The sequence below is a fragment of the Astyanax mexicanus genome, chromosome 21 (genome assembly GCF_023375975.1).
Source record: "Astyanax mexicanus isolate ESR-SI-001 chromosome 21, AstMex3_surface, whole genome shotgun sequence".
Lineage (NCBI taxonomy): Eukaryota > Metazoa > Chordata > Actinopteri > Characiformes > Acestrorhamphidae > Astyanax > Astyanax mexicanus.
In genome coordinates, this window is record NC_064428.1 from 14,145,042 (window position 1) to 14,433,399 (window position 288,358).

Below are 288,358 nucleotides of genomic sequence, written 5' to 3' on the forward strand. Positions count from 1 at the left end.
TGTCCCAATCTTGAGTTATTGAATTTTAAGCATTATGTAATATAAATAAAAATTCATAAAAAATCAACGATAATGTGTACGTTGCCGAATGTCGCACACGTGATAGGTTAAGACAGTCTCTTTCAAACGATGGCAGAACCGTTGTGGTAGTATGTCCCAATCTTGAGTTATTGAATTTTAAGCATTATTTAATATAAATAAAAATTCATAAAAAATCAACGATAACGTGTACGTTGCCGAAAGTCGCACACATGATAGCTTAAGACAGTCTCTTTCAAACGATGGCAGAAACGTTGTGGTAGTATGTGCCAATCTTGACTTATTGAATTTTATGCATTATTTTATATAAATAAAAATTCATAAAAAATCAACGATAATGTGTACGTTGCCGAAAGTCGCACACATGATAGATTAACACAGTCTCTTTCAAACGATGGCAGAACCGTTGAGGTAGTATGTGCCAATCTTGAGTTATTGAATTTTAAGCATTATTTAATATAAATAAAAATTCATAAAAAATCAACGATAACGTGTACGTTGCCGAAAGTCGCACACATGATAGATTAACACAGTCTCTTTCAAACGATGGCAGAACCGTTGAGGTAGTATGTGCCAATCTTGAGTTATTGAATTTTAAGCATTATTTTATATAAATAAAAATTCATAAAAAATCAACGATAATGTGTACGTTGCCGAAAGTCGCACACATGATAGATTAACACAGTCTCTTTCAAACGATGGCAGAACCGTTGTGGTAGTATGTGCCAATTGTGAGCACACATGATAGGATAAGACAGTCTCTTTCAAACGATGGCAGAACGGTTGTGGTAATATGTGCCAATCTTGAGTTATTGAATTTTAAGCATTATTTAATATAAATAAAAATTCATAAAAAATCAACGATAACGTGTACGTTGCCGAAAGTCGCACACATAATAGATTAACACAGTCTCTTTCAAACGATGGCAGAACCGTTGTGGTAGTATGTCCCAATCTTGAGTTATTGAATTTTAAGCATTATTTTATATAAATACAAATTCATAAAAAATCAACGATAACGTGTACGTTGCCGAAAGTCGCACACATGATAGCTTAAGACAGTCTCTTTCAAACAATGGCAGAACCGTTGTGGTAGTATGTGCCAATCTTGAGTTATTGAATTTTAAGCATTATTTAATATAAATAAAAATTCATAAAAAATCAACGATAACGTGTACGTTGCCGAAAGTCGCACACATGATAGATTAACACAGTCTCTTTCAAACGATGGCAGAACCGTTGTGGTAGTATGTGCCATTCTTGACTTATTGAATTTTAAGCATTATTTTATATAAAAAAAATTCATAAAAAATCAACGATAATGTGTACGTTGCCGAAAGTCGCACACATGATAGCTTAAGACAGTCTCTTTCAAACGATGGCAGAAACGTTGTGGTAGTATGTGCCAATCTTGAGTTATTGAATTTTAAGCATTATTTTATATAAATACAAATTCATAAAAAATCAACGATAACGTGTACGTTGCCGAAAGTTGCACACATGATAGCTTAAGACAGTCTCTTTCAAACGATGGCAGAAACGTTGTGGTAGTATGTGCCAATCTTGACTTATTGAATTTTAAGCATTATTTTATATAAATAAAAATTCATAAAAAATCAACGATAATGTGTACGTTGCCGAAAGTCGCACACATGATAGCTTAAGACAGTCTCTTTCAAACGATGGCAGAACGGTTGTGGTAGTATATCCCAGTCTTGAGTTATTGAATTTTAAGCATTATTTAATATAAATAAAAATTCATAAAAAATCAACGATAATGTGTACGTTGCCGACTGTCGCACACATGATAGGTTAAGACAGTATCTTTCAAACGATGGCAGAACCGTTGTGGTAGTATGTCCCAATCTTGAGTTATTGAATTTTAAGCATTATTTAATATAAATAAAAATTCATAAAAAATCAACGATAGTGTGTACGTTGCCGAAAGTCGCACACATGATAGGTTCAGACAGTCTCTTTCAAACGATGGCAGAACCGTTGTGGTAGTATGTCCCAATCTTGAGTTATTGAATTTTAAGCATTATTTAATATAAATAAAAATTCATAAAAAATCAACGATAATGTGTACGTTGCCAAATGTTGCACACATGATAGGTTAAGACAGTCTCTTTCAAACGAGGGCAGAACGGTTGTGGTAGTATATCCCAATCTTGAGTTATTGAATTTTAAGCATTATTTAATATAAATAAAAATTCATAAAAAATCAACGATAATGTGTACGTTGCCGACTGTCGCACACATGATAGGTTAAGACAGTATCTTTCAAACGATGGCAGAACCGTTGTGGTAGTATGTCCCAATCTTGAGTTATTGAATTTTAAGCATTATTTAATATAAATAAAAATTCATAAAAAATCAACGATAGTGTGTACGTTGCCGAAAGTCGCACACATGATAGCATAAGATAGACTCTTTCAAATGATGGCAGAACCGTTGTGGTAGTATGTGCCAATCTTGAGTTATTGAATTTTAAGCATTATTTAATATAAATAAAAATTCATAAAAAATCAACGATAATGTGTACGTTGCCGAAAGTCGCACACATGATAGGTTAAGACAGTCTCTTTCAAACGATGGCAGAACGGTTGTGGTAGTTTGTCCCAATCTTGAGTTATTGAATTTTAAGCATTATTTAATATAAATAAAAATTCATAAAAAATCAACGATAATGTGTACGTTGCCGAAAGTCGCACACATGATAGGTTAAGACAGTCTCTTTCAAACGATGGCAGAACCGTTGTGGTAGTATGTCCCAATCTTGAGTTATTGAATTTTAAGCATTATTTAATATAAATAAAAATTCATAAAAAATCAACGATAACGTGTACGTTGCCGAAAGTCGCACACATGATAGCTTAAGACAGACTCTTTCAAATGATGGCAGAAACGTTGTGGTAGTATGTGCCAATCTTGACTTATTGAATTTTAAGCATTATTTTATATAAATAAAAATTCATAAAAAATCAACGATAATGTGTACGTTGCCGAAAGTCGCACACATGATAGATTAACACAGTCTCTTTCAAACGATGGCAGAACCGTTGAGGTAGTATGTGCCAATCTTGAGTTATTGAATTTTAAGCATTATTTAATATAAATAAAAATTCATAAAAAATCAACGATAACGTGTACGTTGCCGAAAGTCGCACACATGATAGATTAACACAGTCTCTTTCAAACGATGGCAGAACCGTTGAGGTAGTATGTGCCAATCTTGAGTTATTGAATTTTAAGCATTATTTTATATAAATAAAAATTCATAAAAAATCAACGATAATGTGTACGTTGCCGAAAGTCGCACACATGATAGATTAACACAGTCTCTTTCAAACGATGGCAGAACCGTTGTGGTAGTATGTGCCAATTGTGAGCACACATGATAGGATAAGACAGTCTCTTTCAAACGATGGCAGAACGGTTGTGGTAATATGTGCCAATCTTGAGTTATTGAATTTTAAGCATTATTTAATATAAATAAAAATTCATAAAAAATCAACGATAACGTGTACGTTGCCGAAAGTCGCACACATAATAGATTAACACAGTCTCTTTCAAACGATGGCAGAACCGTTGTGGTAGTATGTCCCAATCTTGAGTTATTGAATTTTAAGCATTATTTTATATAAATACAAATTCATAAAAAATCAACGATAACGTGTACGTTGCCGAAAGTCGCACACATGATAGCTTAAGACAGTCTCTTTCAAACAATGGCAGAACCGTTGTGGTAGTATGTGCCAATCTTGAGTTATTGAATTTTAAGCATTATTTAATATAAATAAAAATTCATAAAAAATCAACGATAACGTGTACGTTGCCGAAAGTCGCACACATGATAGATTAACACAGTCTCTTTCAAACGATGGCAGAACCGTTGTGGTAGTATGTGCCATTCTTGACTTATTGAATTTTAAGCATTATTTTATATAAAAAAAATTCATAAAAAATCAACGATAATGTGTACGTTGCCGAAAGTCGCACACATGATAGCTTAAGACAGTCTCTTTCAAACGATGGCAGAAACGTTGTGGTAGTATGTGCCAATCTTGAGTTATTGAATTTTAAGCATTATTTTATATAAATACAAATTCATAAAAAATCAACGATAACGTGTACGTTGCCGAAAGTTGCACACATGATAGCTTAAGACAGTCTCTTTCAAACGATGGCAGAAACGTTGTGGTAGTATGTGCCAATCTTGACTTATTGAATTTTAAGCATTATTTTATATAAATAAAAATTCATAAAAAATCAACGATAATGTGTACGTTGCCGAAAGTCGCACACATGATAGCTTAAGACAGTCTCTTTCAAACGATGGCAGAACGGTTGTGGTAGTATATCCCAGTCTTGAGTTATTGAATTTTAAGCATTATTTAATATAAATAAAAATTCATAAAAAATCAACGATAATGTGTACGTTGCCGACTGTCGCACACATGATAGGTTAAGACAGTATCTTTCAAACGATGGCAGAACCGTTGTGGTAGTATGTCCCAATCTTGAGTTATTGAATTTTAAGCATTATTTAATATAAATAAAAATTCATAAAAAATCAACGATAGTGTGTACGTTGCCGAAAGTCGCACACATGATAGGTTCAGACAGTCTCTTTCAAACGATGGCAGAACCGTTGTGGTAGTATGTCCCAATCTTGAGTTATTGAATTTTAAGCATTATTTAATATAAATAAAAATTCATAAAAAATCAACGATAATGTGTACGTTGCCAAATGTTGCACACATGATAGGTTAAGACAGTCTCTTTCAAACGAGGGCAGAACGGTTGTGGTAGTATATCCCAATCTTGAGTTATTGAATTTTAAGCATTATTTAATATAAATAAAAATTCATAAAAAATCAACGATAATGTGTACGTTGCCGACTGTCGCACACATGATAGGTTAAGACAGTATCTTTCAAACGATGGCAGAACCGTTGTGGTAGTATGTCCCAATCTTGAGTTATTGAATTTTAAGCATTATTTAATATAAATAAAAATTCATAACAAATCAACGATAGTGTGTACGTTGCCGAAAGTCGCACACATGATAGCATAAGATAGACTCTTTCAAATGATGGCAGAACCGTTGTGGTAGTATGTGCCAATCTTGAGTTATTGAATTTTAAGCATTATTTAATATAAATAAAAATTCATAAAAAATCAACGATAATGTGTACGTTGCCGAAAGTCGCACACATGATAGGTTAAGACAGTCTCTTTCAAACGATGGCAGAACGGTTGTGGTAGTTTGTCCCAATCTTGAGTTATTGAATTTTAAGCATTATTTAATATAAATAAAAATTCATAAAAAATCAACGATAATGTGTACGTTGCCGAAAGTCGCACACATGATAGGTTAAGACAGTCTCTTTCAAACGATGGCAGAACCGTTGTGGTAGTATGTCCCAATCTTGAGTTATTGAATTTTAAGCATTATTTAATATAAATAAAAATTCATAAAAAATCAACGATAACGTGTACGTTGCCGAAAGTCGCACACATGATAGCTTAAGACAGACTCTTTCAAATGATGGCAGAAACGTTGTGGTAGTATGTGCCAATCTTGACTTATTGAATTTTAAGCATTATTTTATATAAATAAAAATTCATAAAAAATCAACGATAATGTGTACGTTGCCGAAAGTCGCACACATGATAGATTAACACAGTCTCTTTCAAACGATGGCAGAACCGTTGAGGTAGTATGTGCCAATCTTGAGTTATTGAATTTTAAGCATTATTTAATATAAATAAAAATTCATAAAAAATCAACGATAACGTGTACGTTGCCGAAAGTCGCACACATGATAGATTAACACAGTCTCTTTCAAACGATGGCAGAACCGTTGAGGTAGTATGTGCCAATCTTGAGTTATTGAATTTTAAGCATTATTTTATATAAATAAAAATTCATAAAAAATCAACGATAATGTGTACGTTGCCGAAAGTCGCACACATGATAGATTAACACAGTCTCTTTCAAACGATGGCAGAACCGTTGTGGTAGTATGTGCCAATTGTGAGCACACATGATAGGATAAGACAGTCTCTTTCAAACGATGGCAGAACGGTTGTGGTAATATGTGCCAATCTTGAGTTATTGAATTTTAAGCATTATTTAATATAAATAAAAATTCATAAAAAATCAACGATAACGTGTACGTTGCCGAAAGTCGCACACATGATAGGTTCAGACAGTCTCTTTCAAACGATGGCAGAACGGTTGTGGTAGTATATCCCAGTCTTGAGTTATTGAATTTTAAGCATTATTTAATATAAATAAAAATTCATAAAAAATCAACGATAATGTGTACGTTGCCGACTGTCGCACACATGATAGGTTAAGACAGTATCTTTCAAACGATGGCAGAACCGTTGTGGTAGTATGTCCCAATCTTGAGTTATTGAATTTTAAGCATTATTTAATATAAATAAAAATTCATAAAAAATCAACGATAATGTGTACGTTGCCAAATGTTGCACACATGATAGGTTAAGACAGTCTCTTTCAAACGAGGGCAGAACGGTTGTGGTAGTATATCCCAATCTTGAGTTATTGAATTTTAAGCATTATTTAATATAAATAAAAATTCATAAAAAATCAACGATAATGTGTACGTTGCCGACTGTCGCACACATGATAGGTTAAGACAGTATCTTTCAAACGATGGCAGAACCGTTGTGGTAGTATGTCCCAATCTTGAGTTATTGAATTTTAAGCATTATTTAATATAAATAAAAATTCATAAAAAATCAACGATAGTGTGTACGTTGCCGAAAGTCGCACACATGATAGCATAAGATAGACTCTTTCAAATGATGGCAGAACCGTTGTGGTAGTATGTGCCAATCTTGAGTTATTGAATTTTAAGCATTATTTAATATAAATAAAAATTCATAAAAAATCAACGATAATGTGTACGTTGCCGAAAGTCGCACACATGATAGGTTAAGACAGTCTCTTTCAAACGATGGCAGAACGGTTGTGGTAGTTTGTCCCAATCTTGAGTTATTGAATTTTAAGCATTATTTAATATAAATAAAAATTCATAAAAAATCAACGATAATGTGTACGTTGCCGAAAGTCGCACACATGATAGGTTAAGACAGTCTCTTTCAAACGATGGCAGAACCGTTGTGGTAGTATGTCCCAATCTTGAGTTATTGAATTTTAAGCATTATTTAATATAAATAAAAATTCATAAAAAATCAACGATAACGTGTACGTTGCCGAAAGTCGCACACATGATAGCTTAAGACAGACTCTTTCAAATGATGGCAGAAACGTTGTGGTAGTATGTGCCAATCTTGACTTATTGAATTTTAAGCATTATTTTATATAAATAAAAATTCATAAAAAATCAACGATAATGTGTACGTTGCCGAAAGTCGCACACATGATAGATTAACACAGTCTCTTTCAAACGATGGCAGAACCGTTGAGGTAGTATGTGCCAATCTTGAGTTATTGAATTTTAAGCATTATTTAATATAAATAAAAATTCATAAAAAATCAACGATAACGTGTACGTTGCCGAAAGTCGCACACATGATAGATTAACACAGTCTCTTTCAAACGATGGCAGAACCGTTGAGGTAGTATGTGCCAATCTTGAGTTATTGAATTTTAAGCATTATTTTATATAAATAAAAATTCATAAAAAATCAACGATAATGTGTACGTTGCCGAAAGTCGCACACATGATAGATTAACACAGTCTCTTTCAAACGATGGCAGAACCGTTGTGGTAGTATGTGCCAATTGTGAGCACACATGATAGGATAAGACAGTCTCTTTCAAACGATGGCAGAACGGTTGTGGTAATATGTGCCAATCTTGAGTTATTGAATTTTAAGCATTATTTAATATAAATAAAAATTCATAAAAAATCAACGATAACGTGTACGTTGCCGAAAGTCGCACACATGATAGGTTCAGACAGTCTCTTTCAAACGATGGCAGAACGGTTGTGGTAGTATATCCCAGTCTTGAGTTATTGAATTTTAAGCATTATTTAATATAAATAAAAATTCATAAAAAATCAACGATAATGTGTACGTTGCCGACTGTCGCACACATGATAGGTTAAGACAGTATCTTTCAAACGATGGCAGAACCGTTGTGGTAGTATGTCCCAATCTTGAGTTATTGAATTTTAAGCATTATTTAATATAAATAAAAATTCATAAAAAATCAACGATAGTGTGTACGTTGCCGAAAGTCGCACACATGATAGGTTCAGACAGTCTCTTTCAAACGATGGCAGAACCGTTGTGGTAGTATGTCCCAATCTTGAGTTATTGAATTTTAAGCATTATTTAATATAAATAAAAATTCATAAAAAATCAACGATAATGTGTACGTTGCCAAATGTTGCACACATGATAGGTTAAGACAGTCTCTTTCAAACGATGGCAGATTGGTTGTGGTAGTATATCCCAATCTTGAGTTATTGAATTTTAAGCATTATTTAATATAAATAAAAATTCATAAAAAATCAACGATAGTGTGTACATTGCCGAAAGTCGCACACATGATAGGTTCAGACAGTCTCTTTCAAACGATGGCAGAACCGTTGTGGTAGTATGTCCCAATCTTGAGTTATTGAATTTTAAGCATTATTTAATATTAATAAAAATTCATAAAAAATCAACGATAGTGTGTACGTTGCCGAAAGTCGCACACATGATAGGTCCAGACAGTCTCTTTCAAACGATGGCAGAACCGTTGTGGTAGTATGTCCCAATCTTGAGTTATTGAATTTTAAGCATTATTTAATATAAATAAAAATTCATAAAAAATCAACGATAATGTGTACGTTGCCGAAAGTCGCACACATGATAGGTTAAGACAGTCTCTTTCAAACGATGGCAGAACCGTTGTGGTAGTATGTCCCAATCTTGAGTTATTGAATTTTAAGCATTATGTAATATAAATAAAAATTCATAAAAAATCAACGATAATGTGTACGTTGCCGAATGTCGCACACATGATAGGTTAAGACAGTCTCTTTCAAACGATGGCAGAACCGTTGTGGTAGTATGTCCCAATCTTGAGTTATTGAATTTTAAGCATTATTTAATATAAATAAAAATTCATAAAAAATCAACGATAACGTGTACGTTGCCGAAAGTCGCACACATGATAGCTTAAGACAGTCTCTTTCAAACGATGGCAGAAACGTTGTGGTAGTATGTGCCAATCTTGACTTATTGAATTTTAAGCATTATTTTATATAAATAAAAATTCATAAAAAATCAACGATAATGTGTACGTTGCCGAAAGTCGCACACATGATAGATTAACACAGTCTCTTTCAAACGATGGCAGAACCGTTGAGGTAGTATGTGCCAATCTTGAGTTATTGAATTTTAAGCATTATTTAATATAAATAAAAATTCATAAAAAATCAACGATAACGTGTACGTTGCCGAAAGTCGCACACATGATAGATTAACACAGTCTCTTTCAAACGATGGCAGAACCGTTGAGGTAGTATGTGCCAATCTTGAGTTATTGAATTTTAAGCATTATTTTATATAAATAAAAATTCATAAAAAATCAACGATAATGTGTACGTTGCCGAAAGTCGCACACATGATAGATTAACACAGTCTCTTTCAAACGATGGCAGAACCGTTGTGGTAGTATGTGCCAATTGTGAGCACACATGATAGGATAAGACAGTCTCTTTCAAACGATGGCAGAACGGTTGTGGTAATATGTGCCAATCTTGAGTTATTGAATTTTAAGCATTATTTAATATAAATAAAAATTCATAAAAAATCAACGATAACGTGTACGTTGCCAAAAGTCGCACACATAATAGATTAACACAGTCTCTTTCAAACGATGGCAGAACCGTTGTGGTAGTATGTCCCAATCTTGAGTTATTGAATTTTAAGCATTATTTTATATAAATACAAATTCATAAAAAATCAACGATAACGTGTACGTTGCCGAAAGTCGCACACATGATAGCTTAAGACAGTCTCTTTCAAACAATGGCAGAACCGTTGTGGTAGTATGTGCCAATCTTGAGTTATTGAATTTTAAGCATTATTTAATATAAATAAAAATTCATAAAAAATCAACGATAACGTGTACGTTGCCGAAAGTCGCACACATGATAGATTAACACAGTCTCTTTCAAACGATGGCAGAACCGTTGTGGTAGTATGTGCCATTCTTGACTTATTGAATTTTAAGCATTATTTTATATAAAAAAAATTCATAAAAAATCAACGATAATGTGTACGTTGCCGAAAGTCGCACACATGATAGCTTAAGACAGTCTCTTTCAAACGATGGCAGAAACGTTGTGGTAGTATGTGCCAATCTTGAGTTATTGAATTTTAAGCATTATTTAATATAAATAAAAATTCATAAAAAATCAACGATAACGTGTACGTTGCCGAAAGTCGCACACATGATAGATTAACACAGTCTCTTTCAAACGATGGCAGAACCGTTGTGGTAGTATGTCCCAATCTTGAGTTATTGAATTTTAAGCATTATTTTATATAAATACAAATTCATAAAAAATCAACGATAACGTGTACGTTGCCGAAAGTCGCACACATGATAGCTTAAGACAGTCTCTTTCAAACGATGGCAGAACCGTTGTGGTAGTATGTGCCAATTGTGAGCACACATGATAGGATAAGACAGTCTCTTTCAAACGATGGCAGAACCGTTGTGGTAGTATGTGCCATTCTTGACTTATTGAATTTTAAGCATTATTTTATATAAATAAAAATTCATAAAAAATCAACGATAACGTGTACGTTGCCGAAAGTCGCACACATGATAGGATATGACAGTCTCTTTCAAACGATGGCAGAACCGTTGTGGTAGTATGTGCCAATCTTGAGTTATTGAATTTTAAGCATTATTTAATATAAATAAAAATTCATAAAAAATCAACGATAACGTGTACGTTGCCGAAAGTCGCACACATGATAGGATATGACAGTCTCTTTCAAACGATGGCAGAACCGTTGTGGTAGTATGTGCCAATTGTGAGCACACATGATAGGATAAGACAGTCTCTTTCAAACGATGGCAGAACGGTTGTGGTAATATGTGCCAATCTTGAGTTATTGAATTTTAAGCATTATTTAATATAAATAAAAATTCATAAAAAATCAACGATAACGTGTACGTTGCCGAAAGTCGTACACATGATAGATTAAGACAGTCTCTTTCAAACGATGGCAGAATTGTCGTGGTAATATGTGCCAGTCTTGAGTAATTTAACTTTAAGCATTAATAAAAATCAACCATAGAGTGTAAGTTTCCAAAAGTCGCACACATGATAGCCTAAAACAGACTCTTTTAAATGATGGTATGTTCCGGTCCCCCCTCTTCTTTGTGATATGGTATGTTCCGGTCTCCCCCCCTCCCCACCCCCCCATGTGAAATGTTTTTTTCCGTTCCCCCCCTCTACTGTGTGAAATGGTATGTTCCGGTCCCATAAAACTTCATATAAAATCAACCATGCAGTGAAAGTTGCCCAATCTCGCACACGTGATAGCCAAAGACAATCTCTTTCAGATGGTAGAACCATTGTGATGGTTTGGGTCAATCTTGAGTTATTTAATTTTAAGTATTATTTAATATAAATAAAAATTCATATAAAATCAACCATACAGTAAAAGTTGCCGAAAGTCGTACATGTGATAGCCAAAGACAGACTCTTTCAGACGGTGGCAGAACCGTCGTGGTACCTTGGCCCAATCTTGGTTATTGAATTTAAAGCATTATTTGCTCATAAAGGCCTTGTGCTGATCCGCATCACCCTAGGAGTGATGAGGAGAAAGAGTGCCATTTACCCACCCAGAGAGAGACAGGGCAATTGTTCTCCCTCGCGGCTCTGATGGCAAGCTACATGAACAGGATTCGAACAGGATTCGTATCTAGCTATTGTTGAGCCACCGCTTATATATTTTAATTTATTAACTATATATTCATTTCTCTGTACTAATGCTCTGGTCAGGTCTGGATGGTTGAAGTAATTTTTATGGGTTTTTTTTGTAAAATATTGTAATAACATATCACAGGCTGGTTATTTTTTGTAGTTGTTGTTATTGAAGTTGTTTGTATTGTCGTCCTGTAAAGAGGACTGCAAGAGCACAGCACAGAATGATCAATGTGGTGAGGAAGAGTCCTAGAGTTTCAGCTAAAGACTTACAGTGATCTCTGGGGCATGCTAACATATTTGTTGACAAACCTACAATAAAGAAAACATTAAACAAGAATGGAGCTCATCGGAGGGCATCGCGGAGGAAGCCACTGCTGTGCATTGCTGCATGTTTGAAGTTTGCCAAAGAGCACCTGGATGTTCCACAGCAGTACTGGCTAAATATACTGTGGACAGATGAAACCAAAATTTAGTTGTTTGGAAGAAAAACACAGCGCTTTGTGCGGAGAGGAAAAAAGGCACAGCCCACAATCATCAAAACCTCATCCCAACTGTGAAATATGGTGGAGGGTGATGGTGGATGGTTTGGGGCTGCTTTGCTGCCTCAGGGCCTGGACAGATTGCCGTCTTTAAGTATCAACAACTGAACGGCTTCAACAGAAGAAAATACACCTTCTGGAGAGTCCTTACCTCAGCCCAATTGAAATGCTGTGGCATGACCTCGAGAGAGCGATTCACACCAGATAACCCAAGAATATTGCTGAACTAAAACAGTTTTGTGAAGAGAAATGGTCCAAAATTCCTCCTGACCGTTGTGCAGGTCTGATCTGCAACTACAGGAAACGTTTGGTTAAGGTTATTGCTACCAAAGGTTCACATACTTTTTCCACCCTGCACTGTGAATGTTAACATTTTGTGTTCAATAAAACCATGCAAACATATATATTTTTGTGGTATTAGTTTAAGCAGACTGTGTTGGTCTCTTGTTGTGAAGATCAGAACACATTTAATTACCAATTTATGCAGAAATCCAAGTAATCCTAAGGGGTTCACATACATTTTCTTGCAACTATAAATGTACCTCCTACTTCAGTAAACTGTAAGCCATAATTTTATTACAATTCACCCTTTCTCGTCTTGAGTAGTAACTAAAGTATGGGTGTGATGAGATCTCACAAGACTAAAGTGGGCATACACATGGCTCTCTGTATCTGCTTACGTTAAAATGTTCCGTGTTCCGTAAATTGCATCATCTGCCGAGCCTAGTGTTCCCACTCATACATTCCTGCCATCACGTTTTTAAATGCAGTGCAATGCAAAATTGCAAACATGTGCAGGTGAGGCGTTAAAATATAAATAAATATAAAGATAGAGACCCCTGACCTAGTTGGAGGGTTGTGTGTGTGTTTGTGTATAAGGGAGAGAGAGTCTGAATACTGATTACAATGTTCATTTATTTACTTGATTGTGATTATTTAATACATTATTTAATAACTAGTTAATTTACATTAATACCTTCCGCCTGTTTGTGTGTGTTTGTGTATTGGTGTGTTTCTGTTTAGGGTGGAAAATAGAGGGAAAATCAGAATCAAACCAGGACTAAAGAAATGTAAGTTCACACACCGACACACACAGACTTAACACACACACACACACACACACACACTCTCTCTGTATCAGTGCAGTGTGTGTAATGTGTGTTCTTCTGTTCAGACGGCTGTGATTTGACACTGGATCCAAACACAGCACACCCTCGTCTCTCTCTGAGTGAGAAGAACAGGATGGCGGTGAGGAGAGAGGAGCTGGAGTCATATCCTGATCATCCAGAGGGGTTTAATGTGTATCTGCAGGTTCTGAGTAGAGAGAGTTTTACTGGGCGCTGTTACTGGGAGGCTGAGTGGAGTGGGAGGGGAGGAGCTAAATTAGTTCTGACTTATAAAACCATCCGCAGGAAAGGAGTGCGTTTTGACCGTCAGTTTGGATGCAATAGAAACTCCATGAGTCTGTTCTGCTCTGATAATGAATACTCTGTTCATCACAATCTAAACATCACTAAACTCCGCCCTCCTCCCTTCGGCTGTAGGAGAGTAGGAGTGTATGTGGACTGTCCCTCCGGCATTCTGTCCTTCTACAGCGTCTCCTCTGATACACACACACACACACTCACACACATTCTACACCACATTCACTCAGCCCCTCTATGCAGGATTTGCTGTTTATGATGACTCCTCAGTGTCTGTGTGTAACATAGATTAACCTTTCCTGTGTGTGTGTGAGTGTGTGAGTGAATGTTTGCGTAAGTGTAAGTATGAGTAAGTATGTGATTGTGAGGGTGAGTGAATGTGATAGTGTGTATGAGTGTATGGGTGTGTGAGTGGTGAAGGGTGTGATTGGAGATAACCACACCTTCACACTCTTATTCTTAAATGTTTTATACATTTATATATACAGTTATTATTTTTACTGTTCACATTATAATTCACTTAATAACCTTATGATCTCTGCTCTCTTTTTAACTGTCACTATGACAAGGCTTTGGAGGTTGTTTTTACTTTTTCAGGAATCAGGAAGGTCAGAGTGTTTTCATCAACAATGAGAGCTGTGAGGAGAACGTGACCCTGAGTGGCAGAGAAGCTTCACTGCTTTTCTGCTGTTCTGGGACCAGTGCATATGAACTAGGAGACAACAAGCTCTCTGAGTGAAGTGCTGGGAACCTCTCCTCAGATAGCCAGCGCATGCCTGTTCTACACGGCGTAAAGTCACACACAGGCCAGAAGATCTTTCCATCCACTCTTTTCCTCCGTTTCATCTTCTCACAGACTTTAGGACACTTAAGGACTGTCTGCTGTTTTCATGAAGGACACAGCGCTGAACAACATCATGATAAGAACAGACAGGCTGGAGCGGATCACGTCATTAAAACTGGACAACATGCTGTTAACTGGACTTTGCTGACGTAATCATATTGATAAGTTCTGTTCAATCACGTCATTTGCATAAATGTATAACTGCTTGGATGAAGTCTGAGGAGTTCTCTCTGTCCCTCGACTGGCTTTAGTTTCTTTCTCTTTCTTTCTCTCTCTCTCTCTCTCTCTCTCTCTCTTTCTCTCTCTCTCTTTCTCATAGTGAAAGAGTTAATGAGTGAGCCATTCTGAACACAGCTTCTGTCTTCATGTGGTTTAGGCCTTTTCTATTCTTATTCTTTTCTTATTGAGACTGATTTCAGCTCAGTCTCAGCTGAATGAGATTTAAAGAATACACATATCTAATTTCTCTTGTGGTTCTCGTGTATCTCAGTCTATGCTGACCTTTTGATTCTCTTAATGAGGATAGTAGATTTAAGAAACCAGTAAGGAAAGATCTTACTTTCTTTGGAAAGGTGTAATTTGACAAACTTAGTATTGGATCTATTACGAGCTGCAGTGAATTGGGTCTCTCTTTCTGACTTTTAAACAAGGAGACATCAGATGTCTTTAAAAAAAAAAACAAAGCTTTCTGTTTTGCTTTCCATATGTTTTCTATTTCTGGCAATGAAGAACTTGCTTGCATATTCTTGGCTATATTTTGAGTCCCCATCAGAGCACAACAATATAATGACAATGTTATACAGTTTAGGAATATCAAGCATCGTTTGGCTGGAAATAATTTTTGTTTTAGTTATTTCATGAGGCTAAACAATTTTTAACCATATTATAGAATTCCTTTCAGGATTTATTTTTTATTATTATTTTTTCTTTTGAGTTTTTTTTTTTTTGGAGGGATTTTTCTCTTTTGACTGAATGTTGCTCAGTGCTGTTTTCTGGGTGTTTGAGAAGGCGGGGGTGGTGCTCATCACAGGAGTTTTGACCCTCAGAGACAGGGTCCTCTGCAACAGTACTGTGAACATCATCTGAACCAGAGCACTTCATGAGGAGAGTCTCAGATGAGAGACTATGTTTGGTCCAGCTGTCGGTCGATGGCTGGACTGCATCTTCACCGGACCTGCTGTGATTGAAATGTTACAGCACTGGTCCAGGAAACTGGTTTCAGATCTGGAAGAACTGAGCGATCAGAGACCGCTTCATACAGCACCTGCTCAACCATCAACACCACCCACCCCCAGCAGCCAATCAGCCCAGTGGATTCACCCCTCAGCCTGAGCCAGCAACGGAGACGTGATACCAGATTTTTTATTTTTTATTTTTATGCCTGTTTACTTTTTTTTTTTCATTAAAAGGAGTGATTTTATTTAATTTTTGATGTGTATGCCTCATGTAGAAAATGTTTGGTTAAACTTTAAATCTGGTGGTGACTCAAATTATGACTGTTTTACCTTTCTTTTTAAGAAAAAAAAAAGTATGTATATGTGTATATATGTGTGTGTACATATATATATATATATATATATATATGTATGTGTGTATGTATGTATATGTATATGTATATATATGTATTTATATATGTATTTATATATATATATATATATATATATATATATATATATATATATATATATATATATATATATATATATATATATTTAATTGTAAATAGTAGCCAAACATGGTTGCTGGGCAGATTAATACATTAGAGGCCTATCGCTTACTGGCCCTCAATTTTCACTGCAAAGTTCTTTTAGGTTTATATTACGTAATTTATGTTGTCTAATGACTATGATTTGTATAAAACATTTTCAACAAAAATCATCTCCGCTTAGGCTTATGTAAGGGAAGTTGTTTACTGGCTTTTGACAAAATTAATACATATAAACTCAGATGTAGTTGTAACTAGCTAAAGTAACCAAGCATGCTGGCTTAAATAAAAATCAACCATTTAAAATCTTATTAATACATCAATGTAGACTATCAACTACAAAAAGAGCTTTGTTTGCTCCAAAAGCTTTAAAAAAAAAATAGGGTAAGATAGAAATCTTTCTCTTATATGTGCATTAATATTAATGCTAAATTAATTCAATATATATAATAATAACTAGCTTGCTAAACCACCAGCTAACAGTCTTGCAACTATGCCAAACAAGTGAAACTTAAATATGTTTTTATTTTTGCAATTAATTTACAGGTAGCACAGTTCGCAAAAAAACATATATTGGAACTGAACAAGAAAAATAAATATTAGGCCAATAACTTCAAACAGGACCACTGCAGCTCATAGGTTTGAAATCACTGCCATAGAAACTAGTTAGTCTAAACTTAGGTGGACCATGCCTACAACAGCTTGTGGACACAACTCCACACACATTTAAATTCTAACATCAGCCAAATGTTTTTAGACTCAGGTTAACAGACGGTAAATAAGTTTTCACAGTATATAGAGGAAATGCACTGACTGCATCATACTCATCAGAGTTTTTGGAGGAACTGAACTCTCTATTTAATAACTAAAATAAAAAAAGGGTGTTTTATGCTCTTTGTGTGTTCGCCCTCAAATAACAGCACTAATCACACTAAATATTCTGAACAATGCTTTAAGGATTTCTGAGTATGTGTAAAGTTGAGGATTGTTTGTCTACAGATTGGCATTAAGAATTTTGGCACATAACAAACTATTTTAAAATAAATAAAACTAAGATTAATCTGAAGTGCACAAATAAGTTTTAGATGTGCTTCAAAGGAAGAACTGGGTGATCCCTGATGGATATAAACTGATAGAGAGTTACAAATCTTTGGTGCATAAATACAGAATGCAACGCTAAATGTTCTCAACAAATGAGCTGGAATTGTCGATCTGTCAGGAGTCCTGATATATACTTAGCTGCTAAGCCATTAAGAGATTTTTACACTTTTTACACTAAATGAATATTAAAATCCAATCTAAATAATCTTCTCTCTTTTTTTGTGTGTGTGTGTGAGTTAGAACTGTAGCTGCAGCATTTTGACCAAGATGTAATTTGTAAATTGTAGAGAATAATAATTGTAATCCAGAGAATAATGCATTACAATAGTCTAATCAAAACAAAGGTGTAGATCAGCTTCTCAGCATCTAGTGTAAGAAAATGTCTAATTAATGTATAAAAAATATACATTATTATGGTTGAAGATTAAATTAGACAATGTGAAAGGTTAAAAGAAAATAAGAAGGCATTTGATAAATAAATGTTGAGACTATGTATTCTATAGTCTAGAGCAGGGGTCACCAACATGGTGCCCGCGGGCACCAGGTAGCCCGCAAGGACCTTATGAGTAGCCCGCAGACCTGGTCTAAAAATAGCATTTTTGTTGCTATTCTTTTTTTTTTTTAAATCACAGTTGCATTGGTGTAATTTTAGATTATATTAGATTAATATTAGCTTAGAGATAGCCTATAGTTTATATATTATTATACAATATAATGTAATATAATATGTAATATTATATTAAAATATAATATAATATAAAATGTAAACAATTGCAGAGATTTATAAAAATAGTGTTGCATATTGATATCTGTGTCTTCACATAGATGAATGTCATTAATTATTAATAATAACATATAATTAAAGGTAAATTGAGAAAAGTTGTAATTTCATGAGTGTGCATCAAACTGGTAGCCCTTCGCATTAATTGGTACCCAAGAAGTAGCTCTCAGGTTCAAAAAGGTTGGTGACCCCTGGTCTAGAGCAAAAACAGTGACAATGTTGAAAAACATTGACTTGATTTTAACACTTTTATAACTTTATGTTGTAATTCTGAAGAAAAAAAAAAGAGAAAGTTAATGTGGTAAAAAATTGTTTATGAATCTTCTCAGATCCATGGTGGGCATAACGAGGCAGGGAGAGTCCGGCGTGGGGACTGGTGTGCAATAGGCCCCAGCATGTCCACAGCTGAGATGAAGAAACACTTGTTCTCATACTCTGTATGCGGACACTTGTCATTACTCCCGGGGCTTCTTAGGCGTTATGTAGACCATCATGGAATCTTGGATGATTCCATTTGGTCTAGAAGGGGGGAGTGAAGGGTGTGATTGGAGATAACCACACCTTCACACTCTTATTCTTAAATGTTTTATACATTTATATATACAGTTATTATTTTTACTGTTCACATTATAATTCACTTAATAACCTTATGATCTCTGCTCTCTTTTTAACTGTCACTATGACAAGGCTTTGGAGGTTGTTTTTACTTTTTCAGGAATCAGGAAGGTCAGAGTGTTTTCATCAACAATGAGAGCTGTGAGGAGAACGTGACCCTGAGTGGCAGAGAAGCTTCACTGCTTTTCTGCTGTTCTGGGACCAGTGCATATGAACTAGGAGACAACAAGCTCTCTGAGTGAAGTGCTGGGAACCTCTCCTCAGATAGCCAGCGCATGCCTGTTCTACACGGCGTAAAGTCACACACAGGCCAGAAGATCTTTCCATCCACTCTTTTCCTCCGTTTCATCTTCTCACAGACTTTAGGACACTTAAGGACTGTCTGCTGTTTTCATGAAGGACACAGCGCTGAACAACATCATGATAAGAACAGACAGGCTGGAGCGGATCACGTCATTAAAACTGGACAACATGCTGTTAACTGGACTTTGCTGACGTAATCATATTGATAAGTTCTGTTCAATCACGTCATTTGCATAAATGTATAACTGCTTGGATGAAGTCTGAGGAGTTCTCTCTGTCCCTCGACTGGCTTTAGTTTCTTTCTCTTTCTTTCTCTCTCTCTCTCTCTCTCTCTCTCTCTTTCTCTCTCTCTCTCTCTTTCTCTCTCTTTCTCTCTCTCTCTGGGTTGTGAATGTGTTGATCTATCAAGATTGTATTCGTTGATGTACTTTTACTCTTTTCTAATATATATCTATTTTTTTTGTTCCTTTTATATATCTGTAATGCTGAAACTATTTTTCAAGTAAACTTTAATATATTTTAAATTCTAAGCTCTGACTCATTGGTCATCATTTCATGTTCTGAGATTTCTCACATCCGAGTTTTATCTAAGTCATGCTGTGGTAAATTACCCTACAGTGGAGTGATTTTGCAAGTGTGAGTATGAATGTAAGTGAGTAAGTGTGAGTGAGTGATTGTGGGAGTGAGTGATTGAGTTTGAGTATAAGTGAAAGATTGTGTGAGTATGTGTGTGTGTGTGATTGTGTAAGTGTGAGTATGTTTGATTTCCTGATTGTGAGTTTGAGTATGAGTATAAGTGTGTGTAATTGTGTGATTGTGTGAGTGTAAGGGCTCTAGACTGACTTTTTGCACTGGTTACACTGCTGTGCCTAATTTTTTTTCTTAGGTGCACCAGGAAATTGTTTTAATTGCATCGCATTTAACACTATGGTTTTAAAAGTTCACTTTTTTTAAAATCACTGTCCATATAGGCAATTGAAATAAAGGTACATGCAGTGATGGTATAGTTACTTTGAAAAAGTAATCCGATTACTGATTACTGATTACTCCTTTAAAAAGTAACTTAGTTACTTTATGGATTACTTGATTTTAAAAGTAACTAAGTTACTTTACAAGTTACTTTATTAGTTACTTTAAGCAGCTGCACACACCACGTCCCGCCGCCTTAACATAAAAATTATAACCAGTTTTGCCAATACTCCCTTTATTGGAAAAAGCATTTTTAACAGCATCAATGTATCTCTAGACATTTAAAGTTGAACTATTTATTTTTATAAAATTAAAAGACCATTTCTCTTGAATTAACTTAACATAAATATTTTTTTTTTATAAAAAATTAAATATGGTCTTTCTTGATTTCACTTAACATAAATACTTGTTTTTATAAAAAAAATATAAAATAAAGAAAGTCTTTCTTGACCTGACATATTTAACACTGTAAAACTGAATATTGAACCTGTTGTTCTCTGCAGGGCAGCAAGGAGTGGTTTGATAAAACAAAACCGTGTATATGGTCGAGGCCAGGGATCACATATATGCAGACTGCGGTCCGGGTCCGGACCCAGACGTTGTCCAATGCGGACCCAAATCGATAAACTACTGAGAAGGATTTAATTTGGACAGTGTTCATTTAAAGCATCAGAACTTTTCTTGTCTTTACGGTATACGCACTCTGCGGCATGGGAAACTCACAGACCAATCACGCGTGGTGTAAAATCTTCAAACGCTCTCCTCTGCCAATCAGATCTGTGCAGACCGCTGCCCTGGCTAGTGAATTGGGACGTGGCCGGGAAAACCCGCCTTTATAAAGAGATAGGGAGCCCGAGAACTGGCGGAAAAACGAGAATGGGCGGAAACTAAAAACACGCCGAGCGTGTTATTTAGACAGCAGTCATATTCATATTGTTCTACCCAGCTACTGATGCATCTGTAACTCTTTACAATCAGGGTAAAAAATAACAGTACTTACGACTGTAATAAACATTAAGTGGTAATTAAGTGGTAAATATTATTTAACATTTCTAAATTGTAATGCTTAAGAATGTTGTAAATAAAGATGAATTGCGATATCAGTTTTAACATTTTGTAGGAATTAATATCTTAACTAGTGTCATAATAATAATTAGTTGAGGCATTCTAACATAAGTATGGTTAAACAATGTAAATTAATTGTAAAGTGCTACTGATGCATCTGAGGCCAAATATCTTAAAGCAGGATTCCTCTACTGTAATTGTATATTTTGGTTTGTGGTAGACAGATTTACCTCAAACCAAAAGGATAGGTATGTGGTTTTAGCAGGTGTCCATTTCTGTCATAATCAAGTGATCACCATGAATTTATTTTGAAAGTTACATTTTTTGTAGCTTGTATTTTTTTCCTTTTCAAATTTCATATTGTTTTTACAGACCATTTTTACTGAAATATGTTACTGATCTCTATGTATCACATGCAGAGGGGGAACAAAAAAAAAGTTTTAGATTTGATTTGCTCACTTGGCATTTTTTGAAAGGCAAAATAATGTAGTAATATGCTCAAAATCATGTAACTTAAATATATAATTATATTAAATTATGGTCCTCCAACCTCTGTGGAGTTGTGGGTGCTAATTTGTAATTTGAACAAGTATTTCTAATAAAACAGATGTTTTATTAATGTATAATTTATGTTATTGGATGAATAAAGGGATACTGCAGTGTCTCATGGAACCTGGTAAGACAAGCAGACTGTAAGAACTGTGATTTTTTTTCTCTGTTTTTCTAGTGTGTATGCTGACCTCGGACAGTACTTCTGAAATGCTAATGCTTATCTTTTGGAATTTGATTCCTTTGATTCTTATTTTTTAAAGCATCAGAAAGTTATCAGTATATTTCTGTATGCAGGGCTTAATTTTGCACATGTAAATCCCAAAGCTTTAATCGTTTTAAAAGTTGTATATAGATATTTCTCAGAGTTGCACAGACAATTGTAGGCAGACGACCAGTCACAATAAATTTGAATGAATAACCTTCAATAATAAATTACTGGCCAATACATTGAGGTAACACTTCATGATCAGCCTCAAACCTACTATCCCATGACTTGTAGAAGTAATGTCAGTGTAATTCCTAAGTGGTCAAACATCACATAGAGTTGTTGAAAATTACACTTTGGTTTTAAGTATAACAAAAAGGTGTAACAACACTGAGAGCCTTTGCATATTACCAGATACATTATTTATATAAATTCAATTAAAGGAATAACTTTCACTGAAATACAAAACTGAAATTGTCCTTGGAGCTGACATGACCTTATCAACCTTATCATATTTGGGAATATGAGACACATGGGATAATCAGCTTTTAACTTCAGAACATCTCTGTTCATTACATTAATAATAAATCAATAATTTCTGATTTATTCTTTCAGTGTTTAGTTGAAGTGTTAAAAAGTGGTTGAATGTGGGCATCAAATCCACATTTAATAAAATATTAAATATTAATTTTTTTCCATAAACACATTTCAAGAAACTTAGCGATAGTGTGATCAAATAAACAGACAAAAGTGATAGCAATAAAAAAACATTTATTGACAAAGTTAAGAAACAAACAAAATTAAGAACAGTTAAAAAAAAAAAAAAAAAAAGTGTCCAAACCTCTTTTGAGTAAGCACAAAGGAGACAGCGGCAAAGAAAATTCTCTCAGAAAGAGAGATAGAAACCTTGAGAGGAACCCATACTCCTTGGGTCAATACACAAATTAAAAATGTAAAAATCTGAAAAAGACAAAGAGCATAAACATTAAATGAAACAAAAATATATACAATGCAAATAAAATCCCGTATAAAGACATACAATTAATAAACCCGCCTTTAATTTTATAAAAAAATAAATAAAAAATAATGTATAATTAAGTACAGAAAGATTAATAGTAAAATAGTAAAAGGTAAGTACAATATTAATTGATTAAAGCACTAAAAGACAAACGTTAAAATGTTTTTAATGAATATAAGCCCAAAATAAGACTAAAACACCAATACAATAACCATTAATAAAGCAAGTAACTAAGTAATAAAAGAAATATATACAAAAAGTGTATGGATTAAAACACTAACAGTATACTACACAAAGATAAATACAGTTAAGTAATTAATAAACATCAAAAGATAAACAATATCAAGATAAAAGGATTAAAGCCTTAAGTACATGAACACAAATACAAAACAGGAAGCAATTAAAAGCATACAATACACAAAACGATTAAAACATTTATATAGTTAAAGAAAATCATTACCTTTTTAAAAGTATGGAATCAATAGCTTTATTAATACCTGCTATTTTCCTTAGGTGTGTTTTATAAAAAAAAAACCTCTAAACTAGAGTATAGAGCTGGGCGATATGGCCGAAAAAAAAAAATCTTAGATTTTTTTTTTTAATCCAATTTTCGATTTAAATCGATTTTTTCCCCCTACTAAAAATCAAACTAAAGATTAAAGAAATGGTTAAAAACTAGTTCTTATTTAATTTGTTTTCACTTAAAATGTTCCATTTGTGGTTAAAGTGCAACCAGAAACAAGCAAAAAAAACTATTGTAAACAGTGAGAACATCTAGTGACTTTTAGAAAGCTTTCTCCAACATAGTTTAGGTACTGACACAATGCACCCTCAAACTTAAAAAATAAATAAATAAACACACCCTTAAAAACAAATAGAAATAAATAAAATGGTGCCCTTTTTTGATAAAACTTACAAAGTAGACAATAGAAAACAAGTACAATTTATATGCTCTTAAGTAAATACTTTTCCCTATTGGGCTAGAATTGCAAAACAAAACATTTAAATAAGTGCCAGTGTTCTATAAAATGAGATCTTTTCTCATGAATATGCAAAACATCTTAACTTGTAGTGCATACAAAACCTGGTACACGGTTGGAAGATGTGCCAGGGACAGTTCCTTGATTAACGTTGAATGGTGAACTGGTGCTGCTGCTGCGTTCATTCCTATGGTAGCAGCACTTCTCCCACTCCGCTACATGCTTCTGTTTAAGGTATAGTGATAAATTGGTTCACCTTACAGCGAGGACCTGTTTGGTCTACGTCCGACGCCGCAAAACCGAACCAACTCCAGATCACGGAGCTAGTTGCTCTTAAGCTCCGCCGTCATGTGTTTTGTGTATGTGTGTGTGTGCACGTGTGTGTTTGTGCGTGCAAGGGAGGGAGGGAGGGAGGGAGTGGCAGGGGGTGCGCGCGCTGGAGGGAGGGAGGTATGGAGGGAGCTAGCTAAGCTCACTCTGTGCCCACAGAGGAGCGTCTGTGGTGAAAAAGAAAACTCAGAGAAAATCGATTTTTATAAAAACACATTGTCCTTAACTATAAATTCGAATTTATCGATAAAATCGATTAATCGCCCAGCTCTACTAGAGAACTCTCTAAACTAGAGATTGAAAATATAGATTTTTTAAAATTATTATTATTGTTTTATATGGTACCTGACTGAGGTGTGCCTGATGTGGTGGCTGTGTCGTGGTGTATACTTAGCCAGGGGTCATAGAGCAGATGGTGGAGAGATGATCTGAGACTTCTTTGAGGTGATCTCCGTGCTGGTGTTGAAGGGTCACCTCTCACACACAGCAGGATGATTCCTATCTGCAACACTGTGGAGGATTTGGCCTCATGGGTAAACCACTCATGAGGAAGGTCCTGAAAAGTAAATTAGAGACAGTGACTGAGCGTTAAGGAATGTTTTTGACCTGAATCTCTATTCAGTAATGGTAGCTTCTACGAAGACAGTTCTCTGCCTGTAGTGTTCACTGAAAACCCATACCAGAAGAACAGAAGATGAAGGCGTGGTTCCTAACTGTACATCTGAACCAGGATGTTCTATGGCTTGAGGTCACAGTGCAGAACCCCTCTGGCATGGACCTCAATCACGCCTTCAACTAGCTGCCTTAGAAGTACCTGCAGAGTACACAGAGCACATTCTAGTAAAGTTAAATTGGCTGAAATTTATCCCAACATTTGCAAAACTTGTGATTGTCGGCACGCTGCCACGTTCAATAAAAAAAAAATATATAAGTACCTACAGAGTGTAAGAAACAGACAGAAGAAAATTACAGTCGCTATAGAACAGGCTAACAGTTATTCAGTGGGTAGCTGCTACATTAAGGGTGAAGAGAGAAGAGTGTTCAGGTACCTAACGATTTTCCAATGATTTCACAGTTGCAGACAAATTTCCAGAGTCAGGATAAAATCACGAGAGTCTGGCTAGAGTCGAGCTGCAGTTGAGTTGCGGTCGTGTCATCTCAATCGTTAAGTGTAAGGTGGTTACGATTGAAAGTTTTAGTCAGTCGGGTTTGGGTACTGGCGCTCCGATAAAATCAACTGGGTTTGTTTTTTATTTATTAGCAGTGTGAGCAGCAGCTGTAAGATCGAAAGAGCGTATTACACCTCTCTGTTTGGAAATATTTTAAAGTGGACTGCAAAGGCAGGATTTTACAAGGTGGGAAAGAAAAAAAAAATGCACATTCAACAACAAACATGATTTACCACCTGAGAAATCATTCCGTCCCTTAATTAGTTCCCCCGGTAAGTCAGTGATAAGAACAAATAGAGTAATAATATTAAGCTATTAATGTATTAACATATATATTCACCATCTTACATTTTTAAACTATTATTTTTTAAGCTAACTTTTGTAAAATGCATATTTACAGTTTTTTTAAGCCGAGCTGCCTCAGCGTACTCTGAGAATTGTAACGATGTTTCTGTCTAATATTTTATTTTATATACAGTTTTTAGTTTTGATTTAGGTATGTTCTTAAATCATTGTTTCAATAATAATTAATTTATTAATAAAAACATAAGGGACAACTTGGATGTGTTCCTTTTTTTCCATTGCCAAAATATTGGATTAAGAAAAATAAATGACTGACTCAGGGGCTAAAAATGTGATTGGGACTTACCGCTCTGCACTACCATCTCAACATCCTGGGACCCTCCACTGCTGCTGATCTTCCTCTTTTGGGTGGGGATGGAGAAGGTGGCCAGTGCTTCAGCTGGAGCTCCAGGACACTGAGGATGTTGTGTCTTTTGGAACTGGGCCTGATTTTACAGAACAGAAACAAAACAGTTCATGGTAGCTGTATCAATTTATCCAATAAAGTAGATCTACAGGTCTTACTTTATATAAATAAAACTAACCGACATAAAATAGAATGAATAAAATATATATTTTTTAAAACACACAGGCCTGCATGAAAATGTTCAGGACATCCAGAATGGCAAGTATTTAAAAACACGGTCCAGTGTTAATTTTTAGTAACATGTTTAAAGTCTATACTATCTAAGGCAGTGAGACAAATACAGCAATTAATTACACTCTTCTACTGCAGCACAGACTTACACTCCCTCCTTAAAAAAATGCTCAAAACCAGAAAAAAACAAACAAACAAACACACCCTGGGAGGTTAGCTCTTTAAATAGCTTTTGACCAGCATAGGTAATGTTTATTTCTGGATGATCAGCTGGACTCAGCAGGGCCAACATTAGTAGACTAGTCTTTTAAAATTAATTAACTCATTTTTTAAACCCATCAAGTCCAGTAACAGCTGTGTTTATTTGTTTTTTAAAGTCACTGGTTAGCTGCGGGTGTAACTTCACAGACCGCGATCTCAGTTCACAATTATGCAGCCACACATCTTATAAAATCTCCTGCTCCTAACCAAATATCCAGCACAACAAACCCAGCTTTAAACCCAAACCATCGCTGTATAAACAGAGACAGAGGAGAAGTTTTCTTTCAGTGTTTTCTGACAGAAACTGTGAGGATTCAAAAAAAAGACAAGAGTGTGTTTACTAATCCGTTACTCGTTCGTGATGAAGTTAACGCTAACTTGCACGTACAGTGGATTCACGCGGTTAGTTAATAGTATGCAAAATGCAGTGAATGCTGCTGTTTGGGGTCAAAATAAACTAAACACCTTAGCTAATAATCATGGACTGCAGAAAACTAAGCCGGAGACACAACAAACGCTAGCTCTGTAAGTTAGTTGTCTAACGGAGTTACGTTAAGTGCATAAACTGCCTGCACAGATCAGAACATAACAGCAGCTTACCTTTTCATGTTAAATCCTCGACGAAAGCATTCTTTTCTCATATCTTTATAAAATCCAGTTGCAGCGTCACCTGCTCGTTCAGAAACAAAGCAAACACCCAGCGCTGTTTAAGAGCTGATTCACGACCTTCTCTCCCAGCACAGGGTGTGTTTTTCTCAATCAGCAGCAGCTTTTAAACCACGCTGTAGTTCAGTAATAAGATCGCGTTTCACCGAGAGCTGAAACAGCCAGTTAGCTAACGGTAGTTAAAATACCTAACAGGCCTGAGAGCTCCTCTCGGTACTCCGGTCTAATCCGGCAGGGTTTTTGTAGATATTTAACTTCTGAATCTTATTAATACTGAATTAAAGTATGGTAATCTGGCTAATGTTAAAAAGTCAACTAGCTTTTTACAAAAACACTTAGTTAATTTATACTTAATTTTAGCGGTGTGTTCCCACAAGACGAATTAAAAAAAAAAAAAAAAAAAAAAAAAAAGAGGGGGCCGTCTGCGCGTGCGCGAAATTTAGCGGCCGACTGCGCATGTGCGAAATTTAGCGGCCGACTGCGCATGCGCGAAATTTAGCGGCCGTCTGCGCATGCGCGAAATTTAGCGGCCGACTGCGCATGCGCGAAATTTAGCGGCCGACTGCGCATGTGCGAAATTTAGCGGCCGACTGCGCATGTGCGAAATTTAGCGGCCGTCTGCGCATGCGCGAATATTAGCGGCCGACTGCGCATGCGCGAAATTTAGCGGCCGACTGCGCATGCGCGAATATTAGCGGCCGACTGCGCATGCGCGAAATTTAGCGGCCGACTGCTAATATTCGCGCATGCGCAGTCGGCCGCTAATATTCGCGCACGCGCAGTCGGCCGCTAAATTTCGCGCATGCGCAGTCGGCCACCCCTTTTTTTTATTATTTATTTTTTTTATTCGTCTTGTGGGAACACACCGCTAAAATTAGGTATAAATTAACTAAAAGTGTTTCAGTAAAAAGCTAGTTGACTTTTTGATATTAGCCAGATTACCATACTTTAATTCAGTATTAATAAAGATCCAGAAATTAAACATCTACAAAAACTAGAGGTGTGCCAAAAAATCGATTCACATAAGAATCTTGATTCTCATTTACTACGATTCAGAATCGATTTAAAATGTCCCAAAATCGATTCTGAGGGGCGGGTTTTAGACTGATTTTGGGCTGGGTATTTTTGTTGGACCTGGCAACCATGGGGATAGCGCTTGTCCCTTTGGAGATCTTCCAGACACACACAGAGCGTAGGTGTTTGAGAATCACCGGTAAGATGGCAGAACAAGCACTATATTACCTTAGATTAACGTGTAGTTTCAATGTTTTATGGCAGAATGCTTCATAACAAGCATAAAAAAGATCGCTAGTAGTTAGTTTCAGTAACTGTTAGCTAGCTAACTAGCTAACTTTCCAGTTCCACCTTAAATAACGCTACAGGTGGCAGCGGGCTGCAGCATTTAAGGCGGAACGGAAAAATAACAATAAGCTAATCAGAGCTAATTTCAGCTCCTCATCACAGAGGAATTAAGGAATGGACAATATGAATTAATTTCTCCACCTCCTGCCCCCTTTCTGAAGAAATACAACCACCTTAAATTAACTAGTTAATCAGCAGCTGCTCCTGAACTTTAGCGCTCCACTGCTATCATCACATCAGCCCAGCAGCGTCACCTACACACCACCGCTAGTAGCCTGGTAATAACGCAGTGCTATTTATTTATGTATTTATTGTTCATTAACGTCATTGTGATATCCCAGTGATTCCTCTGTCACTGAGGACCCACATTCCTGCACATTTTATTGTTTTTGTAACACATTACTTGCTCCAGGACCAGTGTATATTATGGAGGGTTTTTTTTCAATACGATTCATAAGCCAGAAGCAGAAATATTTATAATTCAAATCGTTTTGAATCAAAAATCGATTTTGAATCGAATCGTGGCCCCCAAAATCGGAATCGAATCGAATCGTGAGATAGTAATCGATTCCCACCCCTAACAAAAACCCTGCCGAATTAGACCGCAGTACCGAGAGGAGCTCTCAGGCCTGTTAGGTATTTTAACTACCGTTAGCTAACTGGCTGTTTCAGCTCTCGGTGAAACGCGATCTTATTACTGAACTACAGCGTGATTTAAAAGCTGCTGCTGATTGAGAAAAACACACCCTGTGCTGGGAGAGAAGGTCGTGAATCAGCTCTTACACGGCGTTGGGTGTTTATTTTGTTTCTGAACGAGCAGGTGCTGCTGCAGGTAATCGAGCTAACTGTAGCTAATTAGCCTAGCCGGTTGAGCTAACTGTAGCTAATTAGCTTAGCCGGTTGAGCTAACTGTAGCTAATTAGCTTAGCCAGCCATGCTCCGCTCGCTAACGTTAGCTATCTTACAGCGTTATTCGCCATTAACACGCTTTAAACAGTCTTTAAATAGTGGTAAGACTATTTAAAGCGTGTTAATCTATCTAACGCTGTAAGATAGCTAACGTTAGCGAGCTAGCGAGTGGAGGATGGCTGGCTAAGCTAATTAGCTACAGATAGCTCGATTACCTGCAGCAGCACCTGCTCGTTCAGAAACAAAACAAACACCCAGCGCCGTTTAAGTATCATAATAAGGCCGCGCTTCACCGAGAGCTGAAACAGTCAGCTAACTAAATTACTCACCGGGACTTACAGAGCTCCGCCGCGCTGCTCTAATCTAATCCGGCAGGGTAATAATCACTATCGGTGCTGAAGGCCCGCTGGAGGCCCGCTAGTGCCGCTGTTTTAAGACTGAGGGGCTTTAAATGAAAACAGAGTAAAGGGGAAGCACAGTACAGAGCAGCGCAGCGGACCTTCAGCACCAGAGTGAAGAAATACTGGATTATTTGACCCAATATTAATAACTGTTCCCCATAAAACACAGCGAGGCTTTGGACTCCTGCAGTCCCCATGCAGCTCCCGGAGAAAAGGACGTCTCTCTTGTGGCTACTGATTCAGTGGAGTGGAGCCACGACCATTCAAAACTAGGTTCGGGGGTTTTTTGTTGCCCGAAAGGTTTTTAATTTGTGTGTTTTAATATATTCATTATATGTTATATTGTATTAAAACGTGAGATATAAACGTAAATAATCATAATTTAATAGGAACGGTGAAATATATTATTTTAATTATATTAAATATCATGCCTCAAAATCTCAGATCTCCCCCTCTTTTCCAGTGACTTTGGTTTCTTCCAAAAGTCTGTTGATGAGAGGGCGGGCGGAGCTGGACTGGAGAAAGAGGGCCGGCGTTCTGTCGAATTCTGCTACCTTGTCGAACCGTGCTGCCCCAATGAATATTTAACTGTAAAAATACAAAAGAAGCACTATTTTAGGGCATGTACCCAGTGATATTCCAGTAGATGTACGTTATTAGATTTGGAGTGCATAATTCATTGTACCATGGCAAAGTTATAGTAAATATAGCTCATTACAAACTGCTTTTGTATTTATTTATGATAATAAGTGTCATTTTTAGTTTCCATTTACACTTCTGTGCAATGATAGTGCGTCCAGGTTGTTTAATGCACATAACGCCCCCTAAACCAGATTAATTATACATAAAACACGAGAAAGAATTAAATTGTGTAGGTCGGCGCATGCGCAGTACCTTTGGGAAGCATGTATCGATGGGTAGCAAAATTCGACAGAACACCGGACTAAAAAAACTGTTTTTAACACACCTTGGGTTTGGGCTGTATTCACTCAGTCGCAGTTAAATAAACTCACTGGCCATTTAGGAATCACTTAGACCAGAATTATAATAGAATAAACAATAAAATAATAAAATGTTATATAAAATCTAAAAAAAAAAATCACCAGTGTCAGTGGCTGTCTTTACACTACAAGCCTCAAGTGTTTTTTTATTTTATATAAATTAACCTTTTTGTCAAACAGCACACATGCTCTCAATATTTTTTTGGCTGCTCTGCCAATGCTGGCTGATAATGACAGCACTAAGGGCATGAATACTGGCAAACAGATGCATGAAATCCACAAATAAAGAAATATGAAATTTGCAGTGGCCTTTTTTTATGCCCAATCAGTTTGAAGACTGAGAACATATGTCTGCACTCCCCTCCAAAGGAATTGGGCGGAAAAAGCATTATTAAAAGATGAATAATGAAGACTGGAAATTGGAAATCAGTTAATTACAACTTTGTCAGTGTGCCCAGGCCCGGAGTGGCTAATCGGGAGTTTCGTGAGGATTCCCGATGGGGATCTGCTGAAGTGTCTTATTGTGTACCTTGGGGAAGATGTGGGCAGTTATTAAGGAGTATATCTATGCTGGTGTTTTGCCGGAGTCAAGCTATCCGCGCGTATACGCGCGACTTTACGGTAAACAGACGCGCAGGAGGAGAGCACGCTAAAAAACACAGAGAGAGACAGACGCGTTTCAGTCGGTTATATTAATTCAGACATACATTAAGCCCAGAAACGAGAAGAAAACGGATTAAAATAACTCACCTCACTGTAGATTTAGTGCAGTACATTATCTATTTGATATAATACCATAACAATCCCATCGGTTTTTAAGAGAGAGAGAGAGAGTTTTATATTAATATTACTTTTTCAATCCATGCTTCAAATTAAATTTCTCATGAGTTTCCCAAAAGGCCAAAACAGATCCAGTACCTCTTAAAAGAGTCCATCCTAGACTATTACCTCTGTAAATTCGGGTAAATTGCACTGTATTGTTTATTTTATATTAATAAAAAAAAAATTATGTATGTTTAAAATTAAATTTCTCATGATTTTTCCATAATGCCAAAACAGATCAATTTGAAAGAGTCCAACCTAGGCTATGACTCCTGCAAGTTTTGGCAAATGTCACTGTATTGTTTATTTTATATTCATTTTTATTTTTATTCATGCTTAAAATAAATTTTCTCATGATTTTCCCATAATGCCAAAACAGCTTCACTACCATTTGAAAGAGTATGTTCTAGCCGATGACTCCTGCAAGTTTGGGCAAATTTCACTGTATTGTTTATTTTATATTCATTTTTGTATTTTTTTATCATGCTTAAAATTCAATTTCTCATGATTTTCCCATAATGCCAAAACAGGTCCACTACCATTTGAAAGAGTCTGTCTATCACCTCTGCAAGTTTGGGCATATTTCACTGTATTGTTTATTTTATATTATTATTATTATTATTATTATTATTATTATTATTATTATTATTATTATTATTATTATTATTATTATTATTATTATTATTATTATTTTATTCATGTTTAAAATTAAATTTCTCATGATTTTCTTATAATGCCAAAACAGTTCCACTACAATTTGAAAGAGTAAAACATAGGCTATGACTCCTGCAAGTTTGGGCAAATTTCACTGTATTGTTTATTTTATATTAATTTTATAATTTTTTATTCAGGCTTAAAATTAAATTTCTCATGATTTTCCCATAATGCCAAAACAGTTCCACTACCATTTGAAAGAGTCTGTCCAAGGCTATGACTCCTGCACGTTTGGGCAAATTTCACTGTATTGTTTATTTTACAGGTACTGGACCTGTTTTCAAGGATTCAAGGAGATTTTACTGTCATTCGTATCACATGTGGTTCATGAGGTGGAACGAAATTGTGATCTCACGATTCAGTTTACACCCAAGAGCTGTTGTTAAAATAGATATATAAATAAAGTAAGACAACAAAATAAAATAATACAATAAAAATAGAATATAACAAAATGAAGATAAGATAAAATAAACAAAACAGTACAACTTGTCATAGCCTAGGACAGACTCTTTCAAACTGTCATGGATCTGTTTTGGCATTATGGGAAAATCATGAAAAAAAATATTTTAAGCATAAATTAAAAAAAAATTAAATTATTATAAAATAATCAATACAGTAAAATTTGCCCAAACTTGCAGAGGTGATAGCCTATGTTGTACTCTTTCAAATGGTCATCGACCTGTTTTGGCATTATGGGAAAATCATGAGAAATTTAATTTTAAGCATGAGTAAAAAAAAAATAAAAAATTAATATAAAATAAACAATACAGTGAAATTTGCCCAAACTTACAGGAGTCATAGTCTAGGACAGACTCTTTCAAATGGTCATGGACCTGTTTTGGCATTATAGGAAAATCATGAGAAATTTAATTTTAAGCATGAAATTTGCCCAAACTTGCAGAGGTGATAGCCTAGGACAGACTCTTTCAAATGGTAGTGGACCTGTTTTGGCATTATGGGAAAATCATGAGAAATTTAATTTTAAACATGAATTAAAAAAAAAACAATTAATATAAAATAAACAATACAGTGAAATTTGCCCAAACTTGCAGGAGTCATAGACTATGTTCTGTAAGAAAGATTATCCAAAGATCCTCTCGCTAACACGGACCAGGAAGCTTCCAGCGCTGCCTGACTTCAGCAAATCCTCCGCCTCCTCACGAGTAATAATACCTGTGTACAAAGAGAAAGAGCTCAAATCAAAAACGTTTAATCACGTATTTCAATTTATTGACTGTAAGATAATTATTTATTATGTTAGTAATATTGCAAACAAATATAAAGAAATAGCATTAATCCTTTGAAATAATAATAATAACAAACCCAGTAATTATAAGCAGAACACTTAGACAGAGAGAGAGAGGTTTTTCTTGGATTAAAGCTCACAGATGGCCCACACTTTGAACTCACCATGAAACCAGGGGGCAACTCGACTCTCGCCTTGCTGTAAACAAACTCTGAGGGTCTGCTTCTCTTTAAACCAGCGAATAATTTCATCCCTGCTGGACGTCGACAGCGACCGGCGCATACCTGGCTTCCTGTTGATCATAACGGACTGCCTCTCTCATACCAGAAAATCCTACATGACATCAGCTCTACAAGCCCAGGAAACAATAGAGGGTTAAACTGATAAGCATATATGACACAGCCTAGAGCAGTGATGGTATAGTTACTTTGAAAAAGTAATCCGATTACTGATTACTCCTTAAAAAAAAACTTAGTTACTTTATGGATTACGCGATGTGTGTGTGTGTGTGTGAGGTGGAGAGAGAGAGAGAGAGAGAGAGAGAGAGAGAGAGTAACGCACAGTGACTTGGATAAGTAACTTTAATCTGATTACTGCATTGGACATAGTAACGCGTTAGATTACTCGTTACCATAGGCGTAGGAACCGGGGGGGATGGGTGGGACATGTCCCACCCAATATTAGAAACAGTTGGATTTGTCCCCCCCAAAAATGACATCAGTTCGCTCAGATCAGCTGTATTATTAATGAGGAGACAGACCGGACCAATCACGGAGCTGGTTCAGGTATTAAGTCCCGCCTCTCAGTAGAAACAGCCAATCAGCTTGCTGGTTTTGCGGCGCGCGGAGCAGAGGCAGTTTGCTGTTGGGGAAGCCCCGCCCCCTCGCTTTGAGATTTAGCAGCGGGATCGGGATGCAGCAGCTTCAGCTGATTTTAAAACAGAGATGGATATACGGAGATTTTACTAAAATAAAAAAAGATAACGATAGGCTAACCACTTCAACTGTGATGATATGTTTCTGATAGCTGGTTAAAATACACGTCTCTGAATCAGCACACAGATCAAACTCACTGTGATTAATAAACTGCAGCTGTGAGAGTGAGTTAGTTTATCTTTGGAATGAGCTAGATTGGGAGTCAAGGTTAAAGAAAAAAAATAAACTATATATGTAATGTTTCCCTGTACCTGATCAGCTAATCACTTTAATTTTCAAACTGTTTATTCATTTAGGATTACAGGACTTACTGTGAGCTATAATGAACGAAAATTGATTTAACTAACTAGTTATCTAGAAGCTGGATGTAGAGGATAGCCAGAACTTAGTACAGTACTTTAAGTTGGTAGTTTAAAGCAGTTACTTAACCCCGATCACTGCCCTAAACTAGTGTTTTCCACCTGATCCAGCTGATCAGCTAATAAACAGTCATTTACTGAGTTTACCTGTTAAAATCCTTTAGCCCCCTATGGAGCCTAAATTAATCATGTATATCCACCAGAGAGAGCTCTAGAATATGCAGAACATTGTTAATATGCAGTAGAATATGTAAGAACTGGGTTGAGAAACACTGCTGTAACGTGACTTCTGTTCATTTGTAGTTCACAGTAAGACCACTTATCCTGACGTTTGTAAAAATCTCTATGAAACGTAATTACATTCTTTTACATAAAAGGACACCATCTTAAGAAGAGCTCTCAGTAGAAAAAAAAATAAGAGTGCAGGAGAAAATGTAAATATACGACAGAATTGACAATATTATTTTAAATATTAGGTGATAACTGATATTTTTTGTCATATGTATATAATTCAGACATTGCATGCATAATTTTTCTAACAACAGTAACTGTAATGTGGAGTAACATGTTTAGGTTGTAAAATCACCTTATAATAATAATAATTTACTTTTAATTAAAAGTAATTTCCACAAATGTTCTAGGAAACTATTGGGTGGGCTTGGGTTCATATTGGCAAATGTGTCCCCCCCAATATCAAGCCCGCTCCTACGCCCTTGCTCGTTACTGAAAAAAAGAGTCAGATTAGAGTAACGCGTTACTAAGTAACGCGTTACTGACATCACTGGGTACATGTGTAGATTTTTTTCCCACATAAGTTTATGTCTATGAAAAATACAATATTATTTTAGTCTTAATCTCAAACAAATATAAAAAAACATCATAAAATTATTTTCAGTGTTTTAATAAATAAATTCCTAAATCCTGAGAGCTTTCATCACCCTTATACAAATAGAGCATAATTTTAACTGAAAGAAATGATATTTGAACTGTTGCCTGTGTACACGAGACAGTCCATCGTCATGCGTCCTCTTTCACATTTTTATCTTACTGAGGCACTAAAAAACTGGACTAATTTTGATTACAGTGTTTAATATATATATTTTATGTTTCATAGATTATACATTCACTGGAAATGCTAATATTGTTTTATAAAAGCATTGCCTAATTATATATATATTTAATTATACGTAATTGCATATAAATAACTTAGTTGTTAATTATTATTCTAATATTAATGTGGGTGGTCATAATTCACATAGTTTAAATAACACATTAATAGCATGATTTTGGTCAGAACCTTAATTTTTTGGCATATTATTGCAAAATGTGTGAACTGTTGCAGGTTTCCTGGAAAGATCTTAGTTCAGACTTCATAGTTCATATAAACTGTGGTACTTATAAAGTATGCCATTTTTGGTCATTTTTTATTTGTTTTTCGGTAAAGAGACTTTGTTTCTCTTGAATGGCTTGTCGCAATGGTGCAAACTTAAATTGAATTGTTCGCACTCTGAAGCCCTGGTGAGTGAGTGTGAGAATGTTTTCTTCTTATTATTGATACAAAAGTAAATTTTACACTGCTCTCAAATCTCCCTGGCGTTTCCACCAGAGGCAGATTAAACCGATCTTAGAAACATGCAGTGCATTATTAATAGAGATGCACCAAACTTAATGAATGTCAACTCAGTTTTTCTCAGATTTCGTTGATTTACATACATTTTTGCTATTTTCTTTCATTTTCATTAATTTTTGTTTTTCATCATAAATTAAATAGCCTAATTTTCATCTTGCCTTTTTAAGGAACAATATTTAATATAAACTTTACTAACATTTTTTATATTCCAGCAGACTAATGAACAATCATTTATGTATCTCAACAGTTTTACTCTACTCATAAATGAAGTGCATTTTTATTCAAAGATGTTACTCAGCAGTGCCACTTCCATCATTGTGGATTTGATGATGTCGTTTTTTGTTGTGTTATGATTGGTGCAGGAGACAATGAAGTGCTGTTTGAGGATTCTAAGCATCTGAAACAAATCTGACTGTAATTGCATTTCAAACCACCTTCAACTGTAATCTGGATCAGATTAGCTAAAATCAGAGTCCATGTTTTTTTTTCTGTTCACACTATGAATAATTGATCTGGATATGTTCTAGATATGCAGTCTGAACATGCAGAAGGAGGGGGTGACACTGTGGAATGGTGTGTAGTTCAGGACTAGGTTTAATTCCTATCTGTAAAACCAGACCTACCTCTCTACCCACCTCCACACAGCCTGTTACTGATTTATTTTACTATAGTAAATATTTGATATGATTGTGGAATATGTTTTACTTTAGTTACTGCTTAAATATATTTTATTGTTTCATGTTTCATTTAGAATTTTGTTTCCATTTTTTACTTATGTATTGTTTGTGTCACTGCTTTTTTACATTTTCTATAATTTTAACTAATTGTATTGTTCATTTACATCAGATTTGTACTCTGTGATTACTGTACCTAAAAAGGGGTTGCTATGTGTTTGCTTAGGCATTAAACATGAATAGTAGTTGCTGGGCTATAGCTAGGTGGTTGCTATGGTGTGGTTCTTAAAGTGCTGCTCGTGGGTTGCTGAGGTGTTGCTTCTTAGCAAAGCCTAGCTACGTTTTAACCACTGCCCTCTATACCATAGCAACACCTTACCAACCAACTAGGACCACTTCAGCAACAAACAGCTATACCATAGCAGCACTTCAAAAACCCTATTAGCAGCACAATAGGAACCATCCAGCAACATCTTAGAAAATGCCTAGCAAAACCAAACATCTAGTAACAGTCAGCTATACAATAGCAAAACATCAGCCTATTTAGTTACTCATAATGTTGATCTGAGGTTATATTGGTTATTTTTGTACTTTTAGATACTGTATTTTATCGATTCATGTTTTATTTTATTTATATTTGTTTCTTCCACTTCTTTTGCCATTGTCAATGTATGTTCTATGTATTGACTTGTCTTGATTTACATGTACTCAGAATTTAAATAAAGGTTGAAAACTGATTGATTTATTGATTCATATATACCTAACCACTTATTATCCTAATTATCTTCACTTCATTTTTTTTCTCAGAACTATGTCAGGATATTTTTAAGGAGTTCATATAAATAAAGTTTTACACAGTGAGCAGTTTCTATCAGATTAGCTCAATTTAGGGAATAAAAACATCAGTGGCTATTGAAAACAGGTCGAAATGGGGAAAAGGGGAATGCTGCCCCCTACAGTGCAAATGTAGTTTTGTCCAGAAAATATTCTGAGATAGTTATCCTGACATGATTATCTCTATTATAATTATCTCAGAATTAAATATAAATAATTCTGAGATAAATATTTTGAGGTCATTATCTTGGCGAAATATATTTTTTTGTAGCTGTACGGCAGGAGATTTTAGGGTGTTTAATAAACTCACTCCAGGATTCGATTTGATTCATGACACTGAGTTCATGATTAACCATTATCAGAGTATTCTGAACAATATTTTAATATTCTGGATGTAGAAAAACAAGGACTGTACCCTTGATGTAGTACAATCTACTAAAGAGACTAGATAATAATTAAAAGAATACATTTTACCCATTATTCACTGTTACTGTATACTATTATAGCATTATTATTATTATTAAACCACTGTATAACCATTACCACAGTTTATTGTGTCCAGTGTTTAAATAGCATTAAAATAACTAGAGGAATCATTCTCTCATTGGATAATCTCTTATATTTCATATTTTACTAAAGATAATAGATAAAGAGTTGATGCTGGGACAGTAAACTCATCTTCTATCATTTCTTCTGGGAATATTTTAGGTGTGTTCCATTCTGAAGGCAGCTGCCTAGGTAGTCATTACCTTTAAAGGCAGCTCTCTCGTTGAGCAGCATTTTAACCAATAAGAAAGCTTATACAGCAGCACTTTCAGGACACGCTTTAGAGTCAACATATGTCATCAGGTCTAGTGCGTTGTGCTCGTGAGCTCTGTTTACACAATAAAGTTAAACACACTTACCTGAGAGACAGGATGAATCTCCAAACAGCAGCAGCTATTCTTCTTTCCTCTGCACTTCTGTGGAAAGAGTCTGCTGCTAGGTACTCAACTAAATATTACAGATCAACTTTAATATTCATGATTTACTTTAATTTATTTAATTTATATACTTTGTCACTTCACACTCAGATTGTGGCTAGTTTTATTTATTTCTAAATTTTATTTATTTATGATTAGATGCTTTGTAGAAATGCGTTTTGTAATAAAACCATAATATAATAAACTGTTTGTATAAGGCATCAATATTAGAAGCTACATTCATACACATTAAGGTAATTTTTTTTAACATTTTAGTTGCATAAAACAAAAACATAAAAAAAAATCACATTTACAGCAGGCCAGGATCAGGTTAAGATTAGTTAACTTAGTTGTTAAATATATGATAATTGAGGATACTATACATACATACAGCTACAGTGTAGTGAAAGAAACAGAGGGGAACAGAAGAAAAACAACCAGAAAAGAGAAAGAAGGACAGAGTTTCTACTATATGCATGTGATTTTCCTGCACTGTTATATATACAGCTTTGAAAAAAAAATTAAGGGACCATTTCAGTTTTTGAATTAGTTTCTCAGACTGTATAGGTATATACTACAGTACAGGCCAAAAGTTTGGACACACCTTCTCTTTTTTTTAATGCGTTCTCTTTATTTTCATGACTATTTACATTGTAGATTCTCACTGAAGGCATCAAAACTATGAATGAACACGTGGAGTTTTATGTACTTAACAAAAAAGGTGAAATAACTGAAAAAATAGCCACCCTTTGCTCTGATTACTGCTTTGCACACTCTTGGCATCATTCTCTCAATGAGCTTCAAGAGGTAGATCACCTGAAATAGTTTTCCAACAGTCTTGATTGAAGGAGTTCCCAGAGGTGTTCAGCACTTGTTGCTCCTTTGTCTTCACTCTGTGGTCCAGCTCACCCCAAACCATCTGGATTGGGTTCAGGTCCGGTGACTGTGGAGGACAGCTCATTTTTTTAAGTACATAAAACTCCACATGTGTTCATTCATAGTTTTGATGTCTTCAGTGAGAATCTACAATGTAAATAGTCATGAAAATAAAGAAAACGCATTAAATGAGAGGGTGTGTCCAAACTTTTGGCCTGTATTGTATACTCTTTGTTTCATTGCAGCCATTTGCTAAAATCAAAAAAGTGATTTTTCTTTCTTATTAATGTACACTCAGCACTCCACCTTGACAGAAAAAAAACAGAAATGTAGATTTGTTTGCAAATTTAATAAAAAAGAAAAACTCAAATGTCACATGGTTATAAGTATTCAGACCCTTTGCTGTGACATGTGTATTTATGTTTAATTAAACTGATTGTGCTTGATTAGTTCAGGCACACACCTGTCTATATAAGACCTCACAGTTCACACTTTGCATGTCAGAAAAAATGAGAATCGTGAGATGGAAGAAACTGCCCAAGGAGCTCAGAGACATAATTTTGTCGAGAAACAGATCTGGCCAAGCTTACAAAAGAATTTCTGCTGCAATCAAGGTTTTTAAGAGCACAGTGGCCTCCATAATACTTAAATATATGAAGTTTGGGGCGACCAGAACTCCTAGAACTTCCTAGACCTGTCCGTTCAGCCAAACAGAGCAATTGTGGGAGAAGAGCCTTGGTGAAAGAGGTAAAGAAGAATCCACTGTGGACGACAGAGAGGCTTAGTAGTTGGCACATTCGCCTCCCAGCACTGGGGTCTTGGGTTGAAGTCCCTATCTGGGTGGAGTTTCCATGTTGAAAAATTTAAAGGGGGTTGAATACTTTCCGTACCCACACTCACACTCACTCTCTCACACTCATATACACATACACTCATACTCACAATCACACACTCACTTACACTCATATTCACTGGTGATGCTACCAGAGAGAGGTGTGAGACAAAAACAGTTCGGGGATCAGGTAAGTCTCCCTTTTAAATTGTTTATTGTGATGATAACAAAGCAGAAGTACCCAAAAACAAAATGTACAATATATACACTATTTACACTGGTAGGAATTAGAGGTGGTGTAGTGTTTTTAATAGATGTATCTCAGGCGTCGGTTCTTCCAGTTTCAGAGAGTCATTCATCAACTTGAGGAAAGCTTTTTTTTTTAACTCAAAATAATGTTAATTAAAACCACACATACTGTATACATATAGACATAATGGCTGGGTAGAGATTATAGCTCAGATACAATGTGAGATCAGAAAGATAACCACACAGATGATAAACAACAACAATACCTTCTGTAGCATACGTGAATAAGCAATCAAATCCAATACAAAACCAACAACCTACAAAGAACAAAATATGTCAATTATAAAAGACAATAGACCATAACATGAATAAAAAAACATGAGTACAAAACACCACCATAAAAAAGGTAATAAAAACCACATATAGGAATAACTATGCTCCTATAAAAAGGCAATACTAAACAGGATATAAGGGCGACTCCCGCTCACTAAGATAACCCAAATAAAAAACAACCAGTACTCATAAATAAATCTACTTCAACACCATACTACCAGCTACAAATAACTAAAGGTTATAAAATGCCACCAACTAAACTTAATAGCCTCCTAATAGTAATGGATTGTTAAGAGTTACGGAGCTTCACAATGGTTCGCCAAACGACCTCAAAAGGGTGACGACTGTATGCAAAAAAAAAAATACTTTAACCAGAAAACCAAGCTAGACCAACCAACAGAATGCCACCAGAGAACAGAGATAATAACCAGCGCTTTACTTTGAGTTGACTGGTTTTGGGGGCTGAGACACTACTGTCTCACACTGCAAGGAGGTTCCCTTGTGTACCTCCAGGAAAAATGATGGTGAATCCAAATTACCAGAGTTAGCTTTCTCTGGTGGATGCTCCAAGTGGCAGGCCGTGTGACTCCTGTTCAAACTTCATGACAGAAACTTGCTCCATCTGTTGGTTAATGAGGTGATTCCCTTAGTAAACCAGAAAAAGCTCCATAACACAAGTATTAAAAAAAAAATGATAAAAAACTTAGTTGACTAATAGTGCTAATGCACACGGACCTTGGTGAGGTCAGCGTTGTAAGCTTGACCTGAACTTAATTAGTCAAAAATAACTGTTCGTAAAGATTACTAACAAAAATCATTAATCCTAAAAAAAAAAAAAAAAACAGCTACAGCCGTAAGCTAAAAGTGACATCTCCACTGCTTCCCGAAAACAAATTGCACTAAACTGCTGTGTCCCAGTTTCTTATTTGAGGTGTGCCCCCTAATGGCATGTTGATCCTAAGATTATGATATGTTCCCTGAGTTTGTGGCATTACACTAAGGCCCAATCACCTTACACATTAAGTTGCATATCAGTGCATATCCTAAAAAGGAAAATCCTTAGGATTACGATTTGATTACAAGTCCTTCAAAACACTGGAATGTGTCTTGATTCGTGGAAAATTAAGAGCAATACAAAACATTGTTTTGAAGAGTACTGCTCCAAGAAAGTTCCTTTCCGACAGAGTTGCACATCACATTTCTAACAGTTTGATAATTTCATTGAAGGGTCACAGAGTGTTTGTGGTTTGAAGGGTTTGTGTGTGTGTGTAAATTTTATGGTGCTTTTATGGAGTCTTATCTAGTCTCAATTGGGTGGAAGAGAAGTAAACATTCTATCCATAATGCTTTTATGATTGTTGTTTTGAAAAACTCAATTGCTGACATAGAGTGTTAATACTATGGTTAGTTTTAAACCTGGCCCAGAAAAATGGGCTGTAAACTGGATTGGCCATTGATCGGTTACTTTTTTGAAGTTCTTCACATTGAGGTGAAGGGAAATTACTTGGCATTCCTCAACTCTGTGAGGAAGACAAAGGCAAAATAGACAGAGAGAGGAAGAATTGTTTTCCAAGCTATCTGCTACAGTGGCACTGTAGCTACCACCTTCTCGACACTTGAGCAACTTGCTCAAAGTGCTCCCAATCCAACAATTTCCTATCGGCATAAAGTCATGCTTAATCTAGAGAAACCCCCTTTAGCGTGCCCACCTGCTCTTAAATACTCAAATAGCCCACCCCATATTAAACCATTAGATAATTACATTGCAAGCAGGTGGGCAAGAGTTATTTTAAATTATTTACATAATAGAATACATGCATGCAACACTTTGGACTTTTAGGAAAGTATATTATGCAATGTTCAGATGTTTTTACATTGTTTTCCTCTTTTTTTCAGACCCTTGTTCTCTACCAAGTCCTTAAGAACCTTGGTGGCTCGTGCGCTGCCATTCCTTCAGGAACCAGGTAAGTACTATGTCAATCTTATCAATGTCTGTGTTTTATGTTCTCAAGTGTTTTGAGTAGGTGGTGATATGACCAGGGCCCTGACATCACTACACTCATACTCACACTTACAGTCCTACTTACTCATACTCTCTCATACTCACGCTCACAAACAGAGGGAAGGTTAATCTATCTCACACACAGACACTGAGGAGTCTTCATGAATAGTGAATCATGCATAGAGGGGCTGAGTAAAGGTGGTGCTGAATGTGTATAAGTGTGTGTGTATTAGAGGAGACGCCGTAGAAGGACAGAATGCCGGCAGGACAGTCCACATACACTCCTATTTTCCTACAGCCAGAGGGAGGAGGGCGGAGTTTAGTGTAGTTCAGATTGTGATGAACAGAGTAACTGTAATCAGAGCAGCTCAGACACCAGGAGTTTATATTTCCTCCAAACCGACAGTTTCTCCTGTCCTGCTGATGGTTTTATAACTTACAGATACAAAAACTCCTCTGCCGCTCCACTCAGCCTCCCAGTAACAGCGCCCAGTAACACTCTCTCTACTCAGAACCTGCTCCCACTTATCAAATATCTCTGTAGAGTGTGTGTGTGTACTTACATTTCTTTGATTTCTTTGGTTTGATTCTGATTTTCCCTCCATGTTCCACCCTAGACACACAACACAAACAGAATGTAGTAATGATAAAAGTTGTATAAAATAAGCACAAACAAGTAAATAGACAAGTTATGTGTCTATAATGAGAACCAAATTAAGTTGGTGATACACAGCACCAGTTCATGCCAAACAAACTGACACCAAATTTGTCACATCCTCAGAGAGGAGAGTTCTTTGCCATGAGGTGCCATATTAAATATTCTGTTACCAGTATGAGACAATTGAATGTTGTTGCAAATTAACTCTTTCCAGAACTGGGAAGAACCTGAGGCTGAATTTCTAAAATTTCTAAATAATTGAAGGTAACAAATGATCTCTTTAACCATTTCTTTTTGAAAATTCCCATGCTTTTTTCAACTTCATAAGAACATTTTAAATAATTCACAGAGGCTTTTGACATTTTATAAAGAGAAGAAACATTTATAAGTATCATCTATAAAAGTACAATAATATCTACACAGCAAAGGTGCTTGAAGTTTTCCATACAATTGTAGAAGCGCAGAATACATGCCATACATTTAAATACTAAAAATGTGTCCAAAGCTATGATAATATGCTGTTTTTTCAACATTCCAATAACTGCCCACTGTACAGTTATGCTGATGTAGTCACTGAAACAGTTATCACTACAGTAAAGTTTTTTTGTAATTCTGTTCAATTCAGAAATGTAATTACACATAGAGTAACATAATGTAATGCAATATTTTCAGATTCCAAACCAGGTCACTAATTTTACAATGTTTATATTATGAACTTCATTATACTTATTCATATACTAATTATACTAGTATAATGAAAAAGAGAAATTCACTTCTTATATTTCACGTTTCTTTCTAATGAATTAATTATTTTTTTAGTGTATTAAAAGCCCTCTAAAATAGGTTGCAGGGTGTAAATTAAAAATTTTGCATATTTACTGAAAAAAGCAATCAACACACACACACATACACATGCACCTATGATTTGTCCATACCTGAGTGTGTTGAGTGTGCAGTGTGGATCCTGCAGTCTAGCAGAGAGCAGCTTTACTCCTGAATCTCCTGGATGGTTGTAGGTCAGATCCAGTTCTTTCCGGTGGGAGGGGTTTGAATTCAGTGCAGTAGCCAGAGAAACACAGCCTTCTTCTGTGATCATACAACCATATATTAATCTGCAGAGAAAAACAAAAAGTATTGTTATTACAAGACAAAATCTGAATGAAAATTTTAACATTCTATCAGTAAAATAATTTAATTTGAAATTCAATAGCAAAAATTATGTTTAACATCATCATTACAATACAGAGTGTAGAATATATATCAAAGAAATGCATATCTCATATCAGCAGTTTTTAAGGTGTGCATGGGATGTGTTAACTATGTTTATATTTGATTTCTTAATTCTTTAATAATTAGTTTTAAGATTTAATGCTAGAGTTTAATATTTAACATTCACAAAGAAATTAACTGAAACACTGACCCAAGTGTCTGCAGTTTACAGTGTGAACTCTTTAGTCCAGCAGAGAGCAGCTCAACTCCTAAGTCCTGCAGATCATTGTTACTGAGGTCCAGATCTTTCAGGGAGGAGTTTTTCAACTGATCCCAAAGTTTCACACGTCTTTTCACCAAGATGACAGAATGGCAGTCTGCCAAAGTTAAACAAACATTACAATAAAAGAGGCTATTTTCAGAGAATGATAAGGGCTTAAACTATAAAACTAAGTTTTTTGTTATATTAATTAGTGCTGTCCACCGCTACTCCCCCAACAGTTCCTGTAACTTGATGGAGCTGAAATGGCTCTTATGACAAATGTACTGGCATTTGCTCATCATTTGGCTTTGTTTAATATGTGTCTTTATGCAACAATACAGATTTCTCTCTCCTGAACGACAACAAAATGTGCCGTGCTAGAAAACACATAATAAGGGTTTTATAAAATATTATAAAATTACATGTAACCGTAACAATTACAGGACAGTTCTAAAATTACAATGTTATTTTGAGTTTAGAGTAAACTGTTACAGCATTTTTTTTTTTTTTTTTTTTTTTTTTTTTTTTTTTGGCCCAACCACCACCCCCCCTCTTCGGAGGACAATTAATACTTTATTTTTATTTATTTATTTTATTTTTTATTATTATTAATTTTTTTTTTTTTGTTTTGTTTTTTTTTTCTTCTCCTTTTTATATATATATATATTTTGTGTGGATATAGTTGTGGGAGTTCAGGGTTGGAAGGATCGGAGTGTGAGGTACAGGAGGGGGGTACAAGAAGAAGAAAAAGAAAAGAAGAAAAAAAAAAAAAAAAAACTAAACAAAAAACAAACAAACAAACAAAAAAATAATAATAATAAAATAAAACAAACATAAAATAAACAAACATACATATATACACATACTCACATATCTAACTATACATATGCTTATACATATACACACATACATAAATATACATACATATTAATACATACACATAAATACATACACACACACGCACAATTACTTCTATTCTATTGTTTTTTGCAAAAATATGTCATGTGTTACGGATTATGTCATGAAATGCCTACCACAATGGAGGCAAGAAACCGCCACCATGCCCCTGCGATCCAGAGGCAGATAGGGAAGAGCCCAGTGGACCCAGACCATCCACAGCCCATTAGGAGCCCAGAAGACCCGCAGCCACACATCCCGATGGTAACCATGTGCACACCCCAGATGAGGATGGGGGAGACTCCAGACGAAGCCCCCATGGCAAAGAGCAAGAGTCCAGAGAGCCAAAGGAAGCGAGCAGCCCACCCCCCGGCAGGCCAGCACCCCCTGCACGAGCCGAGCATGCGGCCCCCGAGATCCCAAGCACCCGGGAACAGCCCGACACCCGGCAGGCCCCCCCCTCCCACGCCAAGGGGGCCCAAGCCACCCCCAGGCCACGGCCACCAAGGGGGCGGGCCAGAGACCACATTAGGGCATCCGGCCACGCACCCATGGACCCACGGACGCCCACCCCCCCAGGAACGGCAGTGACGATCGGCGGAGAGCAGCGTGGAGCGGTAGGGAGGGCAAAAACCCGCCCTACGCAACCATGTCCCACAGGTGTCCATGCTCAGTCAGCCCCAAACCCAGGACCAACTGTTCACGCACACATGCACATTCACACACCCGTCACACACACATCCGTCACACATACACCCGTCGCACACGTGCACATTCACTCACAGACCAGTCACACACACCAGTCACGCACACCAGTCACGCACACCAGTCACGCACACCAGTCACGCACACCAGTCACACACACCAGTCACACACACCAGTCACACACACAGAACATACATAGACACCTAATGTGGGCATGCGGGCACCAGTACCGAGCCAGCGGCAACCTAGGGAAGCAGCCAGCCCGGCCCCGAACAACCACCCGACCCACACCCCAGGCAGGGTGCACGAAACCAGGGTGTGAGAAGACCTGACCCCCCTCCTTCCCCCACCCAGCATGTTGCAGTGATATGAATGTGTATAATGAGAAGAATGAATGAAAGCTACAGTGCTATTAAAATTGGAGGGACAGCTGTAATATGAGAACTGAATAACAGCACCCAACCACACTGCCCCCCCAAAGGCCCTCAATGTCTAAAATGCAAAAATAAAATTGAGGAGCAGGGAGCACCTGCCCCCCAAAACCCTATGTGTAATATGATGTGTGTAAGCTGTATGATGAGTTTGTATGTGTAATGCGATGTTAGACTGAGTAGGAGTCGGGGAAGGGCCAGGAAAGGACCGAGGGGCAGAGGACTACCCCCCGGAGGAAGAGAGCCAACTACTGCTGGCTCACTAGGCACCCAGTTCCATACACCCAACCGCAGTACAGGGAAGGCAAGTCCAGGGTGTAGAGCGGCTACGGCCCCAGGACACCGCCGCTCTGCAAGACAGCGCCCCCATCCCCACACTGCAATACAACATAAATACACACCCCACTCACATACAAAAGACAACAGATATTACACACACGCACACACACACACACACACACACACACACACACACACACAGACACATTTACACTCAACATCCCACTCTTTCTCATACACACACAGTGGTCCTGAGCCCAGGACCAACCGGTCTTAAGTGGGAGACTGCCGCTTCCCTACCTGAGCGCCCCTACCTTCCCACAGGGAGGGCACCCAGAATCCCGGAATGCCAACCAGACACCCCAACACGGACCAAACCACCACCCCCACGACGGCGCGCCCAAGAGAGGCATAGACCCTCCCCAGCGCAGGGAGGGACCCAAACAGGCGACAGACGCCCACGGGCACCAGGGCCCCGGACTCCGCACCCCGACCGCCACAGGGGAACCCAGCCAACCGGACAGGGCCAGCACCCACCACCATGGGCCCCCCAGACCCACACCCCAAGACCACAAGAGCATACATCCAGCCCCCCCCCACCAACAACCAGGGCCCGCACACAGAAATCACCAAGCGGCAGCCACCGTCCCCAGTCCAAGGGCCATCAGACACCCGAATCCCCCGATCCCCCCCCAGCCACCTGCCGGACGCACCAGGAGACACGACTACAGCCGCCCACCCCCATCATGTGATGGAGCTGATCAGTGGGAACCAGAGAGATTCAAATGTAGCCAATTGGTTTTTTGAGGTTGCAGACATTCTTTCCAGACTAATGTGGTCTAAAAGTAAATTTCTATAGTGATTTATGCATAAATCATTTTTTGATTTCCACTTCATGAGGATAGTTTCCTTAGCGATGCATAAGACAGTGAGAACTATGTGCAATATATTTGTTTCCATGTTTAGTTCACTTACATCACCTAAAATGCATAGTTTGGGTGAAGCTGGGATATTGCAATTAAACCAGGTAGATAAGTCTTCACATATCATCTTCCAGAATCTCTGAACAGGCATGCAAAACCATATAGCATGTATATAATTCTCAATATGATTGCCCGAACAGTTAGTGCATATATTTGTTTCTCTAAGGCCCATTTGGAACATTCTATGCCCTGTATAATGTGTTCTATGGAGAATTTTGTATTGTATGAGTTGTAAATTTGGACTTTTCGTCATTTTGAAATTGTTTAAACATATCTGTGTCCAAAAGTTCTTATCTGGGTTCATGGAGAGATCTCGAACTGTTACAGCATTTAACTTTCCCCCTCTTTTATTAATGTTTTGACAGCAGAGGTAGGAAACGGTATTCTTGGAAATATGACAAAACACTATATTTATTTTAAAAATGTAGATTTCACATAAACATTTTAAAAAATTCAGTAGAAACAAAGTTTAGAAGTGTTGAACTAATTATCCTAAAAAAAACTCTTAAAGCTTCACAACAAATAACAAAAAAAAATGTTGTTTCAAATAAAGATGATACTGTGTATGGTATTCTATGGCACACCCCTAATTGACAGGAAAGCTCACCTGAGTGTCTGCAGTTTACAGTGCGAACCTTTCAGTCCAGCTGAGAGCAGCTCCACTCCTGAATCCTGCAGGTTTTTTTTTTTGAGGTCCAGCTCTATCAGGAAGGAGTTTTCTGATTTCAGAGCAGAGCAGAGAGTTTCACAGTGTACTATGGTGAGACTACAGTCTGCTAGTCTGCAAAATAAGAAGAAACATAGTACAGGTCAAACAATGAAGACAAGCTTCACATGAATATTCTAATAAGATTTATGGATAAAATTAACCAGAAATTACATTTTTTTCCCATATGTTTTGTGTCCTGCAGACATATAATTAATCTCTACAGGAAATAGATACACTGTGTGCGTATTTGCACATCTGCATCGGCAGTGGTTGCCACTTAAACAGATAAATGTAGCATCCATTAGAAAGGGTATACACACTAAACACATTATATCAATTTTGATACTCACAGAGCCTTTCTGCGGTTGTTTACAGCTGGAAGCAGTTTTATGTAAGCTCTCTCTGATCTGCTGTATTTCTTCAGGTCTAATTCATCCAGCACCTCCTCTGAGATCTGCAGCATGCAGCACAGAGCTGAACACTCTGCAGCAGACAGTATATTTTCTGAATGTTTCTCTGATTTCTCTGATTTAAGGAACTCCAGAATCTTTCTGGATAAATGCTGGTCATTCACTTCAGTCAGACAGAGGAACAGGTTAACAGGCCTGCCATTAGGAAGCTTTTCATCTTCTATTTTCTTTTTGATGTGCTGCACTGTTTTCTTGATGCTCTCTGAGCTGCTCTCTGTGTGGATCAGGAGCCCCTGTAGGATCTTCTGATTGGACTCCAGTGAGAGCAGGAAATGGAGGAAAAGATCCAGGTGTCCATTCTGGCTCTTTAAGGTTTTGTCCAATGCTACACACAGGAGCTTATCCAGTGGATCTTTTTCAGTCCATCTACTGAACCAAGGATTAAAAACTTCCAGCTCCTTCATTTTCTTGATCAAGTAGCAGTGAACCACATAGAGAGCAGCCAGAAACTCCTGAAAGCTCAGATGAACAAAGCTGTAGACCTTCCTCTGATAAAGCACACATTCCTCCCTAAAGATCTCAGTGCAGATCCCAGAATACACTGAGGCCTCTGTGAGATCAATACCGCTCTCTCTCAGGTCCTCTTCATAGAACATCACGTTCCCCTTCATGAGCTGATTAAAAGCCAATTTAGCCAGTTTCAGAAGCACAGTTCTGTTAGATTCCAGCAATTCCTCTGGATTACTATAAGCATTTTTATGAGTTTTAGGGATTTCTGTATGACTCTGTCTCAGGATTCGCTGAAGCATAGTGGCTGAGATCCAGCAGAAGACGGGGATGTGGCACATGATGTGGAGGCTCCTCGCTGCCTTAATGTGGGAGTTGATTTTCTGGGCTTGGTCTTGGTCACTGATCCTCTTCCTGAAGTACTCCTCCTTCTGTGGCTCATTAAACCCCTGAATTTCTGTCACACGGCTGATGTACCAAGAAGGAATCTGATTGGCTGCTGCTGGGCGGGAGGTTATCCAGATGTGAGCAGAGGGCAGCAGCTCTCCTTTGAGAAGGTTTGTAATCAACACAGCAAATGATGATGTCATGGTTATGTCAGATACTTTCTCACACTCCTCAAAGTTCAGTGGAATTCTACTTTCATCCAGTCCATCAAAGATGAACACAACTCTGCATGTATCATAGATCTTAGGGTCCAGATCTTTGAGATCAGGGTGGAAGGCACACAGAAGTGTATGAAGACTGTACTGATCAACTGATAATCAGGTTCAGCTCTCGGAACCGAAGCACAAACATGAAATCTACGTCATGATTGGCCTTTCCTTCAGCCCAGTCCAGAATGAACTTCTGCACAGAGACAGTTTTCCCAATTCCAGCAATTCCTTTAGTCAGAACAGTCTGGATCTCTTTATCTTCTATACTTTTGCTTTTTCTGAGGCCACTATCCATTGCAGCTCTAATGTTCTTGTCCTTAGTTTTTTCTTCAGGATCTTCTACAGGTTTAAAAATATCTGAGCAGTTAATTGGAGTGTTCTGTAAGTATCTTCTTTTTTTCTCTCCATCTGTAGAACCTCATGTTCTTCATTCACTCCTTCACTCTCTCCCTCTATGATGTAGAGCTGAGTGTAAATCCTGTTCAGGAGGGTTCTATTCTGTGGTGTTTTGATTACTTCATATAAGCTCTCGTATTTGTTCTTCATGCTGGTTTTGTGTTTCTGTAATATTCTCTGCAGAACATCATCCACTGGTTGGTAGGAATCCTGATTTATAGACTCCTCTATGTGTGGATGTAGAGCAGGACGTGTTCTAGATCTCTTTCTGCAACAGGGACAGATAAAGTCTCCTGACAGAGCAGTTCTGTTCCAGAAGCTGTTGATACACCGTCTGCAGAAACTGTGTTCACAGGTGATCGAGACTGGATCTGTCAGAAGCTGCTCACACACTCCACAACTGTACTGATCCTGGATCAGACCACTCCTCCCCCTGTTAAGAAAGATGAAATGTCTAAATGTCAAATATATGAAGATAAGGTTTTCAGAACTCACTAATTTTCCAGTATCACACTCTATAAAGTAACATATAAACCATGCAAAGTAGAAACATTTAATACAAAGGCTTTTGACTTGAAATGCAGAACAGTGAAAATACTGTTTTTCAGAATAAAGTAAACACATTGTTTGTTTGGTAGCCTTAAAATAGACTAGCTATTTGTGTTTTATGTCACTGCTATTATATTTTACATGTATTATCTTTTATTAATCTGTTATAGTGTGGAGATAAATTAATATTAATTCTAAATTAATTACTTTTAATAATTAATTGATTAATTTCTCTTTTAAAATGACAGAATACATTAAAAAAAACGTATATTATTTTCATCCACTACTGGATCAAACATTTACCTTCTTGTCTCTTAAACTCCTAAATCTTTATTACGCTACCCTCTGTCTTCAAAGCTGATCCGGACTTCATTTTTCATAATTCTTCTGACACCCACATGACTCCTGATCATGATCACATGACACTCACTTGGTCTCAGGCACCTGAATATTGGTTGTTTTCACCTGTTTCCTGCCTATATATAATCTCCTTTATTAAGTTAATTGCCAAGTTTGGGCTAACCTTCTAACATTACTAAGCTTTTTTTTGTTTTTGATTGGTTTTGACTTTCTTCTTCTGTTTTTGACTTAGATTTTTGTCTAGCCAGTGTTGCCAACTTAGTGACTTTGTCGCTATATTTAGTGACTTTTAAGACCCTTTAGTGACTTTTTTTGTAAAAAAGCGACTTTTGGAGACTTTTGGCGACTCTGAGATGAACACACATGCTCTTCAGTCACTGTTCGCAGGGAGCAGCGTGTGCCATGAGCCCCGCCCACAACACTCACAGTGCAGTCTCTCACAGTCAGAACATACCTTCTCCGCTCCACGAACACACTGTAAATAAACTGCGTGTGCCCTCAGCGAGCACTGACTGCCCCTGCCCCCTATTTACAAAGCAGGATATAAATATATATGTGTCTTCAGTGTGACATGAAAAGAAATCACTGAATTTAACTCCCAAAGTCTCAGTCTCAGTCACTCACCTCATTCACCACATAGCCTGTCACTCACCTCTTCCACAGTATCTGACTCTTTGTAAAAAGCTAAATATCTATTGAACCATTGAACAATTTGTCTATAACTGGTTTAAAAATAAAGAAAACTTAAGAAAACTTAAAAAAATAAATAAATAAATAAAAACGTGGTTAATGAAATTTAAAAAGCAACAGAAGTTGTTCATTTGTTAAAGTTCATTTTTAACATTTCTAACATATTTAGAGTGTTTTTACTCACTTTTTTCTCTCTCACAATGTTAATCCTTTACAGCTTCAAAAACATGTATTATGCAAATTAGGTGATGATGTCATTTAGCGACTTCTAGCGACTTTTAGGACAGCCAATAGCTACTTTCCTTACTGAGGATTTGGCAACACTATGTCTAGCCCTTATTTCTCAGTTGACTGGTTCTGTATCTGTTTGTTATGTTGCTCTTTAGCATTTCATTCTTGCTGTTACTAATGTAGATATTTGTTAGATGTTTGCAGTAATAAAGCCTCTTTTATTTTTAATGTGCATGTATCTGACTACTGCCCAGTCCTGAAAATCTTTCTATCAATGTAATATTTTTTGTAAAGTTAATTCAATTAAAGAAATAATAATCTTAATCAAAGGAAAAAAGGTGGGACTGATGCCATTAACTATATTAAGTGTGTAATTGCTGATTAAATATTTTTATTTTTATGATAAACATATTCATTGGAAGCATGATATTTGTAGGTTGTCGTAATGAACCAGGTATAATTGATTGTTTCATATCGTTATCAAAAGATCCAACAGTGTTATCCAAGAGCTCACTTTTTACCCACATCATACAATTCTGACTTACACACACTGTGATATGGATTATCACTCATGTTAATGGTAAACAGAATGCTCTATCTCTTTTATCTGCTGTAATAAGAAGTAAACTTAAATACATTTCAGTCTGATGGTGGTCATACAAGTTTGTGTCTCACCTTGGATTAATACCAGGTTCTCCAGTACTCAAGTCAGGAGGTTCAAAAACTGCGTTGTCGCTCTTCACAAACACACAGCTGGGCTCTTTATTTCTGAAGTTACAAGGATTGACCAGTGACTTGTTACTCTTCATAGACACACAGCTAGACTCTGGAGGATCTTCTTCTTTACTGAAGTCATAAGGATTGACCAGTGACTTGTTACTCTTCATAGACACACAGCTAGACTCTGGAGGATCTTCTTCTTTACTGAAGTCATAAGGATTGACCAGTGACTTGTTACTCTTCATAGACACACAGCTAGACTCTGGAGGATCTTCTTCTTTACTGAAGTCATAAGGATTGACCAGTGACTTGTTCCTCTTTATAGACACACAGCTAGACTCTGGAGGATCTTCTTCTTTACTGAAGTCATAAGGATTGACCAGTGACTTGTTACTCTTCATAGACACACAGCTAGACTCTGGAGGATCTTCTTCTTTACTGAAGTCATAAGGATTGACCAGTGACTTGTTACTCTTCATAGACACACTGCTAGACTCTGGAGGATCTTCTTCTTTACTGAAGTCATAAGGATTGACCAGTGACTTGTTACTCTTCATAGACACACAGCTAGACTCTGGAGGATCTTCTTTTTTACTGAAGTCATAAGGATTGACCAGTGACTTGTTACTCTTTATAGACACACAGCTAGACTCTGAAGGATCTTCTTCTTTACTGAAGTTATAAGGATTTGACATTGACATGTTGCTCTGCACAGACACACTGCCTGGTTCTGAAGGTTCTGCTGTGGATGTCTGTAGTCTGTAAAAGAGATCAAATGAAACTTTTATTCAAGTAAATGTGTAAAAGTACTGATTCCAAAACTACTAAGTACTAAGTAAAGGTAGTGTGAAGGGAAAAAATGACATTAAGGACAAATTTTGCCAAAATCATCAAATGACACTTACTTAGTCTCAGTAACCTGATTATTCATTAATTTTACATTATTCCCAGCCTATATATACCCTCTTCTTTGTTCCTTTTATTGTCAAGTTTTGACGAGCCAACAAGCATTATTAGGCATTTCTTGACGTTTTTGTTTGTTTTAATACAGTCAGCATGGTCACAGATCTGAAGTGACATCCCTCTGGTTGTCAGTGAACATAGTCAAAAAGTTTATAATTTTTTTCTTTTTTTGGTGATTAAATAAACTTTTTCATTTGTCAGTTTTGTTATTTTTGAGTTTTGTCACTTAAGCAAAGCCCACTGATATGATCGAACAAACATCAACTTTGTTTAAAAATGTTTTATGTTTTATATATGTAGCACACTTACATACTTTTATACTATAGCTTCAGTCTATTCATCAACAAACAAATAAAAGAAAAAAAAAAACAGGGCACAGATCTGTTTGCAGAAAATGATCTATAAACTGGAAAAGTATGTAGAAGCTAATAATAGACGCGATTCTGACCAATAATTCATAGTGTACATTAATATGTAAGTAAATATGTTAAGTGTATATTTATATTCTATTCTATTTTACATTCAATATATTTGTATATACACTGTCAAAAATGCTGTGAAATCCACAGTAGTATACTGTGTTCCTGCACAATTAACTACTGTAAATACGTTTACAGTATTATACTCTGAATGCAGCCAAAACCACAGTAATTAACTGGAAAATGATAAAATCACAGTAATAATCCTATTACTGTAGAAATTCAGAGTAATAATCCTACTACTATAGAAAATCACAGTAATACACTGTAATAATCCACTAATGGACAATAATTTAGATTCATGTTGGATTCAACCTACCTACAACCTGAAGAAGAAGAAGAAGAAGAAGAAGAAGAAGAAGAAGAAGTTTGAAAAGTGGAGCAGCACTAAAGCCACAATTCCATGTAAGTATCATATTGCATAATGCTGTCTCTTGACTAACTAAAATATAAATCTAATTATATTTTTTATGTCACAGTAGTCAAAGTATTGAAATCAGAATAAGACTGCTAGATGAAAAAGCAAGTTGCAAAAAAAAAAAAACTAAGCTAACCTAAATTTTAATTAGATTTAAATGTTTGCCAGACTTGCCTGTTTAACTTTAAAAATTGCTCTTAAATGTTCTGTGTTTGTCCTGTATTTTTCAATTAAGAGTTTTATTTTTCTATAAAAAACTTTGACTTGCCCTGAGAGCCTCTTATTAATATCCTGTGCTTAACAAACCAGTTTGGTGATTCTGTATATTAACTTTCATTTTCATTTCGGTTTGGATTCTTGTCAGAATGAATCCTGACTCCAGCAAGTGCAGCTAAAAGTTCAAGAAAAGCCAGAAAACTGGAAGAACTGTAAAGCGGAAAACATCATATATAAACCCATTCATATTCTTCATATACTTCATTCGTCGTTACTTTCTGAAGGGACTTCAGAGTTTGTCTGGCAAAACAATTAGATTAAACTGTTGTTTTTCACATACTGAGGGAAAAAAATGTTAAAAAGTTTGCCGTGTCTCTGCTGTGTCTTTTTTTTAACATTGATTTTTGTTTTTACAGTAACTAACTGTTAAGTTTCAGCCAGTTAGTTACTGTGATTGGATTTTGGTTCACAGTAAAATACTGTTTAAATGCTGCCAGTTAGTTACTGTGATTTTATTTCACAGTAAGTTACTTGTCAATTACTGCCTGTTATTTACTGTAAATTTCACAACACAACGTGGGGATCATGCGCCCACGTTTTTCACTCACCTGTTCACCTGTACTCATTTGATGTGACAATAAAGCTGATCTGAATTGTGCAAAATAATTTAATTACATTTTAAATATAATGCTTTCTGCAGCACATGATTTCACAAAGACTCTTCAGATGGTGAAGGAGAATTTTGGATTATCACAAGATCTTCGAGGATCAGAGACTCATAAGTGGAGCTGGTGTTCAGGACTGATGTTCAGTTACTCACTGTGGGACAGGGGGTTCTCCTCCAGATGTGGAGAGATGAGACTCCATCGTGGAGGAGCTTCAGCTGAACACCAGAGATGCTGTTCCCTGTGAATAAATCAGTTATTATAATATCAACAGTGTTATAAAAATATTCATTAATATTATAACATTACTGAAATATAATCATTTAACATAAGAAAATGTAATTATTATGTTTTTATTTATTGAAAAAAAGGAGCAGAGTTAGAAACACTCCTCTAAAGAAGAGTGGAGCTTTATTGAGGGGAGTTTCTGCCCTCTGCCGGTCAAGCAGCGCTACTGCACAAAAACACGCTTATACAACAGCTGAGTTTGAGGGGAGTTTCTGCCCTCTGTTGATCAAACATCGCTACTGCACATCAACACACCTGTACCTTTACCGCAGTACACCTGTAATGACGCAATTCCGGAAACTCCGGCAATCTGAACTACATGATCCTATTTATTAAACATATATATGTATTCCTATTTGAGCTGTAGTTTGTAACATTACAGTATATTTACACTCTGTTTACACAAATCCACTCTTCTCCATCTGACTCTCTCCAGATCTGATCCAGGTTCTTCAGGTGTAATCCGACCCTGAGCTGAGCTGAAAGAACAGTTCTGTATCTGAGGAACACTCACAACATCTTCTTACTTTAAGCTGCAGGTCCATCTTCTACATTCTCCTTAGTTCTGAATTCTTAGTTCTCTCCTTCACGCACCATGTGGCCTCGGTTGCTCGATCCTGCCGCTTCGCGCTTTATAACATCAGGAAAATTAGACAGTTTCTGACGCAACAGGCCACCCAACTCCTGGTACAAGCAGTCGTCATCTCACGCCTCGACTACTGCAATGCCCTGCTAACTGGCCTCCCGGCCTGCGTAGTAAAACCACTCCAAATGATCTAGAATGCAGCAGCACGTCTGGTCTTCAACCAACCAAAACGGGCGCATGTCACCCCGCTGCTCATTGAGCTCCACTGGCTACCAGTTGATGCTCGCATCAAATTTAAAACTCTTACAATCGCCTACAAGGTGATGACAGAACAGGCTCCTTCCTACCTGCACTCACTCCTGAAGGCTTACGCTACCTCCCGGCCGCTGCGCTCCTCCAATGAACGTCGCCTCGCTTTGCCAAACACTCACACAAAGCAATCCAGACTGTTCTCATACAGAGTTCCCCAATGGTGGAACAAACTACCTTCCACTACCAGATCAGGAGAATCTCTCGCTATCTTTAAGAGACTCCTGAAGACAGAGCTCTTCAAAGAGCACTTACTCTCCTAACACCTCTAACACACTAACTACTTCTAACCCCATTTCCTTCTTCCCCTCCTTCACTTCTCTATCCCTTTATTTCCCTTCGACCTCCTTTAAGCCCTATCTAAAAATGGGTTATCTAAATTCCTATTACTTTTGTACTTCATTATTGTAAGTCGCTTTGGACAAAAGCGTCTGCCAAATGAAATGTAATGTAATGTAATGTAATGAATTTACCGAGAAAATCCGAACCTCTGTAGATCTTCTCTCCTGATCACCTGATACACCTTATTTCACTTTCTCTTAAACTGCGTCACTAAACTCTCTCTAAACTCACCCCTCCCTCACTCTTTCCCTGAGAAATGAACAGTAGAGACGCTGCCTTTATGTTCTTGTACACAGTCATTGGTGGAGAAGACTGGTGGGCGGGGCCATTGTCAGTCACTCGCAGGTGTTCTGTGCTCTCATTTGTTCACATCATCCAGGTGGAGCTCCAATAGTTCCAGTAAGTTCTTAACAGGTAATTTAAACACAGAGACAGAGCTTAAAGCAACACAGCAACACTGATACGTATTTGTTTTATTCTGTAAAGAGTCCAGGAAAAGAAAACACAGATAAAATGGCCCAGTAGTGTAAGGCACTGCTGTTATGATCAGGAGATCGTTGGTTTGAACCCCAGTCATGCAGCTCGCCATCAGCAGCCGGAGTCCGAGAGAGAGCACATTCGGTTATGCACTCTCTTGGTGGGTAGATGGCGCTGTTTCTCCACATCACTTTCCAGGTCAGCACATGCATCTGTGAGCTGATGTATCGGAGCTGAGTCGATGTGATTCTGCTTGATAATGCTGCTTCATCAGCAGTTGTAAAAGAGGTGGTGTCTGATGTCACATATATCTTCTCTGATACATGTGACATCAGACACCACCTCTTTTACAACAGCTGATGAAGCAGTTGCATGTTAAACCATAGCATGTATACATGCTATGGTTTAATTTAATCAAACGTTAAACATGCATCTAGATGTGGGTAATTAAAATGATACTTAATTTAAACGATAAAATGCGAACTAATTACAAGAAATCTTACTACAAAAAACGACATTAAAGTAATCAGTGTTTATTATGTGGAGGGAGCCCTGGTACCAGTAATACACTGCTGGTGATGAGCAGTTATATTGGTCTTATCACAGAGGCAAAAATACATTGAATGAACTGTAAATAAATGTTCGGTAACACTTTACTTGGATGGTCCATTTTTGACACTAAAGATAGTTAGTTTACACTAACTTTAGTGTCAAAAATGACCATCCAAGTAAAGTGTTACCGTTTATAGACTGATATCTTCTATTCTAGTGTATAGGAGTGTTTATTAAGGGGGTTTATAAACTAATATCTCCTATTCTAGTGTATAGGGGTGTTTATTAAGGGGGTTTATAAACTAATATCTCCTATTCTAGTGTATAGGAGTGTTTATTAAGGGTGTTTATAGACTAATATCTCTAGTGTATAGCAGTGTTTATTGAGGGAGTTTATAGACTAATATTTCATATTCTAATGTATAGGAGTGTTTATTGAGGGTGTTTATAGACTAATATCTCCTATTCTACTGTATAGGAGTGTTTATTGAGGGTGTTTATACACTAATATCTCCTATTCTACTGTATTGGAGTGTTTATTAATGGTGTTTATAGACTAATATCTCCTTCTCTAGTGTATAGGAGTTTTTTGAGGGTGTTTATAGACTAATATCTCATTCTAGTGTATAGAAGTGTTTATTGAAGGTGTTTATAGACTAATATCTCCTATTCTAGTGTATAGAAGTGTTTATTGAGGGTGTTTATAGACTAATATCTCATATTCTAGTGTATAGAAGTGTATATTGAAGGTGTTTATAGCCTAATATCTCCTATTCTAGCGTATAGAAGTGTTTATTGAGAATGTTTTAGACTAATACCTCCTATTATTCTAGTGTATAGGAGTGTTTATTGAGGGTGTTTATAGACTAATATTTCCTATTCTAGTGTATAGGAGTGTTTATTGAGGGTGTTTATAGACTAATATCTCCTATTCCAGTGTATAGGAGTGTTTATTGAGGATGTGTATAGACTAATATCTTCTTTTCTAGTGTATAGGAGTGTTTATTGAGGATGTTTATATACTAATATATTCTATTCTAGTGTATAGGTGTCCGCCCTGAGGTTCCTCCCTTCCAATCACAGCAGCGTGCGATGTCGCCTGAGTTCTGATCACCGGCCCACCCACTCAAGCTGTATGCAATTTCACTTTGTATTTAAGAGACTCACACAGTGCTTCCGTTGCGAAGTCTTAGTTGCCGACACAAGTTCTGAGCGTTACTTCTATCTATCTATCTGTCTAGTTTGTTATCGACCTTCGAAGCCTCACTTCCGCCCTCTCTGCCCTCAACATCACCTCGTCACCTGGTACGTCACAAGCTCCCTCCTCTTCTTAAAGCTTAAAGGGAAAGCGCTTGAATGGGCTACAGCTGTTTGGGAGAGTGGAGGTGATGTCACTCAAAATTATGATCGTTTTGTAGAGCTATTTCGTTCTGTATTTGATCATCCTCCTGATAGCAGAGAGGGTGGTGAGAAACTATTGACTATGAAACAGGGGTCTCGCACTGCGGCTGAATATGCCTTACAATTTCGCACCATAGCTGCTTCCAATGGTTGGAATGAGTCTGCATTCACCACAGCCTTTAGACTAGGACTCACTGAAGACATTAAAAAGGAACTGGCTTGCCGGGACGACAGCTTATCTCTGGACCAAACTATAAGCTTGGCCATTCGCATGGATAATTTGTTGAGAGAGCGGCGAAACCCCATGTTTGTCCACAATGACCACTTTCCGGAACCTATGCAGCTTAGCACCACACGTCTCTCTAATCAGGAGAGGACTAGACGACGTGTTAATGGGTTATGTCTGTACTGTGGAGAGGCTGGACATTTAGTCAAGGATTGTGTGTCCCGTCCAAACCGAGAGTTACCCCGCTCAGCTCCTACTATCCAGCGCGGGGTAAGTGTTCCTCCACACACGCTCTCTTTAAAAGCATTTACGGTTCCTGTAACAGTTCACTGCCAGAATTCTTTTGTTTCCACAGCACTCCTCGACTCCGGAGCGGCGGGAAACTTCATAGATGAAGAATTTGCTCGCCAACTAAAATTACACAACTAACTATTACATTATGTTAATCACCAACTCACCTACTCATAAGATCATACTGGGTCTTCCGTGGTTGGAGAAGCACAATCCTGCCATCTCCTGGAATGAACATGAACTTACCTCCTGGTCCTCTGCCTGTCAATCCACCTGTATTAAGCTTACAGCAGCCTCCACCACTATTGAAAGCCCTGTTTCAGCTCACACACCACATATCCCCAAGGAATACAGTGATTTAGAGGAGGTCTTCAGCAAGAAAAAAGCCACCAATCTACCCCCAAACCGTGAGTGTGACTGTGCTTTAGAGCTTAAAACAGGAGTATCCCTACCCAAAGCCAAAGTTTATTCATTGTCACGACCAGAAACTGCTGCCATGGAGGAGTATATTGACGAAGCACTCAAACAGGGCTTCATCAGACCTTCCACTTCCCCGGCCTCTTCTGGTTTCTTTTTTGTAAAGAAAAAAGATGGGGGATTGAGGCCTTGTATAGATTATCGTCAGTTAAATGCAGCATTGGTGAAGTATACATATCCACTCCCTTTGATTCCTGCTGCACTAGAACAGATGCGAGGAGCTAGTATCTTCACTAAATTGGATCTAAGGAGTGCCTACAACCTGATTCGTATAAGAAGAGGTGATGAATGGAAAATCGCATTCAGCACTACTACTGGGCACTTTGAGTACTTGGTAATGCCTTATGGCCTATCTATCTCTCCTTCTGTTTTCCAAGCCATGGTAAATGCTGTGCTCAGAGACATGCTAGGACGCTTTGTAATAGTTTTTATAGACAACATTTTGGTCTACTCCCGGAACATTGTAGAACATGTGCAACATGTGAGCGAAGTGCTCAGAAGGCTTCTGCAACATCAACTTTATGTCAAAGCCAAGAAATGTCTTTTTCATCTATCCTCAGTTGCCTTTTTGGGATACATCCTTAGTAAGGAGGGGATTGAGATGGACCCAACCAAGATTGCTGCCGTCCTGTCCTGGCCCACACCACGCACCATCAAGGATTTGCAACGATTTCTAGGATTTGCCAACTTTTATAGGAGGTTAATTCGTGGGTTCAGTGTGCTTGCTGCCCCACTCACCTCAGCCCTGAGAGGTGGAGAGAAGAAGCTGAGATGGAACAAGGACACAGAACAATCATTTCAAAACTTAAAGAACAGGTTCACCTCGGCTCCTATCCTCAAACACCCCAATCCAGAGTTGCAATTCGTGGTTGAAGTGGATGCTTCAGAGGTCGGTGTTGGAGCAGTCCTCTCCCAAAGACAAGGTACACCCCCTAAACTGTATCCTTGTGCCTTCTTTTCTAGGAAGCTGTCAGAGGCAGAGCGAAATTACGACATTGAAAATCGAGAACTGCTGGCTGTTAAAATGGCACTGGAGGAGTGGCGACACTGGCTGGAGGAAGCCAAACTGCCCTTTGTTGTCTTCACGGACCACAAGAACTTGGAATATATTCGCACGGCCAAAAGACTGAACCCGAGACAAGCCAGGTGGGCACTATTTTTTACCCGGTTTGATTTCCACATCACCTATCGGCCTGGCTCCAAAAACATCAAAGCTGACTCCTTATCCAGGGTTTTCTGTAGCAGTGAGGTTCCACAGCACCCAGAACCGATTGTCCCTGACACAGTTTTCATAGCCCCTATTCACTGGCAGGTAGATGAAGACATTCGCAATGCTTTGAATGAAATTTCAGTACCAGTGTCATGTCCACCTGAGAAACTTTATGTACCTGAGGATTTTCGCCATGACCTGTTGCTGTGGGCTCACACTTCTGTAGGTACCGGTCATCCGGGTATACAACGCACCAATCAACTCCTCCAAGCTAAGTATTGGTGGCCCTCCATGATCAAGGATGTGGAGAGGTATGTCAAGTCCTGTACCATCTGTACCATTTCAAAGACCCCTAAACATGCCCCTGCAGGTAAACTGGTCCCACTGCCCATTCCTTCTCGGCCTTGGTCCCACTTATCACTTGACTTTGTCACAGATTTACCCTCCTCAGAGGGGTTCACTACCATCCTAGTGGTTGTGGATCGATTTTCCAAATCCTGCAGATTTATACCCTTCCCTAAGTTGCCCAGTGCTTTTCAAGTAGCAGAGACTGTGTTTAACCATGTTTTCCATTATTTTGGCATTCCAGAAGACATTGTCTCGGACAGAGGACCACAGTTCACCTCCAGAGTTTGGAGGGCTTTTATGGAGAGACTGGGGGTAACTGTTAGTCTTTCCTCTGGTTGCCATCCCGAATCCAATGGACAAACAGAGCGTCTGAATCAAGAACTGGGTCGCTTCCTTAGAAGCTATTGCCATGACCAACCTATGCATTGGGCCAGGTTCCTCCCATGGGCAGAGTATACCCAAAATTCTCTGAGAAGCACCTCCACTAACCTATCACCCTTTCAGTGCGTGTTGGGTTTTCAGCCGCCATTGTACCCATGGAACCTGGGACAGGAGGAGGCTGGGACAGGAGGTGTGGGAGTCGGCGCATGTCAGACTGGATCAAACACAGGCCCGTCACAAAGGCCAGGCGGATCGTCATCGGAGCGACACTCCTGTGTACCATCCTGGAGAGAGAGTGTGGCTATCCACTCGAGACCTGAACCTGCAACTGCCTTGTCGAAAGTTGAGTCCCCGTTTTGTTGGTCCTTTTAAGATAATTTAGAAAATTAATGATGTTACTTACAAACTGTTGTTACCTAGTTCATACAGAATCTCACCCTCATTTCATGTCTCCCTTCTCAGGCCGGTGATTCCTGGTCCACTGGCGGAGGTGGTCCCAGTGGGGAATCCCCCAGAACCCCTAGATGGCGAAGGGGGGTCTACTTATGTTGTCCACTCCTCGCTGGATTCCCGTCTTCGTGGGGGCCGTCTTCAGTATCTGGTGGACTGGGAGGGGTTCGGCCCGGAGGACAGGTGTTGGGTTCCTGCTGCAGACGTGCTGGACCCTGGCTTGATTGCTGACTTTCATGCCAGGCGCCCGGATCGTCCTGCGCCGCGTCCTCAGGGTCGTCCCCCGGGCCGGCGGCGTCCCGCTGTCAGGGCAGCTCCTGGAGAGGGGGGTACTGTCAGCCCCGAGGTTCCTCCCTTCCAATCACAGCAGCGTGCGACGTCGCCTGAGTTCTGATCACCGGCCCACCCACTCAAGCTGTATGCAATTTCACTTTGTATTTAAGAGACTCACACAGTGCTTCCGTTGCGAAGTCTTAGTTGCCAACACAGCCTAAGTTCTGAGCGTTACTTCTATCTATCTATCTGTCTAGTTTGTTATCGACCTTTGCTTGCCTATTGACCACGTCATTTGATTTACGCCTGTGATATTCCTGTTTGCCTGATCTATCGACCCTTGCCTGTAACCTGACCTTGCTAACTCTTTGTGGAATAAAGCCTACCTGCAATTGCATCCTGTCTCTATCCTCTTTTAGGGTGACAATAGGAGTGTTTATTGAGTGTTTTTATTATGGACTAATGTCTCCTATTTTAGTGTATAGTAGTGTTTATTGAGGATGTTTATACACTAATATCTGTTATACTAGTGTATAGAATTTTATTTTTTCGTTTCACACTCCAACTTTTCGCTAACTAACATGAATAAATTTCATTTTATACTTCAGTGTTTTGGGACGGCTTTATGCCTTCGTTCTGTCTTTTCCTGCAGATACACCAGCAGTCAGTTGTACACAGTCACTGTCTCTGTACTGAAGCACTGCCAGTAGAACGGGACGCTCTGATAAACCATTAGCTTGAGGTCATCCTGCAATGATCCACACTGAAAAAGAAAATTATGAGTTAAATTTACTTTTAAAAAAGTTTTGCAACTTTCTGCATTTGCTTTTTTTAAAGTAAATTTCATTTTAGATAAATTTAAGTAACTTCAACTCGGTTTCGAGACTTAAATGTTACACAGAGTAAATAAGTGAACTGAACTTAAGTCAATTCTTTCTTTTAGTAAACTTTACTTAATTTATTTTTACTGAATCAATCCTTTCTTTTAGTAAACTTTACTTAATTTATTTTTACCGAATCAATCCTTTCTTTTAGTAAACTTTACTTAATTTATTTTTACTGAATCAATCCTTTCTTTTAATAAACTTAAGTAAATTAAGTAAAACTGTATGCGGAAATTAAGTAAAGTTTACTAAAAGAAAGGATTGATTCAGAAAAAATTAATTAAGTAAAGTTTACTAAAAGAAAGAATTGTTTCAGTAAAAATAAATGAAGTAAACTTTACTAAAAGAAAGGATTGATTCAGTAAAAATAAATGAAGTAAAGTTTACTAAAAGAAAGGATTAAGTCAGAAAAAATAAATGAACTAAAGTTTACTAAAAGAAAGGATTGATTCAGAAAAAAATAAATGAAGTAAAGTTTACTAAAAGAAAGGATTGATTCAGTAAAAATAAATGAAGTAAAGTTTACTAAAAGAAAGGATTAAGTCAGAAAAAATAAATTAAGTATGCATTATACAAATGTTCTACACATTAAGTTGTGAATTTAGCTAAGCAGACAAAACAAAAACTATATATTGGGATCATATTATCTGCAATCGAATACAAGGGGCAGTTATCTGCTGGCATTTGTTTATATATTGAGGTGATATTTATTTGACTACTTTCAAATGTTCACATACAGCTCTGGGGAAAAAAATAAGAGAGCACCTTAAAATGATGAGTTTCTTTGACTTTACCGAATTGAAAACCTCTGGAATATAATCAAACATATACACATATACTTTTCCACATGGACATTGGATCATATACATAACATTTTTAGTTTTACATGTAATAAAGCCTTTTATATTAGCCAAACATTTGTGTATTGGATGAGGAAAATGCTTTTCGTTCTTAGTATATTGACAATTCACACAATTACCACACTTAAAATTACCAACTGGATTTTTTCCTGTAAGACTGTTTGATATGTTTTCCTTTGGAAGATGAGCTCTAACTACTCTATTTTTTAAATTTCTAGCCCTCTTATATGTGACCAATTATAGAATCAAACAACAATGTTAATTTTATTCGAACATAAACCTATAAATAGCAAAATCAGAGAAACTGATTCAGAAACTGAAGTGCTCTCTTCATTTTTTTCCAGAGCTGTTTTTTTTTTTAAATCTTTTTTCAAGTCTGGATCTGTAACACATATATTTAACTATTCAAAACATGTACTGGAGTGAAAGCCCAGGAACACAACTAAAATGTGTATTTTAACCTAAATATTCTGGATTTATTATGAAAAAAATATATTTTTAAAGAATATATGTGAGTCACATAACAATGCAAAAAAAATCTCTGATTTAATAATTCAATTTCATGGTAAAGTTTATAGTTAGAGAGTGGAGGACAGGTAACAAATGCTCTAAATAGTTTTTAATATTCTAAATTAATTTTAATTAATTTAGAAGATACTATGCCTAATAACAAAATGTATTTTAAAGTTATTTTGTGTGCACATTTATACATGTATTTTCCTGGAGACAGAAATGGCACCAATTCAGCGGAATAAGCTATTCATGATTTTATTGCCAATGACTGGTCGGTTTGAATGCATTTTTCTGTACTGTATTCTATTCTATAGCTTGGGATGAAGGCCACGCAGTTTCCTGTGAAGGCTTTAGACGTGCCAACACTGCCACCTTGTGGTCAAATTAAGGAACAATTACAAAAGAAACTAAATCCTGCTTTATTCCAGTGTAGAAAAAAAGTATACTTAAATTTAGCTGAAATAAGTCTGTACTTAAGTTGTGTACTTTAGAACAACTATTTTGTGCTTAATTACTATTTGTTTGATACTGAATATACTAGTCATATGTTATTTTTGACACTGTTTAATAGAATTTAAGAATATTTGGGTGAGCTGCCCAGCTGGTCATTAAAATCATATTAAAAGTATAATTTTAACATCTAAATAGTTATGAATGTAGTATCAACACATACAATGTTAATTAGCACAGTTTTGTTAGCAAATTTCATTGAAGTACAGTTGTTGTTTTTTGCAAAAATATAGGCTCCGATTAATTGTTTTATAAAAGTATAGTTTTATTATAACATTTTTTATACAGTTTTATAAAATAATACTAAGTATATATTTTTATTTAAGTACATCACCAGTACAAAATTAGCACAGCCAAATAAAGTATACTTTTTTATAGTATACTGAAATACAGATTAAGTAGGTAAAAATGTAAAATATAAGGAGGAAAAGTATACTTTAATTAGTCCGGATACAGTTAGTAATAATAAGTACACTATTGTTATTATTATTATTATTATTATTATTATTATTATTATTATTATTATTATTATTATTATATATTACTATAACACTATTGCCATATTAGTATATTGTTATACTATTGTTACATTCATGTTGCATGTCTGTGGATCAAATACGTATCTGATTTAGGACCACATATGAAAGTTATATGTGGAATAAATAAAGTATACTTTTTCTCTGTATACTTACATTTTTACCTATTTAATCTGTATTTCAGTATACTTCCATAAAGTATACTTTCTTGTTGTGCTAATTTTGTATTGGTGATGTACTTAATTAAAACATTGACTTAGTATTTACAACTTGTAAGTCTTTAAAGCTCCACTAGGTAGGATTGAGATTTTGTGCTCGTGGGCTCCCCCTACAGGTTAAGCAGTTTATCAGACTGTGTGTGGATGGCCGGAGAAACTGCTCGCTCACAGGAAGCTGCAGTTCATCATCCAACCACTAGCTGCACTAGCTGCACTAACCACTAGCTGCAGCAGCACAAGCCCCTGTCTTTACACCAGTCACAGAGCTACAGCCCAGCCACGGGCTACAGGGCTCAGCTTTTCTTAAATTAATCAAAGTAGAAAATAAAGGTTTTAACCCCACTAACTGGATAATACAGCTCTCTACACTTCATCTTTCAGCCCAACCAGATAACAGCAGCAGTTTAGAGCAGCCGTCACGGAGTCACTGCTCGGATTACATTATAAACAGGTCAGTTAGCGCGCTGCTAACCTCATGATGTTTATAACTACGGAGTTCAATGGACACACCACGGCTGCAAGGTAAGACTGTTGAATGCTACTGAAGACTATTAAAGGCTAATGGAGGTTATTGAAAGGGTTATTGGGGGCAGAAATCAGTACAGGCTGGTTATTTAAATGATTCATGTCCTCGTCCTTTGCTGAGGTGAAACTGTGACTAGCGTTGTCACAGTGATGTTTGTTAACGTCATTAAAACAGATTTTGTCAGGTAACGTTATTGTCTTATACATATTTACACATAACTTATATCTCTCCTAAAAAGCGTTTATTTTGGTCAGTAACACTAGTCAGTGTAGAAAGCATAAATATAAATCCATATAAATGTCAGAAAAAATATAGCTAGTAACTAATAGTTACTGTGCGCAAGTATATTTTATTTTATAGTTACGGCTGGGAAACTACTGTGTGTAGCTAAATAGCCAACAAAATGGAGCCCTCTGAACTGAGGAGAAACATTACGTAAGGTGAGCTAAATTTGGTCCATTTGATAGAAACAACACGTGTGTCGACTTTGCAGAGTGTGTTAAGCGCAGAGTGCTATAAGCTTAAAATAAAGGCTATAAAATAAGGCTATATGCTTAAAATAAAAAAAAAAATTGTTTGTTCAGAAAGCATTTTATATTCTTAAAAATCGATAATTATATTTTTAGAAATTATAATAATTATTAATTAATTATAAATAAATAAATAAATTATTAATTTTTAATGATTGTTAGTTTGGTTCAATAAGTGTGCAGGGCATAGCCATTTTTTTGTGTTTTTGGACAGGCTATTTGCTAAATGTTTGTTTGTTAAGAAAGTATTTTATATTCTTAAACCATGTTAAATTATATTAGATTAGAGGAAGGTCATTCCGACATAATTTTTGTGGATCATATTTCACATTGTTGGTGTTTTAATCTTTTGGAAATCTGTTCTTAATACAATCTTCTTCAACATCATTCTGAACAGATTTTGCTCATTTAAACAGACGCCCCCCCCCAAAAAAAAAACTCAGTTTTAACACTGTACGTAATTAAAAAAATTCGGTCGTCGGGTCGGGCTCGGGCCAGAACGTGCATATTCATTCCTCATGTTTACAAAAACAGAGGGCAGAAACTCCCCTCAATAAGGCTCCACACTTCTTTAGAGGAGTGTTTCTAACTCTGCTCCTTTATCTTCAATAAATAAAAACATAATAATCTAATTTCCTTGTGGTAAATGACTATTTCAGTAGTTCCACTAGTAATTAATGTATTTATCACACTGTTGATATTATAATATCTAATCTATTCACAGAGAACAGCATCTCTGGTGTTCAGCTGAAGCTCCTCCACGATGGAGTCTCATCTCTCCACATCTGGAGGAGAACCCCCTGTCCCATAGTGAGTAACTGAACATCAGTCCTGAACACCAGCTCCACTAATGAGTCTCTGATCCTCGAAGATCTCGTGATCATTCAGAATTCTCCTTCACCATCTGAAGAGTCTTTGTGAGATCATGTGCTGCAGAAAGTATTATAATATATGTAATTTAATTATTAATCATGATTCAGATCAGCTTTATTTTCACATCACATGAGTACAGGTTAACAGGTGAGTAAAAAAAAGTAGGTGCATGATCCCACTGAGTATATACACAGTTGCAAGAAAATTATGTGAACCCTTTGGGATTACTTGTATTTCAACATACATTGGCATTTAATGTGTTCTGATCTTCAGCTAAGTCACAACAATAGACAAACACAGTCTGCTTAAACTAATACCACACAAAAATGTACACGTTTGCATGGTTTTATTGAAGACATGTTAATAAAAAAAAGGAGATAAACTTTGCTAATCACTGTCAAACCAGATGTGCGACCATGCTGAATTTATTGCCATTGATAAAAAAATGTTGTAACGTAATATTTATCTGCTTGAGACTGCTTTATTTATGATGACTCTGCAGTTTTCTTATCTGTTTATAAAGCATGTTTTTATTTGATCTCATTTACAGACTGCAGAAACCCACAGCCGAACCTCCAGAACCCAGCTTATGCGTCTATGAAGAGTAACAACTCAATGATTCAACCTTTCACCTTCAGTAATAAAGGAGAACCTCCAGAACCCAGCTATGTGTCTATGAAAAGTAACAACTCAATTATTCAACCTCTTACCTTCAGTAATAAAGGAGAACCTCCAGCATCCAGGTTTGTGTTTAGGAAGAGTGGCAACTCAGTGTTTGACACGTCTTGTGGTAATTTATACCTAGTTTATTATGACAACCTACACATATCATGCTTCCAAGGAATCGATCTACCATGAAAACTCATAACATGATAACCATAAAAATAAGATTATTCATTTAGCCCTGGTCAGAATGAATAAATTGTCAGGCATACCTTCATCCTGACTCTCTTTTTTTGATTACCTCTTTTTGGATTTATCCTGTATTATAGTACTTTTATTAATTTATTTTTTTATTAAAATTGTAATAATTATATTTCAATCAAAAAACATAAAAGAAAAAAGTATATGGGGGTTAATTAAATTCAAATTGACAGTAAAATTGAGAATGTATAATGATAATAAACATATACATCAGCGTTTACAAAACCTTAACATAGTTAATGGCCTAAGTCCTACTTTTTTTCTTTTGATTAAGATTATATTTCTTAAACTTTAAATTTCTTAGTTTCTGCACCATTTAGTCTGTGCAGAAGTTAATTCTGGACTGGGCTGAAGGAAAAGCCAATCAGGATGTAGATTTCATGTTTGTGTTCCCACTCCGAGAGCTGAACCTGATTAAAGAAGATCAGTACAGTCTTCATACACTTCTGTGTGCTTTCCACCCTGATCTGGTCCCTAAGATCTACGATACATGCAGAGTTGTGTTCATCCTTGATGGACTGGATGAAAGCAGAATTCCACTGAACTTTGTGGAGTGTGAGAAAGTGTCTGATGTAACCATGACATCATCAGTTGATGTGTTGATTACAAACCTTCTTAAAGGAGAGCTGCTGCCCTCTGCTCACATCTGGATCACCTCCCGTCCAGCAGCAGCCAATCAGATTCCTTCTTGATACATCAGCCGTGTGACAGAAATTCAGGGGTTTAATGATCCACAGAAGGAGGAGTACTTCAGGAAGAAGATCAGTGACCAAGACCAAGCCCAGAAAATCATGTCCCACATTAAGACAGCGAGGAGCCTCCGCATCATGTGCAACATTCCCATCTTCTGCTGGATCTCAGCCACTGTGCTTCAGCAAATCCTGACACAGAGTGATACAGAAATCCCTAAAACTCTGACTGAAATGTACTGCCACTTCCTGATCACTCAGACCAGCATAAAGAATGAGAAGTATGGGGAAAGCTATGATAGGGATCCAGAGAAACTGCTGGAATCCAACAGAACTGTGCTTCTGAAACTGGCTAAACTGGCTTTTAAACAGCTGATGATGTGGAACGTGATGTTCTATGAAGAGGACCTGAGAGAGAGCGGTATTGATCTCACAGAGGCCTCAGTGTATTCTGGGATCTGCACTGAGATTTTTAGGGAGGAATGTGTGCTTTATCAGAGGAAGGTCTACAGCTTTGTTCATCTGAGCTTTCAGGAGTTCCTGGCTGCTCTCTATGTGTTTCACTGCTACTTGATCAAGAACAATAAGGCACTGGAAGTTTTTAATCCTTGGTTCATTAGGTGGACTGAAAATGTTCCACTGGATAAGCTCCTGTGTGTAGCAGTGGATAAAGTCTTAAAGAGCCAGAATGGACACCTGGATCTGTTCTTCCGTTTCCTGCTGGGCATCTCACTGGAGTCCGGTCAGAAGATCCTACAGGGGCTCCTGATCCACACAGAGAGCAGCTCAGAGAGCATCAACAGAACAGTGCAGCACATCAAAGAATCAATGGAAAATGAATATCTTCCTAATGACAGATCTGTTAACCTGTCCCTCTGTCTGACTGAAGTAAAAGACCAGCATTTACCCAGAAAGATTCAGGAGTTCCTAAAATCATAGAAACGCTCAGAAAATAAACTGTATATAGCAGAGTGTTCAGCTCTGTGCTACATGCTGCAGATCTCAGAGGAGGTGCTGGATGAGTTAGACCTGAAGAAACACTGCACATCAGAGAACATTTAAATGAAACTGCTTCCAGCTGTGAACAACTACAGAAAGGCTCTGTGAGTATCTAAATGTATATAATGTGAATGTGTTTATTATTTATGTATCCCTTTCTAATGAATTCTACATTCATGGACTTCCAAGTTGCAACCATTGCTGCTGCTGATGTGCAAATGTACACATAGTGTATGTAGTCTCAGTAGAGAAGCGCTGGCAATAGATTAGGACTCTTAAGAAACAGATATGCTGGAACCTACTGCCACCATGTCTAATGCCAAGCCTGGGATAGAGTAATATAACACTGGGATGACTAAAATGTCAGGAGCTTGTGAAAATCACCCTATTAGTTATTATTATATATTTTCTATTTGTTCAAACAAGGTGTGTTATTAAAGTTTACTCATATTAAAGTGATTTTATATAAAATAATTAGCTGTGGCTTTTAAAAACACGACCAAGGTGTTTCATAAAATTAATAAATTATTTACCCTACTTACTTAAAAGTTCTTAATAGTGTAACATGTTTATAAACTGTTTGCATTATCTAGAATTTTTGTAATTAGCTAATGTTTAGATATCTAAAATAACGTTTCATTTTAAAATAATTTTAAAATGGCATATTTATAACCTATGTCTATTTTTTTTTTACCTATGTCTTCCTTCTTCTTGCCTGCTTTTGCTGCAGGGTCAGAATTCCCATTCTAACTAGGGCAAGCTGTTCTACTTGCTCAACAGGCATCTGCCAAACTGGATTAAAATAAATACTTATTTTAAAAAATCTACATAAATAAATAAACAATAAATTACCTAAATATGTATAACTATTAACGTTAAACTGCAAACCGAATTCTAAAAAAGTTGTCACTGTGCAGATGTAAATAATATAACTATATTAGAATGCAGAGATTTGCAAATCTCATATCAAAAAAACATTTTCCTTTTTTAATGAAAAAAAATATTCATTTAGATCCTGAAACAGTTTTGATAAATGATGTGGAAAATAAAAATTCTGAGTTTATTTTAGTTATTTAGTTTATTATTTCAGATGTTTAGGCTTAAGGATGCTCACAATTCCTTTGGCTGTAGCAACAGCACGAGAACAAGAGAAAGCACATTTACATAAAATCTTAAATTAAAGCTTCATCAATCCCAGTGACAGTGCAGAGAATCTACTGCTCTGGCTTTACTGATAATGCCGTAATTATGAGAAAGTATTTTTTTATTATGTCGTTCAAACGACATACTATGTCTTAATTATAAAAACATCTCGTAATTATGAGAAGTTCTTTGTGTGTATAACCCCCGCACTACAGCATTTCTCAGACTTAATGCCGCACTTAATTGAATTAATAAAATTCTATTTTACACTTGGCTTAATTCACAAGGAAATCTTAGTGTCACTGAGCGGCATTGATGGCATTTTCATAAGCATTTAAACACGGCAAAGGATTTTGAATCTCAGCTTTTAAACAGCCGTAAAAAATAAACCAGACCTCTCTGTAAAAATCCTAAAGTCAGGCAGACTCATACGCCTCTGATTCATAAGCTCACACTGCACTGACACGCTGCGATATAGGAGTTCACACTGCAGGACAAACACAGCCCGTAGCCAGAGCTCTTTCTGTGTATATGCGCTCGGTTCAGCAGAAACAGGGCAGTTTTCTTAAGTCCTGAAACAAAATGACAGATTATGAACTGTAACATTAAAGCATGAGTAAGCAGCAGTAGAGCTTAGATCCAGCCCAAAAAATCCAGCCAGACCTGGCCCGACCGGACCCGCTCCATAAACTGTTTTTGTGAGCCCCAGCCCAGTTTGAACAAAACATTTTTTTTAGTGTGGAACATTAAACCTGAGCTTTTTAAAAACATTTTGTTTGAATGAGCGAAATCTGTTCAGAAGATGTTAATTAACATTGCAACACTAGAACCTGCTATAGACCTGTTGTTTAAAAAAAAATTAGTGGTGTCAATCAATTAAAAGGGTGATCTGATTTATCACAACAAAATTCTGTAATTAACTGCATTTATTTTCCTTTCTTTTAATTATTATAGTGGATATTTAAATGTAAATAAATGAATGAATGTAAGAAATGTAAAATGCAGTTATATGTATATTAGTGTTGTCAATTAAAATAATGGTATACACTTGTATGTTTGAGAGGAGATAAAATCAACATAAGGTGCTGGAATAAAGAATGCATGATAAATTGGACTGTAAAATTGATTTATGAATTCGAACTTAATTTGAATATTTAAAAAATATCAGAGATGAGGAGCAGTGCAGTGCAGGAGTGCGGGCGTGTGTGTGTGTGTGTATGTGTGTGTGTGTGTGTTTGTGTGCTCACTGCAGTTCCAGAGCTGTGTGATTACAACATTCTAACTTGTGCAACTTTTTTTGAAAAACATTTCGATTTGTTACTGCTGTATTGTGTATATCACGCCATAGCTTTATATAAAATAAAAAATAGCAATAACAAACAAAGCCCGACCGACCCGCCTGAGGAAAGTGCTGGGAAATCTCGGGCGACCGGGTGTTCTGCTGAAATCCGTCCCCCGCAGCCGGCCCAAGTTTGGGTTATAAATTGCTAACTGATTGTAATCACAGCAGCCTGTTATTCAGAGCGTTTTACAGCATTGTGCTTTAAATGTGGCTTTTCACTGTTAAAAGCCACCTTTACCTGCAGTATGCGTTGAAGATGGAAAGGAAATTTGAATAAGACGCTGGTGAAAAATCTAAAATCAAGTTTGCCTCCTGCTCCGTTATTTTATTTTCCCATTTTTGTTTGGATCATCAAATTAAAAACACGAAATACAAAGCCTTATTTGTTTTTTGAAATTATATTAAAAATACAATTTTTTTTCCGATTTTGATTCTTAATTTAATATCAAATGAACATATATAATTTAATATATGTTTGCCTTTGTTTCTCATCACCATGGTCACATATATTAAAATATATGAAATAACGTAATAAATATCGTCGGATTGAGTGTAGTTTAAACACCAAAGCAATGGTATTAAAATATACTATTATCACTGTTTTACTAAAATGTTTTATTGTTTGGGCAAAATGCGCTGCACCTTGTCTCTCGCAGCTCGGAACTGAGTTAAAAAAATCTATTCTTAAATATATTCTTAAACATTTTATTATATTAGAGAGTAGTCAGTCATTGTAAATTATGGAATTGTTCTTGGTCTATTTCGGTTTAATGAGTGTACAGTACAAAGCCTGATTTGTTGTTTTTTTGTGTTTTGCTATAGGCTATATATTTAAAAAAAATTGTTTGTTCAGAAAATGTTTTATATTTTTAGACATTGTTAATTATATTAGAGTAGATGGGAAGGTCAGTTCTTAATAAACATTTTTATTAAATAACAGGTCTATAGCAGGTTCTTTAGTGTTGCAAATGTTAATTAACATCCTTCTGAACGGATAGCGCTCATTCAAAAAGTCTGCCTGGCTTTAGGATTTATACAGAGAGGTCTGGTTTATTTTTTACGGCTGTTTAAACGCCAAGACTCAAAATCCTTCGCAGTGTTTAAATGCTTATTAAAATGCCATCAATGCCGCTCAGTGACACTAAGATTTCCTTGTGAATTAAGCCAAGTGTAAAATAGAATTTTATTAATTCAATTAACTGTGACATTAAGTTGGAGAAATGCTGTAGTGCTGTGATAGACACACATAAAACTTCTCATAATTACGAGATATTTATTTCATAGTTACGGCATAATGTGTCGTTTTAACGGTTGATTAAAATAAGTACATTTTATTACGTATTTTTATGTTTTTGTCAGGGACAAAATTTTGTAAAGCCCAGTTTAGCCAGAAATAAAGGAACTTAGCACATCTAACAAAAAAGCAAACATTTGGAGCACTTGGGGCTTTTATTTTAACTGGAGAGCAAGTTCCCTGACAGAGTCAGAAGGCTGAACTGCTTGGAGAAGGAGGGGATACGTAAATTCTGTCCGTTTTGCATATGAAAGGCCTGAGGAATTACGTTAGCGCCTAGCGCTGCCACACACTATACAACGTTTTTGGTCGGCGTTTTTTCAGCATTACGCATGCTTTATGCGCCGTCTGACCCTGGCGAATTCTGACCTATTTGGCTTGCCATATACACACACATGCGCACACAGACACCCTGCGTTCGTGACGAGTCGCTTGTGTCTCCCCGATTTTGTCCCTTGTGGGCGTGACAAGCTCAACGTTCACGTGTATCATGATCCAGCCTCCGACAAGAAAAAAGGGACAAAAAAGGAACGAAAAAAAAAGGTTTAATAAATGTTTCTAGTAAATATGTATTTGTTAACTAACTTAAGATTACTAAAATGATTAATAATAAATATAATTATAAAATTTTATATATATAAGCTATACCATCCAGTAAATTTGATTCCCGCTTGAGAAATATACATGTATACATGAAACATATGGTATAAACATGAGGAATCCCTTGGCCACTTTAATTTTACAGCTATAACTCTTGAGCTTGCTAGACTCTTGGTTGTTTCTGTGATTTACCTGCCATTCCCGCAGATCAGCGTGGGTCCACCCCATTCAACAGAATGCACAGCAAAAGGAACCAAAAGTTCAGAGAGCAGAAGCCTGAGGACCTCGGACCGCCTTGTATGTGATAGGTCCAAAGATTGGGTTAGAATGTCGCTTCACTGCGTCATAAATCATTTGCATGAAGTTGAGAAAATTTCAACTTCTTGTTGCTTTGCCGCTTTGTCGCTTATCGGCTCTCACTTGTCACCTCTCACATGTCGCAGCGACAAATTGCACTCTGCCATAGGAAATGAATGGTGGCCTGTCGCGTTGTCGCTTTCCAGTGTGAATGAAGGGGCACACGCACGCAGAAACATACAGGACGTATGAGGAGTGGGACATCCCGTCAGACAACAGTAGAATAAAGAGGTGTTTAATATAGTGTGTGTGGGCGTGCACGTGTGTGTGCTCAGCGGAGACAACGTAGATTATCTTTGGTGGTTTCTGAGCCCCTAAGAAGGACTGATGACGTCCCTGGTAATGAGTAACGAAGTAGGACGTTAAAATGTATTGGAGTAAAAGTATTAAACTCAGGGAAAATATGTAGTGAATTAAAAGTGGAAGTTTAATCAGTTCTTAAATAAATATTTGGTGTATTTTATATATATTTTTTCTTAGTCTTTGTCAGTGTATGGTGGAAAGACTTTACTGTGCTTATTTTATACCTAGTAATTTTTATAGACTGGTATATCTAAAATGGTCAATTGTAGAGATAGCATGAACAGATTTATTTAGTGTCTTTTTAGTGGTGTGTTAGTGAATGAACCATATTACCAATGAAAGAAACAATAGGTTAATATCTATTTTTTTTGTTTTTAAAAACATTAATCATGGAGTTGCTGAAAACATTAAATCCATTAAAGGCAGTGGAAATTATCCAGTATCTGTTGATTTACTAAGTAACATTTGTAATGATAAGCCTGCAGAAGGCAAAAATATGAACAAGCAATGTAATTTGTCCATAAATCTTATTAGATCATTAATGTGGAGTTTTCCTCCATTGTTTTAACTGTACTATGTTTACTCTTTCTTTGCAGACTAGCTGACTGTAATCTCACAGTGAAACACTGTGAAACTCAATGCTCTGCTCTGAAATCAGAAAACTCCTCCCTGATAGAGCTGGACCTCAGTAACAATGACCTGCAGGATTCAGGAGTGGAGCTGCTCTCTGCTGGACTGAAGAGTTTACACTGTAAACTGCAGAAACTCAGGTGAGCTTCCAATTGGGGGTGTGCCATATAATATCATGCACAATACCATGCTACAAACCTAAATATTTTGTTACTTGCTGTGATTTTTTAGTACCGTTGTGGTACCGTGGCCCAATCTTTTTTATTGAATTTAAAGCATTATTTGAAATAAATGAAAATTCGTATAAAATCAACCATACAGTGAAAGCTGCCTAAAGTCGCACATGTGATGCCAATCTTGAGTAATTTAATTTTAAGCATTATTTAATATAAATAAAAATTCATAAAAAAAATCAACGATAACGTGTACGTTGCCCAAAGTCGCACACATGATAGCTTAAGACAGTCTCTTTCAATCGATGGCAGAACCGTTGTGGTAGTTTGTGCCAATATTGAGTTATTGCATTTTAAGCATTATTTAATATAAATAAAAATTCGTAAAAAAAAAAAACGATAACGTGTACGTTGCCGAAAGTCGCACACATGATAGGTTCGGACAGTCTCTTTCAAAGAGAAACGTTGTGGTAGTATGTGCCAGTCTTGAGTTATTGAATTTTAAGCATTATTTAATATAAATAAAAATTCATAAAAAATCAACGATAATGTGTACGTTGTCGAAAGTCGCACACATGATAGGGTAAGACAGTCTCTTTCAAACGATGGCAGAACCGTTGTGGTAGTATGTCCCAATCTTGAGTTATTGAATTTTAAGCATTATTTAATATAAATAAAAATTCATAAAAAATCAACGATAGTGTGTACGTTGCCGAAAGTCGCACACATGATAGGTTAAGACAGTCTCTTTCAAACGATGGCAGAACCGTTGTGGTAGTATGTGCCAATCTTGAGTTATTGAATTTTAAGCATTATTTAATATAAATAAAAATTCGTAAAAAATCAACGATAATGTGTACGTTGCCGAAAGTCGCACACATGGTAGCTTAAGACAGACTCTTTCAAACGATGGCAGGACCGTTGTGGTAGTATGTCCCAATCTTGAGTTATTGAATTTTAAGCATTATTTAATATAAATAAAAATTCATAAAAAATCAACGATAATGTGTACGTTGCCGAAAGTCGCACACATGATAGGTTAACACAGTCTCTTTCAAACGATGGCAGAACCATTGTGGTATTATGTGCCAATCTTGAGTTATTGAATTTTAAGCATTATTTAATATAAATAAAAATTCATAAAAAATAAACGATAATGTGTACGTTGCTGAAAGTCGCACACATGATAGGCTAAGACAGTCTCTTTCAAATGATGGCAGAACCGTTGTGGTAGTATGTCCCAATCTTGAGTTATTGAATTTTAAGCATTATTTAATATAAATAAAAATTCATAAAAAATAAACGATAATGTGTACGTTGCTGAAAGTCGCACACATGATAGGTTAAGACACTCTCTTTCAAACGATGGAAGAACCGTTGTGGTAGTATGTGCCAATCTTGAGTTATTGAATTTTAAGCATTATTTAATATAAATAAAAATTCATAAAAAATCAACGATAATGTGTACGTTGCCGAAAGTCGCACACATGATAGGTTAAGACAGTCTCTTTCAAACGATGGCAGAACCGTTGTGGTAGTATGTCCCAATCTTGAGTTATTGAATTTTAAGCATTATTTAATATAAATAAAAATTCATAAAAAATCAACGATAATGTGTACGTTGCCGACAGTCGCACACATGATAGGCTAAGACAGTCTCTTTCAAATGATGGCAGAACCGTTGTGGTAGTATGTCCCAATCTTGAGTTATTGAATTTTAAGCATTATTTAATATAAATAAAAATTCATAAAAAATAAACGATAATGTGTACGTTGCTGAAAGTCGCACACATGATAGGCTAAGACAGTCTCTTTCAAATGATGGCAGAACCGTTGTGGTAGTATGTCCCAATCTTGAGTTATTGAATTTTAAGCATTATTTAATATAAATAAAAATTCATAAAAAATAAACGATAATGTGTACGTTGCTGAAAGTCGCACACATGATAGGTTAAGACACTCTCTTTCAAACGATGGAAGAACCGTTGTGGTAGTATGTGCCAATCTTGAGTTATTGAATTTTAAGCATTATTTAATATAAATAAAAATTCATAAAAAATCAACGATAATGTGTACGTTGCCGAAAGTCGCACACATGATAGGTTAAGACAGTCTCTTTCAAACGATGGCAGAACCGTTGTGGTAGTATGTCCCAATCTTGAGTTATTGAATTTTAAGCATTATTTAATATAAATAAAAATTCATAAAAAATCAACGATAATGTGTACGTTGCCGACAGTCGCACACATGATAGGCTAAGACAGTCTCTTTCAAATGATGGCAGAACCGTTGTGGTAGTATGTCCCAATCTTGAGTTATTGAATTTTAAGCATTATTTAATATAAATAAAAATTCATAAAAAATAAACGATAATGTGTACGTTGCTGAAAGTCGCACACATGATAGGTTAAGACACTCTCTTTCAAATGATGGAAGAACCGTTGTGGTAGTATGTGCCAATCTTGAGTTATTGAATTTTAAGCATTATTTAATATAAATAAAAATTCATAAAAAATCAACGATTATGTGTACGTTGCCGAAAGTCGCACACATGATAGCTTAAGACAGACTCTTTCAAACGATGGAAGAACCGTTGTGGTAGTATGTGCCAATCTTGAGTTATTGAATTTTAAGCATTATTTAATATAAATAAAAATTCATAAAAAATCAACGATAATGTGTACGTTGCCGAAAGTCGCACACATGATAGGTTAAGACAGACTCTTTCAAACGATGGCAGGACCGTTGTGGTAGTATGTCCCAATCTTGAGTTATTGAATTTTAAGCATTATTTAATATAAATAAAAATTCATAAAAAATCAACGATAATGTGTACGTTGCCGACAGTCGCACACATGATCGGTTAAGACAGTCTCTTTCAAACGATGGCAGAACCATTGTGGTATTATGTGCCAATCTTGAGTTATTGAATTTTAAGCATTATTTAATATAAATAAAAATTCATTAAAAATAAACGATAATGTGTACGTTGCTGAAAGTCGCACACATGATAGGCTAAGACAGTCTCTTTCAAATGATGGCAGAACCGTTGTGGTAGTATGTCCCAATCTTGAGTTATTGAATTTTAAGCATTATTTAATATAAATAAAAATTCATAAAAAATCAACGATAATGTGTACGTTGCCGAAAGTTGCACACATGATAGCTTAAGACAGTCTCTTTCAAACGATGGCAGAACCGTTGTGGTAGTATGTGCCAATCTTGAGTTATTGAATTTTAAGCATTATTTAATATAAATAAAAATTCGTAAAAAATCAACGATAATGTGTACGTTGCCGAAAGTCGCACACATGGTAGCTTAAGACAGACTCTTTCAAACGATGGCAGGACCCTTGTGGTAGTATGTCCCAATCTTGAGTTATTGAATTTTAAGCATTATTTAATATAAATAAAAATTCATAAAAAATCAACGATAATGTGTACGTTGCCGAAAGTCGCACACATGGTAGCTTAAGACAGACTCTTTCAAACGATGGCAGGACCCTTGTGGTAGTATGTCCCAATCTTGAGTTATTGAATTTTAAGCATTATTTAATATAAATAAAAATTCATAAAAAATCAACGATAATGTGTACGTTGCCGACAGTCGCACACATGATAGGTTAAGACACTCTCTTTCAAACGATGGAAGAACCGTTGTGGTAGTATGTGCCAATCTTGAGTTATTGAATTTTAAGCATTATTTAATATAAATAAAAATTCATAAAAAATCAACGATAATGTGTACGTTGCCGAAAGTCGCACACATGATAGCTTAAGACAGACTCTTTCAAACGATGGAAGAACCGTTGTGGTAGTATGTGCCAATCTTGAGTTATTGAATTTTAAGCATTATTTAATATAAATAAAAATTCATAAAAAATCAACGATAATGTGTACGTTGCCGAAAGTCGCACACATGATAGGTTAAGACAGTCTCTTTCAAACGATGGCAGAACCGTTGTGGTAGTATGTGCCAATCTTGAGTTATTGAATTTTAAGCATTATTTAATATAAATAAAAATTCGTAAAAAATCAACGATAATGTGTACGTTGCCGAAAGTCGCACACATGGTAGCTTAAGACAGACTCTTTCAAACGATGGCAGGACCGTTGTGGTAGTATGTCCCAATCTTGAGTTATTGAATTTTAAGCATTATTTAATATAAATAAAAATTCATACAAAATCAACGATAGTGTGTACGTTACCGAAAGTCGCACACATAATAGCATAAGACAGACTCTTTCAAATGATGGCAGAAACGTTGTGGTAGTATGTGCCAATCTTGAGTTATTGAATTTTAAGCATTATTTAATATAAATAAAAATTCATAAAAAATCAACGATAGTGTGTACGTTACCGAAAGTCGCACACATAATAGCATAAGTCAGACTCTTTCAAATGATGGCAGAAACGTTGTGGTAGTATGTGCCAATCTTGAGTTATTGAATTTTAAGCATTATTTAATATAAATAAAAATTCGTAAAAAATCAACGATAGTGTGTACGTTACCGAAAGTCGCACACATAATAGCATAAGACAGACTCTTTCAAATGATGGCAGAACCGTTGTGGTAGTATGTACCAATCTTGAGTTATTGAATTTTAAGCATTATTTAATATAAATAAAAATTCGTAAACAATCAACGATAGTGTGTACGTTGCCGAAAGTCGCACACATGATAGCATAAGACAGACTCTTTCAAATCATGGCAGAACCGTTGTGGTAGTATGTGCCAATCTTGAGTTATTGAATTTTAAGCATTATTTAATATAAATAAAAATTCATAAACAATCAACGATAGTGTGTACGTTGCCGAAAGTCGCACACATGATAGCATAAGACAGACTCTTTCAAATGATGGCAGAAACGTTGTGGTAGTATGTGCCAATCTTGAGTTATTGAATTTTAAGCATTATTTAATATAAATAAAAATTCGTAAAAAATCAACGATAGTGTGTACGTTACCGAAAGTCGCACACATGATAGCATAAGACAGACTCTTTCAAATGATGGCAGAAACGTTGTGGTAGTATGTGCCAATCTTGAGTTATTGAATTTTAAGCATTATTTAATATAAATAAAAATTCGTAAAAAATCAACGATAGTGTGTACGTTGCCGAAAGTTGCACACATGATAGCATAAGACAGACTCTTTCAAATGATGGCAGAACCGTTGTGGTAGTATGTGCCAATCTTGAGTTATTGAATTTTAAGCATTATTTAATATAAATAAAAATTCATAAAAAATCAACGATAGTGTGTACGTTACCGAAAGTCGCACACATAATAGCATAAGACAGACTCTTTCAAATGATGGCAGAAACGTTGTGGTAGTATGTGCCAATCTTGAGTTATTGAATTTTAAGCATTATTTAATATAAATAAAAATTCATAAAAAATCAACGATAGTGTGTATGTTACCGAAAGTCGCACACATGATAGCATAAGACAGACTCTTTCAAATGATGGCAGAACCGTTGTGGTAGTATGTGCCAATCTTGAGTTATTGAATTTTAAGCATTATTTAATATAAATAAAAATTCATAAAAAATCAACGATAGTTTGTACGTTACCGAAAGTCGCACACATAATAGCATAAGACAGACTCTTTCAAATGATGGCAGAACCGTTGTGGTAGTATGTGCCAATCTTGAGTTATTGAATTTTAAGCATTATTGAATATAAATAAAAATTCGTAAAAAATCAACGATAGTGTGTACGTTACCGAAAGTCGCACACATAATAGCATAAGACAGACTCTTTCAAATGATGGCAGAACCGTTGTGGTAGTATGTGCCAATCTTGAGTTATTGAATTTTAAGCATTATTTAATATAAATAAAAATTCGTAAAAAATCAACGATAGTGTGTACGTTGCCGAAAGTCGCACACATAATAGCATAAGACAGACTCTTTCAAATGATGGCAGAAACGTTGTGGTAGTATGTGCCAATCTTGAGTTATTGAATTTTAAGCATTATTTAATATAAATAAAAATTCGTAAAAAAATCAACGATAGTGTGTACGTTACCGAAAGTCGCACACATGATAGCATAAGACAGACTCTTTCAAATGATGGCAGAACCGTTGTGGTAGTATGTGCCAATCTTGAGTTATTGAATTTTAAGCATTATTTAATATAAATAAAAATTCGTAAAAAATCAACGATAGTGTGTACGTTGCCGAAAGTCGCACACATAATAGCATAAGACAGACTCTTTCAAATGATGGCAGAACCGTTGTGGTAGTATGTGCCAATCTTGAGTTATTGAATTTTAAGCATTATTTAATATAAATAAAAATTCGTAAAAAATCAACGATAGTGTGTACGTTGCCGAAAGTCGCACACATAATAGCATAAGACAGACTCTTTCAAATGATGGCAGAACCGTTGTGGTAGTATGTGCCAATCTTGAGTTATTGAATTTTAAGCATTATTTAATATAAATAAAAATTCGTAAAAAATCAACGATAGTGTGTACGTTACCGAAAGTCGCACACATAATAGCATAAGACAGACTCTTTCAAATGATGGCAGAAACGTTGTGGTAGTATGTGCCAATCTTGAGTTATTGAATTTTAAGCATTATTTAATATAAATAAAAATTCGTAAAAAATCAACGATAGTGTGTACGTTACCGAAAGTCGCACACATAATAGCATAAGACAGACTCTTTCAAATGATGGCAGAACCGTTGTGGTAGTATGTGCCAATCTTGAGTTATTGAATTTTAAGCATTATTTAATATAAATAAAAATTCATAAAAAATCAACGATAGTGTGTACGTTGCCGAAAGTTGCACACATGATAGCATAAGACAGACTCTTTCAAATGATGGCTGAACCATTGTGAAAGTATGTGCCAATCTTGAGTTATTGAATTTTAAGCATTATTTAATATAAATAAAAATTCATAAAAAATCAACGATAGTGTGTACGTTACCGAAAGTCGCACACATAATAGCATAAGACAGACTCTTTCAAATGATGGCAGAACCGTTGTGGTAGTATGTGCCAATCTTTAGTTATTGAATTTTAAGCATTATTTAATATAAATAAAAATTCATAAAAAATCAACGGTGGTGTGTACGTTGCCGAAAGTTGCACACATGATAGCATAAGACAGACTCTTTCAAATGATGGCAGAACCGTTGTGGTAGTATGTGCCAATCTTGAGTTATTGAATTTTAAGCATTATTTATTATAAATAAAAATTCATAAAAAATCAACGATAGTGTGTACGTTACCGAAAGTCGCACACATAATAGCATAAGACAGACTCTTTCAAATGATGGCAGAACCGTTGTGGTAGTATGTGCCAATCTTGAGTTATTGAATTTTAAGCATTATTTAATATAAATAAAAATTCGTAAAAAATCAACGATAGTGTGTACGTTGCCGAAAGTCGCACACATAATAGCATAAGACAGACTCTTTCAAATGATGGCAGAAAAGTTGTGGTAGTATGTGCCAATCTTGAGTTATTGAATTTTAAGCATTATTTAATATAAATAAAAATTCGTAAAAAAATCAACGATAGTGTGTACGTTACCGAAAGTCGCACACATGATAGCATAAGACAGACTCTTTCAAATGATGGCAGAACCGTTGTGGTAGTATGTGCCAATCTTGAGTTATTGAATTTTAAGCATTATTTAATATAAATAAAAATTCGTAAAAAATCAACGATAGTGTGTACGTTGCCGAAAGTCGCACACATAATAGCATAAGACAGACTCTTTCAAATGATGGCAGAACCGTTGTGGTAGTATGTGCCAATCTTGAGTTATTGAATTTTAAGCATTATTTAATATAAATAAAAATTCGTAAAAAATCAACGATAGTGTGTACGTTGCCGAAAGTCGCACACATAATAGCATAAGACAGACTCTTTCAAATGATGGCAGAACCGTTGTGGTAGTATGTGCCAATCTTGAGTTATTGAATTTTAAGCATTATTTAATATAAATAAAAATTCGTAAAAAATCAACGATAGTGTGTACGTTACCGAAAGTCGCACACATAATAGCATAAGACAGACTCTTTCAAATGATGGCTGAACCATTGTGAAAGTATGTGCCAATCTTGAGTTATTGAATTTTAAGCATTATTTAATATAAATAAAAATTCATAAAAAATCAACGATAGTGTGTACGTTACCGAAAGTCGCACACATAATAGCATAAGACAGACTCTTTCAAATGATGGCAGAACCGTTGTGGTAGTATGTGCCAATCTTGAGTTATTGAATTTTAAGCATTATTTAATATAAATAAAAATTCATAAAAAATCAACGATAGTGTGTACGTTGCCGAAAGTTGCACACATGATAGCATAAGACAGACTCTTTCAAATGATGGCAGAACCGTTGTGGTAGTATGTGCCAATCTTGAGTTATTGAATTTTAAGCATTATTTAATATAAATAAAAATTCGTAAAAAATCAACGATAGTGTGTACGTTGCCGAAAGTCGCACACATAATAGCATAAGACAGACTCTTTCAAATGATGGCAGAACCGTTGTGGTAGTATGTGCCAATCTTGAGTTATTGAATTTTAAGCATTATTTAATATAAATAAAAATTCATAAAAAATCAACGATAGTGTGTACGTTGCCAAACGTCGCACACATAATAGCATAAGACAGACTCTTTCAAATGATGGCAGAACCGTTGTGGTAGTATGTGCCAATCTTGAGTTATTGAATTTTAAGCATTATTTAATATAAATAAAAATTCATAAACAATCAACGATAGTGTGTACGTTGCCGAAAGTCGCACACATGATAGCATAAGACAGACTCTTTCAAATGATGGCAGAAACGTTGTGGTAGTATGTGCCAATCTTGAGTTATTGAATTTTAAGCATTATTTAATATAAATAAAAATTCGTAAAAAATCAACGATAGTGTGTACGTTGCCGAAAGTCGCACACATAATAGCATAAGACAGACTCTTTCAAATGATGGCAGAACCGTTGTGGTAGTATGTGCCAATCTTGAGTTATTGAATTTTAAGCATTATTTAATATAAATAAAAATTCATAAAAAATCAACGATAGTGTGTATGTTGCCGAAAGTCGCACACATAATAGCATAAGACAGACTCTTTCAAATGATGGCAGAAACGTTGTGGTAGTATGTGCCAATCTTGAGTTATTGAATTTTAAGCATTATTTAATATAAATAAAAATTCATAAAAAATCAACGATAGTGTGTATGTTACCGAAAGTCGCACACATGATAGCATAAGACAGACTCTTTCAAATGATGGCAGAACCGTTGTGGTAGTATGTGCCAATCTTGAGTTATTGAATTTTAAGCATTATTTAATATAAATAAAAATTCGTAAAAAATCAACGATAGTGTGTACGTTACCGAAAGTCGCACACATAATAGCATAAGACAGACTTTTTTTCAAATGATGGCAGAAACGTTGTGGTAGTATGTGCCAATCTTGAGTTATTGAATTTTAAGCATTATTTAATATAAATAAAAATTCATAAACAATCAACGATAGTGTGTACGTTGCCGAAAGTCGCACACATGATAGCATAAGACAGACTCTTTCAAATCATGGCAGAAACGTTGTGGTAGTATGTGCCAATCTTGAGTTATTGAATTTTAAGCATTATTTAATATAAATAAAAATTCGTAAAAAATCAACGATAGTGTGTACGTTACCGAAAGTCGCACACATGATAGCATAAGACAGACTCTTTCAAATGATGGCAGAACCATTGTGAAAGTATGTGCCAATCTTGAGTTATTGAATTTTAAGCATTATTTAATATAAATAAAAATTCATAAAAAATCAACGATAGTGTGTACATTGCCAAACGTCGCACACATAATAGCATAAGACAGACTCTTTCAAATGATGGCAGAAACGTTGTGGTAGTATGTGCCAATCTTGAGTTATTGAATTTTAAGCATTATTTAATATAAATAAAAATTCATAAACAATCAACGATAGTGTGTACGTTGCCGAAAGTCGCACACATGATAGCATAAGACAGACTCTTTCAAATGATGGCAGAAACGTTGTGGTAGTATGTGCCAATCTTGAGTTATTGAATTTTAAGCATTATTTAATATAAATAAAAATTCGTAAAAAATCAACGATAGTGTGTACGTTACCGAAAGTCGCACACATGATAGCATAAGACAGACTCTTTCAAATGATGGCAGAAACGTTGTGGTAGTATGTGCCAATCTTGAGTTATTGAATTTTAAGCATTATTTAATATAAATAAAAATTCGTAAAAAATCAACGATAGTGTGTACGTTACCGAAAGTCGCACACATGATAGCATAAGACAGACTCTTTCAAATGATGGCAGAAACGTTGTGGTAGTATGTGCCAATCTTGAGTTATTGAATTTTAAGCATTATTTAATATAAATAAAAATTCGTAAAAAATCAACGATAGTGTGTACGTTGCCGAAAGTCGCACACATAATAGCATAAGACAGACTCTTTCAAATGATGGCAGAAACGTTGTGGTAGTATGTGCCAATCTTGAGTTATTGAATTTTAAGCATTATTTAATATAAATAAAAATTCATAAAAAATCAACGATAGTGTGTATGTTACCGAAAGTCGCACACATGATAGCATAAGACAGACTCTTTCAAATGATGGCAGAACCGTTGTGGTAGTATGTGCCAATCTTGAGTTATTGAATTTTAAGCATTATTTAATATAAATAAAAATTCGTAAAAAATCAACGATAGTGTGTACGTTGCCGAAAGTCGCACACATAATAGCATAAGACAGACTCTTTCAAATGATGGCAGAACCGTTGTGGTAGTATGTGCCAATCTTGAGTTATTGAATTTTAAGCATTATTTAATATAAATAAAAATTCATAAAAAATCAACGATAGTGTGTACGTTACCGAAAGTCGCACACATAATAGCATAAGACAGACTCTTTCAAATGATGGCTGAACCATTGTGAAAGTATGTGCCAATCTTGAGTTATTGAATTTTAAGCATTATTTAATATAAATAAAAATTCATAAAAAATCAACGATAGTGTGTACGTTACCGAAAGTCGCACACATAATAGCATAAGACAGACTCTTTCAAATGATGGCAGAACCGTTGTGGTAGTATGTGCCAATCTTGAGTTATTGAATTTTAAGCATTATTTAATATAAATAAAAATTCATAAAAAATCAACGATAGTGTGTACGTTGCCGAAAGTTGCACACATGATAGCATAAGACAGACTCTTTCAAATGATGGCAGAACCGTTGTGGTAGTATGTGCCAATCTTGAGTTATTGAATTTTAAGCATTATTTAATATAAATAAAAATTCGTAAAAAATCAACGATAGTGTGTACGTTGCCGAAAGTCGCACACATAATAGCATAAGACAGACTCTTTCAAATGATGGCTGAACCATTGTGAAAGTATGTGCCAATCTTGAGTTATTGAATTTTAAGCATTATTTAATATAAATAAAAATTCATAAAAAATCAACGATAGTGTGTACGTTACCGAAAGTCGCACACATAATAGCATAAGACAGACTCTTTCAAATGATGGCAGAACCGTTGTGGTAGTATGTGCCAATCTTGAGTTATTGAATTTTAAGCATTATTTAATATAAATAAAAATTCATAAAAAATCAACGATAGTGTGTACGTTGCCGAAAGTTGCACACATGATAGCATAAGACAGACTCTTTCAAATGATGGCAGAACCGTTGTGGTAGTATGTGCCAATCTTGAGTTATTGAATTTTAAGCATTATTTAATATAAATAAAAATTCGTAAAAAATCAACGATAGTGTGTACGTTGCCGAAAGTCGCACACATAATAGCATAAGACAGACTCTTTCAAATGATGGCAGAACCGTTGTGGTAGTATGTGCCAATCTTGAGTTATTGAATTTTAAGCATTATTTAATATAAATAAAAATTCATAAAAAATCAACGATAGTGTGTACGTTGCCAAACGTCGCACACATAATAGCATAAGACAGACTCTTTCAAATGATGGCAGAACCGTTGTGGTAGTATGTGCCAATCTTGAGTTATTGAATTTTAAGCATTATTTAATATAAATAAAAATTCATAAACAATCAACGATAGTGTGTACGTTGCCGAAAGTCGCACACATGATAGCATAAGACAGACTCTTTCAAATGATGGCAGAAACGTTGTGGTAGTATGTGCCAATCTTGAGTTATTGAATTTTAAGCATTATTTAATATAAATAAAAATTCGTAAAAAATCAACGATAGTGTGTACGTTGCCGAAAGTCGCACACATAATAGCATAAGACAGACTCTTTCAAATGATGGCAGAACCGTTGTGGTAGTATGTGCCAATCTTGAGTTATTGAATTTTAAGCATTATTTAATATAAATAAAAATTCATAAAAAATCAACGATAGTGTGTACGTTACCGAAAGTCGCACACATAATAGCATAAGACAGACTCTTTCAAATGATGGCAGAAACGTTGTGGTAGTATGTGCCAATCTTGAGTTATTGAATTTTAAGCATTATTTAATATAAATAAAAATTCATAAAAAATCAACGATAGTGTGTATGTTACCGAAAGTCGCACACATGATAGCATAAGACAGACTCTTTCAAATGATGGCAGAACCGTTGTGGTAGTATGTGCCAATCTTGAGTTATTGAATTTTAAGCATTATTTAATATAAATAAAAATTCGTAAAAAATCAACGATAGTGTGTACGTTGCCGAAAGTCGCACACATAATAGCATAAGACAGACTCTTTCAAATGATGGCAGAACCGTTGTGGTAGTATGTGCCAATCTTGAGTTATTGAATTTTAAGCATTATTTAATATAAATAAAAATTCGTAAAAAATCAACGATAGTGTGTACGTTACCGAAAGTCGCACACATAATAGCATAAGACAGACTCTTTCAAATGATGGCTGAACCATTGTGAAAGTATGTGCCAATCTTGAGTTATTGAATTTTAAGCATTATTTAATATAAATAAAAATTCATAAAAAATCAACGATAGTGTGTACGTTACCGAAAGTCGCACACATAATAGCATAAGACAGACTCTTTCAAATGATGGCAGAACCGTTGTGGTAGTATGTGCCAATCTTGAGTTATTGAATTTTAAGCATTATTTAATATAAATAAAAATTCATAAAAAATCAACGATAGTGTGTACGTTGCCGAAAGTTGCACACATGATAGCATAAGACAGACTCTTTCAAATGATGGCAGAACCGTTGTGGTAGTATGTGCCAATCTTGAGTTATTGAATTTTAAGCATTATTTAATATAAATAAAAATTCGTAAACAATCAACGATAGTGTGTACGTTGCCGAAAGTCGCACACATAATAGCATAAGACAGACTCTTTCAAATGATGGCAGAACCGTTGTGGTAGTATGTGCCAATCTTGAGTTATTGAATTTTAAGCATTATTTAATATAAATAAAAATTCATAAAAAATCAACGATAGTGTGTACGTTGCCAAACGTCGCACACATAATAGCATAAGACAGACTCTTTCAAATGATGGCAGAACCGTTGTGGTAGTATGTGCCAATCTTGAGTTATTGAATTTTAAGCATTATTTAATATAAATAAAAATTCATAAACAATCAACGATAGTGTGTACGTTGCCGAAAGTCGCACACAATGATAGCATAAGACAGACTCTTTCAAATGATGGCAGAAACGTTGTGGTAGTATGTGCCAATCTTGAGTTATTGAATTTTAAGCATTATTTAATATAAATAAAAATTCGTAAAAAATCAACGATAGTGTGTACGTTGCCGAAAGTCGCACACATAATAGCATAAGACAGACTCTTTCAAATGATGGCAGAACCGTTGTGGTAGTATGTGCCAATCTTGAGTTATTGAATTTTAAGCATTATTTAATATAAATAAAAATTCATAAAAAATCAACGATAGTGTGTACGTTGCCGAAAGTCGCACACATAATAGCATAAGACAGACTCTTTCAAATGATGGCAGAAACGTTGTGGTAGTATGTGCCAATCTTGAGTTATTGAATTTTAAGCATTATTTAATATAAATAAAAATTCATAAAAAATCAACGATAGTGTGTATGTTACCGAAAGTCGCACACATGATAGCATAAGACAGACTCTTTCAAATGATGGCAGAACCGTTGTGGTAGTATGTGCCAATCTTGAGTTATTGAATTTTAAGCATTATTTAATATAAATAAAAATTCATAAACAATCAACGATAGTGTGTACGTTGCCGAAAGTCGCACACATGATAGCATAAGACAGACTCTTTCAAATCATGGCAGAAACGTTGTGGTAGTATGTGCCAATCTTGAGTTATTGAATTTTAAGCATTATTTAATATAAATAAAAATTCATAAAAAATCAACGATAGTGTGTACATTGCCAAACGTCGCACACATAATAGCATAAGACAGACTCTTTCAAATGATCGCAGAACCGTTGTGGTAGTATGTGCCAATCTTGAGTTATTGAATTTTAAGCATTATTTAATATAAATAAAAATTCATAAACAATCAACGATAGTGTGTACGTTGCCGAAAGTCGCACACATGATAGCATAAGACAGACTCTTTCAAATCATGGCAGAAACGTTGTGGTAGTATGTGCCAATCTTGAGTTATTGAATTTTAAGCATTATTTAATATAAATACAAATTCGTAAAAAATCAACGATAGTGTGTACGTTACCGAAAGTCGCACACATGATAGCATAAGACAGACTCTTTCAAATGATGGCAGAACCATTGTGAAAGTATGTGCCAATCTTGAGTTATTGAATTTTAAGCATTATTTAATATAAATAAAAATTCATAAAAAATCAACGATAGTGTGTACATTGCCAAACGTCGCACACATAATAGCATAAGACAGACTCTTTCAAATGATGGCAGAACCGTTGTGGTAGTATGTGCCAATCTTGAGTTATTGAATTTTAAGCATTATTTAATATAAATAAAAATTCATAAACAATCAACGATAGTGTGTACGTTGCCGAAAGTCGCACACATGATAGCATAAGACAGACTCTTTCAAATGATGGCAGAAACGTTGTGGTAGTATGTGCCAATCTTGAGTTATTGAATTTTAAGCATTATTTAATATAAATAAAAATTCGTAAAAAATCAACGATAGTGTGTACGTTACCGAAAGTCGCACACATGATAGCATAAGACAGACTCTTTCAAATGATGGCAGAAACGTTGTGGTAGTATGTGCCAATCTTAAGTTATTGAATTTTAAGCATTATTTAATATAAATAAAAATTCGTAAAAAATCAACGATAGTGTGTACGTTGCCGAAAGTCCAACACATAATAGCCTAAGACAGACTCTTTCAAATGATGGCAGAACCGTTGTGGTAGTATGTGCCAATCTTGAGTTATTGAATTTTAAGCATTATTTAATATAAATAAAAATTCATAAAAAATCAACGATAGTGTGTACGTTACCGAAAGTCGCACACATAATAGCATAAGACAGACTCTTTCAAATGATGGCAGAAACGTTGTGGTAGTATGTGCCAATCTTGAGTTATTGAATTTTAAGCATTATTTAATATAAATAAAAATTCATAAAAAATCAACGATAGTGTGTATGTTACCGAAAGTCGCACACATGATAGCATAAGACAGACTCTTTCAAATGATGGCAGAACCGTTGTGGTAGTATGTGCCAATCTTGAGTTATTGAATTTTAAGCATTATTTAATATAAATAAAAATTCGTAAAAAATCAACGATAGTGTGTACGTTACCGAAAGTCGCACACATAATAGCATAAGACAGACTCTTTCAAATGATGGCAGAACCGTTGTGGTAGTATGTGCCAATCTTGAGTTATTGAATTTTAAGCATTATTTAATATAAATAAAAATTCATAAAAAATCAACGATAGTGTGTACGTTGCCGAAAGTCGCACACATAATAGCATAAGACAGACTCTTTCAAATGATGGCAGAAACGTTGTGGTAGTATGTGCCAATCTTGAGTTATTGAATTTTAAGCATTATTTAATATAAATAAAAATTCATAAAAAATCAACGATAGTGTGTATGTTACCGAAAGTCGCACACATGATAGCATAAGACAGACTCTTTCAAATGATGGCAGAACCGTTGTGGTAGTATGTGCCAATCTTGAGTTATTGAATTTTAAGCATTATTTAATATAAATAAAAATTCATAAACAATCAACGATAGTGTGTACGTTGCCGAAAGTCGCACACATGATAGCATAAGACAGACTCTTTCAAATCATGGCAGAAACGTTGTGGTAGTATGTGCCAATCTTGAGTTATTGAATTTTAAGCATTATTTAATATAAATAAAAATTCATAAAAAATCAACGATAGTGTGTACATTGCCAAACGTCGCACACATAATAGCATAAGACAGACTCTTTCAAATGATCGCAGAACCGTTGTGGTAGTATGTGCCAATCTTGAGTTATTGAATTTTAAGCATTATTTAATATAAATAAAAATTCATAAACAATCAACGATAGTGTGTATGTTACCGAAAGTCGCACACATGATAGCATAAGACAGACTCTTTCAAATGATGGCAGAACCGTTGTGGTAGTATGTGCCAATCTTGAGTTATTGAATTTTAAGCATTATTTAATATAAATAAAAATTCGTAAAAAATCAACGATAGTGTGTACGTTACCGAAAGTCGCACACATAATAGCATAAGACAGACTCTTTCAAATGATGGCAGAAGCGTTGTGGTAGTATGTGCCAATCTTGAGTTATTGAATTTTAAGCATTATTGAATATAAATAAAAATTCGTAAAAAATCAACGATAGTGTGTACGTTGCCGAAAGTCGCACACAATGATAGCATAAGACAGACTCTTTCAAATGATGGCAGAACCGTTGTGGTAGTATGTGCCAATCTTGAGTTATTGAATTTTAAGCATTATTTAATATAAATAAAAATTCATAAAAAATCAACGATAGTGTGTACGTTGCCGAAAGTCGCACACATAATAGCATAAGACAGACTCTTTCAAATGATGGCAGAAACGTTGTGGTAGTATGTGCCAATCTTGAGTTATTGAATTTTAAGCATTATTTAATATAAATAAAAATTCATAAAAAATCAACGATAGTGTGTATGTTACCGAAAGTCGCACACATGATAGCATAAGACAGACTCTTTCAAATGATGGCAGAACCGTTGTGGTAGTATGTGCCAATCTTGAGTTATTGAATTTTAAGCATTATTTAATATAAATAAAAATTCATAAACAATCAACGATAGTGTGTACGTTGCCGAAAGTCGCACACATGATAGCATAAGACAGACTCTTTCAAATCATGGCAGAAACGTTGTGGTAGTATGTGCCAATCTTGAGTTATTGAATTTTAAGCATTATTTAATATAAATAAAAATTCATAAAAAATCAACGATAGTGTGTACATTGCCAAACGTCGCACACATAATAGCATAAGACAGACTCTTTCAAATGATCGCAGAACCGTTGTGGTAGTATGTGCCAATCTTGAGTTATTGAATTTTAAGCATTATTTAATATAAATAAAAATTCATAAACAATCAACGATAGTGTGTACGTTGCCGAAAGTCGCACACATGATAGCATAAGACAGACTCTTTCAAATCATGGCAGAAACGTTGTGGTAGTATGTGCCAATCTTGAGTTATTGAATTTTAAGCATTATTTAATATAAATACAAATTCGTAAAAAATCAACGATAGTGTGTACGTTACCGAAAGTCGCACACATGATAGCATAAGACAGACTCTTTCAAATGATGGCAGAACCATTGTGAAAGTATGTGCCAATCTTGAGTTATTGAATTTTAAGCATTATTTAATATAAATAAAAATTCATAAAAAATCAACGATAGTGTGTACATTGCCAAACGTCGCACACATAATAGCATAAGACAGACTCTTTCAAATGATGGCAGAACCGTTGTGGTAGTATGTGCCAATCTTGAGTTATTGAATTTTAAGCATTATTTAATATAAATAAAAATTCATAAACAATCAACGATAGTGTGTACGTTGCCGAAAGTCGCACACATGATAGCATAAGACAGACTCTTTCAAATGATGGCAGAAACGTTGTGGTAGTATGTGCCAATCTTGAGTTATTGAATTTTAAGCATTATTTAATATAAATAAAAATTCGTAAAAAATCAACGATAGTGTGTACGTTACCGAAAGTCGCACACATGATAGCATAAGACAGACTCTTTCAAATGATGGCAGAAACGTTGTGGTAGTATGTGCCAATCTTAAGTTATTGAATTTTAAGCATTATTTAATATAAATAAAAATTCGTAAAAAATCAACGATAGTGTGTACGTTGCCGAAAGTCCAACACATAATAGCCTAAGACAGACTCTTTCAAATGATGGCAGAACCGTTGTGGTAGTATGTGCCAATCTTGAGTTATTGAATTTTAAGCATTATTTAATATAAATAAAAATTCATAAAAAATCAACGATAGTGTGTACGTTACCGAAAGTCGCACACATAATAGCATAAGACAGACTCTTTCAAATGATGGCAGAAACGTTGTGGTAGTATGTGCCAATCTTGAGTTATTGAATTTTAAGCATTATTTAATATAAATAAAAATTCATAAAAAATCAACGATAGTGTGTATGTTACCGAAAGTCGCACACATGATAGCATAAGACAGACTCTTTCAAATGATGGCAGAACCGTTGTGGTAGTATGTGCCAATCTTGAGTTATTGAATTTTAAGCATTATTTAATATAAATAAAAATTCGTAAAAAATCAACGATAGTGTGTACGTTACCGAAAGTCGCACACATAATAGCATAAGACAGACTCTTTCAAATGATGGCAGAAGCGTTGTGGTAGTATGTGCCAATCTTGAGTTATTGAATTTTAAGCATTATTGAATATAAATAAAAATTCGTAAAAAATCAACGATAGTGTGTACGTTACCGAAAGTCGCACACATGATAGCATAAGACAGACTCTTTCAAATGATGGCAGAACCGTTGTGGTAGTATGTGCCAATCTTGAGTTATTGAATTTTAAGCATTATTTAATATAAATAAAAATTCATAAAAAATCAACGATAGTGTGTACGTTACCGAAAGTCGCACACATAATAGCATAAGACAGACTCTTTCAAATGATGGCAGAACTGTTGTGAAAGTATGTGCCAATCTTGAGTTATTGAATTTTAAGCATTATTTAATATAAATAAAAATTCGTAAAAAATCAACGATAGTGTGTACGTTACCGAAAGTCGCACACATAATAGCATAAGACAGACTCTTTCAAATGATGGCAGAAACGTTGTGGTAGTATGTGCCAATCTTGAGTTATTGAATTTTAAGCATTATTTAATATAAATAAAAATTCGTAAAAAATCAACGATAGTGTGTACGTTACCGAAAGTCGCACACATAATAGCATAAGACAGACTCTTTCAAATGATGGCAGAACCGTTGTGGTAGTATGTGCCAATCTTGAGTTATTGAATTTTAAGCATTATTTAATATAAATAAAAATTCATAAAAAATCAACGATAGTGTGTACGTTGCCGAAAGTTGCACACATGATAGCATAAGACAGACTCTTTCAAATGATGGCTGAACCATTGTGAAAGTATGTGCCAATCTTGAGTTATTGAATTTTAAGCATTATTTAATATAAATAAAAATTCATAAAAAATCAACGATAGTGTGTACGTTACCGAAAGTCGCACACATAATAGCATAAGACAGACTCTTTCAAATGATGGCAGAACCGTTGTGGTAGTATGTGCCAATCTTTAGTTATTGAATTTTAAGCATTATTTAATATAAATAAAAATTCATAAAAAATCAACGGTGGTGTGTACGTTGCCGAAAGTTGCACACATGATAGCATAAGACAGACTCTTTCAAATGATGGCAGAACCGTTGTGGTAGTATGTGCCAATCTTGAGTTATTGAATTTTAAGCATTATTTAATATAAATAAAAATTCGTAAAAAATCAACGATAGTGTGTACGTTGCCGAAAGTCGCACACATAATAGCATAAGACAGACTCTTTCAAATGATGGCTGAACCATTGTGAAAGTATGTGCCAATCTTGAGTTATTGAATTTTAAGCATTATTTAATATAAATAAAAATTCGTAAAAAATCAACGATAGTGTGTACGTTGCCGAAAGTCGCACACATAATAGCATAAGACAGACTCTTTCAAATGATGGCAGAACCGTTGTGGTAGTATGTGCCAATCTTGAGTTATTGAATTTTAAGCATTATTTAATATAAATAAAAATTCATAAAAAATCAACGATAGTGTGTACGTTGCCAAACGTCGCACACATAATAGCATAAGACAGACTCTTTCAAATGATGGCTGAACCATTGTGAAAGTATGTGCCAATCTTGAGTTATTGAATTTTAAGCATTATTTAATATAAATAAAAATTCATAAAAAATCAACGATAGTGTGTACGTTACCGAAAGTCGCACACATGATAGCATAAGACAGACTCTTTCAAATGATGGCAGAACCGTTGTGGTAGTATGTGCCAATCTTGAGTTATTGAATTTTAAGCATTATTTAATATAAATAAAAATTCGTAAAAAATCAACGATAGTGTGTACGTTGCCGAAAGTCGCACACATAATAGCATAAGACAGACTCTTTCAAATGATGGCAGAACCGTTGTGGTAGTATGTGCCAATCTTGAGTTATTGAATTTTAAGCATTATTTAATATAAATAAAAATTCGTAAAAAATCAACGATAGTGTGTACGTTGCCGAAGGTCGCACACATAATAGCATAAGACAGACTCTTTCAAATGATGGCAGAACCGTTGTGGTAGTATGTGCCAATCTTGAGTTATTGAATTTTAAGCATTATTTAATATAAATAAAAATTCATAAACAATCAACGATAGTGTGTACGTTGCCGAAAGTCGCACACATGATAGCATAAGACAGACTCTTTCAAATGATGGCAGAAACGTTGTGGTAGTATGTGCCAATCTTGAGTTATTGAATTTTAAGCATTATTTAATATAAATAAAAATTCGTAAAAAATCAACGATAGTGTGTACGTTACCGAAAGTCGCACACATGATAGCATAAGACAGACTCTTTCAAATGATGGCAGAAACGTTGTGGTAGTATGTGCCAATCTTGAGTTATTGAATTTTAAGCATTATTTAATATAAATAAAAATTCATAAAAAATCAACGATAGTGTGTACGTTACCGAAAGTCGCACACATAATAGCATAAGACAGACTCTTTCAAATGATGGCAGAAACGTTGTGGTAGTATGTGCCAATCTTGAGTTATTGAATTTTAAGCATTATTTAATATAAATAAAAATTCATAAAAAATCAACGATAGTGTGTATGTTACCGAAAGTCGCACACATGATAGCATAAGACAGACTCTTTCAAATGATGGCAGAACCGTTGTGGTAGTATGTGCCAATCTTGAGTTATTGAATTTTAAGCATTATTTAATATAAATAAAAATTCGTAAAAAATCAACGATAGTGTGTACGTTACCGAAAGTCGCACACATAATAGCATAAGACAGACTCTTTCAAATGATGGCAGAACCGTTGTGGTAGTATGTGCCAATCTTTAGTTATTGAATTTTAAGCATTATTTAATATAAATAAAAATTCATAAAAAATCAACGATAGTGTGTATGTTACCGAAAGTCGCACACATGATAGCATAAGACAGACTCTTTCAAATGATGGCAGAACCGTTGTGGTAGTATGTGCCAATCTTGAGTTATTGAATTTTAAGCATTATTTAATATAAATAAAAATTCGTAAAAAATCAACGATAGTGTGTACGTTACCGAAAGTCGCACACATAATAGCATAAGACAGACTCTTTCAAATGATGGCAGAACCGTTGTGGTAGTATGTGCCAATCTTTAGTTATTGAATTTTAAGCATTATTTAATATAAATAAAAATTCATAAAAAATCAACGATAGTGTGTACGTTGCCGAAAGTTGCACACATGATAGCATAAGACAGACTCTTTCAAATGATGGCAGAACCGTTGTGGTAGTATGTGCCAATCTTGAGTTATTGAATTTTAAGCATTATTTAATATAAATAAAAATTCATAAAAAATCAACGATAGTGTGTACGTTGCCAAACGTCGCACACATAATAGCATAAGACAGACTCTTTCAAATGATGGCAGAACCGTTGTGGTAGTATGTGCCAATCTTGAGTTATTGAATTTTAAGCATTATTTAATATAAATAAAAATTCATAAACAATCAACGATAGTGTGTACGTTGCCGAAAGTCGCACACATGATAGCATAAGACAGACTCTTTCAAATGATGGTAGAAACGTTGTGGTAGTATGTGCCAATCTTGAGTTATTGAATTTTAAGCATTATTTAATATAAATAAAAATTCGTAAAAAAATCAACGATAGTGTGTACGTTACCGAAAGTCGCACACATGATAGCATAAGACAGACTCTTTCAAATGATGGCAGAAACGTTGTGGTAGTATGTGCCAATCTTGAGTTATTGAATTTTAAGCATTATTTAATATAAATAAAAATTCGTAAAAAATCAACGATAGTGTGTACGTTGCCGAAAGTTGCACACATGATAGCATAAGACAGACTCTTTCAAATGATGGCAGAACCGTTGTGGTAGTATGTGCCAATCTTGAGTTATTGAATTTTAAGCATTATTTAATATAAATAAAAATTCGTAAAAAATCAACGATAGTGTGTACGTTGCCGAAAGTCGCACACATAATAGCATAAGACAGACTCTTTCAAATGATGGCAGAACCGTTGTGGTAGTATGTGCCAATCTTGAGTTATTGAATTTTAAGCATTATTTAATATAAATAAAAATTCATAAAAAATCAACGATAGTGTGTATGTTACCGAAAGTCGCACACATGATAGCATAAGACAGACTCTTTCAAATGATGGCAGAACCGTTGTGGTAGTATGTGCCAATCTTGAGTTATTGAATTTTAAGCATTATTTAATATAAATAAAAATTCGTAAAAAATCAACGATAGTGTGTACGTTACCGAAAGTCGCACACATGATAGCATAAGACAGACTCTTTCAAATGATGGCAGAACCGTTGTGGTAGTATGTGCCAATCTTGAGTTATTGAATTTTAAGCATTATTTAATATAAATAAAAATTCGTAAAAAATCAACGATAGTGTGTACGTTGCCGAAAGTCGCACACATAATAGCATAAGACAGACTCTTTCAAATGATGAGAGAACCGTTGTGGTAGTATGTGCCAATCTTGAGTTATTGAATTTTAAGCATTATTTAATATAAATAAAAATTCATAAAAAATCAACGATAGTGTGTACGTTGCCAAACGTCGCACGCATAATAGCATAAGACAGACTATTTCAAATGATGGCAGAACCGTTGTGGTAGTATGTGCCAATCTTGAGTTATTGAATTTTAAGCATTATTTAATATAAATAAAAATTCATAAACAATCAACGATAGTGTGTACGTTGCCGAAAGTCGCACACATGATAGCATAAGACAGACTCTTTCAAATGATGGCAGAAACGTTGTGGTAGTATGTGCCAATCTTGAGTTATTGAATTTTAAGCATTATTTAATATAAATAAAAAATTCGTAAAAAATCAACGATAGTGTGTACGTTACCGAAAGTCGCACACCTGATAGCATAAGACAGACTCTTTCAAATGATGGCAGAAACGTTGTGGTAGTATGTGCCAATCTTGAGTTATTGAATTTTAAGCATTATTTAATATAAATAAAAATTCGTAAAAAATCAACGATAGTGTGTACGTTACCGAAAGTCGCACACATAATAGCATAAGACAGACTCTTTCAAATGATGGCAGAACCATTGTGAAAGTATGTGCCAATCTTGAGTTATTGAATTTTAAGCATTATTTAATATAAATAAAAATTCATAAAAAATCAACGATAGTGTGTACGTTACCGAAAGTCGCACACATAATAGCATAAGACAGACTCTTTCAAATGATGGCAGAAACGTTGTGGTAGTATGTGCCAATCTTGAGTTATTGAATTTTAAGCATTATTTAATATAAATAAAAATTCATAAAAAATAAACGATAGTGTGTACGTTACCGAAAGTCGCACACATAATAGCATAAGACAGACTCTTTCAAATGATGGCAGAACCATTGTGAAAGTATGTGCCAATCTTGAGTTATTGAATTTTAAGCATTATTTAATATAAATAAAAATTCGTAAAAAATCAACGATAGTGTGTACGTTGCCGAAAGTTGCACACATTATAGCATAAGACAGACTCTTTCAAATGATGGCAGAACCGTTGTGGTAGTATGTGCCAATCTTGAGTTATTGAATTTTAAGCATTATTTAATATAAATAAAAATTCATAAAAAATCAACGATAGTGTGTACGTTACCGAAAGTCGCACACATAATAGCATAAGACAGACTCTTTCAAATGATGGCAGAACCGTTGTGGTAGTATGTCCCAATCTTGAGTTATTGAATTTTAAGCATTATTTAATATAAATAAAAATTCATAAAAAATCAACGATAATGTGTACGTTGCCGAAAGTCGCACACATGATAGGGTAAGACAGTCTCTTTCAAACGATGGCAGAACTGTTGTGGTAGTATGTCCCAATCTTGAGTTATTGAATTTTAAGCATTATTTAATATAAATAAAAATTCATAAAAAATCAACGATAATGTGTACGTTGCCGAAAGTCGCACACATGATAGGATAAGACAGTCTCTTTTAAAAGATGGCAGAACTGTTGTGGTAGTATGTCGCAATCTTGAGTTATTGAATTTTAAGCATTATTCAATATAAATAAAAATTCATAAAAAATCAACGATAATGTGTACAATGCCGAAAGTCGCACACATGATAGGGTAAGACAGTCTCTTTCAAACGATGGCAGAACTGTTGTGGTAGTATGTCCCAATCTTGAGTTATTGAATTTTAAGCATTATTTAATATAAATAAAAATTCATAAAAAATCAACGATAATGTGTACGTTGCCGAAAGTCGCACACATGATAGGATAAGACAGTCTCTTTTAAAAGATGGCAGAACTGTTGTGGTAGTATGTCGCAATCTTGAGTTATTGAATTTTAAGCATTATTCAATATAAATAAAAATTCATAAAAAACCAACGATAATGTGTACGTTGCCGAAAGTCGCACACATGATAGCGTAAGACAGTCTCTTTCAAACGATGGCAGAACTGTTGTAGTAGTATGTCCCAATCTTGAGTTATTGAATTTTAAGCATTATTTAATATAAATAAAAATTCATAAAAAATCAACGATAATGTGTACTTTGCCGAAAGTCGCACACATGATAGGTTAAGACAGTCTCTTTCAAACGATGGCAGAACTGTTGTGGTAGTATGTCCCAATCTTGAGTTATTGAATTTTAAGCATTATTTAATATAAATAAAAATTCATAAAAAATCAACGATAATGTGTACGTTGCCGAAAGTCGCACACATGATAGGGTAAGACAGTCTCTTTCAAACGATGGCAGAACTGTTGTGGTAGTATGTCCCAATCTTGAGTTATTGAATTTTAAGCATTATTTAATATAAATAAAAATTCATAAAAAATCAACGATAATGTGTATGTTGCCGAAAGTCGCACACATGGTAGGTTAAGACAGTCTCTTTTAAAAGATGGCAGAACTGTTGTGGTAGTATGTCCCAATCTTGAGTTATTGAATTTTAAGCATTATTTAATATAAATAAAAATTCATAAAAAATCAACGATAATGTGTACGTTGCCGAAAGTCGCACACATGATAGGTTAAGACAGTCTCTTTCAAACGATGGCAGAACTGTTGTGGTAGTATGTCCCAATCTTGAGTTATTGAATTTTAAGCATTATTTAATATAAATAAAAATTCATAAAAAATCAACGATAATGTGTACGTTGCCGAAAGTCGCACACATGATAGGATAAGACAGTCTCTTTTACAAGATGGCAGAACTGTTGTGGTAGTATGTCCCAATCTTGAGTTATTGAATTTTAAGCATTATTTAATATAAATAAAAATTCATAAAAAATCTACGATAATGTGTACGTTGCCGAAAGTCGCACACATGATAGGTTAAGACAGTCTCTTTCAAACGATGGCAGAACTGTTGTGGTAGTATGTCCCAATCTTGAGTTATTGAATTTTAAGCATTATTTAATATAAATAAAAATTCATAAAAAATCTACGATAATGTGTACGTTGCCGAAAGTCGCACACATGATAGGATAAGACAGTCTCTTTTAAAAGATGGCAGAACTGTTGTGGTAGTATGTCCCAATCTTGAGTTATTGAATTTTAAGCATTATTTAATATAAATAAAAATTCATAAAAAATCAACGATAATGTGTACGTTGCCGAAAGTCGCACACATGATAGGTTAAGACAGTCTCTTTTAAAATATGGCAGAACTGTTGTGGTAGTATGTCCCAATCTTGAGTTATTGAATTTTAAGCATTATTTAATATAAATAAAAATTCATAAAAAATCAACGATAATGTGTACGTTGCCGAAAGTCGCACACATGATAGGGTAAGACAGTCTCTTTCAAACGATGGCAGAACTGTTGTGGTAGTATGTCCCAATCTTGAGTTATTGAATTTTAAGCATTATTTAATATAAATAAAAATTCATAAAAAATCAACGATAATGTGTACGTTGCCGAAAGTCGCACACATGATAGGATAAGACAGTCTCTTTTAAAAGATGGCAGAACTGTTGTGGTAGTATGTCGCAATCTTGAGTTATTGAATTTTAAGCATTATTCAATATAAATAAAAATTCATAAGAAATCAACGATAATGTGTACGTTGCCGAAAGTCGCACACATGATAGGGTAAGACAGTCTCTTTCAAACGATGGCAGAACTGTTGTGGTAGTATGTCCCAATCTTGAGTTATTGAATTTTAAGCATTATTTAATATAAATAAAAATTCATAAAAAATCAACGATAATGTGTACGTTGCCGAAAGTCGCACACATGATAGGATAAGACAGTCTCTTTTAAAAGATGGCAGAACTGTTGTGGTAGTATGTCGCAATCTTGAGTTATTGAATTTTAAGCATTATTCAATATAAATAAAAATTCATAAGAAATCAACGATAATGTGTACGTTGCCGAAAGTCGCACACATGATAGGGTAAGACAGTCTCTTTCAAACGATGGCAGAACTGTTGTGGTAGTATGTCCCAATCTTGAGTTATTGAATTTTAAGCATTATTTAATATAAATAAAAATTCATAAAAAATCAACGATAATGTGTACGTTGCCGAAAGTCGCACACATGATAGGTTAAGACAGTCTCTTTCAAACGATGGCAGAACTGTTGTGGTAGTATGTCCCAATCTTGAGTTATTGAATTTTAAGCATTATTTAATATAAATAAAAATTCATAAAAAATCAACGATAATGTGTACGTTGCCGAAAGTCGCATACATGATAGGGTAAGACAGTCTCTTTCAAACGATGGCAGAACTGTTGTGGTAGTATGTCCCAATCTTGAGTTATTGAATTTTAAGCATTATTTAATATAAATAAAAATTCATAAAAAATCAACGATAATGTGTACGTTGCCGAAAGTCGCACACATGATAGGATAAGACAGTCTCTTTTAAAAGATGGCAGAACTGTTGTGGTAGTATGTCCCAATCTTAAGTTATTGAATTTTAAGCATTATTTAATATAAATAAAAATTCATAAAAAATCAACGATAATGTGTACGTTGCCGAAAGTTGCACACATGATAGGTTAAGACAGTGTCTTTTAAAAGATGGCAGAACTGTTGTGGTAGTATGTCCCAATCTTGAGTTATTGAATTTTAAGCATTATTTAATATAAATAAAAATTCATAAAAAATCAACGATAATGTGTACGTTGCCGAAAGTCGCACACATGATAGGGTAAGACAGTCTCTTTCAAACGATGGCAGAACTGTTGTGGTAGTATGTCCCAATCTTGAGTTATTGAATTTTAAGCATTATTTAATATAAATAAAAATTCATAAAAAATCAACGATAATGTGTACGTTGCCGAAAGTCGCACACATGATAGGTTAAGACAGTCTCTTTCAAACGATGGCAGAACCGTTGTGGTAGTATGTCCCAATCTTGAGTTATTGAATTTTAAGCATTATTTAATATAAATAAAAATTCATAAAAAATCAACGATAATGTGTACGTTGCCGAAAGTCGCACACATGATAGGTTAAGACAGTCTCTTTCAAACGATGGCAGAACCGTTGTGGTAGTATGTCCCAATCTTGAGTTATTGAATTTTAAGCATTATTTAATATAAATAAAAAATCATAAAAAATCAACGATAATGTGTACGTTGCCGAAAGTCGCACACATGGTAGGTTAAGACAGTCTCTTTTAAAAGATGGCAGAACTGTTGTGGTAGTATGTCCCAATCTTGAGTTATTGAATTTTAAGCATTATTTAATATAAATAAAAATTCATAAAAAATCAACGATAATGTGTACGTTGCCGAAAGTCGCACACATGATAGGTTAAGACAGTCTCTTTCAAACGATGGCAGAACTGTTGTGGTATTATGTCCCAATCTTGAGTTATTGAATTTTAAGCATTATTTAATATAAATAAAAATTCATAAAAAATCAACGATAATGTGTACGTTGCCGAAAGTCGCACACATGATAGGGTAAGACAGTCTCTTTCAAACGATGGCAGAACTGTTGTGGTAGTATGTCCCAATCTTAAGTTATTGAATTTTAAGCATTATTTAATATAAATAAAAATTCGTAAAAAATCAACGATAGTGTGTACGTTGCCGAAAGTTGCACACATGATAGCATAAGACAGACTCTTTCAAATGATGGCAGAACCGTTGTGGTAGTATGTGCCAATCTTGAGTTATTGAATTTTAAGCATTATTTAATATAAATAAAAATTCGTAAAAAATCAACGATAGTGTGTACGTTGCCGAAAGTCGCACACATAATAGCATAAGACAGACTCTTTCAAATGATGGCAGAACCGTTGTGGTAGTATGTGCCAATCTTGAGTTATTGAATTTTAAGCATTATTTAATATAAATAAAAATTCATAAAAAATCAACGATAGTGTGTACGTTGCCGAAAGTCGCACACATGATAGCATAAGACAGACTCTTTCAAATGATGGCAGATCCGTTGTGGTAGTATGTGCCAATCTTGAGTTATTGAATTTTAAGCATTATTTAATATAAATAAAAATTCGTAAAAAATCAACGATAGTGTGTACGTTACCGAAAGTCGCACACGTAATAGCATAAGACAGACACTTTCAAATGATGGCAGAACCGTTGTGAAAGTATGTGCCAATCTTGAGTTATTGAATTTTAAGCATTATTTAATATAAATAAAAATTCGTAAAAAATCAACGATAGTGTGTACGTTGCCGAAAGTCGCACACATGGTAGCATAAGACAGACTCTTTCAAATGATGGCAGAACCGTTGTGGTAGTATGTGCCAATCTTGAGTTATTGAATTTTAAGCATTATTTAATATAAATAAAAATTCATAAAAAATCAACGATAGTGTGTACGTTGCCGAAAGTCGCACACATGATAGCATAAGATAGACTCTTTCAAATGATGGCAGATCCGTTGTGGTAGTATGTGCCAATCTTGAGTTATTGAATTTTAAGCATTATTTAATATAAATAAAAATTCGTAAAAAATCAACGATAGTGTGTACGTTGCCGAAAGTCGCACACATGATAGCATAAGACAGACTCTTTCAAATGATGGCAGAACCGTTGTGGTAGTATGTGCCAATCTTGAGTTATTGAATTTTAAGCATTATTTAATATAAATAAAAATTCATAAACAATCAACGATAGTGTGTACGTTGCCGAAAGTCGCACACATGATAGCATAAGACAGACTCTTTCAAATGATGGCAGAAACGTTGTGGTAGTATGTGCCAATCTTGAGTTATTGAATTTTAAGCATTATTTAATATAAATAAAAATTCGTAAAAAATCAACGATAGTGTGTACGTTACCGAAAGTCGCACACATGATAGCATAAGACAGACTCTTTCAAATGATGGCAGAAACGTTGTGGTAGTATGTGCCAATCTTGAGTTATTGAATTTTAAGCATTATTTAATATAAATAAAAATTCGTAAAAAATCAACGATAGTGTGTACGTTGCCGAAAGTTGCACACATGATAGCATAAGACAGACTCTTTCAAATGATGGCAGAACCGTTGTGGTAGTATGTGCCAATCTTGAGTTATTGAATTTTAAGCATTATTTAATATAAATAAAAATTCGTAAAAAATCAACGATAGTGTGTACGTTGCCGAAAGTCGCACACATAATAGCATAAGACAGACTCTTTCAAATGATGGCAGAACCGTTGTGGTAGTATGTGCCAATCTTGAGTTATTGAATTTTAAGCATTATTTAATATAAATAAAAATTCATAAAAAATCAACGATAGTGTGTACGTTACCGAAAGTCGCACACATGATAGCATAAGACAGACTCTTTCAAATGATGGCAGAACCGTTGTGGTAGTATGTGCCAATCTTGAGTTATTGAATTTTAAGCATTATTTAATATAAATAAAAATTCGTAAAAAATCAACGATAGTGTGTACGTTACCGAAAGTCGCACACATAATAGCATAAGACAGACTCTTTCAAATGATGGCAGAACCGTTGTGGTAGTATGTGCCAATCTTGAGTTATTGAATTTTAAGCATTATTGAATATAAATAAAAATTCGTAATAAAATCAACGATAGTGTGTACGTTGCCGAAAGTCGCACACATAATAGCATAAGACAGACTCTTTCAAATGATGGCAGAAACGTTGTGGTAGTATGTGCCAATCTTGAGTTATTGAATTTTAAGCATTATTTAATATAAATAAAAATTCATAAAAAATCAACGATAGTGTGTACGTTGCCAAACGTCGCACACATAATAGCATAAGACAGACTCTTTCAAATGATGGCAGAACCGTTGTGGTAGTATGTGCCAATCTTGAGTTATTGAATTTTAAGCATTATTTAATATAAATAAAAATTCATAAACAATCAACGATAGTGTGTACGTTGCCGAAAGTCGCACACATGATAGCATAAGACAGACTCTTTCAAATGATGGCAGAAACGTTGTGGTAGTATGTGCCAATCTTGAGTTATTGAATTTTAAGCATTATTTAATATAAATAAAAATTCGTAAAAAATCAACGATAGTGTGTACGTTACCGAAAGTCGCACACATGATAGCATAAGACAGACTCTTTCAAATGATGGCAGAAACGTTGTGGTAGTATGTGCCAATCTTGAGTTATTGAATTTTAAGCATTATTTAATATAAATAAAAATTCGTAAAAAATCAACGATAGTGTGTACGTTGCCGAAAGTTGCACACATGATAGCATAAGACAGACTCTTTCAAATGATGGCAGAACCGTTGTGGTAGTATGTGCCAATCTTGAGTTATTGAATTTTAAGCATTATTTAATATAAATAAAAATTCGTAAAAAATCAACGATAGTGTGTACGTTGCCGAAAGTCGCACACATAATAGCATAAGACAGACTCTTTCAAATGATGGCAGAACCGTTGTGGTAGTATGTGCCAATCTTGAGTTATTGAATTTTAAGCATTATTTAATATAAATAAAAATTCATAAAAAATCAACGATAGTGTGTACGTTACCGAAAGTCGCACACATAATAGCATAAGACAGACTCTTTCAAATGATGGCAGAAACGTTGTGGTAGTATGTGCCAATCTTGAGTTATTGAATTTTAAGCATTATTTAATATAAATAAAAATTCATAAAAAATCAACGATAGTGTGTATGTTACCGAAAGTCGCACACATGATAGCATAAGACAGACTCTTTCAAATGATGGCAGAACCGTTGTGGTAGTATGTGCCAATCTTGAGTTATTGAATTTTAAGCATTATTTAATATAAATAAAAATTCGTAAAAAATCAACGATAGTGTGTACGTTACCGAAAGTCGCACACATAATAGCATAAGACAGACTCTTTCAAATGATGGCAGAACCGTTGTGGTAGTATGTGCCAATCTTGAGTTATTGAATTTTAAGCATTATTGAATATAAATAAAAATTCGTAAAAAATCAACGATAGTGTGTACGTTGCCAAACGTCGCACACATAATAGCATAAGACAGACTCTTTCAAATGATGGCAGAACCGTTGTGGTAGTATGTGCCAATCTTGAGTTATTGAATTTTAAGCATTATTTAATATAAATAAAAATTCATAAACAATCAACGATAGTGTGTACGTTGCCGAAAGTCGCACACATGATAGCATAAGACAGACTCTTTCAAATGATGGCAGAAACGTTGTGGTAGTATGTGCCAATCTTGAGTTATTGAATTTTAAGCATTATTTAATATAAATAAAAATTCGTAAAAAATCAACGATAGTGTGTACGTTACCGAAAGTCGCACACATGATAGCATAAGACAGACTCTTTCAAATGATGGCAGAACCGTTGTGGTAGTATGTGCCAATCTTGAGTTATTGAATTTTAAGCATTATTTAATATAAATAAAAATTCATAAACAATCAACGATAGTGTGTACGTTGCCGAAAGTCGCACACATGATAGCATAAGACAGACTCTTTCAAATGATGGCAGAAACGTTGTGGTAGTATGTGCCAATCTTGAGTTATTGAATTTTAAGCATTATTTAATATAAATAAAAATTCGTAAAAAATCAACGATAGTGTGTACGTTACCGAAAGTCGCACACATGATAGCATAAGACAGACTCTTTCAAATGATGGCAGAAACGTTGTGGTAGTATGTGCCAATCTTGAGTTATTGAATTTTAAGCATTATTTAATATAAATAAAAATTCGTAAAAAATCAACGATAGTGTGTACGTTGCCGAAAGTTGCACACATGATAGCATAAGACAGACTCTTTCAAATGATGGCAGAACCGTTGTGGTAGTATGTGCCAATCTTGAGTTATTGAATTTTAAGCATTATTTAATATAAATAAAAATTCATAAAAAATCAACGATAGTGTGTACGTTACCGAAAGTCGCACACATGATAGCATAAGACAGACTCTTTCAAATGATGGCAGAACCGTTGTGGTAGTATGTGCCAATCTTGAGTTATTGAATTTTAAGCATTATTTAATATAAATAAAAATTCGTAAAAAATCAACGATAGTGTGTACGTTACCGAAAGTCGCACACATAATAGCATAAGACAGACTCTTTCAAATGATGGCAGAACCGTTGTGGTAGTATGTGCCAATCTTGAGTTATTGAATTTTAAGCATTATTGAATATAAATAAAAATTCGTAATAAAATCAACGATAGTGTGTACGTTGCCGAAAGTCGCACACATAATAGCATAAGACAGACTCTTTCAAATGATGGCAGAAACGTTGTGGTAGTATGTGCCAATCTTGAGTTATTGAATTTTAAGCATTATTTAATATAAATAAAAATTCATAAAAAATCAACGATAGTGTGTACGTTGCCAAACGTCGCACACATAATAGCATAAGACAGACTCTTTCAAATGATGGCAGAACCGTTGTGGTAGTATGTGCCAATCTTGAGTTATTGAATTTTAAGCATTATTTAATATAAATAAAAATTCATAAACAATCAACGATAGTGTGTACGTTGCCGAAAGTCGCACACATGATAGCATAAGACAGACTCTTTCAAATGATGGCAGAAACGTTGTGGTAGTATGTGCCAATCTTGAGTTATTGAATTTTAAGCATTATTTAATATAAATAAAAATTCGTAAAAAATCAACGATAGTGTGTACGTTACCGAAAGTCGCACACATGATAGCATAAGACAGACTCTTTCAAATGATGGCAGAAACGTTGTGGTAGTATGTGCCAATCTTGAGTTATTGAATTTTAAGCATTATTTAATATAAATAAAAATTCGTAAAAAATCAACGATAGTGTGTACGTTGCCGAAAGTTGCACACATGATAGCATAAGACAGACTCTTTCAAATGATGGCAGAACCGTTGTGGTAGTATGTGCCAATCTTGAGTTATTGAATTTTAAGCATTATTTAATATAAATAAAAATTCGTAAAAAATCAACGATAGTGTGTACGTTGCCGAAAGTCGCACACATAATAGCATAAGACAGACTCTTTCAAATGATGGCAGAACCGTTGTGGTAGTATGTGCCAATCTTGAGTTATTGAATTTTAAGCATTATTTAATATAAATAAAAATTCATAAAAAATCAACGATAGTGTGTACGTTACCGAAAGTCGCACACATAATAGCATAAGACAGACTCTTTCAAATGATGGCAGAAACGTTGTGGTAGTATGTGCCAATCTTGAGTTATTGAATTTTAAGCATTATTTAATATAAATAAAAATTCATAAAAAATCAACGATAGTGTGTATGTTACCGAAAGTCGCACACATGATAGCATAAGACAGACTCTTTCAAATGATGGCAGAACCGTTGTGGTAGTATGTGCCAATCTTGAGTTATTGAATTTTAAGCATTATTTAATATAAATAAAAATTCGTAAAAAATCAACGATAGTGTGTACGTTGCCGAAAGTTGCACACATGATAGCATAAGACAGACTCTTTCAAATGATGGCAGAACCGTTGTGGTAGTATGTGCCAATCTTGAGTTATTGAATTTTAAGCATTATTTAATATAAATAAAAATTCGTAAAAAATCAACGATAGTGTGTACGTTGCCGAAAGTCGCACACATAATAGCATAAGACAGACTCTTTCAAATGATGGCAGAACCGTTGTGGTAGTATGTGCCAATCTTGAGTTATTGAATTTTAAGCATTATTTAATATAAATAAAAATTCATAAAAAATCAACGATAGTGTGTACGTTACCGAAAGTCGCACACATGATAGCATAAGACAGACTCTTTCAAATGATGGCAGAACCGTTGTGGTAGTATGTGCCAATCTTGAGTTATTGAATTTTAAGCATTATTTAATATAAATAAAAATTCGTAAAAAATCAACGATAGTGTGTACGTTACCGAAAGTCGCACACATAATAGCATAAGACAGACTCTTTCAAATGATGGCAGAACCGTTGTGGTAGTATGTGCCAATCTTGAGTTATTGAATTTTAAGCATTATTGAATATAAATAAAAATTCGTAATAAAATCAACGATAGTGTGTACGTTGCCGAAAGTCGCACACATAATAGCATAAGACAGACTCTTTCAAATGATGGCAGAAACGTTGTGGTAGTATGTGCCAATCTTGAGTTATTGAATTTTAAGCATTATTTAATATAAATAAAAATTCATAAAAAATCAACGATAGTGTGTACGTTGCCAAACGTCGCACACATAATAGCATAAGACAGACTCTTTCAAATGATGGCAGAACCGTTGTGGTAGTATGTGCCAATCTTGAGTTATTGAATTTTAAGCATTATTTAATATAAATAAAAATTCATAAACAATCAACGATAGTGTGTACGTTGCCGAAAGTCGCACACATGATAGCATAAGACAGACTCTTTCAAATGATGGCAGAAACGTTGTGGTAGTATGTGCCAATCTTGAGTTATTGAATTTTAAGCATTATTTAATATAAATAAAAATTCGTAAAAAATCAACGATAGTGTGTACGTTACCGAAAGTCGCACACATGATAGCATAAGACAGACTCTTTCAAATGATGGCAGAAACGTTGTGGTAGTATGTGCCAATCTTGAGTTATTGAATTTTAAGCATTATTTAATATAAATAAAAATTCGTAAAAAATCAACGATAGTGTGTACGTTGCCGAAAGTTGCACACATGATAGCATAAGACAGACTCTTTCAAATGATGGCAGAACCGTTGTGGTAGTATGTGCCAATCTTGAGTTATTGAATTTTAAGCATTATTTAATATAAATAAAAATTCGTAAAAAATCAACGATAGTGTGTACGTTGCCGAAAGTCGCACACATAATAGCATAAGACAGACTCTTTCAAATGATGGCAGAACCGTTGTGGTAGTATGTGCCAATCTTGAGTTATTGAATTTTAAGCATTATTTAATATAAATAAAAATTCATAAAAAATCAACGATAGTGTGTACGTTACCGAAAGTCGCACACATAATAGCATAAGACAGACTCTTTCAAATGATGGCAGAAACGTTGTGGTAGTATGTGCCAATCTTGAGTTATTGAATTTTAAGCATTATTTAATATAAATAAAAATTCATAAAAAATCAACGATAGTGTGTATGTTACCGAAAGTCGCACACATGATAGCATAAGACAGACTCTTTCAAATGATGGCAGAACCGTTGTGGTAGTATGTGCCAATCTTGAGTTATTGAATTTTAAGCATTATTTAATATAAATAAAAATTCGTAAAAAATCAACGATAGTGTGTACGTTACCGAAAGTCGCACACATAATAGCATAAGACAGACTCTTTCAAATGATGGCAGAACCGTTGTGGTAGTATGTGCCAATCTTGAGTTATTGAATTTTAAGCATTATTGAATATAAATAAAAATTCGTAAAAAATCAACGATAGTGTGTACGTTGCCAAACGTCGCACACATAATAGCATAAGACAGACTCTTTCAAATGATGGCAGAACCGTTGTGGTAGTATGTGCCAATCTTGAGTTATTGAATTTTAAGCATTATTTAATATAAATAAAAATTCATAAACAATCAACGATAGTGTGTACGTTGCCGAAAGTCGCACACATGATAGCATAAGACAGACTCTTTCAAATGATGGCAGAAACGTTGTGGTAGTATGTGCCAATCTTGAGTTATTGAATTTTAAGCATTATTTAATATAAATAAAAATTCGTAAAAAATCAACGATAGTGTGTACGTTACCGAAAGTCGCACACATGATAGCATAAGACAGACTCTTTCAAATGATGGCAGAACCGTTGTGGTAGTATGTGCCAATCTTGAGTTATTGAATTTTAAGCATTATTTAATATAAATAAAAATTCATAAACAATCAACGATAGTGTGTACGTTGCCGAAAGTCGCACACATGATAGCATAAGACAGACTCTTTCAAATGATGGCAGAAACGTTGTGGTAGTATGTGCCAATCTTGAGTTATTGAATTTTAAGCATTATTTAATATAAATAAAAATTCGTAAAAAATCAACGATAGTGTGTACGTTACCGAAAGTCGCACACATGATAGCATAAGACAGACTCTTTCAAATGATGGCAGAAACGTTGTGGTAGTATGTGCCAATCTTGAGTTATTGAATTTTAAGCATTATTTAATATAAATAAAAATTCGTAAAAAATCAACGATAGTGTGTACGTTGCCGAAAGTTGCACACATGATAGCATAAGACAGACTCTTTCAAATGATGGCAGAACCGTTGTGGTAGTATGTGCCAATCTTGAGTTATTGAATTTTAAGCATTATTTAATATAAATAAAAATTCATAAAAAATCAACGATAGTGTGTACGTTACCGAAAGTCGCACACATGATAGCATAAGACAGACTCTTTCAAATGATGGCAGAACCGTTGTGGTAGTATGTGCCAATCTTGAGTTATTGAATTTTAAGCATTATTTAATATAAATAAAAATTCGTAAAAAATCAACGATAGTGTGTACGTTACCGAAAGTCGCACACATAATAGCATAAGACAGACTCTTTCAAATGATGGCAGAACCGTTGTGGTAGTATGTGCCAATCTTGAGTTATTGAATTTTAAGCATTATTGAATATAAATAAAAATTCGTAATAAAATCAACGATAGTGTGTACGTTGCCGAAAGTCGCACACATAATAGCATAAGACAGACTCTTTCAAATGATGGCAGAAACGTTGTGGTAGTATGTGCCAATCTTGAGTTATTGAATTTTAAGCATTATTTAATATAAATAAAAATTCATAAAAAATCAACGATAGTGTGTACGTTGCCAAACGTCGCACACATAATAGCATAAGACAGACTCTTTCAAATGATGGCAGAACCGTTGTGGTAGTATGTGCCAATCTTGAGTTATTGAATTTTAAGCATTATTTAATATAAATAAAAATTCATAAACAATCAACGATAGTGTGTACGTTGCCGAAAGTCGCACACATGATAGCATAAGACAGACTCTTTCAAATGATGGCAGAAACGTTGTGGTAGTATGTGCCAATCTTGAGTTATTGAATTTTAAGCATTATTTAATATAAATAAAAATTCGTAAAAAATCAACGATAGTGTGTACGTTACCGAAAGTCGCACACATGATAGCATAAGACAGACTCTTTCAAATGATGGCAGAAACGTTGTGGTAGTATGTGCCAATCTTGAGTTATTGAATTTTAAGCATTATTTAATATAAATAAAAATTCGTAAAAAATCAACGATAGTGTGTACGTTGCCGAAAGTTGCACACATGATAGCATAAGACAGACTCTTTCAAATGATGGCAGAACCGTTGTGGTAGTATGTGCCAATCTTGAGTTATTGAATTTTAAGCATTATTTAATATAAATAAAAATTCGTAAAAAATCAACGATAGTGTGTACGTTGCCGAAAGTCGCACACATAATAGCATAAGACAGACTCTTTCAAATGATGGCAGAACCGTTGTGGTAGTATGTGCCAATCTTGAGTTATTGAATTTTAAGCATTATTTAATATAAATAAAAATTCATAAAAAATCAACGATAGTGTGTACGTTACCGAAAGTCGCACACATAATAGCATAAGACAGACTCTTTCAAATGATGGCAGAAACGTTGTGGTAGTATGTGCCAATCTTGAGTTATTGAATTTTAAGCATTATTTAATATAAATAAAAATTCATAAAAAATCAACGATAGTGTGTATGTTACCGAAAGTCGCACACATGATAGCATAAGACAGACTCTTTCAAATGATGGCAGAACCGTTGTGGTAGTATGTGCCAATCTTGAGTTATTGAATTTTAAGCATTATTTAATATAAATAAAAATTCGTAAAAAATCAACGATAGTGTGTACGTTACCGAAAGTCGCACACATAATAGCATAAGACAGACTCTTTCAAATGATGGCAGAACCGTTGTGGTAGTATGTGCCAATCTTGAGTTATTGAATTTTAAGCATTATTGAATATAAATAAAAATTCGTAAAAAATCAACGATAGTGTGTACGTTGCCAAACGTCGCACACATAATAGCATAAGACAGACTCTTTCAAATGATGGCAGAACCGTTGTGGTAGTATGTGCCAATCTTGAGTTATTGAATTTTAAGCATTATTTAATATAAATAAAAATTCATAAACAATCAACGATAGTGTGTACGTTGCCGAAAGTCGCACACATGATAGCATAAGACAGACTCTTTCAAATGATGGCAGAAACGTTGTGGTAGTATGTGCCAATCTTGAGTTATTGAATTTTAAGCATTATTTAATATAAATAAAAATTCGTAAAAAATCAACGATAGTGTGTACGTTACCGAAAGTCGCACACATGATAGCATAAGACAGACTCTTTCAAATGATGGCAGAACCGTTGTGGTAGTATGTGCCAATCTTGAGTTATTGAATTTTAAGCATTATTTAATATAAATAAAAATTCATAAACAATCAACGATAGTGTGTACGTTGCCGAAAGTCGCACACATGATAGCATAAGACAGACTCTTTCAAATGATGGCAGAAACGTTGTGGTAGTATGTGCCAATCTTGAGTTATTGAATTTTAAGCATTATTTAATATAAATAAAAATTCGTAAAAAATCAACGATAGTGTGTACGTTACCGAAAGTCGCACACATGATAGCATAAGACAGACTCTTTCAAATGATGGCAGAAACGTTGTGGTAGTATGTGCCAATCTTGAGTTATTGAATTTTAAGCATTATTTAATATAAATAAAAATTCGTAAAAAATCAACGATAGTGTGTACGTTGCCGAAAGTCGCACACATGATAGCATAAGACAGACTCTTTCAAATGATGGCAGAACCGTTGTGGTAGTATGTGCCAATCTTGAGTTATTGAATTTTAAGCATTATTTAATATAAATAAAAATTCATAAAAAATCAACGATAGTGTGTACGTTACCGAAAGTCGCACACATAATAGCATAAGACAGACTCTTTCAAATGATGGCAGAAACGTTGTGGTAGTATGTGCCAATCTTGAGTTATTGAATTTTAAGCATTATTTAATATAAATAAAAATTCATAAAAAATCAACGATAGTGTGTACGTTACCGAAAGTCGCACACATGATAGCATAAGACAGACTCTTTCAAATGATGGCAGAACCGTTGTGGTAGTATGTGCCAATCTTGAGTTATTGAATTTTAAGCATTATTTAATATAAATAAAAATTCGTAAAAAAATCAACGATAGTGTGTACGTTACCGAAAGTCGCACACATGATAGCATAAGACAGACTCTTTCAAATGATGGCAGAACCGTTGTGGTAGTATGTGCCAATCTTGAGTTATTGAATTTTAAGCATTATTTAATATAAATAAAAATTCGTAAAAAATCAACGATAGTGTGTACGTTGCCGAAAGTCGCACACATAATAGCATAAGACAGACTCTTTCAAATGATGGCAGAACCGTTGTGGTAGTATGTGCCAATCTTGAGTTATTGAATTTTAAGCATTATTTAATATAAATAAAAATTCGTAAAAAATCAACGATAGTGTGTACGTTACCGAAAGTCGCACACATAATAGCATAAGACAGACTCTTTCAAATGATGGCAGAACCGTTGTGGTAGTATGTGCCAATCTTGAGTTATTGAATTTTAAGCATTATTTAATATAAATAAAAATTCATAAACAATCAACGATAGTGTGTACGTTGCCGAAAGTCGCACACATGATAGCATAAGACAGACTCTTTCAAATGATGGCAGAAACGTTGTGGTAGTATGTGCCAATCTTGAGTTATTGAATTTTAAGCATTATTTAATATAAATAAAAATTCGTAAAAAATCAACGATAGTGTGTACGTTACCGAAAGTCGCACACATGATAGCATAAGACAGACTCTTTCAAATGATGGCAGAAACGTTGTGGTAGTATGTGCCAATCTTGAGTTATTGAATTTTAAGCATTATTTAATATAAATAAAAATTCGTAAAAAATCAACGATAGTGTGTACGTTGCCGAAAGTTGCACACATGATAGCATAAGACAGACTCTTTCAAATGATGGCAGAACCGTTGTGGTAGTATGTGCCAATCTTGAGTTATTGAATTTTAAGCATTATTTAATATAAATAAAAATTCGTAAAAAATCAACGATAGTGTGTACGTTGCCGAAAGTCGCACACATAATAGCATAAGACAGACTCTTTCAAATGATGGCAGAACCGTTGTGGTAGTATGTGCCAATCTTGAGTTATTGAATTTTAAGCATTATTTAATATAAATAAAAATTCATAAAAAATCAACGATAGTGTGTACGTTACCGAAAGTCGCACACATAATAGCATAAGACAGACTCTTTCAAATGATGGCAGAAACGTTGTGGTAGTATGTGCCAATCTTGAGTTATTGAATTTTAAGCATTATTTAATATAAATAAAAATTCATAAAAAATCAACGATAGTGTGTATGTTACCGAAAGTCGCACACATGATAGCATAAGACAGACTCTTTCAAATGATGGCAGAACCGTTGTGGTAGTATGTGCCAATCTTGAGTTATTGAATTTTAAGCATTATTTAATATAAATAAAAATTCGTAAAAAATCAACGATAGTGTGTACGTTACCGAAAGTCGCACACATAATAGCATAAGACAGACTCTTTCAAATGATGGCAGAACCGTTGTGGTAGTATGTGCCAATCTTGAGTTATTGAATTTTAAGCATTATTGAATATAAATAAAAATTCGTAAAAAATCAACGATAGTGTGTACGTTACCGAAAGTCGCACACATAATAGCATAAGACAGACTCTTTCAAATGATGACAGAACCGTTGTGGTAGTATGTGCCAATCTTGAGTTATTGAATTTTAAGCATTATTTAATATAAATAAAAATTCATAAAAAATCAACGATAGTGTGTACGTTGCCAAACGTCGCACACATAATAGCATAAGACAGACTCTTTCAAATGATGGCAGAACCGTTGTGGTAGTATGTGCCAATCTTGAGTTATTGAATTTTAAGCATTATTTAATATAAATAAAAATTCATAAACAATCAACGATAGTGTGTACGTTGCCGAAAGTCGCACACATGATAGCATAAGACAGACTCTTTCAAATGATGGCAGAAACGTTGTGGTAGTATGTGCCAATCTTGAGTTATTGAATTTTAAGCATTATTTAATATAAATAAAAATTCGTAAAAAATCAACGATAGTGTGTACGTTACCGAAAGTCGCACACATGATAGCATAAGACAGACTCTTTCAAATGATGGCAGAACCGTTGTGGTAGTATGTGCCAATCTTGAGTTATTGAATTTTAAGCATTATTTAATATAAATAAAAATTCATAAACAATCAACGATAGTGTGTACGTTGCCGAAAGTCGCACACATGATAGCATAAGACAGACTCTTTCAAATGATGGCAGAAACGTTGTGGTAGTATGTGCCAATCTTGAGTTATTGAATTTTAAGCATTATTTAATATAAATAAAAATTCGTAAAAAATCAACGATAGTGTGTACGTTACCGAAAGTCGCACACATGATAGCATAAGACAGACTCTTTCAAATGATGGCAGAAACGTTGTGGTAGTATGTGCCAATCTTGAGTTATTGAATTTTAAGCATTATTTAATATAAATAAAAATTCATAAAAAATCAACGATAGTGTGTACGTTACCGAAATTCGCACACATAATAGCATAAGACAGACTCTTTCAAATGATGGCAGAACCGTTGTGGTAGTATGTGCCAATCTTGAGTTATTGAATTTTAAGCATTATTTAATATAAATAAAAATTCGTAAAAAATCAACGATAGTGTGTACGTTGCCGAAAGTCGCACACATAATAGCATAAGACAGACTCTTTCAAATGATGGCAGAAACGTTGTGGTAGTATGTGCCAATCTTGAGTTATTGAATTTTAAGCATTATTTAATATAAATAAAAATTCGTAAAAAAATCAACGATAGTGTGTACGTTACCGAAAGTCGCACACATGATAGCATAAGACAGACTCTTTCAAATGATGGCAGAACCGTTGTGGTAGTATGTGCCAATCTTGAGTTATTGAATTTTAAGCATTATTTAATATAAATAAAAATTCATAAAAAATCAACGATAGTGTGTACGTTACCGAAATTCGCACACATAATAGCATAAGACAGACTCTTTCAAATGATGGCAGAACCGTTGTGGTAGTATGTGCCAATCTTGAGTTATTGAATTTTAAGCATTATTTAATATAAATAAAAATTCGTAAAAAATCAACGATAGTGTGTACGTTGCCGAAAGTCGCACACATAATAGCATAAGACAGACTCTTTCAAATGATGGCAGAAACGTTGTGGTAGTATGTGCCAATCTTGAGTTATTGAATTTTAAGCATTATTTAATATAAATAAAAATTCGTAAAAAAATCAACGATAGTGTGTACGTTACCGAAAGTCGCACACATGATAGCATAAGACAGACTCTTTCAAATGATGGCAGAACCGTTGTGGTAGTATGTGCCAATCTTGAGTTATTGAATTTTAAGCATTATTTAATATAAATAAAAATTCGTAAAAAATCAACGATAGTGTGTACGTTGCCGAAAGTCGCACACATAATAGCATAAGACAGACTCTTTCAAATGATGGCAGAACCGTTGTGGTAGTATGTGCCAATCTTGAGTTATTGAATTTTAAGCATTATTTAATATAAATAAAAATTCGTAAAAAATCAACGATAGTGTGTACGTTACCGAAAGTCGCACACATAATAGCATAAGACAGACTCTTTCAAATGATGGCTGAACCATTGTGAAAGTATGTGCCAATCTTGAGTTATTGAATTTTAAGCATTATTTAATATAAATAAAAATTCATAAAAAATCAACGATAGTGTGTACGTTACCGAAAGTCGCACACATAATAGCATAAGACAGACTCTTTCAAATGATGGCAGAACCGTTGTGGTAGTATGTGCCAATCTTGAGTTATTGAATTTTAAGCATTATTTAATATAAATAAAAATTCATAAAAAATCAACGATAGTGTGTACGTTGCCGAAAGTCGCACACATAATAGCATGAGACAGACTCTTTCAAATGATGGCAGAAACGTTGTGGTAGTATGTGCCAATCTTGAGTTATTGAATTTTAAGCATTATTTAATATAAATAAAAATTCGTAAAAAATCAACGATAGTGTGTACGTTACCGAAAGTCGCACACATAATATCATAAGACAGACTCTTTCAAATGATGGCAGAACCATTGTGAAAGTATGTGCCAATCTTGAGTTATTGAATTTTAAGCATTATTTAATATAAATAAAAATTCATAAAAAATCAACGATAGTGTGTACGTTACCGAAAGTCGCACACATAATAGCATAAGACAGACTCTTTCAAATGATGGCAGAAACGTTGTGGTAGTATGTGCCAATCTTGAGTTATTGAATTTTAAGCATTATTTAATATAAATAAAAATTCATAAAAAATCAACGATAGTGTGTACGTTACCGAAAGTCGCACACATAATAGCATAAGACAGACTCTTTCAAATGATGGCAGAACCGTTGTGGTAGTATGTGCCAATCTTGAGTTATTGAATTTTAAGCATTATTTAATATAAATAAAAATTCGTAAAAAATCAACGATAGTGTGTACGTTACCGAAAGTCGCACACATAATAGCATAAGACAGACTCTTTCCAATGATGGCAGAAATGTTGTGGTAGTATGTGCCAATCTTGAGTTATTGAATTTTAAGCATTATTTAATATAAATAAAAATTCGTAAAAAATCAACGATAGTGTGTACGTTACCGAAAGTCGCACACATAATAGCATAAGACAGACTCTTTCAAATGATGGCAGAACCATTGTGAAAGTATGTGCCAATCTTGAGTTATTGAATTTTAAGCATTATTTAATATAAATAAAAATTCGTAAAAAATCAACGACAGTGTGTTCGTTACCGAATGTCGCACACATGATAGCATAAGACAGACTCTTTCAAATGATGGCAGAAACGTTGTGGTAGTATGTGCCAATCTTGAGTTATTGAATTTTAAGCATTATTTAATATAAATAAAAATTCATAAAAAATCAACGATAGTGTGTACGTTACCGAAAGTCGCACACATAATAGCATAAGACAGACTCTTTCAAATGATGGCAGAACCGTTGTGGTAGTATGTGCCAATCTTGAGTTATTGAATTTTAAGCATTATTTAATATAAATAAAAATTCGTAAAAAATCAACGATAGTGTGTACGTTACCGAAAGTCGCACACATAATAGCATAAGACAGACTCTTTCAAATGATGGCTGAACCATTGTGAAAGTATGTGCCAATCTTGAGTTATTGAATTTTAAGCATTATTTAATATAAATAAAAATTCATAAAAAATCAACGATAGTGTGTACGTTACCGAAAGTCGCACACATAATAGCATAAGACAGACTCTTTCAAATGATGGCAGAACCGTTGTGGTAGTATGTGCCAATCTTGAGTTATTGAATTTTAAGCATTATTTAATATAAATAAAAATTCATAAAAAATCAACGATAGTGTGTACGTTGCCGAAAGTCGCACACATAATAGCATGAGACAGACTCTTTCAAATGATGGCAGAAACGTTGTGGTAGTATGTGCCAATCTTGAGTTATTGAATTTTAAGCATTATTTAATATAAATAAAAATTCGTAAAAAATCAACGATAGTGTGTACGTTACCGAAAGTCGCACACATAATATCATAAGACAGACTCTTTCAAATGATGGCAGAACCATTGTGAAAGTATGTGCCAATCTTGAGTTATTGAATTTTAAGCATTATTTAATATAAATAAAAATTCATAAAAAATCAACGATAGTGTGTACGTTACCGAAAGTCGCACACATAATAGCATAAGACAGACTCTTTCAAATGATGGCAGAAACGTTGTGGTAGTATGTGCCAATCTTGAGTTATTGAATTTTAAGCATTATTTAATATAAATAAAAATTCATAAAAAATCAACGATAGTGTGTACGTTACCGAAAGTCGCACACATAATAGCATATGACAGACTCTTTCAAATGATGGCAGAACCGTTGTGGTAGTATGTGCCAATCTTGAGTTATTGAATTTTAAGCATTATTTAATATAAATAAAAATTCGTAAAAAATCAACGATAGTGTGTACGTTACCGAAAGTCGCACACATAATAGCATAAGACAGACTCTTTCCAATGATGGCAGAAATGTTGTGGTAGTATGTGCCAATCTTGAGTTATTGAATTTTAAGCATTATTTAATATAAATAAAAATTCGTAAAAAATCAACGATAGTGTGTACGTTACCGAAAGTCGCACACATAATAGCATAAGACAGACTCTTTCAAATGATGGCAGAACCATTGTGAAAGTATGTGCCAATCTTGAGTTATTGAATTTTAAGCATTATTTAATATAAATAAAAATTCGTAAAAAATCAACGACAGTGTGTTCGTTACCGAATGTCGCACACATGATAGCATAAGACAGACTCTTTCAAATGATGGCAGAAACGTTGTGGTAGTATGTGCCAATCTTGAGTTATTGAATTTTAAGCATTATTTAATATAAATAAAAATTCATAAAAAATCAACGATAGTGTGTACGTTACCGAAAGTCGCACACATAATAGCATAAGACAGACTCTTTCAAATGATGGCAGAACCGTTGTGGTAGTATGTGCCAATCTTGAGTTATTGAATTTTAAGCATTATTTAATGTAAATAAAAATTCGTAAAAAATCAACGATAGTGTGTACGTTGCCGAAAGTCGCACACATAATAGCATAAGACAGACTCTTTCAAATGATGGCAGAAACGTTGTGGTAGTATGTGCCAATCTTGAGTTATTGAATTTTAAGCATTATTTAATATAAATAAAAATTCGTAAAAAATCAACGATAGTGTGTACGTTACCGAAAGTCGCACACATAATAGCATAAGACAGACTCTTTCAAATGATGGCAGAACTGTTGTGAAAGTATGTGCCAATCTTGAGTTATTGAATTTTAAGCATTATTTAATATAAATAAAAATTCGTAAAAAATCAACGATAGTGTGTACATTGCCAAACGTCGCACACATAATAGCATAAGACAGACTCTTTCAAATGATGGCAGAACCGTTGTGGTAGTATGTGCCAATCTTGAGTTATTGAATTTTAAGCATTATTTAATATAAATAAAAATTCATAAACAATCAACGATAGTGTGTACGTTGCCGAAAGTCGCACACATGATAGCATAAGACAGACTCTTTCAAATGATGGCAGAAACGTTGTGGTAGTATGTGCCAATCTTGAGTTATTGAATTTTAAGCATTATTTAATATAAATAAAAATTCGTAAAAAATCAACGATAGTGTGTACGTTACCGAAAGTCGCACACATGATAGCATAAGACAGACTCTTTCAAATGATGGCAGAAACGTTGTGGTAGTATGTGCCAATCTTGAGTTATTGAATTTTAAGCATTATTTAATATAAATAAAAATTCATAAAAAATCAACGATAGTGTGTACGTTACCGAAAGTCGCACACATAATAGCATAAGACAGACTCTTTCAAATGATGGCTGAACCATTGTGAAAGTATGTGCCAATCTTGAGTTATTGAATTTTAAGCATTATTTAATATAAATAAAAATTCATAAAAAATCAACGATAGTGTGTACGTTACCGAAAGTCGCACACATGATAGCATAAGACAGACTCTTTCAAATGATGGCAGAAACGTTGTGGTAGTATGTGCCAATCTTGAATTATTGAATTTTAAGCATTATTTAATATAAATAAAAATTCGTAAAAAATCAACGATAGTGTGTACGTTACCGAAAGTCGCACACATAATAGCATAAGACAGACTTTTTTTCAAATGATGGCAGAAACGTTGTGGTAGTATGTGCCAATCTTGAGTTATTGAATTTTAAGCATTATTTAATATAAATAAAAATTCATAAAAAATCAACGATAGTGTGTACATTGCCAAACGTCGCACACATAATAGCATAAGACAGACTCTTTCAAATGATCGCAGAACCGTTGTGGTAGTATGTGCCAATCTTGAGTTATTGAATTTTAAGCATTATTTAATATAAATAAAAATTCATAAACAATCAACGATAGTGTGTACGTTACCGAAAGTCGCACACATAATAGCATAAGACAGACTCTTTCAAATGATGGCAGAACCGTTGTGGTAGTATGTGCCAATCTTGAGTTATTGAATTTTAAGCATTATTTAATATAAATAAAAATTCATAAAAAATCAACGATAGTGTGTACGTTGCCGAAAGTCGCACACATAATAGCATGAGACAGACTCTTTCAAATGATGGCAGAAACGTTGTGGTAGTATGTGCCAATCTTGAGTTATTGAATTTTAAGCATTATTTAATATAAATAAAAATTCGTAAAAAATCAACGATAGTGTGTACGTTACCGAAAGTCGCACACATAATATCATAAGACAGACTCTTTCAAATGATGGCAGAACCATTGTGAAAGTATGTGCCAATCTTGAGTTATTGAATTTTAAGCATTATTTAATATAAATAAAAATTCATAAAAAATCAACGATAGTGTGTACGTTACCGAAAGTCGCACACATAATAGCATAAGACAGACTCTTTCAAATGATGGCAGAAACGTTGTGGTAGTATGTGCCAATCTTGAGTTATTGAATTTTAAGCATTATTTAATATAAATAAAAATTCATAAAAAATCAACGATAGTGTGTACGTTACCGAAAGTCGCACACATAATAGCATAAGACAGACTCTTTCAAATGATGGCAGAACCGTTGTGGTAGTATGTGCCAATCTTGAGTTATTGAATTTTAAGCATTATTTAATATAAATAAAAATTCGTAAAAAATCAACGATAGTGTGTACATTGCCAAACGTCGCACACATAATAGCATAAGACAGACTCTTTCAAATGATGGCAGAACCGTTGTGGTAGTATGTGCCAATCTTGAGTTATTGAATTTTAAGCATTATTTAATATAAATAAAAATTCGTAAAAAATCAACGATAGTGTGTACGTTACCGAAAGTCGCACACATAATATCATAAGACAGACTCTTTCAAATGATGGCAGAACCATTGTGAAAGTATGTGCCAATCTTGAGTTATTGAATTTTAAGCATTATTTAATATAAATAAAAATTCATAAAAAATCAACGATAGTGTGTACGTTACCGAAAGTCGCACACATAATAGCATAAGACAGACTCTTTCAAATGATGGCAGAAACGTTGTGGTAGTATGTGCCAATCTTGAGTTATTGAATTTTAAGCATTATTTAATATAAATAAAAATTCATAAAAAATCAACGATAGTGTGTACGTTACCGAAAGTCGCACACATAATAGCATAAGACAGACTCTTTCAAATGATGGCAGAACCGTTGTGGTAGTATGTGCCAATCTTGAGTTATTGAATTTTAAGCATTATTTAATATAAATAAAAATTCGTAAAAAATCAACGATAGTGTGTACGTTACCGAAAGTCGCACACATAATAGCATAAGACAGACTCTTTCCAATGATGGCAGAAATGTTGTGGTAGTATGTGCCAATCTTGAGTTATTGAATTTTAAGCATTATTTAATATAAATAAAAATTCGTAAAAAATCAACGATAGTGTGTACGTTACCGAAAGTCGCACACATAATAGCATAAGACAGACTCTTTCAAATGATGGCAGAACCATTGTGAAAGTATGTGCCAATCTTGAGTTATTGAATTTTAAGCATTATTTAATATAAATAAAAATTCGTAAAAAATCAACGACAGTGTGTTCGTTACCGAATGTCGCACACATGATAGCATAAGACAGACTCTTTCAAATGATGGTAGAAACGTTGTGGTAGTATGTGCCAATCTTGAGTTATTGAATTTTAAGCATTATTTAATATAAATAAAAATTCATAAAAAATCAACGATAGTGTGTACGTTACCGAAAGTCGCACACATAATAGCATAAGACAGACTCTTTCAAATGATGGCAGAACCGTTGTGGTAGTATGTGCCAATCTTGAGTTATTGAATTTTAAGCATTATTTAATGTAAATAAAAATTCGTAAAAAATCAACGATAGTGTGTACGTTGCCGAAAGTCGCACACATAATAGCATAAGACAGACTCTTTCAAATGATGGCAGAAACGTTGTGGTAGTATGTGCCAATCTTGAGTTATTGAATTTTAAGCATTATTTAATATAAATAAAAATTCGTAAAAAATCAACGATAGTGTGTACGTTACCGAAAGTCGCACACATAATAGCATAAGACAGACTCTTTCAAATGATGGCAGAACTGTTGTGAAAGTATGTGCCAATCTTGAGTTATTGAATTTTAAGCATTATTTAATATAAATAAAAATTCGTAAAAAATCAACGATAGTGTGTACATTGCCAAACGTCGCACACATAATAGCATAAGACAGACTCTTTCAAATGATGGCAGAACCGTTGTGGTAGTATGTGCCAATCTTGAGTTATTGAATTTTAAGCATTATTTAATATAAATAAAAATTCATAAACAATCAACGATAGTGTGTACGTTGCCGAAAGTCGCACACATGATAGCATAAGACAGACTCTTTCAAATGATGGCAGAAACGTTGTGGTAGTATGTGCCAATCTTGAGTTATTGAATTTTAAGCATTATTTAATATAAATAAAAATTCGTAAAAAATCAACGATAGTGTGTACGTTACCGAAAGTCGCACACATGATAGCATAAGACAGACTCTTTCAAATGATGGCAGAAACGTTGTGGTAGTATGTGCCAATCTTGAGTTATTGAATTTTAAGCATTATTTAATATAAATAAAAATTCATAAAAAATCAACGATAGTGTGTACGTTACCGAAAGTCGCACACATAATAGCATAAGACAGACTCTTTCAAATGATGGCTGAACCATTGTGAAAGTATGTGCCAATCTTGAGTTATTGAATTTTAAGCATTATTTAATATAAATAAAAATTCATAAAAAATCAACGATAGTGTGTACGTTACCGAAAGTCGCACACATGATAGCATAAGACAGACTCTTTCAAATGATGGCAGAAACGTTGTGGTAGTATGTGCCAATCTTGAATTATTGAATTTTAAGCATTATTTAATATAAATAAAAATTCGTAAAAAATCAACGATAGTGTGTACGTTACCGAAAGTCGCACACATAATAGCATAAGACAGACTTTTTTTCAAATGATGGCAGAAACGTTGTGGTAGTATGTGCCAATCTTGAGTTATTGAATTTTAAGCATTATTTAATATAAATAAAAATTCATAAAAAATCAACGATAGTGTGTACATTGCCAAACGTCGCACACATAATAGCATAAGACAGACTCTTTCAAATGATCGCAGAACCGTTGTGGTAGTATGTGCCAATCTTGAGTTATTGAATTTTAAGCATTATTTAATATAAATAAAAATTCATAAACAATCAACGATAGTGTGTACGTTACCGAAAGTCGCACACATAATAGCATAAGACAGACTCTTTCAAATGATGGCAGAACCGTTGTGGTAGTATGTGCCAATCTTGAGTTATTGAATTTTAAGCATTATTTAATATAAATAAAAATTCATAAAAAATCAACGATAGTGTGTACGTTGCCGAAAGTCGCACACATAATAGCATGAGACAGACTCTTTCAAATGATGGCAGAAACGTTGTGGTAGTATGTGCCAATCTTGAGTTATTGAATTTTAAGCATTATTTAATATAAATAAAAATTCGTAAAAAATCAACGATAGTGTGTACGTTACCGAAAGTCGCACACATAATATCATAAGACAGACTCTTTCAAATGATGGCAGAACCATTGTGAAAGTATGTGCCAATCTTGAGTTATTGAATTTTAAGCATTATTTAATATAAATAAAAATTCATAAAAAATCAACGATAGTGTGTACGTTACCGAAAGTCGCACACATAATAGCATAAGACAGACTCTTTCAAATGATGGCAGAAACGTTGTGGTAGTATGTGCCAATCTTGAGTTATTGAATTTTAAGCATTATTTAATATAAATAAAAATTCATAAAAAATCAACGATAGTGTGTACGTTACCGAAAGTCGCACACATAATAGCATAAGACAGACTCTTTCAAATGATGGCAGAACCGTTGTGGTAGTATGTGCCAATCTTGAGTTATTGAATTTTAAGCATTATTTAATATAAATAAAAATTCGTAAAAAATCAACGATAGTGTGTACATTGCCAAACGTCGCACACATAATAGCATAAGACAGACTCTTTCAAATGATGGCAGAACCGTTGTGGTAGTATGTGCCAATCTTGAGTTATTGAATTTTAAGCATTATTTAATATAAATAAAAATTCGTAAAAAATCAACGATAGTGTGTACGTTACCGAAAGTCGCACACATAATATCATAAGACAGACTCTTTCAAATGATGGCAGAACCATTGTGAAAGTATGTGCCAATCTTGAGTTATTGAATTTTAAGCATTATTTAATATAAATAAAAATTCATAAAAAATCAACGATAGTGTGTACGTTACCGAAAGTCGCACACATAATAGCATAAGACAGACTCTTTCAAATGATGGCAGAAACGTTGTGGTAGTATGTGCCAATCTTGAGTTATTGAATTTTAAGCATTATTTAATATAAATAAAAATTCATAAAAAATCAACGATAGTGTGTACGTTACCGAAAGTCGCACACATAATAGCATAAGACAGACTCTTTCAAATGATGGCAGAACCGTTGTGGTAGTATGTGCCAATCTTGAGTTATTGAATTTTAAGCATTATTTAATATAAATAAAAATTCGTAAAAAATCAACGATAGTGTGTACGTTACCGAAAGTCGCACACATAATAGCATAAGACAGACTCTTTCCAATGATGGCAGAAATGTTGTGGTAGTATGTGCCAATCTTGAGTTATTGAATTTTAAGCATTATTTAATATAAATAAAAATTCGTAAAAAATCAACGATAGTGTGTACGTTACCGAAAGTCGCACACATAATAGCATAAGACAGACTCTTTCAAATGATGGCAGAACCATTGTGAAAGTATGTGCCAATCTTGAGTTATTGAATTTTAAGCATTATTTAATATAAATAAAAATTCGTAAAAAATCAACGACAGTGTGTTCGTTACCGAATGTCGCACACATGATAGCATAAGACAGACTCTTTCAAATGATGGTAGAAACGTTGTGGTAGTATGTGCCAATCTTGAGTTATTGAATTTTAAGCATTATTTAATATAAATAAAAATTCATAAAAAATCAACGATAGTGTGTACGTTACCGAAAGTCGCACACATAATAGCATAAGACAGACTCTTTCAAATGATGGCAGAACCGTTGTGGTAGTATGTGCCAATCTTGAGTTATTGAATTTTAAGCATTATTTAATGTAAATAAAAATTCGTAAAAAATCAACGATAGTGTGTACGTTGCCGAAAGTCGCACACATAATAGCATAAGACAGACTCTTTCAAATGATGGCAGAAACGTTGTGGTAGTATGTGCCAATCTTGAGTTATTGAATTTTAAGCATTATTTAATATAAATAAAAATTCGTAAAAAATCAACGATAGTGTGTACGTTACCGAAAGTCGCACACATAATAGCATAAGACAGACTCTTTCAAATGATGGCAGAACTGTTGTGAAAGTATGTGCCAATCTTGAGTTATTGAATTTTAAGCATTATTTAATATAAATAAAAATTCGTAAAAAATCAACGATAGTGTGTACATTGCCAAACGTCGCACACATAATAGCATAAGACAGACTCTTTCAAATGATGGCAGAACCGTTGTGGTAGTATGTGCCAATCTTGAGTTATTGAATTTTAAGCATTATTTAATATAAATAAAAATTCATAAACAATCAACGATAGTGTGTACGTTGCCGAAAGTCGCACACATGATAGCATAAGACAGACTCTTTCAAATGATGGCAGAAACGTTGTGGTAGTATGTGCCAATCTTGAGTTATTGAATTTTAAGCATTATTTAATATAAATAAAAATTCGTAAAAAATCAACGATAGTGTGTACGTTACCGAAAGTCGCACACATGATAGCATAAGACAGACTCTTTCAAATGATGGCAGAAACGTTGTGGTAGTATGTGCCAATCTTGAGTTATTGAATTTTAAGCATTATTTAATATAAATAAAAATTCATAAAAAATCAACGATAGTGTGTACGTTACCGAAAGTCGCACACATAATAGCATAAGACAGACTCTTTCAAATGATGGCTGAACCATTGTGAAAGTATGTGCCAATCTTGAGTTATTGAATTTTAAGCATTATTTAATATAAATAAAAATTCATAAAAAATCAACGATAGTGTGTACGTTACCGAAAGTCGCACACATGATAGCATAAGACAGACTCTTTCAAATGATGGCAGAAACGTTGTGGTAGTATGTGCCAATCTTGAATTATTGAATTTTAAGCATTATTTAATATAAATAAAAATTCGTAAAAAATCAACGATAGTGTGTACGTTACCGAAAGTCGCACACATAATAGCATAAGACAGACTTTTTTTCAAATGATGGCAGAAACGTTGTGGTAGTATGTGCCAATCTTGAGTTATTGAATTTTAAGCATTATTTAATATAAATAAAAATTCATAAAAAATCAACGATAGTGTGTACATTGCCAAACGTCGCACACATAATAGCATAAGACAGACTCTTTCAAATGATCGCAGAACCGTTGTGGTAGTATGTGCCAATCTTGAGTTATTGAATTTTAAGCATTATTTAATATAAATAAAAATTCATAAAAAATCAACGATAGTGTGTACGTTACCGAAAGTCGCACACATGATAGCATAAGACAGACTCTTTCAAATGATGGCAGAAACGTTGTGGTAGTATGTGCCAATCTTGAGTTATTGAATTTTAAGCATTATTTAATATAAATAAAAATTCATAAAAAATCAACGATAGTGTGTACGTTACCGAAAGTCGCACACATAATAGCATAAGACAGACTCTTTCAAATGATGGCTGAACCATTGTGAAAGTATGTGCCAATCTTGAGTTATTGAATTTTAAGCATTATTTAATATAAATAAAAATTCATAAAAAATCAACGATAGTGTGTACGTTACCGAAAGTCGCACACATGATAGCATAAGACAGACTCTTTCAAATGATGGCAGAAACGTTGTGGTAGTATGTGCCAATCTTGAATTATTGAATTTTAAGCATTATTTAATATAAATAAAAATTCGTAAAAAATCAACGATAGTGTGTACGTTACCGAAAGTCGCACACATAATAGCATAAGACAGACTTTTTTTCAAATGATGGCAGAAACGTTGTGGTAGTATGTGCCAATCTTGAGTTATTGAATTTTAAGCATTATTTAATATAAATAAAAATTCATAAAAAATCAACGATAGTGTGTACATTGCCAAACGTCGCACACATAATAGCATAAGACAGACTCTTTCAAATGATCGCAGAACCGTTGTGGTAGTATGTGCCAATCTTGAGTTATTGAATTTTAAGCATTATTTAATATAAATAAAAATTCATAAAAAATCAACGATAGTGTGTACGTTGCCGAAAGTCGCACACATAATAGCATGAGACAGACTCTTTCAAATGATGGCAGAAACGTTGTGGTAGTATGTGCCAATCTTGAGTTATTGAATTTTAAGCATTATTTAATATAAATAAAAATTCGTAAAAAATCAACGATAGTGTGTACGTTACCGAAAGTCGCACACATAATATCATAAGACAGACTCTTTCAAATGATGGCAGAACCATTGTGAAAGTATGTGCCAATCTTGAGTTATTGAATTTTAAGCATTATTTAATATAAATAAAAATTCATAAAAAATCAACGATAGTGTGTACGTTACCGAAAGTCGCACACATAATAGCATAAGACAGACTCTTTCAAATGATGGCAGAAACGTTGTGGTAGTATGTGCCAATCTTGAGTTATTGAATTTTAAGCATTATTTAATATAAATAAAAATTCATAAAAAATCAACGATAGTGTGTACGTTACCGAAAGTCGCACACATAATAGCATAAGACAGACTCTTTCAAATGATGGCAGAACCGTTGTGGTAGTATGTGCCAATCTTGAGTTATTGAATTTTAAGCATTATTTAATATAAATAAAAATTCGTAAAAAATCAACGATAGTGTGTACGTTACCGAAAGTCGCACACATAATAGCATAAGACAGACTCTTTCCAATGATGGCAGAAATGTTGTGGTAGTATGTGCCAATCTTGAGTTATTGAATTTTAAGCATTATTTAATATAAATAAAAATTCGTAAAAAATCAACGATAGTGTGTACGTTACCGAAAGTCGCACACATAATAGCATAAGACAGACTCTTTCAAATGATGGCAGAACCATTGTGAAAGTATGTGCCAATCTTGAGTTATTGAATTTTAAGCATTATTTAATATAAATAAAAATTCGTAAAAAATCAACGACAGTGTGTTCGTTACCGAATGTCGCACACATGATAGCATAAGACAGACTCTTTCAAATGATGGCAGAAACGTTGTGGTAGTATGTGCCAATCTTGAGTTATTGAATTTTAAGCATTATTTAATATAAATAAAAATTCATAAAAAATCAACGATAGTGTGTACGTTACCGAAAGTCGCACACATAATAGCATAAGACAGACTCTTTCAAATGATGGCAGAACCGTTGTGGTAGTATGTGCCAATCTTGAGTTATTGAATTTTAAGCATTATTTAATGTAAATAAAAATTCGTAAAAAATCAACGATAGTGTGTACGTTGCCGAAAGTCGCACACATAATAGCATAAGACAGACTCTTTCAAATGATGGCAGAAACGTTGTGGTAGTATGTGCCAATCTTGAGTTATTGAATTTTAAGCATTATTTAATATAAATAAAAATTCGTAAAAAATCAACGATAGTGTGTACGTTACCGAAAGTCGCACACATAATAGCATAAGACAGACTCTTTCAAATGATGGCAGAACTGTTGTGAAAGTATGTGCCAATCTTGAGTTATTGAATTTTAAGCATTATTTAATATAAATAAAAATTCGTAAAAAATCAACGATAGTGTGTACGTTACCGAAAGTCGCACACATAATAGCATAAGACAGACTCTTTCAAATGATGGCAGAACCGTTGTGGTAGTATGTGCCAATCTTTAGTTATTGAATTTTAAGCATTATTTAATATAAATAAAAATTCATAAAAAATCAACGATAGTGTGTACGTTGCCGAAAGTTGCACACATGATAGCATAAGACAGACTCTTTCAAATGATGGCAGAACCGTTGTGGTAGTATGTGCCAATCTTGAGTTATTGAATTTTAAGCATTATTTAATATAAATAAAAATTCGTAAAAAATCAACGATAGTGTGTACGTTGCCAAAAGTCGCACACATAATAGCATAAGACAGACTCTTTCAAATGATGGCAGAACCGTTGTGGTAGTATGTGCCAATCTTGAGTTATTGAATTTTAAGCATTATTTAATATAAATAAAAATTCGTAAAAAATCAACGATAGTGTGTACGTTGCCGAAAGTCGCACACATAATAGCATAAGACAGACTCTTTCAAATGATGGCAGAACCGTTGTGGTAGTATGTGCCAATCTTGAGTTATTGAATTTTAAGCATTATTTAATATAAATAAAAATTCATAAAAAATCAACGATAGTGTGTACGTTGCCAAACGTCGCACACATGATAGCATAAGACAGACTCTTTCAAATGATGGCAGAACCGTTGTGGTAGTATGTGCCAATCTTGAGTTATTGAATTTTAAGCATTATTGAATATAAATAAAAATTCGTAATAAAATCAACGATAGTGTGTACGTTGCCGAAAGTCGCACACATAATAGCATAAGACAGACTCTTTCAAATGATGGCAGAAACGTTGTGGTAGTATGTGCCAATCTTGAGTTATTGAATTTTAAGCATTATTTAATATAAATAAAAATTCATAAAAAATCAACGATAGTGTGTACGTTGCCAAACGTCGCACACATAATAGCATAAGACAGACTCTTTCAAATGATGGCAGAACCGTTGTGGTAGTATGTGCCAATCTTGAGTTATTGAATTTTAAGCATTATTTAATATAAATAAAAATTCATAAACAATCAACGATAGTGTGTACGTTGCCGAAAGTCGCACACATGATAGCATAAGACAGACTCTTTCAAATGATGGCAGAAACGTTGTGGTAGTATGTGACAATCTTGAGTTATTGAATTTTAAGCATTATTTAATATAAATAAAAATTCGTAAAAAATCAACGATAGTGTGTACGTTACCGAAAGTCGCACACATGATAGCATAAGACAGACTCTTTCAAATGATGGCAGAACCGTTGTGGTAGTATGTGCCAATCTTGAGTTATTGAATTTTAAGCATTATTTAATATAAATAAAAATTCGTAAAAAATCAACGATAGTGTGTACGTTACCGAAAGTCGCACACATAATAGCATAAGACAGACTTTTTTTCAAATGATGGCAGAAACGTTGTGGTAGTATGTGCCAATCTTGAGTTATTGAATTTTAAGCATTATTTAATATAAATAAAAATTCGTAAAAAATCAACGATAGTGTGTACATTGCCAAACGTCGCACACATAATAGCATAAGACAGACTCTTTCAAATGATCGCAGAACCGTTGTGGTAGTATGTGCCAATCTTGAGTTATTGAATTTTAAGCATTATTTAATATAAATAAAAATTCATAAACAATCAACGATAGTGTGTACGTTGCCGAAAGTCGCACACATGATAGCATAAGACAGACTCTTTCAAATGATGGCAGAAACGTTGTGGTAGTATGTGCCAATCTTGAGTTATTGAATTTTAAGCATTATTTAATATAAATAAAAATTCGTAAAAAATCAACGATAGTGTGTACGTTACCGAAAGTCGCACACATGATAGCATAAGACAGACTCTTTCAAATGATGGCAGAACCATTGTGAAAGTATGTGCCAATCTTGAGTTATTGAATTTTAAGCATTATTTAATATAAATAAAAATTCATAAAAAATCAACGATAGTGTGTACATTGCCAAACGTCGCACACATAATAGCATAAGACAGACTCTTTCAAATGATGGCAGAACCGTTGTGGTAGTATGTGCCAATCTTGAGTTATTGAATTTTAAGCATTATTTAATATAAATAAAAATTCATAAACAATCAACGATAGTGTGTACGTTGCCGAAAGTCGCACACATGATAGCATAAGACAGACTCTTTCAAATGATGGCAGAAACGTTGTGGTAGTATGTGCCAATCTTGAGTTATTGAATTTTAAGCATTATTTAATATAAATAAAAATTCGTAAAAAATCAACGATAGTGTGTACGTTACCGAAAGTCGCACACATGATAGCATAAGACAGACTCTTTCAAATGATGGCAGAAACGTTGTGGTAGTATGTGCCAATCTTGAGTTATTGAATTTTAAGCATTATTTAATATAAATAAAAATTCGTAAAAAATCAACGATAGTGTGTACGTTACCGAAAGTCGCACACATAATAGCATAAGACAGACTCTTTCAAATGATGGCTGAACCATTGTGAAAGTATGTGCCAATCTTGAGTTATTGAATTTTAAGCATTATTTAATATAAATAAAAATTCATAAAAAATCAACGATAGTGTGTACGTTACCGAAAGTCGCACACATGATAGCATAAGACAGACTCTTTCAAATGATGGCAGAAACGTTGTGGTAGTATGTGCCAATCTTGAATTATTGAATTTTAAGCATTATTTAATATAAATAAAAATTCGTAAAAAATCAACGATAGTGTGTACGTTACCGAAAGTCGCACACATAATAGCATAAGACAGACTTTTTTTCAAATGATGGCAGAAACGTTGTGGTAGTATGTGCCAATCTTGAGTTATTGAATTTTAAGCATTATTTAATATAAATAAAAATTCATAAAAAATCAACGATAGTGTGTACATTGCCAAACGTCGCACACATAATAGCATAAGACAGACTCTTTCAAATGATCGCAGAACCGTTGTGGTAGTATGTGCCAATCTTGAGTTATTGAATTTTAAGCATTATTTAATATAAATAAAAATTCATAAACAATCAACGATAGTGTGTACGTTACCGAAAGTCGCACACATAATAGCATAAGACAGACTCTTTCAAATGATGGCAGAACCGTTGTGGTAGTATGTGCCAATCTTGAGTTATTGAATTTTAAGCATTATTTAATATAAATAAAAATTCATAAAAAATCAACGATAGTGTGTACGTTGCCGAAAGTCGCACACATAATAGCATGAGACAGACTCTTTCAAATGATGGCAGAAACGTTGTGGTAGTATGTGCCAATCTTGAGTTATTGAATTTTAAGCATTATTTAATATAAATAAAAATTCGTAAAAAATCAACGATAGTGTGTACGTTACCGAAAGTCGCACACATAATATCATAAGACAGACTCTTTCAAATGATGGCAGAACCATTGTGAAAGTATGTGCCAATCTTGAGTTATTGAATTTTAAGCATTATTTAATATAAATAAAAATTCATAAAAAATCAACGATAGTGTGTACGTTACCGAAAGTCGCACACATAATAGCATAAGACAGACTCTTTCAAATGATGGCAGAAACGTTGTGGTAGTATGTGCCAATCTTGAGTTATTGAATTTTAAGCATTATTTAATATAAATAAAAATTCATAAAAAATCAACGATAGTGTGTACGTTACCGAAAGTCGCACACATAATAGCATAAGACAGACTCTTTCAAATGATGGCAGAACCGTTGTGGTAGTATGTGCCAATCTTGAGTTATTGAATTTTAAGCATTATTTAATATAAATAAAAATTCGTAAAAAATCAACGATAGTGTGTACGTTACCGAAAGTCGCACACATAATAGCATAAGACAGACTCTTTCCAATGATGGCAGAAATGTTGTGGTAGTATGTGCCAATCTTGAGTTATTGAATTTTAAGCATTATTTAATATAAATAAAAATTCGTAAAAAATCAACGATAGTGTGTACGTTACCGAAAGTCGCACACATAATAGCATAAGACAGACTCTTTCAAATGATGGCAGAACCATTGTGAAAGTATGTGCCAATCTTGAGTTATTGAATTTTAAGCATTATTTAATATAAATAAAAATTCGTAAAAAATCAACGACAGTGTGTTCGTTACCGAATGTCGCACACATGATAGCATAAGACAGACTCTTTCAAATGATGGCAGAAACGTTGTGGTAGTATGTGCCAATCTTGAGTTATTGAATTTTAAGCATTATTTAATATAAATAAAAATTCATAAAAAATCAACGATAGTGTGTACGTTACCGAAAGTCGCACACATAATAGCATAAGACAGACTCTTTCAAATGATGGCAGAACCGTTGTGGTAGTATGTGCCAATCTTGAGTTATTGAATTTTAAGCATTATTTAATGTAAATAAAAATTCGTAAAAAATCAACGATAGTGTGTACGTTGCCGAAAGTCGCACACATAATAGCATAAGACAGACTCTTTCAAATGATGGCAGAAACGTTGTGGTAGTATGTGCCAATCTTGAGTTATTGAATTTTAAGCATTATTTAATATAAATAAAAATTCGTAAAAAATCAACGATAGTGTGTACGTTACCGAAAGTCGCACACATAATAGCATAAGACAGACTCTTTCAAATGATGGCAGAACTGTTGTGAAAGTATGTGCCAATCTTGAGTTATTGAATTTTAAGCATTATTTAATATAAATAAAAATTCGTAAAAAATCAACGATAGTGTGTACGTTACCGAAAGTCGCACACATAATAGCATAAGACAGACTCTTTCAAATGATGGCAGAACCGTTGTGGTAGTATGTGCCAATCTTTAGTTATTGAATTTTAAGCATTATTTAATATAAATAAAAATTCATAAAAAATCAACGATAGTGTGTACGTTGCCGAAAGTTGCACACATGATAGCATAAGACAGACTCTTTCAAATGATGGCAGAACCGTTGTGGTAGTATGTGCCAATCTTGAGTTATTGAATTTTAAGCATTATTTAATATAAATAAAAATTCGTAAAAAATCAACGATAGTGTGTACGTTGCCAAAAGTCGCACACATAATAGCATAAGACAGACTCTTTCAAATGATGGCAGAACCGTTGTGGTAGTATGTGCCAATCTTGAGTTATTGAATTTTAAGCATTATTTAATATAAATAAAAATTCGTAAAAAATCAACGATAGTGTGTACGTTGCCGAAAGTCGCACACATAATAGCATAAGACAGACTCTTTCAAATGATGGCAGAACCGTTGTGGTAGTATGTGCCAATCTTGAGTTATTGAATTTTAAGCATTATTTAATATAAATAAAAATTCATAAAAAATCAACGATAGTGTGTACGTTGCCAAACGTCGCACACATGATAGCATAAGACAGACTCTTTCAAATGATGGCAGAACCGTTGTGGTAGTATGTGCCAATCTTGAGTTATTGAATTTTAAGCATTATTGAATATAAATAAAAATTCGTAATAAAATCAACGATAGTGTGTACGTTGCCGAAAGTCGCACACATAATAGCATAAGACAGACTCTTTCAAATGATGGCAGAAACGTTGTGGTAGTATGTGCCAATCTTGAGTTATTGAATTTTAAGCATTATTTAATATAAATAAAAATTCATAAAAAATCAACGATAGTGTGTACGTTGCCAAACGTCGCACACATAATAGCATAAGACAGACTCTTTCAAATGATGGCAGAACCGTTGTGGTAGTATGTGCCAATCTTGAGTTATTGAATTTTAAGCATTATTTAATATAAATAAAAATTCATAAACAATCAACGATAGTGTGTACGTTGCCGAAAGTCGCACACATGATAGCATAAGACAGACTCTTTCAAATGATGGCAGAAACGTTGTGGTAGTATGTGACAATCTTGAGTTATTGAATTTTAAGCATTATTTAATATAAATAAAAATTCGTAAAAAATCAACGATAGTGTGTACGTTACCGAAAGTCGCACACATGATAGCATAAGACAGACTCTTTCAAATGATGGCAGAACCGTTGTGGTAGTATGTGCCAATCTTGAGTTATTGAATTTTAAGCATTATTTAATATAAATAAAAATTCATAAACAATCAACGATAGTGTGTACGTTGCCGAAAGTCGCACACATGATAGCATAAGACAGACTCTTTCAAATGATGGCAGAAACGTTGTGGTAGTATGTGCCAATCTTGAGTTATTGAATTTTAAGCATTATTTAATATAAATAAAAATTCGTAAAAAATCAACGATAGTGTGTACGTTACCGAAAGTCGCACACATGATAGCATAAGACAGACTCTTTCAAATGATGGCAGAAACGTTGTGGTAGTATGTGCCAATCTTGAGTTATTGAATTTTAAGCATTATTTAATATAAATAAAAATTCGTAAAAAATCAACGATAGTGTGTACGTTGCCGAAAGTTGCACACATGATAGCATAAGACAGACTCTTTCAAATGATGGCAGAACCGTTGTGGTAGTATGTGCCAATCTTGAGTTATTGAATTTTAAGCATTATTTAATATAAATAAAAATTCATAAAAAATCAACGATAGTGTGTACGTTACCGAAAGTCGCACACATAATAGCATAAGACAGACTCTTTCAAATGATGGCAGAAACGTTGTGGTAGTATGTGCCAATCTTGAGTTATTGAATTTTAAGCATTATTTAATATAAATAAAAATTCATAAAAAATCAACGATAGTGTGTATGTTACCGAAAGTCGCACACATGATAGCATAAGACAGACTCTTTCAAATGATGGCAGAACCGTTGTGGTAGTATGTGCCAATCTTGAGTTATTGAATTTTAAGCATTATTTAATATAAATAAAAATTCATAAAAAATCAACGATAGTTTGTACGTTACCGAAAGTCGCACACATAATAGCATAAGACAGACTCTTTCAAATGATGGCAGAACCGTTGTGGTAGTATGTGCCAATCTTGAGTTATTGAATTTTAAGCATTATTGAATATAAATAAAAATTCGTAAAAAATCAACGATAGTGTGTACGTTACCGAAAGTCGCACACATGATAGCATAAGACAGACTCTTTCAAATGATGGCAGAACCGTTGTGGTAGTATGTGCCAATCTTGAGTTATTGAATTTTAAGCATTATTTAATATAAATAAAAATTCATAAAAAATCAACGATAGTGTGTACGTTACCGAAAGTCGCACACATAATAGCATAAGACAGACTCTTTCAAATGATGGCAGAACCGTTGTGGTAGTATGTGCCAATCTTGAGTTATTGAATTTTAAGCATTATTTAATATAAATAAAAATTCGTAAAAAATCAACGATAGTGTGTACGTTACCGAAAGTCGCACACATAATAGCATAAGACAGACTCTTTCAAATGATGGCAGAACCATTGTGAAAGTATGTGCCAATCTTGAGTTATTGAATTTTAAGCATTATTTAATATAAATAAAAATTCGTAAAAAATCAACGACAGTGTGTTCGTTACCGAATGTCGCACACATGATAGCATAAGACAGACTCTTTCAAATGATGGCAGAAACGTTGTGGTAGTATGTGCCAATCTTGAGTTATTGAATTTTAAGCATTATTTAATATAAATAAAAATTCATAAAAAATCAACGATAGTGTGTACGTTACCGAAAGTCGCACACATAATAGCATAAGACAGACTCTTTCAAATGATGGCAGAACCGTTGTGGTAGTATGTGCCAATCTTGAGTTATTGAATTTTAAGCATTATTTAATGTAAATAAAAATTCGTAAAAAATCAACGATAGTGTGTACGTTGCCGAAAGTCGCACACATAATAGCATAAGACAGACTCTTTCAAATGATGGCAGAAACGTTGTGGTAGTATGTGCCAATCTTGAGTTATTGAATTTTAAGCATTATTTAATATAAATAAAAATTCGTAAAAAATCAACGATAGTGTGTACGTTACCGAAAGTCGCACACATAATAGCATAAGACAGACTCTTTCAAATGATGGCAGAACTGTTGTGAAAGTATGTGCCAATCTTGAGTTATTGAATTTTAAGCATTATTTAATATAAATAAAAATTCGTAAAAAATCAACGATAGTGTGTACGTTACCGAAAGTCGCACACATAATAGCATAAGACAGACTCTTTCAAATGATGGCAGAACCGTTGTGGTAGTATGTGCCAATCTTTAGTTATTGAATTTTAAGCATTATTTAATATAAATAAAAATTCATAAAAAATCAACGATAGTGTGTACGTTGCCGAAAGTTGCACACATGATAGCATAAGACAGACTCTTTCAAATGATGGCAGAACCGTTGTGGTAGTATGTGCCAATCTTGAGTTATTGAATTTTAAGCATTATTTAATATAAATAAAAATTCGTAAAAAATCAACGATAGTGTGTACGTTGCCAAAAGTCGCACACATAATAGCATAAGACAGACTCTTTCAAATGATGGCAGAACCGTTGTGGTAGTATGTGCCAATCTTGAGTTATTGAATTTTAAGCATTATTTAATATAAATAAAAATTCGTAAAAAATCAACGATAGTGTGTACGTTGCCGAAAGTCGCACACATAATAGCATAAGACAGACTCTTTCAAATGATGGCAGAACCGTTGTGGTAGTATGTGCCAATCTTGAGTTATTGAATTTTAAGCATTATTTAATATAAATAAAAATTCATAAAAAATCAACGATAGTGTGTACGTTGCCAAACGTCGCACACATGATAGCATAAGACAGACTCTTTCAAATGATGGCAGAACCGTTGTGGTAGTATGTGCCAATCTTGAGTTATTGAATTTTAAGCATTATTGAATATAAATAAAAATTCGTAATAAAATCAACGATAGTGTGTACGTTGCCGAAAGTCGCACACATAATAGCATAAGACAGACTCTTTCAAATGATGGCAGAAACGTTGTGGTAGTATGTGCCAATCTTGAGTTATTGAATTTTAAGCATTATTTAATATAAATAAAAATTCATAAAAAATCAACGATAGTGTGTACGTTGCCAAACGTCGCACACATAATAGCATAAGACAGACTCTTTCAAATGATGGCAGAACCGTTGTGGTAGTATGTGCCAATCTTGAGTTATTGAATTTTAAGCATTATTTAATATAAATAAAAATTCATAAACAATCAACGATAGTGTGTACGTTGCCGAAAGTCGCACACATGATAGCATAAGACAGACTCTTTCAAATGATGGCAGAAACGTTGTGGTAGTATGTGACAATCTTGAGTTATTGAATTTTAAGCATTATTTAATATAAATAAAAATTCGTAAAAAATCAACGATAGTGTGTACGTTACCGAAAGTCGCACACATGATAGCATAAGACAGACTCTTTCAAATGATGGCAGAACCGTTGTGGTAGTATGTGCCAATCTTGAGTTATTGAATTTTAAGCATTATTTAATATAAATAAAAATTCATAAACAATCAACGATAGTGTGTACGTTGCCGAAAGTCGCACACATGATAGCATAAGACAGACTCTTTCAAATGATGGCAGAAACGTTGTGGTAGTATGTGCCAATCTTGAGTTATTGAATTTTAAGCATTATTTAATATAAATAAAAATTCGTAAAAAATCAACGATAGTGTGTACGTTACCGAAAGTCGCACACATGATAGCATAAGACAGACTCTTTCAAATGATGGCAGAAACGTTGTGGTAGTATGTGCCAATCTTGAGTTATTGAATTTTAAGCATTATTTAATATAAATAAAAATTCGTAAAAAATCAACGATAGTGTGTACGTTGCCGAAAGTTGCACACATGATAGCATAAGACAGACTCTTTCAAATGATGGCAGAACCGTTGTGGTAGTATGTGCCAATCTTGAGTTATTGAATTTTAAGCATTATTTAATATAAATAAAAATTCATAAAAAATCAACGATAGTGTGTACGTTACCGAAAGTCGCACACATAATAGCATAAGACAGACTCTTTCAAATGATGGCAGAAACGTTGTGGTAGTATGTGCCAATCTTGAGTTATTGAATTTTAAGCATTATTTAATATAAATAAAAATTCATAAAAAATCAACGATAGTGTGTATGTTACCGAAAGTCGCACACATGATAGCATAAGACAGACTCTTTCAAATGATGGCAGAACCGTTGTGGTAGTATGTGCCAATCTTGAGTTATTGAATTTTAAGCATTATTTAATATAAATAAAAATTCATAAAAAATCAACGATAGTTTGTACGTTACCGAAAGTCGCACACATAATAGCATAAGACAGACTCTTTCAAATGATGGCAGAACCGTTGTGGTAGTATGTGCCAATCTTGAGTTATTGAATTTTAAGCATTATTGAATATAAATAAAAATTCGTAAAAAATCAACGATAGTGTGTACGTTACCGAAAGTCGCACACATGATAGCATAAGACAGACTCTTTCAAATGATGGCAGAACCGTTGTGGTAGTATGTGCCAATCTTGAGTTATTGAATTTTAAGCATTATTTAATATAAATAAAAATTCATAAAAAATCAACGATAGTGTGTACGTTACCGAAAGTCGCACACATAATAGCATAAGACAGACTCTTTCAAATGATGGCAGAACCGTTGTGGTAGTATGTGCCAATCTTGAGTTATTGAATTTTAAGCATTATTTAATATAAATAAAAATTCGTAAAAAATCAACGATAGTGTGTACGTTGCCGAAAGTCGCACACATAATAGCATAAGACAGACTCTTTCAAATGATGGCAGAAACGTTGTGGTAGTATGTGCCAATCTTGAGTTATTGAATTTTAAGCATTATTTAATATAAATAAAAATTCGTAAAAAAATCAACGATAGTGTGTACGTTACCGAAAGTCGCACACATGATAGCATAAGACAGACTCTTTCAAATGATGGCAGAACCGTTGTGGTAGTATGTGCCAATCTTGAGTTATTGAATTTTAAGCATTATTTAATATAAATAAAAATTCGTAAAAAATCAACGATAGTGTGTACGTTGCCGAAAGTCGCACACATAATAGCATAAGACAGACTCTTTCAAATGATGGCAGAACCGTTGTGGTAGTATGTGCCAATCTTGAGTTATTGAATTTTAAGCATTATTTAATATAAATAAAAATTCGTAAAAAATCAACGATAGTGTGTACGTTGCCGAAAGTCGCACACATAATAGCATAAGACAGACTCTTTCAAATGATGGCAGAACCGTTGTGGTAGTATGTGCCAATCTTGAGTTATTGAATTTTAAGCATTATTTAATATAAATAAAAATTCGTAAAAAATCAACGATAGTGTGTACGTTACCGAAAGTCGCACACATAATAGCATAAGACAGACTCTTTCAAATGATGGCTGAACCATTGTGAAAGTATGTGCCAATCTTGAGTTATTGAATTTTAAGCATTATTTAATATAAATAAAAATTCATAAAAAATCAACGATAGTGTGTACGTTACCGAAAGTCGCACACATAATAGCATAAGACAGACTCTTTCAAATGATGGCAGAACCGTTGTGGTAGTATGTGCCAATCTTGAGTTATTGAATTTTAAGCATTATTTAATATAAATAAAAATTCATAAAAAATCAACGATAGTGTGTACGTTGCCGAAAGTTGCACACATGATAGCATAAGACAGACTCTTTCAAATGATGGCAGAACCGTTGTGGTAGTATGTGCCAATCTTGAGTTATTGAATTTTAAGCATTATTTAATATAAATAAAAATTCATAAAAAATCAACGATAGTGTGTACGTTGCCAAACGTCGCACACATAATAGCATAAGACAGACTCTTTCAAATGATGGCAGAACCGTTGTGGTAGTATGTGCCAATCTTGAGTTATTGAATTTTAAGCATTATTTAATATAAATAAAAATTCATAAACAATCAACGATAGTGTGTACGTTGCCGAAAGTCGCACACATGATAGCATAAGACAGACTCTTTCAAATGATGGCAGAAACGTTGTGGTAGTATGTGCCAATCTTGAGTTATTGAATTTTAAGCATTATTTAATATAAATAAAAATTCGTAAAAAATCAACGATAGTGTGTACGTTACCGAAAGTCGCACACATGATAGCATAAGACAGACTCTTTCAAATGATGGCAGAAACGTTGTGGTAGTATGTGCCAATCTTGAGTTATTGAATTTTAAGCATTATTTAATATAAATAAAAATTCGTAAAAAATCAACGATAGTGTGTACGTTGCCGAAAGTTGCACACATGATAGCATAAGACAGACTCTTTCAAATGATGGCAGAACCGTTGTGGTAGTATGTGCCAATCTTGAGTTATTGAATTTTAAGCATTATTTAATATAAATAAAAATTCGTAAAAAATCAACGATAGTGTGTACGTTGCCGAAAGTCGCACACATAATAGCATAAGACAGACTCTTTCAAATGATGGCAGAACCGTTGTGGTAGTATGTGCCAATCTTGAGTTATTGAATTTTAAGCATTATTTAATATAAATAAAAATTCATAAAAAATCAACGATAGTGTGTACGTTACCGAAAGTCGCACACATAATAGCATAAGACAGACTCTTTCAAATGATGGCAGAACCGTTGTGGTAGTATGTGCCAATCTTGAGTTATTGAATTTTAAGCATTATTGAATATAAATAAAAATTCGTAAAAAATCAACGATAGTGTGTACGTTACCGAAAGTCGCACACATGATAGCATAAGACAGACTCTTTCAAATGATGGCAGAACCGTTGTGGTAGTATGTGCCAATCTTGAGTTATTGAATTTTAAGCATTATTTAATATAAATAAAAATTCATAAAAAATCAACGATAGTGTGTACGTTACCGAAAGTCGCACACATAATAGCATAAGACAGACTCTTTCAAATGATGGCAGAACCGTTGTGGTAGTATGTGCCAATCTTGAGTTATTGAATTTTAAGCATTATTTAATATAAATAAAAATTCGTAAAAAATCAACGATAGTGTGTACGTTGCCGAAAGTCGCACACATAATAGCATAAGACAGACTCTTTCAAATGATGGCAGAAAAGTTGTGGTAGTATGTGCCAATCTTGAGTTATTGAATTTTAAGCATTATTTAATATAAATAAAAATTCGTAAAAAAATCAACGATAGTGTGTACGTTACCGAAAGTCGCACACATGATAGCATAAGACAGACTCTTTCAAATGATGGCAGAACCGTTGTGGTAGTATGTGCCAATCTTGAGTTATTGAATTTTAAGCATTATTTAATATAAATAAAAATTCGTAAAAAATCAACGATAGTGTGTACGTTGCCGAAAGTCGCACACATAATAGCATAAGACAGACTCTTTCAAATGATGGCAGAACCGTTGTGGTAGTATGTGCCAATCTTGAGTTATTGAATTTTAAGCATTATTTAATATAAATAAAAATTCGTAAAAAACCAACGATAGTGTGTACGTTGCCGAAAGTCGCACACATAATAGCATAAGACAGACTCTTTCAAATGATGGCAGAACCGTTGTGGTAGTATGTGCCAATCTTGAGTTATTGAATTTTAAGCATTATTTAATATAAATAAAAATTCGTAAAAAATCAACGATAGTGTGTACGTTACCGAAAGTCGCACACATAATAGCATAAGACAGACTCTTTCAAATGATGGCTGAACCATTGTGGTAGTATGTGCCAATCTTGAGTTATTGAATTTTAAGCATTATTTAATATAAATAAAAATTCATAAAAAATCAACGATAGTGTGTACGTTACCGAAAGTCGCACACATAATAGCATAAGACAGACTCTTTCAAATGATGGCAGAACCGTTGTGGTAGTATGTGCCAATCTTGAGTTATTGAATTTTAAGCATTATTTAATATAAATAAAAATTCATAAAAAATCAACGATAGTGTGTACGTTGCCAAACGTCGCACACATAATAGCATAAGACAGACTCTTTCAAATGATGGCAGAACCGTTGTGGTAGTATGTGCCAATCTTGAGTTATTGAATTTTAAGCATTATTTAATATAAATAAAAATTCATAAACAATCAACGATAGTGTGTACGTTGCCGAAAGTCGCACACATGATAGCATAAGACAGACTCTTTCAAATGATGGCAGAAACGTTGTGGTAGTATGTGCCAATCTTGAGTTATTGAATTTTAAGCATTATTTAATATAAATAAAAATTCGTAAAAAATCAACGATAGTGTGTACGTTACCGAAAGTCGCACACATGATAGCATAAGACAGACTCTTTCAAATGATGGCAGAAACGTTGTGGTAGTATGTGCCAATCTTGAGTTATTGAATTTTAAGCATTATTTAATATAAATAAAAATTCGTAAAAAATCAACGATAGTGTGTACGTTGCCGAAAGTCGCACACATAATAGCATAAGACAGACTCTTTCAAATGATGGCAGAACCGTTGTGGTAGTATGTGCCAATCTTGAGTTATTGAATTTTAAGCATTATTTAATATAAATAAAAATTCATAAAAAATCAACGATAGTGTGTACGTTACCGAAAGTCGCACAAATAATAGCATAAGACAGACTCTTTCAAATGATGGCAGAAACGTTGTGGTAGTATGTGCCAATCTTGAGTTATTGAATTTTAAGCATTATTTAATATAAATAAAAATTCATAAAAAATCAACGATAGTGTGTATGTTACCGAAAGTCGCACACATGATAGCATAAGACAGACTCTTTCAAATGATGGCAGAACCGTTGTGGTAGTATGTGCCAATCTTGAGTTATTGAATTTTAAGCATTATTTAATATAAATAAAAATTCGTAAAAAATCAACGATAGTGTGTACGTTACCGAAAGTCGCACACATAATAGCATAAGACAGACTTTTTTTCAAATGATGGCAGAAACGTTGTGGTAGTATGTGCCAATCTTGAGTTATTGAATTTTAAGCATTATTTAATATAAATAAAAATTCGTAAAAAATCAACGATAGTGTGTACATTGCCAAACGTCGCACACATAATAGCATAAGACAGACTCTTTCAAATGATCGCAGAACCGTTGTGGTAGTATGTGCCAATCTTGAGTTATTGAATTTTAAGCATTATTTAATATAAATAAAAATTCATAAACAATCAACGATAGTGTGTACGTTGCCGAAAGTCGCACACATGATAGCATAAGACAGACTCTTTCAAATGATGGCAGAAACGTTGTGGTAGTATGTGCCAATCTTGAGTTATTGAATTTTAAGCATTATTTAATATAAATAAAAATTCGTAAAAAATCAACGATAGTGTGTACGTTACCGAAAGTCGCACACATGATAGCATAAGACAGACTCTTTCAAATGATGGCAGAAACATTGTGAAAGTATGTGCCAATCTTGAGTTATTGAATTTTAAGCATTATTTAATATAAATAAAAATTCATAAAAAATCAACGATAGTGTGTACATTGCCAAACGTCGCACACATAATAGCATAAGACAGACTCTTTCAAATGATGGCAGAACCGTTGTGGTAGTATGTGCCAATCTTGAGTTATTGAATTTTAAGCATTATTTAATATAAATAAAAATTCATAAACAATCAACGATAGTGTGTACGTTGCCGAAAGTCGCACACATGATAGCATAAGACAGACTCTTTCAAATGATGGCAGAAACGTTGTGGTAGTATGTGCCAATCTTGAGTTATTGAATTTTAAGCATTATTTAATATAAATAAAAATTCGTAAAAAATCAACGATAGTGTGTACGTTACCGAAAGTCGCACACATGATAGCATAAGACAGACTCTTTCAAATGATGGCAGAAACGTTGTGGTAGTATGTGCCAATCTTGAGTTATTGAATTTTAAGCATTATTTAATATAAATAAAAATTCGTAAAAAATCAACGATAGTGTGTACGTTACCGAAAGTCGCACACATAATAGCATAAGACAGACTCTTTCAAATGATGGCTGAACCATTGTGAAAGTATGTGCCAATCTTGAGTTATTGAATTTTAAGCATTATTTAATATAAATAAAAATTCATAAAAAATCAACGATAGTGTGTACGTTACCGAAAGTCGCACACATGATAGCATAAGACAGACTCTTTCAAATGATGGCAGAAACGTTGTGGTAGTATGTGCCAATCTTGAATTATTGAATTTTAAGCATTATTTAATATAAATAAAAATTCGTAAAAAATCAACGATAGTGTGTACGTTACCGAAAGTCGCACACATAATAGCATAAGACAGACTTTTTTTCAAATGATGGCAGAAACGTTGTGGTAGTATGTGCCAATCTTGAGTTATTGAATTTTAAGCATTATTTAATATAAATAAAAATTCATAAAAAATCAACGATAGTGTGTACATTGCCAAACGTCGCACACATAATAGCATAAGACAGACTCTTTCAAATGATCGCAGAACCGTTGTGGTAGTATGTGCCAATCTTGAGTTATTGAATTTTAAGCATTATTTAATATAAATAAAAATTCATAAACAATCAACGATAGTGTGTACGTTGCCGAAAGTCGCACACATGATAGCATAAGACAGACTCTTTCAAATGATGGCAGAAACGTTGTGGTAGTATGTGCCAATCTTGAGTTATTGAATTTTAAGCATTATTTAATATAAATAAAAATTCGTAAAAAATCAACGATAGTGTGTACGTTACCGAAAGTCGCACACATGATAGCATAAGACAGACTCTTTCAAATGATGGCAGAACCATTGTGAAAGTATGTGCCAATCTTGAGTTATTGAATTTTAAGCATTATTTAATATAAATAAAAATTCATAAAAAATCAACGATAGTGTGTACATTGCCAAACGTCGCACACATAATAGCATAAGACAGACTCTTTCAAATGATGGCAGAACCGTTGTGGTAGTATGTGCCAATCTTGAGTTATTGAATTTTAAGCATTATTTAATATAAATAAAAATTCATAAACAATCAACGATAGTGTGTACGTTGCCGAAAGTCGCACACATGATAGCATAAGACAGACTCTTTCAAATGATGGCAGAAACGTTGTGGTAGTATGTGCCAATCTTGAGTTATTGAATTTTAAGCATTATTTAATATAAATAAAAATTCGTAAAAAATCAACGATAGTGTGTACGTTACCGAAAGTCGCACACATGATAGCATAAGACAGACTCTTTCAAATGATGGCAGAAACGTTGTGGTAGTATGTGCCAATCTTGAGTTATTGAATTTTAAGCATTATTTAATATAAATAAAAATTCGTAAAAAATCAACGATAGTGTGTCAGTTGCCGAAAGTCGCACACATAATAGCATAAGACAGACTCTTTCAAATGATGGCAGAACCGTTGTGGTAGTATGTGCCAATCTTGAGTTATTGAATTTTAAGCATTATTTAATATAAATAAAAATTCATAAAAAATCAACGATAGTGTGTACGTTACCGAAAGTCGCACACATAATAGCATAAGACAGACTCTTTCAAATGATGGCAGAAACGTTGTGGTAGTATGTGCCAATCTTGAGTTATTGAATTTTAAGCATTATTTAATATAAATAAAAATTCATAAAAAATCAACGATAATGTGTATGTTACCGAAAGTCGCACACATGATAGCATAAGACAGACTCTTTCAAATGATGGCAGAACCGTTGTGGTAGTATGTGCCAATCTTGAGTTATTGAATTTTAAGCATTATTGAATATAAATAAAAATTCGTAAAAAATCAACGATAGTGTGTACGTTACCGAAAGTCGCACACATAATAGCATAAGACAGACTCTTTCAAATGATGGCAGAAGCGTTGTGGTAGTATGTGCCAATCTTGAGTTATTGAATTTTAAGCATTATTGAATATAAATAAAAATTCGTAAAAAATCAACGATAGTGTGTACGTTACCGAAAGTCGCACACATGATAGCATAAGACAGACTCTTTCAAATGATGGCAGAACCGTTGTGGTAGTATGTGCCAATCTTGAGTTATTGAATTTTAAGCATTATTTAATATAAATAAAAATTCATAAAAAATCAACGATAGTGTGTACGTTACCGAAAGTCGCACACATAATAGCATAAGACAGACTCTTTCAAATGATGGCAGAACTGTTGTGAAAGTATGTGCCAATCTTGAGTTATTGAATTTTAAGCATTATTTAATATAAATAAAAATTCGTAAAAAATCAACGATAGTGTGTACGTTACCGAAAGTCGCACACATAATAGCATAAGACAGACTCTTTCAAATGATGGCAGAAACGTTGTGGTAGTATGTGCCAATCTTGAGTTATTGAATTTTAAGCATTATTTAATATAAATAAAAATTCGTAAAAAATCAACGATAGTGTGTACGTTACCGAAAGTCGCACACATAATAGCATAAGACAGACTCTTTCAAATGATGGCTGAACCATTGTGAAAGTATGTGCCAATCTTGAGTTATTGAATTTTAAGCATTATTTAATATAAATAAAAATTCATAAAAAATCAACGATAGTGTGTACGTTACCGAAAGTCGCACACATAATAGCATAAGACAGACTCTTTCAAATGATGGCAGAACCGTTGTGGTAGTATGTGCCAATCTTGAGTTATTGAATTTTAAGCATTATTTAATATAAATAAAAATTCGTAAAAAATCAACGATAGTGTGTACGTTGCCGAAAGTCGCACACATAATAGCATAAGACAGACTCTTTCAAATGATGGCAGAACCGTTGTGGTAGTATGTGCCAATCTTGAGTTATTGAATTTTAAGCATTATTTAATATAAATAAAAATTCGTAAAAAATCAACGATAGTGTGTACGTTACCGAAAGTCGCACACATAATAGCATAAGACAGACTCTTTCAAATGATGGCTGAACCATTGTGGTAGTATGTGCCAATCTTGAGTTATTGAATTTTAAGCATTATTTAATATAAATAAAAATTCATAAAAAATCAACGATAGTGTGTACGTTACCGAAAGTCGCACACATAATAGCATAAGACAGACTCTTTCAAATGATGGCAGAACCGTTGTGGTAGTATGTGCCAATCTTGAGTTATTGAATTTTAAGCATTATTTAATATAAATAAAAATTCATAAAAAATCAACGATAGTGTGTACGTTGCCAAACGTCGCACACATAATAGCATAAGACAGACTCTTTCAAATGATGGCAGAACCGTTGTGGTAGTATGTGCCAATCTTGAGTTATTGAATTTTAAGCATTATTTAATATAAATAAAAATTCATAAACAATCAACGATAGTGTGTACGTTGCCGAAAGTCGCACACATGATAGCATAAGACAGACTCTTTCAAATGATGGCAGAAACGTTGTGGTAGTATGTGCCAATCTTGAGTTATTGAATTTTAAGCATTATTTAATATAAATAAAAATTCGTAAAAAATCAACGATAGTGTGTACGTTACCGAAAGTCGCACACATGATAGCATAAGACAGACTCTTTCAAATGATGGCAGAAACGTTGTGGTAGTATGTGCCAATCTTGAGTTATTGAATTTTAAGCATTATTTAATATAAATAAAAATTCGTAAAAAATCAACGATAGTGTGTACGTTGCCGAAAGTTGCACACATGATAGCATAAGACAGACTCTTTCAAATGATGGCAGAACCGTTGTGGTAGTATGTGCCAATCTTGAGTTATTGAATTTTAAGCATTATTTAATATAAATAAAAATTCGTAAAAAATCAACGATAGTGTGTACGTTGCCGAAAGTCGCACACATAATAGCATAAGACAGACTCTTTCAAATGATGGCAGAACCGTTGTGGTAGTATGTGCCAATCTTGAGTTATTGAATTTTAAGCATTATTTAATATAAATAAAAATTCATAAAAAATCAACGATAGTGTGTACGTTACCGAAAGTCGCACACATAATAGCATAAGACAGACTCTTTCAAATGATGGCAGAAACGTTGTGGTAGTATGTGCCAATCTTGAGTTATTGAATTTTAAGCATTATTTAATATAAATAAAAATTCATAAAAAATCAACGATAGTGTGTATGTTACCGAAAGTCGCACACATGATAGCATAAGACAGACTCTTTCAAATGATGGCAGAACCGTTGTGGTAGTATGTGCCAATCTTGAGTTATTGAATTTTAAGCATTATTTAATATAAATAAAAATTCGTAAAAAATCAACGATAGTGTGTACGTTACCGAAAGTCGCACACATAATAGCATAAGACAGACTTTTTTTCAAATGATGGCAGAAACGTTGTGGTAGTTTGTGCCAATCTTGAGTTATTGAATTTTAAGCATTATTTAATATAAATAAAAATTCATAAAAAATCAACGATAGTGTGTACATTGCCAAACGTCGCACACATAATAGCATAAGACAGACTCTTTCAAATGATGGCAGAACCGTTGTGGTAGTATGTGCCAATCTTGAGTTATTGAATTTTAAGCATTATTTAATATAAATAAAAATTCGTAAAAAATCAACGATAGTGTGTACGTTACCGAAAGTCGCACACATAATAGCATAAGACAGACTCTTTCAAATGATGGCTGAACCATTGTGGTAGTATGTGCCAATCTTGAGTTATTGAATTTTAAGCATTATTTAATATAAATAAAAATTCATAAAAAATCAACGATAGTGTGTACGTTACCGAAAGTCGCACACATAATAGCATAAGACAGACTCTTTCAAATGATGGCAGAACCGTTGTGGTAGTATGTGCCAATCTTGAGTTATTGAATTTTAAGCATTATTTAATATAAATAAAAATTCATAAAAAATCAACGATAGTGTGTACGTTGCCAAACGTCGCACACATAATAGCATAAGACAGACTCTTTCAAATGATGGCAGAACCGTTGTGGTAGTATGTGCCAATCTTGAGTTATTGAATTTTAAGCATTATTTAATATAAATAAAAATTCATAAACAATCAACGATAGTGTGTACGTTGCCGAAAGTCGCACACATGATAGCATAAGACAGACTCTTTCAAATGATGGCAGAAACGTTGTGGTAGTATGTGCCAATCTTGAGTTATTGAATTTTAAGCATTATTTAATATAAATAAAAATTCGTAAAAAATCAACGATAGTGTGTACGTTACCGAAAGTCGCACACATGATAGCATAAGACAGACTCTTTCAAATGATGGCAGAAACGTTGTGGTAGTATGTGCCAATCTTGAGTTATTGAATTTTAAGCATTATTTAATATAAATAAAAATTCGTAAAAAATCAACGATAGTGTGTACGTTGCCGAAAGTTGCACACATGATAGCATAAGACAGACTCTTTCAAATGATGGCAGAACCGTTGTGGTAGTATGTGCCAATCTTGAGTTATTGAATTTTAAGCATTATTTAATATAAATAAAAATTCGTAAAAAATCAACGATAGTGTGTACGTTGCCGAAAGTCGCACACATAATAGCATAAGACAGACTCTTTCAAATGATGGCAGAACCGTTGTGGTAGTATGTGCCAATCTTGAGTTATTGAATTTTAAGCATTATTTAATATAAATAAAAATTCATAAAAAATCAACGATAGTGTGTACGTTGCCAAACGTCGCACACATAATAGCATAAGACAGACTCTTTCAAATGATGGCAGAACCGTTGTGGTAGTATGTGCCAATCTTGAGTTATTGAATTTTAAGCATTATTTAATATAAATAAAAATTGATAAACAATCAACGATAGTGTGTACGTTGCCGAAAGTCGCACACATGATAGCATAAGACAGACTCTTTCAAATGATGGCAGAAACGTTGTGGTAGTATGTGCCAATCTTGAGTTATTGAATTTTAAGCATTATTTAATATAAATAAAAATTCGTAAAAAATCAACGATAGTGTGTACGTTACCGAAAGTCGCACACATGATAGCATAAGACAGACTCTTTCAAATGATGGCAGAAACGTTGTGGTAGTATGTGCCAATCTTGAGTTATTGAATTTTAAGCATTATTTAATATAAATAAAAATTCGTAAAAAATCAACGATAGTGTGTACGTTGCCAAACGTCGCACACATAATAGCATAAGACAGACTCTTTCAAATGATGGCAGAACCGTTGTGGTAGTATGTGCCAATCTTGAGTTATTGAATTTTAAGCATTATTTAATATAAATAAAAATTCATAAACAATCAACGATAGTGTGTACGTTGCCGAAAGTCGCACACATGATAGCATAAGACAGACTCTTTCAAATGATGGCAGAAACGTTGTGGTAGTATGTGCCAATCTTGAGTTATTGAATTTTAAGCATTATTTAATATAAATAAAAATTCGTAAAAAATCAACGATAGTGTGTACGTTACCGAAAGTCGCACACATGATAGCATAAGACAGACTCTTTCAAATGATGGCAGAAACGTTGTGGTAGTATGTGCCAATCTTGAGTTATTGAATTTTAAGCATTATTTAATATAAATAAAAATTCGTAAAAAATCAACGATAGTGTGTACGTTGCCGAAAGTTGCACACATGATAGCATAAGACAGACTCTTTCAAATGATGGCAGAACCGTTGTGGTAGTATGTGCCAATCTTGAGTTATTGAATTTTAAGCATTATTTAATATAAATAAAAATTCGTAAAAAATCAACGATAGTGTGTACGTTGCCGAAAGTCGCACACATAATAGCATAAGACAGACTCTTTCAAATGATGGCAGAACCGTTGTGGTAGTATGTGCCAATCTTGAGTTATTGAATTTTAAGCATTATTTAATATAAATAAAAATTCATAAAAAATCAACGATAGTGTGTACGTTGCCAAACGTCGCACACATAATAGCATAAGACAGACTCTTTCAAATGATGGCAGAACCGTTGTGGTAGTATGTGCCAATCTTGAGTTATTGAATTTTAAGCATTATTTAATATAAATAAAAATTGATAAACAATCAACGATAGTGTGTACGTTGCCGAAAGTCGCACACATGATAGCATAAGACAGACTCTTTCAAATGATGGCAGAAACGTTGTGGTAGTATGTGCCAATCTTGAGTTATTGAATTTTAAGCATTATTTAATATAAATAAAAATTCGTAAAAAATCAACGATAGTGTGTACGTTACCGAAAGTCGCACACATGATAGCATAAGACAGACTCTTTCAAATGATGGCAGAAACGTTGTGGTAGTATGTGCCAATCTTGAGTTATTGAATTTTAAGCATTATTTAATATAAATAAAAATTCGTAAAAAATCAACGATAGTGTGTACGTTGCCGAAAGTTGCACACATGATAGCATAAGACAGACTCTTTCAAATGATGGCAGAACCGTTGTGGTAGTATGTGCCAATCTTGAGTTATTGAATTTTAAGCATTATTTAATATAAATAAAAATTCGTAAAAAATCAACGATAGTGTGTACGTTGCCAAACGTCGCACACATAATAGCATAAGACAGACTCTTTCAAATGATGGCAGAACCGTTGTGGTAGTATGTGCCAATCTTGAGTTATTGAATTTTAAGCATTATTTAATATAAATAAAAATTGATAAACAATCAACGATAGTGTGTACGTTGCCGAAAGTCGCACACATGATAGCATAAGACAGACTCTTTCAAATGATGGCAGAAACGTTGTGGTAGTATGTGCCAATCTTGAGGTATTGAATTTTAAGCATTATTTAATATAAATAAAAATTCGTAAAAAATCAACGATAGTGTGTACGTTACCGAAAGTCGCACACATGATAGCATAAGACAGACTCTTTCAAATGATGGCAGAAACGTTGTGGTAGTATGTGCCAATCTTGAGTTATTGAATTTTAAGCATTATTTAATATAAATAAAAATTCGTAAAAAATCAACGATAGTGTGTACGTTGCCGAAAGTTGCACACATGATAGCATAAGACAGACTCTTTCAAATGATGGCAGAACCGTTGTGGTAGTATGTGCCAATCTTGAGTTATTGAATTTTAAGCATTATTTAATATAAATAAAAATTCGTAAAAAATCAACGATAGTGTGTACGTTGCCGAAAGTCGCACACATAATAGCATAAGACAGACTCTTTCAAATGATGGCAGAACCGTTGTGGTAGTATGTGCCAATCTTGAGTTATTGAATTTTAAGCATTATTTAATATAAATAAAAATTCGTAAAAAATCAACGATAGTGTGTACGTTGCCGAAAGTCGCACACATAATAGCATAAGACAGACTCTTTCAAATGATGGCAGAACCGTTGTGGTAGTATGTGCCAATCTTGAGTTATTGAATTTTAAGCATTATTTAATATAAATAAAAATTCATAAAAAATCAACGATAGTGTGTACGTTGCCAAACGTCGCACACATAATAGCATAAGACAGACTCTTTCAAATGATGGCAGAACCGTTGTGGTAGTATGTGCCAATCTTGAGTTATTGAATTTTAAGCATTATTTAATATAAATAAAAATTGATAAACAATCAACGATAGTGTGTACGTTGCCGAAAGTCGCACACATGATAGCATAAGACAGACTCTTTCAAATGATGGCAGAACCGTTGTGGTAGTATGTGCCAATCTTGAGTTATTGAATTTTAAGCATTATTTAATATAAATAAAAATTCGTAAAAAATCAACGATAGTGTGTACGTTGCCGAAAGTCGCACACATAATAGCATAAGACAGACTCTTTCAAATGATGGCAGAACCGTTGTGGTAGTATGTGCCAATCTTGAGTTATTGAATTTTAAGCATTATTTAATATAAATAAAAATTGATAAACAATCAACGATAGTGTGTACGTTGCCGAAAGTCGCACACATGATAGCATAAGACAGACTCTTTCAAATGATGGCAGAACCGTTGTGGTAGTATGTGCCAATCTTGAGTTATTGAATTTTAAGCATTATTTAATATAAATAAAAATTCGTAAAAAATCAACGATAGTGTGTACGTTGCCGAAAGTCGCACACATAATAGCATAAGACAGACTCTTTCAAATGATGGCAGAACCGTTGTGGTAGTATGTGCCAATCTTGAGTTATTGAATTTTAAGCATTATTTAATATAAATAAAAATTGATAAACAATCAACGATAGTGTGTACGTTGCCGAAAGTCGCACACATGATAGCATAAGACAGACTCTTTCAAATGATGGCAGAAACGTTGTGGTAGTATGTGCCAATCTTGAGTTATTGAATTTTAAGCATTATTTAATATAAATAAAAATTCGTAAAAAATCAACGATAGTGTGTACGTTACCGAAAGTCGCACACATGATAGCATAAGACAGACTCTTTCAAATGATGGCAGAAACGTTGTGGTAGTATGTGCCAATCTTGAGTTATTGAATTTTAAGCATTATTTAATATAAATAAAAATTCGTAAAAAATCAACGATAGTGTGTACGTTGCCGAAAGTTGCACACATGATAGCATAAGACAGACTCTTTCAAATGATGGCAGAACCGTTGTGGTAGTATGTGCCAATCTTGAGTTATTGAATTTTAAGCATTATTTAATATAAATAAAAATTCGTAAAAAATCAACGATAGTGTGTACGTTGCCGAAAGTCGCACACATAATAGCATAAGACAGACTCTTTCAAATGATGGCAGAACCGTTGTGGTAGTATGTGCCAATCTTGAGTTATTGAATTTTAAGCATTATTTAATATAAATAAAAATTCATAAAAAATCAACGATAGTGTGTACGTTACCGAAAGTCGCACACATAATAGCATAAGACAGACTCTTTCAAATGATGGCAGAAACGTTGTGGTAGTATGTGCCAATCTTGAGTTATTGAATTTTAAGCATTATTTAATATAAATAAAAATTCATAAAAAATCAACGATAGTGTGTATGTTACCGAAAGTCGCACACATGATAGCATAAGACAGACTCTTTCACATGATGGCAGAACCGTTGTGGTAGTATGTGCCAATCTTGAGTTATTGAATTTTAAGCATTATTTAATATAAATAAAAATTCGTAAAAAATCAACGATAGTGTGTACGTTACCGAAAGTCGCACACATGATAGCATAAGACAGACTCTTTCAAATGATGGCAGAACCATTGTGAAAGTATGTGCCAATCTTGAGTTATTGAATTTTAAGCATTATTTAATATAAATAAAAATTCATAAAAAATCAACGATAGTGTGTACATTGCCAAACGTCGCACACATAATAGCATAAGACAGACTCTTTCAAATGATGGCAGAACCGTTGTGGTAGTATGTGCCAATCTTGAGTTATTGAATTTTAAGCATTATTTAATATAAATAAAAATTCGTAAAAAATCAACGATAGTGTGTACGTTGCCGAAAGTCGCACACATAATAGCATAAGACAGACTCTTTCAAATGATGGCAGAACCGTTGTGGTAGTATGTGCCAATCTTGAGTTATTGAATTTTAAGCATTATTTAATATAAATAAAAATTCATAAAAAATCAACGATAGTGTGTACGTTACCGAAAGTCGCACACATAATAGCATAAGACAGACTCTTTCAAATGATGGCAGAAACGTTGTGGTAGTATGTGCCAATCTTGAGTTATTGAATTTTAAGCATTATTTAATATAAATAAAAATTCGTAAAAAATCAACGATAGTGTGTACGTTACCGAAAGTCGCACACATGATAGCATAAGACAGACTCTTTCAAATGATGGCAGAAACGTTGTGGTAGTATGTGCCAATCTTGAGTTATTGAATTTTAAGCATTATTTAATATAAATAAAAATTCATAAAAAATCAACGATAGTGTGTATGTTACCGAAAGTCGCACACATGATAGCATAAGACAGACTCTTTCACATGATGGCAGAACCGTTGTGGTAGTATGTGCCAATCTTGAGTTATTGAATTTTAAGCATTATTTAATATAAATAAAAATTCGTAAAAAATCAACGATAGTGTGTACGTTACCGAAAGTCGCACACATGATATCATAAGACAGACTCTTTCAAATGATGGCAGAACCATTGTGAAAGTATGTGCCAATCTTGAGTTATTGAATTTTAAGCATTATTTAATATAAATAAAAATTCATAAAAAATCAACGATAGTGTGTACATTGCCAAACGTCGCACACATAATAGCATAAGACAGACTCTTTCAAATGATGGCAGAACCGTTGTGGTAGTATGTGCCAATCTTGAGTTATTGAATTTTAAGCATTATTTAATATAAATAAAAATTCATAAACAATCAACGATAGTGTGTACGTTGCCGAAAGTCGCACACATGATAGCATAAGACAGACTCTTTCAAATGATGGCAGAAACGTTGTGGTAGTATGTGCCAATCTTGAGTTATTGAATTTTAAGCATTATTTAATATAAATAAAAATTCGTAAAAAATCAACGATAGTGTGTACGTTACCGAAAGTCGCACACATGATAGCATAAGACAGACTCTTTCAAATGATGGCAGAAACGTTGTGGTAGTATGTGCCAATCTTGAGTTATTGAATTTTAAGCATTATTTAATATAAATAAAAATTCGTAAAAAATCAACGATAGTGTGTACGTTGCCGAAAGTCGCACACATAATAGCATAAGACAGACTCTTTCAAATGATGGCAGAACCGTTGTGGTAGTATGTGCCAATCTTGAGTTATTGAATTTTAAGCATTATTTAATATAAATAAAAATTCATAAAAAATCAACGATAGTGTGTACGTTACCGAAAGTCGCACACATAATAGCATAAGACAGACTCTTTCAAATGATGGCAGAAACGTTGTGGTAGTATGTGCCAATCTTGAGTTATTGAATTTTAAGCATTATTTAATATAAATAAAAATTCATAAAAAATCAACGATAGTGTGTATGTTACCGAAAGTCGCACACATGATAGCATAAGACAGACTCTTTCAAATGATGGCAGAACCGTTGTGGTAGTATGTGCCAATCTTGAGTTATTGAATTTTAAGCATTATTTAATATAAATAAAAATTCGTAAAAAATCAACGATAGTGTGTACGTTACCGAAAGTCGCATACATAATAGCATAAGACAGACTCTTTCAAATGATGGCAGAAGCGTTGTGGTAGTATGTGCCAATCTTGAGTTATTGAATTTTAAGCATTATTGAATATAAATAAAAATTCGTAAAAAATCAACGATAGTGTGTACGTTACCGAAAGTCGCACACATGATAGCATAAGACAGACTCTTTCAAATGATGGCAGAAACGTTGTGGTAGTATGTGCCAATCTTGAGTTATTGAATTTTAAGCATTATTTAATATAAATAAAAATTCATAAAAAATCAACGATAGTGTGTACGTTACCGAAAGTCGCACACATAATAGCATAAGACAGACTCTTTCAAATGATGGCAGAAACGTTGTGGTAGTATGTGCCAATCTTGAGTTATTGAATTTTAAGCATTATTTAATATAAATAAAAATTCATAAAAAATCAACGATAGTGTGTATGTTACCGAAAGTCGCACACATGATAGCATAAGACAGACTCTTTCAAATGATGGCAGAACCGTTGTGGTAGTATGTGCCAATCTTGAGTTATTGAATTTTAAGCATTATTTAATATAAATAAAAATTCGTAAAAAATCAACGATAGTGTGTACGTTACCGAAAGTCGCACACATAATAGCATAAGACAGACTCTTTCAAATGATGGCAGAACCGTTGTGGTAGTATGTGCCAATCTTTAGTTATTGAATTTTAAGCATTATTTAATATAAATAAAAATTCATAAAAAATCAACGATAGTGTGTATGTTACCGAAAGTCGCACACATGATAGCATAAGACAGACTCTTTCAAATGATGGCAGAACCGTTGTGGTAGTATGTGCCAATCTTGAGTTATTGAATTTTAAGCATTATTTAATATAAATAAAAATTCATAAAAAATCAACGATAGTGTGTACGTTACCGAAAGTCGCACACATAATAGCATAAGACAAACTCTTTCAAATGATGGCAGAACCGTTGTGGTAGTATGTGCCAATCTTTAGTTATTGAATTTTAAGCATTATTTAATATAAATAAAAATTCATAAAAAATCAACGGTGGTGTGTACGTTGCCGAAAGTTGCACACTTGATAGCATAAGACAGACTCTTTCAATTGATGGCAGAACCGTTGTGGTAGTATGTGCCAATCTTGAGTTATTGAATTTTAAGCATTATTTAATATAAATAAAAATTCGTAAAAAATCAACGATAGTGTGTACGTTGCCGAAAGTCGCACACATAATAGCATAAGACAGACTCTTTCAAATGATGGCAGAACCGTTGTGGTAGTATGTGCCAATCTTGAGTTATTGAATTTTAAGCATTATTTAATATAAATAAAAATTCGTAAAAAAATCAACGATAGTGTGTACGTTACCGAAAGTCGCACACATGATAGCATAAGACAGACTCTTTCAAATGATGGCAGAAACGTTGTGGTAGTATGTGCCAATCTTGAGTTATTGAATTTTAAGCATTATTTAATATAAATAAAAATTCGTAAAAAATCAACGATAGTGTGTACGTTGCCGAAAGTTGCACACATGATAGCATAAGACAGACTCTTTCAAATGATGGCAGAACCGTTGTGGTAGTATGTGCCAATCTTGAGTTATTGAATTTTAAGCATTATTTAATATAAATAAAAATTCATAAAAAATCAACGATAGTGTGTATGTTACCGAAAGTCGCACACATGATAGGGTAAGACAGTCTCTTTCAAACGATGGCAGAACCGTTGTGGTAGTATGTGCCAATCTTGAGTTATTGAATTTTAAGCATTATTTAATATAAATAAAAATTCGTAAAAAATCAACGATAGTGTGTACGTTACCGAAAGTCGCACACATAATAGCATAAGACAGACTCTTTCAAATGATGGCAGAACCGTTGTGGTAGTATGTGCCAATCTTGAGTTATTGAATTTTAAGCATTATTTAATATAAATAAAAATTCGTAAAAAATCAACGATAGTGTGTACGTTGCCGAAAGTCGCACACATAATAGCATAAGACAGACTCTTTCAAATGATGGCAGAACCGTTGTGGTAGTATGTGCCAATCTTGAGTTATTGAATTTTAAGCATTATTTAATATAAATAAAAATTCATAAAAAATCAACGATAGTGTGTACGTTGCCAAACGTCGCACACATAATAGCATAAGACAGACTCTTTCAAATGATGGCAGAACCGTTGTGGTAGTATGTGCCAATCTTGAGTTATTGAATTTTAAGCATTATTTAATATAAATAAAAATTCATAAACAATCAACGATAGTGTGTACGTTGCCGAAAGTCGCACACATGATAGCATAAGACAGACTCTTTCAAATGATGGCAGAAACGTTGTGGTAGTATGTGCCAATCTTGAGTTATTGAATTTTAAGCATTATTTAATATAAATAAAAAATTCGTAAAAAATCAACGATAGTGTGTACGTTACCGAAAGTCGCACACCTAATAGCATAAGACAGACTCTTTCAAATGATGGCAGAAACGTTGTGGTAGTATGTGCCAATCTTGAGTTATTGAATTTTAAGCATTATTTAATATAAATAAAAATTCGTAAAAAATCAACGATAGTGTGTACGTTGCCGAAAGTTGCACACATTATAGCATAAGACAGACTCTTTCAAATGATGGCAGAACCGTTGTGGTAGTATGTGCCAATCTTGAGTTATTGAATTTTAAGCATTATTTAATATAAATAAAAATTCATAAAAAATCAACGATAGTGTGTACGTTACCGAAAGTCGCACACATAATAGCATAAGACAGACTCTTTCAAATGATGGAAGAACCGTTGTGGTAGTATGTCCCAATCTTGAGTTATTGAATTTTAAGCATTATTTAATATAAATAAAAATTCATAAAAAATCAACGATAATGTGTACGTTGCCGAAAGTCGCACACATGATAGGGTAAGACAGTCTCTTTCAAACGATGGCAGAACTGTTGTGGTAGTATGTCCCAATCTTGAGTTATTGAATTTTAAGCATTATTTAATATAAATAAAAATTCATAAAAAATCAACGATAATGTGTACGTTGCCGAAAGTCGCACACATGATAGGATAAGACAGTCTCTTTTAAAAGATGGCAGAACTGTTGTGGTAGTATGTCGCAATCTTGAGTTATTGAATTTTAAGCATTATTCAATATAAATAAAAATTCATAAAAAACCAACGATAATGTGTACGTTGCCGAAAGTCGCACACATGATAGCGTAAGACAGTCTCTTTCAAACGATGGCAGAACTGTTGTAGTAGTATGTCCCAATCTTGAGTTATTGAATTTTAAGCATTATTTAATATAAATAAAAATTCATAAAAAATCAACGATAATGTGTACGTTGCCGAAAGTCGCACACATGATAGGTTAAGACAGTCTCTTTCAAACGATGGCAGAACTGTTGTGGTAGTATGTCCCAATCTTGAGTTATTGAATTTTAAGCATTATTTAATATAAATAAAAATTCATAAAAAATCAACGATAATGTGTACGTTGCCGAAAGTCGCACACATGATAGGGTAAGACAGTCTCTTTCAAACGATGGCAGAACTGTTGTGGTAGTATGTCCCAATCTTGAGTTATTGAATTTTAAGCATTATTTAATATAAATAAAAATTCATAAAAAATCAACGATAATGTGTACGTTGCCGAAAGTCGCACACATGGTAGGTTAAGACAGTCTCATTTAAAAGATGGCAGAACTGTTGTGGTAGTATGTCCCAATCTTGAGTTATTGAATTTTAAGCATTATTTAATATAAATAAAAATTCATAAAAAATCAACGATAATGTGTACGTTGCCGAAAGTCGCACACATGATAGGTTAAGACAGTCTCTTTCAAACGATGGCAGAACTGTTGTGGTAGTATGTCCCAATCTTGAGTTATTGAATTTTAAGCATTATTTAATATAAATAAAAATTCATAAAAAATCAACGATAATGTGTACGTTGCCGAAAGTCGCACACATGATAGGATAAGACAGTCTCTTTTAAAAGATGGCAGAACTGTTGTGGTAGTATGTCCCAATCTTGAGTTATTGAATTTTAAGCATTATTTAATATAAATAAAAATTCATAAAAAATCAACGATAATGTGTACGTTGCCGAAAGTCGCACACATGATAGGTTAAGACAGTCTCTTTCAAACGATGGCAGAACTGTTGTGGTAGTATGTCCCAATCTTGAGTTATTGAATTTTAAGCATTATTTAATATAAATAAAAATTCATAAAAAATCAACGATAATGTGTACGTTGCCGAAAGTCGCACACATGATAGGTTAAGACAGTCTCTTTTAAAAGATGGCAGAACTGTTGTGGTAGTATGTCCCAATCTTGAGTTATTGAATTTTAAGCATTATTTAATATAAATAAAAATTCATAAAAAATCAACGATAATGTGTACGTTGCCGAAAGTCGCACACATGATAGGGTAAGACAGTCTCTTTCAAACGATGGCAGAACTGTTGTGGTAGTATGTCCCAATCTTGAGTTATTGAATTTTAAGCATTATTTAATATAAATAAAAATTCATAAAAAATCAACGATAATGTGTACGTTGCCGAAAGTCGCACACATGATAGGATAAGACAGTCTCTTTTAAAAGATGGCAGAACTGTTGTGGTAGTATGTCGCAATCTTGAGTTATTGAATTTTAAGCATTATTCAATATAAATAAAAATTCATAAGAAATCAACGATAATGTGTACGTTGCCGAAAGTCGCACACATGATAGGGTAAGACAGTCTCTTTCAAACGATGGCAGAACTGTTGTGGTAGTATGTCCCAATCTTGAGTTATTGAATTTTAAGCATTATTTAATATAAATAAAAATTCATAAAAAATCAACGATAATGTGTACGTTGCCGAAAGTCGCACACATGATAGGATAAGACAGTCTCTTTTAAAAGATGGCAGAACTGTTGTGGTAGTATGTCGCAATCTTGAGTTATTGAATTTTAAGCATTATTCAATATAAATAAAAATTCATAAGAAATCAACGATAATGTGTACGTTGCCGAAAGTCGCACACATGATAGGGTAAGACAGTCTCTTTCAAACGATGGCAGAACTGTTGTGGTAGTATGTCCCAATCTTGAGTTATTGAATTTTAAGCATTATTTAATATAAATAAAAATTCATAAAAAATCAACGATAATGTGTACGTTGCCGAAAGTCGCACACATGATAGGTTAAGACAGTCTCTTTCAAACGATGGCAGAACTGTTGTGGTAGTATGTCCCAATCTTGAGTTATTGAATTTTAAGCATTATTTAATATAAATAAAAATTCATAAAAAATCAACGATAATGTGTACGTTGCCGAAAGTCGCACACATGATAGGTTAAGACAGTTTCTTTTAAAAGATGGCAGAACTGTTGTGGTAGTATGTCCCAATCTTGAGTTATTGAATTTTAAGCATTATTTAATATAAATAAAAATTCATAAAAAATCAACGATAATGTGTACGTTGCCGAAAGTCGCATACATGATAGGGTAAGACAGTCTCTTTCAAACGATGGCAGAACTGTTGTGGTAGTATGTCCCAATCTTGAGTTATTGAATTTTAAGCATTATTTAATATAAATAAAAATTCATAAAAAATCAACGATAATGTGTACGTTGCCGAAAGTCGCACACATGATAGGATAAGACAGTCTCTTTTAAAAGATGGCAGAACTGTTGTGGTAGTATGTCGCAATCTTGAGTTATTGAATTTTAAGCATTATTCAATATAAATAAAAATTCATAAAAAATCAACGATAATGTGTACGTTGCCGAAAGTCGCACACATGATAGTTTAAGACAGTCTCTTTCAAACGATGGCAGAACTGTTGTGGTAGTATGTCCCAATCTTGAGTTATTGAATTTTAAGCATTATTTAATATAAATAAAAATTCATAAAAAATCAACGATAATGTGTACGTTGCCGAAAGTCGCACAAATGATAGGGTAAGACAGTCTCTTTCAAACGATGGCAGAACTGTTGTGGTAGTATGTCCCAATCTTGAGTTATTGAATTTTAAGCATTATTTAATATAAATAAAAATTCATAAAAAATCAACGATAATGTGTACGTTGCCGAAAGTCGCACACATGATAGGTTAAGACAGTCTCTTTCAAACGATGGCAGAACCGTTGTGGTAGTATGTCCCAATCTTGAGTTATTGAATTTTAAGCATTATTTAATATAAATAAAAAATCATAAAAAATCAACGATAATGTCTACGTTGCCGAAAGTCGCACACATGATAGGTTAAGACAGTCTCTTTCAAACGATGGCAGAACTGTTGTGGTAGTATGTCCCAATCTTGAGTTATTGAATTTTAAGCATTATTTAATATAAATAAAAATTCATAAAAAATCAACGATAATGTGTACGTTGCCGAAAGTCGCACACATGATAGGTTAAGACAGTTTCTTTTAAAAGATGGCAGAACTGTTGTGGTAGTATGTCCCAATCTTGAGTTATTGAATTTTAAGCATTATTTAATATAAATAAAAATTCATAAAAAATCAACGATAATGTGTACGTTGCCGAAAGTCGCATACATGATAGGGTAAGACAGTCTCTTTCAAACGATGGCAGAACTGTTGTGGTAGTATGTCCCAATCTTGAGTTATTGAATTTTAAGCATTATTTAATATAAATAAAAATTCATAAAAAATCAACGATAATGTGTACGTTGCCGAAAGTCGCACACATGATAGGATAAGACAGTCTCTTTTAAAAGATGGCAGAACTGTTGTGGTAGTATGTCGCAATCTTGAGTTATTGAATTTTAAGCATTATTCAATATAAATAAAAATTCATAAAAAATCAACGATAATGTGTACGTTGCCGAAAGTCGCACACATGATAGTTTAAGACAGTCACTTTCAAACGATGGCAGAACCGTTGTGGTAGTATGTCCCAATCTTGAGTTATTGAATTTTAAGCATTATTTAATATAAATAAAAAATCATAAAAAATCAACGATAATGTGTACGTTGCCGAAAGTCGCACACATGATAGGTTAAGACAGTCTCTTTCAAACGATGGCAGAACCGTTGTGGTAGTATGTCCCAATCTTGAGTTATTGAATTTTAAGCATTATTTAATATAAATAAAAAATCATAAAAAATCAACGATAATGTGTACGTTGCCGAAAGTCGCACACATGGTAGGTTAAGACAGTCTCTTTTAAAAGATGGCAGAACTGTTGTGGTAGTATGTCCCAATCTTGAGTTATTGAATTTTAAGCATTATTTAATATAAATAAAAATTCATAAAAAATCAACGATAATGTGTACGTTGCCGAAAGTCGCACACATGATAGGTTAAGACAGTCTCTTTCAAACGATGGCAGAACTGTTGTGGTATTATGTCCCAATCTTGAGTTATTGAATTTTAAGCATTATTTAATATAAATAAAAATTCATAAAAAATCAACGATAATGTGTACGTTGCCGAAAGTCGCACACATGATAGGGTAAGACAGTCTCTTTCAAACGATGGCAGAACTGTTGTGGTAGTATGTCCCAATCTTAAGTTATTGAATTTTAAGCATTATTTAATATAAATAAAAATTCATAAAAAATCAACGATAATGTGTACGTTGCCGAAAGTCGCACACATGATAGGTTAAGACAGTCACTTTCAAACGATGGCAGAACTGTTGTGGTAGTATGTCCCAATCTTGAGTTATTGAATTTTAAGCATTATTTAATATAAATAAAAATTCATAAAAAATCAACGATAATGTGTACGTTGCCGAAAGTCGCACACATGATAGGGTAAGACAGTCTCTTTCAAACGATGGCAGAACTGTTGTGGTAGTATGTCCCAATCTTGAGTTATTGAATTTTAAGCATTATTTAATATAAATAAAAATTCATAAAAAATCAACGATAATGTGTACGTTGCCGAAAGTCGCACACATGATAGGTTAAGACAGTCTCTTTCAAACGATGGCAGAACCGTTGTGGTAGTATGTCCCAATCTTGAGTTATTGAATTTTAAGCATTATTTAATATAAATAAAAAATCATAAAAAATCAACGATAATGTGTACGTTGCCGAAAGTCGCACACATGATAGGTTAAGACAGTCTCTTTCAAACGATGGCAGAACCGTTGTGGTAGTATGTCCCAATCTTGAGTTATTGAATTTTAAGCATTATTTAATATAAATAAAAAATCATAAAAAATCAACGATAATGTGTACGTTGCCGAAAGTCGCACACATGGTAGGTTAAGACAGTCTCTTTTAAAAGATGGCAGAACTGTTGTGGTAGTATGTCCCAATCTTGAGTTATTGAATTTTAAGCATTATTTAATATAAATAAAAATTCATAAAAAATCAACGATAATGTGTACGTTGCCGAAAGTCGCACACATGATAGGTTAAGACAGTCTCTTTCAAACGATGGCAGAACTGTTGTGGTATTATGTCCCAATCTTGAGTTATTGAATTTTAAGCATTATTTAATATAAATAAAAATTCATAAAAAATCAACGATAATGTGTACGTTGCCGAAAGTCGCACACATGATAGGGTAAGACAGTCTCTTTCAAACGATGGCAGAACTGTTGTGGTAGTATGTCCCAATCTTAAGTTATTGAATTTTAAGCATTATTTAATATAAATAAAAATTCATAAAAAATCAACGATAATGTGTACGTTGCCGAAAGTCGCACACATGATAGGTTAAGACAGTGTCTTTTAAAAGATGGCAGAACTGTTGTGGTAGTATGTCCCAATCTTGAGTTATTGAATTTTAAGCATTATTTAATATAAATAAAAATTCATAAAAAATCAACGATAATGTGTACGTTGCCGAAAGTCGCACACATGATAGGGTAAGACAGTCTCTTTCAAACGATGGCAGAACTTTTGTGGTAGTATGTCCCAATCTTGAGTTATTGAATTTTAAGCATTATTTAATATAAATAAAAATTCATAAAAAATCAACGATAATGTGTACGTTGCCGAAAGTCGCACACATGATAGGTTAAGACAGTTTCTTTCAAACGATGGCAGAACCGTTGTGGTAGTATGTCCCAATCTTGAGTTATTGAATTTTAAGCATTATTTAATATAAATAAAAATTCATAAAAAAATCAACGATAATGTGTACGTTGCCGAAAGTCGCACACATGATAGGATAAGACAGTCTCTTTTAAATGATGGCAGAACTGTTGTGGTAGTATGTCCCAATCTTGAGTTATTGAATTTTAAGCATTATTTAATATAAATAAAAATTCATAAAAAATCAACGATAATGTGTACGTTGCCGAAAGTCGCACACATAATAGCATAAGACAGTCTCTTTTAAATGATGGCAGAACTGTTGTGGTAGTATGTCCCAATCTTGAGTTATTGAATTTTAAGCATTATTTAATATAAATAAAAATTCATAAAAAATCAACGATAATGTGTACGTTGCCGAAAGTCGCACACATGATAGGATAAGACAGTCTCTTTTAAAAGATGGCAGAACTGTTGTGGTAGTATGTCGCAATCTTGAGTTATTGAATTTTAAGCATTATTCAATATAAATAAAAATTCATAAAAAATCAACGATAATGTGTACGTTGCCGAAAGTCGCACACATGATAGGTTAAGACAGTTTCTTTCAAACGATGGCAGAACCGTTGTGGTAGTATGTCCCAATCTTGAGTTATTGAATTTTAAGCATTATTTAATATAAATAAAAATTCATAAAAAAATCAACGATAATGTGTACGTTGCCGAAAGTCGCACACATGATAGGGTAAGACAGTCTCTTTCAAACGATGGCAGAACTGTTGTGGTAGTATGTCCCAATCTTGAGTTATTGAATTTTAAGCATTATTTAATATAAATAAAAATTCATAAAAAATCAACGATAATGTGTACGTTGCCGAAAGTCGCACACATGATAGGTTAAGACAGTCTCTTTCAAACGATGGCAGAACCGTTGTGGTAGTATGTCCCAATCTTGAGTTATTGAATTTTAAGCATTATTTAATATAAATAAAAAATCATAAAAAATCAACGATAATGTCTACGTTGCCGAAAGTCGCACACATGATAGGTTAAGACAGTCTCTTTCAAACGATGGCAGAACTGTTGTGGTAGTATGTCCCAATCTTGAGTTATTGAATTTTAAGCATTATTTAATATAAATAAAAATTCATAAAAAATCAACGATAATGTGTACGTTGCCGAAAGTCGCACACATGATAGGTTAAGACAGTTTCTTTTAAAAGATGGCAGAACTGTTGTGGTAGTATGTCCCAATCTTGAGTTATTGAATTTTAAGCATTATTTAATATAAATAAAAATTCATAAAAAATCAACGATAATGTGTACGTTGCCGAAAGTCGCATACATGATAGGGTAAGACAGTCTCTTTCAAACGATGGCAGAACTGTTGTGGTAGTATGTCCCAATCTTGAGTTATTGAATTTTAAGCATTATTTAATATAAATAAAAATTCATAAAAAATCAACGATAATGTGTACGTTGCCGAAAGTCGCACACATGATAGGATAAGACAGTCTCTTTTAAAAGATGGCAGAACTGTTGTGGTAGTATGTCGCAATCTTGAGTTATTGAATTTTAAGCATTATTCAATATAAATAAAAATTCATAAAAAATCAACGATAATGTGTACGTTGCCGAAAGTCGCACACATGATAGTTTAAGACAGTCACTTTCAAACGATGGCAGAACTGTTGTGGTAGTATGTCCCAATCTTGAGTTATTGAATTTTAAGCATTATTTAATATAAATAAAAATTCATAAAAAATCAACGATAATGTGTACGTTGCCGAAAGTCGCACACATGATAGGGTAAGACAGTCTCTTTCAAACGATGGCAGAACTGTTGTGGTAGTATGTCCCAATCTTGAGTTATTGAATTTTAAGCATTATTTAATATAAATAAAAATTCATAAAAAATCAACGATAATGTGTACGTTGCCGAAAGTCGCACACATGATAGGTTAAGACAGTCTCTTTCAAACGATGGCAGAACCGTTGTGGTAGTATGTCCCAATCTTGAGTTATTGAATTTTAAGCATTATTTAATATAAATAAAAAATCATAAAAAATCAACGATAATGTGTACGTTGCCGAAAGTCGCACACATGATAGGTTAAGACAGTCTCTTTCAAACGATGGCAGAACCGTTGTGGTAGTATGTCCCAATCTTGAGTTATTGAATTTTAAGCATTATTTAATATAAATAAAAAATCATAAAAAATCAACGATAATGTGTACGTTGCCGAAAGTCGCACACATGGTAGGTTAAGACAGTCTCTTTTAAAAGATGGCAGAACTGTTGTGGTAGTATGTCCCAATCTTGAGTTATTGAATTTTAAGCATTATTTAATATAAATAAAAATTCATAAAAAATCAACGATAATGTGTACGTTGCCGAAAGTCGCACACATGATAGGTTAAGACAGTCTCTTTCAAACGATGGCAGAACTGTTGTGGTATTATGTCCCAATCTTGAGTTATTGAATTTTAAGCATTATTTAATATAAATAAAAATTCATAAAAAATCAACGATAATGTGTACGTTGCCGAAAGTCGCACACATGATAGGGTAAGACAGTCTCTTTCAAACGATGGCAGAACTGTTGTGGTAGTATGTCCCAATCTTAAGTTATTGAATTTTAAGCATTATTTAATATAAATAAAAATTCATAAAAAATCAACGATAATGTGTACGTTGCCGAAAGTCGCACACATGATAGGTTAAGACAGTCACTTTCAAACGATGGCAGAACTGTTGTGGTAGTATGTCCCAATCTTGAGTTATTGAATTTTAAGCATTATTTAATATAAATAAAAATTCATAAAAAATCAACGATAATGTGTACGTTGCCGAAAGTCGCACACATGATAGGGTAAGACAGTCTCTTTCAAACGATGGCAGAACTGTTGTGGTAGTATGTCCCAATCTTGAGTTATTGAATTTTAAGCATTATTTAATATAAATAAAAATTCATAAAAAATCAACGATAATGTGTACGTTGCCGAAAGTCGCACACATGATAGGTTAAGACAGTCTCTTTCAAACGATGGCAGAACCGTTGTGGTAGTATGTCCCAATCTTGAGTTATTGAATTTTAAGCATTATTTAATATAAATAAAAAATCATAAAAAATCAACGATAATGTGTACGTTGCCGAAAGTCGCACACATGATAGGTTAAGACAGTCTCTTTCAAACGATGGCAGAACCGTTGTGGTAGTATGTCCCAATCTTGAGTTATTGAATTTTAAGCATTATTTAATATAAATAAAAAATCATAAAAAATCAACGATAATGTGTACGTTGCCGAAAGTCGCACACATGGTAGGTTAAGACAGTCTCTTTTAAAAGATGGCAGAACTGTTGTGGTAGTATGTCCCAATCTTGAGTTATTGAATTTTAAGCATTATTTAATATAAATAAAAATTCATAAAAAATCAACGATAATGTGTACGTTGCCGAAAGTCGCACACATGATAGGTTAAGACAGTCTCTTTCAAACGATGGCAGAACTGTTGTGGTATTATGTCCCAATCTTGAGTTATTGAATTTTAAGCATTATTTAATATAAATAAAAATTCATAAAAAATCAACGATAATGTGTACGTTGCCGAAAGTCGCACACATGATAGGGTAAGACAGTCTCTTTCAAACGATGGCAGAACTGTTGTGGTAGTATGTCCCAATCTTAAGTTATTGAATTTTAAGCATTATTTAATATAAATAAAAATTCATAAAAAATCAACGATAATGTGTACGTTGCCGAAAGTCGCACACATGATAGGTTAAGACAGTGTCTTTTAAAAGATGGCAGAACTGTTGTGGTAGTATGTCCCAATCTTGAGTTATTGAATTTTAAGCATTATTTAATATAAATAAAAATTCATAAAAAATCAACGATAATGTGTACGTTGCCGAAAGTCGCACACATGATAGGGTAAGACAGTCTCTTTCAAACGATGGCAGAACTTTTGTGGTAGTATGTCCCAATCTTGAGTTATTGAATTTTAAGCATTATTTAATATAAATAAAAATTCATAAAAAATCAACGATAATGTGTACGTTGCCGAAAGTCGCACACATGATAGGTTAAGACAGTTTCTTTCAAACGATGGCAGAACCGTTGTGGTAGTATGTCCCAATCTTGAGTTATTGAATTTTAAGCATTATTTAATATAAATAAAAATTCATAAAAAAATCAACGATAATGTGTACGTTGCCGAAAGTCGCACACATGATAGGATAAGACAGTCTCTTTTAAATGATGGCAGAACTGTTGTGGTAGTATGTCCCAATCTTGAGTTATTGAATTTTAAGCATTATTTAATATAAATAAAAATTCATAAAAAATCAACGATAATGTGTACGTTGCCGAAAGTCGCACACATGATAGGTTAAGACAGTCTCTTTCAAACGATGGCAGAACCGTTGTGGTAGTATGTCCCAATCTTGAGTTATTGAATTTTAAGCATTATTTAATATAAATAAAAAATCATAAAAAATCAACGATAATGTGTACGTTGCCGAAAGTCGCACACATGATAGGTTAAGACAGTCTCTTTCAAACGATGGCAGAACCGTTGTGGTAGTATGTCCCAATCTTGAGTTATTGAATTTTAAGCATTATTTAATATAAATAAAAAATCATAAAAAATCAACGATAATGTGTACGTTGCCGAAAGTCGCACACATGGTAGGTTAAAACAGTCTCTTTTAAAAGATGGCAGAACTGTTGTGGTAGTATGTCCCAATCTTGAGTTATTGAATTTTAAGCATTATTTAATATAAATAAAAATTCATAAAAAATCAACGATAATGTGTACGTTGCCGAAAGTCGCACACATGATAGGTTAAGACAGTCTCTTTCAAACGATGGCAGAACTGTTGTGGTAGTATGTCCCAATCTTGAGTTATTGAATTTTAAGCATTATTTAATATAAATAAAAATTCATAAAAAATCAACGATAATGTGTACGTTGCCGAAAGTCGCACACATGATAGTTTAAGACAGTCTCTTTCAAACGATGGCAGAACTGTTGTGGTAGTATGTCCCAATCTTGAGTTATTGAATTTTAAGCATTATTTAATATAAATAAAAATTCATAAAAAATCAACGATAATGTGTACGTTGCCGAAAGTCGCACACATGATAGGGTAAGACAGTCTCTTTCAAACGATGGCAGAAACGTTGTGGTAGTATGTCCCAATCTTGAGTTATTGAATTTTAAGCATTATTTAATATAAATAAAAATTCATAAAAAATCAACGATAATGTGTACGTTGCCGAAAGTCGCACACATGATAGGTTACGACAGTCTCTTTCAAACGATGGCAGAACCGTTGTGGTAGTATGTCCCAATCTTGAGTTATTGAATTTTAAGCATTATTTAATATAAATAAAAATTCATAAAAAATCAACGATAATGTGTATGTTGCCGAAAGTCGCACACATGATAGGTTAAGACAGTCTCTTTTAAAAGATGGCAGAACTGTTGTGGTAGTATGTCCCAATCTTGAGTTATTGAATTTTAAGCATTATTTAATATAAATAAAAATTCATAAAAAATCAACGATAATGTGTACGTTGCCGAAAGTCGCACACATGATAGTTTAAGACAGTCTCTTTCAAACGATGGCAGAACTGTTGTGGTAGTATGTCCCAATCTTGAGTTATTGAATTTTAAGCATTATTTAATATAAATAAAAATTCATAAAAAATCAACGATAATGTGTACGTTGCCGAAAGTCGCACACATGATAGGGTAAGACAGTCTCTTTCAAACGATGGCAGAACTGTTGTGGTAGTATGTCCCAATCTTGAGTTATTGAATTTTAAGCATTATTTAATATAAATAAAAATTCATAAAAAATCAACGATAATGTGTACGTTGCCGAAAGTCGCACACATGATAGGTTACGACAGTCTCTTTCAAACGATGGCAGAACCGTTGTGGTAGTATGTCCCAATCTTGAGTTATTGAATTTTAAGCATTATTTAAAATAAATAAAAAATCATAAAAAATCAACGATAATGTGTACGTTGCCGAAAGTCGCACACATGATAGGTTAAGACAGTCTCTTTCAAACGATGGCAGAACCGTTGTGGTAGTATGTCCCAATCTCGAGTTATTGAATTTTAAGCATTATTTAATATAAATAAAAAATCATAAAAAATCAACGATAATGTGTACGTTGCCGAAAGTCGCACACATGGTAGGTTAAGACAGTCTCTTTTAAAAGATGGCAGAACTGTTGTGGTAGTATGTCCCAATCTTGAGTTATTGAATTTTAAGCATTATTTAATATAAATAAAAATTCATAAAAAATCAACGATAATGTGTACGTTGCCGAAAGTCGCACACATGATAGTTTAAGACAGTCTCTTTCAAACGATGGCAGAACTGTTGTGGTAGTATGTCCCAATCTTGAGTTATTGAATTTTAAGCATTATTTAATATAAATAAAAATTCATAAAAAATCAACGATAATGTGTACGTTGCCGAAAGTCGCACACATGATAGGGTAAGACAGTCTCTTTCAAACGATGGCAGAACTGTTGTGGTAGTATGTCCCAATCTTGAGTTATTGAATTTTAAGCATTATTTAATATAAATAAAAATTCATAAAAAATCAACGATAATGTGTACGTTGCCGAAAGTCGCACACATGATAGGTTACGACAGTCTCTTTCAAACGATGGCAGAACCGTTGTGGTAGTATGTCCCAATCTTGAGTTATTGAATTTTAAGCATTATTTAATATAAATAAAAAATCATAAAAAATCAACGATAATGTGTACGTTGCCGAAAGTCGCACACATGATAGGTTAAGACAGTCTCTTTCAAACGATGGCAGAACCGTTGTGGTAGTATGTCCCAATCTCGAGTTATTGAATTTTAAGCATTATTTAATATAAATAAAAAATCATAAAAAATCAACGATAATGTGTACGTTGCCGAAAGTCGCACACATGGTAGGTTAAGACAGTCTCTTTTAAAAGATGGCAGAACTGTTGTGGTAGTATGTCCCAATCTTGAGTTATTGAATTTTAAGCATTATTTAATATAAATAAAAATTCATAAAAAATCAACGATAATGTGTACGTTGCCGAAAGTCGCATACATGATAGGGTAAGACAGTCTCTTTCAAACGATGGCAGAACTGTTGTGGTAGTATGTCCCAATCTTGAGTTATTGAATTTTAAGCATTATTTAATATAAATAAAAAATCATAAAAAATCAACGATAATGTGTACGTTGCCGAAAGTCGCACACATGATAGGTTAAGACAGTCTCTTTTAAACGATGGCAGAACCGTTGTGGTAGTATGTCCCAATCTTGAGTTATTGAATTTTAAGCATTATTTAATATAAATAAAAAATCATAAAAAATCAACGATAATGTGTACGTTGCCGAAAGTCGCACACATGGTAGGTTAAGACAGTCTCTTTTAAAAGATGGCAGAACTGTTGTGGTAGTATGTCCCAATCTTGAGTTATTGAATTTTAAGCATTATTTAATATAAATAAAAATTCATAAAAAATCAACGATAATGTGTACGTTGCCGAAAGTCGCACACATGATAGGTTAAGACAGTCTCTTTCAAACGATGGCAGAACTGTTGTGGTATTATGTCCCAATCTTGAGTTATTGAATTTTAAGCATTATTTAATATAAATAAAAATTCATAAAAAATCAACGATAATGTGTACGTTGCCGAAAGTCGCACACATGATAGGGTAAGACAGTCTCTTTCAAACGATGGCAGAACTGTTGTGGTAGTATGTCCCAATCTTAAGTTATTGAATTTTAAGCATTATTTAATATAAATAAAAATTCATAAAAAATCAACGATAATGTGTACGTTGCCGAAAGTCGCACACATGATAGGTTAAGACAGTGTATTTTAAAAGATGGCAGAACTGTTGTGGTAGTATGTCCCAATCTTGAGTTATTGAATTTTAAGCATTATTTAATATAAATAAAAATTCATAAAAAATCAACGATAATGTGTACGTTGCCGAAAGTCGCACACATGATAGGTTAAGACAGTCTCTTTCAAACGATGGCAGAACCGTTGTGGTAGTATGTCCCAATCTTGAGTTATTGAATTTTAAGCATTATTTAATATAAATAAAAAATCATAAAAAATCAACGATAATGTGTACGTTGCCGAAAGTCGCACACATGATAGGTTAAGACAGTCTCTTTCAAACGATGGCAGAACCGTTGTGGTAGTATGTCCCAATCTTGAGTTATTGAATTTTAAGCATTATTTAATATAAATAAAAAATCATAAAAAATCAACGATAATGTGTACGTTGCCGAAAGTCGCACACATGGTAGGTTAAGACAGTCTCTTTTAAAAGATGGCAGAACTGTTGTGGTAGTATGTCCCAATCTTGAGTTATTGAATTTTAAGCATTATTTAATATAAATAAAAATTCATAAAAAATCAACGATAATGTGTACGTTGCCGAAAGTCGCACACATGATAGGTTAAGACAGTCTCTTTCAAACGATGGCAGAACTGTTGTGGTAGTATGTCCCAATCTTGAGTTATTGAATTTTAAGCATTATTTAATATAAATAAAAATTCATAAAAAATCAACGATAATGTGTACGTTGCCGAAAGTCGCACACATGATAGTTTAAGACAGTCTCTTTCAAACGATGGCAGAACTGTTGTGGTAGTATGTCCCAATCTTGAGTTATTGAATTTTAAGCATTATTTAATATAAATAAAAATTCATAAAAAATCAACGATAATGTGTACGTTGCCGAAAGTCGCACACATGATAGGGTAAGACAGTCTCTTTCAAACGATGGCAGAAACGTTGTGGTAGTATGTCCCAATCTTGAGTTATTGAATTTTAAGCATTATTTAATATAAATAAAAATTCATAAAAAATCAACGATAATGTGTACGTTGCCGAAAGTCGCACACATGATAGGTTACGACAGTCTCTTTCAAACGATGGCAGAACCGTTGTGGTAGTATGTCCCAATCTTGAGTTATTGAATTTTAAGCATTATTTAATATAAATAAAAATTCATAAAAAATCAACGATAATGTGTATGTTGCCGAAAGTCGCACACATGATAGGTTAAGACAGTCTCTTTTAAAAGATGGCAGAACTGTTGTGGTAGTATGTCCCAATCTTGAGTTATTGAATTTTAAGCATTATTTAATATAAATAAAAATTCATAAAAAATCAACGATAATGTGTACGTTGCCGAAAGTCGCACACATGATAGTTTAAGACAGTCTCTTTCAAACGATGGCAGAACTGTTGTGGTAGTATGTCCCAATCTTGAGTTATTGAATTTTAAGCATTATTTAATATAAATAAAAATTCATAAAAAATCAACGATAATGTGTACGTTGCCGAAAGTCGCACACATGATAGGGTAAGACAGTCTCTTTCAAACGATGGCAGAACTGTTGTGGTAGTATGTCCCAATCTTGAGTTATTGAATTTTAAGCATTATTTAATATAAATAAAAATTCATAAAAAATCAACGATAATGTGTACGTTGCCGAAAGTCGCACACATGATAGGTTACGACAGTCTCTTTCAAACGATGGCAGAACCGTTGTGGTAGTATGTCCCAATCTTGAGTTATTGAATTTTAAGCATTATTTAAAATAAATAAAAAATCATAAAAAATCAACGATAATGTGTACGTTGCCGAAAGTCGCACACATGATAGGTTAAGACAGTCTCTTTCAAACGATGGCAGAACCGTTGTGGTAGTATGTCCCAATCTCGAGTTATTGAATTTTAAGCATTATTTAATATAAATAAAAAATCATAAAAAATCAACGATAATGTGTACGTTGCCGAAAGTCGCACACATGGTAGGTTAAGACAGTCTCTTTTAAAAGATGGCAGAACTGTTGTGGTAGTATGTCCCAATCTTGAGTTATTGAATTTTAAGCATTATTTAATATAAATAAAAATTCATAAAAAATCAACGATAATGTGTACGTTGCCGAAAGTCGCACACATGATAGTTTAAGACAGTCTCTTTCAAACGATGGCAGAACTGTTGTGGTAGTATGTCCCAATCTTGAGTTATTGAATTTTAAGCATTATTTAATATAAATAAAAATTCATAAAAAATCAACGATAATGTGTATGTTGCCGAAAGTCGCACACATGATAGGTTAAGACAGTCTCTTTTAAAAGATGGCAGAACTGTTGTGGTAGTATGTCCCAATCTTGAGTTATTGAATTTTAAGCATTATTTAATATAAATAAAAATTCATAAAAAATCAACGATAATGTGTACGTTGCCGAAAGTCGCACACATGATAGTTTAAGACAGTCTCTTTCAAACGATGGCAGAACTGTTGTGGTAGTATGTCCCAATCTTGAGTTATTGAATTTTAAGCATTATTTAATATAAATAAAAATTCATAAAAAATCAACGATAATGTGTACGTTGCCGAAAGTCGCACACATGATAGGGTAAGACAGTCTCTTTCAAACGATGGCAGAACTGTTGTGGTAGTATGTCCCAATCTTGAGTTATTGAATTTTAAGCATTATTTAATATAAATAAAAATTCATAAAAAATCAACGATAATGTGTACGTTGCCGAAAGTCGCACACATGATAGGTTACGACAGTCTCTTTCAAACGATGGCAGAACCGTTGTGGTAGTATGTCCCAATCTTGAGTTATTGAATTTTAAGCATTATTTAAAATAAATAAAAAATCATAAAAAATCAACGATAATGTGTACGTTGCCGAAAGTCGCACACATGATAGGTTAAGACAGTCTCTTTCAAACGATGGCAGAACCGTTGTGGTAGTATGTCCCAATCTCGAGTTATTGAATTTTAAGCATTATTTAATATAAATAAGAAATCATAAAAAATCAACGATAATGTGTACGTTGCCGAAAGTCGCACACATGGTAGGTTAAGACAGTCTCTTTTAAAAGATGGCAGAACTGTTGTGGTAGTATGTCCCAATCTTGAGTTATTGAATTTTAAGCATTATTTAATATAAATAAAAATTCATAAAAAATCAACGATAATGTGTACGTTGCCGAAAGTCGCACACATGATAGTTTAAGACAGTCTCTTTCAAACGATGGCAGAACTGTTGTGGTAGTATGTCCCAATCTTGAGTTATTGAATTTTAAGCATTATTTAATATAAATAAAAATTCATAAAAAATCAACGATAATGTGTACGTTGCCGAAAGTCGCACACATGATAGGGTAAGACAGTCTCTTTCAAACGATGGCAGAACTGTTGTGGTAGTATGTCCCAATCTTGAGTTATTGAATTTTAAGCATTATTTAATATAAATAAAAATTCATAAAAAATCAACGATAATGTGTACGTTGCCGAAAGTCGCACACATGATAGGTTACGACAGTCTCTTTCAAACGATGGCAGAACCGTTGTGGTAGTATGTCCCAATCTTGAGTTATTGAATTTTAAGCATTATTTAAAATAAATAAAAAATCATAAAAAATCAACGATAATGTGTACGTTGCCGAAAGTCGCACACATGATAGGTTAAGACAGTCTCTTTCAAACGATGGCAGAACCGTTGTGGTAGTATGTCCCAATCTCGAGTTATTGAATTTTAAGCATTATTTAATATAAATAAAAAATCATAAAAAATCAACGATAATGTGTACGTTGCCGAAAGTCGCACACATGGTAGGTTAAGACAGTCTCTTTTAAAAGATGGCAGAACTGTTGTGGTAGTATGTCCCAATCTTGAGTTATTGAATTTTAAGCATTATTTAATATAAATAAAAATTCATAAAAAATCAACGATAATGTGTACGTTGCCGAAAGTCGCACACATGATAGTTTAAGACAGTCTCTTTCAAACGATGGCAGAACTGTTGTGGTAGTATGTCCCAATCTTGAGTTATTGAATTTTAAGCATTATTTAATATAAATAAAAATTCATAAAAAATCAACGATAATGTGTACGTTGCCGAAAGTCGCACACATGATAGGGTAAGACAGTCTCTTTCAAACGATGGCAGAACTGTTGTGGTAGTATGTCCCAATCTTGAGTTATTGAATTTTAAGCATTATTTAATATAAATAAAAATTCATAAAAAATCAACGATAATGTGTACGTTGCCGAAAGTCGCACACATGATAGGTTACGACAGTCTCTTTCAAACGATGGCAGAACCGTTGTGGTAGTATGTCCCAATCTTGAGTTATTGAATTTTAAGCATTATTTAATATAAATAAAAAATCATAAAAAATCAACGATAATGTGTACGTTGCCGAAAGTCGCACACATGATAGGTTAAGACAGTCTCTTTCAAACGATGGCAGAACCGTTGTGGTAGTATGTCCCAATCTCGAGTTATTGAATTTTAAGCATTATTTAATATAAATAAAAAATCATAAAAAATCAACGATAATGTGTACGTTGCCGAAAGTCGCACACATGGTAGGTTAAGACAGTCTCTTTTAAAAGATGGCAGAACTGTTGTGGTAGTATGTCCCAATCTTGAGTTATTGAATTTTAAGCATTATTTAATATAAATAAAAATTCATAAAAAATCAACGATAATGTGTACGTTGCCGAAAGTCGCACACATGATAGGGTAAGACAGTCTCTTTCAAACGATGACAGAACTGTTGTGGTAGTATGTCCCAATCTTAAGTTATTGAATTTTAAGCATTATTTAATATAAATAAAAATTCATAAAAAATCAACGATAATGTGTACGTTGCCGAAAGTCGCACACATGATAGGGTAAGACAGTCTCTTTCAAACGATGGCAGAAACGTTGTGGTAGTATGTCCCAATCTTGAGTTATTGAATTTTAAGCATTATTTAATATAAATAAAAATTCATAAAAAATCAACGATAATGTGTACGTTGCCGAAAGTCGCACACATGATAGGTTACGACAGTCTCTTTCAAACGATGGCAGAACCGTTGTGGTAGTATGTCCCAATCTTGAGTTATTGAATTTTAAGCATTATTTAATATAAATAAAAATTCATAAAAAATCAACGATAATGTGTATGTTGCCGAAAGTCGCACACATGATAGGTTAAGACAGTCTCTTTTAAAAGATGGCAGAACTGTTGTGGTAGTATGTCCCAATCTTGAGTTATTGAATTTTAAGCATTATTTAATATAAATAAAAATTCATAAAAAATCAACGATAATGTGTACGTTGCCGAAAGTCGCACACATGATAGTTTAAGACAGTCTCTTTCAAACGATGGCAGAACTGTTGTGGTAGTATGTCCCAATCTTGAGTTATTGAATTTTAAGCATTATTTAATATAAATAAAAATTCATAAAAAATCAACGATAATGTGTACGTTGCCGAAAGTCGCACACATGATAGGGTAAGACAGTCTCTTTCAAACGATGGCAGAACTGTTGTGGTAGTATGTCCCAATCTTGAGTTATTGAATTTTAAGCATTATTTAATATAAATAAAAATTCATAAAAAATCAACGATAATGTGTACGTTGCCGAAAGTCGCACACATGATAGGTTACGACAGTCTCTTTCAAACGATGGCAGAACCGTTGTGGTAGTATGTCCCAATCTTGAGTTATTGAATTTTAAGCATTATTTAAAATAAATAAAAAATCATAAAAAATCAACGATAATGTGTACGTTGCCGAAAGTCGCACACATGATAGGTTAAGACAGTCTCTTTCAAACGATGGCAGAACCGTTGTGGTAGTATGTCCCAATCTCGAGTTATTGAATTTTAAGCATTATTTAATATAAATAAAAAATCATAAAAAATCAACGATAATGTGTACGTTGCCGAAAGTCGCACACATGGTAGGCTAAGACAGTCTCTTTTAAAAGATGGCAGAACTGTTGTGGTAGTATGTCCCAATCTTGAGTTATTGAATTTTAAGCATTATTTAATATAAATAAAAATTCATAAAAAATCAACGATAATGTGTACGTTGCCGAAAGTCGCACACATGATAGTTTAAGACAGTCTCTTTCAAACGATGGCAGAACTGTTGTGGTAGTATGTCCCAATCTTGAGTTATTGAATTTTAAGCATTATTTAATATAAATAAAAATTCATAAAAAATCAACGATAATGTGTACGTTGCCGAAAGTCGCACACATGATAGGGTAAGACAGTCTCTTTCAAACGATGGCAGAACTGTTGTGGTAGTATGTCCCAATCTTGAGTTATTGAATTTTAAGCATTATTTAATATAAATAAAAATTCATAAAAAATCAACGATAATGTGTACGTTGCCGAAAGTCGCACACATGATAGGTTACGACAGTCTCTTTCAAACGATGGCAGAACCGTTGTGGTAGTATGTCCCAATCTTGAGTTATTGAATTTTAAGCATTATTTAATATAAATAAAAAATCATAAAAAATCAACGATAATGTGTACGTTGCCGAAAGTCGCACACATGATAGGTTAAGACAGTCTCTTTCAAACGATGGCAGAACCGTTGTGGTAGTATGTCCCAATCTCGAGTTATTGAATTTTAAGCATTATTTAATATAAATAAAAAATCATAAAAAATCAACGATAATGTGTACGTTGCCGAAAGTCGCACACATGGTAGGTTAAGACAGTCTCTTTTAAAAGATGGCAGAACTGTTGTGGTAGTATGTCCCAATCTTGAGTTATTGAATTTTAAGCATTATTTAATATAAATAAAAATTCATAAAAAATCAACGATAATGTGTACGTTGCCGAAAGTCGCACACATGATAGGGTAAGACAGTCTCTTTCAAACGATGACAGAACTGTTGTGGTAGTATGTCCCAATCTTAAGTTATTGAATTTTAAGCATTATTTAATATAAATAAAAATTCATAAAAAATCAATGATAATGTGTACGTTGCCGAAAGTCGCACACATGATAGGTTAAGACAGTGTCTTTTAAAAGATGGCAGAACCGTTGTGGTAGTATGTCCCAATCTTGAGTTATTGAATTTTAAGCATTATTTAATATAAATAAAAATTCATAAAAAATCCACGATAATGTGTACGTTGCCGAAAGTCGCACACATGATAGGGTAAGACAGTCTCTTTCAAACGATGGCAGAACTGTTGTGGTAGTATGTCCCAATCTTGAGTTATTGAATTTTAAGCATTATTTAATATAAATAAAAATTCATAAAAAATCAACGATAATGTGTACGTTGCCGAAAGTCGCACACATGATAGGTTAAGACAGTTTCTTTCAAACGATGGCAGAACCGTTGTGGTAGTATGTCCCAATCTTGAGTTATTGAATTTTAAGCATTATTTAATATAAATAAAAATTCATTAAAAAATCAACGATAATGTGTACGTTGCCGAAAGTCGCACACATGATAGGATAAGACAGTCTCTTTTAAATGATGGCAGAACGGTTGTGGTAGTATGTCCCAATCTTGAGTTATTGAATTTTAAGCATTATTTAATATAAATAAAAATTCATAAAAAATCAACGATAATGTGTACGTTGCCGAAAGTCGCACACATGATAGGTTAAGACAGTCTCTTTCAAACGATGGCAGAACCGTTGTGGTAGTATGTCCCAATCTTGAGTTATTGAATTTTAAGCATTATTTAATATAAATAAAAAATCATAAAAAATCAACGATAATGTGTACGTTGCCGAAAGTCGCACACATGATAGGTTAAGACAGTCTCTTTCAAACGATGGCAGAACCGTTGTGGTAGTATGTCCCAATCTTGAGTTATTGAATTTTAAGCATTATTTAATATAAATAAAAAATCATAAAAAATCAACGATAATGTGTACGTTGCCGAAAGTCGCACACATGATAGGTTAAGACAGTCTCTTTCAAACGATGGCAGAACTGTTGTGGTAGTATGTCCCAATCTTGAGTTATTGAATTTTAAGCATTATTTAATATAAATAAAAATTCATAAAAAATCAACGATAATGTGTACGTTGCCGAAAGTCGCACACATGATAGGGTAAGACAGTCTCTTTCAAACGATGGCAGAACTGTTGTGGTAGTATGTCCCAATCTTGAGTTATTGAATTTTAAGCATTATTTAATATAAATAAAAATTCATAAAAAATCAACGATAATGTGTACGTTGCCGAAAGTCGCACACATGATAGGATAAGACAGTCTCTTTTAAAAGATGGCAGAACTGTTGTGGTAGTATGTCGCAATCTTGAGTTATTGAATTTTAAGCATTATTCAATATAAATAAAAATTCATAAAAAATCAACGATAATGTGTACGTTGCCGAAAGTCGCACACATGATAGGGTAAGACAGTCTCTTTCAAACGATGGCAGAACTGTTGTGGTAGTATGTCCCAATCTTGAGTTATTGAATTTTAAGCATTATTTAATATAAATAAAAATTCATAAAAAATCAACGATAATGTGTACGTTGCCGAAAGTCGCACACATGATAGGTTAAGACAGTCTCTTTTAAAAGATGGCAGAACTGTTGTGGTAGTATGTCCCAATCTTGAGTTATTGAATTTTAAGCATTATTTAATATAAATAAAAATTCATAAAAAATCAACGATAATGTGTACGTTGCCGAAAGTCGCACACATGATAGTTTAAGACAGTCTCTTTCAAACGATGGCAGAACTGTTGTGGTAGTATGTCCCAATCTTAAGTTATTGAATTTTAAGCATTATTTAATATAAATAAAAATTCATAAAAAATCAACGATAATGTGTACGTTGCCGAAAGTCGCACACATGATAGGTTAAGACATTGTCTTTTAAAAGATGGCAGAACTGTTGTGGTAGTATGTCCCAATCTTGAGTTATTGAATTTTAAGCATTATTTAATATAAATAAAAATTCATAAAAAATCAACGATAATGTGTACGTTGCCGAAAGTCGCACACATGATAGGGTAAGACAGTCTCTTTCAAGCGATGGCAGAACTGTTGTGGTAGTATGTCCCAATCTTGAGTTATTGAATTTTAAGCATTATTTAATATAAATAAAAATTCATAAAAAATCAACGATAATGTGTACGTTGCCGAAAGTCGCACACATGATAGGTTAAGACAGTTTCTTTCAAACGATGGCAGAACCGTTGTGGTAGTATGTCCCAATCTTGAGTTATTGAATTTTAAGCATTATTTAATATAAATAAAAATTCATAAAAAAATCAACGATAATGTGTACGTTGCCGAAAGTCGCACACATGATAGGTTAAGACAGTCTCTTTTAAATGATGGCAGAACTGTTGTGGTAGTATGTCCCAATCTTGAGTTATTGAATTTTAAGCATTATTTAATATAAATAAAAATTCATAAAAAATCAACGATAATGTGTACGTTGCCGAAAGTCGCACACATGATAGGTTAAGACAGTCTCTTTCAAACGATGGCAGAACCGTTGTGGTAGTATGTCCCAATCTTGAGTTATTGAATTTTAAGCATTATTTAATATAAATAAAAATTCATAAAAAATCAACGATAATGTGTACGTTGCCGAAAGTCGCACACCTGATAGTTTAAGACAGTCTCTTTCAAACGATGGCAGAACTGTTGTGGTAGTATGTCCCAATCTTGAGTTATTGAATTTTAAGCATTATTTAATATAAATAAAAATTCATAAAAAATCAACGATAATGTGTACGTTGCCGAAAGTCGCACACATGATAGGTTAAGACAGTCTCTTTTAAAAGATGGCAGAACTGTTGTGGTAGTATGTCCCAATCTTGAGTTATTGAATTTTAAGCATTATTTAATATAAATAAAAATTCATAAAAAATCAACGATAATGTGTTCGTTGCCGAAAGTCGCACACATGATAGTTTAAGACAGTCTCTTTCAAACGATGGCAGAACTGTTGTGGTAGTATGTCCCAATCTTGAGTTATTGAATTTTAAGCATTATTTAATATAAATAAAAATTCATAAAAAATCAACGATAACGTGTACGTTGCCGAAAGTCGCACACATGATAGAATAACACAGTCTCTATCAAACGATGGCAGAACCGTTGTGGTATTATGTCCCAATCTTGAGTTATTGAATTTTAAGCATTATTTTATATAAATAAAAATTCATAAAAAATCAACGATAACGTGTACGTTGCCGAAAGTCGCACACATGATAGCTTAAGATAGTCTCTTTCAAACAATGGCAGAACTGTTGTGGTAGTTTGTCCCAATCTTGAGTTATTGAATTTTAAGCATTATTTTATATAAATAAAAATTCATAAAAAATCAACGATAACGTGTACGTTGCCGAAAGTCGCACACATGATAGATTAACACAGTCTCTTTCAAAAGATGGCTGAACTGTTGTGGTAGTATGTCCCAATCTTGACTTATTGAATTTTAAGCATTATTTTATATAAATAAAAATTCATAAAAAATCAACGATAACGTGTACGTTGCCGAAAATCGCACACATGATAGATTAACACAGTCTATTTCAAACAATGGCAGAACCATTGTGGTAGTATGTGCCAATCTTGACTTATTGAATTTTAAGCATTATTTAATATAAATAAAAATTCATAAAAAATCAACGATAACGTGTACATTGCCGAAAGTCGCACACATGATAGATTAACACAGTCTCTTTCAAACGATGGCAGAACCGTTGTGGTATTATGTCCCAATCTTGAGTTATTGAATTTTAAGCATTATTTTATATAAATAAAAATTCATAAAAAACCAACGATAACGTGTACGTTGCCGAAAGTCGCACACATGATAGCTTAAGACAGTCTTTTTCAAACAATGGCAGAACTGTTGTGGTAGTTTGTCCCAATCTTGAGTTATTGAATTTTAAGCATTATTTTATATAAATAAAAATTCATAAAAAATCAACGATAACGTGTACGTTGCCGAAATTCGCACACATGATAGATTAACACAGTCTCTTTCAAACGATGGCACAACTGTTGTGGTAGTTTGTCCCAATCTTGAGTTATTGAATTTTAAGCATTATTTTATATAAATAAAAATTCATAAAAAATCAACGATAATGTGTACGTTGCCGAAAGTCGCACACATGATAGGATAAGACAGTCTCTTTCAAACGATGGCAGAACGGTTGTGGTAGTATGTGCCAATCTTGAGTTATTGAATTTTAAGCATTATTTAATATAAATAAAAATTCATAAAAAATCAACGATAACGTGTACGTTGCTGAAAGTCGCACACATGATAGCTTAAGACAGTCTCTTTCAAACGATGGCAGAACCGTTGTGGTAGTATGTGCCAATTGTGAGCACACATGATAGGATAAGACAGTCTCTTTCAAACGATGGCAGAACGGTTGTGGTAATATGTGCCAATCTTGAGTTATTGAATTTTAAGCATTATTTAATATAAATAAAAATTCATAAAAAACCAACGATAACGTGTGCGTTTGCCGAAAGTCGCACACATGATAGATTAACACAGTCTCTTTCAAACGATGGCAGAACCGTTGTGGTAGTATGTCCCATTCTTGAGTTATTGAATTTTAAGCATTATTTAATATAAATAAAAATTCATAAAAAATCAACGATAACGTGTACGTTGCCGAAAGTCGCACACATGATAGCTTAAGACAGTCTCTTTCAAACGATGGCAGAACGGTTGTGGTAGTATGTGCCAATCTTGAGTTATTGAATTTTAAGCATTATTTAATATAAATAAAAATTCATAAAAAATCAACGATAACGTGTATGTTGCCGAAAGTCGCACACTTGATAGATTAAGACAGTCTCTTTCAGTCTCTTTACAATCTCTTTTGTCGTGGTAGTATGTCCCAATCTTGAGTTATTGAATTTTAAGCATTATTTAATATAAATAAAAATTCATAAAAAATCAACGATAATGTGTACGTTGCCGAAAGTCGCACACATGATAGGATAAGACAGTCTCTTTCAAACGATGGCAGAACGGTTGTGGTAGTATGTGCCAATCTTGAGTTATTGAATTGTAAGCATTATTTAATATAAATAAAAATTCATAAAAAATCAACGATAATGTGTACGTTGTCAAAAGTCGCACACCTGATAGCTTAAGACAGTCTCTTTCAAACAGTGGCAGAACCGTTGTGGTAGTATGTCCCAATCTTGACTTATTGAATTTTAAGCATTATTTAATATAAATACAAATTCGTAAAAATTCAACGATAACGTGTACGTTGCCGAAAGTCGCACACATGATAGGATAAGACAGTCTCTTTCAAACGATGGCAGAACCGTTGTGGTAGTATGTGCCAATTGTGAGCACACATGATTAGATAAGACAGTCTCTTTCAAACGATGGCAGAACGGTTGTGGTAATATGTGCCAATCTTGAGTTATTGAATTTTAAGCATTATTTAATATAAATAAAAATTCATAAAAAATCAACGATAATGTGTACGTTGCCGAAAGTCGCACACATGATAGGTTAAGACAGTCTCTTTCAAACGATGGCAGAACCGTTGTGGTAGTATGTCCCAATCTTGAGTTATTGAATTTTAAGCATTATTTAATATAAATAAAAAATCATAAAAAATCAACGATAATGTGTACGTTGCCGAAAGTCGCACACATGATAGGTTAAGACAGTCTCTTTCAAACGATGGCAGAACCGTTGTGGTAGTATGTCCCAATCTTGAGTTATTGAATTTTAAGCATTATTTAATATAAATAAAAAATCATAAAAAATCAACGATAATGTGTACGTTGCCGAAAGTCGCACACATGATAGGTTAAGACAGTCTCTTTCAAACGATGGCAGAACTGTTGTGGTAGTATGTCCCAATCTTGAGTTATTGAATTTTAAGCATTATTTAATATAAATAAAAATTCATAAAAAATCAACGATAATGTGTACGTTGCCGAACGTCGCACACATGATAGGGTAAGACAGTCTCTTTCAAACGATGGCAGAACTGTTGTGGTAGTATGTCCCAATCTTGAGTTATTGAATTTTAAGCATTATTTAATATAAATAAAAATTCATAAAAAATCAACGATAATGTGTACGTTGCCGAAAGTCGCACACATGATAGGTTAAGACAGTCTCTTTCAAACGATGGCAGAACTGTTGTGGTAGTATGTCCCAATCTTGAGTTATTGAATTTTAAGCATTATTTAATATAAATAAAAATTCATAAAAAATCAACGATAATGTGTACGTTGCCGAAAGTCGCACACATGATAGGTTAAGACAGTTTCTTTCAAACGATGGCAGAACCGTTGTGGTAGTATGTCCCAATCTTGAGTTATTGAATTTTAAGCATTATTTAATATAAATAAAAATTCATAAAAAAATCAACGATAATGTGTACGTTGCCGAAAGTCGCACACATGATAGGTTAAGACAGTCTCTTTTAAATGATGGCAGAACTGTTGTGGTAGTATGTCCCAATCTTGAGTTATTGAATTTTAAGCATTATTTAATATAAATAAAAATTCATAAAAAATCAACGATAATGTGTACGTTGCCGAAAGTCGCACACATGATAGGTTAAGACAGTCTCTTTCAAACGATGGCAGAACCGTTGTGGTAGTATGTCCCAATCTTGAGTTATTGAATTTTAAGCATTATTTAATATAAATAAAAATTCATAAAAAATCAACGATAATGTGTACGTTGCCGAAAGTCGCACACCTGATAGTTTAAGACAGTCTCTTTCAAACGATGGCAGAACTGTTGTGGTAGTATGTCCCAATCTTGAGTTATTGAATTTTAAGCATTATTTAATATAAATAAAAATTCATAAAAAATCAACGATAATGTGTACGTTGCCGAAAGTCGCACACATGATAGGTTAAGACAGTCTCTTTTAAAAGATGGCAGAACTGTTGTGGTAGTATGTCCCAATCTTGAGTTATTGAATTTTAAGCATTATTTAATATAAATAAAAATTCATAAAAAATCAACGATAATGTGTTCGTTGCCGAAAGTCGCACACATGATAGCTTAAGATAGTCTCTTTCAAACAATGGCAGAACTGTTGTGGTAGTTTGTCCCAATCTTGAGTTATTGAATTTTAAGCATTATTTTATATAAATAAAAATTCATAAAAAATCAACGATAACGTGTACGTTGCCGAAAGTCGCACACATGATAGATTAACACAGTCTCTTTCAAAAGATGGCTGAACTGTTGTGGTAGTATGTCCCAATCTTGACTTATTGAATTTTAAGCATTATTTTATATAAATAAAAATTCATAAAAAATCAACGATAACGTGTACGTTGCCGAAAATCGCACACATGATAGATTAACACAGTCTATTTCAAACGATGGCAGAACCGTTGTGGTATTATGTCCCAATCTTGAGTTATTGAATTTTAAGCATTATTTTATATAAATAAAAATTCATAAAAAAACAACGATAACGTGTACGTTGCCGAAAGTCGCACACATGATAGCTTAAGACAGTCTTTTTCAAACAATGGCAGAACTGTTGTGGTAGTTTGTCCCAATCTTGAGTTATTGAATTTTAAGCATTATTTTATATAAATAAAAATTCATAAAAAATCAACGATAACGTGTACGTTGCCGAAATTCGCACACATGATAGATTAACACAGTCTCTTTCAAACGATGGCACAACTGTTGTGGTAGTTTGTCCCAATCTTGAGTTATTGAATTTTAAGCATTATTTTATATAAATAAAAATTCATAAAAAATCAACGATAATGTGTACGTTGCCGAAAGTCGCACACATGATAGGATAAGACAGTCTCTTTCAAACGATGGCAGAACGGTTGTGGTAGTATGTGCCAATCTTGAGTTATTGAATTTTAAGCATTATTTAATATAAATAAAAATTCATAAAAAATCAACGATAACGTGTACGTTGCTGAAAGTCGCACACATGATAGGCTAAGACAGTCTCTTTCAAACAATGGCAGAACTGTTGTGGTAGTTTGTCCCAATCTTGAGTTATTGAATTTTAAGCATTATTTTATATAAATAAAAATTCATAAAAAATCAACGATAACGTGTACGATGCCGAAAGTCGCACACATGATAGGTTAAGACAGTTTCTTTCAAACAATGGCAGAACCGTTGTGGTAGTATGTCCCAATCTTGAGTTATTGAATTTTAAGCATTATTTTATATAAATAAAAATTCATAAAAAATCAACGATAATGTGTACGTTGTCAAAAGTCGCACACCTGATAGCTTAAGACAGTCTCTTTCAAACAGTGGCAGAACCGTTGTGGTAGTATGTCCCAATCTTGACTTATTGAATTTTAAGCATTATTTAATATAAATACAAATTCGTAAAAAATCAACGATAACGTGTACGTTGCCGAAAGTCGCACACATGATAGGATAAGACAGTCTCTTTCAAACGATGGCAGAACCGTTGTGGTAGTATGTGCCAATTGTGAGCACACATGATAGGATAAGACAGTCTCTTTCAAACGATGGCAGAACGGTTGTGGTAATATGTGCCAATCTTGAGTTATTGAATTTTAAGCATTATTTAATATAAATAAAAATTCATAAAAAACCAACGATAACGTGTGCGTTTGCCGAAAGTCGCACACATGATAGATTAACACAGTCTCTTTCAAACGATGGCAGAACCGTTGTGGTAGTATGTCCCATTCTTGAGTTATTGAATTTTAAGCATTATTTAATATAAATAAAAATTCATAAAAAATCAACGATAACGTGTACGTTGCCGAAAGTCGCACACATGATAGCTTAAGACAGTCTCTTTCAAACGATGGCAGAACGGTTGTGGTAGTATGTGCCAATCTTGAGTTATTGAATTTTAAGCATTATTTAATATAAATAAAAATTCATAAAAAATCAACGATAACGTGTATGTTGCCGAAAGTCGCACACTTGATAGATTAAGACAGTCTCTTTCAGTCTCTTTACAATCTCTTTTGTCGTGGTAATATGTCCCAATCTTGAGTTATTGAATTTTAAGCATTATTTAATATAAATAAAAATTCATAAAAAATCAACGATAATGTGTACGTTGCCGAAAGTCGCACACATGATAGCTTAAGACAGTCTCTTTCAAACAATGGCAGAACGGTTGTGGTAGTATGTGCCAATCTTGAGTTATTGAATTTTAAGCATTATTTTATATAAATAAAAATTCATAAAAAATCAACGATAATGTGTACGTTGCCGAAAGTCGCACACATGATAGGTTAAGACAGTTTCTTTCAAACAATGGCAGAACCGTTGTGGTAGTATGTCCCAATCTTGAGTTATTGAATTTTAAGCATTATTTAATATAAATAAAAATTCATAAAAAATCAACGATAATGTGTACGTTGCCGAAAGTCGCACACATGATAGGATAAGACAGTCTCTTTCAAACGATGGCAGAACCGTTGTGGTAGTATGTGCCAATTGTGAGCACACATGATTAGATAAGACAGTCTCTTTCAAACGATGGCAGAACGGTTGTGGTAATATGTGCCAATCTTGAGTTATTGAATTTTAAGCATTATTTAATATAAATAAAAATTCATAAAAAACCAACGATAACGTGTGCGTTTGCCGAAAGTCGCACACATGATAGATTAACACAGTCTCTTTCAAACGATGGCAGAACCGTTGTGGTAGTATGTCCCATTCTTGAGTTATTGAATTTTAAGCATTATTTAATATAAATAAAAATTCATAAAAAATCAACGATAACGTGTACGTTGCCGAAAGTCGCACACATGATAGCTTAAGACAGTCTCTTTCAAACGATGGCAGAACCGTTGTGGTAGTATGTGCCAATCTTGAGTTATTGAATTTTAAGCATTATTTTATATAAATAAAAATTCATAAAAAATCAACGATAACGTGTACGTTGCCGAAAGTCGTACACATGATAGATTAAGACAGTCTCTTTCAAACGATGGCAGAACCGTTGTGGTAGTATGTTCCAATCTTTACTTATTGAATTTTAAACATTATTTTATATAAATAAAAATTCATAAAAAATCAACGATAATGTGTATGTTGCCGAAAGTCGCACACTTGATAGATTAAGACAGTCTCTTTCAGTCTCTTTACAATCTCTTTTGTCGTGGTAATATGTGCCAGTCTTGAGTAATTTAACTTTAAGCATTAATAAAAATCAACCATAGAGTGTAAGTTTCCAAAAGTCGCACACATGATAGCCTAAAACAGACTCTTTTAAATGATGGTATGTTCCGGTCCCCCCTCTTCTTTGTGATATGGTATGTTCCGGTCTCCCCCCCCTCCCCACCCCCCCATGTGAAATGTTTTTTTCCGTTTCCCCCCCCTCTACTGTGTGAAATGGTATGTTCCGGTCCCATAAAAATTCATATAAAATCAACCATGCAGTGAAAGTTGCCCAATCTCGCACACGTGATAGCCAAAGACAATCTCTTTCAGATGGTAGAACCATTGTGATGGTTTGGGTCAATCTTGAGTTATTTAATTTTAAGTATTATTTAATATAAATAAAAATTCATATAAAATCAACCATACAGTAAAAGTTGCCGAAAGTCGCACATGTGATAGCCAAAGACAGACTCTTTCAGACGGTGGCAGAACCGTCGTGGTACCTTGGCCCAATCTTGGTTATTGAATTTAAAGCATTATTTGCTCATAAAGGCCTTGTGCTGATCCGCATCACCCTAGGAGTGATGAGGAGAAAGAGTGCCATTTAGCCACCCAGAGAGAGACAGGGCAATTGTTCTCCCTCGCGGCTCTGATGGCAAGCTACATGAACAGGATTCGAACAGGATTCGTATCTAGCTATTGTTGAGCCACCGCTTATATATTTTAATTTATTAACTATATATTCATTTCTCTGTACTAATGCTCTGGTCAGGTCTGGATGGTTGAAGTAATTTTTATGGGTTTTTTTTGTAAAATATTGTAATAATATATCACAGGCTGGTTATTTTTTGTAGTTGTTGTTATTGAAGTTGTTTGTATTGTCGTCCTGTAAAGAGGACTGCAAGAGCACAGCACAGAATGATCAATGTGGTGAGGAAGAGTCCTAGAGTTTCAGCTAAAGACTTACAGTGATCTCTGGGGCATGCTAACATATTTGTTGACAAACCTACAATAAAGAAAACATTAAACAAGAATGGAGCTCATCGGAGGACATCGCGGAGGAAGCCACTGCTGTGCATTGCTGCATGTTTGAAGTTTGCCAAAGAGCACCTGGATGTTCCACAGCAGTACTGGCTAAATATACTGTGGACAGATGAAACCAAAATTTAGTTGTTTGGAAGAAAAACACAGCGCTTTGTGCGGAGAGGAAAAAAGGCACAGCCCACAATCATCAAAACCTCATCCCAACTGTGAAATATGGTGGAGGGTGATGGTGGATGGTTTGGGGCTGCTTTGCTGCCTCAGGGCCTGGACAGATTGCCGTCTTTAAGTATCAACAACTGAACGGCTTCAACAGAAGAAAATACACCTTCTGGAGAGTCCTTACCTCAGCCCAATTGAAATGCTGTGGCATGACCTCGAGAGAGCGATTCACACCAGATAACCCAAGAATATTGCTGAACTAAAACAGTTTTGTGAAGAGAAATGGTCCAAAATTCCTCCTGACCGTTGTGCAGGTCTGATCTGCAACTACAGGAAACGTTTGGTTAAGGTTATTGCTACCAAAGGTTCACATACTTTTTCCACCCTGCACTGTGAATGTTAACATTTTGTGTTCAATAAAACCATGCAAACATATATATTTTTGTGGTATTAGTTTAAGCAGACTGTGTTTGTCTCTTGTTGTGAAGATCAGAGCACATTTAATTACCAATTTATCCAAAATCCAAGTAATCCTAAGGGGTTCACATACATTTTCTTGCAACTATAAATGTACCTCCTACTTCAGTAAACTGTAAGCCATAATTTTATTACAATTCACCCTTTCTCGTCTTGAGTAGTAACTAAAGTATGGGTGTGATGAGATCTCACAAGACTAAAGTGGTCATACACATGGCTCTCTGTATCTGCTTACGTTAAAATGTTCCGTGTTCCGTAAATTGCATCATCTGCCGAGCCTAGTGTTCCCACTCATACATTCCTGCCATCACGTTTTTAAATGCAGTGCAATGCAAAATTGCAAACATGTGCAGGTGAGGCGTTAAAATATAAATAAATATAAAGATACAGAACCCTGACCTAGTTGGAGGGTTGTGTGTGTGTGTTTGTGTGTAAGGGAGAGAGAGTCTGAATACTGATTACAATGTTCATTTATTTACTTGATTGTGATTATTTAATACATTATTTAATAACTAGTTAATTTACATTAATACCTTCCGCCTGTTTGTGTGTGTTTGTGTATTGGTGTGTTTGTGTTTAGGGTGGAAAATAGAGGGAAAATCAGAATCAAACCAGGACTAAAGAAATGTAAGTTCACATACCGACACACACAAACTTAACACACACACACACACACACACACACACACACACTCTCTCTCTGTATCAGTGCAGTGTGTGTAATGTGTGTTCTTCTGTTCAGACGGCTGTGATTTGACACTGGATCCAAACACAGCACACCCTCGTCTCTCTCTGAGTGAGAAGAACAGGATGGCGGTGAGGAGAGAGGAGCTGGAGTCATATCCTGATCATCCAGAGGGGTTTAATGTGTATCTGCAGGTTCTGAGTAGAGAGAGTTTTACTGGGCGCTGTTACTGGGAGGCTGAGTGGAGTGGGAGGGGAGGAGCTAAATTAGTTCTGAGTTATAAAACCATCCGCAGGAAAGGAGTGAGTTTTGACCGTCAGTTTGGATGCAATAGAAACTCCATGAGTCTGTTCTGCTCTGATAATGAATACTCTGTTCATCACAATCTAAACATCACTAAACTCCGCCCTCCTCCCTTCGGCTGTAGGAGAGTAGGAGTGTATGTGGACTGTCCCTCCGGCATTCTGTCCTTCTACAGCGTCTCCTCTGATACACACACACACACACTCACACACATTCTACACCACATTCACTCAGCCCCTCTATGCAGGATTTGTACATAGATTTACATAGATTAACCTTTCCTGTGTGTGTGTGAGTGTGTGAGTGAATGTTTGTGTAAGTGTAAGTATGAGTAAGTATGTGATTGTGAGGGTGAGTGAATGTGATAGTGTGTATGGGTGTGTGAGTGGAGTGATTTTGCAAGTGTGAGTATGAATGTAAGTGAGTAAGTGTGAGTGAGTGATTGAGTTTGAGTATAAGTGAAAGATTGTGTGAGTATGTGTGTGTGTGTGATTGTGTAAGTGTGAGTATGTTTGATTTCCTGATTGTGAGTTTGAGTATGAGTATAAGTGTGTGTAATTGTGTGATTGTGTGAGTGTAAGGGCTCTAGACTGACTTTTTGCACTGGTTACACTGCTGTGCCTAATTTTTTTTCTTAGGTGCACCAGGAAATTGTTTTAATTGCATCGCATTTAACACTATGGTTTTAAAAGTTCACTTTTTTAAAAATCACTGTCCATATAGGCAATTGAAATAAAGGTACATGTGTAGATTTTTTTCCCACATAAGTTTATGTCTATGAAAAATACAATATTATTTTAGTCTTAATCTCAAACAAATATAAAAAAGCATCATAAAATTATTTTCAGTGTTTTAATAAATAAATTCCTAAATCCTGAGAGCTTTCATCACCCTTATACAAATAGAGCATAATTTTAACTGAAAGAAATGATATTTGAACTGTTGCCTGTGTACACGAGACAGTCCATCGTCATGCGTCCTCTTTCACATTTTTATCTTACTGAGGCACTAAAAAACTGGACTAATTTTGATTACAGTGTTTAATATATATATTTTATGTTTCATAGATTATACATTCACTGGAAATGCTAATATTGTTTTATAAAAGCATTGCCTAATTATATATATTTAAAAAGTAATTGCATATAAATAACTTAGTTGTTAATTATTATTCTAATATTAATGTGGGTGGTCATAATTCACATAGTTTAAATAACACATTAATAGCATGATTTTGGTCAGAACCTTAATTTTTTGGCATATTATTGCAAAATGTGTGAACTGTTGCAGGTTTCCTGGAAAGATCTTAGTTCAGACTTCGTAGTTCATATAAACTGTGGTACTTATAAAGTATGCCATTTTTGGTCATTTTTTATTTGTTTTTCGGTAAAGAGACTTTGTTTCTCTTGAATGGCTTGTCGCAATGGTGCAAACTTAAATTGAATTGTTCGCACTCTGAAGCCCTGGTGAGTGAGTGTGAGAATGTTTTCTTCTTATTATTGATACAAAAGTAAATTTTACACTGCTCTCAAATCTCCCTGGCGTTTCCACCAGAGGCAGATTAAACCGATCTTAGAAACATGCAGTGCATTATTAATAGAGATGCACCAAACTTAATGAATGTCAACTCAGTTTTTCTCAGATTTCGTTTATATTTGTTTCTTCCACTTCTTTTGCCATTGTCAATGTATGTTCTATGTTCTATGTTCTTGATTTACATGTACTCAGAATTTAAATAAAGGTTGAAAACTGATTGATTTATTGATTCATATATACCTAACAACTTATTATCCTAATTATCTTTACTTCATTTTTTTTCTCAGAACTATGTCAGGATATTTTTAAGGAGTTCATATAAATAAAGTTTTACACAGTGAGCAGTTTCTATCAGATTAGCTCAATTTAGGGAATAAAAACATCAGTGGCTATTGAAAACAGGTCGAAAAGGGGAATGCTGCCCCCTACAGTGCAAATGTAGTTTTGTCCAGAAAATATTCTGAGATAGTTATCCTGACATGATTATCTCTATTATAATTATCTCAGAATTAAATATAAATAATTCTGAGATAAATATTTTGAGGTCATTATCTTGGCGAAAGATATTTTTTTGTAGCTGTACGGCAGGAGATTTTAGGGTGTTTAATAAACTCACTCCAGGATTCGATTTGATTCATGACACTGAGTTCATGATTCAGCATTATCAGAGTATTCGGAACAATATTTTAATATTCTGGATGTAGAAAAACAAGGACTGTACCCTTGATGTAGTACAATCTACTAAAGAGACTAGATAATAATTAAAAGAATACATTTTACCCATTATTCACTGTTACTGTATACTATTATAGCATTATTATTATTATTAAACCACTGTATAACCATTACCACAGTTTATTGTGTCCAGTGTTTAAATAGCATTAAAATAACTAGAGGAATCATTCTCTCATTGGATAATCTCTTATATTTCATATTTTACTAAAGATAATAGATAAAGAGTTGATGCTGGGACAGTAAACTCATCTTCTATCATTTCTTCTGGGAATATTTTAGGTGTGTTCCATTCTGAAGGCAGCTGCCTAGGTAGTCATTACCTTTAAAGGCAGCTCTCTCGTTGAGCAGCATTTTAACCAATAAGAAAGCTTATACAGCAGCACTTTCAGGACACGCTTTAGAGTCAACATATGTCATCAGGTCTAGTGCGTTGTGCTCGTGAGCTCTGTTTACACAATAAAGTTAAACACACTTACCTGAGAGACAGGATGAATCTCCAAACAGCAGCAGCTATTCTTCTTTCCTCTGCACTTCTGTGGAAAGAGTCTGCTGCTAGGTACTCAACTAAATATTACAGATCAACTTTAATATTCATGATTTACTTTAATTTATTTAATTTATATACTTTGTCACTTCACACTCAGATTGTGGCTAGTTTTATTTATTTCTAAATTTTATTTATTTATGATTAGATGCTTTGTAGAAATGCGTTTTGTAATAAAACCATAATATAATAAACTGTTTGTATAATCAATATTAGAAGCTACATTCATACACATTAAGGTAATTTTTTTTACATTTTAGTTGCATAAAACAAAAACATTAAAAAAAATCACATTTACAGCAGGCCAGGATCAGGTTAAGATTAGTTAACTTAGTTGTTAAATATATGATAATTGAGGATACTATACATACATACAGCTACAGTGTAGTGAAAGAAACAGAGGGGAACAGAAGAAAAACAACCAGAAAAGAGAAAGAAGGACAGAGTCTCTACTATATGCATGTGATTTTCCTGCACTGTTATATATACAGCTTTGAAAAAAAAATTAAGGGACCATTTCAGTTTTTGAATTAGTTTCTCAGACTGTATAGGTATATACTACAGTACAGGCCAAAAGTTTGGACACACCTTCTCTTTTTTTTAATGCGTTCTCTTTATTTTCATGACTATTTACATTGTAGATTCTCACTGAAGCATCAAAACTATGAATGAACACGTGGAGTTTTATGTACTTAACAAAAAAGGTGAAATAACTGAAAAAATAGCCACCCTTTGCTCTGATTACTGCTTTGCACACTCTTGGCATCATTCTCTCAATGAGCTTCAAGAGGTAGATCACCTGAAATAGTTTTCCAACAGTCTTGATTGAAGGAGTTCCCAGAGGTGTTCAGCACTTGTTGCTCCTTTGTCTTCACTCTGTGGTCCAGCTCACCCCAAACCATCTGGATTGGGTTCAGGTCTGGTGACTGTGGAGGACAGCTCATTTTTTAAGTATATAAAACTCCACATGTGTTCATTCATAGTTTTGATGTCTTCAGTGAGAATCTACAATGTAAATAGTCATGAAAATAAAGGAAACTCATTAAATGAGAGGGTGTGTCCAAACTTTTGGCCTGTATTGTATACTCTTTGTTTCATTGCAGCCATTTGCTAAAATCAAAAAAGTGATTTTTCTTTCTTATTAATGTACACTCAGCACTCCATCTTGACAGAAAAAAAAAACAGAAATGTAGATTTGTTTGCAAATTTAATAAAAAAGAAAAACTGAAATGTCACATGGTTATAAGTATTCAGACCCTTTGCTGTGACATGTGTATTTATGTTTAATTAAACTGATTGTGCTTGATTAGTTCAGGCACACACCTGTCTATATAAGACCTCACAGTTCACACTTTGCATGTCAGAAAAAATGAGAATCATGAGATGGAAGAAACTGCCCAAGGAGCTCAGAGACATAATTTTGTCGAGAAACAGATCTGGCCAAGCTTACAAAAGAATTTCTGCTGCAATCAAGGTTTTTAAGAGCACAGTGGCCTCCATAATACTTAAATAGAAGAAGTTTGGGACGACCAGAACTCTTCCTAGACCTGTCCGTTCAGCCAAACTGAGCAATTGTGGGAGAAGAGCCTTGGTGAAAGAGGTAAAGAAGAATCCACTGTGGACGACAGAGAGGCTTAGTAGTTGGCACATTCGCCTCCCAGCACTGGGGTCTTGGGTTGAAGTCCCTATCTGGGTGGAGTTTCCATGTTGAAAAATTTAAAGGGGGTTGAATACTTTCCGTACCCACACTCACACTCACTCTCTCACACTCATATACACATACACTCATACTCACAATCACACACTCACTTACACTCATATTCACTGTGGTAGTGTGAAGATAAGCGGATGCAGGATGCTACCAGAGAGAGGTGTGAGACAAAAACAGTTCGGGGATCAGGTAAGTCTCCCTTTTAAATTGTTTATTGTGATGATAACAAATCAGAAGTACCCAAAAACAAAATATACAATATATACACTATTTACACTGGTAGGAATTAGAGGTGGTGTAGTGGTTTTAATAGATGTATCTCAGGCGTCGGTTCTTCCAGTTTCAGAGAGTCATTCATCAACTTGAGGAAACACAGGGATTAAGGCTTTTTTAAACTCAAAATAATGTTAATTAAAACCACACATACTGTATACATATAGACATAATGGCTGGGTAGAGATTATAGCTCACATACAATGTGAGATCAGAAAGATAACCACACAGATGATAAACAACAACAATACCTTCTGTAGCATACGTGAATAAGCAATCAAATCCAATACAAAACCAACAACCTACAAAGAACAAAATATGTCAATTATAAAAGACAATAGAAAACCATAACATGAATAAAAAAAACATGAGTACAAAACACCACCATAAAAAAGGTAATAAAAACCACATATAGGAATAACTATGCTCCTATAAAAAGGCAATACTAAACAGGATATAAGGGCGACTCCCGCTCACTAAGATAACCCAAATAAAAAACAACCAGTACTCATAAATAAATCTACTTCAACACCATACTACCAGCTACAAATAACTAAAGGTTATAAAATGCCACCAACTAAACTTAATAGCCTCCTAATAGTAATGGATTGTTAAGAGTTACGGAGCTTCACAATGGTTCGCCAAACGACCTCAAAAGGGTGACAACTGTATGCAAAAAAAAAAAAACTTTAACCAGAAAACCAAGCTAGACCAACCAACAGAATGCCATCAGAGAACAGAGATAATAACCAGCGCTTTACTTTGAGTTGACTGGTTTTGGGGGCTGAGACACTACTGTCTCACACTGCAAGGAGGTTCCCTTGTGTACCTCCAGGAAAAATGATGGTGAATCCAAATGACCAGAGTTAGCTTTCTCTGGTGGATGCTCCAAGTGGCAGGCCGTGTGACTCCTGTTCAAACTTCATGACAGAAACTTGCTCCATCTGTTGGTTAATGAGGTGATTCCCTTAGTAAACCAGAAAAAGCTCCATAACACAAGACTTAGTTGACTAATAGTGCTAATGCACTCGGACCTTGGTGAGGTCAGCATTGTAAGCTTGACCTGAACTTAATTAGTCAAAAATAACTGTTCGTAAAGATTACTAACAAAAATTAATCATTAATCCTAAAAAAAAAAAAAACAGCTACAGCCGTAAGCTAAAAGTGACATCTCCACTGCTTCCCGAAAACAAATTGCACTAAACTGCTGTGTCCCAGTTTCTTATTTGAGGTGTGCCCCCTAATGGCATGTTGATCCTAAGATTATGATATGTTCCCTGAGTTTGTGGCATTACACTAAGGCCCAATCACCTTACACATTAAGTTGCATATCAGTGCATATCCTAAAAAGGAAAAGCCTTAGGATTACGATTTGATTACAAGTCCTTCAAAACACTGGAATGTGTCTTGATTCGTGGAAAATTAAGAGCAATACAAAACATTGTTGTGAAGAGTACTGCTCCAAGAAAGTTCCTTTCCGACAGAGTTGCATATCACATTTCTAACAGTTTGATAATTTCATTGAAGGGTCACAGAGTGTTTGTGGTTTGAAGGGTTTGTGTGTGTGTGTAAATTTTATGGTGCTTTTATGGAGTATTATCTAGTCTCAATTGGGTGGAAGAGAAGTAAACATTCTATCCATAATGCTTTTATGATTGTTGTTTTGAAAAACTCAATTGCTGACATAGTGTGTTAATACTATGGTTAGTTTTAAACCTGGCCCAGAAAAATGGGCTGTAAACTGGATTGGCCATTGATCGGTTACTTTTTTGAAGTTCTTCACATTGAGGTGAAGGGAAATTACTTGGCATTCCTCAGCTCTGTGAGGAAGACAAAGGCAAAATAGACAGAGAGAGGAAGAATTGTTTTCCAAGCTATCTGCTACAGTGGCACTGTAGCTACCACCTTCTCGACACTTGAGCAACTTGCTCAAAGTGCTCCCAATCCAACAATTTCCTATCGGCATAAAGTAATGCTTAATCTAGAGAAATCCCCTTTAGCGTGCCCACCTGCTCTTAAATACTCAAATAGCCCACCCCATATTAAACCATTAGATAATTACATTGCAAGCAGGTGGGCAAGAGTTATTTTAAATTATTTACATAATAGAATACATGCATGCAACACTTTGGACTTTTAGTAAAGTATATTATGCATATTATTATGTTCAGATGTTTTTACATTGTTTTCCTCTTTTTTTCAGACCCTTGTTCTCTACCAAGTCCTTAAGAACCTTGGTGGCTCGTGCGCTGCCATTCCTTCAGGAACCAGGTAAGTACTATGTCAATCTTATCAATGTCTGTGTTTTATGTTCTCAAGTGTTTTGAGTAGGTGGTGATATGACCAGGGCCCTGACATCACTACACTCATACTCACACTTACAGTCCTACTTACTCATACTCTTTCATACTCACGCTCACAAACAGAGGGAAGGTTAATCTATCTCACACACAGACACTGAGGAGTCTTCATGAATAGTGAATCATGCATAGAGGGGCTGAGTAAAGGTGGTGCTGAATGTGTATAAGTGTGTGAGTGTGTGTGTATTAGAGGAGACGCCGTAGAAGTACAGAATGCCGGCAGGACAGTCCACATACACTCCTATTTTCCTACAGCCAGAGGGAGGAGGGCGGAGTTTAGTGTAGTTCAGATTGTGATGAACAGAGTAACTGTAATCAGAGCAGCTCAGACACCAGGAGTTTATATTTCCTCCAAACCGACAGTTTGATTCTTCTCCTGTCCTGCTGATGGTTTTATAACTTACAGATACAAAAACTCCTCTGCCGCTCCACTCAGCCTCCCAGTAACAGCGCCCAGTAACACTCTCTCTACTCAGAACCTGCTCCCACTTATCAAATCTCTCTGGATGATCAGGATACGACTGCAGCTTCTCTCCTCTCATCACCGTCCTGTTGTCCTCACTAGGGTGTCCTCAGTAGGTCACCCTAGACTAGGGTGTACTGTGTTTGGATCCAGTGTAAAATCACAGCCATCTAAAACACAAGAACACACATTACACACACTCAAGAGATACAGAGAGATAGAGAGTGTATGTGAGTATTTTTGTATGTATGTAGAGTGTGTGTGTGTACTTACATTTCTTAAATCCTGGTTTGATTCTGATTTTCCCTCCATGTTCCACCCTAGACACACAACACAAACAGAATGTAGTAATGATAAAAGTTGTATAAAATAAGCACAAACAAGTAAATAGACAAGTTATGTATCTATAATGAGAACCAAATTAAGTTGGTGATACACAGCACCAGTTCATGTCAAACAAACTGACACCAAATTTGTCACATCCTCAGAGAGGAGAGTTCTTTGCCATGAGGTGCCATATTAAATATTCTGTGACCAGTATGAGACAATTGAATGTTGTTGCAAATTAACTCTTTCCAGAACTGGGAAGAATCTGAGGCTGAATTTCTAAAATTTCTAAATAATTGAAGGTACCAAATGATCTCTTTAACCATTTCTTTTTGAAAATTCCCATGCTTTTTTTCAACTTCATAAAAACATTTTAAATAATTCACAGAGGCTTTTGACATTTTATAAAGAGAAGAAACATTTATAAGTATCATCTATAAAAGTACAATAATATCTACACAGCAAAGGTGCTTGAAGTTTTCCATACAATTGTAGAAGCGCAGAATACATGCCATACATTTAAATACTAAAAATGTGTCCAAAGCTATGATAATATGCTGTTTTTTCAACATTCCAATAACTGCCCACTGTACAGTTATGCTGATGTAGTTACTGAAACAGTTATCACTACAGTAAAGTTTTTTTGTAATTCTGTTCAATTCAGAAATGTAATTACACATAGAGTAACATAATGTAATGCAATATTTTCAGATTCCAAACCAGGTCACTAATTTTACAATGTTTATATTATGAACTTTATTCATATACTAATTATACTAGTATAATGAAAAAGAGAAATTCACTTCTTATATTTCACGTTTCTTTCTAATGAATTAATTATTTTTTTAGTGTATTAAAAGCCCTCTAAAATAGGTTGCAGGATGTAAATTAAAAATTTTGCATCTTTACTGAAAAAAGCAATCAACACACACACACATACACATGCACCTATGATTTGTCCATACCTGAGTGTGTTGAGTGTGCAGTGTGGATCCTGCAGTCTAGCAGAGAGCAGCTTTACTCCTGAATCTCGTGGATGGTTGTAGGTCAGATCCAGTTCTTTCAGGTGGGAGGGCTTTGAATTCAGTGCAGTAGCCAGAGAAACACAGCCTTCTTCTGTGATCATACAACCATATATTAATCTGCAGAGAAAAACAAAAAGTATTGTTATTACAAGACAAAATCTGAATGAAAATTTTAACATTCTATCAGTAAAATAATTTAATTTGAAATTCAATAGCAAAAAATATGTTTAACATCATCATTACAATACAGAGTTAGAGAGTGTAGAAAATATATCAAAGAAATGCATATCTCATATCAGCAGTTTTTAAGGTGTGCATGGGATGTGTTAACTATGTTTATATTTGATTTCTTAATTCTTTAATAATTAGTTTTAAGATTTAATGCTAGAGTTTAATATTTAACATTCACAAAGAAATTAACTGAAACACTGACCCAAGTGTCTGCAGTTTACAGTGTGAACTCTTTAGTCCAGCAGAGAGCAGCTCCACTCCTAAGTCCTGCAGATCATTGTTACTGAGGTCCAGATCTTTCAGGGAGGAGTTTTTCAACTGATCCCAAAGTTTCACACGTCTTTTCACCAAGATGACAGAACGGCAGTCTGCCAAAGTTAAACAAATATTACAATAAAAGAGGCTATTTTCAGAGAATGATAAGGGCTTAAACTATAAAACTAAGTTTTTTGTTATATTAATTAGTGCTGTCCACCCCTACTCCCCCAACAGTTCCTGTAACTTGACGGAGCTGAAATGGCTCTTCTTGGCCCTTTTTATATTGTTCAGTCCTTAATAATGTAAATACATCATACACATATATCAAACAGCTTAAAAAAGTAACATCATTCTGAGGTTAATAACAAAACACTGGAGTGAACACATCCTATACATCCTATATGAAACACTATATTTATTTTAAAAATGTAGATTTCACATGAACATTTTTAAAAATTCAGTAGAAACAAAGTTTAGAAGTGTTGAACTAATTATCCTAAAAATACTCTTAAAGCTTCACAATAAATAACAAAAAAAATGTTGTTTCAAATAAAGATGATACTGTGTATGGTATTCTATGGCACACCCCTAGTTGACAGGAAAGCTCTTCATTCACTCCTTCACTCTCTCCCTCTATGATGTAGAGCTGAGTGTAAATCCTGTTCAGGAGGGTTCTATTCTGTGGTGTTTTGATTACTTCATATAAGCTCTCGTATTTGTTCTTCATGCTGGTTTTGTGTTTCTGTAATATTCTCTGCAGAACATCATCCACTGGTTGGTAGGAATCCTGATTTATAGACTCCTCTATGTGTGGATGTAGAGCAGGACGTGTTCTAGATCTCTTTCTGCAACAGGGACAGATAAAGTCTCCTGACAGAGCAGATCTGTTCCAGAAGCTGTTGATACACCATCTGCAGAAACTGTGTTCACAGGTGATCGAGACTGGATCTGTCAGAAGCTGCTCACACACTCCACACCTGGACTGATCCTGGATCAGACCACTCCTCCCCCTGTTAAGAAAGATGAAATGTCTAAATGTCAAATATATGAAGATAAGGTTTTCAGAACTCACTAATTTTCCAGTATCACACTCTATAAAGTAACATATAAACTATGCGAAGTAGAAACATTTAATACAAAGGCTTTTGACTTGAAATGCAGAACAGTGAAAATACTGTTTTTCAGAATAAAGTAAACACATTTGTAAACTCGTTTGTTTGGTAGCCTTAAAATAGACTAGCTATTTGTGTTTTATGTCACTGCTATTATATTTTACATGTATTATCTTTTATTAATCTGTTATAGTGTGGAGATAAATTAATATTAATTCTAAATTAATTACTTTTAATAATTAATTGATTAATTTCTCTTTTAAAATGACAGAATACATTAAAAAAACGTATACTATTTTCATCCACTACTGGATCAAACATTTACCTTCTTGTCTCTTTAACTCCTAAATCTTTATTACGCTACCCTCTGTCTTCAAAGCTGATCCGGACTTCATTTTTCATAATTCTTCTGACACCCACATGACTCCTGATCATGATCACATGACACTCACTTGGTCTCAGGCACCTGAATATTGGTTGTTTTCACCTGTTTCCTGCCTATATATAATCTCCTTTATTAAGTTAATTGCCAAGTTTGGGCTAACCTTCTAACATTACTAAGCTTTTTTTTGTTTTTGATTGGTTTTGACTTTCTTCTTCTGTTTTTGACTTTAATTTTTTTTCTAGCCAGTGTTGCCAACTTAGCGACTTTGTCGCTATATTTAGTGACTTTTCAGACCCTTTAGCAACTTTTTTTGTAAAAAAGCGACTAGCGACAAATCTAGCGAGTTTTTGCGGTGTTATTGGAGACTTTTGGCGACTCTGAGTCATGCTCTTCAGTCACTGTTCGCAGCGAGCAGCGGGTGCCATGAGCCCCGCCCACAACACTCACAGTGCAGTCTCTCACAGTCAGAACATACCTTCTCCGCTCCACGAACACACTGTAAATAAACCGTGCATGCCCACAGCCACCGCTGACTGACCCCGCCCCCTATTTACAAAGCAGGATATAAATATATATGTGTCTTCAGTGTGACATGAAAAGAATTCACTGAATTCTCCCACAGTCTCAGTCTCAGTCACTCACCTCATTCACCACATAGCCTGTCACTCACCTCTTCCACAGTGTCTGACTCTTTGTAAAAAGCTAAATATCTATTGAACCATTGAACAATTTGTCTATAACTGTTTTAAAAATAAAGAAAACTTAAGAAAACTTAAAAAAAAAAAAAATAAATAAAAATGTGGTTAATGAAGTTATTGTAAAAAAATACTGCCTATTTAAAAAGCAACAGAAGTTGTTCATTTGTTAAAGTTCATTTTTAACATTTCTAACATATTTAGAGTGTTTTTACTCACTTTTTTCTCTCTCACAATGTTAATCCTTTACAGCTTCAAAAACATGTATTATGCAAATTAGGTGATGACGTCATTTAGCGACTTCTAGCGACTTTTAGGACAGCCAATAGCTACTTTCCTTACTGAGGATTTGGCAACACTATGTCTAGCCCTTATTTCTCAGTTGACTGGTTCTGTATCTGTTTGTTATGTTGCTCTTTAGCATTTCATCGTGGAGGCATCTCAATTCTAGATGTGGGTAATTAAAATGATAGTTAATTTAAACTATAAAATGCGAACTAATTACAAAAAATCTTACTACTAAAAATGACATTAAAGTAATAAATCAGTGATTATTATGTGGAGGGAGCCCTGGTACCAGTAATACACTGCTGGTGATGAGCAGTTAAATTGGTCTCATCACAGAGGCATTAAAAACAAAAACACATTGAATGAACTGTAAATAAATGTTCTATTTTATAACTGTCTATATATGAAGAAAAAGGGATGAATAGGTTTTAAATAAACACAAATAATAGAAAATAAGATTTAGCCATATTTTGCATTTACTGATTCTCTGAAGACTTTTTCATAAGTTTTTTATTACATCACATGATATAAACCTGCATGTGCCTTTTCAAAATACTGATATTAATTATAGAACTCATAAGACTGTCATATATAATAACACTGTATGAGATAAAACCTTCCTCTATAAAATATTACAACTGATTATATCTCACACACACACACACACACACACACACACCCTCAGTATATCTGCTTTATCTTTGAATTTTACATCACCACAAAGAGGCAGATAATGAGACACTTCCCCACTCACTCAGACTTCAAAGCCTGAAGATGCACTGAAGAATGCCTTTGAAGTATTGAATCGTTCCAGTAGTCCCCGATCATCTTAAATAAACATTAAATAAACATACTTCACCTTCATTGCTGCTGCTGTTTACACTACAAACACACTTATACACAATATAAACACGGACACCCTGGTTCAATTCCCTTTTGTTCTATAGAAATTACGCCAAAATCCCCTGCCATATTTTCACATTTGCTGTGTAGCAGTCCGGAGGCGGAGTCAGACTCACCAGCCTATTCATTTATTAGCTCCACCCCCTTCCTCCCCTAGATCAAGACTGTTTGTCTCAGACTGCCTTCATTGTGTTTACAGTGCAGCCTAAAGCACCAGAAGCACAGCGCATTTTTCCCAGTATACCCAAGTGTGTGTCTCAAAAGTAGCACCAGTAAAAAAAAAATAAAAAACACCAGATGGTCGCTATGACATTGTTGATCGGTTTGTTTATGGTTTCTATGGTATCCAAGTTGGTTGACATGGTGTTTTTAACTGGTTCATATGGTTTTGCTGGCTGGTTGCTATTGTGTTGCGTGTTGGACACAAGTTTATTGTCGCAAGTGGTTGCTAGGGCATTGCAAAAGTGGTTAGTAATTCCTAGGGTATTCCAGGTGGTTGCCATGATGTTACTAATTGTTTTGCACATGGTTGCTATGGTATTCAATTTGACTGACAGAGTGATTTTAACTGGTTCAAATGGTGTTGCTGGCTGGTTGCTATTGTGTCGCACGTTGGACGCAAGTACATTGTCACAAGTGGTTGCTAGGGCATTGCAAAAGTGGTTAGAAGAAGGTGTTTACAATATCTTAAACAAATAAAATAAAAATTAAGTTCTAAGAGTTGAAATCAGAGTAGAAAGGTGTAGGTAAGAAAATGAAAGGTCATAAAAAATGAATAAATCAAACAACAACAGATGAATGAGTAAAAATAACAGTAAAATATGAAAAAGCAATATCTAAAAACAAGAAAGAATAAAAATAAATAAAATAGAAATGTAAAAAAGACAACTAAAGCATGCCGAAATAAAATAAAATTAAATAAGACCAAAAGCAAATACAGCTTAACAATTATTATAAAACTAAAATCAGTTAAATCAGCCACTGGCAGGCTGTATGGAGATAAAATAAAGTGATTAAGCTGCAAAACATTGCAAAATACGTACTCTGAATTAATATAAACATGATAAACTTTTACAATAATTAAAAAGTTATTTTTTATATGTGTAAGACTCCAAAAGGCACAGTATTACAGAGTGAACACAAGGGGGCGCCAATTGCACATGTAATAGACTTCATCATTAGAGGATTCACTTAAAGCAGACCTTAATAAAAGCACTGCTCTTTATATAACACACACACACACACACACTACACACACACACACTGACAAACAAAGGAAACGTCTAAAATTACACGGCTTTACTGCAGGCGTATAATTAACGTTGACACTTTCTCTAGAAAGGATAGAGGAGTCAGCGTTAGACACAGAACCGCATTCCGGTTCTAGATAATTGTTTGTGGTTATTCCTGCTGGAAGATAACTGCGTGCCGTTTTGACCCACAAAGCTGCAAACAATTGGTGCTATTTATAATAAAGCTTTATTAAAGAGTTAGTTATTTATTTTTACTGTATGGCTGAATCTCTGTCTCTTCTGTAAATCACTGGGTTATATAGAGAACACAGAATTACAGCACAGAATATATGTAATATACAATCATTTGGCTAATTTAAAATTATATTGTTTATTATAAAAAATATACGGAATGAAGCATATTATTATGACCACCTCTTTGTTTCTGCATTCATTATTCATGAATTGATCAGATACACTGATATAACATTTAGGACATTCTGCATATTAATAAAAAACATAATAAAAATAATAATAGTAATAAAAGTAATAATTTTACTTGTCTACCTCTTATAATATATTGTAATAAAAAATAAGCAGAACAGATTTTGTTCACAGTTTGTCACAACAGTGAAAGTTCATTTTTTTAATTATCAAACATTTCCATTTTCATTAAATGAAAGTAATACCTTATGAACCACCTAGCAAAACCTCAGCAATCACCTGCCACCACACCGACACATCATTATAGTAACACCTTAGTAACCACCTAGCATCAACCTAACAACCATGTGTCAGCCACCTTGGATACCATAGCAACCATCATAGCACACAACAGTAACCACCAAACAAATGTTTTACAGCAGGGCTTGTCACCTCTGTTGTAAAGTGTATCACATGGTAGAAGCTGCCTAATCCTGTGTAGATGATACTTATCATAGTAACCTCGTAGCACCACCTTAGCAACCACATTTTAGGGTGGTTCTATACAGGTTTCCTAATTGTGATGACACAATAAGGAAGGAGACAAAAAGCTCATATAAGGAAATGATTCCTGACACCAAACTCTTTTAGCCGATTCAGAGAAAAAATTAGGATGGATGTTTTGGTGTTTGAAGCGTTTTTGGGGCAGAGAAACACAAGTGAATATACAAAAGCACACAAAAAGTGAATTTTGCATCATGTGTCATTAAACTAATGAATTAATTTCAGTTCTAATCAGTATTTATGACATTTAGTGTCATGTGGAGTGACCCAGGCAGGGTGACGAGGAGACGGACGCAAATGCAGGTAAGGGGAAATTTAATAAATAAATAAAGGATATAAATAAAGAAATAACTAGACACGAAATAAACCAAAACAAGAGAAAATAACAATATAAACAAATAGGGAGGCTAAGGAACAAAGAACTAAACAGAGCTAAAAACATAAACAAGGAATAAACAAGAAACTAGAATCTAACAAGGATAACTGAGAAATAAACCAAACTAAACAGGGCAGGGATATATAAATATATAGAAGAAAAACACCAAGGAGCTAAACTAAACAAAGGATAAATAAGCTATACAAAGCAAGGGAGGAAACAAGGGAACTAAACAGGGAACTAGAATAAAACAGAAGAACACGGAATAAGGAGCAAGGGAAAACAAACTAGGAATAAAACACAGAACTAGGGTTAGAGTAACACAGAAACGCGGAGAGACAGACAACAGGAGTTGGTGCAAAGACCGACGGAGGAGAAGTGGCACAGGGGATCTATTTAACAAACAGGAAACACACTAGAATTGGAAACACCTGGGAAAGGGGCGGAGCTACAAATGAGACAAGTGGTGGAAAACTACTGAGACAGGAGACACAGAGGAGCACAGGTCACGTGGGGAAAACACAGAGAGACATGAGACAATCATGGTTTATGTATGTTATGTAGCTCCCGCTATTTTCTATTTAGATCTTGTTGGTTTTATACTCTATTAATAAAAAACTTTCACTTTAAAAAATGCTTGTATTACTATGGCAAGTTCAAACTCCGCCTACTGAATTTTAAGAGGGGTTTATTGGAACTTTAAAAGATAAGATGTTCCTTTATTCCATGTTCCAGAATTCATTCTGCTACTGTCTTCAGCAGTAAAATAGTCAATTAATATTTGAAATCCATTACCAGTAACAGCCATGTCCAAGGCATGACACTCTCACCACCACATTTTACAGATGAGGTGTTATTCTTTTGATCATGGGCAGACGACACTCTCCTCCTGAAGGCTACTGTATTTCTGATTTGTCAAACAGAAAACTGAACATATCTTTAAAGATTAGCAACTTAAAGCAGTGGAGGACTTCCTTTGCCTATCAGTACTTTGATGTTTAAGATGCCCATGAGTGTTTTCCTCCTTCATAAAAGTATTCTTCTATTTTTATAATTTATTTCAATTTATTTTTTATTCCATTTAATTCCATTTTCTGCCCAACACACCAGAAGGGTGAAGAAGACTAGCACAGAGCAGCATCACAATGCTAACGCTCGGAGGAAAGTGCAGCGACTCGGTTCTGAAACATCAGCTCACAGGCGCAGCCTTTTGCTGCTCCACATCACCCTAGGAGTAATGAGGGGAAAGAAAAGCAACATCTACTGTACTGTACCCACCCAGAGAGAGCAAGGACAACTGTGCTCTCTCAGCGCTCTGGCAGCTGAAGGCAAGCTGCATGACCTGGATTCGAACCTCCTGGGGAGATCTCCTGATCTCCCAATCATAACGGCAGCGCGTTAGACTGCTGAACCACCCTGAGCCCTATCCTGAAGTATTCTTACACTGTTCACTGTTGATCAGATCAATGGTCTCAACTACAGACTCCAAAGGTGTTTGGAACCTAAGATGCAAGCCTACATATCAAATAACTGCGCTAATGAAGCACTGGATTGTTGTAAAGCTAAAAGGGTGGAGCTAAACTGCTTTAGACTAAAGAGAATCGAGTTTTTCCAGAATATGAATGCTTGTCACATATAGGAACATTGAGGATGTTAACAACATGACTAATTAGCGCCCTCCGCTTTGTTTGATGTGTGTCCCTTTGTGCCCACCACAGTGTTATCTCCCAGGGGGCACAGTGAGTCAGGCTAGAGGGGTTTTCCCATCACCACGCCAGCATCAATCAGCCCTTGTTTCTCCACACAGCCGTCAATTACGTAAGCGCCGTCGGTAGCCTTCTGAGCTATCAAAAGATCTCTCCTCCGTCAATACAGCCCATCAGAATCCCAATCTGCAGAATAATGGACTGAACTGGGTTAGAGTGTGCTTTGTAGTGGTGCTGCGGGCGCTTTCCGTCGCCGCCGCGCAACACAGCGGCTAATTTCCCTGCGTGAGTCCGTCTGAAACCCCATCTGTCTTCTGGAGGAAGCAGCCGGACTGCAGCTGTGAGCTCTGCGTCTGCACTGGCCTTCACTTTCATCGCTTTTCAGTCGTTATTTAAGATTTGAGAAGTTAAGGAGTTATCCCAGTTTGAATGGACTTACCTACAGAGTCAGTTAGCATGTTAGCATTGAAAAAACTTGAACTTCTGAAGATAAACGGTGCTGAGGTTAAGTACGTTCCCCACTTACAGATTTTGTTTCTATACAAATTTTAATATCAGAAAACATAACCTAAGTAACTATTTATAAATAAAAAATATGTAAGGATTTCATTTATTAAGGAAAAAAAAATCAAACCAAATCAATCTAGCCATGTGTAAAAATGTATTCGCCCCCTAAATCTAATAACTACTGATAACTGGCAAAGAGTCTTTCACATCTCTGTGGAGAAATTTAGTTTCACTCTTCTTCCCAAAATTGCTTTAATTCAGACACATTGGAGGTTTTTCTAACAACAGCATAAATTCTATCAACAGCAAAAACTGTTTAAAATCATTCACAGCATCTCAATCACTAGGCCACTTCAAAACCTAATTTTTTTGGACTTGCTGGTGTGTTTGGGTCATTGTCCTGCTGCAGAACCCAAGTAAACCTGAGCCATGTACATATATATCCTATTGTAAACTTGCCATTGTTTTTATTTTAATCATAGGTATTTTTAGTCACTATTGTTGTCAATTATTGTTGCTTTTCATTTATTATACTTTTGTTATTAGAGGTCCAAGCAAATTGAAAATTCTTTTTTGTACATTATTGCTGCATCAATGACTGTTGGTATTTTTTTTAGCTCCACCCACACTCACCACTGCCATATTTAGCAAAATCCTTTTTTAGAATTTTTTAGAATATTAGTTTTAATAATCATTTAATTATTTGGAAGTAAGTTTTCAGATATAAAAATCAGTTTCTGAATTATTTTCTCTGATTTTGCTATTTATAGGTTTATGTTTGACTAAAAGGAACATTGCTGTTTTATTCTACAAACTACGGACAACATTTCTCCCAAATTCCAAAAAAAAATATCGTCATTTAGAGCATTTTAGCATTTTTTGCAGAAAATAAGAAATGGCTGAAATAGCAAAAAAGATGCAGAGCTTTCAGACCTCAAATAATGCAAATAAAACAAGTTCAAATTCATAAAGTGTTCAGAAATCAATATTTGGTGGAATAACCCTGATGGTTTTTAATCACAGTTTTTTTTCATGCATCTTGGCATCATATTCTCCTCCACAAGTCTTACTCACTGCTTTTGGATAACTTTATGCTGCTTTACTCCTGGTGCAAAAATCAAGCAGTTCAGTTTGGTGGTTTGATGGCTTGTGATCATCCATCTTCCTCTTGATTATATTCCAGAGGTTTTCAGTTAGGTAAAATCATAGATATATAGAGAAACAGAGGCAGAGAGAGAGGTAGATAGAGCTGTACAACAGTAGGACTCGCCCCCTGGCTGTGAGCGGTGGAGATAGCAGCGGAGGCTCTGATGGGATATTAGTTGACACTGTCCATTATCCCCAGTCTGGCGCTGTACCCGTCCCGCCTGTTAATCCGTCTCCATCTCCTGCCCCGCGGAGACCCGGGACATTTTAAGGCCCATCCCTGACCAACTATCTCATATCTCTCCACCCACTCCAGACTCAGAACAAAAGGTCAGAAAGATGAGAACGGTTCGCCCATCAGTTTGTCACTGTCAGACCTACCGGTGAGAGGGAAAAAGTCCAGAGGCTTTGGCCTTCTGGTGTCACCTGGTGTCATGGTGTGGCTGCAATCTCATACGATGTCACATTACCTTTGATCTTCATTATAGTACCTTTAACAGCCCAACATTACTAAGGTTAATAAGGTCCTGCAAGCAATGATGCTCTATTCCTTTAAGAAGACAAAGATGCAGCGAGCAGTGATGCCTTCCATAAGCCATCCTGTTACTGTCAGCACCGTTGGCAGACGGCTGCATGACCAATACTCAAATTCATGCATGCAGGCAATTATGATGACATTGCTTCACACCACATTAACGTCACCAAAGGACATTCATTGCAATGGTGTCATAATAGACTTTCAAGGAGTGACTCCATACCTTTGGTCTACATTACAGGAACTTTATCAATGTCTCAACGTTAAGCTGTGGAGCATCAAGAGCAAAACTAATATTGATTTCTGAACTCTAACTTTATGAATATCAACTTGTTTTCTTTGCATTATTTGAGGCCTGAAAGCTCTGCATCTTTTTTTGTTATTTCAGCCATTTCTCATTTTCTGTAAATAAATGATCTAAATGACAATATTTTTTATGTGGAATTTGGGAGAAATGTTGTCCGTAGTTTATAGAATAAAACAACAATGTTCATTTTACTCAAACATATACCTATAAATAGCAAAATCAGAGAAACTGATTCAGAAGCTTAAGTGATCTGTAAATTTTTTGACAGAGCTTTATATACACTTATAAAGATGGGCGGAGTTTCCCTCTAAGTGGGAATCTCCTGGTCTGAGCACGTTCAGTTAGCACGTCTCTATCTGAGGATGCTCATAGATTATATATGGGTGACATGTTCCATTAATGCAGGAGGATGAGCTGAAATAGTGCCATCACACGCACGCACACACACACACACACACACACACACACACACTCACACACACTCACACACTTTCTCTCTCTCTGCAGTGAGTCAGGCTGTCTTGTCCCTGTATTAGTAAATGAGTCAGAGAATAAAACAGTGGGCCGCCATGACTCGCGGCAAATTACCACATGTGACCAGAGCAGCTGTGTGTGTGTATTTTTGTGTGTGTGTGTGCCAGTGTGTGTATGAGTGTGTGTGTGTTTGAGTGTGTGTGTGTGTGTGTGTGTGTGTGATATGTACATAGGTGTGCTCGTATTTCCTGTACCTGAGGCAATTCTGCCCCATTTATGTGACTAAGCTAACTGCAGCACATATTAAACATAATACACATAATAGCCATATTACACATATTACTGTATGCATCATTCCTTATAATGGATGCTATTTATACACGAGCAAAAGTTTTGTAATCTTGAAGTTAAATAATATCTTAAATCTTGAAGTTTAATAATAAAGTATACATTAATCAATCAATAAACCTTTATTTTTACTATGGAATACATTGAGGGTTTACAAGGGATTGAAAACATAGACAAAATAGTCAAAAATAATAAATAAAGTAAATACAAGTTTTAAATTGACATTTAATACAGATGAATAAATCTTAAAAAGAAAAAAAAGAAAATTCTAAAAAAAAGACCATAAAAATTGACAGATAAAAAGTAAAGATAATAGTAGTAAAAGTAAAGTAAAATGATAAAAATGATGGACAGTGATAAATTGAATAAGAATGAACTAAGAACATATTTATATTAGCAAATAAATGTTATTAAATAATATACTCCACACTTTTTATATTAGAAACTGGTAATCACATTAGTTAGTATTTGGTATTGTAATAAAATATATAATGTATATAACGTTTTTATTGAAATTCATATAGGTAACTGGTAACTGCTTAAAATAAAGAGGAATTGAAAACTGTCATGGATAAGTTAATCATTTGGTAATACGCATTTAATTAATAATAAAGTAAATTGGCAATGTTACTAAGTAAAATAAGGATATTTATATTAGCAAATACATGTTATTGTAATTAATACAGTAGATATTCATATAAGCAGCTTGTGATTACATCAGTTATACAATAGTATATAAATGGTATCGTAAATAAGTACATTAAAAACATTTAACTGAAATTTATATGGGCAGCTGGTAACTACCTAAAGTATTGGAATTGGAAACTGTCATGTGTAATTACTTTATTTGGTCATTGCTGTTTAATTAGCAATAAAGTCAAATTGGTAATGTAATTAAGTAAATTAAGAATATTTATATTAATAAAAACATTTTATTGTAAATAATACTCTATATATGTACTGTATATTAGCAACTGGTAATTACATTAGTTGGTAATTAGTATTAAGTAATTTCAAATTTATAATTGAAATTTATGTAAAGAGGAATTGGAAACTGTCATGGGTTAATCGTTTGGTAATTGCTCTTTAATTAGTAACAAAGTAGATTGGTAATGGTATTTGTGGATACTTCTATGCTAGTACATGAGTATGTAATTGATATTGCTAATTTGATATTTAATTTATTTAGTTTAATTTTTGCCTGTATTCTGTATAAACTGTTCAGTCTATAATGTTATGTAAAGTTTGGAACTGTTTAATGTTTCTGTATCCTTCAGTAATACCCATTGATGAATTAATGTTTTTGTTTATGTCTACTGTTCTGTTCCTGTTCTGGAGGGCCTGAGCGACGTCTTCATTCAGTGGGATTAGCGCTAGAATAGCGCTCTCTTATTAGCGTTAGCGCAGGTGCTGCGGGCGTGATGTGTAAATAAACGGATTAACCTGATGCCGCTGAATTCAGGAGGGAAAAATCCCGGAGCTGCAGGATTAAACACGTGTAACGCTGTAGAAAAGGAGAATTAGCTGGAGGACGAGGTGATCTGTAGAACGGGTGCAGAGTGCTGGTGTAAGCAGTATTGCTGGGCAAGTGTGCGAATGTGTGAAAGAGTGAGCTGGAGTGTGAAAAAGAAGAAATTTGGACAATGTGTTAGCACTCCCCCCTCCTCCTCATTACACCCCCAGCCCAAGGGGATTAAACCTCATGTCCTTTAGTGTATTTATACATTAAACAGACTACACATTACTCAACACCGCCCTCTAAAGGTGTTACTACTGTAAGTACTCAAATACTGTGCACTAAATTGCTTTTAGACTTTCAAAAAGCAGGTATTCACATTTATTATCCTGTTGAGTCTCCCCAATGGGGCGCTAACTCCTTGATTAGCTTGCTAGTTTACAGCGTACACTAATCTAGAACTGTGACTGTGTTTTGTTTTTACATTTGTAGGTCGTAATAAACACATCTAATTACTTAGTCTGGGGATTTTCCTCTAGGGGGCGCTAACTACTTAATTAGCTTGCTCAGAGTAAACACTAACCAAGAACTGTGACTGGCTTTTGTATTTAGATATGTAGCACTTCATAGACCCATCATATAACTCAGTCTCGCACCAATCAAATTGCTAGCTTGCTTGTAATAAACCTATAATTATCTTTATTACATGTTTATTATATGTTTATTACATATTACTTCACATTACGCACATTCTGGACCCCTTTTAAAACTAAGTCTGGTGACTCTCCACAAGGGGGCACTAAAATTAAATAGCTTGCTTAGACTTTACACTAACCTAGAACTATGAATATGTTTTGTAGCACTTAATAAAACGGTCTCAGTCTGGAGATTCTTATATTTTATAACTAAAGCCCTATCTGGACAGGATTGGTTTCTCGGGGGGTTCTGGGGTACCCGGACGCACATCTCTGAGTTTCGTCTCCTCGGGTTTAATAAAATAGCTATTTGTCCACTGCCGCGCACCGTAGTTACACTTTGGGCACGCCACAGTTTCCATGGAGATCCACGTAAAAAATACACAACAGCGAGTGGAAATGGAGGAGCTGCTGAACTCCACAATGTCATGTGACAGAGAAAACCTAAAAACTCCCTGGTCCTCCTATATTTTCAATTGCAGTCCGGATGCAGGAGTTTTATCACTAAGTAGAAGTGTGAAATATTTTTTTTGACCCATTTTGTTACACAGTCTGTTGATTCTCCACAAGGTGGCACTAACTATTTGATTGACTTATTTACACAAATTGTTTTTTTGTTTTTGTTTTTTTTGATATGTAGCACTTCACAGACACATCTTATAACTTTTCCACTAGGGGGCGCTACCTACTTTTTAAAATGTAGTTATTATTTTCCTTATCATGTCAATCCTTGTATTTGTAAATGCTCGGCTACACTGAAAATGAACGTTGCCCTCAATGTACTTTTGAGTCAAAATAAAGGTTGATTGATTGATTGATTTATTGACCTCAGATTGTGATTAGTTAGACACAATACAACACTATCTCAGTAATCTTACACATCAACATGCAAAGCTCAATACTGCTACAACAACAAGAAATAAAGATATGTTATTAATCAGTCATAGTGTATGAGGGACGCGTCCAGCACCACACAGTGCTAATCTAAGTTATTTTTATGCAATAATGGACAGCTAACACCGGGACGTCTTCAGTATTCTGCTCATGGTTTTAATAAAACTGGGCTGCGCTACAGTAAAGTCGTAATGAAACACAAGCACGGTTCAGTGGGATCTGGGTAATTTGGGTAATATCTCTTTTTAAATGGCTCTGCAGGAAAATGTCGGGAGGAGGAAAAAAGAGTTACTCAGCTGTCAAGTTAGCGAGGAACCATGCTGCTGATAGAAGCTCGTTTAGCTCAGGTGGGTGCCGACGTAACGGCCTCGCAGGTGTCTGCACTCGCTAATTCTGTTTTATCTGATTCAGAGCCAGATTTCATAAGGAGCTGAAGCCTGTAAAAAAAAATGCCTTCATTTTTAGCTAGTATGGTGTCCAAAGATTTTGCCGTGTCACTGACTCGTGGGATATGTGGGTGGGGTCACCACTCACTTGTTGCTAGTCTCTGTTCACACAGACAATTCTAGCCAGATCGCCCAGTCACCATCACACTAAACAGTGCACACTACTCCCAAAACACACCCACGACTATTTAAGAGTATTAGTACATGCCACACAATGTGTACTTTTCCTGTTGTTACGATAGCAAAGACACAAGCCACACTGTTGACGGCTCGCCTATAGATCACTAAAATAAAAATAAACTCTCAAGGCAAAGTAGAGAGAAAGATATATACAATACAAAGTAAGACTGCTATATTTTTTAATTCTTAGAATTCTGTTTAATGGTGTTTTAAACAGATATTTTTGACATAATTTAACCAGCTCTAATCTACACATAAACACCACAAACACACCGACTACCTTTCTCTTATTAAACAACTAAAAACATCTGTTTTTAGCTTAAATCCACTATATTTTAAACATTGCATTATGCATAGACCACAATTTAAAGTCTCACTAAAGAAAAAAACCATAAGGATTATCCAATAAATCAACTGATGTCTTGAAGAACGTTTTCCATAGTATAAATCATGTTTAATTTCAAATGATATTACTGTAGGAATTTGAAGTAATGGGATGGCAAAATTAGGAAAATAAAACATTCGGTTGTTTATAGACCAGAGATTTGGAAAAAAAAAAACAAAAAAAAAACCCATCTGTAATAGTATTAATTATGTATGTTAAATTAATGGGGTGATAAAAGTAGGACAATTTGGTTGTACTGTATATATAGATCAGAGATTAGAGTCTTATAAAACATCAAAAACACTGAATTCACAAATATACCATTCTCATGTATTTAGGTTATAGGTTTCAAGTGATATTACTGTAGCATAAACCAGTTTTGCAGATTTTGAAGTCCTAAAAAAACAGCAAATCAAACTTTTATCGAATTACATCAATAAATCCTTAAAGAATCCTTTTTATAATATTAATGACAGAAGTAGGAAGTCATTTTACTGTAGCATTTTGGAGTAATAGGAGGTTAAAGATATGAAAAATGTCCACTCGGCTTTGCATAAAACAGATTTTAGAGTTCTATAAAACCAGCAAATCAAGCAGTAATCAAATTACATCAATACATTATTGAAGACGCCTTTTTATACTATTAATGACATAAGAATCAAGTGAATTTACTGTAGCAGAGAAATTGATAGTCAAACTTAGGAAAAATGTCTATTCGCTTTTGCATCAACCAGATTATGGAGTTCTATAAAACCAGCGAATCAAACTGTTATCAAATGACACTATTACGTTCTTGACAACATTTTTCTGTACTATTAATGACATAACAATCAAGTGATTTTACTGTAGCATGTTGGAGTAATTTGGTTTTGTATAAACCATAATTTAAAATACCGAATTACTGTATTATTTGGCATTTGTGCTTAGGGTACCAGTGTATAGGCATCTCTGAGTTCAATACTTTAGCCAGGTATAATTCCAGCAGCTCTGGGCCTTTGATGATATCACAGTAATGTATCGTGATATCACATTTCTTTCATATTCAGGCTGTGATCAAGATCATGTGAGCTCGTTTTCAGCAGGGATGCCAGTCGTCACAGTTATTATAGCTCTCCTCGGGTGCAGTTCATTTGTTTGCATGGTCTATGACGTTGGTGCGACACTAAAGAGGCGACGCCGGGGGTGAAATATTTCCAGCGTGCCGCTAAAGAAAGCCTCTCAGGTGTAATTCTGCTGCCTCTCTCTCGGCTTCATCTTTCCGACAGATCAGAAAGCAGCTTTATCTTCCTGGGCAATATCCCCTTCTTCACAAAAACAACCGAAAAATATAAATTCAGCCTTTTTGGGTCTAAATAATGGTGAATAATGGATGATTCTGAACCAAGGATGCAGCTGTCCTAGGCGATGATCAAGATCATATTCACAGGCTTGTTTAGTCATCTTTAAAAGGGATTCATATTGCCACAGTTATGATTGCTTACCAAGGGTGTACATTGCTCATTTTAAATTTTTTTTAGCCTTTATTGTACCAGGTTAAGTCACATTGAGACACGATGATCTTTTTTCCAAGGGAAACATGGCCAAAAAAGCAGTGTTTTAGGTAGTCCGGTCTTGAGACCAAAAACGTCTGGTCTTGGTCTCGTCTTGGACTCAATCTTGTTTGAAATGAGTCTTGGGGCGAGGTGGACTCTGAGACTCTGGACGAGACCATCCGAGTCTGAGTCCTCTGTCTGAGTTTAAGTTCATTAGATACTGAACCTTTTTTCTATTGTTACTAAACATCAACAATTCATTCAAACAGACCCAATCAGTTCTTCTCTCCATGCCTAAAATCTGCACACTGATTGGCTAACAATGAAAAAACAAGCTACTCCCACTTTCGTTCAGTATTTAATCAGTGCACTTTTAATTTTGAATAGTCTGATGTTCTGTTAAATGTGATATTTTTCACACCGACTTGCTGGAGTTATACTCTTTGCTTATGTGAATCATCGTTAATTTGTATGCAGGACTTCCTGAAAGAAGAAACATTCAGCAGAATGTAAATTCTGACACATTTCGATAACAGAGACCTCAGGGAACACCAATCATTTTTCCAGACATCTAGATAAAAATGAGAGTACAAAATATTGAGCTAACTAATGTTAGCAGCGAACTAACTAACATACTAATGTTATTGGGGAGAGCACTGACCTTAATGACAAGCTAGCTGACCTTAACAACAAGCTAGCTAACCTTAGCAACAAGCTAGCTAATTTTAGAAACAAACTAGCTAACACACTAAAGTTACCTGGGAGAGAATTAAAGCCAGCAACGAGCTAGCTAACCTTAGTGATGATTAAGGTTTAGAAGAACTGAAGATTTTGATAAATAGAAAATTTTGATAGAGAAGATGCTTTAATGTTTTTATTTTTAAATCTTAACCTGGTCTCGGTCTTGACTCAGACTCGACTACTAAAAAGTCTTGATCTTGATTCGGACTTGACAAGTCTTGGTCTTGACTCTAAAGGTCTTAAATACAACACTACAGCAGCATAAACATCAGTTTCAACATTTAAAACAGACAGTACACAATTACACCATATAACCCCAGTCAAACAACAATGTACAGAATACAGTCTGATTGGATCCATAGGGTTGAATAGCGAGACTTTCATATAAAGCAAGAGCAGAAACGATAAGAGGCTGATACTAGATTTCTTACATAGTTTCTGAATGTTGCAAGAGATATTAGTTCCTCCAAAGTCCTTTGCAATGAATTCCAAGCAGCATGTGCAAAAAACATAAAATCCATGGTACTTTTTTCCAATTTTATGTGATGTTTATATGTTGTCAAATTAAAGAAGGGTTCCAAAACTTTGTCATACAGTGTATACCCAACGTTAGTGATGGTGTTACTAATTTTAACATCAGTGTTCCAGGGTTAAAGTAACAACAACAGTCTAGAAAATACCAAAATGTACCAAATTGCACCCGATACAGCATGACACCCGGGCCTATTCTTTTTTCATTTGGTTGCTTGGTTTGTGATGTTGGTGCAACACTGAAATTGGCGGCATGCCGCTAAAGAAAGCCTCTCAGGTGTAATTCTGCCGCCTCTCGCTCGGCTTCATCTTTGCTGAAGATCAGAAAGCAGCTTTATCTTCTTGGGCAATATCCCCTTCACCACGAAAACAACCAGAAAAAAAAAAAACACACACACACACAACTCCAGTTCTTTAAGTGGCTGAGGCTGCACGGCTTCTTCAGGTCTAAATAACAGCGAATAACGGATGACTCTTGCTCCGCTGCATCCGCAGCTTTGTTACCTCACCAGCGGTCCTGCATTTTTAATGCGCCCGCAGCCGTTTGTGGCGCTGAATCGCTGCTACATGCATATTTCACAGGACTAGCCGGAGGATTCGTTATGTATTAGGAATAAAAAGGGTGCACGGGTAAGTGCGAGCGCGGGCCACTGAAGTGTGCATACTACACGGAGCCAACAGCGATGAATGCTTAATTAGAGCAATTCCAAAGTGAGCTCCGTGAGCGCTTCGGACGCGTGCCAGGAAATTTCCTGTCTCGGCAGTTCGTTAGCGTACTAGCTAATACACACTCACACACACTGAGCTCAATGTGGAAAGCCAGTGTCTTTGTTTGTAATTATGCTTTACAAGGCGGCGCCACATGCGGAACAGGGGAACGCTCGCCGCATCCCGCCGTGCAGCTGTAATTGTCTTCTCACCTTTACAGAATCCTGGAATAGCTGGAATAGCGTAGCATTTTAGCATGGCCAATTAGCCCCTCCTGCTGCAGGGTGACAGGGTTCCTGCGGTGTGTAGTAGAGGAACGCACTAACAATTTATATCAGAGATGTACTGTTTATTTATGTCATTTATATAAATGTCTCAACATTTATTTTAGTGCAGGATTGCATTCTTTTTCTCCAATGGGAGATTATGGCACGAGCAAAGGAGACTTTAAATCAGTACTAATCAGGCTGGAAAAATTATTCCAAAAACTAATTGACACTCACTGTGCATCAGAATAGAGCATGAACCAGCCAATTAACAAGTTTTCAACCCAATGAAACAGTAGCTTAGCCCCGCCCACAAAAACTGCAGGTAGAGAGATGTTTCTAATAAAGTGGCCACCGTGAGTGGAAGCATGAGGTACAGTAGGTAGGTGTTTCTAAAAAAGTGGCCACATTTAGTGAAAGCACAAGATTGGTCGGGTAGATGTTTCTAATAAATTGGCCAAATTTAGTAGAAACAAAAGGAAGTCTGGAATAATTAAATCTTTAATTGAAGTGTTTTTCTTGGTATTATTATTATTATTATTATTATTATTATTATTATCTGTTGTTAGTAATTCAACAGGCCTTTATGTGTTTGTTTATTTGTTTTTATTGATTTATGTAATTTCCATAGCATAAAAATACAATAACCGGTCTGGTATAACTTAATCTTTAATTTAAGTGTCTTTTTTATTATCTGTTGTTAGTAATTCAAATCTGATGATGGTTTAGATCATATTTATGCAGAAACATCACTGACTTGTGTCTAATACAGGCCTTTATCCACCTTTATTTGTTGTTAGTAATTTAACAGACCTTTATGTGTTCGTTTGACCAATTGTTTGTTTGTTTAATTTTGTGGATTTATGTCATTTTTGTTGCATTAAAAAAATGCAATAACCGGTCTGGTCTAACGTTGTCCACTCCCCCATCCTTCTCTTCTCCTCAGTCTTCATTCAGAAGCAGAATAGGGATAAGGCGTGGTGGTGTGGGTGGATTATATAACTCCAGACTTTTCCTTTTTTCCTTTTTTTTATCCTCCTCTTCTCCGTGAGTGTGCTGTAATGAAAAATGATTAATCAGTGTGTGGAGTGTTATCGCCGCGGCCCTTAGTGCCAATTAGCGCCATCCCGAGGAGATCGCACCGGCTTCGATTGTTCCGAGCACCGGCAAGGTCAAGCTCCAGCCCGAGGCTGGAAACCGGAGCAACGTTCCAGAGCTCCGCCCCTCCTGTACTCCGGCTTTCGTCCTTTTGTCTGGAGATAAAAGCTGCAAAGTCAATACCGCGGCCATCGCTTCTTCATTTATCAACCGCTCGCCCGGTGCCAGCCTCCATCGCTGAGGGCGTAGCTCTTTGTTTGGCTTCCGTCAGGAGCCGGCCCCATTCAGCTCGTCTGTTCGGGCTAATAAGGGGTTAGCTTTCACGCCTTTGTGCGGCAGGTTCCTACCGCGCCGATCGATCCTCGCCTGGAGATCCGTCTACACCTCCGCCGCTCTCTCAGAGCCCAGAATCTCAGAGAAAACGCAGGCAATCCAGGCCTGCTTCAGGTAATTATTCTCTCAAAGGCCTCGAGAACGTTCGCCGCGCTGCAGAGTCAAAGCAAAAGTGAGCCACGACAGAGACGACCAATCAGCAACCTTAGATTAATGATATTCATAGGTAGCATTATTTTTTTTTACATTTATTCAGAATACAACCTATGTAGGCCCATTATCCTTTACAACAAAGGTAAGTGTTCCTAATAAAGTGGCAAATAAGTAGAAGCACAAGGTTGGTTAGGGTAGGTGTTTCCAGTAAAGTGGCCAACCAGTGAGTTGAAGCACAAAGTACAGTAGGTCAGTGTTTCCAATAAAGTGGCCGCAGTAAATAAAGCACAAGGTACAGTAGATGCAGTAGGTGTTTCCAATAAAGTGGCCTCAGTGACTGAAAGCACAAGGTATGGTAAGTGGCCCTAACAAATTGGCAAATGAATGGAAATACAAAGTAGGTGAGTGTTTCCAATAACAGTCAAACGAAGTGGCCACAGCCAGTGGAAGCACAGAATACAGTAGGTAGGTGTTTCCAATAAAGTGGCAAACCAGTAAGGGAAAGCACAAGGTACAGTAGGTAGGTGTTTCCAATAAAGTGGCCACAGTGAAATGAAGCACAAGGTACAGTAGATACAGCAGGTGTTTCTCATAAAGTGGTGTTTTTTAATACATTTAGTAGAACCAAAATCTTGGTAGGCATATGTTTCTGATAAAGTGGCCAACCAGTGAGTGGAAGCAAAAGCTTGGTAAGGTGGCCAAATCTAGTGAAAGCACAAGTTTGGTAGGCAGGTGTTCCAAACAAATTGGCAAATGAGTGAAAAAAATACATAAGCTATTTGGTAGGTGTTTCCAATAAAGTGGCCTCAGTAAGTGAGAAATAAAGGTATGTTGTTGTTATGTCTTTAATCTTGTGTTTACGTCTGGCCTGTTGAATCATATCATTGGTTACTTGGTAACAGACATCCGCAGATTAATCGTCAACTTCAATCGAGTTTGTTAGAAATTCCGAAGTTGAGATAAGAACTAATTCCCAAGTTCTGATGAGATTAGCTTCTGTAAAATGAATAAGTGGGTCAGAGGGCAGCATGCATGAGTGCTAGCTGTACGTAGCGGCTGTGGCTACATGCTACATGCTCTCAGGAGACGATGCATTAAGTACAGGCACTAATAGGAGTGCGGAGTTGGTGTCTCCGGGGGAACCGCAGGGTTAAGTGAAGCTACAGTAACTCCCTTAGCGTTCAGCGTTGTTGCGGTGAGGCGCTAACCGCTGTGCAGGTGGCCTGGTGCATCTGAAATCCCCTCAGTACTTGCAATTAGGTTTCTGCTGCTGCACCACTTCCTCTGGCAAGTGGGGGCTAACGCATTCAATGCATTTAAAATGCACAACTACATTTTAGGCCTGCAACACATCGTACAAACCGCTGTTACAGACACAACAACCTCTACAATACAGAGTTACTATATTCACTAATATCACTTACAACTTACTACTGTACACAACACAAGCCTTATTATGTTCACCATGACCAGAAGAAGCTCCGCCCACTTCTCTACTACAATACAGAGTTACTATATTCACTAATATCACTTACAACTTACTACTGTACACAACACAAGCCTTATTATGTTCACCATGACCAGAAGAAGCTCCGCCCACTTCTCTACTACAATACAGAGTTACTATATTCACTAATATCACTTACAACTTACTACTGTACACAACACAAGCCTTATTATGTTCACCATGACCAGAAGAAGCTCCGCCCACTTCTCTACTACAATACAGAGTTACTATATTATATTCACTAATACCACTTACACCTTTACTACTGTACACAACACAAGCCTTATTATGTTCACCATGACCAGAAGAAGCTCCGCCCACTTCTCTACTACAATACAGAGTTACTATATTATATTCACTAATACCACTTACAACTTTACTACTGTACACAACACAAGCCTTATTATGTTCACCATGACCAGAAGAAGCTCCGCCCACTTCTCTAATACAATACAGAGTTACTATATTCACTAATACCACTTACAACTTCACTACTGTACACAACACAAGCCTTATGTTCAACTTATGCTTAGTGGGCGGCATGGTGGCTTAGTGGTTTTGGGTTCAATTCCTTATCTTGTTTCCACTCCGGTTTCCTCCCACAGTGCAAAACCTTGAAGATCTGGTAAATTGGATACTCTAAATTGCCCAGATTATCCTCCAGGTGGGCGGTGGTTTCCGGTTGAGAGTACACTGTGCGCTATTGGCTGCTGCTTCTGACTGGTGTGTGGATGAGTGTTGAGTATGAATGGTTTTGTCTAATATCTATAAATTGTAAGGTGTCCTTGGGTTTCTAGAAAAGCGCTATATAAGTTGAACTTCATTCACTTTCTGGAAAAACCAATAAAGGGAAACTTGTTTAATTTGCGTGAGTAAAGCATTAAAAGTAGTTTGGGCTTCTGTTTAAAAAATGCTAACATTAGAGAAAAAACTTCAGAGATGCCTCAAATGAATAATTAAAAAGTCATTGTTTGGTCTACATTATTCAGTCTTTTTTTTTTACTTATTGCTTGCCAAACATTCTGTGCATTCCTAATAGAGTATGTACAGTATATGCATATAGATATACAATATATTTAGTTTTGTCTTGGGTCAGATGAGTTGGGTGTATTTGAGCTTTGATTAAACCTGGAATTATTATTATAATATATATATATATATATATATATATATATTCTACGTTGCTGTAGAATAATGAGATGCCTAAGTTGGTCTGATTGCACTTTTCACAGTTTTATCACGGCTCTATACAGGATATTATAAATAATGCAGATGTTTTGGACGGGTTATTGTCGCCGTGTTGTTGCTTTCTCTGCTGTAAGATGGCTTTTTGTTGAATATGCTGAAAGGAAAAGCAGCATTAAGCTGTTTGTGGGTTCCCACAGCCACATCAAAGCAGCCACAGCATACCAGTTCTTTATGAGCACTGGTCGCACTGGAACGACAGCTATTTCCCAGTGCATTGCTTCTACTGGTTTGCCTTTAAAATGCGTGCAGTTCTTTGCCAGAGCTTTACAATGCCATATGTTTCAATGAAGCAGAATTTAACCCTTGAAAAAATGTGTTTTTAACTGTGGTAGAGCTCCGTCCTGACCTTAACCCTGTTTTACTGAGTGATTCATGTCCTTATAAACTCATCAATAACTGTATTTGCTGTTATCATGCTTATTCTACACTAATATTCACAATATAATAAAAAGTAATGAAAACAAATCACATTAGAAACCGTGCCAGTGGAAAACCGCATTCGTGCTCATACATAAAGGAGAAAAGCCATTTGAGTAAAAGTAATTAGTGTGTAATTGTTGTTTTGCAGGGGAAAAAAACACTTTTTTATCCCATTTTTGTCACGATTCCTTACTACTGTTTAAAAGTCTGAAGAAATGTTGAGCAGAATAATAACCAAAGCCCTAGATTATTCTAAAATGAGTGAAGTTACAAAAACCTAAGAAAGGTTAAATATATATATATATTTTTAAATATAATTTTTTAAAATAATTCTATTAAAATTACGTTTAAAAACAGTTAAATTCCAAAAAATACAAATGCTGATGTATAATCTATAGATAATATGTATTATGATTTTAAAAAAGAAAACAAATATCAAAATTAAGAAGGAGAGAGAGAGGGTACAGTAGATCATGCTGTTTCTTTATCAGCAGCTAGAGTCTAAGAGAGAAAGAGAGAGAGTACAGTAGATCATGCTGCTTTTACATCAGCAGCCGGAGTCTAAGAGAGAGGGAGAGAGAGTACAGTAGAAACAAATGATTAAAAAAAAGAAAACTAAACCACTAGTCAACCACCACCTTTTTATGGGGGATTTGTGGAATATTTGGAACTCTAACAAAGTGTGTAGTGTTGTGAAGGTTAAAAAAACCCATCTTAATGTAAAAAATTGCAAAACTACAGAAATGAAGATGGTTAGGGTTAATATTAGGAACCGTTTAAAAAAATAAACTAAAATCTCAAGGAGAAAAATTAATATTACATTTAGAGAAAGAATTTAATATAAAACAGAAAAAGTAACCACAGTCCAAATGAGTTCTGTTTCTCTATCAGCAGCCAGATTCTGAGAGAGAGAGAGAGAGAGAGAGAGAGTACAGTAGGTCATGCTGTTCCTCCATCAGCAGCCAGAGTCTGAGAGAGAGAGAGAGAGAACAGTAGGTCATGCTGTTCCTCCATCAGCAGCCAGAGTCTGAGAGGGAGAGAGAGAGAGAGAGAGTACAGTAGGTCATGCTGCTTCTCCATCAGCAGCCGGAGTCTGAGAGAGAGAGTACAGTAGGTCATGCTGCTTCTCCATCAGCAGCCGGAGTCTGAGAGAGAGAGTACAGTAGGTCATGCTGCTTCTCCATCAGCAGCCAAAGTCTGAGAGAGAGAGTACAGTAGATCATGCTGTTCCTCCATCAGCAGCCGGAGTCTGAGAGAGAGAGAGTACAGTAGATCACGCTGCTTCTCCGTCAGCAGCCGGAGTCTGAGAGAGAGAGAGAGTACAGTAAGTAGATCACGCTGCTTCTCCATCAGCAGCCGGAGTCTGAGAGACAGAGAGAGAGAGAGAGAGAGAGAGAGTACAGTAGATCACGCTGCTTCTCCATCAGCAGCTGGAGTCCGAGAGAGACAGAGAGTACAGTAGAGTAGATAGAGTAAACCATTCTTCTGACCTTTTTATGTTAAGGGGGGATTTACAAAAACATTTGGAACCCTAATAAAGTTTGTAGTGTTGTGAAGGTTAAGATCTCTGTCTTAGTTTAGAAGTGTCTTATAGTTTTTGACAGTTTTTTTGCGCTATTTTTATCGTAAGTGTATTACAGTATCAGTGTAATTCCTGCAGGACTGAAACACTGTTTCCTCTCTGTTATTGAGAATCGTTTGATCTTCACTCCGCCGAACTTAATTATCTTCTAATCACCCTCAAACTTTCCCCGCAGATAAATGTCAGACGCCGCCGCCTGCAAATGTTACCATATTGGAGCCATTACTGAGCGTTCCGGACGGAGCGCCGCCAGCCAATCACATCGTTTGGGGAAGTGTTTGTTGGAAAAGCGGCGCCCAGCTGGTACCCAGTAACCAGGTCTGAGATTCAGAGAGGCGACAGATGTCACACTCCAGAGACCGGAGAACACACTGGCACTTTAGCAGCCAAATCCCATACACACACACACACTTATATACACACACTACACACAACAACAAAGCACTTCCTTCAGCTGATCTGATAGTTACAGTTTAATTAAGCGCATTATAATTAATTGTGCTCTTTTATAAGATATTACCTAATCACCCGATCACACTGTTACAAAACATTACATAACACATTTTACAGATATTACATATTCATTTTATATATTAATATTACAGTTGCAAGAAAAAGTATGTGAACCATTTGGGATTATACTTGCATTTTTGCATAAATTGGTCATTAAATGTGTTCTGATCTTCATCTAAGTCACATCAATAGACAAACACAGTCTGCTTAAACTAAAACCACACAAAACATTATATGTTTGCATGGTTTTATTGAACACAACATGTTAACATTCACATTGAGGGGGAAAAGTATGTGAACCCCGTGGCTAATGACTTTTCTAAGAGCTAATGCGCTAATTGGAGGCAGGATGCTATAAGATGAGCTTGGATGTGTTGGTTAAAGCTGTCTTGCCCTATGAAAAACACACCAGTTTTGAGTTTGCTTTCTTAAGAAGCATTGCTTGATGTGAATCATGCCTCGCACAAAAGATCAAGCTCTCAGAAGACCTACATTCAAGACTTGTTGACTAGCATGAAGCTGGAAAGAAATGGTTACAAAAGTATCTCTACAGCCTTGATGTTCATGTGTCCATGGTAAGACAGACACTCTACAAAAATGGAGAAAGTTCAGCACTGTTGCCACTCTCCCTAGGCGTGGTAAAGTCCTGTAAAGGTGACTGCAAGAGCACAGCACATGCAGAATGATCAATGAGGTGAGGAAGAATCCTAGAGTGTCAGCTGAAGACTGAATACAGAAATTTCTGGCACATGCTAATACTTCTGTTGACTAATCTATAATAAGGAAAACATTAAACAAGAATGGATTTCATGGGAGGACACCACGGAGGAGGAAGCCACTGCTGTCCAAAAAAAACATTACAATCTAATAGACGTAAAAAAAACAGTTACTTATTTTAATTAAATGGATGGATGGTTTATTTGGATATATATTGGTATATTCGAGTCTTCCTTTGTGTGCATTACAGATGAAAATCAGGATTATTAATATTTGTATTTTTCCATCACTGGCACATAATTCAGGTCTGAAAGGGTAAATGATATTATGGGATGTAGAGGAAGAAATATGAAAAACATAGTTTTTAAACCAAAGTTTCGGTCATATTTTTCAAACTGTAGATTACAACACTGTTTCTCCTTTTGATTCAATGAAACAAAGAGTGAGAAATGATTAATATCCAAATTACATCACCACTCTGATCACCAGTGTAGACCCCAGTCTGATGTGTTTGGGGTTAATTTAAGGGTAATAAGCGTTTACTAGAGTTAAAGGCCTTTTATATTCATCTCATTAAAACAGGGTGAAACTGGGTCAGAACACACTGGAGCAGATTCCCAGCTCTCGCCACATGTGTATGAATGGGGAGCAACACTTAATTTAATAATAATTAAAATTAAAATCACATTTTATTATCCGTCCTACTGGACTGTGTAATTATCTTCACATGCTTTTATATATAAAAAAAACAGCCATCATTTATTTTCACACAATTATTTCCCAACTTATCTTCATCTCTTTAACAATTAAACAAGCTTCTAGTATTGCTGATATGCTAATCGGCTCTGTTTGATTGGCTCCCTTTTATCATGTCTATGTTCTAAACGCTGGGAAAAAGTTTGGCCTGATTAAACATTAAAACAAAGGTTAAAATATGGAAATGTTAAAAATAACATTCCCAAAATGTTATGAACAGAACAGAACAAAGAAACAGTGACTGAAAAACTGGGCTAAAATTGTGTAGTGTGAACCTGGCAGAAGAATGCTCAACGTTCTAATAACCAAAAATTGTTTATCAGGCTGTTTTCTACAGCATTATATTGACTTTCACTGCTTGAGGCTTCAGCAGTAAACCAATTTAGACACCAGAAAATTGGAGAAATGTGATTTTTCTCCAAACTGTTCTTAAACACTGGTTAAACTGGTGGGTTTAGTGTGGTTGGGGAATTGAACACACCCCTTTCCAGTGTTGGTATTCTCTCCTAAAACCATGATATACATATCTCAATCAATCAATCAATCAACCTTTATTTTGACTCAGAACTACATTGAGGGCAACCCTCATTTTCAATGTAGCCGAGCATTTACAAAAACGGATTGACGTGACAAAGAAAATAATGACTAAATTTTGTTTTTTTTAATTAACAGTAAATAAAAGATAAAAATAGATTCAAATTTAAATTAGAATTAGAATAAAAAAAATAAATAATAATAATAATCATAATAATATCCTTGTTTTAATTGATAAGAAATTAAGATAAAAAGAACATGAGATTAATACAACAAAACATAGTTAAAAAATAAGCTAAATCTAACGTTTACACGATACAATAAAAAATACAAATAAATAAAGGAGCTAAAAAAATAAAAGCAATAATTATAATAATAAAAATAATACATAACTACAAAAAAATAAAATAAAATAAGGAAAGAAATAAAATGGAATTAAAGAACAAAGAGAGGACTCCTGGTCTCATTTGTTGATGTTAATCCAGCTAAGGGACAGTTCCAACACATTGATGACCTAATTCTGAAGATCTGAAGAAGATCCTGTGAAGATATTTCTTTATTCCGAATCATCTGCTGCCCTTCAGAGAGATTGTCAGGTTATTGGTTCAGAAGTCGCCAGTATAAACTGGGAATTTAAGCCCCTTCTCCCCTTCCTCTCCAGAGAGCGAGGCTTTGAACAGAAAGTCTTTACAGTATCAGAAATTAATTGATTCGTTTGACACCGCAGCAGAAGTGACAGAAAGAGAGAAGCTGGTGGAGGTTCAGAGAGGCGGAGCTGACAGAATTGGGGTGATCTTATTAACGGCGAGAAGAAGACCGAGTGCGTCTCCCAGAATCCTCCCGGCAGATGGAGGAGAGGCGGGAGGCTGGAGTCCACCATTATCTGAGGAATGATGAAGAAGCTCCTGATCTGGAGATAAATAAATCTCAGGAATATAAAATATTTAACTCTTTCAGCACAGCGTTCATTATGCTAAAGTAAGTATTTCCCCATTAGAGTTGTTTTTTTGTTTTTCAGATTATCAAACAAACTTTAATATTAGACAAATATACCCTAAGTAAATATAAAAATCTGTTTTTAAATGATGATTTAATTCAAAACTAGTTCAAAACTAAACACTAAAATAGAATCTGTCTGACAACATGAAGCTAATTAATCAGTCTCAAAAGGCAGCACATTATTATACCCCCATCTGAAGAAACTCATCGACAGATGATCATCTATCAGTCTGGAAAAGGTTATAAAGTCATTTATTTCTAAAGCTTTGGGAATCCAGAGAACCACAGTGATTCACTATTATTCACTAATGAAGAAAACATGTAAAAACACTGGTGAACCTTCTGGCCGACTGAAATTACTCCAAAAGGGCATGAAGAACTCATCCAGGAGATCCCAAAAGAACCCAGAACAATATTTAAAGAAGTGCAGGATCTCACTCACTCAGCTCAGTTCAGATCAGTGTTAATGATTCAGTAATAAGAAAGAGACTGGGCAAAAATGGTCTCCATATCTATATATATATATATATATATATATATATATATATATATATATGACCTAGAGAACCCATATCACATCACTGAGGAGAAACAGTGTGCTTGGCCATTTAAAGGAACAGCAAAATTATCAACTGCTGACCAAAAGCATTTAATAAAACAACAGATTGGACTATTGATCTTTAGCTGATGGATATCTGGAAGGCACAACAATGCAGCTTTAGTGCTTTTGGCCAAGACAGATCATTAGTACGAACATAAAAAGCTGCAAAAGAGTACTAATGAGGCTGAAACAACAAAATAACGAGGAAAAAGAATAGATAACATAGAGAAAACAAATAATAGTCCATAAAAAACTCAATAAACACTCCTATACACTAGAATATAAGATATTAGTCTATAAACACCCTCAATAAACACTCCTATACACTAGAATAGGAGATATTAGTATATAAACACCCTCAATAAACACTTCTATACACTAGAATAGGAGATATTAGTCTATAAACACCCTCAATAAACACTCCTATACACTAGAATAGGAGATACTAGTCTACAAACACTTTTAATAAAGCTCACATACATTATAATGCACAATATCAATTAGTTACATTTTTTTTAAATAATTTAAGATGATGTTAAGGATATTTACTATAATTAAATGCTCTGAAATATAAATATACATTTATATATATACATATATATTTACAGTTTTAATACTAATAGTGACAATATTATTCATTTGTATGTAATAATATCTGTTTTCTATGCATTTTATCCTCGTCTGTTCTTTTATTAAAGCTTCCAAAATCAGCTGTTTTTGCTGTGTTTGCCCATACTGCAGCTAGTGAAGCTCAAAAGCCCGGAGGCTGTGTACACACCCGGAATAAACACTCTCCACACATGACCAGGAGTGTTCCCGGCCCATGGGAACTTTTCACTGCTGTGCCCATGAAATATGAAGTGCTATCTGTTATAATATAAAGACTTTCATCTTTAGACATCTACAGTTATTAATAATAGCATAATACAAATAATCAAAAATAAAATAATGCAGCAAAAAGTTTATTGTTGAGTGCTTAATTGGCCAGTCAGGTTAAATAAGTGCTGTAATCTGGTGGAGACATTCCTGGGAAATAAATGCTGCGTGTGGGTGAACATTAACCTGCTGAAAAATGCCGAAAAATAATACATGTGGCTGCGGGATGTCTGCAAAAATTGCAGTTCTTTCACCAAGAGGTACACTACCCAAATGGAGCCTCTGAAAGTCCTATTTTTTGGTATATTGTTGTAAAATTTTGTCGTATTTCCATTATTCTATATTTTGCATGGGGTTATATAACATATACACTATATTCAGTAATACCCTACATTTAATACATACTGTTGTAGTAAATATAGTGTCTAGTCTATAGTGCTTACAGGTTATCTAATAGTAAAGAACCAATGTAAGGAACCAAAAGGTACCACTGACAACGCTTTCCACTAAAAGAACTCTTTTAACCTTATAAGAACCATAGTGTTTTTTAGAGAACTCACATTTTAGAGAGCTCACATTTTCAACAGTTTTAGTGGAACCATCAAAATTTCATATCATACGTCATCAACAGAGGGCGCTTCACAGCGGCGGTGAACAGAACTGGTCATGGTTCGCGCCGAAGAACCTCGTATTCTTTGGTTCCCGCTGCAAATGAATGTTCCTGGTTCTGGAACCTACTTTTGTTGGGGTAAAACGCTTTGAATGTTTTAAAATTAGGTTTGTGAAACAGAACGTTTGAAAAGGTTGGTGGAAACATGCTATAAGAAGAACCAAGACTCAAAGGAAGATGCAAAAAAAAGAACAAAAGAAGAAACCAAGATCAAGAACCTTTCCAAAAGCATGAGACCACATAACGTCGTACTTCTAGTAATCTATATTTAACGTGGGGTTATATAACATATACACTGTATAATATTCTACATATGATACATACAGTAGCAGTGAATATAGTCTATAGTTCATACAGGTTAAAGAAGTAAAGAGTAAAGAACCACTCAGAGGAACCAAGAGGAACCACTGACAAACCACTAGAAAAGCACTATGACATGAACAAGACTCAATGGAAGATCCAAAAAGAAGAACATTCCTAAAAATGTGAGTAAGAACTAACAAGAGAAATCAAGATCAAGAACCTTCCCAAAAGCATTAGATCACAGAAATGAACTAAATCACATGACGATGAACCACTATAAGAAATTCAAGACTCAAAGGAACTTCCTAAAAGCATGGGAAAGAACCACCAAGACTCAAATGGAGAACCTTCTTCAAAATATAAGGAGGAACCAATGGAAGGAACTAAAACTCAAAAGGAGAACGTTTCTACTATTATAACAAATTCAAGACTTCAAATCAAGAAAGCCTCCATCATGATATGTGGAAAAATCATTAAGAGAGGAACCAAGACTCACATGGAGAACCTACCATGGAGCATGAGGATGAACCACTGGAAACCAAGACTCAAATTAATACATTTCCTAAAAGTACGAGGAAGAGCTAAGGGGAGGAACCAAGTCTAAAATTGAGAATCAATAAATTGGAAACAACAAGGCCACAGAGATAATCATAATAAGATAAACCAAAACTCCAAAATAGAACATCCCTTAAAAAATTATGACGATCCATTATGATGAACCAAGACTCAAAAGGAAAAGCAAATGAGAATATCTAATGAAGGGAACCAAGATAAACAACTTCCCCAAAAACTTGAGACCCCAGAACCAAGATACAAATGGAGCCACTCTTTAAGAGCACAAGGAAGAGCATAAAACTTCTTTTCTCAAATGGAGTATCATTTGCTAACAAAAAACTAAAAATCACAGTAACTTCTTAAGAACATAAGAAAAGCATCTATGGATCTATGGTTGAAACAAGACTCAATGGAAGAGGCTACCCTTATAGCTTCTGGGAAAACCCCTGATAGAAACCAAGACATAACAACAGAAAGCATAAAAAAAAGCATTAATGGGAGGAACCCAGATGAAAAAGGACCATAGTGAATAACCTAGACTCATACTCTTCTTAAAAGCATGAGATCATAGGGCTAGAATAAGACTAAACATCTCTATAATCTCTTTCTAAGATCAAGAACCATCTTTTTGTCCAGAGAAGACCAAACCTGTCATCATTTACGTATCTGCCTGAGACTTAACTTATAGAATTTTATATAGACTAAAGTTTACAGTACAGAACAGTCTGCTCTTTCCGCCCAGTTTCCTCTCTTCTTTTAATGAATTCATATTAAACGGTAATTAATTACGATGCCGTGGTGTTGGGCTGAGTCTGCACGCTTAGACAGAAGCTTCCAGAGAAACCTATTAGCATGCTTGGAGCAAGCTTGATTCTCATTTTGATTTAGCTCATTAATTCCACTGCAATTGCTCAAATGAACAGGTTAAAATTAAATTATGACCTTCAGCCTTCCGTGCAACTCTCACAAAAGATATTAATTTCATTTTTTACCCACGAGGCTCTCCAGCGAACGGCGGTTAAGAACGCATTCAGCCTAAAACAGAAGCAGTCAATTTATTTTCATTCATACAGTTCTTACAGGCATTCCAGAAATAAACAGCACCAGATAACAGATGGCCTATGTCCCAACATGACCCACTGGCAGGAACCAAGACTTAAATGAAGGTCCTCTCTCTAAAAGCAAAAAAAGAAAATTAAGTCTAAAATAGAGAAATTCTTAAGAGCTTAAGGTAAAGTAAAAATCAAGAACCAGAACTCAATAGGATGAATGACTTAGGAGCACTCAAGGAAGAACCAAGACTCAAAAAAGAGAACCATCCTAAAAGTATGAAGAAAACCACCAGAACCACCAGAAGGAACCAAGATGGACAAGCCACAAAGTAACCAAATCTCAACAGAACCCAAGACTCAAAAGAAGAAATGAGCCAAGACTCATGATGAAGAACCACTATAATAAATAAAAAATTTAAAAGAACTCTCTAAAAGCATAAGAAAGAACCACTTGGAGGAACCAAGGCTCAGAGGGAGTGGTTCATCTATAGCCTCATGCATTTGATGTGATATATTCTCATGTTCTTTGGAAGTATTGTGGTATTGTAGTTGTTCTCCTTTTGAGTTTGGTTTCCTCTCATTAGTACCTTTTTATACAGTACTTTTGGGAAGATTCTCCATTTGAGACTTGGTTCCTTTCACTTTTACAGTTCTTTATAAAGTATTTTGATTCCTACTCATGTCCTCAGTGATGTTCTTTTAAATCCTGGTTTCTGTCAGTGGTTCATCCTCATGCTCATCCTCATAGATTCTCCATTTGAGTCTTGGTTCCAATTAATTCTTCTTTTTTATGCCATTATTTCTTAAATTGAAATCTTGAATTATATAATTCCTCTCATTAGTTCCTTCTTATATTTAGGGAAGGTTCTCCATTTAAGTCGTTCCTTTCACTTTTAGAGTTCTTTTGATTCTTACTTATGATTCTTACTCATGCCCTCATTGATGTTCTTTTAAGTCTTGCTCCTTGGTAGATTACCTTTTTGAGTCTTGGATCCTCTTAATGATTCTTCTACATGCCATTATGGAGGTTTTCTTGAATTGAGGTCTTGAATTATTATAGTATTATAGCTGTTCCTCTTTTGAGTTTTACTTCCTGTCATTAGTACCTTCTTATACAGTACTTTTGGGAAGGTTCTCCATTGGAGACTTGGTTCCTTTCACTTTTAGAGTTCTTTAGAGAGTCTTTTGATTCTTACTCATGCCCTCAGTGATGTTCCTTTTAGTTTTGTTTTCTTTCAGTGGTTCATCCTCATGCTCCTTGGTAGGTTCTCCATTTGAGTGGTTCCTCTTCCTAAAGCCATTATGGAGGCTTTCCTTTTTAAAATGTGTTTTTTAATCTGAAAAAATGTAAGTATGGAACCGGTTAAAACAGGCAGGACTGTGGGTGGAACCAGACGTGGGCCCAAATCAGACATGAGCCCAAAATGACCTTACTAAAGTTCTGCCCATCCTTTACCACAGACCCGTCTTCAAACAGAACCACTCCTGATAATGGGATTGAGAGATTTTCTCAGAGGAATCCCAGTCTGAACTGATCTCAGCGGCTTTAACAGGAGATTTATTCTACACGCTAATGTCTGACCACTATGTCCACTATCTCCAGATGTTCTGTTTTACTGGAAAGCCCCTCAGATCCTGCTGGATCCAGTGGAACCGTCGCGTTAATAACTCCCTACTTATCTCCTCAGGAGCTCCGTCAGAAGTTAGCTCGTCTGAGTCAGGCGTACGTCTCACACGGTAACGTGATTTTTAGCCACAGGAAGACCTAATGCTCCTGAGAGGCCATTTCCCATCATTCCCGCCGTTCGCCAACGTCCAGATTGAAGCTGACAGCTCAATCACATCACTGTCCCAACGTTTTACAACCACTACAGTTATCAGAGTCGAGAAAATCACAGAACGGGGCAATTCCGAGACCTGGCTGTCAAACACAATCAGCCTGATGCGCTTAGCTTTAGCCTGGAAGCTAATACCCAGCCATGCCCTACACACCCTGCTGTTCAGGAGAGTTCAGACTCGCTGTTCTGAAAAGTAGCATCAGAGTTTTTACAGATAAATTGTTTTGAATAATGTCTGCTTACAAATTTGTTTGGTATTATTTAATTAGACTTTTGCTTCTGGCATTTTATCAGTAATTGGGGTAGAGTCTTTGTGAGTCTTGGTTCCTTTCTGTGGTTCTTACTTTTAGGGAGTTTCTCTTTTTGTGAATGTCTTCTCAATAGGTATTCTTTCTGCTTTCATTTCAGTACAGATTGTTCTTTTAATGTTTTACCATTATCTTAGAGAGTTTTGGCCTTTGAATCTTGGTTCCTCTTAGCAGTTTGTCGTCATGCTGTTAGGGAGTTTCTAACTTTGATTCTTGGTTCCATTGATTTATTAAGTCTTTATCTGGCTTTTCTAGAGTCCCTTACGTCGAGTCTTGGTTCCTCTGTGTTTATTCCTTGTGCTTGTGCTTTCCTTGTGTTAGTTTCCTATTTTGAGTCTTGGTTCTTCTCAGAGGATGTTACTTTTAGGGAGTTTCTCTTTTTGTGAAGGTCTTACAGTATTTTGAGTCCTGGTTCCTCACAGATTATTCTTCAAGCCTTCATTTCAGTATTGATTTTCCTCTTAGTGTTCTTTAACATACTCTTAGAGAGTTTCAGTTTTTGAGTCTTGTCCCTTTTACAGGTTATTCCTCAATCATTTATTTCAGTATTGATTTTTCTCTTAGTGTTTTTTAACATGCTCTTGGAAAGTTTATTTATGTTTTTTTAGTCTTGGTTCTTCTCTTTTTGTGAAGGTCTTACAGAATCTTGAGTCTTGGCTCCTCTCACTATTTATTCCTTCTGCTTACATTTCAGTTTTGATTTTCTTCTTAGTGTTTTAACATGAACTTGGAGGGTTTCTGTTTTTGAGTCTTGGTTCCTCTTAGCAGTCTTTCATCATACTGTCAGGGGATTTCTTACTTTGAGTCTTGGTTCTTCTCAGTGTTTCTTCATCTGGATTTTATAGAGTTTCTCTTTTTAAATCTTTGTTCCTCCGTGTTTATTCCTTGTGCACATAGTGAATTTCTCATTTTAAGCCTTGGTTCTTCTCAGTTGATGTTACATGCGGCAAACATTATTTTGAGCCTTGGTTCCTCTGATTGGTTATTCCTCATACTTTCATTTTAGTATTGATTTTCCTCTTTGTGGTTTTATCATGCTCTTAGTGAGTTTCTTACTGTGAGTCTTGGTTCCTTTGTGTTTATTCATTGTGCCTCTTAGTGAGTTTTATTCTATTTTAAGACCTGATTTCTCTCTGAGACTCTGAGACTCTGTGCTTTTAAGTCTTCTAATGGAGGAGATCCATCAGATAGTAGCAATGTGTTACATTACATAAATCTACTGTATTATATCTGAAAGTTTTATCAGATTAAACACCAAAACAAGGCTAATGCGACAAAGGAATCTAAACTACTGAGGGGTTTTGTATATTTAGATTCTCTGTGGCAGGAGATCAAGCCTGGCACTCTCAGAGAGGATGGCACTGTGAGAAGTTTATCTACAGATGGTGAAAGTGTGAATCTATACCGGCCCAGCGGTCCGTTTGAAACCACTTCTCACGGCTCCTGGTGATTCATTCCATTTGACTCTCAAATGAGGTTGGAATCAAAACTCTCTGAAAAAATAACAGTTTCAGAAACTGTAGATTAGTTAAGGGAGTTTCGTACTTTAAGTCTTGGTTCTTCTAAGTGATTATTCATCTCGCTTTTATAGAGTTTTATACTTTGATACTCTTGGTTTATATGTGTTTATTCATTGTGTTCTTATTGAGTTTCTTTTTTTAAAGTATTGATTTATCTTAGTTGTCCTTGTGTTTGCAGAATTGCTCCTTTTAAGTCTGGATTCTTCTTAGAGGTTTGACATGTTTTTTTTTTTAGGAAAGTCTTATTTTAGGTCTTGGTTCCTCTCAGTGGTTCTAACTTTTAGAGAGGCTTTTCTTTTAAGTTCTGCTTTTCTTGGTTTGCTCTCACCAAGATGAGTTTTGGTTCTTCTCTGTGGTTCTTTTTTTTTGGAAAAGTCTTGCTAAAATAAGAGTTTCTTATTTTAAGTCTTGGTTCCTCTCTGTTTATAGTTTGTATTTTTGAGTCTTGGTTCCTCTTCATAAGTTTTAGGAGGTTTGTTTCTTTTGAGTTGCAGTCCCCATGTGTTCTTAATGGGTTTCTTATTTTAAGTTTTGGTTCCTAATAGATGTTTCACTAAATAATCTGTGTGTATAGAACCATAAAAAGTGAATATAATAAGTGGTATAATTTATTTGCATAATAGGTGTCTCCTCAAAACCATCGCTTACCCTCAGTGTGTAGTCTTTCCCACCAACTCTTCCCTTAGGAATTCAGTTATATTGTATATATAGGTTGATTTCCTGGCCACAATGTTGTAGGTCATAAGAGTAAGTTACCATTTTCTTTACTGTAAAGTATAATTTATGCTGGCTGAGAACTGTTATTTTTTCTAGTAATGCCTAAATGCGCTTGTTATTAAGAAACACTATACAAATTAATAAAAAAAATGTTTCATCTCAAAAAAAACAACAAAAATAATTTCAAATACAAAATCCTTCTAAATATTATAATTTTTATTTAAAAATAAAAGAGCCATATTGACAGTAAAATGTAAAAAGATGGTAAATTTCCATAGTTTCATCCTCATTTACCATGAATTAAGCCCAACAAGCCATGCATCACTTAAAATCTCAAAAAAATACTTTTAAGTTTGTGTTTGTAAGGTAACAAATTGTGAAAACGTCCAAGGGTTATGAATACTTTTGCAAGCCACTGTAAATTGCTTCTATTGGAGCTGTTTTTAACAGTGACACCCAATTTCTATAAAATATGGTTCTATCAGAATAACAATCAAAAATTATTGCATTATGTTTTTTAATTAGCTTATTTTGCATTTTAAACAGCGTCATAATGTTTTTAAAAATGGGGTTTTGGAATTGCATACTGTCGCTGTCCAATGAATAACAAGTATCTCCATTTTTGTCGATTTTTTGTTTTCTACATATTTTGAACAGACAGTCTTTTTCTTACATTGTGCCAAAATTTCATGATGAGCAGACCAATAGAAATACTTTAAAATGACCTGAAATAAACTCTCTTTACAATGACTTCTATTGAAAGTTTAGAAGGTTTTTTCTCTCTCCTGTAAAGTTGCTGTTTTGGAGATACAGTACTTGTCCTCCAACAGGTTCACTGAAATAATATCACTTCCATTCCCGATCGCTCGTAAAATGCAAATCGAGCAGTTTCAGGATGAAAAGAAAAACCTTCAGGGTACAGAACAGTAAGCATATCCCATAATTATTCAAAGGGGTTTGACATCTTCACCCAAGGTCATAATCACATCAACGTCGTGTCGCAATTAAGTGATTTTGCCCCATATATTAACTAATTCCCTGCAAATTACTCACCTTGATCTATTCAGTCAAGTTTTATCACTGCAAGCTTTACGTAGGCTGGGATAATTGCGAGGCTCAAACTCGAAAATTACAGACCATATTCAACAAAAGGTTGGGTCAAGTGCGATTGGGCAGAAGCATAAATGTTCTATTAATACATGAAATATAATAAAAACATAATAACGGCCTCTAGGCTTGGGTGTATTCCACTTAAAGTACCTCAGAATTGGTGGAATTAACCTCCTGAGTCCTACATTTAGGCATGAACAGTCCAAGACACTTGAATAGAAGATATGCATCTATAAACACCCTCAATAAACACTACTATACACTATAATAGGAGATATTAGTCTACAAACACCACCAATAAACACTCCTATACACTAGAACAGAATAGACTAGCCTTCAAACACCATCAATAAGCACTCCTATACACTAGAATAGGAGATATTAGTCTATAAACATCCACAATAAACACTCCTATACACTAGAATAGGAGATATTAGTCTATAAACATCCACAATAAACACTCCTATACACTAGAATAGGAGATATTAGTCTATAAACATCCACAATAAACACTCCTATACACTAGAATAGGAGATATTAGTCTATAAACATCCACAATAAACACTCATATACACTAGAATAGGAGATATTAGTCTATAAACACCCTCAATAAACACTCCTATACACTAGAATGAGATACTAGTCCATAAACACAATAAACACTTCTATACCCCAGAAAAAAAGTATTAGTCTATAAACACCCTCAATAAAGATTCATATATACTAGAATAGGAGGTATTAGTCTATAAACACCCTCAATAATAAACACTTCTATACACTAGAAAATAAGATATTAGTCCATAAGCACCCTCAATAAACACTCCTATACACTAGAATAGGAGATATTAGTCTATAAACACTCGCTTTAAACACTCCTATACACTAGAATAGGAGATATTCGTCTACGAACACCATCGATAAACACTCCTATACAATAGTCTAGAATAGGAGATATTAGTCTAAAAATCATCTGTTTAAACACTCATGTACACTAAAATAAAATATATTAGTCTGTAAACACCCTCAGTAAACACTACTATATACTAGAATAGGAGACATTAGTCTATAAACACCCTAAAAAACACAAATCTAGACAAGAATAGACTATAACATTAGCCCATAGGTATGTCCTATGATATACAGTATAGTATGTAGGTATGTGGACTAGAATAGGAGATACACTATTAGTCTATAAACACCCAATACTCAATAAACACTTATGTTCACTAGTTTAGAGCAGTTATGATCACAGATAGGTGTAATATGCTACAGTATATGCTGCTTTCTAAGCCTCCCAGCTTTATTACGGCTGTTTTTTTTGTTTTTTTTGAACCAGTCGCTGGATTGAAAGCATCATCCGATAAACCAATTAGCATTCACATCCAGAAAACCAGGATGTGGAGCTTTTCATTCAGTATTTTTTTGGCTGCTTTCCTATTTTTCTTCTTCTTCTTCATTTTCCTCGTCTTCTTCTTCATGCCATTTAGTTGCCAAATCCCCCCCACCACCAACCGAACCACCCACCCTCTGCTATTGTGCTTCAGCCGCTCTGTTTTAGCTTTATAAGCGTAATCTTAAAACATGCAGGCTTCGCTAAGTGACAGCTACGCTAACAGAATATGCACTGAGAACACTGCATCGCGGATAAGCCCCTCTGTAATCGATTAAAGGAGGCGTATATCTCCGCCACACACCGCATGCATGCATCTATACCAGCGGCAATCAAGGAGCCCAAACACTGAATCTCACCTCTGTAGATCTGCTTTTATATAAAGAATTCCTTTTATTTTTGTGATTTTTTTTTTGGGTTGGGGATCTGTGTCAGGAATAAGCCTGTTGTTTGTGAGCGCCTGGGAAACATGGTGAATAATTTATGTCCAATTTACAGTGCAGGAAAACACCTCGGCTCTGAAACCTACTGCTCTGGAAAAAAAAAAAGAGCACTTAAAAAGGATGGGTTTCTTTGATTTTACCAAATCAAAACCTCTGGAATATAATCAAGAGGAAGATGGATGATCACAAGCCATCAAACCTTCAAGCTGAACTGCTCTTTGAATTTTTGCACCAGGAGTGAAGCAGCATAAAGTTATCCAAAAGCAGTATGTAAGACTGGTGGAGGAGAACATACAAAGATGCATAAAAAAACAAAACATTGACCAAATATTGATTTCTGAACTCTTAAAACTACTTTATAAATATGAACTTGTTGTTTTATTTGCATTATTTGATGTCTGAAAGCTCTGCATCTTATTTTTGTTTATTCAGCCATTTCTCATTTTCTGTAAATAAATGCTGTAAATGACTCAAATATTTTTATTTGGAATTTGGGAGAAACGTTGTCTGTATTTTATTTAATAAAAGAATAATGTTCACTTTACTCAAACAAAAACCTCTAAATAGCTAAATTATAGAAAATAATTCAGGAACTTATTTTTTTCAGAGATGTTTGTTCTGTCTAAAAAAAGAAAATTAAAATATTTATAATATTAAAATAATATTAATCATTTTAATTTTTATTTAGTCAAATATTTGATTCTAAAATCAAGGGATGATTTCAACTGAAAAAAGAGTTGTAAAGGGATAGTTTTCTGAAAATAATACAATGTTTATAATTTAACATAGTAGATAGGAGATACAAGGTTAATTGAGTCATTAAATGTAATGAGTGTCATTTAGATACTGCAATGTTCAAGTTAAAAAAAATCGAACAAATAAAATATAAATTTTTCCTTTAGAAAAATCGATTAAAAAAATATATCTTAAATAGAAATTCCTATGTAGTATTTAAAACATTAATAATCTTAATATTATTAAAATAATATACATTATTTTGCTATTTATTCAGACAAATGACATCTTGATTTTTTTTTATTCTAAAATAGAAGGATCAACCAAGTAATATTATAGTGATGGTTAAATGTTGCTTATTTAGTTTAACAATTCTTATTTAATGTAGCTAAAGAATCAAATCGAAACTTATGTACACCAATTAGCATGTTGCCAACTATCAGGCTAAATTGTTAAATTTATTTTTTTAATCTAACACTTTTTTAAATCACTATGATATAGAACAAGCATTAAATAATTTATAAAGATCATTCTGGGTAGTATTAAACTTTAGCTGTGTGCTATAATACAATACAATTGATAAAATAATTCAGACTCTGAACGCAGATTCTGAATGCTAATGTTGGATTGGTAGCTGCATCATATTCCAGTCCAGTGTTCATTTCCCAGTGTCAGATTTGCTCTGGTTCCCATGGGAATTAAACTCATAGCCTTCAGGATCTTGAACTCATTTAGGTAATCAGTATCTTCAGAGTATTGGAGTACTAGAGCCAGATGTGCTGGATTAGCGCTAAATGCTAAACTCTGCAGGGCAGAAAGTCTCCGGGAGCAGATCTGGAGTCAGGAGAGTCGGGAACTCCAGAATTCCCAGTGGACTATTAGTGTTACAGACTGGTTATACTGGGATAACGACATATGAAAGCTCACAATTTCACAATTCAAAATGTAAGACCACTAAATCAACATAGCCAACACAGGAACCAATTATATGGGCATGTATTTCGTCAGACATGAGTTATTTATACCACAAGCCATCAAAACCAAGCTGAACTGCTTGAATTTTTGCACCAGGAGTAAAGCAGCATAAAGTTACCCAAAAGCAGTGTGTGAGACTTGTGGAGGAGAACATGATGCCAAGATACATGAAAAAAAACAAAACTGTGATTAAAAACCAACCAGGGTTATTCCACCAAATATTGATTTTGGAACTCTTAAAACTTTATTTTTTTTGTTATTTCAGCCATTTCTCATTTTCTGCAAATAAATGCTCTAAATGACTTAAATATATTTTTATTTGTAATTTGGGAGAAATGTTGTTTGTAGTTTATAGAATAAAACAACAACGTTCATTTTACTCAAACATAAACCTATAAATAGCAAAATCAGAGAAACTGATTCAGAAAATGAAGTGCACTCTTTATTTTTTCCAGAGCTGTATTTTAAATATTTTGTTTATTTTATTCTATATTCTCTATATTAATAGAGTATATCACAATGACAATCTTTGTCTTATCAGTCTATAACAATTTTGGCTGTCTCTGTACTTCTTGGCAATTTCCAGACTGGTCTTTCTATTCTTCTTGTTAATAATGGTTTTCATCTTCTGCTGAAGCATCTCTACTTCTGTTCATGAGGTCTTCTGTGAAAAGTAAATTGGGATACCTTCACCCTGACCTTTGGAGGTTGTTGCTGATGTCAATAACAGTTATTTATAGGGTTTTTCTTCACAGAACTCTCTACAGAATTCAATGTTTTTTGTGGTTTTCTACCTGTTTGACATCTGTTACTTAATACACCAGTGATGACTTTCTTCTTCAGGACATTACAAACCATTGTTCTGGCTATGGACAATATTTGAGCAATGACTCTAATTGATTTTTCATCTTGTCTAAATATGCTCAGTCTGCTCAGACAAAACCCAAATCTTAAACTGAGCGTTCAGATTTTCAGAATATTATTTGAATAATTAATGTAACAGAACACACCTTTGCAGCTAAACACACCTGTGAGTCATTTGTTCCTGTAGTTTTTCTCAATAGAACTGTGTACCAGAAACACATGTACATACCTGCATATAAAAAAAAGCTGAAAGGTTGATCTCGTTAGTCTACAGCAGAATTAGTCGCTTGTTGTGAAGATGAAAGGTTTCTGAAGCCTGAAAATACAGATAGAGCCACGTCAATCACTTTCCATCTGATAACTTTCCATCTGACGCACCACGAGATCAGACCGATACAGATCTAAATATAGACCCAGCGCGTAAAACGAGATATCAACCAGTGTAAACATCTCACTGATCTGCATTACAGCATACAGTCAATTAACCAAGACTGTTCATTCAGTGTTTACAATAGCATTTTAGAACCACTGTTCATTTTTTTTAATAGTGGGCTTAAAAACTGAGAAACAAAGTATTAGGTAACACTTTATAGTAATGTTACATGACATTAAGGTATTAATTAAGGCAATGAACCAATGAATGATTCATATATCAATATCTGTAGGGTTAAACTACTAACCTCAAACTAATGTGTGTATGAATGAAAGTATTATAAAAAAAAAAGTCATGGTTTGACATTTTGAAAATAAAGCTGTAAGAAAGTCAGAATATTTTTAAATAAGGTTTTTTATCTTTTAAGAAGGAAGTTGTCATAGTTTGAGAGAAAAAAATATAAAATTGCAATTAAAAATTGTCAGGAATTGACAGGACCAAAATTGGGGCAGATATAGTAAAAAAAAAAACTTTATTAAAAGTTATAGAGCAGACAGTAAACCAGAGTTCATACACAGGCAGGCAGTATCACAGAGCAGACAAAAATCCAAAATGAGATAAACAGTCCAGGTCATACACAGGTATCCAATAGAAGGGGACAGGCAGAAATCGAAGTCGGTAGAAAACAAAAACAAGATCATACACGGAATACAGACAAGGGCAAGAGAAACGCTTTGTATTGCAAGAATTACCAAACAGATACTCAGCGGGGTGTGAGCGTGAGCATGGTCCTTATATACTGAGGGAAATCAGTACTCGGGACTTCCTGGTGGTGTCATGTGGTGTGTCATGTGACCGGGAGTGAGCGTGGTGTCATGGTGTGGTGCGTTCTGGGTATTGTAGTTGGTAGTGTGAGAATCGCAGATAGAGCTGGATGTGGGAGTCTTGGAAATGCTTTCAGCACCAGACATAACAAAAGTTATAATATTTTGAGAATAAATTTTAATCTTTCAAGAAGAAAGTAGTAATGTTTAACAAATTAAGTTGTAATACTTTAAGAATAAACTTGTAATATTTCAAGAAGAAAGTTTGAATATTTTGACAATAAAACATTTTATATCAAGAAGAAAGTTGTAATATTTTTTGGATAAAATTGTAATATTTTAATAAGAAAATTATCATCTTGAAAATATTTTGTATAGTACGTCATTTGAGAAGAAAGTCGTTAAATTTTGGGAATTTTTGTTATTTTGAAAAGGAAGTCATATTATTTTGAAAAGAAAATTGTATTATTTTAAGAAGAATATCTTAATATTTTGAGAAAAAAGTACTACTTCATTAATAAAGTTATAATATTTTGAGAAACATATATATATATATATATATTTTCCTTGAATAAAGTTGTAATATTTCACTAATGAATTTGTAATATTTCAAGAAGAAAGTCATAATATTTAAAAATATAAAAGTCTCAAAATTGTTACATTTTGCATGCATGGAATCCCTATAAAATATTTGTGTGTTTTTATGTTTTTGGTGTTTGAAGGCAACATATTTTGCTCTAAAATCTCTAAAATGTACTTTTCTGTATCACAGATGTACTTTTAAACTGAGAACAGTCTGGATGGTACTTTAGTCTTTAATCTTTGGTCCGGAGCTCGAATCTTCCATGATGTCTTCTGGAAAAAATGATCTGTACTTTAGAGCTTGTTGGTAATAAAGGTCTGATTATGTGGTTCTATCAGCCGTTGCCTTTAGACACGGATCAATAACTCATTTACTGCTGTTTTATATTTTTTTAAATATTACATTTATACCAAAGTTAAAGCGTCAACTGGTTTCAGATACCCAGCATTTAACACACACACACGTCCCCCAGGCTTGGACACAGCGTTAGCCGCATAGCGTTAGCCGCTAATCCGCGCTATTGTCCCGTGACAAATGAGAGCGTTGGACGGGGACGGTTAAATAATCACCACGGGGGCTTTAGACAGCGCAGACCCCAATATCTGCTGATAAACACATTAGATTAGGTTTTATAAGCCGAGATGAGATTCGCTCCCCAGATGAGATTCTCTACACAGCTATTTTCAATTACGCTGAGTTTTACTCCCATATAAAACCTCACTTATTTCCTGATCTTTCACAGAAACTGTGCTATTTCTTTCTGTAACGAATAAAACACTGGGGTTTCTGTTTATATCATACAGAAAAAAGATAAATATATGAATTGTATTCCTTTATATGTAAAAAATATTTTAAATATACTGTTTTATTTTAAAAATATATTTCATTACATTAAAAATGAACAAATAATATTATGTATTTTATACATTAAAAAAAGTTAAATATATGGACTTGTATTCCTTTTAAATGTAGAATATCTTTCAAATATACTGTTTAATTTCCAAAACACTGCATCACATTAAAAAAACAAATTATATTATGTATATTTTAAATTGAAAAAAGATAAATATATGGACTTGTATTCCTTTTATATGTAGAATATCTTTAAATATACAGTTTTATTTCCAAATATTGCATCACATTAAAAATGAACAAATAATATTTTGTATTTTATACATAAAAAAAGATAAATATATGGACATGTATTCCTTTTAAATATAGAATATATTTTAAATGTATTGTTTTATTTCCAAAACATTGCATCAAATTAAAAATCGAAAAATAATATTGTGTATTTTACAAATGGACAAAAAAAAAAACATATGGACTTATATTCCTTTATATGTAGAATCTTTTAAATATACTGTTTTATTTCCAAAACATTGCATTGCTTTAAAAAATAAAACAATAAAACATTGCATCTTTTTTTATTTGGGTTCTGAGCCACTTATGCTTGAACACAGTGGTTACATATACAGTATTTTGTTGCTGTCCAAATAAAAATAGCTAAAACCTTCTTATCTTTTAATGGAAGTCAGTGTAAAACCATTTTTTTTTCATCTTATTTTGGAAAAGTTCTATTGGTCCATTCACTAAGACATTTTTACAAATTCTTAAGGGCAATTTGTTTTTTCATTTTATTGCATTATTTTATTTCAGTAATTCAGCTGAAAATGTGAAACTTATATATTATATAGATGTATTAAAACAGAGAGATCTTTTTTTAAGAGATTTTTGTTTTATTGTTGATGATTATTATGGTTTACAGCCAATATAAAAAAATCAGTGTCTCAGAAAATTAGAATATTATATTATATAAGACCAATTGGTACTTTTTGTAAGCAGTGTGGGCAGTGTGCCAAGTCCTGCTGGAAAATGAAAGTTGTCAGCAGAGTAAATAAAGCTGACGAAAATAAAGCTGATCATCTAATTGTGAGGTGCTACTTTGAAAAATGTAAAATATAAAACATATTTTGTTTAAATTTCAATGGAAGTCAATGTAAAACAATTTTATTTCAGCAAATTTTTGAGAATTTCCATTGGTCCTTTTAGTAACATCTTTTACATGTTGCTTAAGGCAATTTGTGTGTTCAAATTATGTAGTAAACAAATATTCATCAACAAATATTATTATTAATAAAAGTTATTTTATTTCAGTAATTCAGTTGAAAAAGTGCAACTTATATATTATATAGATGTATTAAACACAGAGTGATCTATTTTAAGTGTTTTTTTTAATTTATTGTTGATAATAATTAACTAACAGCCAATAATAATTTAAAAAAAAATCAGTGTCTCAAAAAATTTGAATATTATATTATATAAGACCAATTGGTACTTTTTGTAAGCAGTGTGGGCAGTGTGCCAAGTCCTGCTGGAAAATGAAAGTTGTCAGCAGAGTAAATAAAGCTGACGAAAATAAAGCTTACTGAGGAAATCCATCAGCGATGTGTAAAGCTGATCATCTAAACATTTTACATTTTTAAAATGTAAAAAATATATAAAACATATACTTTTTACTGTTTACTAAATAATTTATTATGTTTTTCTTTATAGTTTGGATGGGTTTAGTATTAATCTACAATACAGAACATTAAAGGTGTGTTCAAATTGTTGACCACGACTGTACATATGAGTCATATATGACATATATGTGTTTAAATGTTTGTTGGAGATGAAGAGAAATGAGTTTGCATGCGAGTGTTGTGTGTTTGTGAGGAGGATAATCTGATAATCTGATGTTTGTTGTTTCATGTCATGCTGAGATGCCCTTAAGTGAAATTCCTTCCTCTACATGCTAAATCTGAACACAGATATGATTTAGTGTGACAGTAATTATATATTATCCTCATATCTTCTTTTATTGTTTGTTCTTTGAGCTGAATAACATGGAAATGCTCATGAAAGATATCCGGCAGTTAAACACAGCAGAAACGGTTTCGCTTCAGGAGAATTACCACGGAAACCGAGTTCAGAATAACACAAAGTCACAAAAACTGAAAAAAAAAGCTTCCAGCTTGATCACTTTTTTTGCATGCACAATTTTTGTGAAAATGTTATTTAAACACATAAAATTGATATTTTTTAACATTATAACTATGCAACAAAGCAGACATGCAAACTCCTCCCACATTAAAAGAAAACTGTATAAAATGTAAGTAAATATCTGAATCTACATTTTGTACATTTAAATTAAATTTGAATTTGAACCTTGTTAAAAATTATTAAAAATTAAAAAAAATAATAATAAAACTTTAGATCCATAAATTAAAAAATATATATTTAAATTTGTAGTTAATAATCAATAAATTTTTAATTTATGCATCTGATTTTTTGTATGTGAAGTTATTTTGTATTTTTAAGTATTTTGTATTTTTGTTCTCAACAGCAAATTTTACCACTTTGCAACACAAATAAAATACGTAATGTATGAATCACACCATTAACTATTGTCAATGAAACTCAATTAAAATATACAAAATGCATATTAAATATTTATGTTAGCTTTAAAAATCCATACACATAGAATTCTTGGACATGTGTACATAGCTTGATTATTTTATAAAAATAGCTAAATTATTCATGTGAAATGTAGAAATTAAGTTATTATTTTTTTTTATCTTTTATTTAGCCACTTTATCTAATACTTCTTAGGAACCTAACCAGGCAGCAGTATGGACATCAAATAATCTGTATATAATATAGAAAAAGTTCTTTAAAGTGAAGATTACTATGTGTAATTCACAATAACTGTTAAAAATGCCCCAAATGTAAAACTATAAAATCCTGCTGTGGCACAAAAGACACTTATAAACGTTATAAAAGTAATATTGATATTGTCCCTCCAGCGATGCTGTATATTTTGGATTAGCTCAGGGCTAGTCTTCAGGTCTGGGCATGCCGTTAGCCTAGCGGCGTTCCAGATGCTATCTCCAGATACGCTTGTTCTCAGCCTCGGTCGCCTCAAATGGGTGGAGCTATCTCACCCCTGATCAGTGAGGTAGTTCTTTGAAGTGTCTTCCTCCTCTCCCACTGACAGCAAGTGCCTCAGATTTAATCCATATTCCAGAATAATTATTCAATTTATGATACAAGCATCACATTTGTCATTAATAATGACTAGAACCTAGATTACCAGAAAATGAACCTGGAAACACCGGGAAATCCAAGATGGCGGCCATTTTTCAAACCTTTATCTCTGGTATTAAATGTAAAATTAAGATTTTCAGTGAAGAAATATACTGACTCGATAGTTTGTGATGATCTGGGCATTAAATTATGTGTAATGTGGCATAATAAATATCATTGGGGCCAAAAAATATCCAATATGGTGGCCTAACTATACTATTATATGTTTTAATATGATTATTATCTTGGTTACTTTCGTCACCACGTAAATAGTCACACAGTTCTCGAGATATACATTATCTCAACTCCAGATTGTTCAGTCTGATGGTGCGATGCATGTTTTTATTATTATTATTAATAATAATAATAATAATAATAATAATAATAATAATAATAATAATAATAATAATAATAATACTTTATTCTCAAAGTATTACCACTTTTTTGGGAGTAGCTCACTAAATCCTGAGCTCAAATTTGCAAAAATTCTAAATAAAGGGAGGGGTAGTTTGGGAGGAGCACTGTGGTGTTAATTAAAAGAAAACTGTATAAAATGTAAGTAAATATTTGAATCTACATTTTGTACATTTAAATAAAATCTAAATTTGAACCTTTATTAACTTTCTGTTTTGAATTTGTGAGCTGGTGAAATTTGGTGTTGAAAAAAATCATTTAAATTACAATATAATTTCAGCTATGAAAAATTCAGATTTATAAATTCAGTTTGCCTCTGATAGCGATGAAATGCAGATGATTGTACGTCAGCGTCGCCTATAGGGCGCTTCTAAGCCAAAAATTACCACAGCAGAAGCGTTTTTTAAAGGTTAAGAAATGTTTCTAATACTTTTAAGCAGGACTGGCATGTTTTATCACTTCAAAGGAACACATTTTAAAAAATATAGATTATTTTTAGTATTTATGGTTTAGTGCCTCTCCTTATTTTCTTTATTTTGACCTCATTTCTGTGTTCTTTGTAAATACATGTATATTTAAAATACAGTGTACAGTATTCACTGATGAAAGATGTACAGTATGTTCTGACTGTGCAGTGAATTCTGACAGTATTTCCTCTGTTTTGATGTTAACAACTGCCCTCCTTCACCCCGTGTCTCCTGGAGAGTGACCTGATCACCATAATCAGATCACGAGGGCTGGGAGGGTCGAGCCGGGGGCTACATCAGGGGGTTTAGCCCGGTTCAGCCTGCAGCAGATCTGTGATCCAGAACGATCAGAGCGACAATGAAGAGGAAATCACACATCACTGAACATCAAAAATATATATATAAAAAACTCACAACCATCTGTGGCTCCAGCGTCGCCAACGTCCTACCAACACACTGACTCTAATAAAGGAGATTCACCAGTTATCTCCATTAACATCATATAGCCTGGAAAACACTACTCTGTTAGCCTGGATACAATTATTTTCATTAAAGGACCATTAACTAATTTATTTTCAGTAGAAAATGATACAATGATCAGGATGTATCATCAGATATTAAGGAAACATGCTAAGTTAAAGCAGTGCACAACAACGAGTGAGTGGTGCTGCAGCATGGAAGCTAGCAAGCAGGGCCAGTTCAGTTGAAACCTTACAAACTACACAGCCTAAAAAGCCTCGGCATGTCTCAAAAAAGCTCAGTTACCAAAGAAGACGGTAGGCTAACCAAATATAGATGTAGATGTTGTCTTCTTAGAACTAAGCAGTATATTAGTAGTAACTCCAACTCTAGGGTGTGTATTTTTGGAGCAGTGGGTTTTTTTTAGTGTAACAGGTTTGGCTTAGGCTAACGCAGCTAGCATTAGCATAAAGCTAGGTAAGCTAACCACGGATAAAGTTCTGATTAGCTGATTAACTTATAGAGTATGACTTGTCGTTGCTTGCTATGGTAAAAGTTACTGAACTCGCCTTGCACTGTATTGTGTAGATTCAGCCTCCTCAACTCGGCAACCCGAGTGAGCTTCACATCTGAGGAGTTTGAACGTCTAAAAAACTTAATTAAAATTAAACTTAAAACCTGGTTTATGTATTGTTATATTATATTGCACAATAATTCTACTTCAACTTCTACTTTACAGTCAGAGTAAAATTCATTTGTATTTAGTTTGTTTTTATCTAACTAAAATTGTAATTAATTATTTTTTTATAGAAGAAAAGGTAAAACCATTTGTGTTGTTTGGTTTATTACAGTTCATAAAACAGTAAAGCACACACAACTTGCTCCTGTAGCCTAAAACATTGAGGTTAGACATTTAAGCATTATATTTGCACTATATAAGTTCACTTAAGGTAGTCTGTGGGGGGTGACTACACACTGACAGTGAGTGAAAGTGTTTTGAATGTATATGTTCGTATATCTGAAAGTAATTTTAATTTTAAATACAGTATAACAGAGCTAATTTCAATTTAAACTAATTTAAAGTTTACAGTGTAGACGTTCTGATACGGTTCGGTTCTAATCTGGTTCTGTTCTGGATGAGGAAGTGGAGATTACTCTGCAGAAGCTCTGGCATTGGTGGATGTGCACTATTAAATATTCAGTGTCCATGGAGATAAAATTGGACCTAATTGGAAGTGTCCTGCTCGTTAAATAATTCATGGGAGGTTTTCCGTTGATGACAGAGGGGCCTGTATTATTCACGTTAGACTCTGTCCCAAAAATTATGAGTTTCACAGAACATTTTCTCAGACAATGAAAGTTTTGTTTTTAACTGAACATAGTTTTGTAATAAACTGTAATACCGAGGTGTAGTTTGGTGCAGATCACCTTTATTCTTCATTACAGGAACTTGATAATAACACAATGTTACTAAAATCTACAATCTACTAAAAACCCATAGTTAACTCCACAATCTATGTCACAACCAGACTTAACACCACAATCTAATAAACACCCACACTCCACAACCACACTCAACACCACAACACACTCAACACCCAGACTTAACACCAGAATCTACTACACAATCAGACTCAATACCATAACATACTAAACACATAGTCAGCACCACAACTCACTTAACACTACAACATGCTCAACACCCACACTCAACACCACAACATACTAAACACCCGGACTCAACACCATAATATACTAAACCCCCAGACCCAACACCACAACACACTCAACACTACAACATACTTAAAACCCAGACTCAACACCACAACATACTAAATATCCAGGTTTAACATCACAACACACTCAACACAATAACATACTAAACACCAAGACTCAACACCACAACACATTAAACACCCAGACTCAAAACGACAACACTAAATACTACAACATACTAAACACCCAGACTCAACACCACACAACACTAAACACTACAGCATACTAAACACCCTGATTCAATGCCACAGCACACTAAATACCTAGACTCAACATCACAATCTACTACACACGCATACTGAACACCACAATATACTACACACCCAGAGTGAACATCACAATCTCCTAAACACCCAGACTCAACACCACAATCTCCTAAACACACGGACTCAACACTACAACACACTAAACCCCAGACTCAACACCACAACACACTCAACACTACAACACACTAAACACCTCGACTCAACATTACAACATACTCAACATCACAACATACTAAACCCCAACATTTTATATATTAATCCCTCAGAGTCAACACCACAACAAAATAAACACCCAGAAAAAGGGAGGGAGGAAGGGAGGTGTTGAGTGAACGATGGCAGGTTGTGTTATATATATATATATATATATATATATATAAACGATAAGAGGGAGATGGGCGAGAGCGCCGTATGTCCTGAATATGCTCTGAACGCGCTCTGAAATCACTGGGAGATCTGAAAGGTGGGAGACGGCGGTTTTGACACATTTGGGTCATTGGGGGGATTTTTCTCGGAGAAGATTCTGGGCTGGTGTTCTCAGTTTAAGGACCAGCAGAGATGATCATCTAATTGTGCTGCAGCTTCTGCAGAAAAGAGCTTAAAGCCAGAGCGTTTAAAGACTCATAAATTCATAAATAAAGCGGCGGTGTTGCGGCCCGACGCCCTCATCCTAAACCAAAAACTATGCTTATTCCTTGAATTGAATTCCGTAATTCCGCACCGAGTGAAGTTCGGAAAATCAGAGAAAGTTAGCTTCCTTTAATACCTTCCCGAGCTCCCCTCCGTCTGCCCCCTCCCGATATTAAATGACTTCTTCTAAGAAGATTAGTCCAAACCTCTGAGCCTCGGGCCAAATAAATGAATTTATTTGCGCGAATCGTCTGCACCGGGGAGCAGCCATTTTGGATAATGTGGCAAATGTTCTGTGACGTGAGGAAATTAAGGGGAATATTTTTACGCATCATACAGAACCGCAGCCAGACACCTTTACCATAAAATAAAATAAAATCCTGCTCACCTTTCTGATTTAACCGAAACATAGGGCCGGATATAATACAGTAATATGTACACTATGAACTATGTGTTTAATACTGTACAATAATCATTATAATAACAATACATGACATACAGACTCAACAACAATACATGACATCCAGACTCAACAACATAACATACAAGACTCATCCTTTATTCTCAACTCCATGACACAAGACTCAACATCCAGACTTAACACCATAACAAACAAGACTCAACATCCAGGCTAAACACCATAACATACAACACTCAACGTCCAGACTCAACTCCATGACATTCAAGACTCAACATCCTAACATAGAAGGATTAACATCCAGACTCAACACTGTAACAAACAAGACTTAGCATCCAGACTCAACACTGTAAGAAACAAGACTTAGCATCCAGACTCAACATCCAGACTCAACACCAACACTTAACACCCTAACATAGAAGGCTTATTACCCAGACTCAACACTGTAACAAACAAGAATCATCCTTTATTATTAACACCATGACACAAGACTCAACACCCAGACTCAACACCATGACATACAACACTTAACACCCTAACATAGAAGGCTTATCACCCAGACCCAACACTGTAACAAACAAGAGTCATCTTTTATTATTAACACCATGACACAAGACTCAACACCCAGACTCAACACCATAACATACAAGACTTAACACCCTAACATAAAAGGATTAGCACCCAGACTCAACACTGTAACAAACAAGAATCATCCATTCTCAACACTACGACACAAGACTCAACATCCAGACTCAACACCATGACATACCAGACTCAACACCATAACAAACAAGACTCAACATCCACAATCAACACGATAACAAACAAGACTCAACATTCATTCTCAACACCATGACACAAGACTCAACATCCAGCCTAAACACAATTATATACAAGACTCCACCTCCAGACTCAACACCATAACTGTTCTCTGCTGTAAACCCAGATTACGACTCTTCATAAAGAGGACTGTCATTTAACAGGAAGTGATGTCACTGTCTCAGTCTGTGAATCAGATCTCTGACTGATGGTAGCGCAGTGTGTCGGGTTTGATCAAATCAGGCTGAATTATTCAGTCTGTGTGTGTGTGTGTGCGTGTGTGTGTGAGATGTGGCCCCGGGTTAGTTCACGCTAAGTGATAGTTGTTTTAGAGTTAATGAGATACTGATGCGTGTGATTGGCTCATCAGTATCAGCTACTTGACGAATCACCAGGCCTTGTGGCGACTTCCTGTCAAATACTGTTTAATCCCAAATCAAATGCACTCGATCAGCTGACACATGAGTGTCTGATCTACCAAACATGTAACTGAAGCTAATAGATACTAATTATCACTATTGCTGATTTTCCCTTTCAGTTATAATGATTAATGGAGAGATTTGCCACCTAATATATTACTACATTTACTAAAGATAAAAGTGTCATAGAGCTTGAAGTTTCTGAATCAGTTTCTCTGATTTCGCTATTTATAGGTTTATGTTTGAGTAAAATGAACATTGTTGTTTAACTCTATAAACTACAGACAACATTTCTCCCAAATTCCAAATAAAATATTTAAGTCATTTAGAGCATTTATTTACAGAAAATGAGAAATGTCTGAAATAACAAAAAAAATGCAGAGCTTTCAGACCTCAAATAATGCAAAAAAGAAAACAAGTTCATATTCATACATTTTAATCACAGTTTTTTTATGCATCTTAACTCATGTTGTCCTCCACCAGTCTTACACACTGCTTTTGAATAACCTTTTGCTACTCACTTCTGGTGCAAAAATTCTAACAGTTTAGTTTGGTTTGATGGCTTGTGATCATCCATCTTCCTCTTGATTATATTCCAGAGCTTTTCAATTTGGTAAAATCATAGTTGGTCTCTATTTTTTTCCAGAGCTGTATATATATAAATATATACAGTATATACATACATATAGCCTGGGGAATGACTACACATTGATGGTAATCTAACTCAGCTACAAGAACCATAACCCTTTAGGAACCATAACTTCTAAATCTAGTTATATAGTTCTATTCTTATATACTGTATACGGGAGATGGAGAATGAAACTGAAACAACTGGTTTTAGAGCACAATAATTTATTGTGGTGACGGACAGTTCTGGTGGAAACAGGAGAGTTGAGGTGCACATTGAATTCTGTCATGATTTGGGCAGCCGTGGTTTTAAGTTTTTTGAATACAATCCGGGTTAGCACCCGAACATCCCTTTTAGACAACTTCCTTTTACAGCGTCCACAGTTAATCCTGTTGGATGTGGTTGGTCCTTCTTGGTGGTATGCTGATATTACCCTGGATATCGTGGCTCTTAATGCATCACAAAGACTTGCTGTCTTGGTCACAGATGCGCCAGCAAGACGTGCACCAACAATTTGTCCTCTTTTGAACTCTGGTATGTCACCCATAATGTTGAGTGCATTGCAATATTTAGAGCAGAACTGTGCTCTTACCCTGCTAATTGAACCTTCACACTCTGCTCTTACTGGTGCAATGTGCAATTAATGAAGATTGATCACCAGGCTGCTCCAACTTAGCCATGAAACCTCCCACACTAAAATGACAGGTGTTTCAGTTTCATTGGCCAACCCCTGTATGTTTTAATAATAACTGCCAAAGGCCGAGAGCATAATCCTTTTGCAATACAAAGGTAGCCTGAGGATTGACTACACACTGACGATATGTGACTTGAACTCAGCTATTATGAGTTGATTTAATTTAGTTTTACATACAGCATAACAGACTTTACAGTGTAGTAATTATTGGACTCTACACTCTAAGTTTTTCCTCATTTATTACATGAACAGAAACACTGCAGTTTTCGCAGCATGCCAAATCTCGCTCCGTCCTTGGTACAACCTGTTTGTACAGAGCGGTCGTTAGCGGCGCGGCGTAGCGGCTAAAGCCTGATACGGCGCGCTCGGAATGGGCCGTGAACACAATGGCGGGTTATGAAAGATTAAAAGGCTGTGATTTATGGCGAGCTGGAGGGGGAGGACGTGGGAGTGCAGAGATAAATCCTGCTGGATTAAGAGGCCGTGCTGCTCCGTTATTGTGACGCGGCGGCGGATTATTCCCTCAGTTTTCAGACCAGAACCTGCTGTTATTGTTTTACTGAGGGTGAGAAGCTCCGCGGACGAGCTGCGTAAATATTAGGACGACTGTTTCAACACAGGATCACATGTACCCGCCCACACGCCCGCAGGGGGAGATACACAGTACAAACACACACACACACACACACACACCTGACTGATCCACTGGGCCTTCCCTAGAACACAGCGCCTGATCTGGACAGGTTTGATGGCTGTGTTTGGATCAGGTCCAGGCTACTGTAGAGGTGCACTGACGGCGGGAGTTAAACACTCACATTTACTCAAACACATTACCTCATTACTCTATATATACACCACTAACTACACAATTACCCAATCACACCATCATCTACACCATCATCTACTCCATCATATACTCCATCAGCCACACCGGCACAGCACAGACTGTGCTGTAACACTTATAAAGAGATACAGGGGTTGGACAATGAAACTGAAACACCTGTCATCATTTTAGTGTGGGATTTTAGGTTTCATGGCTAAATTTGAGCAGTCTGGTGACCAATCTTCATTAATTGCACATTGCACCAGTAAGAGCAGAGTGTGAAGGTTCAATTAGCAGGGTAAGAGCACAGTTCTGCTCTAAATATTGCAATGCACACAACATTATGTGTGACATACCAGAGTTCAAAAGAGGACAAATTGTTGGTGCACGTCTTGCTGGAGCATCTGTGAACAAGACAGCAAGTCTTTGTGATGCATCAAGAGCCACGGTATCCAGGGTAATATCAGCATACCACCAAGAAGGACCAACCACATCCAACAGGATTAACTGTGGACACTGTAAAAGGAAGCTGCCTGAAAGTCCGGATTGTATCCAGAAAAACATAAAAGCACAGCTGCCCAAATGTGTGCATGAGCATCGTCCTGTTGGAATAATAAGTGCACTGGAGTGTTTGTTCAAAAAAAGGTTGATCCAAAAATGGCACTACCATAAACTAGCTTATAATACCCTACAGTCCCTGTAATAGCCTATAATCCCTATAATAGCCTATACTACCCTATGCTCTCTATAGTACCCTATAGTCCCTATAATACCCTATAGTCCCTAATTATACTTATAATACTATTTACTACCATATTCTCCCTATACTACCCAATAGTCCATATAATACCATATACTATCCTATACCCCCTATAATATCCTATAGTCCCTATAATACCATATACGTCCCCATAGTCCCTATACTACCCTATACTCCCTTTACTACCCTATAGTCCCTATATCATATACTACCCTATACTCTCTACACTTTCATATAGTCCCTATAATACCGTACAGTCCATATATTAACCTATGCTCTCTATACTACCCTATAGTCCCTATAACACCATATACTAGCCTTTATTCTCAATAGTACCATATAATTCATATAATACCCTATAGTCCATAATATAAATATCTATAATATAAATGTCCATAAATATCATAACTATTATGCTCTCTATATTACTCTATAGTCCTTATAAAACCATACAGTCCATTTACTATACTACCCTATAGTCTGTATAATACCCTATAGTGCCTATAATACCTTATGCTACACTATACATCCTTCACTACCCTATAGTCCCTATAGTACATTATATTTTCTATACTACTCTACACTATGCTATAGTCCGTATACTACCCTGTAGTCCCTACGGTACTCTATACTGTAATAATGATCCCAATACTATATTCCTGATGCTACCCTATATTTCTTATACTGCCCTATCTATACTAGACTATAGTCCATACAAGCTGAGATGTGTGCTTGTTTGGGACGCAGCTGTGTTACCAAGATAGCGATGAGCATCTGACTGTTGGCGTCTGTCTAGGTTGTATTCAGTCAGTGGAGCTCCTGTGTTTTCTGTTACCAAGATAAACAAACAAAACTACAGAAATGTACCTGAACACACCTCATTTCAATACCAGAACACCACGCCCATCAGTGTAGATATATTCAGAAGCTCTGCTGCTGTTTAAACCAGGCAGGAGGAAGGAGTGAAAATATATAGACTGTTGGTTGTTCCTAATAAAGTGCTCAATTATTCTGTGTATTAATGCTTAACTGTGTCTTAAACACACACATACACACAGTGTGAGTTATTGAGAGTCTGGCAGGCTGATGTTATGATGTTATGAATATCAGGACCCCGGGGTGCTGTGTTGAAGATCAAATGATCAAACAGCTGGTGCAGCAGGATGGGACTCGACCTCAGCAGGACGGCCTGGTCTGGTCTGATGCGAGACCTCAGCAATTAGTCTCAGGACACGGACATAAGAGCTTTTGACATGCTGCCTCACTTCCTGCCCTCGCCTGCAGCGCTCCGGAATACTCCACACGCCCGTAATTAGCCTTCCACACTTCAGACGGACAGTTTCAGCCTGGGGCCGAGAGACGGTGGGAGGGGCTTAATGGAATTCTGCGGGGACCGTCACTTTACTGAAGTCCAATGAGAAAATTAAAGCATGTTTAACCTTGTTTAGAGTAACGAGTTACTTAGTGTTACTTAGTCACTGTCCAATCACATCCTTCTGTGTCTTGTGGGCATGTAATGTAATGTAATGTAATGGGCTATAATTGGTCCAATCGCATCCCTCTGAAAAATCAACAACTATAATACAATGATAGATGTATCAGAGGGATGTGATTGGACCAATTACAACCATGCCTTACATCCCATAATAGCTCCATCCCAAACTTCACAGATAGAAATGACTGGGCTGATTACAACCATGTCACTTAATAACAGGTTACATGTTGATGTGATTGGACAGTGATGGCAACCACAGCCCCAAGTTTATGAGAGGGATGTGATTGGACAGATTGCAATCATGGTCCTAAGTAAAAGAAGTATGTAATTGGTCAATGATTATTGCTACATCCTAATGTTCAGCAGAAGGATGTGATTGATCTGATTACAGTCATGCCCCCAAGTAACAGAAGGATGTGATTGGACAGTGATTATAGCTACATTTCAATGTTCAGCAGAAGGATGTGATTGGACTGATTGCAGCCATGCCGCAAGTAATAAACTGATGTGATTCGACAGTGATTAAAGTCACATCCCTGAGATTAGCCAAGGGATGTGATTGGACTGATTACCAAAATGGTCCTTAGTAACAGAAGGATGTGATTGGACCATGATTGCAGCTACAACGTCAGTAGCCTACATTACAATTTAATGTCAACTCAACATCTATCCAAGGTTGGAAATTGATGTCAAATCAACATTCTTTTTGACAAATATCAAAATTCCACATCTACAACACATGACAATCATTTTAATAGGTTATTGTGATTAGATGCTGATTATGGCAACCTTAGAGCAATAAATTGGGATAGTGATTACAGCCACAACCTCAGAATTTATCACATTTATTAGTTAACTGTTATCAGACAGTTTAGGTCAGAAATTAGACGTTCAGTGGAATGCTAAATATTTTTGTCACTCTGGAGTCATCAATCACCAGTTTTATCACATGGTGTGACAGTTTTCTGCAAGTCACAGGGGTTTTGCATTTCATGTTTTTTTTTTTTGTTCTCGTTGTCACGGCTACTCGAATACGTATCACAGGATTCTGCCAATCCTACGTCCGGAGGAGAAGAATGAGGACGGGTGAGGTGTTCTCTGTGTTTATGGTAATGAGCTAGTGTCTCCTTTTAGCTCTGTTTGATGTGTGACATTTAACTTACAAAGTCAACAAGTTCAACAATTCAGCTCGACACATCGTCTGAATTCTTTGAATACTGAAGACGTCACGCGGAAAATGCCAGATTTCAGACGAGCGGTGAAGACGGCTTTATGCTGTCAGCCTGGTGGGACGCCGGGGGTGGATGTTACAGGTACAGACATGCTGATAAAATGTGTTCCTGACTTCAGATAACTCACACAGCACAGTACATACTGTTATATATTTATATATTTCTTTATTTAAAGTATTTTCTACATTGTAGATTAATATTAAAGCGATGAAAACAATTGAGGGACGCATACAGAATTATGTAGTAAACAGTATAAAAGTGTTATTCCTCCACATTAATCCCCTGATCTAAACCTGATGAACTGAGAACGTCAAGGTAGCTGCGCCATTAAAATAGCAATCTGCCAAAGTCAGAGCTCACCTGACTCTTAAAGGGAATAATGAGTGACAGAGTGACACTCTGATTGGTTCATTTACTGTAACGTTATGCCAAAAGTTAATTAAACACACCCATGATTAAACAGGATAATTAGTACATGCCTTTTGCATTGTGTTGTGAGATGTGCAAGGTGTACTTTTCCCATTGTTAAGATAGCAAAGACGCACTGACACACCCTTAATCAAACTGCATGATGCACACACACACACAAAATTAAAGCTATAACTGCAGGGTCTCTTAGTCTGCTGCTAAAAGCCAATTCAAATTTGCTTTTTGATAAATATCCAACTTTGATTTCCATCCAAAATTCTGTCCAATGTGGTAGTTGAACGTCATTAGCCTACATTACAATTTAATGTCAACTCAACATCTATCCAAGGTTGGAAATTGATGTCAAATCAACATTCTTTTTGACAAATATCAAAATTCCACATCCACAACATCCATTACACTAATTGACCAAAGCTTTAGCATCTATCCAATGTTACAGCTTGATGTTACAGCAAGTCAATATTACAATTTGATGTGAACCTATTTGGACACGTCCATGTAGCTGCGCTGTTAAAATAGCAATCCACCAAAGTCGAAGTCAGAGACACTCTGATTGGTTTATTTACTGTAACGTTACGCCCAAAATTAAATAATTAAACACCCATAATTAAATAAGATAATTAGTAGATGCCTTTTGCACATTTTGAGCTGAACAATATATACTTTTCCTGCCGTTTCAATAGCAAAGACACACTGACCCTGATTGTAACATTCAGAAGGCATTACCACCTACAGTAGGTGGTTTTGCTATACTGAGAACAATTTGTCCTGAAATTGTACAACAAATTTAAAATTGAATGCACACACACTTTACACACACACACACACACACACACACACACACACACACACACACACACACACAATTAGAGCTATACCTGCAGGGTTTCTCAGTCTGCTGCTAAAAGGCCCTCAGTAATTAATAATCAGGGGCATCAAAGCGTGAACCTGCGGCTACAGAGTGATGATCACCTTCAGCACCATCAGCACCAGAACTGCTCCCATTAACCATCACCAACATCAAACACACGCCATCAGCCTGCCTTTGATCTCTCTCTCACACAGACACACACACATATATACACACACACACCGACAATCACATACATGTAGTAAACTGCTTCCCACACACACACTTTCATTTACGCTATCACACACTCCGCAGCCCTCCCAGTGCAGTAATGTCCTCCATTGTTGTTATTAAAAGAGTCGTTTGATGGATGCTGAGGACGATTCCGGCACTGGAGATTACGTCACACATGCTTGCAGTCTTTTTATAGCTCTCGCATCCATGAACATCTTCCTCTGGAGACACCGGCCTGCTCATCGCTACCTTTACATGCCCTATATACGCCTACAACAAAGGTGCTTCAAAAGGTGCTTTAAAGGTGCAGTATGTTCTGGATGACAGCAAGCCTGTTAAGACTGTAAAAAGAGCTACTGCTGTAAGATTTAGATGCAATTTCCTGCATCCTGGTGGCCTTTTTCACATTTTTTTTCTCCTTGGAACCACAAACTTAAATGTATTTTATTGAGATTTTAAGTAATTAATACTTAGTAGAGCCGACTTCCTTGCAATTACAGCTGCAAGGCTTTTGGGGATTTGTCTCTAGCACTTTTGATCATCTAGAGACTCTGAAAAGATTTTTACCCCGTTCTATTTCATAAAACAGTTAAAGCTCAATTTGGTGATAATTAAAATTCATAATTTTTAAGTGCTCTCTTATTTTTTTTTCCAGAGCCGTATAATCATAATCATTCATTGATAAACTGAGTATATAATTCTATTAACTGTGACCTGTCTGCTCCAGTACTCTGACCGATAGCACTTCACATTCTTTATCTTGCTGTTAGCATGACTTTATCTTTAGCCAGGAACCTGGGTTGCAAGGTTGAGAACACAAAACATACACAATCAAGTGCAAGACTTGTTTCAAGAAGAGTTTAAGATTTTTTTTTTCAGTTGCAACCTAAATTAATTAACATACATTGCCAAATTCAGTTTATTTTTGTAGTCTGGATCACTTAACTAATCTCAAATACTAAATGCCTTGATGGACCACAAAGCAGGGCTGGACTGGGACAAAAAAATCGGCCCTGGCATTTTTGGTTTAGACCGGCCCCTCATAATTAGCGGAGCACAACCGACGTGTAATTTATGTGCGTAGGATCACAGAGACGCATAATGTATCATCAGTATATTAAATATAAGAAGTTTAGTGTCTATTATTAACTCCACCATTTTTGACTGCTCTGTGTAGTTCAATTGATTCTTTATCCTTTTTATTGAAATCATCTCTAATAAGTATTTTTTTAAATTCTCTGATACAATTCAAATTCAAATTCTTCCTCCTTTAAACAGCTATAACATGTATTTGTATCAGGCTACAAACAGGACAGTCTATAATATAAATTGTATAATAAAAAATGAACTTTATTATAATAGTGTGGAATTACCCACACCCTCTAAATTGTGGGCCGGTCTCTTAGAAAAAAAAAGGAAGAAAAAAAATTAGCATCGCCCCCTGAGGCCAGTTTACCAGTCCAGCCCTGCCACAAAATGTAAATGGTTTGAGGCTCGTATGATAAAATGACTCAAAATGGCCAACACTACTTAGCTAACTCATTCAGAAGACAATAAGTGGCTCTGCACCCGTCTTGTAGTCCTTCTGGGATCTAAGCTGTCTTTACCTATAAAATGCAGCTGTTTGAAATTACATAATTTATAATTTATAGTCATTATTTATATATACATATTTTCTTCACTCATTACCACATTAGCAAAGATTGGTTGCAGAGTGTCCTCAAGACACACTCTCCTGTCGTCTTCTGTCTGTCCTCTCCTTTACTGGCGTAGGTTTTTCTTATCTCTAGGCAACATTTCTTGTATGCGTCCTGTTCCACAGCAACCTCCAGATTCTTAAGCCTAATAATACATAACAAAAAAAACATGAATACCTACAGGTAGGTAAGTGCACCTAAATTGTGGGCCTGCTTGATCATATGGCCAAGAAAATAACAACCTTAAAGCGAAGTGGAGATTTTTATCCTGAAAAGATCTCCAATCTCCAGTGGAGTTTTTTCAAAGGCAGTCAGTAATTGCTTGATCATGGGTTGGGTTTCAGGCAAGCCAGTGGCGCCACAGGTAATGCGTGTCGTGCAGCTCCAGAGGCCGGGGGCTGTTGGTTCAATTCCTGCTCCGGGATTCCATAGGGGAATAAAGTAAAAGGGTAGGTAAAATTTGCTGAACTATTTTTTGACAAATTTCATTTTTATTTTATTTTTTTTATTGTCACATTTTGAATTTTTAGTTTTATTTTAGTTAGTAACTAGTACTGTCAGGTGATTAAAAAAAAAAAATCCAACCAACTGCATGCTCTGTGATTAATTAATCTAAATTAGTCACATTTAAAACCATCCATCATCAATTTATTTAAACTGTACAATTCAATTGATTATCAATTTTTAGTAAATGAAGGAATTAATGAATGAATAAATGCCATTGGCTTAAAAGCTCCCTGTAATGAACATAGGTCAGTAACAGAAATACTATTAATCTCTATATTCTTAACACTAGAAGAGTTTGTTCTTATATAGCTTCTCCTTTATTTATCTAAACATTACTAAACTATTATAGAAGATGCTCACATATGCCAAAAGGGTTATCTTCATGAGATTCTAAACTAAGCAAATATGTCTTAATGAGCAACAACACTATTTTTACATTAATAGCTGAAATAAAAAATAATACGCCAAACGACCTAAGCCACTGGTGGCAAAACCTTGGTAGCTGAGTATAATACGGCAAACGCCTTGAGCCACTATTGCCAACACCCTGCATGCTGAGTATAATATGTAAAATTGACCGGAGTTACTGGTGCCAACACCCTGGTTGCTAAGTATAATATGAAAATCGATCCAAGCCACTGGTGCAACACCCCAGTTACTGAGAATAGTATGGTAATCAACCCAAACCACTGGTGCCAACAACCCGTTTACTGAGTATAATATGGCAATCGACCCAAGCCAATGGTGGCAATGCCTCAGTTGCTGAATATGCCAATCGAGTCGAGACACTGGTGTCAAAACCCTGAGTGCAGAATATAATACGGCAAACGACCCAAGCCACTGGTGTCAAAATCCTGGTTGCTGAGTATAATATGGCAATCGTCCTCAGTCACTGGTGCCAACACCCTGGTTCCTAAGTATAATATGGAAATGCAACACCCCAGTTGCTGAGTATAATATGGTAATCAACCCAAACCACCAGTGCCAACACCCTGTTTACTGAGTTTAACATGGCAATCAACCCAAGCCACATGTGCCAACACCCTGTTTGCTGAGTATAATTTGGCAATCGGCTCCCACCACTTGTGCCAACACCCGGTTGCTGAGTATTTATACGTTAAAACACCCAAGTATAATACAGTAAATGCCCTGAGCCACTGGTGCCAACACCTGGTTGCTGAGTATTATACGTTAAAACACCCAAGTATAATACAGTAAATGCCCTGAGCCACTGGTGCCAACACCCCAGTTGCTGAGTATAGTATGGGGATCAACCCAAGTTGCAAGTGTACACACACTGGTTGCCAACTATTAAGAACAATTGGCCTGAGCTGCATGTGACAACACTCTTTTTTGCTGAGCGAAATATGGCAATGGGCCTACACCATTTGTGCCAAGATCTCTGTATCTGAGTATATTATGGTATTCAACCTGAGCTACTGGTGCCCTGTTTTCTGAGTATAAACCACATTTGGCCCAGTTCTGGGTTGATGCCAGCTGAATTTAGGCTGATTCTTAATGTTATGTGTAAATTACTGCTTAGCTTTTATTTCTTAGGTTCTTTTTAAAGACTGCATTTGATGGCAAAGACATCTTTGGTAACCAGTGTGAAGTAATTGCAAACAAAAGTGAACAACTACATATGTTGCACATTGGTATTGCTCGTCGTGTCACGGCTCAGAGGTAAGAGCATTGGGTTATCAATACTAAGATTAAAGGTTCAAAACCCAGGTTTGCTAAGCTGCCACTGTTCAGCCCTTGGGATAGGTCCTTAACCTTCCAAGGTGCTCTTCTCCAACTGACCTTTTATTTTGTATCCCAGCTTTCTCAGGAACAAATCCATGCCTGATTGCACTATTGATCTTAAAATCCAACCCATCTATCTATCTTCATTTCTACATCTTGCTGGTAAGTGTTACAGGAGGTTGTGGGGGCAGAATTATTAGGCACCAAGTAGGAATACCCCTCTGTACAGGGCAGTGGTCTAGTACAGGGCAGTGGTCTAGTGCAGGGTAGAAAAAACAAAAAACAAAAAATGAACACACTAACTCATACCTAGGGATATTTTGCAAAACAAAAGTAGAAAAAACAATTGAGCCCCTTTGAGCAATATGGCTTATTTGAAATGCTGCTTCAACACAAAGAAAATAAACATTAGGATTTATTGTATTTAGTTATCAATTAAATTTTAGAACAAAACTGTAAACATAACAGGTTAAACTCCTCTACCACCACTAGGTGACAGTATACTGGCCTCATAAGAGGACACCAGGCCCTAGTAGAGCAAGATTGAGTGTTGTGGTCTAGACTTAAACCCAAAATGTGATGTCCACACATGTGGACGTCAGGTCCTAGAAGGTTAATCCACTTGTGGGCACTTCAGTATAGAGGCACTTGTTTTTTGGGCATTCTTACCCATAGGAGAACCATATTCAGCACTGCATGTGTCTACATTTACTCTACTGTAAAGGGTACTTTTGAGATACTGTCTAGTAAGGTACTTACTAGAGCATGATGGCACCCAAAGATGGAACTTCTTAAAGGTATTTTCCCAATGTGATCTAGACAGCACCTAATCAATATTAATAGAGGCACATGAAGATCAGACAATATGGTATTTGTCTCTTTTCTGCCACTCTACAAGGCAATTTATCAAATATTTTTTAACCATTGGGAAATCAATGGGTGGCAGATGCCCCCCCCTGCCCCCCAGTGTGTCATAATTGAGAGTCTTTACAGGGTCTTTCTTTTAGAATAAAACTCTGCACTTTGCTCCAAGGTTGTTATTTTTCTGTCTATATCATCAAGTATTCCTACAATATAGGTGCACTTATGCAGGTACTTGAAAGATGTAAGACTAGGCCTAAGAATAAGGATATGGATAATGCCTATAATGAAAATTCTAGGTTAGGTTTTACGACTTCCTGGCTCACCACTCAATACCCAAGGTTCGCTAAGCTTCTACTGGTCGACCCTTGAGCAAGGTCCATAACCTTCTCTGCACCACCAGAATTCATCTGTGCCCATTAGAAATGGTGAATGTGATTGTCAACGTCTTTGGTCAAGAGGTTTTAACAGGAAGGTCCTCAAATTCAATTTAATCCATTCTGTTATTGTTATCTTTATGTCTGGTTAGGTCCATTAATCCATCCTCAGTTTTTGTGCAAATTAAGGTTTTATTGTGATATTGTCCACATCTTTGTCCACATCTTTGGTCAAGAAGTGACATCTAGAAGGTTCTCAAATTCAATTTAATCCATTCTGTTATTGTTATCTTATGTCTTGATTAAAAACAATGGCAATGTAAGGATAAGTTCTCAGGTACCATCCTAAGATTCCTCAATCATATCTTCTCAGAATTGGCTTGATAGTTGGCTGCCATAAACCTTTCTGCACCACCAAAGTCCTTCTTTGACCAACAGAAATGGTTTAGGTGATTGTCTTTGTCTTTGTTCATGTCTTTGGTCAAGAGGTTTCAACAGGAAGGTCCTCAAATTCAATTTAACCCATTCTGTTATTGGTTCAGTAACCCTTTCCTTGAGTCATTTGAGCATTTTTTGTGCAGGGTGGTCATCAAGAAGTTCTAGCAGATTCAAACCAGCCCTGCTGTCCACCACCAGACTTAGAGACCCGTTTCCAATTGTCCATCACAATTGGCACAAAAGAGAACAGTGACAATTAAGGTTTTATCGTGCCTTTATTGAGCTGCACATCTCCAAGCAATAAGACTTAATTAAAAAAAGTGGAAAAACAGGAAGGACAAGATCTCAAGGACCAGCCCAAGATTACTTAATCATATCATGATTATCATAACCCTCTTTGCACCAGAGTCCATCTGTTCCCAATAGACATGGCGAATGTGCTTGTTCACATCTTTGTCCATGTCTTTGGCCAAGAGGTGACATCAGGAAGGTCTTCAAATTCAATTTAATCCATTTTGTTATTGTTATCTTTATGTCTTGTGAGGTTCAATAACTGTTCCTTGAGTAGTTTGAGCAGTTTTTGTGCAGGGTGGTCATCAAGAGGTTCTAGTGGATATAAACCAGCCCTGCTGTCCACCACCAGACTTTTAGACCTGTTTTCAATTGTCCATCACCACTGGCACAAAAGACAACTGTGATAATTAAGGGTTTATTGTGCCTTGAGGGTGCACATCTCCAAGCAACAAACCTGATTAAAAACAGTGGCAAGCGAAGGACAAAATCTCTGGTACCATCCCATAATTCCTCAGTCATATCTTCTTAGGATTGGCTTGATTGTTGATAGTTTTCAGCAGAATTACAACTCGAGATCTACTATTTTCTTTCTGGCTACCACTACAATACAATCTTTTAATTGATACGAAGCTAATATCTCCACAATTACTGATTTAATATTCAGCAACAAGTAGGAGATTTATATTTAATTAAAGGATAAATCCAACTTGTTACCGTAATATTACCATATTTTTACCCACTTATTAGCGATCTGTAAAGTAAAGTGCTTCCAAATTTTCTGTTACAGTATTAGTCGAAATTTTATGTTTTTTTCTTCTTTTTATCATTTTACATTGTAAATTTAATATTGAAGACTACATCAAAGCTATATAAGAACACCTGCTGAATTATTTATTAAAAAAAAAAAAGGAAACAAAATTAATTTTTGCTTCAGCATGTGATTTGTGCTTGGGAACTGTGGGCTTTAGCCAATTTCCCAGCTTCCACACCTACTGTACCTACTGAAAATTCATTCAACCTCCACCTTACACCTTTTCTGGTGGTGGCCTTGGAAGAGGTGTATACTGGGGGGTTTAAACTGGTTCCCAGTTCATTATAAGTGCTAGCGCCAGCGGCAGCTAGCTCTACAGGAGCTTCCAAACCCCATGCCTCTCGTTAACCCAACATCACCCTCCATGCGCTAACTCACCTGTTGCTCAACCTGTCCTTGCATCTGTTTCCCTTCAGGGACTAGACACGTGCCCAGACTCATCCCCCAACTCATCCCCCGACTCGTCACACGTAAGTGTGTAAACACTTTTCACCGTCAATCACCTTATCAGCACTTTCACACGCCTCCATCAGCCATTCATCATCACTGCAAACAGAAACGATCGGCAACCAGGGAGCTTCAGAACCGTCGCTCCTTTTTTCCCGTCAAATTCAAATTAACTAATTCTTTTAAGAGGCGACGCTGTTATCTGTTATTGCATCGCTCCGCTCTGAACGCTCTGAGCGCTCTGAGCGTGCCATGCATGTCTGACGTAATGAGTTTAACCTGTGGACGTCTTGTTTTAAACTTTTGTAAGGACTGGTGTTGCCTTTTTAATGACTTTCTTCTCTCGCAATCAAGCATTAAATGAGAGAGATTAATTTAATTTGCTAAAAAGGTATAATGGGATTCGGGTCTTCGGAGAGACGGCGAGGTGCGTGGGCGTCGCGCTCGTCTCCGCGAAGAACCACTTAAAACACATTATGAAAATGGCGGTTGAGTTAACAGCGGCGAGCGCGAGGTCGCGACCTTGTCGAGAGCGAGTGTTGTTGTTGATACTGTACTCTACTGATGAAGATAATGCACTTTCTCAGGAAGAACAGCGAGTCTACCAACTCTTCAGGTGTAGCGACAAACTATATTCTTACATTTTGAACCTTTTCACACTTTGTCACCTTTCAAAATCACAAATTTAAATTAATTTTATTAACATTTTAAGTGATGGACCAACACAAAGTAGCACATACAACTTAAAAATGATGAGTTTCTTTGATTATACCAAATTGAAAACCTCTGGAATATAATCAAGAGGAAGATGGATGATCACAAGCCATCAAACCAAACTGAGCTGCTTGAATTTTTGCACCAGGAGTAAAGCAGCATAAAGTTATCCAAAAGCAGTGTGTAAGACTGGTGGAGGAGAACATGATGCCGAGATGCATAAAAAAACCTGTGATAAAAAACAGGGTTATTGCACTAAATATTTTATGATTTCTGAATTTTTTAAATTTTATGAATATGAACTTTTTTTTTGCATTATTTGAGGCCTGAAACCCCATCCATATCTACACTGATGGGTGTGGTGTTCTGATTATGAAATGAGGTGTGTTCAGGTACATTTCTGGAGTTTTGCTTGTTGATCTTGGTAACAGAAAACACAGGAGCTCCACTGACTGAATTAAAACAACCTAGACAGACGCCAACAGTCAGACGTTCATCGCTATCTTGGCAACACAAACCAACTTTCACATCAACAATAAACAGAATAGTAAATAAAATTACATTGCTGTTCCCGTAATAAATGGAGCTCCTTCAGAGCGTCAACCAGCAGCTCAGTTTCCTCTGCTGAGAAGCGTTTGTTGGACACGTTCAGGTAGCTGCACCGTTAAAATAGCAATCCGCCAAAGACAGAGCTCACCTGGTTCTACTCTTAAAGAGAATGATGAGCAAGAGACACTCTGATTGGTTTATTTCACGTTATGCTCAAAATTAACTAACCACATCCACTATTAATTAAGAGAATTAAGAGAAAGAGAAAATGACTTTGTGCGTTTCGAGTCGTGTAAGGTGTACTTTTCCTGTCGTTATGATAGCAAAGACACACTGACACACACTAAATCAAGCTGCACAGTTAACGGCTCGCCTGATCACTAAAACAGGGTCCCTAATTTGGTTTGGTGGGTGATTCTAATAAAGTGGCCACATTGAGTGGCACAAATGCTTTGTAATGTTCTTGCTGTTTACTGAAGGAAGATTTTGAGTTGGTGCTGACGGGACGTCACCTGTCTCCTCGTCTGTTTTGGCATTTCCTATGATTCAGCAGGAGCCGGGCAGCCTGTCAGGATGGGCACACGTGGCTTCAGCTTTTGTGTTAGCCGCTAAGCGACTACTTTTACAAAAGCAGTCGAGCTTCTTGTGTCTTTTATGTGGCAGCAAGTTTAAGTTTCATACAAACACTGAGTATAAATTATGTTTTTTACATTTACTGTGAATTAACAAATTATTACACATGTACAGGAATAATCCTAACCTTTACTTTAAAGAGCTTTTCGACATTTTATACGATTTTATACCAAATGTATTATCTTTATCTTTGTAACTGTAATCCTAAAGAACTCAATAAGACTAATGCTACAAAAATATTTAGGGGGGTTGCTCAAATGCTTTATTTTAAGACAATTTCCTCTCATGTTCAGCAATAAATAATATTAAATAAAAAGTCAATAACTTTGTACGATCGCTTATAACTATAATAAATTGCCAAAAGAATAAAAATTAAAGTCATTTTTTGGGAGTTATGAGATGCCAAAAATCACAGTATTCTGATATTGACCCAAATACCAGTTTCCATGCTACTGAACATCATAGCAGCCATTGCTAGTATGCTAAGAGGCTAGCATTGAAAGCTGGTTTGCTAAGTTGCTAGCATTGGCTGCTGGTATGCTAAGCTGGTGTGCTAATTATTGCCATTGAAAGCTGTTGTGCTAAATGGCTAGCATTGGCTGTTGCCATACTATGTTGGAAGCATTGGAAGCTGGTGTGTTAAAAACTAGCTTTGGAAGAGAAGCTATGGTAGGGTAAGCTATCCTCCTCCAGTATGAAGACTAGCCCACCAAAGCAGAATGGAGCTAAATGAGTGGGGTTAAGGAAGCTTTCCAAGGTTTGACCCCCACCCCCACCTCCACCTCCACTTTCCAGTTAAAAGTGATACGTCCAGACTCAAGGTCACCCAGACTTAACGAGAACCATAGAGACTCAACATGTACAGAAACCCCCGTTCCCTGATCTTGTTTCTGCTACAGAGGAACTCTGAGGAACATCTGTTCTCAGCTTGGCTCAGCTCGAGTTCTCTGTACAGGATTGTATTGAAAGCATTGCGGTGAATTCAGTAAAACATAACCTTTCCTTTGATGTTTTACTGTAGTTACGTAGTAAAAAACTGCATGTGGTGCAATGTATTATCCATTATCAAACCAAACTGGTTCTACTGTGTGGGCCCTACCCACTTTGCACAATTATTAATTATTGTTTCTTGTAAATAAAGCTTACCTACGGAGAGAACCGGGTTCAGTTCCACAGGGTTCCACAGGGTTCAATTGTAGGGCTTATAAAACTGATATAAAGAACATATATATAGAATAGATATAAGCTTATATACAGGATCTACCAAGGTAAACAATAAAATACAAGTAAATTCTTTAAAATTAGCTTTAAAAACCTTTTAGTTTTCAAACATTAATATTTTTGTGCATGCATTACATTTTCTGAGGTCTGGTCTGGTGTACCACCCTAAATGCTTTGCAAACCACCAGTGGTACACAATGGTAGATAATGAATATAACATGGGAATCTGCCCAAGATGAATGTGCCAACGCCCCGGTTGCTGAATGTACTATAGGAATCAATCTCCTCGGGTCTGTCTTGGTTGTTAATAACCTCATAATATAGTACTAGAAACCTAGTTTAACTTCTTTTAATTAAGCAAATTTGATTTAAAACACTGAACTGTTAGAATGCTGGGATCACAGCAAATGAAGAAAGGCAGGCAGTTAGTATTAGTAATTAGTAGCTGTAATTGTAATTAATGATGTCTTGTAGTGAGCATCCTGTGGGCAGTTAAGTGTGGGCAGTGTCCAGGATGTAGGGTCTTGTGGGCTGTGGCCTATGGTTGCCATCCTGTAGGCATTACCCTGTGGTCAGCATCCTCTGGTCAGTTTCCTGTGAGTGTCATCCTGTGTGTCCTGTTGTCGGCGATCTGTCCGGATTATCCTGTGGTCAGCACCCTGTACACATCATCCTGAGGGTATCATCCTGTGGGTATCATCCTTTGGGTGTCATCCTGAGGGTATTATCCTCTGGGTATCATCCATGTGGTCAGCGTCTTGTGGGTGTCATCCTGTGGGTATCATTATGAGGGTATCACCCAAAGGGTATCATCCCTGGGATATCATCCTGTGGGTATCATCCTAAAGGTATCATCCTGTGGGTATCATCCTGTGGGCATCATCCTAAGGGTATCATCCTATGGGTATCATCCTGTGGGCATCATCCTAAGGGTATCATCCTATGGGTTTCATCCTGAGGGTATAATCCTGGGGGTGTCATTCTGTGGGTATCATCCTTTGGGCATCAAACTTAAGGTATCATCCTATGGGTATCATCCTGTGAGTATCATCCTGTGGGCATCATCCTAAGGGTATCATCCTATGGGTATCATCCTGAGGGTATAATCCTAAGGGTATTATCCTGTGGGTATCATCCTGAGGATATCATCCTGTGGTCAACATCCTTTGGGTATCATCCTGTGGGCATCATCCTAATGGTATCATCCCTGAGGATATCATCCTGTGGTCAACATCCTTTGGGTATCATCCTGTGGGCATCATCCTAAGGGTATCATCCCTGAGGGTATCACCCTAAGGGTATCATTCTGAGGATATCATCCTGTGATCAGCATCCTGTGGTCAACATCCTTTGGGTATCATCATGTGGGCAACATCCTGTGGTCGGTCCTGTAGGCATTGTCCTGTGGGTAGCATCAGCGTCTCTCCTGTGGTGAAATGAGTAGAATAATAAAGTCTACAGAAAAAAACAGAAGCTACAGTTCTACATGTTACATCAGTGGATCTGAAAAAGAATAATAACGGCTGTAGAAATAAGAATGGGGTCATAATATTGTGCTTGTTGTGAAGGTTATGAAGACGTTGGCTGTACCTGTATTGCATCATTGTTACAGGAGCTCCTGATCTTCAGGTTTTAGATTGCGAGTCCCGGGAGGCTCTGCGGATCAATCAGCCGCGGGGGTACGGGTGAAGGGTGTCAGGAGGGGTCGTGTGAAGCGATCGGATACAATCTAACTAAATCACTCTAGCTGTTATGAATTTTTAAAAGAGATTGTCTCATTTTTTACTGAAGAAATCTGAGGATCTGAGGAGTTTACTGTACTCTACACTTTAGTCTCTGTGCAATGTACTGTTATTAGAAACGAAATGAGTTATTTAGAACATGAACACAGGAAATGTGGGATTAAAAGCTGCAATTGAAAGTTAGAAGTTGAAATGGATAAGCTTTCTACTGGTGGAATGGGCACTAGTTTGGTAGCTGGGTTGCTAAGCTGTGCTAAAATAACCATCTAGTTCCCCCAAAACACAAGGAGACGTAGGAATAAAGATTCAAACAAAAGCTAAAAGTTAAAATGGATAAGCTTTCTACTGGTGGAATGGGCACTAATTAGCCAAGCTAACCAACTAGATGGAATTCTAGCCAATCAAGCAGAGCACCTTGCAAACACATACATTCCTGACACAAAAGGAAACGTGGGAATAAAATCTGCAGTTGAAAGCTAGAAGTTGAAATGGATAAGCTTTCTACTGCTGGAATGGGCACTAATTTGTCATCTAGAAGGAATTCAAGCTGACAAAGCTAACCTTTTCAGTAAGAACTGTGCACAGGTTATGTTAATGCTAACTATCTATCAAGAGAGCCAGACACTGAGTTGGTCCTCTAAATGGTTGTAGCTATATACAGTATTTTTATACATGTATATTATGTCATGCAAAACGCAATACATGCATGTGCTATTATACACAGTACATGCAAACTGTTAGCATTTATTGTACTGCTGTTAAAATAGCAATCTGCTAAAGTCAGAGCTCACCTAGATCTTAAAGTGAATGATGAGCCCAACATTGGGAATTAGTACATGACTTTTGCACATTTTGAGCTGTGCAAGGTGTACTTTTCCCATCGTTACAATAGCAAAGACACACTAATATGCACTAATATGCAAGCTGTATGGTTGACGGCTCACATATAGATCACTAAAATAAAGTTCTCTGTGTCCAAAAGTCATAAAGAACAGAGTGGAATGCAGAAAAGGTTTGGCTGTTTGAAAGTATTGGCGTTATTTGTGAGAGCAGAGCTGGGTTGCCATGTTCTTTGTTTTTATTGATTTACCTTGTTTGTTGCTGCTTGCATATGTTTTGACCCTGGTCTGCTGTAGTGGGTCTCAAACCCCCCAGTCTCATTCCCAGTAAAGCTATTTGTACATGTCTCCAGTCCCCAGTCCCAGTACCTCCGAGTTATATAGATTAGATATGGTTTATATGAGATAATTATTGTGTTATTATATTTTATATTCAGTGAGTGCTGCGTGTTTTCCGGTCCCGCGAGTCTGTTTCTGCTGATTGCTGCTTCACGGCTCCAGAAGCAAATAAAGTAGTTCCGCTCTGCAGACCGTATCCCGACACCGCTGATACATTTAAAACACAACCAACTCGTGCAGCGAATCAGAATCAGGAATCAGCAGCACAGTATAGAAACTTCTACTGCAACAGGAGGCGGTGGAAAACACCTAGACCTGGACCCAGACCACCTAAAGATCAGCCAAGACCAGACAACCTAAAGACCAGCCCAGACCATCCAATTTAAAGACCAGGCCTTCTTAAGATTAGCCAACACCAGCCCATCCAAAGACCAGCCAAGACCAGACAATCTAAAAACCAGCCAAGATCAGACATATTAAACACCAGCCAAGACCAGCACTACTAAAGATTAGCCAAGACCAGTCCACCTAAAGACTAGCTCAAATAAAGGACAGCCAAGACCAGTCCACCTAAAGACTAGCTCAAATAAAGACCAGCCAAGACCAGACCACCTAAAGACTAGCTCAAATAAAGAGCAGCCAAGACCAGACCACCTAAAGACCAGTCAAAAGTCCAGACAAACTAATAACAAGCCAAGTCTGAAACACCTAAAGACCAGCCAATCTAAATACTAGCCAAGACCAGACCACCTAAAGACCAGCCCACCTAAAGATCAGCCAAGACCAGACCACCTAAAGACCAGCCCACCTAAAGATCAGCCAAGACTAAATCACCTAAAGATCAGCCAAGACCAGACCACCTAAAGACCAGCCAAGATCAGACTACCTAAAGACCAGCCCCTCTGAAGACCAGCCAAGACTAAACCACCTAAAGACCAGCCTAGACTAAACCACCTAAAGACCAAACCACCTAAAAACCAGCCCCCTAAAGACCAGCCAAGACTAAACCACCTAAAGACCAGCCAAGACCAAACCACCTAAAGGTTTTCTTGTTATTAACCAAAAACAATGCAATTCATTGTGATTAGCTACACATTTAATGTGATTCATTGTGATTGACACTCAAAATAATGTGATTAATCACAACTGATACCGCACGTCAGGCTTTTTCCAGACACAGAACTGTGCTGCAGGAGGATATGTCTTGTTATTGGCCGGGTCAGAACCGATGGGTCAGAACCGCCGGGTCAGAACCGCAGGTCAGAACCGCAGGTCAGAACCGCAGGTCAGGGTCTGATAACTACTGGACTGGATTCATCAGGTAAAGTTTGTTCCTCAAGTTTTCATAAACAAGTGAATCCAGAACCAGATCAGCTCTCTGTGTTCAGACCAGAGGTCAGAGGTCAGGTCGGGTCGGTACCGCAGAGAGGGGGAGGTCCTGATCTCAGTATTGAGTTCTGAGGTGTGATTATAATCCATCAGAACCGTGACATCTGATTGGCAGATCCCTCCTCTGGTCTAATTAATCAGGTCGGATCCGAACCGGTCCGATACGTGACTGCAGCAGAACTCAGGGTTGCCCGATTCAGTCTTTTTTTTAGGACTGTCTTTGTGTTTCATATTTTTCTGAAAAATCTGAGACTTTTAGACTTACTATTTTTTAACAGAGTTGGCAGATGGAAAATGTTAAAAAATAGTATTTTTTATTGAGATTTGCTGTATTCTAAATTATTTATAATTTTAATGACTGTTGAGTCATTTTAATGATTCATTAATGCTTTTTAAAAGTTCGCAACTTGGTGCATTTGTATGGTTAGGGTTGCCAGATAGTGAGTTTTAATGGTATAATTTTTTTTAATTGGTTTGATTTCAGAATTTGATTTAGGGATGCCTTCTATAAACCTTTTGCCAATTTTTATAGCTATATTTAATCATGTCAGATGACTGTGTGTCGTAACTTTATTACAACTCAACACAAAAAAAATCCCTAACTGCTGTGGATTATTGGGAATATTTATTTTAATTTTAAAAAATGATCACGATTTCCTGCTTGATACTGTTATCATGTTTGATGTGTCCAATTATAGCTCTGTGCGGTGTAAAAAGGCCTATACAATCACGTTTTACACACAACACTCATCAACAATCAGCCAATCACACACAGCGCACTCTCAACAGGAAAACACCGTCCACCTGCAGCACTGTATCCAGCCAATCTATACCTGGGCATACAGTCATACAGGACAAATTGAATACTGATCTCCATGTTTTTGGACTGTGGAAGGAAACCAGAGTTCCTGAAGGGAACCCACTGAGACACTGGCAGAACATAGAAACTCCAACCAGATAGGGACTTGAACCCAAGACTTCAGCACTGGGAGGTGAACATGGAGGCATTACCTGATTTATATGTTTTTGGACTGTGGGGAGAAACTGGAGTAAAACCACAGAAAAAAAACACATAGACATGACGAGAACATGGAAACTGCACCCAGATAGGGACTTGAACCCAAGACCCCAGTGATGGGAGGCGAATATGGAGGCATTTCCTAATCTCTGTGTTATTGCTTTTTAGGAAAAAACTGGAGTGAAACCCTAGATGAAACCCACATGAACCTGAAGAGAACACCTAAATTTCACTTAGACAGGGACTTGAACCCTGAATGTGGAGGCATTACCTGATCTCTACCTTTTTTGGAGCTCTATGTTTATGTGGATATGAGGAAAATATGGAAACTTGTCCCAGATAGGGACTTGAATCCAAGACCTTAGCACTGGGAGGCGAACGTGGAGGCATTACCTGATCTATATGTTTTTGGACTGTGGGAAGAAACTGGAGTGAAACCCCAAATAAAACCCACATGGACATAAAGAGAACATGGAAACTCCACCCAGATAGGGACTTGAACCCAAGATCTCAGTGCTGGGAGGCGAATGTAGGGGTATTGGCCTGATCTCTACATTTTTTGGAGCTCTATGTTTATGTGGATATGATGAAAACATGGAAACTTTACCCAGATAGGGACTGGAACCCAATACCCTAGTGCTTGGAGGCGAATGTGGAGGCATTATCTGATTTCTATGTTTTTGGACTGTGAGAAGAAACTGTAGTGAAACCCCAAATAAAACCCACATGGACATAAAGAGAACATGGAAACTGCACCCAGATAGGGACTTGAACCCAAGACCCCAGCATTGGGAGGTGAATGTGGAGGCATTACATGATCTCTACATTTTTTGAAGCTCTATGTTTATGTGGATATGAGGGAAACATGGAAACGTTACCCAGATAGGGACTTGAACCCAATACCCCAGTGCTTGGAGGTGAATGTGGAGGCATTATATGATTTCTATGTTTTTGGACTGTGGGTAGAAACTGGAGTGAAATCCCAAATAAAACCCACATGGACATAAAGAGAACATGGAAACTGCACCCACATAGGAACTTGAACCCAATACCCCAGTGCTTGAAGGCGAACGTGAAGGCATTACCTGATCTATATGTTTTTGTTTTGGACTATGGGAAGAAATTGGAGTAAAACCGCAGAAGAAACCCACGTGGACATGAGAAAAACATGGAAAATCCATTCAGGTAGGGACTTAAACCCAAGACCCCAGTAGTGCAAATTAAATGTGCTAACCACTAAGCCACCATTTTTCCTGATGTTTTACTGCAGTATCAGTGCAGTCCATACAGCAGCTAATACTGCTTAATACTTACTGTCTGTTTAATTAAAGGCAATAAATATTACAGCACTGAGGAGGACAGCAGTGATATTTATCTGAGAGACTCTAAAACACACACACACTATACACACACACACACTATACACACACTGCAGTTAATGCTTTATTGATCATGAATGTTTAAGCAGAATTCTGCTGCAGGGACAACAAAGAACCCAAACAACCCGTCAGCTATAAACCTACAGTTCTATCAGTGCAGCTGTTTGTGGGATTCACTGAAGCTGCAGTCTGGCTGCAGTCAGTCTGGCTGCTTCGCTGCTGATTGGCTCTAGTTTGCAGATATTTGTTCAGCTCAGACCAATCAAATCCTCT

At 35.0% G+C, this 288,358-nt stretch overlaps 2 protein-coding genes and 3 long non-coding RNA genes across 6 annotated transcripts; 2 read left to right on the forward strand and 3 right to left on the reverse strand.

Moving 5' to 3' along the window:
• The first annotated feature begins 13,542 nt into the window (after positions 1–13,542).
• On the forward strand, positions 13,543–15,260 carry LOC125785696 (uncharacterized). The gene is made up of 2 exons (XR_007428020.1): positions 13,543–13,596; positions 13,701–15,260. It is a non-coding gene; the product is annotated as an uncharacterized LOC125785696 (long non-coding RNA).
• A 7,584-nt stretch (positions 15,261–22,844) lies between these two features.
• LOC125785693 (uncharacterized) lies at positions 22,845–30,345 on the reverse strand. 2 transcript variants are annotated; one of them, XR_007428016.1, is made up of 5 exons: positions 30,055–30,345; positions 27,389–27,458; positions 26,237–26,375; positions 25,099–25,232; positions 22,845–24,974 (listed from the first exon to the last, which is right to left on the reverse strand). It is a non-coding gene; the product is annotated as an uncharacterized LOC125785693 (long non-coding RNA). The 2 variants fall into 2 exon arrangements; XR_007428017.1 differs by lacking the exon at positions 30,055–30,345 and adding an exon at positions 29,953–29,971.
• Positions 30,346–44,147: 13,802 nt separating this feature from the next.
• Positions 44,148–45,726, reverse strand: LOC125785697 (uncharacterized). The gene is made up of 3 exons (XR_007428021.1): positions 45,674–45,726; positions 45,189–45,365; positions 44,148–44,208 (listed from the first exon to the last, which is right to left on the reverse strand). It is a non-coding gene; the product is annotated as an uncharacterized LOC125785697 (long non-coding RNA).
• Positions 45,727–51,557: 5,831 nt separating this feature from the next.
• On the reverse strand, positions 51,558–58,634 carry LOC125785692 (uncharacterized). Its single transcript, XM_049469739.1, has 4 exons — positions 57,804–58,634; positions 57,144–57,229; positions 54,203–55,006; positions 51,558–52,130 (listed from the first exon to the last, which is right to left on the reverse strand). Exons 2-4 carry the CDS (start codon positions 57,188–57,190, stop codon positions 51,641–51,643), a joined length of 1,341 nt encoding a protein of 446 aa, XP_049325696.1. The 5' UTR covers positions 57,191–57,229; positions 57,804–58,634; the 3' UTR covers positions 51,558–51,640.
• A 12,553-nt stretch (positions 58,635–71,187) lies between these two features.
• LOC125780405 (protein NLRC3-like) lies at positions 71,188–200,985 on the forward strand. The gene is made up of 4 exons (XM_049470144.1): positions 71,188–72,765; positions 78,297–78,470; positions 199,845–199,891; positions 200,006–200,985. Exon 1 carries the CDS (start codon positions 71,765–71,767, stop codon positions 72,599–72,601), a length of 837 nt encoding a protein of 278 aa, XP_049326101.1. The 5' UTR covers positions 71,188–71,764; the 3' UTR covers positions 72,602–72,765; positions 78,297–78,470; positions 199,845–199,891; positions 200,006–200,985.
• Positions 200,986–288,358: the final 87,373 nt, after the last annotated feature.

What these genes read in the sequence shown, in the direction of transcription:
- LOC125785692 (XM_049469739.1), bottom strand. Translation starts at nt 57,190, where the DNA reads ATGGAGTCTCATCTCTCCACATCTGGAGGAGAACCCCCTGTCCCACA. An exon ending in GGAGAACCCCCTGTCCCACA is followed by an intron (nt 55,007 to 57,143) that starts GTGAGTAACTGA and finishes TCTCTTTTACAG; the next exon opens with ACTACAGACATCCACAGCAG. An exon ending in GAACCTGGTATTAATCCAAG is followed by an intron (nt 52,131 to 54,202) that starts GTGAGACACAAA and finishes CTTTCTTAACAG; the next exon opens with GGGGAGGAGTGGTCTGATCC.
- LOC125780405 (XM_049470144.1), top strand. Translation starts at nt 71,765, where the DNA reads ATGTCCCACATTAAGACAGCGAGGAGCCTCCGCATCATGTGCAACATT.